General features: G+C 41.9%; 1 protein-coding gene across 2 annotated transcripts; it reads right to left on the minus strand.

Moving 5' to 3' along the window:
- Nucleotides 1-14844: 14844 nt before the first annotated feature.
- Nucleotides 14845-237164, minus strand: CORIN (corin, serine peptidase). Of its 2 annotated transcripts, none has more exons than XM_084760391.1 (22): nucleotides 235871-236264; nucleotides 198837-198978; nucleotides 183319-183522; nucleotides 161343-161550; nucleotides 147259-147443; nucleotides 100386-100499; nucleotides 88798-88905; nucleotides 87318-87428; nucleotides 85052-85168; nucleotides 82435-82542; nucleotides 71354-71585; nucleotides 68473-68618; nucleotides 67617-67724; nucleotides 59058-59171; nucleotides 57183-57293; nucleotides 55990-56119; nucleotides 39787-39900; nucleotides 35377-35426; nucleotides 35079-35253; nucleotides 20334-20605; nucleotides 18060-18193; nucleotides 14845-16948 (listed from the first exon to the last, which is right to left on the minus strand). In XM_084760391.1, the coding sequence occupies exons 1-22, from the start codon at nucleotides 236135-236137 to the stop codon at nucleotides 16754-16756; spliced, it is 3345 nt and encodes a 1114-aa protein (XP_084616517.1). In that variant the 5' UTR covers nucleotides 236138-236264; the 3' UTR covers nucleotides 14845-16753. The 2 variants fall into 2 exon arrangements, with proteins under 2 accessions (XP_084616517.1, XP_084616518.1); XM_084760392.1 differs by lacking the exon at nucleotides 235871-236264 and adding an exon at nucleotides 236360-237164 and having other exon boundaries at nucleotides 14846-16948.
- Between the last annotated feature and the right edge of the window lie 6676 nt (nucleotides 237165-243840).

Raw genomic sequence — 243840 nt, forward strand, 5'->3', positions numbered from 1 at the left:
TGGATTTGGTATGCTGCTTGTTTGTTTTCTAATTTTTGTTTTATTTTGATTTATGTGAATGCATGTTTTGTCCACTGTCTTTCTGTGCCCCACATGCAGGCAGTTCTCTCAGAGGCAAGAAGGGGGAGTCAGAACCTCTGTTATAGATGATTGTTAGTCACCATGTGGGTTCTATGAGGAAGCAGCAAATGCTTCTAATTTATGAGCCATCACTCCATCTCCTGCACTTGGCTTTTGTCCTTCCTGTACATGTCCTGCATCAGTTGGGGTGGATAACCCCCAATCAAATGGATAAGCCTCTACAGATTTGTAGGACAAGTCAAGGATGTAAGCATGCTAATTAGAGTGCCAGGCATCTCTGTAGGGCACCAGTGTCCCCACTGCTCTCCCCGAGTTCAGGATCATGTGCCAGATAGCATCACTTATTTTCAGTTTTGGAACGGATATTTCACTTCTCATATAGGATGGCATTGTAGAATACTCACATCTGATAAAATTCAGAATTGAGATAACATGCCTGGAGGCAGGGGTGGGAAAACGAATTCTTCTTGATGTCAAGAACATATCTCCAACCACAGTGCATGGAGCCTGCAGCACAGGCTGTGTGTTTCTGGTGCAGAGCATGAATGTGCAAGCCTGGAACATAAGAGGAACATGGAAGCTGCTCCTTTGCCATGGTAGATACAAGAGTGTATTGATGAAGTGTTTCTTCCAGGTGACTATTTCATAACATATGGAATGCATCTGACTTCTGAGCCTGGATGGGAGTCAGAGAGTACAAATGTGAAGGAAGTAATCTTGTGGTCCCCAGACAGTTGCTAGCAAACCCTTAGAGGCTCAGCATCCAGAGAAATAGGGTAGAGGTGTTGGTTACTCTCTGCCATAGGTCACTTCTCTTTCTGAGCTCATACAAACACAGAAAGGGACATCTGTGGATACAGTAGGAACTACATGAGACTTGATTTAGGCCATACTACCAAATTACTATTATATTAAGTGGGTCTCCTTGTCCATCTTAAAATCTGGGAAGAGCCTGGGGCAGGCTATCTCTTACTGACCTGCGGCTACTCAGCATAGTCCTTAGCTGTGTTGGTAAATGTGAACAGAGTGGAAGGTTAACCAGGCCTTTTTTTACTGGCACTTGTGCAGGTAGACAATAGATTCATGCCAGCTTTTCCCAGGCTAAACTGCCCTCGGTGCACACTGTGAACTGAGGCCCCTCCTTTTCTTTCCCAGATAACTAAATATTCTCAGTCATGAAAGCATTGTGTCAGCCATTCTCAAGGGCCAGTCTTGGGTTGGCCAAATGGCCAGCTGAATATACTCATCCAAGCAGCCCTGTAATTGTAGATGATGAATGCAGTTCCAGACCTGAGATGTCACTCAATGGGAGAGTAGTTGCCTAGCAATCACAATGCCCTATGTTCAATCCTAGCCCCCAGGGAAGAAACATTAACAAACCAGTTACATCTGAGATGTAGCCCACAACAAAAGGGGCTTCTCCATAGAGGCTGTTAACTCCTCCGACATCCAGATTCCACAGCCCACAGTGTCTTCAAAGGGTACCTGTGGAGGGGGCGGATGAGTGGAGGGACAGGAGACACAAGCAAATGAGGGCAAGTCTGGATTCTGATCAAGCCCCCCCCCCCATTTATTGAAAAATTTCACAGGGGTTTTATAAGTATGGAGGCATGAGTATTTGCATAAGTGAGGGTTGCTATGGATACCTGTGAAATGCTCCAGCAGGTGTCTACCTTTATGGCTGCTATAACCACAGAAGGGGGAGAAATTCCAGAGAGAGAGAGAGAGAGAGAGAGAGAGAGAGAGAGAGAGAGAGAGAGAAGTTGTAAAAGATCTGGTTAGTCAGGAAAAAGTTCCCAGAACTGCTGCTCATGGGCAGCTGGCCTTTAATCTGATTTTACCAGTAGTCTTACTGGAAAAGCTAGTTTATAGCCAGAAAGGAGTAGCTCTTACTATGAGATCGGGGGTCTTGGAATGACAGTCCCCCACACTCCATTGTCTCCATTAGTTGACATGCATTTTCACTAAGGTGAGCATGCAATCTTGCATTGGAAAGGATCTGTACAATATCAATAAAACACTATATATATAATGTGTTTTATTATATATATTATATATATTATATTATATATACATATTATATATATATGTATAATGTGTGTGTGCATGTGCGTGTGTGTATATAGAGGTTATAAGTACAGATAGAGGGCTTGTGAAATTTGTTGGTAGAGGGGATGAGCTTATGAGATGTCTCAGACAGTGAAGACAATTGCTGCCAAGGCCAGAAGCCTGAGTTCTTTCTTTGGACCCCATGTGGCAGAGAGAGCAAACCTACCACAAATGTCCTCTGATCTTCATGTGTGTGTGCATGTGCATGCATGAACCCACCATGACATTTAATAAGGACTCAAGATCATGGTGAAAACAAGTATCAAGGAGGACTGCAGACTTCTGTCACTAATGGCTTGTGGTACCTTCTTGGTGACACTAAAATGGTGAGCTCCTTCATCTATACCCTGAAACCTGGTAATGTGGCTGTTCTCACAAAGGCATCACCTCCAAGGAGAACAGCAAGGGATTACATGCTGCAGTCCCCGAAGTGAGGCAAAGCCACATCTCAAGGAGAAGCAGTACAGAGTAGGGCAAGGTTAGAGGTCAGTACTGTGAGCAAGGACTGCTCTCATCATGACTGGATTGCTAAGTGACTGGCCAGGTTTTTACCTCAGCCTTCACACCCCAACTCATCCCACTAGGTTGGTTTCCTTCTGTTCTCTCATCAACTTGATTGTGAATGGTTACAGTTCCCTGAGCTGCTCTCTCCATGACCCAGACAGCACACAGCACTCCTAGGTTGAGTAGATTCCTGGCGGACACTGCTGGCAACAGATCAAGTGCATTGTGTGCCCAGGTGTTATGGACCCTGACACCCACCCAGTAGCCTGGATGCCAGCATCTTGCCACCTAGTTCACTATTTCATTCCTGCCCTTGGTTCCTTGCTCTATCTGCAGCTCAATAAAAGTGCTTTGTGCCCCTGACAAGTCTGGGTAGCCTCACCTTTGCCCATGCCCCTTGATTCCCTAGGAACAGCTCCATGGATAGGCAGAGGCTCTTGCTTACACATACCTGAACCAAACTGTGTGGGACCTGAGGTGTGTTTGTCATCTCACCTGTACTGGTTAGTACCGTGCGACATAGGCTGGAGTAGACCTAGCAAGGTGACCTTGTTTCATCTGTGTATCAGCAGCCAAGGCATCTCCATGCCTTTCTACCTGACATGCACATATGTAAATATATTAGTATTTGTATCATTTGAGGGGTTTGGGACTGTTGTTATTTTACTTTTGTTCCCAAGAATCCATAGACACCATGAAAGTTGGCCTCAAAGTGTCACCTGAAATGATGGTTAAGTAATGTGGCCATTGGAAATCTGTACCTGAACTGAGATGGCAGCGAGGCCCAAACTCCTCCAAAATGTCTTCTATAGTTGCCTTGCTAACTGTTTTATTGTCTGCTTCTGTGTGTCTCCAAGAGTCAATTTCCTGTGACCAAAGTCAATCCAGTACCTGTGACCAGTAGAAGTCTCACTGGAGCTTAGAGCCTCCTTAGATGACCTGGATGATGCACAGCTGCTCCAGGTCTCCTGCACTGCCTGTGATGTCATCCACACACATTCCATAGGGGAGCAGTCTATCCCAGGTCTCCTGCACTGCCTATGATGTCATCCACACCATTCCATAGGGGAGCAGTCTATCCCAGGTCTCCTGCAGTGCCTGTGATGTCTTTCACCCACATTCCATGTGAGAACAGGCTATCCCAGGATTGCTGCCTAGGATGTCATCCACACAAATTCCCTAGAGGAGCAGTCTATCCCAGGTATCTTGCACTGCCATGATGTCATACACACACATTTTATGTGGGAGCAATCTACCCCAGCTCTCCTGCACTGTCTATGATGTCATCCACACACAATCCATGTGGAAGCAGTCTATCCCATGTCTCCTGCACTGCGTATGATGTCATCCACAGAAATTACATAGGGGAGCAGTCTATCCCAGGTCTCTTGCACTGCCTATGATGTCATCCACAAACATTCCATGTGGGAGCAGTCTATCCCATGTCTTCTCCACTGCCAATGATGTCATCTACACACATTCCATGTGAGAGCAGTCTATCTCAGGTCCCCTGTACAGCCTTTGATGTTGTCCACACATTCCATAGGGGAGCAGTCTATCCCAGGTCTCCTGCACTGCCTATGATGTCATCCACACACATTCAATGTAGGAGCAGTCTATCCCACATTTCCTGCACTGCCTGTGATGTCATCCACACACATTCCTTGTGGGAGCAGTCTATCCCAGGTCTCCTGCACTGCCTATGGTGAAATTAACACACATTCCATGTGCTAACAGTCAATCCCTGCTCTCCTGCACTGCCTGTGATATCATCCACACACATTCCATGTCAGAGCAGTCCATCGAAGGTCTCCTGCACAGCCTATGATTTCCTCCACACACATTACATGTGGGAGCTGTCTACCCCAGATCTCCTGCACTGCCTGTGATGTCATCCACACACATTTCAGAGGGGTGCAGTCTATCCCAGGTCTCCTGCACTGCCTATGGTGAAATCAACACACATTCCATAGGGGAGCAGTCTATCCCACATCTCCTGCACTGCCTATGATGTCATCCACACACATTCCATGTGGGCACACTCTATACCAGGTCTCCTGCCCTGCCTATGATGTCATCCACACACATTCTATAGGGGAGCAGGCTATCCCATGTCTCCTGCATTTCCTATGATGTCATCTACACACATTTCATATGTGAACTGTCTATCCCAGAACTCCTGCACTGCCTATGATGTCATCAACACACATTCCATGTGCTAGCTGTCTATTCCAGGCATCGGGCACTGCCTGTGATGTCATCCACACACATTCCATGTGGGAGCACTCCATCGAAGGTCTCCTGCACTGCCTATGATGTCATCCCCACACATTCCATGTGAGAGCAGTCTATCCCAGGTCTCCCGCACTGCCTATGATGTCATCAGCACACATTCTATATGGGAGCAATCTATGTCAGGTCTCCTGCCCTGCCTATAATGTCATCCACACACATTCCATGTGGGAGCAATCTATCCTAGGTCTCCTGCACTGCCTGTTATGTCATCCACACACATTCCATAGGGGAGCAGTCTATCCCAGGTCGCCTGCACTGCCTATGATGTCATCAACACTCATTCCATAGAAGAACATCTATACCAGCTTTACTGCACTGCCTGGGATGTCATCCACACACATTCCATGTGGGAGCAATCTATGCCAGTTCTCCTGCACTGCCTATGATGTCATCCACACACATCCATGTGTGAGCAGTCTATGCCTGGTCTCCTGCACTGTCTATGATGTCATCCACACACATCCATGTGGGAGCACTCTATCCCACCCCCAGAGCCAAAAAATGCACAACACAAAGATTCCTTGGTTCAGACACACCAGCTGCACTGTAGATGGAAGGGAAGATGGAGGCCCTTGCCCAGGCTGGCAACAGTAGGATTTTGGAAGAGTAAATCACCCTCGACAAGAAAACGGGCTGTGAGGGACCAGTAAGAGGACTTGGTCAAGTTCTTCGATCACTTCTTAGGCTTCCAGCCTTTAGGATCTGGGGGTCGATGCAACACAAGAGAGTAATGAAAGTCACTGGCCTGGAGGCTTTGCTCCTGAAACAATGTCACTTCCTGCTGTATGTATCCAGGGGAACTAGCCTAGGGTCAGGTGAAAATGGCCATGGTCACAGCTCCCTGCATCTGGAGCACATCTTTAGGCCTTAGTTTCTGTTGTTTTCCTTGCTCCATGGACAATGAGGTGATAAAAGTTAAGGATCTGATCTGTCTATCTTGTTCTGTGAACCCTATGTTCACATATGTAGTGGCCCAGGGTCTCTAATTTTCTCAGTTCTCCAAGAAACAATAGTCTACTATGGTGTGGTGGCACATGTCTGTAATACCATGAGAGGTAGATGCAGGCATGTCTCTATGAGTTTGAGGCCAGCCTGGTATACATAGTGTTCCATGACAGCAAATACATGGATTAAATTATGAGAGAGAGAGAGAGAGAGAGAGAGAGAGAGAGAGAGAGAGAGAGAGAGAGAGGTGACAAAAGAAAAAAACTGTCACAAATTGAAGCAATATGCTCTAGAACATATATGTTATTCAGAGTTCTGCTAATCAGTTTTCTAAGCTCTGATATCAGGTTACTAAGGAGCTTATGTAGCCATGGATGCTGGCAGAAGCACAGAGTACACCTTTCTATTATGATGGTATAGGCTTGTTCTGTAGCCCAGGCTAGTTCTTCAATTCAAGATCCTTATGCCTCAGCTTTCCCATTGCTGAGATGGCACACTTGTACTAGCTGTACCCAGCTCCACACCAGCAATCCATGACCTGTTACTTTTTTAAAACCAAGGTCACATTTTTCAAATGGAGATTAATTGGCCATGAGTGGAGACAGACACTTAATTCTATTACTCTATTCATGAGGGAAGAAAAATTGCCCAAGATCACGGCAAACCTATTCTACATAGGAAGGTCCTCTGGTCAACTGAGCTTTGCAGTTTTAGACTACAATATACAGATATTCTGTCTGCATCTACCAGTTGGAACTGTCATAGCATCAGTGATGGGAAAATGCTTGCTGTTCCTCTACTTCAGTGAGCTAGCCTGAGTCATAACAAATGATCCAGGCCCTGAGCTAGGGTAAGCTTGGGCTTTTTATTCTAATTTAAATATCCTCCTCCCCCATGAGATCCAGGAAAGCCACAGAGTTACACCTGTGTATGTATATATACACAGCTGCAGAGTTCCCTGGGAAGAAGACACAGGCCTGATCAGACTAAGGAGCACAAACGCACACTATAGCAAGATGCAGTGGAGGCAAAAGTCTGGGAAGCTAGTAGGTGTTTATTAAGTCTTGGCCATTTGGGGAGTTTTTATAGGGGTGTAGCTTTACTGCCTTGACTGACTGCTTAAACAGTGGGTTGGCTTTTAAACTGGCTACTGGATCATTTCCTTACAAATATTTTAAGGACTTTTGAGTGTGTGTGTGTGTGTGTGTGTGTGTGTGTGTGCGTGTAAATGTGTGGGTGGGAGGGAAGGAGAAGACAGATGTGGTGGTGCAACTCTTTAAAACCAGCACATGGGAAGCACAGGCAGATGAACGTCTATAACATGACAACCAACCTTGTGCATATAAAAGTTCCAGGCCAGGCAGAGCTGCAAAGACACTCTCCTGAAATACAAACAAAACAAACACCAACCAAAAATTTTACTTATTTGAGCTCATGTGTAGTTCATGTACAACACAGAAGTGTTTGTAGGCCTGGGGGCATGGGTTTTCTTGGAATTGGAATCCTATCTGCCCAGTGTAGGCTAGAAACTGAACCCAGAGTAGAGTTACAAAGAAATCTGAGACATAGTCTAACTGTGGTACCTATTACTATACCAAAGCTCACCCTGGCAGCCAAGCACACTCAGTACCTTTAGCTCGTCTTCCTCTTCAACCCTAAACCCTAGCAGGCCAGGGTCTTAGCTTCCCTTCCTTCAGCTTCTCATTCCTATACAACCCAACTTTTCTGTCCAAGAGTTATTTATTTTATTTTATTTTTAATACATTTTATTGATTTATTCATATTACATCTCAGTTGTTAGCCCATCCCTTGTATCCTCCCATTCCTCTCTCCCTCCCATTTTCCCCTTACTTCCCTCCCCTATGACTGTGCCTGAGGGGGACTTCCTCCCCGTGTATATGCTCATAGGCTATCAAGTCTCTTCTTGGTAGCCTGCTATCCTTCCTCTGAGTGCCACCAGGCCTCCCCATCCAGGGGACGTGATCAAATATGGAGCACCAGAGTTCGTGTGAAAGTCAGACCCCATTCTCCACTCAACTGTGAAGAATGTCCTGTCCATTGGCTAGATCTGGGTAGAGGTTCAAAGTTTACTGCATGTATTGTCCTTGGCTGGTGCCATAGTTTGAGCAGGACCCCTGGGTCCAGATCCGTCCATCATAATGTTCTTCTTGTAGGTTTCTAGGACCCTCTGGATCCTTCTATTTCCCCATTCTCCCATGCTTCTCTCACCTAAAGTCCCAATAGGATGTCCTCCCTTCTGACCCACTTTCTTGATAAGTGAAGACATTCATGTGACATGCCCCTTAGGCTAGTGTCCAGATATAAGTGAGTATATATTATTAGATTCTTTCTGCTTCTGAGTGAACTCACTCGTTATGATCATTTCTAGTTCAATCCATTTGTCCACAAATTTTGGGAATTCCTTGTTTTTAATAGCTAAGTAGTATTCCATGGTATAAATGTACCACAGTTTCTTTATTCATTCTTCTACTGAGGGACACTTAGGCTGTTTCTATGTTCTGGCTACTATGAATAAGGCTTGTTGTGTGCTGGAGCATCTTCTGAGTATATTCCAAGGAGTGGAATAGCTGGGTCTTGAGGAAGCCCTATTCCCAGTTTTCTGAGATAGCACCAGATAGATTTCCAAAGTGGCTGTACTAGTTTGCATGCCCACCAGCAATGAAGAAGTGCTTCTTTCTCTCCACATCCTCGCCAGCATGTGGTGTCACTTGAATTTTTGATTTTAGCCATTCTGATGGGTGTAAGATGGAATCTTAGAGTTGTTTTGATTTGCATTTCCCTGATGACTAAGGAGGTTGAGCATTTCTTTAAGTGTTTCTCAGCCTTTTGATATTCCTCTGTTGAGAATTCTCTGTTTAGTTCTGAGCCCCATTTCTCAGTTGGGTTATTTGGTTTGGTGGTGTTTAATTTTTTGAGTTCTTTATATATTTTGGATATTAGACCTTTGTCAGATGTAGCGTTGGTGAAGATCTTCTCTCAGTCTGTAGGCTGTTGCTTTGTTCTGTTGACAGTGTCTCCTGCCTTACAGAAGCTTCTCAGCCTTGTGAGGTCCCATTATTAGTTGTTGACCTTAAGGGCTGGGCTGTTGGCATTCTGTTCAGGAAGTGATCTTCTGTGCCAATGTGTTCCAGGCTCTTCCCCGTTTTTTCTTCTAACTGACTTATTGTCTCTGTTCTTATGTTGAGGTCTTTGATCCACTAGCATTTGAGTTTTGTGCATGGTGACAAATATGGGTCCAAATGCATTTTTACATGTAGATACCCAGTTAGACCAGCACCATTTGTTGAAGATGCTATCCCTTTTCCACTGAATATATTTGGTTTCTTTGTAAAAAATCAAGTGACCATATGTGTGTGGATTCATATCTGGGTCTTCAATTTGATTCCCTTGATCAACCAGCCTATTGCTGTGCTAGTACCATGCTGTTTTAATTACTGCTACTTTATAGTACAGCGTGAGATCAGGTATGGAGATTCCTCTGGAGGATCTTTTCTTCTATAGGATTGGTTTAGCTATTCTGAGTTTTTTGTTTTTCCATATGAAGTTGAGAATTGAACTTTCAATGTCTTTAAAACATTGTGTAGGTATTTTGATAGGGATTGCATTGGATCTGTAGATTGCTTTTGGTAAGATGGCCATTTTTCCTATGTTAATTCTCCTAAATCATGAGCAAGAAAGATCATTCTATCTTTTCATGTCATCTTCAGTCTCTTTCTTCAGCGTCTTGAAATTTTTATCAAACAAGTCCTTCATTTGCTTGGATAGAGTAACTCCTAAATAATTTTTATTGCTTGTGGCTAACGTGAAGGGTGTAGTTTTCCTAATTTCTTCCTCTGCATGCTTGTCATTTGTGTATAGGAAGGCTACTGACTTTTTTGAGTTAATTTTGTATCCAGCTAATTTGCTGAAGGTGTTTATCAGCTGTAGTAGTTTTCTGGTGGAATTTTGGGGGTCACTTATGTACACTATCATATCATATGCAAATAGGGACAATTTGACTTCCTCCTTTCCCATTTGGATCCCCCTTGATCTCCTTTGGTTGTCTTATTGCTCTGGCTAGAACTTCCAGTACAATATTGAAGAAATATGGAGAGAATGGGCAGCCATGCCTTGTTCCCCGTTTTAGAGAAATTTCCTTAAGTATCTCACCATTTAACTTGATTTTGGCCATTGGCTTGCTGTATATAGCCTTAATTATGTTGAGGTATGTGCCTTGTGTCCCTGATTTCTCCAAAACTTTAAACATGAATGGGTGTTGGATTTTATCAAATGCTTTCTCTGCATCTAAGGAGATGATCATGTGGTTTTTTATTTTCAGTTTGTTTATATAGTGGATTACATTGATGGATTTCTGTATATTAAACCATCCCTGCATGCCTGGAATGAAGCCTACCTGGTCATGGTGAATGATATCTTTGATGTGTTCTTGTATTGGTTTTGCAAGTATTTTATTGAGTATTTTTTTTTTGCATCAATGTTCATAAGAGAAATTGGTTTGAAATTCTCTTTCTTTGTTGGGTCTTTGTGAGGTTTAGATATCAATGTGACTATGGCCTCATAGAATGAATTTGGTAATGTTCCGTCCATTTCTATCTTTTGGAGTAGCCTGAAGAGTATTGGTATTAATGCCCCCTTGAAGTCCTGGTAGAATTCTGCACTGAAACCATCTGGCCCTCAGCTTGGAATTGATCAAAAAATTGTCCATTTCCCTTAGAGTTTCAAATTTTGTGGCATATATGCCTTCTAAGTAGGATCTTATGATTCTTTGTATTTCTTCAGTGTCTGTTGTTATGTCTCCCTTTTCATTTCTGATTTTGTTGATTTGGATACTGTCTCTCTGCCTTTTAGTTTGGCTAACGGTCTATCTATCTTGTTGATTTTCTCAAAGAACCAGCTCTTGGTTTTGTTGATTCTCTGGACTATTTTCTTTGTTTCTAATTTATTAATTTCAGCCCTGAGTTTGATTATTTCCAGACATCTACTCCTCTTGGGTGTTTCTGCTTTTTTTCCCCTAGGGCTTTCATCTGTGTCGCTAAGTTGCTTATGTGGGATGTTTCCAATTTCTTTTTTAAAGGCACTTAGTGCTATGAATTTTCCTCTTAGCACTGCTTTCAATGTATCCCACAAATTTGGGTATGTTGTTCCTTCATTTTCATTGAATTTCAGGAAGTCTTTAATTTCTTTCTTTATTTCTACCCTGACCCAGGTGTCATTAAGTAGAGAGTTGTTTAGTTTCCACGTACCTGTAGGCTTTTTGTTATTTCTATTGTTGCTGAAGTGCAGCCTAAGACCATGGTGATCTGATAGGATACAAGGTATTATTTCAGTCCTCTTGTATCTGTTGAGGCTTGCTTTGTGACCTACTATGTGATCAATTTTGGAGAAGGTTCCATGGGGTACAGAGAAGAATGTATATTCCTTTTTGTTTGGGTGAAAGATTCTATAGATATCTGTTAGATCCATTTGATTCATAGCATTGGTTAATGATGTTATTTCTTGGCTTAGTTTCTATTTCAATGACCTATCCTTCAGTGAGAGTGGGGTGTTTAAATCTCCCACTGTTATTGTGTGGGGATCAATATGTGGGTTTAAGCTTCATTAACAGATCTTTTACAAATATGGATGCCCTTGTATTGGGAGCATAGATATTCAGAATTGTGATGTCATTTTGGTTGACTTTACCTTTGATCAGTATGAAGTGTCCTTCTTTATCCCTTTTGATTAATTTTGGTTGAAAGTCTATTTTGTTAGATATTAAAATGGCTACACCTGCTTGCTTCTGTGACCATTTGCTTGGAATATTTTTCCAACCTTTTGCCCTGAGGTAATGTCTATCTTTATGGGTGAGATGTGTTTCTAGAATGCAGAAGAATGTTGGATCTTGTTTATGCAGCCATTCAGTTAGTCTGTATCCTTTTATTGGAGAATTGAGACCATTGATGTTGAGAAATATTAATGACCAATGACTGTTATGAGTCTTAATTTTGATGTTGGTTCCAGTCGAGTGTTTGTGTGATTGTGTTTTTTCCATGGTGTAGTTATCTATTTCCTGTGTAGTTTTGGTTGTAGCTTGTCCCTTTGGGGAGGAGTTTTCCTTCTCATACCTTCTTTAGAGCTGGATTTGTGGATAGGTACTGTTTGAATTTGTTTTTGTCATGGACTATTTTATGCTTTGAGTGTTTTCCCCATGAAATACATGTTGACATGACATTTATTGTCACTGTAACAGGAGAAGAGGAGGTCCTTTATGCTTACTTGGTAGGCAATTAGAGGCAAATTACTATTTGCTAATGCTTCAAGAATTTTAACTTGCTTAATATTTTTAATGATCTTATTTTGAGTTTTTAAGTCAGGGTCATACACAGTAGCCCAAGCTGGCCTGGAACCCACTGTCCAGCTTATGCTGCCCTTGAAGTCATGGCTATCTCTCTAACTTAATCTCTCTAGTGTTGGAATTATAAAGCCTCACTACCATACCCAGTTTAATATTATTTTAATCTCCATTTTATTGCTGACGTATCTTCCTCTATTTCAGAAACCAAGTGTCTTTTGCTTTTTATTTTTCATTGGTCAATATGTTCCATGGTTCCTATGATGCCATGGAAATGAATATAATTGTGTGATGTTCTTTGTAACCTAGGTTTGTAGACAAAGTTCTCCAAGGAACCGTGTTTCCATCTCCAATTCTGAGAGCTAAGTACAATGACAGACTTGCTCCAGAGGAGAGAACAGAAGCTCTCAAGATGTGGAGAGGAACTGCAAAGGTCAATCAAGTGACATCAGAGTGTGCTAGCCAATCAGATGCTAAGTCAGGAAGACCCATGCCTGGCTCTTCTGCTGTCTTGGCAATGAAGTCAGCAACAGCATGTGCTGTTGAACAAGAAAGTCTACGTATATATGAAACTGTGCTAGACTTTGGCTACTCTGAACCTGGGGTCTCAAAGATGACTGGACCCTCAGCACATTAAAAATGAAAGACACCCTGCTTAGAGTTGCAGGTAATCTTTCAAGTTTGGAAGGATCCAGAAGAGGCCCCTCTCAAAAGTAAGGGTTACTTGGGCTGTTATACAAGGGATAATCAAAATTTTCTTGGTGTGGAAAACCAACACCATGTCTGTAGTTGTATACCTATGTGTACATTAGGGAAGTGGAATGTTTGATTCGGGGTCATAGGTTGTTTTTATGAAACTTTTTAGATCTTCGTAAGGGAATTCTAATTGCCTTATAAATGCAAACATTATCAAATAAATTTATTTGAAATATATTTATTTTATAGGTGAGTCTCATGAATTTGGAAAATGCTTTAAGCAAGGTCCAGCTGAATTCTCTTTAAGAAAAAAAAGTACTTCTAAAACTTGTTCATTAGGAAAACTCATTAATTTGAAGACAAATTCCCAAGAGCCTTTTGTTTCTCATGAGAAGAGATCTTTGTTCTCCAACTGGAAGTGTTTAGCATCCTTCTTTGTCATTTGAGCATTGTGATGAAGGAGAGGGGAGAGAAGAGGCTGGTGTTTTCAACAGCACCAGGCTGCCTTCTGCTCTGTTTACTGTTAAGCGTAGACACATGATCTCCCTTGTACAGATGTCCTCAACCAGGGTACAGACAAATCGATTATGAAACACAGTCAGCTGAGCCTACGGAGTGTAAGCAACTTCTGAGCCCTAAAACTGACGACCCTCACATCACTGTGAGACAGTCATCCTCAAAACAGTCTTTCAAGGACCCCTTGAGAGTTCAGAGTGTAACAGTGCCTGACAACTTGACGATGTTGTGTCCTCTGCAGACTAGGAACGGGGTGAGTGGGAATTCCTGAGGCTGTTGGAAAAATTAACACATTAGGGGTGGAATTTCTGTCGAAGGTTTTCTGCCATGAGAAATCAAGGGTGGTGGCCCCACTTGGTGCTTAGAAGCTAGTTTACTCCAAGTCAGTCAATTTGCCACTGTGAAGTCATGTGCTCTTGTTGAAATCGTCCAATATGTCAACATTCATCTGACAGCTGTCACTTACCAGGCATCTAGAACTCCCTTCATGAACCTCTGTGCTAAAGGCTGATGTCTATCTACATCAAAGTCTTCTAAATTTATTCTCAGAGTGTAACTGTTACCTGCTATGTACTACCCAAGTCACTTTCTGTACCCTCCTGGGATCATTGTTAAATGGTATTTTCATATAGACCGACTTCCAGAAATATCACAATACCACGTGGCAAAAAAAAGCTGCCTTCCACTTCCCTGAGATTTTTAAAATAAATTATTTAATAAATAATGTTCACCGAAAACTGTCATCACTCTCTGAACCCTGCTGTAATGGATGCCAGCACTGAGAAATGCCAAGGCATGCCTTTGTCAGAATGCTGTTTGGGCCTCTTTGTCTGTGGGGAAAATCACTTGCTATCAGATTATCTATCATACCGATAACAACGGGAACTCAGCCCTTGATGTCATCATTTCCCAAGTAAATGTTAAAGAGATACTCATATGCACATAAAAGCTTTTAACCCAAAGCTTAAAGGAACATGAGGAGGAAGGAGTACGTAGAAGTCCATTTCCAAGATGTGAATTATCTGTACATTAGGATATAGGAAAGCACTGAATGTTTCTATCATGGGGATGTAATCTTATATCCACAACTCCAAAATCCTCACAACTTTGTTCATACATTAAGTCCAAACTCAATGTGATGTATAAATCTGAAACTTTATATAAAGTATTGCTACATTTAATTACTTGGTGATTAGCTATTTTCTTTAATTAAAAAATTTTTGAAACAAACCAGGCCACTGGGCTGAGGAGATTTCAGATCTCTGTAAAGCTTTTTAAAAGGTCGAATTTACAAGAGAATAACAATTTTATGCAAGATTAACAAATGTAGTCTGTTGTGTTTTCATATTAGGATATTTCACCAAATTTTGCAGTATCCAAGAAAACAAATAATAAACAGTTTGGGATATGATTTTATTATAAAGGGTTTCTAAAGAGTAGAAACGCTTGCAAAATGCACTACTCTTGTTCTCTTGGCAGGGTTGATGTGCTCTGGGTAGTCTGTGAACTCTTAGCAGCTCACCAGACTAATGATGAAGTTCTTACTAGTCTAAAAGGGCAGATTCCTGTGAGAGTGAGTCATACAACATGCAAATGTTGGTCGGCAGGAAACCACAATGCGACTAGAGGGATATCCATTTTCCTGGAATTTAGTCTCTATATGCTATCCATACTCAAGAAAAACCAAAAGAGATTATACCATTTTATTTGAATTCAGAATTTTTTAAACTAAGTCCAATATGGACATTTTACTGGATATAAGTTCACCAAGACTAAAAAAAATGTTTTATTAATCATGTGCCAACAATGATAACAAAACTAACCAATGGTCTTAAACCTTCATACAGTCGTGACCACAGTACAATGGCTTGCTACACACTCATTGTAACAAGTTCCAGGACAAGAGGTGAATAACATGGAAAGTAAGGGTTCAAACAACTTTTTGCTCTTGAACTATATTGACATATAAAAAAAGAGTACAAAATACACATATAAAATTGCAGGTAGTCCCTGTTTGGAATGCTGAGGCAATCTGGTTGCTGGTGAAGTAAAGTAGTGCATACTACTTGTTCAAAAAGGCATTTGGATACAACATAGCTGGTTTCTGGTTAATTAAATTAGGTATATATGAAGGTTTGTCTTTTGAAGCCTTTTAGTGGAAAAATATTTTTAATCACTAATTGCTTTGGAAATTGATTTGCATAAAGTGGCTCAGTGCTTAAAAGCATCTTTAAACTTAGTTGTAATTATCAGTGAGGCAAGATGGCAACAGCAGATGTTAGACATCAGGAGGGGAAATTGCAAAATGTTATTCTCCACGCAGCATTTTCCTGCACTTTGAAATTTATTTCTGTAACTTTTCTGGTTTGGACAAACAAAGGCAGACTAACTTTCAGATCTAAATGAGTGTGGGATATCATTTAATTATTTTCATTTTAGCTTGCTTGTTTTGCAAACTATTTCCATAAGGATCGACCTTGTTGAAATCTCAGTCATCAGACATATACTGAAAATCCCCAGTAATGGGGAAGGTTCTATGGAGATCCTCCATGAAATTACAATATTAATATGAATACAGAAATTATAGAATTATACTTCTGCGTGTTACTTTTGTTGGATAGAGAACTTTACATTCTGTATGACTTGCAACTCCAACCGTCTAGATCAATACTGTGGATCTTGTCTCTGTCTTTCATAATTTCTTCAAATTATTTAGGAGAGTATGGTAAATAATATATAAGCATGTACATTATCTTGGCTTTTTATAAATTAAAAGCCAGTCTCCCAGGTACTTTCTGAAATGTACCCCCCTACGCTAACTGTGCTTGAGCAGAAACTGGAGTCGATCTGTCAGCGTGTATTCTCCACGGTGTGTGTGTGTATGTGTGTGTGTGTGTGTGTGTGTGTGTGTGTGTGTGTGTGTGTGTGTTAGTATGAAAAGGAACTTCCTATACCTTGTCACCATAGAGTTCCAAATGCTGTCTCTATGGAGTTGATCATGCCAGAATGTGGTCAAGGTTAGCCTAGCAAAAGAATGAAACCGACCTTGTTCTGTGCTTTTAAAAGAATTCATGGAACTGATGAATGATAACGTTGAAAAATTAAATGCTGAGTGAAACTGCTCTCACACAAACAGACCGTGTAGTGCGCGTTGAGCATCCTATCCATGTGAAGCCTGCTCATACAGCCCTTGGCAGGAGAGTCTTCATGGTCAGGAGGGCCATTCCTGGTGTAGGTTTCGGGCTAAGTCTCTGATTATCCTCGGAATTCCTTTTGGAGAAATGTCTGGACATATATTTGTCTTTGAATCCATTCCACAAAGTAAGACACATTGCTGTACACTCCAGGCCCCAAAACCTTGGAAAAGCAGACGGAACCCCACGAAGTCAAACCAAATAATGTCCACTGTCCTCTGGGGCGCTCGCAAACCAGAGGCCCACCACTGTCTCCCTGCAAAGAATAGCAACTGTTGTTAGTCATGGCCTTTCAGAGGTCTAGTGTGAGGTTGCCATCCTAAGGGTGCCATAAAGCCCAAATCAGCTTAACTGAGTTGGAAAATCTCAGCAAAGTTTTCCATGGTAAGTCTGAGAGGGCATCTGCTTTCCACTGTACAAAGAGAACTTTCCAATAAACATGATGGATTCTGAGCTTTAAAGGGATTGATACAATTTGTAAAAGGATTTTTATTCTGTCTTGTTATGAAGCCAGAAGAATCTCAGTGACTTCCTGCATATAACAGAATGTCATAAAACATTTTAAAATCCCTTTATGCATCAAAACTAATTATCTCAACAATTTTATATTTTAAGTTGGATTGATCTTATAAAAGTAGGAAGTACCCAAAATGGAAAATGAAAACATCCCTCCACTAGTCAGTTGTACAAAATATTCCTAAATGAACCATCACGAATGCCACTTAATTATGTTAGGATAATGACAAACTTGGTTTATCTCTGCTTCGTAGAAAATCTGAGAAGTCTGATCACACCAAAGCGGCAGAAGAGCAGTGTGGCAGACCCACTGCCTGCTCCTTTCTTGCCAGCTTTGTGTACTTGCCCATTTGAACCCCAGAGACAGTTCAGCACAACAGACGATGGTTGTTGATGTAGATGTAAAGGCCCATCCCTACACTGCTTAAAAGGCATGTTTTGCAGATTGCCATGGCCATACACCCTGTCTGAGGCTGGGAGCAGTGACATTGGATGGGTTCGTAATCAAATGAGAGGAAGTGTCAAGTAATGTCAGGGTGGTCACAATGGAGACAGAAGTCATTTCACACACTATGGGAGCCAATGTATGTCCTATCTAGCGATGTCCTCTGGTGTCCCCCTACTGCTTAAGGCAGTGGATTTGAAGCTGTTGTTTCCTTTTGCCTCTGGTACTTAGGCTCATCCTAGCCACCAAAATGATCAAAGGAGATGGACTGACTCAAATGTCCTCCAGGCAGTGATCAATTTTCACAGTGTTCCTCAGGGATTACACATGACTTGTGGTCAGCCTTGGAAGCTCACCAAAGTCGTAAGGGGATCCTGGTCACTTGCAGAATTGGAAGGCAGCTTACCATGCATGAGTCCACGGTGCCGGACTCGTAGCCAGCACATATCATCCGGCTGGTGATGGTCTTCATGTCAAAATAGGACTGGCATTGCTGCAGAGGAATAATGCGGACTTCCCCCTCCTGCAGCTTAAAGGGCACTACATTCAAAAAGAAGAAAATGCGCAAGAGTATAGAAGTGACCAGCAAAATACAAAATGGACAATATTACAAGAATATTTTCATAACACCTAGGAACCACATCTTTCCTCTTAGATATAACCTCAAGGTGAAGACTAGTTTGGAACCTAAATATTTTACTTACAATGTTGGTAGCAATCATTTAGTGAAACTTTATTTATTTATTTTTTTTTAGTGAGGCCGACTGTTTAAATAGAAGGTTCTCAACCTGTAGTCCCAACCTTTTACCCCTTTACAGAGTTGACTATCAGATATCCTGCATATCAGATATTTACATTATTATTCATAACAGAAAAATTTATAATTATAAAGTAGCAACGAAATAATTGTATTTAGGGGGCTCACCACAAGATGAGGACCTGTATTAAAGAGTCACAGCGTCAGGAACATTGAGAACCACTGGCTTGTATTTTCCCCTTGTTGTGTGCTATGGAAAAACATCAGCTATGATGATGAGAAGGGGGACATCAAAGCAGGGCTTCTAGTTCAGCATAGCTGCCCTCTCTAGGGTTAGAGAAAACTTGCTGACCCTCACAGGGAGGGGCCCAGCTCACACGTGCTCCTGCTACCCTTGTTCTGATGTGGAGCCTTTTATCCTAGAGGCTGTGACAGAAAGATTTCAAAAGGACAATATCATTTCTTACTTACAATAGATGGAAGATGTGGTTTCTGTCTTGCTTAAAGTTTCTCAAGAATAATAGTAGCTGTCTTCAAGCAAAACATCATAAATTTTACTTGCACATTCTAAAATATCCTACAGGTTGTTCTTTGAAGCAATGATGGGGGAAGGAGTGCTGATAATAGTCATCATTTGGGAAAAAATAAATGTGATGCAGGACACGCTTAACAAGTCACCAGAAGGCTGAAACCGAGCACAGCAGTCAACACTATACTGCACACTAGGGTAGACAAGGCTCATGCCAGCAGCATCTTCTGGGCTAAAGGGCGTTTCCTCTGTGTGACAATCTTGTGTATTCTGGGATCCTCTCATTCTTTGTGTGGAGACTGGAATGGCTAAGGTCAATCTGAGCTTCCAGAATGAATTCATTTGCCTGTTCATGGTATCCCCTCACTGCCACGTATGCTCTGTGGTACCCTATTACTATGAGTTTATATAGATATTTTGTAAAGAACACAAATAGGTACTATGAGGTATATTACACTCATTTTGTTACAATAATAATCATGGTTTTTTTAAAAGTAACCTGTATAGGAATGGTGGCATTACAAAGCAACATTGCCTTCAAAATTCTTACAGGAAGATCCTCATGAGTCATTGATGTCTATAAACATTTCCTTCCCATCATTTTTTCAGCCATATAGAAAAGAACTTAGCTGAAAATAAATCAGACAAAGTTTCAAGAAGGAAACAAGTTTCTTTAAACTGGTGTTCTTACAGTTACTACCAAGGTGCTAGGAGGCTAATAGTCACCATCATTCAGAGATACATGGCCTGCTCCTGCAGCTGTTGTAACAAGTTGTTGACTCAGTTCTTATTCTAAACCTTAAGTAAGTCAAACTACAAGCAAATGCCCTTTAGAGAGGTCAATAGTAAATGGTAACATTTTTTCTATGTGTTTTCTGTTTAAGTTACTTTTTACAAATCCTAATTTAAACAAATTTAAGTAATAGATGTGATGTGTATCATGACTCTTTATAGAAGGATGTGCTGTGTATATAGATAAGAACAAACCAATTGCAGAATTGGAAATGATCGTATCTCTTGACTGTAGAAATGGGCTTGCCTGATTATTCCATACAGTCTTTGAGAAATTCTGCCAAGAGAGAGCCAAAGCCATTGCTTGCTAGGGCAGTGTGCCTGGCAGGTCTCACCTTTCATGGAAGGTCCAAAAGATTGGTAATAGCTCCCTAGAGAAAGAGTCAGAGCAATTGCATGTTAGGTGGACAGGCCTATGTGCTATGATGGATTGCTCATCCTTGCAATTGGCTCAGAAGGGAGAACATAGCACAGTCTAAGTATTCACCCTGTGTGGCTGTGTTTTTACAAGTGAAATAGGAAACCATAGCCAAAGGCCAGAAGGAACCCTAGTGCTTTTCATCTCTGAGTTCAACAAGCAATCGCAGGTGACCCTGGCTTACTTTTGTTGCCCATGTGGCCCCAGCCTGTGATATAGCAGTACGTGTCTGGTTCTAGAAACTCCTCCGGGCTGGGTAAGCAGACAGGTCTGACGTAGCTTGTCTCATTGATATCATCGCTCAGCTCCACTATGCTGATGTCATAGTCCACCACCGCTCGACTGTACCGGGGATGTAGCACGATGGTCTTCACAAAGCGGGTCTGCATGAAGACTGATGGATGGTCCAGGTTGTTTATGCCAAAAACCACTTTCCACACGTCAGCGTCCTCTCTCCTAAAACAGTCCAAGAGTACCTTCAGCTCCATCTGCTTCCATTGCACACGCTTTTAAAAGTAATTCTGTATATAGACAATGGCTACTCCTATCCCTGTCCCCTAGTACAGTCACTTAAGAAGTGTCACACAGTGACCTGAGGCATGAATAGCTGAGTGCTATTAGGAAGCAAAGCTCAGACGTCTTTTGTTATTCCTTTAATTAATTTTTATCTGCTTGTTTTGTTTTGGTTTGGTTTGGTTGTTTGTTTGTTTCAAGACAGGGTCTCTCTGTGTATCCTTGACTGTCCTGGAATCACTTTGTAGACCAGGCTGGCCTTGAACTCACAGAGATCCACCTGCCTCTGCCTCTCCAAGTGCTGTGATTACAAGCATGCACCAAGCCTGGTGATTAAATATTTCTTAAAGTATGGGATGCTTCACAAATTTGCCCATCATCCTTGTGCAGGGTTGTGGTGCTAATCTCCCATGTATTGTTGCAATTCTAAGTAGCAAGCGCAAAGCCTTCTTGAGTAGGGTCTCCTTTTTCCTCCCTTTCTTTTTTTTTGGGGGGGGGGTGTTTGTTTGTTGTTTGTTTAGTAGACCAGGCTGGCCTTGAACTCACAGAAATCTGCCTACCTCTGCCTCCCCAAATGCTGGGATTACAGGCATGGGCCACTGCACCTGGCTGAACAGGATATTGCTGAAAATAGAATTTGTGTGGTCCTTGGAGCAATTACCTGACATTTTATTGACTTGTTTATAATACAGGAATGGCAATTAAAAGTTAAGAGAGAGAGAGAGGGGAGCAAGGGGGAGTGTTAAAAAAACGGGGAGGAGGAGCCAAGGGGGGCAGGGAGGAGCCAAGGGGGGGAGGGGGAGCCAAGACTAAAAGGTCCTTCCAAGAAAGAACAAATATTTCAGGGAAGGTTCAAGTGTTCAGGGACACTATTTGTAAATTTCAAGGTCAGGGTTTTAAACGCCCACTTACAAACCCCAAAGGCCAATCTCAGGTTGCATTTTGGAAGAGCATTTGTTATCAATAGTTTAGACTATTTTACCTTAAAATTAGCTTTCTTCTACAAATTCATTGGTCTTATCAGGTTTTAGAACTCCCTCCAATCTCGTGGGTTGCTCCCCAGACCCTGCTCATGTTTTTCTTCTGGGTCTCTCATCCACCCTCTTGGTGTCAATGTTCACATGCTCTGAGACCCCTCTTTAGTATTCTCTATGCATTCCACACTCCCTCAATGATTTCTCGCAGCCCAGTGGTTTTAAATACACCATACCCTGGTGACTCCTGAGAGTATATCACAAGCTAAGTTCTCTGACCTAGGTCACAAACTTGACCCAATAAACACACTCAATTGGTTGGATAATAGCCAAGACCTGTAAAGGGTGGTCTACATGTTTAAGCATTCAAAATTTTTAGAAATCAAATACTTCCAGTCACCAGTGACTAACTGAACCATTTATCTCTTAAGCCCACTATTGAAGGCAACAGAAAGTCCTCTTCACCCCTCCTTTCAAGTTGTATCCTCAACCTTGCTATTCTACCTTCCCTACTGTTCTCTGCTTAGGAACCTGCTTTAATGTCCTTCTCATGGTTTTCATTGATAACAGTGGCATTCAGTGTTAGTAGGTCTACTTGTCTGCTCTCTATAGTGCCCTGTCCCACTCACACAGAGTTTTATATCAGGGAAAACAAGAATTATGTTAGTTACTTTCACATTGCTGTATCCATACTACAAACACAGCTTAAGAGAAGGCAGATTTCTTTCCGTACATAGTTTCAGAGGATTTCAGTCTGCTATTGTAGGGTAGGCATGGTAGCAAAGGCATGCGGTAAAAGTTCCTCACAGTATCACAGTTCAGAAAGCAGAAAGCAAGGGTGAAGCCAGAGGCCAGGCTATTACAGCCACAGGCCATCCACTTCTAGACCCCAACTCGTAAAGAGTCCACAGCCCTCCAATACAGCACTTCAAGCTGGAGGGGGGGGAAAGTGTTAGCTTAGTTTCTCTACAAGCAACATGATGGAGAAAGTTTTTCAACTGAGGTCCCTCTACTCTAGCTTATGTCAAGATGACAAAAAAAGGTACTTACTTTAAATTATTTCTAAAGCATTATTAGTTGACTCCAAACATGTAAACAAGGTCTTTTCTTAATGACTTCTTGCCCTCCTCTTTTTACAGACCCTTGTTGTCCAGAGTGGACAATGGTCAACGTTGTGGATATTTGTCGGATAGTAGAGTTAAGGGGCTAGTCTTTATGTGGACACTCCCCAATACTGTGATACAAGGAACTAGCAGGGGAGACAGAGGCAGGCAGATCTCTGTAAGTTCGAGGTCAACCTGGTCTAAAAAGTTAAGTCCAGGCTACACAGAGTAATCCTGTATCAGAAACAAACAAACAAACAAACTTCTGGTCAAATCAGCTGAAGTAGATTGATTTCATTATGTAAACCAGCTATTTATTATGCCAGACTAAACATGGAATCATTTGGAGAGATATTGAACTACCAACCACTTCTTTAGACATCTACCTAGTCATTTGATTGGAAATTAACATGGGAAGGCTCTCCTGGCTTTGGTAAATAGTCAAGCTCAATTCAGTACCATTAGATCTTTTACCCAAACTCCACTAAACAGCTCTATACAGCTCATGTATTCTGTCCTCTTATGATTTGTGTTAAAGAAATGAATGTCAAAACTACAAAAATGAGGCCATGGATTGGATACAATTGATACAGATAAATTAAAATTTTTCTAGGCCAAGCACTTTGCTAGAGATTACAAGTCAGAAAAGCATGACTTCTACCTAATACATATTATAGGATCAAGAGAAGATGACCAATTCATGAACTGACTATAATAAATTTGGAGGAAGTGTTATGTCCTGGGCATGACAAGATAATTTTGTTTTATTACATAATGCTGCCATTCAAAGGGCATGCCTTGCCTCCTGTCTTCTTTCCTCCCTTTCCCCAGCTTTTTGTTCCTTATTTCTTCCTACTCTACAAGAGTAAATTTACATAACCACTGAGGACATGCCATATTCACATGGAATGTTATTGTTTAAGACATCTGAAACCAACAATATTTTTTCAGATTGATTTATGAAACATTTCATTAGACACTTCTGATCCCAGAACCACAACAACTTAGCTCTAGTTGTTGCAGAAATTCATCCTCTACTTCAGTCGTAAGCAATATTTAAAGTATTTTAAAGTAATTTAACATTCTTAATTATTTGTTATAAAATGGAATAACATCAAAATTCAGTATTTAATTGTATTGGGGATAGTTTAAAGCTAACAGTAAAACACAGAGGTCAATAAGTCCAAAGACTTTTACTAACTTACATTCAGTAGTCTTGCTACACAGATGAGCATCCTTACAGCATTAATATCCACCAAGAGCAAGAAAAATGGCAAAGTAGGTAGAATTGTTCCTTTCTGTTTTGCTATGCATATAATATAAAATATAAAGTGCTTCTTATTGTTTTTACTTCACAACTGCAGAAAAAGAACCAAGAAAGCCGAAAGGGCTTTCTGAAGCAAAGGAGAGGTGTATGAGTGGCAGGTTAATTTCATTATGTAGACCAGTCATTTGTGTGCCGTGGTCAACATGATGGAAAGTGAGTCAGGAATGAGGGCAGAGACAGCCCTGTCTCTAGGTGGACAAGGACAGGAGGAAAGAATTCTAGGAGAGTCAGTCCCCACTCTCCACTCAACTGTGGAGAATGACCTGTCCATTGGCTAGATCTGGGTAGGGGTTCAATGTTTACTGCACATACAGTCCTTGGCTAATGCCATAGTTTGAGCAGAACCCCTGGGCCCAGATCTGTCCCCATATTTGACCACGTCCCCTGGATGGGGAGGCCTGGTGGCACTCAGAGGAAGAATAGCAGGCTACCAAGAAGAGACTTGATCCCCTATGAGCATATACAGGGGGAGGAGGTCCCCATCAGTCACAGTCATAGAGGAGGGGAGTAGGGGGAAAGTGGGAGAGGGGAGGAATGGGAGGATACAAGGGATGGGATAACTATTGAGATGTAATATGAATGAATTAATTAAAAAAGTGAAAAAAAAAAGAAATAGTAGCAGTAGTGAGATAACATGCATGTGTTGGGAGGGTCCATGGTGGCATTGGATGAGGCTGGCTTCCTTGCAGGCATATTTCAACCCTGACTAGTGCGGCTTGCCAACTACTCAGCTCGCCTTTCCTCGTCGGTGAAAGGAAGAGGGGAAAATCAAGTTATCACCAAATTTGTGGGCCTTTGTCTGTAGGCAGAGAAGAAAAAAAATAATTCTAGGCTACATGGATGCCACATGAATCTCCTATCAGTTAAAAAGTAACCAGTGACAAATACAAGTTAAAATCAGGATACGATGAGCCAAGCATATAAATGTAAAACCACAGCATTTCCCATTTGGACTCCAAATGTCAAAGCAGCATCAAAAAGTGCACCTTCTGTAGTGATACTTGTGCAAACACTCTCTGGGTCTAAGAGCCCAGAGGATTGCTCTGATGGCAAACTGCTTGCTTTATAAGCAGGAGGACCAGAAGTAGACCCCAGAATCCACACTAGGAGAAAACATGGTCATGTGCATTTGTAAACTAAGCTGGGAAGGGGAAGACAGGCAGCTCTAGTGAGGGTGGGGATTGCTGGTGAGCCAGCCTGCTCTACTTGGCAGGTTCCAGATCACTGAGAAACCATTTCAAGCAAAAGTGCATGACATTTAAGGAATGATACCAGAGGTTATTGTCTACCTGACACTCTCTCTCTCTCTCTCTCTCTCTCTCTCTCTCTCTCTCTCTCTCTCTCTCTCTCACACACACACACACACACACACACACACACACACACACACACACACACACACATATTCTTGGTCTAAGATCGAGTAAGGAGGCTCAGGTAAAACCAGCAGGCAGCCAATGACCCACAATGCAAATAGCTCAGGAAGCTGCTAGTTCACATCTTACTCCTTTCATTCTTCCTGCAGATATACTTCATTTCATGTAATTCACCTCTAAGGTCAAATGTATCCATGCTTATACTGTTACTGTATATGAATACACATGATAAAGGAGACATAGATGCTGTGATTTCAGTGTTCAAGCTCCCAGATATGAACTCTAGTGAAGGGAAGCCTTCACTGCAGCATCTACTTCTGGATGGAACAACCTTTCACTTTGGTTTGCAATTTGCCACACCTAATTCTGGTGCTTAGACATGAAAATATGACTTAATTATGTCATTCAAAAGCACCTTGGAGTTTTTATACTTTATAGTGTTGGAGATTGAACCCAGGGCCTTGTGCACACTAGCAAGCACTCTACCCGTGGCCGCCCTCCTCACTTTCATCTACTCACATTTATAGACATTTATCATCATTATATTCTTTTTATTGAAAAATAAAATCATTCATATTATATCTCAATTGCTATCCCATCCCATGCATCCTCCCATTCCTCCCTTCCTCATTCCCCTTCCCTATGACTGTGACTGATGGGGACCTCCTCCCCTTGAATATGATGCTAGGGTATCAAGTTTCTTCTTGGTAGTCTGTTATCCTTCCTCTGAGTGCCATTGGGCCTCCCCATCAAGGGGACATGGCCAAATAAGAGGCACCATAGTTCATGTGAAAGTCAGTCCCCAGTCTCCACTTAACTGTGGAGAATATTCTGTCCTTTGGCTAGGTCTGGATAGGGGTTTGATGATGACTGCACATTCTTGTCCTTGGTTAGTGCCATAGATCAAGCAGAACCCCTGGGCCCAGATCTGCCCATAATAGTGTTCTTCTTGTAGGTTTCTAGGACCCTTTGGATCCATCTATTTCTCTATCTCCTATATTTCTCTCACCTTAGGATGTCCTCACCACTATCCCATTTTCCTGGTAAGTGAGGACTTTCATGAGACATGCCCCTTAGCCTAGTGTCCAGATATAAGTGAGTATATACTATGTGAGTCTCTCTGCTTCTGGGTTAGCTCACTCATTATGATCATTTCTAGTTCAATTCATTTGTCCACAAATTTCAGACATTCCTTGTTTTTAATAGTTGAGTAGTATTCCAGAGTGTACATGTACCAAAGTTTCTTTATCCATTCTTCAACTGAGGGACATTTACACTGTTTCCATGTTCTGGCTATTATAAATAAGGCTGCTACATCATTATATTCTTTAAGACACAAACTATTCTAGCCTTTGTTGTTTCTAGTTTGGCTTTGACTACTTTATATGAAATATTTTACCAATTTAACAAAGGAAAATTGATACATATAATTAACAAGTATAATTAAATCCATCCTACATTACAAAACTTAACCCACCACAGCTAGCTGGTGGTCTAGAGGCAATTTGAAGGTAACTAAGTTTAAACTAAGCAAAACCACATCTTTGCTGTTCTAAAAATCTTAGGAAATTCTTCTTTTAACATTGTGCCCAGTCATTAGTACCATGAAATTATTGTCTTCAGAAAGGGAGCACAAAATTTAGCCTAGGGTTATTGATAGGGAAATGCAAGAAGATGTAGGTTATGGAAAAAGTGTAGCCACCACGAGGTCTAGCTCAGAGCCTTCCGCATCCTGGCACCAGCTAATCACTGCCCTATTAAAATGGATGATCCAGGGTATCTGACCTCCTAGCTGTTCAAGGAAAACCAAAAATGTAGGTTTTATGCAAAACACCCAGATCCAAAGGTTAAATAGAGGTTTTTAAAAGAAAATTAGATTCATAGTCTATATTATCCAATTGTGTAGGAGCTTTATAATTTTCCAAGTGTTTCTACGGATTATTGCAAGTGGTCCTCATCATATCTGCTATGAGAAATGTATAGGAATATGTCAAATGTATAGGAATAGGACAAGTCACATAAGTCATGGAGATGGTGATAGGAAGTAATGGGGTCAGAAAGCTGGTCCCTTGAACACCTACACCACACATTGTCTATTCAACGCTGAAGCAGAGAATAGCATCCATAGATGTTAGCTGAGGTGCTAGGAAAGAAAAGTTTGTCAGGTGGATGGAAAATCATTGTGGTATGATGGCAGATGGCAAAGGAAGATACTGTCTTGTTGAGTGTATATTCAAAGTGGGATGGAGGTCAGCCACCCGTGACCAGATTATAGAGAGTGAAGAGCTCTGTAAGGCAAGGACCCTGAAAAACTAAAAGGACTTACGCAGACTTCATACACACACACACACACACACACACACACACACACACACACACACACACGCATGCACGCACGCACATGCACCTTAGATCTTTGGCAGTTAGACTTGAGAGGATTGTGAAAAGGGAAGAAAGGAAGAAAGAAGATATAACAGGAGGGAGAGAGGGAGGGAAGGAGGGAGGGAGGGAGGGAGGGAGGGAGAGAGGGAGGGAGGGAGGGAGGGAGGGAGGGAGGGAAGGAAAAGACAGCATCATAATGTAGCCACCACAAAATCCCAAAGCCCACACAGCTAAGTAGGAATAGTAGCATTCCTCGTCTGTATTCTGCCATCACAAGTTATCACGGTATGAAGGGGAAAGGAAGAATCACCTAAAAATTTAATGTGACTACATATGGATCCAAGTACTGTGAAATTGGAGTCTGTCACAGAGTGGCAGGAAGCTACAGCAATTATCAAAATTCTTAGCTGTAAAATGAGTAGGCGTTTGTATCAAATGAAAAAAACATAGGAAACGGAAATGGCTCTTCAGTGAAATTACATGCAATCAGGGGGAGTGTGCTGTCGGTTACAGCTCATTTCAACTTAATAGGTGATAACTGGAGGCCAGCCAAGTGCTCCATCTCCCTGCTTCCACCTCTCCATTCAAGAATGACACGCAGCCGATATCCACAAAACTCATCTTCTAGGTGATTGATATGTGTGGGCTTAACACACTGTAGTACCGGCCTGATGTACAGTTCCAAACGTGGGAAGAGTTGGCGAGAGACTACTGACCCTATGTCTGTTCACTGAGGGACAGGAGGAATCAATAGCCATGTAAAGTAGGATGCTTATTACACATTTCAATGGACATCTTTTCTAAGCAGTCAAGTGTGTGTGTGTGTGTGTGTGTGTGTGTGTGTGTGTGTGTAGTAGTAGTAGTAGTAGTAGTAGTAGTAGTAGTAGTAGTAGTAGTAGTAGTAGTAATAGCAGCAGTAGCAGTAGCAATAGCAGTAGTGGTGGTAGTAGTGGTGGTGGTCATAGTGGTAGTAGCAGTTGATGGTAATGGTAATTAGGAGAAAAGGTAAGATGGGCAGGAAACACAAACTTAAAATCTACTAACAGTATTTGTTATTTAAATATGTAACACTCAACACTCATATTTTCTCAAATAAGGCATATAATTGGATCAGTAACTAACAACACATAAGAAAGCCAGGCGGTGGGCCCTGGAACATTCAGTGGTGAAAATGGAAAAAGAAAAGAAAATGGTAGGTTGTGAAAACAAAATGTAAGCCAAAAGATCTTTCAGTATTCCAGAATAAAAAGAGACACAGTGATACAATGATAAAGCACATTCCAGTTAGCTGAAACGGAAAGCTCACTGCTGGCTTTGGCTAGGTGGAAGTCATTACCAAACTCCAGTAAGCATCATTTTTTGCTAGCCTTGATGACAGCACAACTATCACAGGCATTGAGGTATGAAAATGGAGAGGGTAACCACAGCAGACATTTTAGTGTCTTCCAATGGGCATTGACAAAAACAGACCAGTAGTTGAAGATGGAAGTGAAGGAAAGAGGGGATTTTTAAGTAAGTGTTGTTAAGGCACAGATGTGAGAGGAAAAATCCAGCTACCAGGGAGAAACTGATTCAGAGAAGAAATGATGTTGTTAGGAGTAAAGTCTATTCGAAACTATGAAAGGACATGACTGCTCTCAGTTAGAAGAGGCACACCCTTCACCACAGCAAAAGGCAAAATTGGAAATATGACCAGAGGTACAAGGAACATTGGGGAGCGAGGAGTTAGGATGAGATGAATGCAATGACAGCATCTCCACCATTCATGATATATGAGGTGAGAGCCATAGAGAGTAGTGGAGATTTATTGAGGCAAAAGCTGTAAAATAATTAACTGTCTCTTCAGGTGGACGCTGACTTTACTATCCATTTGTCCATGGCCTTAGCTAGATGCTCATTTGAGGCTCCTGATCATACATTTGACATGAGCTCAGTTAGCAATTGGATACATGATATTTTCCAACAATGCTCAATATTTCTGCCTCCGGTGTGGTGTACCAGAGTAGGAAGCAATGACACCGGAAGAAGTAAGTCTCTGTCTCTTCTGGTTCCGAAGGCTTCCCACTCGCAGACATTCTTTTCCTGATTAAACTTTGCCAAACTAAATTTGCCTAAAGTTTTCTTTTAATCAAAAGTTAAAAGCAGAAGGGGAGCATTTAGTATTGGAAATTCCAGAAACTATGAAGATTGCTTGGTAATTGGGGGCCATCTGTTATCTATATAATAAATATTTTGGTGGTAGTGGTGAGGGGAACATTAGAATGTGTCCAGAAGAGGCAGAGCAGTGGGGAGCATGGAGCCAGAATCTAATCACCTGGGAGTTTTTAAAACCACATTTGCTCACTCTTCAGTAATGCTGAGGATAGTGCTACATAGGAGGTGTGGGTCCAAGGCTGAGAATGTCTGTGTTCGTGAGCATTTCTAATGATGGCAATGTAATGTATTAAGTTCTGCCAGAAGATGAAATGGATAAATAAATTGTGAATGACTGACCTAGTTCATAAGCACCAAGATGAAGGTGTAGTCCTTAAGGATACCACACAGCTCTCAGTAACTCCCTTTTTGGGTGGATTATAAAACTGTCAGATCAGAGGAGTTGACAGTAAGGGCATGGTTTGCTCTGGGACAAATAAGAAAAGGAGCTTTCCCAACTTAGATCGAAAGAGTCTTGGTGATTATTAAAGACCCAATTGTTGTTGAAAGTCAGACATGGCATTAATCTTTGCTTCTTTCTTTCTTTCCTATCACCTATCTATCAATCAGTCTATCATTTTTAATTAAATTTATTTATTCACTTTAAATGCCAAATGCAGCCCCCTCCCCCCTCTCCCCCAGTTCCTACCCTTCCACTCTTTCTCCATTTCCCCCCTGCCCTCACCATCAGAAAAGGGGAGCCCACCCCATACCAACCCACCCCGACAAGTACAATTGCATCAGGACTGAGCACATCCTCTTCCACTAAGGCCAGAAAAGGCAGCCCAGCTAGGGGAAAGTGATCTAAAGGGAGGCAGCAGAGTCCATGTTGGATACAGCCCCTGCTCCACTTGTTAGGGGACCCACATGGAAAACCAAACTGCCCATCAGTTACAGATGTGTAGGGGGCCTAGGTCCAATCCATGCATGCTCTTTGGTTGGTGATTCAGTCTCTGTAAGGCCCCACGGGCTGAGGTTAATTGACTCTGTGGGGCTTCTTGTGGAACTCTTGTCCCCTCCGGGTCCTTCTATCCTTTCCTCACTCCTTCTATCCTTCCCTCCACTCCTCCATAAGACTCCCTGAGCTCTGCCTAATGTTTGTCTGTGAGTCTCAACATCTGTTTTGATCCTCTGCTGGGTGAAGCCACTCAGAAAACAGTTATGCTAGGCTTCTGTCTGGAAACATAGCCGAATAGTATTAATAGTATCAGAGGTTGGCTTTCTTTTATGGGGTGGGTCTCAGGCTGGGCCAATCATTGGTTGGCCATCCCCTCAATCTCTGCTCCATCTTTATCCCTGCATATCTTGTAGGCAGGGTGAATTTTGGGTGTAAGGTGTTACGGGTGAGCTGATGTCCCCTCCTCCCTCCACTGGAAATCCTACCTGGTCACGAGGTGGCCACTTCAGTCTCCATGTCCCTTCCTGTCAGGAATATCAGCTAGAACCACCCCCATATCTCACCAGGAGCCTACTCTGTCTATTTTTGAGTAATGTACTGTCTGTTCTTAAGGACATGAAGAAAAAGATTACAAAATGTATTTTTCACCTTGGAGGTCTTCCTGTTATATCTGACAGAAAGATACAGGGATGAGAACTTTGGAAGGTCCTATCAAAGAACAGATGTGATGCAACTATACAGGACTATAAAAATTGGGGGTGGGGAGAGAAAGGAATCTATGTATATGGGCAGAAATGCAAACATGTAGCCAAACTTCTGGACTGCCTGCTGCAGTAGAAATCAAGACACTAGTGACATGACAGGGCTAAAGGAGGTGTGCAGGATGACAGCTTTCCATGCAAGCTTCCTAGAAACTAAGCAGAAGCTTTGATCATACCTCACTGTGGGCTGGTCCAGTAAGTTCAAGGGTGAAGGAAGAGAGGGAATCGCCTGTTAAGTTAACACTGAGTTTCAGCCTTTTCCCCCTTGGAACTTCTCAAGTTGAATTGGTATTAAGGAATATGGAGCTCCATCTGGTCAACCTAGTATCTCATGGTTTTAATTTTTATTTGGTATTTTTAAGTACCTCTCTGTGGAAAGGCAAAGCAAGCTGTCATTTCCCCAACCAATATAAATAAAAGAGACAGGAAGAAAAGGCCCACAGATTGATCATATTATGTCTTGCCAAAGGAAGGGGTCAGGATATGAAGTCAATCCCAATAATTGCAACAATTGAGGTCCCCAGAAGAAAATATGCTTTACAATTAAAAGTTCTGAAAAGCCTGCAGTGCCACTGGTGAGACCATAAAACAGAATTATGTAATGAGTACACAGTCAAACAGGGTCTTATTTAAAGTTGGGCAATAACTTTATATGATGAGCAGGCCCCTAATGACAGTACTGTTCAATTTTGGATTCTACCAAATTTCTTCAAGGTCTTTGGTATCATTTCCATGTCATGAATTATAAGCATATACTTATTGCTTTTTAAATGCTCCCTTTCCTCCCGTGTACTAGATCCTCCTGGCCAAGAGGAAACTTTGAATTAATAAGCACATTGGGAGTGTTGCTCCCTTAAAGAGCCATGGATTCATTTAAGTGATCACCTTTGATGAATTTGTTTTGCCAGCATAATAATCTGCTTATTGTGGGCTACAAATCAGGACTGGAAAGGACATCTGGAAACATCTGGCCCCTTCTAGAGCAAGAACACTGCAGAGTATTTCTAGACATACTCTGGAGACTCTTCCAATCACTCTGGATCTCACAAATGACAATTCTCAAGAGAAGGTACTGGCTGATACATACATAGTATTTTTCCCCAATAGAGTGATCAACTTTTATCACATTTTTCATTTGTCACATATTCTGAATATTTATTTAAATGTTCATCTCTTTCGTTAATTGTGGTTGTCCAAGAGACTCCAAAAACATTAGAAGCTACTTCTATTGCTATTGCTTTTGGTAACTCCACCCCGCCCCCAGAGACAGATGACCATGCACTTCAGACACATCCAGAGGCCTCTGAGCTGGATGTGACTTGAAAGATTAGCTTTGATAATATTCGAGAGTGACATGCAAGCTTCTATAAGAGGGAAGCAATCAAGAGTACTACCCACCTGTGACCCACAACAGTAACTGTAAGGGCACAATAGTAGTGCACATACTGTAGCAGCACTTGACGACTCTCCAATTGGTCTTAAGACCCATTCAATGAGAAGAAGATGAAGCCTGGTGCCGGGAGCCTACCTGACCAGCTAGAACTAGAGAAGTCATGGACCTTGAAGGAGAACTTACAACCACAACCAGCCTAATCCCTAACTATATCCTAAACATTTGTTCTTATACCCACGGATAAGTTTATTTCTTATACCCATTAAAGAACCTTCCCTTTGCAACAGACAGGAACCATTATAGGAACTATAATCAATCAAATGCAGAGTTGTGGGAACCCAGTGCCAAATGACACATCTACAACACAACTCATTCACCTAAAGCTCAGCAAGCATTGCAGAAGAAGGGACAGGACAGTGTAAGTCAGAGGATCAGGATCAGGGCAAAACTGTGTCTCCTCCTAGAAATTACACCCATGAAGAGTCACTAATATGGTTGACTAAACATGACCTGAACAATGACCAGACTAATAGATGTGCTAATGTCAATAGGGGTGGAAGAAGTTCAGGAGACCGCAACTCGACAGAGAACTACAGGCAACTAAAGAATGTTGAGAATGGGAGAAATAGTCTGGCCTAAGGAAGAGCACACCAATTGGTCATCCAATATTAAGCTGTCAGCCCTTAGGATATATAAATAGAAGCAACATTGCAAACTGAGAAAACTGTATTTATGTATTTATGCATATCTACATGTGTGTGCGTATGTAAAACAACAAATGAAGGAAACGAAGCCACGAATTTAAAAGAGAGCAAAGTGAGTCTGTTCATGAATCTAGAAGGAAGAAGAGAGTGAGAATGGTGTAATTATATGATAATCTCAAAAGCATTTTTAATTACTAAAAAAAATCTGTATCCCCACTAAGCTCCCCAAGCATTAAAGCAAGTATCCATGTCTGTAACTCCATGTGAGTTAAGTGTGTCCTCAGCTTTATCTAGAAGGAATAGCACCCATAGGAGATTAGTATTACACAACAAGGATTTCCTCCAAACATTATTATAATAACAGCCAATCAAAACTATCTCAAATGTTCAATGGAAGACTAGCAAAGAATTCATGGTAAGTCTATACAGGTTAATAATTAGCTTCCAAAAATGTATTAGTGCTGCAAGAACTGCCCTAGAGGGATGCCCATGGTGTAATGCCAAAAAAGAAAAGCATTAATGATGTACAAAGTGTGACTTGAAATTGTAAAAATAACATTGACACCATGTGAACAACTACATGTGTTTAGAGGCATGGAGAGATGCTAATCAGGCTGTAACAGGGGTTACCTTCAGGATGATGAGCAAGTAATAGAAAGGAAGCAGGGGAGGGGCTGACTAATGCTAGCAAAGTGGAAGCATACTCAGAATATAATGCCAGGGTGGAAATGCACAATGCACACATGCAGCAATATTTTTAAAAGATACATACACTTTTGTCAGTCTTACTAGCTGCTGCCAACATAGTTCCTAAGGCTTTAAATGTTTCCTGCACACACAAATCTGTGTGTGTGGGGGGGTACGTTGTTAGGTCAAAGACTTGGTTGTGAATTTTTGAGAAACCTAACACAATTAGCTCTACTTCTCAAACAACATAGTAGCTGTTCATCTGAACCTCATAGAGGTTTCAATCAAATAATCTCCATGTAGATTCATATGTGTATGGTACACTTAAGATGTCCAGAGCAGAGGCTAAGCTGCACTGGGTGCAGGGCTGAGAAATCAGCCTCCCGAACTTCTTCGTTTTCCTCCCTCCTTACCAGATACATTCTAAGCAATGTATAGCCACTGGTCATCAGAGAGTGGAGGATGAGGCGGGAACAAAGAGCACCACACAGAACAACCTGGGAAAGGTAATCACTGTGATATGTGCATTGAAGTGACTCCAAGGAGTTACATGCACCACTCAGAATTCCCAAGCAACAAATGATCCAGGGAAAAGTAAAATGAAATGGAACATCATACCCCTCAAAGCAGTGGGCAACGGTCAGAACCCACTTCTTGGCAATGAGGACACAGCCACAAATATGTCCACTGGGTTCACTCTGCAGAGAGCACTGCCATGGCCACCTCCCAGGACGACTAGTCCGACCTCCAAGAATCCTCTTGTTCATTCGGGCAGCAGGGCGGCGACCACAGTCTAAGACGGAGCAGAAATCATAGTCCATGATTCATTACCAAATCCAGGTCATGCATACATGACCCTGTCTCCCAGGAGCCAGCACAGTTAATGTCGTATCCCATGATACATCACCAGTCTCACCTTGCTTAGTACACAGAAGGGAGATCACACTTCTGCTTGGACATGAATGCCTAGGTACGGAAACATAAGATGTTATAATGTTAAGCTGCATGTTTACGGTTTACCTGAGGCATGTTATTAAAGTCAGGCAGCATAAAGTCCACTGTCAAGGGAGTTCATGCCAGGGAGCACAGTTGTCTTACTGAAAGACTTCTCAGGCCACAGATATGGTCAGAGATCACATTGGAGCAAACATACTGCTTGTTTTAGTTTGTTTGATGTCATAACAAGATGTCACATGTGGAAAGAGAAATTCTTATCATAATGCTTCTTACATCATCTTACTTGAAAGGTAGGTTCTGTGGTGAGAAATGATCAGGTCAGATATGCCCGCCCTACCCTCCAAAACAAAAAACAAAAACAAAAAACCTGAGATTTAGACTGAAAGGAATAAAATATTACTTTAAATTTTAAATATAAGATAAAGGAATAGGGCACTTAGGCTAAAAACAAATGTTGTCCAGACTATCAATGTTAAAATGTAGATATAGGAAAAGATGACAGGAGAAAATGAACTTAATCTATATAATCCCAAGTGGCATAGATAGAGCTAATAAGTACAAATTTTTGGAAATGTGGATCATTACTGGGCTCTGAGATCTCTAAAATCTTATGAATTAAATTATGAAACAATAGTCTGTCCCTGTCTCTCTGTCTCTCTCTCTCTGTCTCTCTGTCTCTGTCTCTGTGTCTCCATCTCGCTGTCTCTGTCTCTGTCTCTGTGTCTCTGTCTCTGTCTCTGTCTCTCTGTCTGTCTGTCTCTCTCTCTCTCTCTCTCTCTCTCTCTCTCTCTCTCTCTCTCTCTCTCTCGTGTGTGTGTGTGTGTGTGTGTGTGTGTGTGTGTGTGTGTGTATGGGTGCACAAACAAATTTAGTCTAGGTTACATTAAATGGTAATTAGCAAATGATCTTCCAACCATCAAACATTTTTTCATTGTGTAAACTTAAAACACATAAGGCTTATGAGGACTCATAAATATACTATAAATCCTAAATCTCTCTGTTAAAAAATCAACCCCTAAATATACAATATATTTTCATTTTTAAAAATAAAATTGCCTTTGGTCATCTGCAAATGCTGGCAAAAGATTAGTTATACAACACATAAAGTCTAATAATTTTCCTTCTACCCTCCTGTACTATAAAGTCTTCTCTCTGTATATATACTTTGATTTGTTATTCCTTGCTTTAGTAACTCATGTCTTCATGTTTAGACAGCAGGCAGTTTATCAACTGAACTCTCTCTCTAAGTCGTGTACCCTTCATACCTGAAGCCAATGTTTTATGCTGTCTTCCAATCTCTGAATTTACTCAAAGGATATAAGTTCCTTGGGATTAAATATTCCTTTCCTTTCATTTATTTCTATACCCCTTCTGTGAGTATCCCTGGGCATAGTGTAAAAATGACATTCAACACTTAGTTGTGAATTTAATCATTATATATATATTTAAATTATGGTTTCGGGGTAGAGAGTCATAAGGATTACTTATCCTACTCTTTGTAGCAAACTTGTTCTACAATATCTTATTTAGTTAGTGAGCTATGTCTACAAATACCCAAAGTGAAAAGGTTATTTATAGATGCAAAGGGCTTTTCCCACACCCAGCTTAGAGAACCATCATTGTGTTGAAAGATTTAAGTTATTGGTTTAGAGAAAGTACTTCATTCAACAGATTATTCAGAAATTTGGGGGCTGTTTGACTAATAATGAAGGGTAAAGTGCCACCTTTACTTTTCTTGTTTGTAGTTCTTAAGATGTGATCTACCTAGCAGTTACATTTTGTGGTTAGACAAATTTAGTTTGAAGTTACCATCACTGTACATCTATAGGCTGTGATAGTTGTTTAAATATTCTTAAACCTAACCCTTAGTTTCCTTAGTTGTTAGAATAACATAATTATAATTCAGGAGTTTATTATAAGGAATCAATGAATATGTAAGACAACCTGGCTAGTACCTATAATATAGTAAGTGTCTAATAAGAATTCTTTTCTGGAAAGACACAGCCCAGCCAGGCTGTAGGCACAGAGACCCACGTGCTGCCACACTTTGGAAGACACACAGACCCATGAGTCCTGGGAGGGGAAAGACATCCAGAGACCTGCCCACCATACCTAGAGGCCTGCTTGTCACCATGCCATGCAGCACAGACAAAGGAGGTCACTCAGGGGCCCACCAGCTGAATGGTTTGCCCACAGCAGGAGCCATTATGAAATACAGACATGTGGTGGCCAGATGGGAGAGAAAGAGAAGCAGAGCAGTTTGAGCATCATGAAGAGAAATGAAACTGTGGGCAGGAGGAGGGAGAGGAGCAGCCTGTTGTGAGTAGCCATCCCACTGCCTGAGGCCATAGTGATGTCCCAACCTAGCTGCTGGGCTTTGTCTATGTCAGTGGCTATGTGGTGGCAGGGATCAGTGCTGATGTCCATGGTACATATCCACTAGAGACCATGGGATGTCCCTGGTCTGGGTAGCCACCTGGGACCACAAAGATGCCCAATGGTCTGCAGGACAGGCCCCACCCCTCACTGGCCCTGGCACTCAGGAGAGCTAGCCTGACCTCTCACCAGTGACAGCACAGTGGAGCTGGTCCTGGGGGCAGGGATGTGGGTGAGCCAACTCTGAGGGCATGAGCACAGGAGAGCTGGCCCTGCCACTCATCTGGAATTAGGTGGCATAGTCATGGAGATGATGCCTCCCCAACCTTCCCCCCTTGGTCACCTGCAGCAGTTGAGAGAGCTAGCCCCAGGGTCATGACAGCAGGTGAGCTGGTCCTGTCCCTCACCAGCTGTGGCATTCGGAAGAGTGGGCCCTGCACTTTTCATCTGTGCAGCATAGTGGAGCTGGCTTTGATGGTATGGGTGAGGGTGATCTGGCCCCAAGGGCATGAGAGCAGGAGAGCTGATCCTGCCCCTCTGCTGGCAGTGGCATTGGGTGGGCTAGCAAGGGCAGTGCTGGAGAGCTCACCCTGGTAGTATGGATGCACAACAGCCAGTGGGGTAACCAGCTCAGCTACCAGGCAGGCCCAGATCCAGGCCTTTGGTTGACCCACCCCAAAACTACCTCATCTGTGAACTGTTGGAACATGTGAAAGGGCCAGTCCTGCTGATCCAAAGCTACAGGATCTCCATGACACAGGGCAAGAACAGGATAGCCAGGAAGAGTCCTGGTGAGGATCCAATATTGACAGTGGGGCAGAAGCCAAAGGACTCAAACCATCTGGCTCATTGCAATGAACATTTGCAAGTGAAGATGTGTGGACAGAGGGGTACACTGTGGGACACACTGTGACATACTACAGCTTCTACAACGAGATGTTTTCTATGTTTTGTTTTGTTTTGTTTATTAATTTATTTTTGTTTGCTTGCTTTTTATTTTCTTTTGTGGAAGGGAGGTTGCAAGGGCAGAGGCCGATATGAAGGGACAGAGAGATGAGTGGGACTGGGGTGCATGATGTGAAACTCAGAAAGGATCAATAAAAAGTTGAAAAAGAATTCATTCCTTGGGCTGGATCTATATAGCTTAGTGGTGGAGTTCTTGTCTAGCATGCCTGAAGTCATAGCTTTGAGCCCCAGAGCCACAAAAATGTTCTTCACCCCAACCCACACCCCAAAATGCTCTTATTGAAAATAAAAATAAATCTTTTAAAAAGGAGGAGGAGGGAGCAGTGGCTCAGCAGTTAAGAGCATGTAATACTCTTTCTGAGGACATGAGTTCTATAGTCAGACTTCACAACAGGAGGCTTGTCACTCAGAGTTCTGAGCCTGACACCCTCTGGCCTCATGAGACAGCATCTCCACTCGTGTGCATATATACACACTCACACTCACCCAGATGCACAGACAGAAGTAAATCCTTGATAAAGAATCCATTCCGTCCATTTGATTTCCTCTTTCATCCCATGCATAAAGGAGACAGACTTGTTTAATGTGTCATCGCTTCCGAGAAGACTTTGAAAGCTACATGACTTCAGTTTTGCTTTGCGTTCCTTATTTTCTTAGACTTTTTAGCATCATTACTTAATTTCCCCAGTTAGCTGGTTCTATATAGTGTTTGTAGGAACTTTCGGTGTGAGACTTCATTTCAAAGCAAGGCATTCAAAGATTCTAGATTAGCTCTCAAGTCTTTCTCCTAGCATAATAGTTCCTGTAGTTCTGATTAAATCTGATAAATGAGATTCATCAAGACTAAAAACTAACCCTGTCTATAAGGAGGACATAGATGCTGAAACATAAGGTTAACAGAAGTTCTATGAGAGATGTTTCCTGGTGTGGCGAATTTGAGTGTTTTCATGTTACAAATAGAGGGACCGTCTTTGATCAGCCCTTTCTCCGTGATGTTCACACACATGCTGCCCTAGGATGTTCTTACCTGGGAACCAGCAGCTCCTGCAAGGTGGTCCCATTGAGACTCTCCCAGCCAGAATGCACCCTCAGCCAGTGCTGGTCTTCCTGTCCTTGGATCAGCTCAGTCCCACTTGGCTCTCTGACATAAGGCAAATGCTGGGTAAATATTCAAAGTATAATGATCTTTGAACAGGCATACCATTACTAAGAAATCACTTGTTAAAAAAAATATCACATTGTAAGTCAATATTTCAAGAAGAGAAATTTACTGAGAAGAATTTGTCTGGAATGTGATTAGTAAAAAGGGGAAGTGGTTAGAGAAAGGGCCAGGCCCATTAGTTACCTTAGGAAGAGGCCCCCCAACCCCCCCCCACAAACTGTGCTTTTTCACTCACAAGCTTCAAAAAGAAAAGCTATTAGCTTTTATCTCAGTTACATCAAATGGAAAGTGTGAGAAACTCATCATTAGGTAGAAGGGAGTGTTATTATAAAGTCGGTTTTCCATGAGTTCTGACACATAGAGATGTTCCTCACGCACAAAGCTAAATCCCTCCACACTGGTAATGCTCTTCTATGGCTCATTACCAAACAGAGTCAGTTATAACTAGCGAATCCCCAGGGCTCATGGCTGAACACGGTGAGTCCACGGGGCTCATGACTAAACAGAGTCACTATGTCTACCGGGCTCATGACCAAACATAGTGATTCCATACAGCTCATTATTAAACACAGTCAGTGAGCCAACACCATTTTAGTTTTAACAGCGTTTGAGTATCAGCATGATTTCAAGTTTTCTTACTGCCCCACTATGCATTGAGATAGTCTCTTATTAAAAGATGTTTATGCTTAAGGCACACACATGTATAAGGCACTTATAGACATCTCCATCATAAGATGTTTTCCACATCTTTTGTGGTGAGAATGAAAAATCCTAGTGAATTTCCATGGAACATAAGATGGTTGCATCATCAGACTCTACACTAAAGCTGACCATTCATTCATCCATACAAGTGACAAGTATTTTGCCTTGTGGCCTCCTGTCTGATTCCTGGTACTGACATATTCTACCATTCTACTGTCCAGTGTAGGAGGTGATTCTTTTAGAAACCTTGGGTTTCTATGCCTGGTGGATTTCAAATAATGAATGTAGTGTTTTTCAAATATTATCTGTCTTGACTCAGATTGCTTGAGTTTTTAAAAGGCTGTCCTACTGTGTGTGTGCGCACAGATATGTGCCTTATGTTTCCTTTATCCATTCTATCAATAAATACTCAAGTTGTTACCATATATTGGCTACCATGACCAAAGTGCCAATAAACACCAGAATGTTCTTTATTTTAATTTTATTAATTTATTCAGATTACACCTCAATTGTTATCCCATCACTTGGATCCTCCCACTCCTCCCTCCCTCCTGTTTTCACCCTATTCCCCTCCCCTACGTCTATGACTGAGGGGGACTTCCTCCCCCACTATATGGTCATAGACTACCAAGTCTCATATTGGTAGCTTGTGTATTCTTTCTTTGAGTGCCATCAGGCTTCCCCACCAAGGGGAAGTGGTCAAATATGGGGCACCAGAGTTCATTTCAGAGTCAGTCCCTGCTCTCCACATAACTGTGAAGAATGTTCTGTTCATTGGGTAGATCAGAGTAGGGGTTCGATGTTTACTACTTGTATTGTATAGTTTAACACACCAGAGTGTTAATAACATTTGGAGACACTGATTTCATTCTCATTTAGGTTATAATGAGAACTAGGTTTGTTAGATCATCAGCTTTGTTTGTTTGTGGGAAAACTCAAGCATATTCTATAAAGAATATGTATGTTCCTTTCTCCAAATATTCAGTGGTATTTTGATGTGGTTTTATAATTACTGTCCCAACATATATAAAGTATTTGTCACTATGACTTTAACTGAATTTCCCAGAATAAATGTTGAACAGTTTTTCTTGTTACTGTTAGCCATTTCCAGGTCTTCCATTGAAAAATGTCTATTCAAGGCCTTAGTTCATTTTTAATCATGTTATCTGAATTTTTCATTAGTGATTTCATTAAGTTCCTTATGTATTTTGGGTATTTGAGTCCTTTCCTCCTATATACATTAATTAGTTTACTTTATGTTTTTTCATATATTTAAAAATACATGCATTTTTTTTTACTTTTAACAGAGTTAATCCACTTTATTTAAAAGCCCTATGTGGTAGCCACAGCTGGAGCCTGGGTCCTCTGAACAGAGACTCTAGTGTGGGTTTTTACAAGATGATTAGTGAATTCCTACTAAGGAGACTTCATGAACACAGTTTATTTCCAGAAATTGGGTCTCAGATAGCTGTAGATCTTGGAGATGGCATAAAAGTGCCCTTGGCAAAGTTGCCCAGAGCAGCAGTACAGCCCCTAGCTGATGTGTAGCAGTCATCAATACCAGCCATCATCAGTAGCTTCTTTGGCACAGAAACAGAGACAATACCAGAGCCTCTGTGGTAGGGATGAGATGCACCAAAACAGCCACAGCGGCCTGTCACCTTGAACGGAACAATATGCGGCTTGCCAAATTCATTCTCCCAGTAGCCTCTCCACACAGGGACGATGGAAAGCTCGGCCAAGGTGATGGCCCCATCGGATAACAGTGTCTACCTCTTTGGAGCACTTAACACCAAGACCAACATGACCATAGTAGTCCCCAATCGCGACAAAAGCTTTGACCCTGGTCCGCTGGCTGTGTCTGCTTCTATACTGGCATGATCTTGAGAATCTCATCCTTTAGGAGGTGTGCCCAGGAAAAAGTCAATAATCTCAGATTCCTTAATGGGCATGGAGACCAGACAAATCTCCTCCAAGGACTTGATCTTCCTGTCCTTAACCAGGAGGCCCAGCTTGGTGATGGGGATCCACTCCTTGTCTTTGGCTTTACCTCCATGAGCCCCACAGTCTCGACCACTGCTGAATCCTCCACGGAAAGTCACCCGGGTCCCCTAATTCTGAGCCCCCAGGTCCTTTGGGCCCTCCCATTGCGCTGGCATCATCTGCCATTTGGTGTTTTTCCAAGGAAGAAGACGCTGCATGTGTGTTATAAGACAGGGATTCACTGTGTAGACTAAACTAGACCTCACTAGGAATGCCAAGATGCCTTCAACTCATGGTGCTTAGTACCTCAGCCTTTCAAGTGCTGGGGTTACACGCATGAGCCACCACAGTTGTGAAATCACTCTAAAAGAAAAAGGAAATTTGCAGGTAAATGGGTGGAACTAGACAATTCTATATCGAGTGAAGTAGCCCAGACCAAGAAAAACAAACATTACTTGTTCTCTTTCATCTGCGATTCCCAGATCTTCAGGTGTGAGTATATAACCTGAGTGACTGTAGAAATGGGGAAAGTAAAAAGGGGACCACAGGAGACCACTAAACAGGGGAATAGAAAGATGTACGTGATTTGAAGAGGGAAATGGGTAAGATGGGGTGTTAACTGGGGTGGGAAGATAGAGGTCAACACGGAAGGAAAGGGAAGGAGGAGGGTAAAGAAAAGGCTGTAAGGAATTGCGTTATTATCTGTTCACCCAAACTACACACAAAAATATAGATCTATGTATATACATGTATATAAATATATATACAAACATACATAGTTCAAATGAAATGATCCCACTTGTACTGGCAAGACTCCCCTGCAAGAGCCTTAAACTATCTAATAAAAACATGAGTGCCAAGCATGAGAAACTCCCTTTCAACTTGTTGGTCAAACTTATCCAACAGTCTCCTAAAACAGTACAGCCTATTGCTGGTGCCTTAGGTTGCTCCCAGAGGTTCAAAGTAAGTTCCTATTGCTGAAGACAGCATGAACTTCAAATACAGGACAGGAAAGATCTAAATGGTTCTGACCTAAAAGCTTCTTTCTTGAGGATTAACTATGCAAATTCTAAGTGAGGGAAGCTGTAACATCTAAATGATGACCATAGTGGCACCTTACCTTTAAAAGAGCAATAGTGCCAGTTGTGTCTTGGTGGTGACCAGCAGCTCTCTATTGGACTTAAGTCCAACTCACCAGGAGGAACCTCATGCCTAGTACTAGAAACCTATCCAACCACCATGGGCCCTGTATCTAGACAGCAAGAGAGCAGCAATTGCTTAACCATATCTACAGGACAATGACCTGTTCTAGCATGTCTGTTGTGGGAGAGAGGAAATCCAGGGTTATTCTCAGTGCAGGAGAACTGGTATTGAAACGCATATGCTTGAGTAAGAAGTTGGCTCATCTTCTCCCTCCAAGCATCCCGTTCATAATGTGGAGCACTTGCATGGGGACACTAGAATCCGGCCTCCAAGGTCTTCCCTTGGACCCTATCGTTATCCTTATCTGAGTTCTGTTTCCTAGATACAATGTAAGGTAGCACTGGAGGCTTTCTCTACCTCACTGAGAAGTTTCCATTTGTTTTGGCAAATTAGTCACAGGCTCAACTGGCACACTTTGAACATTTTGCTAGTAGATATCTAAATTCTCGGCAGAGTTTACCATTAGTGGCATAAACATATGTTCTCATGACAACAGAGATATTTTTGTTTTGCTTTTCAAAGCTGATACCAAGCAGTCTCATGGAAGGACTTAAACCAAAAAAAAATCCATTTTCTATGGAACCTTTTTAGAAAAATTATTCCCTTTTGTCCAAAATACAATGGTCTAGGAAATACTGTAAAGAAACACATTTAACTCTAGCTTTTCTTTCCATCTGGATGTTTAAGCCCCAATTTTTTTTAGGATTGTATAAGAAATTAATTCCCCATGCATACCACACAAGACTACCAGAAATACTCCAAAGCTGCTGTGTGAAGGCCATGGTACTCCACAGGCCTGCGTCATGTGGCTCCTTCTTAAGACATGCAAACATCTATTCATTACTGTAGTCATTTTCTCTAAGAAGTTAAAAAAAAAACAATTGGATTATGTTATGTAGGGTGGTTTTCCCCAGTCAATAAGCACAAAAGAAGGTAATGTGAACAAAATATATTATAGATTTGCATAAAATTTTCATATAATTAACTAATAAAAAATAATTACAGGGCTGGAGACATGGCTCAGTGGCTAAGAGCACGTGTTGCTTTTGCAGAGGGTCTCAGTTCAGCTCCCAGCACCCACATGGTTGTTCACAAACGTCTGTTAACTTCATTCCAGGGGATCAGATGCTCTTCTCCAGCTTCCATGGGCACCAGGCATACACATGGTACACAGGTGTATAGGCAAGAAAACATTAATATACACAAAATGAAAATAGATGAATCCTTAAGGATAAAGAGTTCTATCTTTTCTGGGATCCTAAAGCAGAAATGGAAGAGAAAATTGTAAAAAAAAAATGCCTAGGACATCATTAGCAATTATGGAAATGCAAATCATTATTGCACTGAAGGTACTGTCCTACTCCCACTAGTCTGGCTACCAAAAAAAGTACTTAACAATCAGTTGACAAGCATATAAATGAATCATAACTCATGCCTTGATGGTGGGAGTAAAAGATGATATGGGCCCTTTGGAAAAGAGTTTGGCAGTTCTTTTAAAAAAATAAATATAAGTTATAGCTTGCTATTGTAATTCTGGTTCTAAGTATTTACTACCCAAGAAACTCGAAAGTGTATGTTCACGTAAATCAACAATATGGATGAACCTGAGAAAGAGTGTGCTGAGTAGGAAAAGTGAAACCCCAAAGCAGGTATTATATAACGCTGCTTATGGGAAATGTGCTCTGTAGAAAAATCCACAGATGCAGAAAATGGGTTAGTAGTCATCGGGGGTTGGATGAGGAATAAGTGAAAATTGGCTGCTAATAGCCACGTCTGTTTAGGGTGGGGTTAGAGTGGAGTGAGGGTAATGAAAGCGTGTTGGACTCAGACAGTACTGACTATGTAACCTTGTGATTATAGTGAAAGTAAACCGATAGTATAAATAGAAAGGAAGATTTTATAATAAGAAAGTTATATGGTAATCTTTGAAACCTTGTGACTATCATAGGCTGTTTACCCACGGGACTATGCATGAGCACAGCAGCCTGGACTGGACTCTCAACTGCAGTGAACACAGAGCTTTGAAGTGTAACATGAGGTAGCTATCCTGTAGTCAATAGCTCTTTCCCAGGGAATAAGCCTCAAGAGGCAACAACAACATAAACCCTCGCAGGGAATCCTAGAGATCACTAGGTCACATAACAGATGGTGTCTTTGACTGTGGTTTCACCCAAAATATAGAAACATTCTCTAAAGGGATTTTTTTTCTTTGGATTAACTTTAAAAAATTAAGGCAAAAAAAATCAGATTACAGCTAACTCCATAAAGAAACTCTGCCAATCAAACAGATCGAAGACACGGATTTCCAGATGAGCTCACATTGTAGAGATAGAGCCTATGGAGCCAGGACACAGGGAAGTTCGCATCCCCCCAAATTTACTCACAAACACCAGATGTCCTAACCCTGCATTTGGCAAGGATTAAAGGGCACAATAAGTTCTGGTTTGTATTGTTCATTAAATACAAGCTCATGTGTTTTTGATAGTGGAAATAGAAGTCAATATGCTGTCACAGGAACACTGGGGTTGATTTATGCCTTTGTCTAACCAGAAAAGCACTGGACTTCCAGCCTGAGGTGAACTCTGGAAGAACCTACAGATGAGAGTAAGTCGTCAATTCAACAAAAACACTAAATTTTTTTCACCTGGACAAACGCTTAGTTATGGGTCTGCCATTTTCTTTCTAAGACATGGATAACAGAATCTCAATTTGAAAAAAAGCCCATACAGATCCTTTTAATCATCAACCTTTACCAAAAATATTGTGTGCATGCCCTGAAAATATATAATTTGGCATAGAAATGAGTTTTTTTGAACCAGTTCTAAAATGTACCCACTGAAGACAATGAATCCCTTTTACAGGGAAAGGGTGAGTTAGTTCTGGGTACTAAATATCAGTGCTGTTTTCAATTTGTGCTTACATAATCAATCCTCTCAAGGATTGGAGCTAATTATTTTTCCTTATATACTTTTAATAGGAATGCCATAAGTTCTACTGTAAGTCTGTGTCACTGTCAAATAACAAATTGAAACCTGTGTCCTTTGTTCTCCTAAATGGCTCTCCTACCACACCATCAGGTCTGATGATGGTGCTCCTGTTGGAATCCTCTACACGGTGTCTAGTTCAGACCAAAACTCATAAGCACGTACTCCCCAAAACACAAAGAGAATATGAAGGTAAGCAGAACTAGCTAAGCTGCTTTCTAAGGTTCAACATTTTGAAGCATAGCATATTTGAAAACTAAAAGCCAGCCAGTACAGAGGGCACTCTATTCTGAATGCCAATAAGGAAAGCCACTCTTTCCCCTCCCACTTGCAGTGCAGAGTAATCATGGTTAGAAAGACTCCACGATCAAGGACTTTGACTCAAAGGTGAAGGCTATGTAGAGCTTGTTTTAGGCATCAGTAACAGAAGCATGAATTCTCTGGAGACCCAGGAAACAACAATGTTCCAAGCAGCCCATCCTCACACCAGGAATGTGGCCTCACTTGCCCATTATCTTCATTCTTTCCTTATTCTGAATTTCTCTATATCTGTTAGCCTATGAGCCACTCAAATAAATTCACAAATATACCTGAAGCCAGTCTCAGATGACCTGATACCCATTTGTCCATGAATTCAGTCTATAATTATAGCTCTTCAACTCTATTTCTACCTCATAGTCTCCTTGCCTTTCAGTGAAATAAAGTTATCAAAAACGAAATCATCTAGGCAGGGCATAGTGTGGCATGCCTATAATCTCAGCACTCATGGAGGTAGAGGCAGGGGTATCTATCTCTGTGAGTTCAAGACCAGCTTGGGCTACAGAGCAAGTCAGGGCAGCCAAGGCTATATAGAGAAACCCTGTCTCAAAAAAAGAAAAAAAAAGAATGAAAGGAGGGAGGGAGGAAGAAAGGAAGGTAAAGAAAAAAAAAATATATATATCAGGGCTTTAAATATTTAAAACACCAACATTTCACTGTTGGAGTCAATAAAATAGGAAAAACAGAATAAGTTTATTTTGGAGTACTTCTGGAGAACTAGCTGCCCTTGAAGCTTACAACAGAATGAATTCAAACTTGAGGCAATCCTTCTGTCTCTACTTCCTAATTACAGGATTGCAGGTATTCACTATCGTGTCTGGTTAAACAAATTATTTATAATTTCCAAGATGGTGGCAAGTGGTGTGGACCTTGTCTAGAAGCCAGAGTAATCAAGTCAGGGGATTGGACTGATTTCTTAACCAGGAGCACCAAGCTCCCCACCTCACTACAGTGGGAGAACTCCACAGTTCTAAAGGAACACGCTATGGAAAACCTGCATACCCCTGAGCAGAGACCATGAAAGCCAGAAGGGCCTGAACTGAGGTCATTCAGATGCCAACCCTGTCTACTATATCCAGCAAAACTTCCAATCACCATAGACAGAGAAAACAAGACATTCCATGACAAAATCAAATTTAAACAGTATCTAAACACCAACCCAGCTCTACAGAAAATAGTAGAAGGAAAACATCATCACAACGAGGTCAATTACACCCAAGAAAATGCAGCATACAGATAATTGCACATCAGCAAAACCAAAACAGACACTGCCACATACAATCACCACTAACTCCACAATAAAAGGATCCAATAACCATTAGTCAGTAATATCTCTCAACATCAATGGCCTCACCTCCTGAGTAAAAGGCATAGGCTAACAAAATGGATGCAAAACCAAGATCCATCAATATGCTGCATTCAAGAAACACATCTCAACAACAAAGATAAACATTACCTGAGAGTAAAAAGCTGGAAAGTATTTCCAATCAAATGGACTCAGGAAGCAAGCAGGAGTAGCCATTCTAATAGCTAATAAAGTAGACTTTCAGTAATTAAAATTGATCAAGAAAGATCAAGAAGGACACTTTGTCCTAATCAAAGGAAAATCCACCAAGAGGACATGTCTATCCTTAATATCTATGCCCCAACTATTAAGGCTCCTGCATTTGTAAATGAAATACTTTTAAAGTTTAAATCACTCCTTGATCTCAAGACAATAATAGTGGGAGACCTCAACACCCCACTATCACCAATGAACAGATCCTCAAGGCAGAAATTAATAGAGAAATAATCAAACTAACAGCGATCATGAATCAAATGGTTCTAACAGACATTCACAGAACTGTTTACCCAAATAGAAAAGAATATATCTTCTTCTCTGTGCCACATGGAACCATCTCCAAAATAGACCATATAATTGGTCTCAAAACAAACCTCAATAGATACAAAAAATTCAAATAATCCCCTGCATCTTATCAGACCACTATGGCCTAAAGCTGAGCATTAACAAAAAGCCTACTAATACATGGAAAGTGAATAATGTTCTACTCAATGACAACTGGGTCAGGGATGAAATAAAGAAGGAGATAAAAGACTTCCTAGAGTTCAATGAAAATGAAGGCACAACATATCCAAACCTTTGGGATACAATGAAAGCAGTGCTAAGAGGAAAGTTCATAGCACTAGGTACCTTCATAAAGAAATTAGAGACATCGCATACAAGGCACTTAATGGAACACCAGAAAATTCTAGAAAAAAAAGAAGCAGACACACCCAAGAAGAGTAGATGGCTGGAAATCAATAAATTAGAAACAAAGAACACAATCCAAAGAATCAATGAAACCAAGAGCTGATTCTTTGATAAAATCAACAAGATAGACAAACCCTTAGCCTGACTAAATGCTAACTGACTAAAAGTCAAAGGAAGAGTACTCAAATTAACAAAATCAGATGTGAAAAGGGAGAAATAATAACAGATACCGAGGAAATCCAAAGACATTATTAGATCTTACTTCAAAAGCCTATATGCCACAAAATTTGAAAATCTAAAAGATATGGACAATTTCCTTGATAAATTCCACTTTCCAAAGTTGAATCAAGAACAGGCAAACAAATTAAACAGTCCTATATCCCATAAGAAAATAGAAGCAGTCATCAAAAGTCTCCCAACAAAAAAAGCCCTGGACCAGATGGATTCAGCACAGAATTCTACCAGACCTTCAAAGAAAAACTAATACCAATACTCCTCAAACTAGTCCACAAAATAGAAACAGAAGGATCACTACTAAACTCATTCTATGAAGCCATAATCACCTTAATACCTAAGCCACTCAAAGACCCAATGAAGAAAAAGAATTTTAGACCAATCTCCCTTGTGAACATAGATGCAAAAATACTCAACAAAATTCTGGCAAATCGAATCCAAGATCACATCAAAAATCCTATCCATCATGACCAAGTAGGCTTCATACTAGGCATGCAGGGGTGGCTCAATATAACAAAATCCATCAATGTAATTAGCCATATAAACAAAATGAAGGAAAAGAACCACATGATCATCTCTTTAGATGCAGAAAAAGCATTTGATAAAATCCAACATCCTTTCCTGTTCAACGTCAGGGATCAGGGATACAAGGCACATACCTAAACATAGTAAAGGCATATACAGCAAGTCTATAGCCAACATCAAGCTAAATGGCAAGAAACTTAAGTCATTCCCACTGAAATCAGGGACATGGCAAGGTTGCCCACTCTCTCCATTTCTCCTCAATATAGTATTAGAAGTACTAGCTAGAGTAATAAGGCAACTAAAGGAGCCCAGGGAATACATACAGGAAAGGAAGAAGTTAAAGTTTCATTATTTGCAGATGATATAATAATATACATCAGTGGTCCTCAAAATTCTACCAAAGAACTCCTATAGCTGATGAACAACTTCAGCAAAGTGGCAGGATACAAAATTAACATGAAAAAGTCAGTAACTCTCCTGTATACAGATGACAAAAGGGCAGAGAAAGAAATTAGGGAAACTACTCCCTTCACAATAGCCTCAAACAATATCAAGTATCTGGGTGTAAATCTAACCAAGCAAGTGAAAGACCTATATGAAAAAGTTTCAAGTCTCTGCAGAAAGAAATTGAAGATCTCAGAAAATGGAACGATCTACCACGCTCATGGATTAGGAGAATCAACATAGTAAAAATGGCCATCCTAACAATAGCAGTCTAAAGATGCAATGCTATCTCTATCAAAATACCAACACAATATTTTACAGAACTGGAAAGATTAATTCTCAACTTCATATGGAAAAACAAAAAAACCAGGATACTGAAATCAATCCTATCCAATAAAAGATCTGCCAGAGGAATCCCCATCCCTGATCTCAAGGTGTACTATAGAGCAACAGTAATAAAACCAGCATGGTACTGGCATAGAAATAGGCCAGTTGACCAATGAAATAGAACTGAAGACCCAGATATGCAGCCACATGCATATGGTCATTTGATTTTTGACAAAGGAGGCAAAACAATACAATGGAAAAAAAGACAGCATCTTCAACAAATGGTGCTGGTCCAACTGGATGTCTACATGTAAAAAAATGCAAATAGATCCATATTTACCACCCTGTATGAAACTAAAGTCCAAGTGGATTAAAGACCTCAACATAAAATCAGACACACTAAATCTGTGTAGAAGAAAAAGTGAGTAAGACCCTAGAACTCATTGGCACAGGAGACAACTTCCTGAACAGAACACCAACAGCTCAGGCTCTAAGATCAACAATTAAGAAATGGGACCTCATGAGGCTGAGAAGCTTCTGCAAGGCAGAAGACACTGTCAACAGAACAAAGCAACAGCCCACAGAGTGGGAAAAGGCCTTTACCAATCCTATATCTGACAAAGGGCTAATATCTAAAATACAGAAAGAACTCAAGAAATTAAACACCACCAAACCAAATAACCCAGTTAAAAATGGGGTACAGAACTAAACAGAAAATTCTCAATAGAGGAATATCAAATGGCTGAGAAATACTTAAAGAAATACTTAGCATCCCTAGTCATCAGGGAAACGCAAATCAAAACCTTGAGATTCCATCTTACACCTATCCGAATGGCAAAGATCAATAATTCAAATGACAACACGTGCTGGTGAGGATGTGGTGAAAGGCTAACACTCCTCCACTGCTGGTGGGAGTTAAAACTTGTTCAACCACTCTGGGAAGGAATATGGCACTTTCTCAGAAAATTGGGAATAGCTCTACCCCAAGACCTAGCTATACCACTCCTGGGCATATATCCGAAAGATACCCCACCATGCTACAAAGACATCTATACAACTATGTTCATAGCAGCCTTATTCATAATAGCCAGAACCTGGAAGCAACTGGGATGTCCCTCAACTGAAGAATGGATAAAGAAACTGTGCTATATCTACACAGTGGAATACTATTCAGCTATTAAAAACAAAGAAAATTTGAATTTTGCAGGCAAATGGATGGAATTGGAAATGGTCATTCTAAATGAGATAATCCAGACCTAAAAGGACATGTATGGTATGTACTCACTTATATGTGGATCTTAACCTAACATAGACATCATAGGAGAGACTCCACCCAGCAGGGGATAGGGACAGTTACAGAGATTCAAAGCTGGACACTGGACAGAATCTCAAGAGTGTAGGGTGGTCCTGTCAGGCCACAGAGGAAGAGGTCATATGTAGTACAAGGGACACTAGATAAACTAAGGTCAGATGACTATGGGAGGGAGGGAAAGGGGATAAGAGAGGGGATGGGATTAGGAGTTGATGAGGGAGGGCGTGGGATCGGGAGGGGATGAGGGAAGGGGCCACAATTGGGATGTAAAGAATTCAAACTGCAGAACAAGCAGGTAATTTATATTCCTAATCCCACTACATGGGAATAGCTCTGAGACTGGCAGAGATACAAATGTAAAGGCATAGAGAGGCCTCATATTCACCACAGATTCTCTGTAACTTAGTATTAGAGGCCACTCTTAGTAAGGCATGAAGGAAGATGTGCACACACCTCACGTCCACTCATACAATGAGCAGAAAACTAGCTTTAACTGTTCTGTGCATCCCACACACCTCATACAATAATAATATTAGAACTGTATAATTCTTGTGAGAAATTATGTTTTCAGAACAAAACTGGACACTGATGCTGGATCAAACCTGACAGGATTCATTTCTCTCAGCATGATGGAGGCTGACATCCTGCATCCTTCCAGCTCCATCCCCAGATGACCCTGTTGCTGTTACCCATCAGATTTGGATAACTTCCCAGGCAACATTGTAGAAAATTTCTGATCCAATTTGGACTACCATTTCAATCTCCTACTAAGCCTGGAATCTCTCAACATTTAGAAACTAGACCACAAATAAAAACCCCTGGCTTGCTTAACCATTTTCTCCAATCTTTTTGGGCCCCTTCCAAGGCATTATTCACCCCAATTCAACCTGAAGAACCTTTAAGAGAATGATGTTCCATTCCCTCTAATGGGGGGTTGTATAGGTTACTGTTTGCTCTCTTGGTCTACAAATGCTTATTATCAGAGGGAGGTGGTAATAAGTCATTATTGGTCTTATACAGAGGAGGAAAAAAATTGGTGAAACTCGGGGACATCTCTCTCTTTATCTTGCATATGTAGATAACGAGATAGGAGCTGAAAAGAAAGAAAGGGAGATATAGGAACATAGAGGGAGGATAGAACAAAAGCTAGATGATTGAACCTACTTCTTAACTCAAAGCTTTACTTGTTACTCATAATGAAGGTTATGTCTAAGTCATTGCTATAGACTTTAGTATATTGATACAAAACATGGCCATGTCAAATACTTGTCAGATTTTAGCACGAGAATATATATCCTAAGTCTAACAGATAGATATGACTCTATCGGTATATGAGGTAAAAATAATTGAATAAGGTCTTCAAAAGCCTCAGAGACACACAGAATATGGCATTTAAAGTTGTTTTTATAATCCTAAATTTGTTTGACAAGACAAGTTAACTCCTGACAACATCCAGCTGAACTCAAAGAAGATGATGAGCATCAAAGAACCTCCTTACAGAGATGACTTCCAATGTGGCAAACCGGCCACTGTGCAAAATGTCCTCGTTCCTGTCACAAACAGAATTCTGCCTAAAAAAATGGGCAGCTTAGGTGCAGGCAAAGTCAAAGGCCACACTCTGCTAAGACAGGGTAAGCAAGTCCTCAATAGTTTCTGCTCTGCAAATAAGTCTGGCAGAGATTTGGGGCCAGAAAACTAAATGTGTGGCACCAATGTTATAGAGAGTATTGGGTGACTATTCAGACAGTAAACCATCTAAGTCAATTTGTACATTTTGGAAGCTGCTAGCCTGCACTGCTGGTTCACTCAGGAAGCTAAGTTTTATTCCTTCTCAAGTCTCTGAGGGGCATTGAAGGCCAGATAGGATAGTTTTACAATCAAGTTTAGTTGGCTAGGGGATAAGATCTTTTAAAATCAAGGTAAAGAAGTTATTGGAGATAGGATAGAGATTGAATTTCATTCAGAAATTTAGACCCAACAAGACAGGAAAGACATTTACTTCAAGCTGGACAAATACAAATAACCAAACCACTATGAATGTAACATTTATAGAACTCATGATTGTCCCATGGTTCTCCCTGCTGTATGTAGTTTGCTTTATACCTATGTAATAAAATAAATGTATTTAATAAAAAATTATTTATAAACTCATATGCAACCAAAAGTAGAAACAAATGTCTGAATGGATAATTAAATGTGGCATAATAATGGAAGTGTTGCTAAGTGGTCTAGATATGGTATAAGAATTCAATGAAATGTTATTTAGCTACAAACAATAATGAAGAGTTGGTACATAGGTAGCACAGATGATTGAGAATATATGCTGTGTGCTCCCTTATTAAAACATGCAGAATAGGAGCGACATGAATAGAGATGGAGAGCAAGTGCAACCCTGTGAATATTTCAAATCCCACTGAAATAATCAAATTTGTTATTTTGTCTTAGTTTGATAAAAATCTAATATACATGAAATATGAAAAAAAGACAAAGCGAGACATTTAAGACAAGATCTCTCGTCTAGCTTCAGTTCAACAGTTGTATGTAAGGTGACTTGTCAAAACTGTTGTTCTTGTAAATCTTTACAGGTCTGACTCCCCCTCAGAGCACACAGTGGAGCTAAGGGTCATTATGTAATTGAATTTTCTTATTAAGCAATACTCTTATGCCTCGATGAGAGAACCAAGATAAGCAATTTCAAGGGGGTTTCCATTTATCTAACCAAAATCATATCCCATTTCATTTAGACACAATAAAGAAATTGTGAAAAGGGACAGTAATTTAATGGATCATGACAGATATAGTTTTTTAATGCTGGAAAAGATTAAAATTCTTCTATTATAAATTACTACCAGTTAATCAAATTTCCAAAGGTGTGGATCTTCACATGGAAGAAAAGGGCTCAAGATGTTAGCAGTGATATGATTCTTCAAACTGGGGTAGCAACAATGTGTAGCTACTAGGTGGTCTGAATGACACATTGATGTAAACAGTCTTCATTTGCTCCCCAGATCCTGGGAAATGCCATGAAGTCTGGCTTTTAAGTCTAGAAACACATGACTCCCTTATCTTTTATTTTTTCATTTCTATATTTACACTCAAATCTCACCTATATCATTACATAATACATCAACATCAAAATGTTATATAAGTAATATGAGGTTCATATGTATTCATTGTCATATATGTGTTCTGTGATGATGCAGATGACTACACTCCACTGCTGAGGGACCTGGAACAGAGCACCTCACAGAACAGTGTACCTCCACAGCTCAAAAGCATCCATTTCAGTCTGCGCGTGTAAAAGCCAGGGTGAATTTTCATTCCACTAAAAAGCAAAACTGGTGAATTCTTCCTTAATGTATGTTTCCTGCATTACTTAGGATAAACAGTTATAGCAGCAGCTTCTGCTTCTATTTTTCAATGTCTTTTTTTTAAATGTATGTGTATTGCTCAAAAAGAAAATTTCAATAACCCAAGGGAAGGGGCATGAAGTGTTTTCCATCCATCTTCCACAGAGGAGACCACTTAATGCTTTTATAAATAGTGAACGTATTCCATTTCAGAAGTGTTTAAAATACAATTACTACATTTGCTTTCCAGGCTTTATCATAACAGGTTTGCAGGCAAGTGTCTAGAATTAAATAAATTCCTCACCCCAGATTTATTTCCAGGGCCTTGGAGAGCTCAGATTTTCCAGTTCTATGGCATTCATAAGGAAGATATTACTGAGGACGTCCACAGAGCCCTACGAGAAACTCATCAGTGCTACAAACTACTGACCTTACCCTAAACCCATCTGCTTGCAGGCCAGCTGGCTCAACGTCTCCTGCCAGCCTTCAGCACACACGTGGTGTTCTGTTGCAGATCTGTGAACAGTCAGGAACGAGGAGGACTTCCCATTTCTAGCGAGGGTCACTGAAGAGGGAAACGCAGGAAAGCTTAATTAAAAACACTTTTCCCCAGACCATAGGTCTGTATGCCTTTGCTTTGATTGCACACATTCCTTTGCATTTATTTTAGTTGAGAACCATTTAGGGTTGACCTGCTATGTGCAAATCACTGCGCTTTCACTGTGACAGGAAACGTTAAAAAGTGAATTAGATGTGTGTTCTGCTTTCAAAACACTGCAGAGTCTAACAAAAGAGACAGGCGGTTCTCAACTTTTCTTTCTGAGATAGAAAATGGCCCACGGCAGAGCCCCACTGGCTTGAACTTATCCAGAGGTTAGCTGAACTAATTGTAAGGAGCTATTTGAAACTCCATACAGTTTTTTTTCAGCATCTGAAAAATGAGAGTATGTGAGGGGGGTGCTAATTTAGGATTGATGTGCCCTATGCACAATTCCCCAGCCTCTGCACTGGGTCAGCCACAGATCACTTGTGGAACACTGTGCACCAGATCACACAACACACGGGAAACTCATTTCATTATTTGGCCAGAGGATACAAAAGACTAAAGTAGGGACTGAGCATATTAAGGGAGCGGTGTGTGCAGAATGAGGGAATTAACCAGATAATCAAGGTTGCAGACTGCCACACTGGCTGGGATGGCCTTGGCAGAAACTAGACAGAGATCCCATCTGGATGAGGGGTAAGGCAGAGAACAATTGAAGAAGGCACATCCATATCTTCATAACTTCCTATAGAAGATGCAAATGACCCAAGAATGACTGATTATTCACCACTATTGAATTTTGGTGACAAATAAAATTTAAGTCCAAAAATGACATACTTCCAAACATTTGAGTGCCAAATGTTATACATAGAATATAGACATTTCAAATAAAGAAATAACTTGGGGGCAAATATTCTGTTACTCAGAAATAACACCCATGAATCACCACTGTCAGCTTTTATAACAGTAAAGCAAAATAGACAAAATTGGATGGTAAAACCCATGAAGTAATTTAGTATTCATTTAACTTAAATGGCTGATGGGCATGTGAATGCAGGGCAGATGGCAGGGACCAGAAGCTTACCACAACCCCATTCGTCTGAACTGTCTGAGCAATCGGCCCACCCATCACACCACAGGTCACGTGGCACACACTCGTGGTTGGCACATTCCAGCTCGTCATCCTGGCAAAATGCTGGCAGGGAGACCAGGAGGAAAAAGATGGAAATGTTTGAGAAAGCAGACTGAAGACATTGCAGGAAGAAAGCTAGCTCTATTCACATAGATAGCTTCTAAGGGATCCTACTATTAAATTGCTCTCCAAGTCGCATTTAAATCTCTTTTGGAGTTTTAAAATTACAGTAAATCTCCTTGATTGCCTACTAAGTATCTATTTCCCTTCTTCCTTCCATGAAAGGGAAACCTGATTTTGTCCACGGCTTCATACCGACCATCCCAAGTCCCAGAGGAAGATTTTGATTAGTTTAACATCAGCATGGCATTTTTCTGACTATTCTTATCTGAGCGTAATCATTAGTAAAGGATTAAACAAGATTCCACAACAGACCCTTGGTCTATGATTTTACAGTTTATGCATTGCGAAATCGCATCCACCCAAACTCTGCTGGCCACACCATGTACCTTAGCCTGGAACCAGGCCAGACTGGAGCAGACAGTTTCCTAATCCTTGCCTGGGCTGTGCTTTGAATGTTTGTAGAGAATGTCTTTTCTAATTGTCGCAGAAGTCCCTTACTACAGGTCATCACTCTGCTCAGTGTTGAGCCCCTTAGTGATTGATATTCCAGAGAAACAAAAACGCTCTTCTATTCCTCCTACTGAATGTGACCAAGGCAGCTTATCCACCCAGACACGCTTTGCTTTTGACCATGCAGCCTGAGGTCACTCAGAGAGGAAAGAGTCGCAGACAAGATGATGTGTTTTTACTAAAGCCTTATGAATTTCTTCTGCAACGACTTTTACTATCCTAATATCTCATGCTTGATATGCATAATAACAAATGTCTTTGTTTTTTTAGTTTGAGGTGAGCTTTCTGTCACTTGTAAGTAAAATGCATTTAAAAATTTAGCTAGTTCTAAAGATCTTGACTGTATGTCATTTAGACATAAAAGTATTGAAAAGCACAAAACTTAATCACAGCACCCTAAGTATAAACTTTTTATGATTTTTCTGATGGTTTTCTCTATGTATGTATATTTACTTCTAGAACTCAGGAAAACAGTGCACATACTACTGTATACTTCCTATCATTTAACTGCTGCGTTTTGGATAAGTGGCCTTTGAAGCCCATCTCCTAAGAGTTTAGTCTAAAGCCTATTGTGCGAATGGAAAGCTGAAGAACTTCTTTTATAAAAAAGGAAATATGTGAGGGACACCTTGACCTCAGTGAAGGTGTGTCCTTGAGGGATATGGTGGGACCATGGAATCTTCCTTCTCTCTAACACACAGCCTTGAAGCTAACATGCTTCTCTGTTGTTTACTCTCCTCCATGATGTTTTAAACCACAAGCTCAAAAGCAATGAGTCCAAATCATGGACTGAAATATCCCAAATGCTAAGCCAAATTAAATCCAACCCCTTAAATGGACTCCCTTGGGTATCCCGTGAACTAACAGGACCAACACATTAACTAAAAATAGATAACAGACCAGGTCCAATTATTCTTCTATATTTTGAGTTTAATGTTGACAAGGTGTTTCATCTTGTGTTTGCATTTTTGGATACTGAGCAATATTTTAATGTTTCCATATTGTTAAAATAATATGTGTACATATTTTTGAAAACACTAGTGTTCTTGGAATGTGTACCTTTGTAGACTTAAGTTTGGTCAAAAGAACTAAAAACGTTTAATATGTATTTGCAAATGTCTAGCTTATATTTAAATGGAGGCAACGGGTATTTAAAATAAAGAACACTGTTAGCAAATTCATGAAGGCACTTACAGCAGTTTTTTTCATCCATGCCATATGGGCAGTCTGGAAACCCATCGCAGATCAATGTATGCTTCAGACACTGCTTATTGAATGGACATTCCCAAAGATCTCTCTCTTTACAACCTGGAAACAGAAGGAAAAGCTATTAATGATAGATGTACAGTTGAAAATGATGGTGAAATTTAATTAAACAAGGTAAAAATAAAAAAACTTTAGCAAAAACCGCATGTTTTGTTTTGTTTTTTTGCAGAGTTTGGACACCTGTGATTACTATGAATAATGTGATTTTGAAAGGAGTGTCCCGGAGTCTCCATTCTGCACTAGGGATGGAACAGCTCCCTAACAGAAGATCCAAGTCAACATACGGGAAATGGAAAAAGTGAAAAGGCAGTTATGCATTAGCATCCTTCCTGAGCTGTTCCTTTTGCTTCCTGAGTGAACTTGCCAGCATGCAAGGCTCATCTATAAAGCGAGTTATGCCTTAAGCAAATATACCAAAAACCTAGATATGTAAATGGCGCAATCTCAAAACGGAATTTCAGTCTACAAACTGAGGGACCATCTGTGTATTTCTTAAGAGAGGCCCTCCTTATGTTAAACACTTACAAAGTTTGTTTAAGAACCAGGTGCAAAAGCTATTACTTTTTGGTGGTCAGGGACTGAAGGTTGGAAATCTCATCAGGTAATATGGAAAATGGAAATGACTTGGAAAAGATCAGGATTATGAGCTTACAACTGAACTTCAATTTCCCTCCGAGGAGCGAGTACTTAGACGACACTCAGTGCACATCATTTGATCAAGTGCAATGTGCTTGAATGACTTCTAAGATATGCCATGATTCTACTGCAACTAGATGCCTCAGAAAATCCATGGTCCTCACCGTCCTGTGAGGGTGTGAAAGAAAAGATTTCATAGCTTTTAATTTTGGCTTCTGAGTGGGTTTTGAGACAGTTTCAATATGTAGTTAAAGCTGTCCTCAAGATCCACCTGTCTAATTATAGACAAGTGTTCCCTTGATCTTTTTGATGCCGGTCATTTCGCTTATAAAAACAAAAATATGGTTAATTCATAGAAGACCCTCAGTACATGGTTAATTCATATGCAACTACACTATACCTAAAAACACTCTGCTTCCCAAGAAAATATAATTTAAGATATCCAAATTGCAAAGCAGTGACCAAATAAAGATACTCTTCTAAAATTTTAGTTCTCCAGATGTAAAGATCCACAGCCAAACATTGGGATGAAGTGTAGGGAGTCTTGTGGAAGAATCGGGGGAAGGATAGAAAGACTCAGAGGGGACAGAAGCTCCACAAGAAGACCAACAGAGTCAACTAACCAGGGCTCAGGGCAGCTGGTGGAGACTGAAGCTCCAAGCAAGGACTATGCATGGCCGGACCTAGGCCCCCTACACAGATGTAGCTGATGGGCAGCTCAGTCCTTATATGGGTTCCCGAGTAAGGGGAATGGGGGCTGTCTCTGACATGGACTCTGCTGCCTGCTTTTGATTACTTTCCTCTGGTGGGGCTACCTCACCAGGCCACCAGGGAAGAGGATGCACTCAGTCCTACTGCAACTTGATATGCTAGAGTGGGGGCTGCCCTTCTCTTGGGAGTAGGGGAGAGGAGACAGGGGAAACAGGGAGGGAGGATGAAACGAGGAAGAGAGGAAGGAGGGTGGTATGACCAGGATGTAAAGTAAATTAATTAATTAATTAGTTAGTGAGTTAGTTAGTTAGTTAGTTAACTAAAATGAGCCATGAACTTCAAGCTACCATGCCTTGTGCCACCATTAAGGACTCCAATCGTCTGAAAGCATAAACCCAAATAAACTCTTCTATTAAAAAAAGTTAGTTCTCTTCAGACCTATTACAAAGAATTCAGAGAAATCTCATGGATAATTAATTCAGGATTCTTGGAATCTATTATGAGAAAAAACCTTCACTATTAAAATGGTCATTCAAAACAAAGATCAAAATATTTCACCAGAATAGAAATTTTACTGAGATAAAATTAGATTTAGAGTATTTTATCAACCAAATATGTGAGGGATAAATAATGAGAGATCCTCGCTGTCAGCTCACCTAAAGTGTTCTTAGATCCAGACATAGACTCAATGAACCCATGGTCATGGTAGTTGGAGTTTTCAGCTGGCAGAGGATGTCAACCCTAACTGCAATATTATGATGGTGTTGTCTGTCCTCTAAGGATTCAAAGAGGATACTGAAACCTGCCCATGTGTCCCAGTTCTTGCCCAACAGCCTAAACTTATTACTCCATAAGAGAGCAGAGCAAACACAATAGGTAGGATTTTTTTTAGATAGAGAAATCACTATACTAGTGGGGGATGAGAGAAAGCCTGGAGCTAGGAGACCTTCAGAATGAATGGAGAATTTGTACATCTGGATGGAACTAATATAAAACAAACACAGGAACAGATCTCTGAGCATAAGGACTCCCGTAGTGTGTTCTCATGAACAGTAGTAACAACAAAAGGCAATGGCATGCGTTACTTGCTACTCATCTGCAACCTCCAGCCTTAAAGGAGTATTCTCTGAGCATTAATGTTTCCTTTTGTACATTTCCTTTTCTTAAAAAAAGTTTGTACAAACAAACATTTCTTGGGTAGTAAGAATAGACCTTTAATCCCAGCACTCGGGAGGCAGAGGCAGTTGGATTGCTGTGGGTTCGAGGCCAGCCTGGTCTACAAAGAGAGTCCAGGACAGCCAAGGCTACACAGAGAAACCCTGTCTCGCAAAACCAAAAAAAAAAAAAAGAAAGAAAAGAAAAAAAAAGAATAGATTAAATAAAATGTAAGGAGGTCATAGCATTTGTCATGTGGCAGATAGTATTATTTGTGAAGAAACCATTTTGTCTCTAAAATGACACTTTTATGTAACCATGTATTAAATGTATGCTCTAACAGCAAAGTGAATGACTCCTTAAAAGCTGATATGGGTGAGATATGATATTTCATTCATCTTCAGGTTATGAAACTAAATAGCAGATATTAGAGCAACAGCTGTCTAACACTGGACAAACGTCAAGGCACACCGAAGGAGGACAGTGCTATGCAAGTTACTAAGTCCTGATTTACCCAGAACTTTCCAAGCTAAAGCACCAAGTGTTCCTTATCCCAAGAACCCCATTGGTCCCAGGCAAACGCATATGGCTAGTTACTTTAAATTGGCTTAGCACTCTGTTCTCTATGCTTAGTGAACTCACTGCTCACTTTTGCAGACACGCTATGAAACCTGCTTCCATGCCAGAGCTAGGCTCTAAGAAAATTGTTATAAGCAAAGATGGTGAATCAATCTTTCTCTGTGTCTCTCTGTCTCTCTGTCTCTATCCGTCTGTCCCTCTCTGTCTCTGTCTCTCTGTCTGTGTCTGTGTCTCTCTGTCTCTCTGTCTCTCTGTCTCTGTCTCTGTCTCTGTCTCTCTCTCTGTCTCTGTCTCTGTCTCTGTCTCTGTCTCTCTCTCTCTCTCTCTCTCTCTCTCTCTCTCTCTCTCTCTCTCTGTGTGTGTGTGTGTGTGTGTGTGTGTGTGTGTGTGTGTGTGTGTGATTGTTGAGTAGATGAACTATGGTTGGCTGCATTGATATCCAGCCTGCAGCAAGTAAGCATTCAGCTGGAAGAGAGAAAGCCTGCTCACCTCATGGTATCTAAGAAGCAGAAACAAGGCACAAAAACACAATACCAGAACATAGCTCCCCAAATAGACTTCTAATGACTCACTTCCTCCAGTGAGAGCCATCTTCCAACATATCTGTCACCTGCCATTAATGTCATTAAATTGTGAATCTACCCATGAGTTAATCTACCAATTGGGTTAGAACCTTCAGGATCTAATGACCTCTCAGTGGCTGTTCTAAAAGCCAGGGACCAATGACACTTCACACCCCTGCCATAACACTAGCACAGACACTTCTATGACACTTCATATCCAAAGCATAACCCTAAAACAGATATTCTTGCTGTACAAAACTCTTAGCTATGCAAATATGAGGTCCATTCATCTTCTCAAATGCAAGAAATAAAACCTACCTCACCCTTCAGACCAGAGCTGCTAACAAGGGTTAAAGAGAAAATGTGAATCTGGGCTTTTGGGCTGCTAAAAGATGAGACAGTTTAGATCCAGAGCCCACTGGCCAGAGTCTGCCACAGGAAAAACCTGTGGATAAAATCTTACAGTGGATCGTGTGGGTTGGAACAGCCAGTACTCAGGTCTAGAAGGCACGAAGACCCTGCAAGAGTGTACATGATCCTGACACCTCCCCAGTGCTCATCCTAACAGTCAGCATCAATGGCCTACATCCCTCCTGGTTCCTAGGCATTGACCATCATGAACAACTGCACAGGTCCTACAGTTATGACCTATGTCTTTAGTCTTGGCAGGTTTACCAATTCCTCCCTTTCCTAGGGGGAGCACACTTCACATCCTCTTCAACACATAGTGCCTTAATGTGCTGGGAAGAGGCAGGAGGGGAAAATAGTAAAGTTGTAACTATAGAATGAGGATCTTTGTCAATGGATGAAATTCTGGAAACAGAATCATTCATCTTAAATAGCCACCGTCTCTAGGACAATATGCTTACTCATAGGCTTGTCATGAAACCTGGGGGCCTGGTCCAGCTCTGCTTTGGACATGCCGTGCTGTGACCACATGGCCAGAATTAGCTGCCTGAAACAAGACCACGTGAAACACAACTCCTTCCCCAAGCAAGATGCAGAGGGTTAATTTAGAATGGAGTTACCTTTGTTATATTCTCTATTACCAGCACAAGTGGATTCCTGGCTACCATCTTCTGAGGATCAAAGTGGACACATTATAAATCTTTGTGTTATAGAAAACAAAGGAGGGTACAACACAACTTGCAAGTGAGTTCTAGAGAAGGGAAAATGGCAAGCTAAGCTGACAGGTCCTCTAAATGTTGAATCTGTACACCAAGCCTATGCCTTCACCGAGCCCTCCTTCTACTATCCCAAGAAGCTCGTCCAATACACAGCATAAGACGGTGGCACAGGAACCAAGCAGCGAAATATCAACAGGAAAGATCACTCTTTTCCTTTGGCGGGGAGGAATTAGGCCTGCTCAGAGATCAAAAACTAAACCCAGAGGTCCATCCTCCCAAACACATAGCTAGGGCTATGCCTCATGTACAGACACAATGGCTCATTTTTCTGATGGCCACAAAGCAAAGCCGTCTCATCCGCAAGCAAAGGCTTCTGTGTGATAAATTAGCTCAGTGCTCTTAAAGAGCACAAAATAGACAAAACACTCCAGGAAACTTCAAAGTATCACAGTAAGGATCCTCTGAGGACCCCCAGAGGATTGGAGTCTGACAAGTGGTTCTGGTTACATCTAAAGCTTTTGTTTTTATCTGAGTTCAATAAAAGACCAAAGATAATTAATGTCCGTGGTTTTTGTTAATTTGAAGATAAATGAAAGTCCCTCAGCAATTTGTATTGCCATCAATCTTTCTCTGCTTAGGGGATGTCATTATTCAATACTCAGAAGAATGATCTGTTAGTGGTTGTGATACCATATTTAGGAAAATAAAGATTTTATTTTTAGATATAAAGAATTTGCTTACACCGTATTCTCATTTAATGGCCCCACTGAGAAGACCCACTGTGTGCATCAGAGCACAGCTATTTATATAATAGCTTGCATAGACTGTGGTTGTAAACACTAAAAAAAAGTGAACCTCAGCTTTACACAGCCAGAGTCTGGCAGCTAAGAACAAATGCAGAACCCCACTGCTGTTTTCTTTATGTCTTTTGTATTTACGTCTCTGTTCAGATGGCTGTTCTCTGCTGTCTAATGCATTGAAAATGTTATGCTGAAATTAAGCTGATTTTATCAAGTTGCTGGTTTAGCTGTATGTGGATATGTTATCCATTCTGTGACTGACAAGCTGTCAACCTGTAAGATAAGAAAGGGTTGACTCTGCTAATCCCTCCAATGTCTCCAAGGCTTCTCCCCTGTGAATCTATTCTTCAGTGGTGGCTTCACCCTTGTAAGTTCTTACAAGCATTGGTTGAAAACACTCTCAGTATTAGCAAACCTTACAACACTTGTTTACATTAGGAATTGCAACAGCAAAAAAAAATTATCATGAGAGCAGGAGCTACTGTGAGCAAAGCTCTCATTGCTAAGTTCTCATGCATTTATTTTGAGTGTGCACCTACAATTTGTGTGCACTGGTAATCACATTTCCAGATATGAAATTGCTAAAGAAACACACAATCAATGTAATTTCTAACACACTGAATGAAGTAAGTGTTGTTTTGAAGGGAACCCCCAGTAGTGCTGTTTAATTTTCTTTGTGAGCTACAGATTCATGACAGGCAAGCCAAAGCACTGAGTGCCTTCAATGCAAAAGGCATAGAATAAATCAGAGTGATGAGAAATGTGGATTGCAACCCGACTTCCTGTTTCCATTTCCACACAGGCAAATGTGCACATGAAAACAGACAGTAGTAGCAGAGTATGAACTGGATGGTACCCAGGGTCTCATGGGGCCTGGCTTCTTTATCTAATCATCAGTAATCATCAGTAATGTCTTCCCAGCACACAGGACAGCCCATCTGAGTGTATGCATACATGGCAAAGGAGAACTCAACCATCATGGGTCATTTTGGAAAACTCAAAGCAAGTTTTCTCATGTAAATTATTGCTATTAAGACCTGGTGGCACTCAGAGGAAGGACAGCAGGTTACCAAGAAGAGACTTGATACCCTATGAGCATATACAGGGGGAGGTAATCCCCCTCAGTCACAGTCATAGGGGAGGGGAATAAGGGGAAAATGGGAGGGGGGGAAGGATGGGAGGATACAAGGGATGGGATAACCATTGAGATGTAACAAGAATAAATTAATAAAGGAGAAAAATACAAACAAACAAACAAACAAAACAATCAATTTACCTCCAAACAAATTAATTCCTTATTGATCTTTAACTTTTTAAATCAGAGCTATCAATGGTAGACATGATACTTTGAAAATGAACTGAAGGTTAGTTTATTTTATTGTTGTGCCTCTCTGTTCTCAAATCAAAGTCTTAACAAAAACTCGTTATTTAACAAGAATCTTGATATTTGAGGGTCACTTAAGTACTTTATAATAGTACTATGAGTTTATGCTTCATAATGTCTTTTAGAATGAAGACAATTTATTCTTGGGAAGAAACATTTTGTTTTGTTTTTGTTTTCTTGACTCAAGTCTTCAGATAGCAGCCAGAGTGGTGTCAAACTTGTCGTATAGTTGAAGGATGACTTTGGGCTTTCAACCTCCAAAGTGCTTGGATTTCAGGTATGTATTCCCAAGTAACATAACCCATTACTTTTGGCAAATATTTAGTCATCTGATGAAAATCCAGAGCTAGTCACCTCAATAGAGTCACATAACTACTTTGAATAATCTAAAATACTCTATCTTAAACAATACTTTAGAATACCATATCCCAGCAAAAATTCTTAGTGAACAATCTAATACATTCTGGACATACTACTAAAATGACACTCAGTGAATTTTTTTATGTATTTCCTACAAAAAGCTCATAAATAGGCAAAGTATAGGAAGTTCCTAAGTTATTAAATATTGCTCTATAGCAGAATTATACTGACCTCTGTATCATCACCCTGACAGCTATAATCTTCCAGAAGAGGCATGTGTCCATATTTACAGTAGCTGATAGTGGGTTAGTTGATTACTTTTTGCATTTTGTCTTGACCAGGAGGACAATGTTTACTACAAAACTTCATTTTGAGAGGGAAGACAAATGCTTCATATTTCAACGGCCAACAGAATGAAATGATCTCAAAATACATATTGCCTTATATGCTTCCAATGAATAAAGTGTCAATTTTATTTTGGGGTATGACAGGCTAAATAACCATAAGCAAGCTAGCTTTTCGGTCTTACTTCAGTCTTTCTGCTCTGCGCCAGAGAGTGTTTGCTGAAAAGCGTTGTCTGTTTTCTGCACCCTGGCACCCTTTCAGTGGACAGGAACCACAGTTTTCAGGAAAATAACATGAGAATGGCTGTGTCAAATTTCCATTGGCATCTCCCCCTGCCCTACCCTCGCCACTGTTGTTTTGGGGGCTCCATAGCACAAGAGTCAAGGAGAATTTTATCCTTTTCAATGGAGGCAAAGGGAGAGGGGCATGAAAATGAATCTCAATTAAATGTGAGTGCTGTTGCCTGAACAGTCTCATGGGTGTGGATGCCTGATTAGTGGCTCAGGAAGGCAATGGTAAGACATCATTCTTCTTTCCCTAAACCACAGAACAACTGCCTTGCAATTTAATAACAAAAATAGCTCCTCATATTTATGAACTGTTCCTTTTCCTATTTATATACTTATGGCTATAAATTGAAACGTAATTTTATTATGCATTAAAATGTAATTTGGTAGAAAAATCACATCAATTCCTGCCTTGTAGTTTGCTGACTCCAGAAGATGCCACTTCCTAGAACAAGCAGACAGTTTACAGATTCCAACACAGTGCCTTATCGTTGCCAGTTACTACTGTACCTTAATGACAATGCCATCTCATACACATACCACAGTTCTCTTCGTCACTATCGTCGTCGCAGTCAGTCTGGCCATCACATCTTCTGGAACCCAGAACACATCGTCCTGAGCGACACTTGAAGTGACTCGGTGAACATTCTGTCAAAAAGCAGTGCAGCTGTCAGTGGACAGGATCCCAAAGACATCAGCTGACATCTGTGTTTCCATTTGGGGTTGTTGTGAGTAGGCAGGAACTAAAGATACAACAGGTCTCCGCACAGCTGAGACACCTGAGCTTTGCTTGGCTTTCTTCTGTCTGCTGATCCCCAGCCTTCTCCTTCATCCTTGGTACCCACTCTCCAGATCACCACTTAGTACCTGTGCTTTGCAATAACTAAGCATCTTTTAAAATAGACATTAAACAACAGCGTGAGCCTTGCTATCCATGACCCTAACCCACCAGAGGTTCTAATCTTTCATTTGATGAACCAGTGCCCAAGTGTACTTTTCCCATCACTAATCCTACAGTGCCTTCTTACTTGGAAACACCAAGGGTTGCCATTTATCATTAGCTTCACAGCTTCTTAAACAAGCAATACCCACACATAACCAGCTCTGTAAGGGCAGTAGGCATAAAGTGGGAAACACCCAGATGATTAAGCTCATCCGCCAGTTCATTTTTGTTACCTAAAATTATTTTACATATGATAATAATGGTAACAGTGAACAGATAGGTGTGCGCACTTTCTAGGGTAATCGAGCAGTTTTTTAGCATCACCCACCTATGCAGCCGAATTGACAACTAACTAGAAACCCAACAACAGCCCTCCCTCACTCAGAGACTGCAAAAGTGGCTGATGTGTTCATCCATGTTAGCTGCCCTTCCGGGATAAACTAGAACACTAACCTTCCACGTCTTCATTGGGCAGGAGGCAAGTTTGATTGTCTGAATTTTCCTCTGGAAACTCACTGCAATCTGTGTCCTCAGGCCACTGGAGCCCTACAATCCCAAGAACGGACTCACAACGCTCTTTGGAGTGCTCACACAGAAGTCTGCCAGTAGAAAGATGTCATGTCAGAAGACATATAGCTCCATAAGAAATGTATACTCAGAATGTATTTCAGTTTTGATTCTATGCAGGACTTTATGTGTAAGGAGGTGTGTGGAAACATATTGGTGTGCACAATATGCCCATAATCGGCACTTAAGAAACCCAAACAAGCAAAATTCCCTACAAAGAGGACCCAGCTGCTTTCACCAAGATAGATTTGACTACAGATAAAGAATATATAAACAGATTGTCTCCATGACTCAGACTCTCTTCCCTTTGACATTCAACTTTTCTGTCTTTTGGGCAAACATTCTCCAGCCTTTGTTTTCGAGCAGAGGAATGCCTAGCATCACTCCCTATCTCACTTCACCGTGGACCATGAGCCTACACGAGAGACTTCAGTTGAGTGACCCATTGATGAGCAGTTGGGGGGCATGTCCTACACTGGCTTATCCAGGGCTCTGCCTCTGTTCCCTCTTCTTTGGCTTCCACCAACAATGCTCGCTTGTTTTTTCTAAACACAAAACTCAATTTCTAGTTTATGTTTGGAATTTTCAACAAAGATGAATATGGACTATTCTCACATTCAGTTTGAAAAACAGTAAGTTCAATATCATCCAGGCACAATCTGCTGGGTTGGAGTTTTGCTGCATATGTACAACAAAAAAGTACAAACTCAGCGGTTAGCTATTCTCTTAAGGTAACCATTGACTATACCACTTCTGAATTTTACTATAAAATAGAAATACTGCTAGCAGCACCACCAAAAATTCTTGTCAAAATCTGTGTGGCCCTCAGCGGTCGACATCTGCCGTGATGGTGCAACCTTGGTCAAAGGGGATTTTGAACATGAGACATAGTAACCCTCAAGCTTTTAACACATTGGGAGGCTTGGTAAGATTCCTTATCTTTGCATATGCAACTTAAAAAACAAATGACAAGGTTAATAAATATACTCAGCAGAAACAGCTATGCATTAATTCATAAGATTAGGAACATATTGGTTTGTTTATGTGTAAATATCAAAAAACTCCTATTGCTGGCACTGAAGTTTAAAGACATATCATTAAAGCCAAGAAACAGAATTAAAGTCTGTTTAAAAGAAGTTTAACAACATGTTCATTCACTAGCATCTCAGAACTATTTGCAACCCAGTCATTTTAGGTTATAAAACTTAAACCATGAAATTCAATATGGATATACATTTATAAGTAAAGTAAATTAATGATGGACTAGGAAAATCTTATGTAGATATAAAAAGAAAATCAAATGCAGTTGGGGAAGTACTAGTCAAGGTAGCAATTCACTACCATCGTTGACCTTGCTTAACAAACACAGAATAAGATTTACAAATAACTTCAATGGGAAACCAGTAGATACTCTAACAATACTTAGAAGGAAGCTTAATAAAATTCTCAGAATCACTTTTGTCAAGGCAAATGCTTAATTTGACTTTCCTCATCTTGTATGATATGCTTAGCTGCCTGCATCATTCTGAAATCTTACTGTTTCCTGCCCTGACTCCAGAGACACCTTACCTCATCGTGCACTTGATATACAGCCTTAAATTTATTGTCTGCCCATCTGCCCACTATATTGGTATGATTTCTTTTTTTTTTCTTAAAGCTCTGTGTAACTTCTGCTATCCAACATATGGTTTCTATAGTTACCCTTCACATTCAAGCAAGCACATCTGCATAGCCACTCTTGAGTGCAAGACGGCATTGCAGAAGGTAGCAACAGTGACTTCTTGGACAGTCACCTCAGCTATGCATAACCCTTGACTACAGCCTCTTACATGTGGCCCAAAATGGGGACACAGATGCCACTGAGCAACAGCCCATGCACTATCTTCATAACTACATCAACCAATATAGAGCTTCTATCCGATTCAGGGGCCTTGGCATTTAATTAACTTCACAATCCTTTCTTGAACTCTCACTAACAAAACTCAACAAACAAAATACTTATTTCACCAGTGAAAGGACTTGAGGTCCAAAGAGGCTGAGTAATTGGTCTTAGGAGCACAAAGCAACTCGAGAGGACTTGAAGCTGACAATAAACTCCACGGCCACAGTTCTCGCTCTCATGATATTGTTCAGACCCAAGGTTCAAGCTCTGTTCTTGAGATGTTCTTTCATCCATACAGGCAGAAAAAATGTCAATGATGTGCATCACAGTCATGCCTATGAATGACTATCCTGTCTCCCATGTAGTCCTGCTAACTAGTAAGTACTGTTAGAGTAGAACATCTTAAATATATTGATGAAGAACATGTTAAATAATTTTGGAAAGCAAACACATGGGTGTTTCCAGACAAAGCGGCAGACACAGCCCCTTCCTCGGCTCCCTCACACTCTTCTTCTGCTTTGCTTTGGGGTGCTAGTGATCCAATTCATATATTCTAAAGGCTGTGCTACTACTGAACAGCACCCCAACCCGAATTTACATTCAAAAGGATACTTTGTGATCCAACAAAATGAAGCACAGATAAAAATCACATGGCCTGTCATGGAAGGACATCCGTGTTGCCCGTGTTTGGGGCTTGGGTGATGAATTCTTATTCAAACATTCATTTTATTCCTACTTCTTTATCCTTTGAATTTGTTGACTTTCAGAGTCCTTAGCAATATTTATTTGTGTAAACTCAACTTTGTGCTTTTTGTTTGTTTGTTTTGTTTTGTTCTCTCTGAGATAGGATGAGGACGCCTGGCACAGATTTACAAATCAAATTACCTGCAAGGGGGGATGCGTTGGCCTGTATGTACATCACACTTTGGAACCAAAATGGTGCAAGCAAAAAACATGAGGTATTTGTAACAATTGGTTTGTACAAGTGCAGGGAAGAGAGATGACTCCCAGCTGATGGACGCCTCCTTCTGAGTCCTGTGGCCAAGGTAATTTGGATAATGTGTATGATTGTAGGGCAAATTCATACAGAGTTCCAGGGTGATTGGCTCACATTGACCTAACGAAAGAACACACACATACAAATGTGAATATTAGGAGCAACCCCTTTAAGCTTCCCCCTCTCGCAGCCTCCTTTACGTGATTTAGAGCACAGCTTCTAAAGCTCTGGGTCCTTGTTACACAACCATGCATGAGGGATGCAAAATAATTGGCATCTCTCAGAGGTTTCGGAACACACAGCGGCCAAAGCTTAACTCAAAATAAATCAGAAGATGAGTCTGAGGTGTTTCTGACACTTGCAAATGTCACATCGTGTAACTTCACTGCAGCCTTGGTTCTGAACACATGACAATGCATTCTGCAGTACACATCCCAATACATCCTGTGTGGCAGCAACAAACACTGCATGCAATGTGAAACTCCTTGGCTCAGGTCCCAGACTACCCTCTGTTATGAATTACAATGTTTTTACTGCACGTACTAAGTTTTAAGATCTTATAAAAACAAAGTGGTTTAATTACAGGAAATAAAGACAATATTTTCCATCTTTCTTCATCTGTATCAAATTAATATATGTTCAGATTGTATTGTTTTGTGTTGTATTAGAATGATTAATTCTTTAAAATGCTGTTTGAATAGCTGACTTGAGTTTTAATGAAAACTTGCTCAATGAATTTTGTCTTGAAACTAGGACAGCATTTCCCACAATTTCTGAAAACCTAAACATCCTTCTCCCACTTTTTACTATGTACTTATGTAAATGAAGACAGAACTGTCAATGTAGAGAATTACAAAAGTAAACATGGGCCAACTTTGAAAAACGTTAATGATGTTCTATGTCTTATAGTATCACTTGGTTTGGGGATGGTTGTTTTGCTGCTGTTTATTTTTGCTTATTTTCTAGCTGTGGTTACCCAGGAACACATTATATAGCCAAGGTTTTTCTGCTTCACCATTCTAACTTCTGGAATGGCAAGTGTGAGGCACAACACCCAGTTTTATATCAAATATTCAACAAATATTTAATTTTCATGTAAAAATAATCCCATTTATTTCATCAGTATTCAAATTCATTTCTATCTCTAATAAATGGTAAAGATTTTTACGTGTATATGTATACCAAAGATTTGTTTTAAAAAAAGTTTCTTTATCAGTTGTTACTGGTAAATATCCTGTTTGTATTCCTATTTTCTGTACCTATATACCTGAAGTTGGAATTAAAACAAAAAAGAAGGAGTTGTGAGAGGAAAAGTTTAAGAAGCCTGGAGACTGAGTAGCACAAACCAGACTTTAAGTAGCCCATGACATTTATTTATGGACATCAAAACCAGGGACTCGGCTACAGAAGAGCCATGAAAACCCTGTGTTAATTTCTGTGCATGGTACTGCCAGCTGTGTTCAGCACATTTATTTTAGAAAGTCTTTTCTCATTCTTTTAAGTTGAGTTAACTTTATCTGAAAATGACTCTTTTATCATTGTTTTGTTCAGTTCCCCTTTTTCTTCTGATTTATTCATTGCTTCTAAAATAGTATAGACTGCATTATCTGCACACAAACACTTAAAAAACAATGAGGTTTGTTAAACAGGCAATTAGACAATTTCTCAGTATATGCTTTCTTACTGACCAATGAATTTAAAGATAAGGCTACAATATGTTAGTTTAAGAAGAGACTGACCTGTCGGATGCTTCTTGCTAATGAGGATAAAACACAAAGATGCTAGCTTGCAGTCTAAGGCTACTTTACTCCTTTAACAACAGCCCAACTTTCCCGTTTATGACTATGGCAGCAAAAGATCTTTGCTATGGTTGGTTCTGTAATCCCTTGAATGCCAATACTTCCAGAAGGATGCTTCCTCATGCAGCCTGTTTGCTCCTCTCCTCCTCCACCTTTTCCTGATGCCATTCACCTAAATGGGACATGTACTTCTAGAACTCAGTGCCAGGTATAGTCCATCTCCATGTTCCTCAGGAAGTCATCTCTTCTTCAGCATCCTAACCTCAGGGTGCATGATACTACTTCCAGGGGCCCTTCCTGACTGAGGGCTCCTCCTATTCTTCCTGAAGAATGTCAGGGTGCTTGTACTCTAGGCATGTCCGGCTCATGTCCACCACACTGCTGTGGTCCTCATACCTCTTCCTGCTCATGTTCATACACACAGGCATTTATTTATAAAGACAGATTAGCCGTTGCCAATGAAGAATCATATCATTCCCACTATTCTTCCTGTTGCTTTTGTTACAGGCTTCTTTCTTATCACAAACATCTTCAGTTTGAGGGACGTGGGCCTCCTTTCCTTCTTTCCTTAATACACTCTATAGTTTTACAAAATGGTACTGTTCACACAGATGTCTGAGGCAATCCTTCTTTCTCTTACTCATCTTTTCTTTCTCTTCCTTTACCACCCCACCACTGCCTAACATTTTTATCAGTGCGCTTCATTAGGTGGTGAAAAGATACTATCCCATGGATAATTGCTGTCAGCTTTGATATGTGCAGAAGACGTCACTTTTGGTTTGTCAAAAAATAACTTTCAGTGCTTCACAGCTAAGGTTGATGGCTAGATTACGCGATGAGCATGTGCTATGCTGACGATCTTCACTGAGTGAAGTAAGAATTGGATTTTATGTTTTGTTCCCTTAAAAGGCATTCTTCACAGATCGCTGAACAAGTTAGACTCTTAGATACTCATCATCCGAATCCGGTTGCTTTGATCAGTAAGTATTTAAAGCTTAAACTTAAACACTGAACTTAATATGAAATAGTCACTAGAGGGCAGTCACGTCCTGAATGCGAGGATGCTTAGCATAGACGGCTGGTCCTGCTTGCAAGTATTCTGTACAGATGCTCACTGGGTCCTGTAGATACGCTTTAATGAATACCTGTTTTTAAAAAGCCTGGTGTCCTGACAATAGCATATCATTTTTAATGTGTGCTACAAGAGTTGTTAAAGTCTACGTAAAGATGGGATTGTGAGCTACATATGGTGCAAAGCTGTGACGTCACTGGAAGCTGTACTAAGTAAAAACCATTTAGGGAAAAAGATGACATTTCCAACATCTAGCCACACTGACCAGATAGTCTTTGCTGCAAACTCTAAACCTCTATTTATCATTTTTCATTTATAACAGTCTATGAGCTTTTATAAAATAGATATTCTTGCAACTACCACCCGGAACAAGTAAGGGAAAATTGGCAAAAACTCAGACCTCCACCTCTACCCCTGTATATCCTGTCTTATTTCAACCTTCTCCTTTTTCTCCAGAGGAAAAACAAACCTCACCATTGTCACTATCTGTTTTTTCTTTACTATCATATTCTAGTTCAAGCTGGCCAGTTTTTTAAAAAGCTTGTCTTTCAATTACTTAAATTCTTTGGTTTCCCACTCCATCATTTGTTTTTCTTTACAATTCACTGTTGAAAATCCCGGGTTTGCTCTGATGGGTGGGTTGCACACCCCTTGTCCCACTCCCCTGACTTCCTGAACTTTAGACTTTGGAAGCAGAATCAGGAGGGTTGCCTAGGCTTTGGGTGTTTGATATGACTGTAAACAGCTGCTGTGTTCTCTCCTCAGCAGGCACACAATGCCTGATTCCCCCTTAATGTGACATCAACAGCTGTAGATGCCCATGCTTTGAGTCATTAATTAATAGTGTCACCCAGTCATAATATGTCAATTAATTAACTGCTTCTCACTTGGCAGGTGGGAACACTTGTAGAAAGACATCATTCCTCCTAGCAACTATTTGCTACCAAGAGCTGAAGTCTTTAACCGTTTTTGATGTGTTGCTTCTTGATCACAGCCGATGCTATTTGGTTTCTTCCAATTGGGGTTTGCAAAGAGCAGACAGGAAATTTTCAATGAGAAGAAAGTTCTAAGGCAAAGTTATTCACCCCTTCCTCTTCCTCAATATTCAGTTAGAGCCTTAGTAAGTGGAATAGGTGAGTTGCCATATTGAAATAAAGAGAAATAGAACACCAGGGGATCATGACAGCCACACCAGGTTTTGTGGGGTCTTGATGAACATGGGTAGGAAAAGGAAGAGACAATCATAGAGATTACTCTTTCCATCTGGTTCCTCTAGTTGCCTGTGTTATATATTCCATGAGAAAAAAGTGATGTGTTGGTTTCTTTGTGCTATAAGAACATCATTCCTACTCCTATCCTCCAGTTTGCTCCCTGCAAGGCATGGAGATGTCAGGGTTCCAGGAAGGCATTGAACAGAAGAGTCCAGGCTAATCAAAGCTATTACTGTGATGGCTGAAGCCTTTCAGTACATTGTCTCATTCACACAGATGTAAACTTGAGGTTGTTTGCTTGTTTATTTGTTTGTTGTTTGTTGTTTTGTTTTGTTTTTGTTTTTTGTAATGATAGGCATTTGTGGTAATGGAAAGTAAGCCATTGGCTTTCTCTAGAGCAGTGGTTTTCAATCAGTGCATTGAAACCCCTCTGGGAGTCAACTGACCCTTTCACAGGAGTCACCTAAGACCACCAGAAAACACGTGTATTTATATTATAATCTATAAGAGTACCAAAATTGTAGTTATCAAGTAAGCAATGGAAACACTTTTATGGTTGGGGATCACCATCACATGAGAACGGTATTAAAGGGTCAGAGCATCAGGAAGGTTGAAAACCACTATTATAATGAAAAAATTTACAGAGAAATATGAAAACTTTTCATATCCAGTGTCAAAGAAGTCACAAATTCATGTAGCTTAGTCACAAACAGACCACTAGGGCAGTCACAAGGAGTTCCCTGAGGACATCTGAATTTTCCTGAGACCTGAGTCCTACACAACGCATCTTCAGAGACTGTTGAAGAGCTGTGTAATTTTCATTATATGGCAACAACTAGTGTCTTCAGAGACTGGAATCCAAGAAAGTTTGGATGCCAGGCAAATATCAACCTTCTTCATTCACAATGTCAAGGACTTCAAACTAAACACGGTACTATTTATTCACTTATGCTAAGTAGTCAGCTTTAGTGATGAATTCCACTGTTTATGTGTCTAGTCATTCATTTTCCTCCATATCCTAAGGTTCAACTTTGCACCAAAGAAGAGACAGAGCTGTGCATTTAATCCTAAGACTCAGGAGATAAAGGGCAGCAGATCTCTATGAGTTCAAGGGCAGCAATGTCAATAGAGAGAGTCCCAGGCTGGCTTGGTGAAATCCTGTCACAAAAAAAAAGAAAGAAAGAAAGAAAGAAAGAAAAGAAAAGAAAAAAAGAAAAAATAAGGGGGAGGGAGAGTGAAAAGAAGGAAGAAACGGGCAGCTTTGCTTGGAATACCCTCCTACCGATCTAGTATTTCTTGTTCTCTTTGCAAGCTTCAGTTGGAAGTATCAAACATCATGGAGATGGGGTGGGGGTTAAGAAGATAAACACCATTGGCAGGTAAAGTTTTTCATGGGGACGTACCCCTTGGATTAGTGTCTCGATATAAGTGAGTATATACCATTTAACTCTTTCTGCTTCTGGGTTAACTCACTCATTATGATAATTTCTAGTTCAATCCATTTGTCCACAAATTTCAGAAATTCCTTGTTTTTAATAGCTGAGTAGTATTCCATAGTGTAAATGGACCACAGTTTCTTTATCCATTCTTCTACTGAAGGACACGTAGGCTGTTTCCATGTTCTGGCTATTATGAATAAGGCAGCTATGAACATGGTTGAGCATATGTCCCTGTTGTATGGTAGTGCATCTTCTGGGTATATTCCAAGGAGTGGAACAGCTGGGTCTTGAGGAGAGGGGAGAACATCCTATTGAGACTTTAGGTGTAAGAAGCCTGGGAGAATGAGGCAATAGAAGGATCCAGAGGGTCCTGGAAAACTACAGGCGGGTCTGGGCCCTGGGGTCCTCCTCAAACTATGGCACCAGCCAAGGAAAATATAGGCAGTAAACTTCGAACCCCTACCCAGACTAGCCGATGGACAGGACATTCTCCACCATTAAGTGGAGAAGGAGATTTGACTTTCACACAAACTCTGGTAACCATATTTGACCATGTCCCTTGGATGGGGACACCTGGTGGCACTCAGAGGAAGGATAATAGGTCACCAAGAAGAGACTTGATATCCTATGAGCATATACAGAGGGAGGAGGTCCCCCTCAGTCACAGACATAGGGGAGGGGAGTAGGGGGGAAGCGGGAGGGAGGGAGAAATGGGAGGATACAAGGGATGGGCTAACAACTGAGATGTAATATAAATAAATTAATAATTTAAAAAAATTAAAAAAATAAAAAATAAAAGTTCAAAAAAAGACTTAATTAATGCATATTATTGTGTTGTCTGTATTTAAAAATAATACAGCAATTACTGTATCTAGTAAACTTGAGTTCAGGAGCTCTCTGTGTAAAGTTCACAATAAGTTACATTGATTTGCTGTCATAAACAGAATCTTTTTTTTTTCCTTTTTTTTTTTATTAATTTATTCTTGTTACATCTCATTGGTTATCCCATCCCTTGTATCCTCCCATTCTTCCCTCCCTCCCATTTTCCCCTTATTCCCCTCCCCTATGACAGTTCCTGGGGGGGATTACCTCCCCCTCTATATGATCATAGGGTATCAAGTCTCTTCTTGGTAACCTGCTGTCCTTCCTCTGAGTGCCATCAGGTCTCCCCGTCCAGGGGATATGGTCAGAGGTGAGGCACCAGAGTGTGTGAGAAAGTAATATCCCACTCTCCACTCTACTGTGGAGAGTGTTCTGTCCATTGTCTAGATCTGGGTAGGGGTTTAAGGTTTACCGCCTGTATTGTCCTTGTCTGGTGCCTAGTTTGAGTGGGACCCCTGGGCCCAAATCTGCCTATCATAATGTTCTATTTGTAGGCTTCTAGGACCCTCTGGGTCCTTCTACTTTGCCTTTCTCCCATGAATCTCACATCTAGAGTCCCAATAGTATGTCCTCTCTTCTGTCTCTGTTTCCTGGTAAGTGAAGGCTTTCGTGGGACATGCCCGTTGGGCTAATATGCAGATATAAGTGAGTATATACCATTTGAGTCTTTCTGCTTCTGAGTTAACTCACTCATTATGATCATTTCTAGCTCAATCCATTTATCCACAAATTTTGGGAATTCCTTGTTTTTAATAGCTGAATAGTATTCCATAGTGTATATGTACCACAGTTTCTTTATCCATTCTTCTATTGAGGGACACTTAGGCTGTTTCCATGTTCTGGCTATTATGAATAAGGCTGCTATGAACATGGTTGAGCAAATTTTCTTGTTGTGTGCTGGAGCATCTTCTGGGTATATTCCAAGGAGTGGAATTTCTGGGTCTTGAGGAAGCCCTATTCCCATTTTTCTGAGATAGCACCAGATAGATTTCCAAAGTGGTTGTACTAGTTTACATTCCCACCAGCAATGAAGGAGTGTTCCTCTCTCCCCACATCCTCGCCAGCATGTGGTGTCTCTTGAATTTTTTATCTTAGCCATTCTGATAGGTGGATGTCTATGTGTAAAAAAATGCAACTGGACCCATATTTGTCACCTTGTACAAAACTCAAATCCAAGTGGATTAAAGACCTCAACATAAAACCAGAGACACTAAATCACTTAGAAGAAAAAGTGGGGAAGAGCCTGGAACATATTGGCACAGGAGACAACTTCCTGAACAGGACACCAACAGCCCAGGCATTAATGTCAACAATTAATAAATGGGACCTCATGAGGCTGAAAAGCTTCTGTAAGGCAGATGACACCGTAAAGAGTACAAAGCGACAGTCTACAGACTGGGAAAAGATCTTCACCAACCCCACATCTGACAAAGGTCTAATATCCAAAATATATAAAGAACTCAAGAAATTAAATACCACCAAACCAAGTAACCCAATCGAGAAATGGGGCATGGAACTAAACAGAGAATTCTCAACAGAGGAATATCAAATGGCTGAGAAACACTTAAAGAAATGCTCAACCTCCTTAATCATCAGGGAAATGCAAGTCAAAACAACGCTGAGATTCCATAAACAGAATCTTGAGAAAAATAAATAATATTGTAAACTTGACTAAAAAAAAAGATAAACACCATTGATGTTGATGATGTTAGGCACCGTAGGATAATCACATTCCATGTATATGAACAGTTTTATAAGAGGGTATGCTACGTATCCACCTGTGCAGAGAACCAAGCACACATAATCCACCAACAGGCTCCTTGAGAGCTAGCTGGAGGCCGGGTACAGATAGTGCTTTCAATAATGGCAGGACCAGTGCCTCACCCAGTGTGTAACCCTCAGGAGATACAATGTTCGGGTGTTTGCTGTACATGGAAAGGAGTTAGTGGAGATGTACGTGGAAACGAAGGCTCTAGGGAGAAGCTAGGGAAAATGAACGCTGAAAGAATATGAAAAGAACAGTATAGTAAACGTGAGTGAGGAGAGTACATAAATTCCATACTAGAATTTATCTCCAGTAAGCCAGAGACACGACTCTTTTCTTCTCCCTTAAAGAGGACAGTGTCCGTTCTGGTGCCTGGAACCTTGCGCACTCATTGCAAGCTCTGCTTACTGTATAAACCAGAGCAAGCTGCTTGCCCTTCCTATCACTCGTTTTTGAAAGACGACACTATACTCTATAATTTTTCAAATTTCTGAGATATTTTAGAAGTTTTCTGATATATACTTATGTATATTAACATGTATGGATATTCTGTACACCTTTATGCCTGTGGACCATGTGCATGCAGGGCCTACTGAGGCAGAAAAAAAGTATTGGATTTTGCTGGACTTGTGTTACAGATATTGATGAGCCACCATATAGGAACGGGGAATTGAACCCAGGTCTTCCGGAAGAGAAGCCAATGCTTTTAACCACTGAGCTATCTCTGTAGCCCCTACATTTTTAGATTCTGAAGTGTTTCAAATGTAAAGAAAACAAGAGAGCATATTCAGTCTCTCCCTTTCCCACATATGACACATGTAACCTTTCTCTGTCTGCATTGTTTAGTCTAACAATGTTGTTCCATGTCAAACAATACCGAAAAGTTTAACAATAATAAGCACATGCCTTTGACGTGACCATCACGCTTCAAAATTATCCAAAATTTAAATTGTAATGAAAATAACCCATTCTCAAAAAAATGATCCAGACCCAATTGTTACATAAATGGGCACAACGGACCCAGAACACATGCACATACATCTTTATATACAAATCTATAGGTTGGATATGCCTGGCTGAGAGAGTAAAGTGGTCAGTGCATCTTCTTTCATTTTTATTTTACTTTATTACTTAAAAATTAGTTTTGAAGACAATGCTCATATATCCCAGGCTGGTGTCCTATTCACCAAGTGGCTAAGGATGACCTTGAACTTCTAATCTTATTGTCACTACTTACAAAGTGCTGGGGTTATGAACATGTAAGAACGTAGGTGCTAAGGATTGAAGCCTGGGAACTGTGCATGACAGGCAGGCACTCTACGGTCTGAATAGTGCTCCATGTCCTTGCTAGTACGTCTCCTTAGTGACAGACTAATGGCTACTGCTGTCTCATACCGGGTTATAGTTTGTCTGCACTGAAATCATGAAGTTTAATCCCATTGTAAGCCATTCAGAGTGAAGAGTTTTAATCAAACAAGGACGCTTAGAAGTGGCACTTAAGAGGAGTGACAGGAACATCAGTGTTGAGACCATAAATGAGCGCTGGGGGCTTTGCTAGGAGTCTAGAAATCTCTGTCTTCATGCAATGGCTTATGCTGCACTGGTTTTTGAACAGTAAAAAGGGATATGGCCATATGGGGCCCCTCAAACTTAAGCCAGAACTGTGAACAAAGGGAACCTCTTTTCTTCGTTAATGACCTGGTCTGTGATATTGAGTCATTAGCAACAGATAGATGGACTAGTATAACACCTGGGAGAAACTGTCCCCTTACATGAAAACTACAGAGGCCTGGGGGTTTGCTTTCAGCCAAGCAGTTTCTTAGCAACCATGAGCACTGATACACTGTGATATAATTCACCTCACGTGTCACAAGGCCACTGAAAGTCCATGGCCTCAAAGCTCCCGATGGCCTTGATCGAGAGGGTATGTGATATGAAGTAGCTCTCTTGATAGCTGAAATCTGCCTGACCTGCTGCTAAGCTTTTAACCCCAAGCTGAGGCCGAACAGACAATTAATTACTCCAAGTGAAAGAAGTGAGTGTGATATAATAACTGAGCCATGGGGAGAACAAATCATTTCTTTTATTTAAAAAAAATCAATCTTTGGAAGTTTTCTAGTTCAGTTAAAATTTCCCATGGGAGTTGATCTGATATTCTTCATTCTAGCCCATTCTGTCTTCTCTGAGCTAATCTCTACTGAAAACTCATTGAGACAAGCACCTGCTTGCACCATTGGAGCCACGACATTACCAACTAAACAGATTAACACAATGATTCCCCGACTATGATAGTTTCCCGACATGTCTGGAATGGTAAGAATGCATCTATTGAAAAAATAGACTGACCAAATTCATGTGACTGTTGGGGTGAATCCCCTATCTGCTTCTTGGATGAAGTCTCCAGTCTGGAAGCTGTGCTTTAAAAGAAGGAGCAGGAGGACGAGGAGGAGGAGGAGGAGGAGGAGGAGGAGGAGGAGGAGGAGGAAGATAGCATCTGCCTGCAGATGGAGCTGTGAAAATAATTTATAGGGGCTGTTGAGGAGAAAGTAGTGGTGATAGCATTAGCAATGTGGATTGTTGGGCCCATCCACAACCACACATTTGTTTCTTATTTAGTTAATGAAGACCATTTCTGTTCTTTTCTGCTACCACATGCAACCTTTGAACAAAAGAAAAAGGCAAACATATATATACTTTTTTTTTGGAAAGAATCCGAGCGTCAGGAGTTTACAGCAATGGGGTAGGAAGAGGCTGGATGGCGGTCTGTCCCAGAGACTGCCCGCATCAGCTGTTGTACTTACTACAGTTATTCAGGCTGCTGTCTGAGTCGCACGGAGAGTTACCAGCACAGGAATCGAGGCAGGAGCTGTTGAGGCAACCCTGATCGCCTTCCGGACATGGCGTCTGACCTGTGGAAGGGGAAAAGCGCTTTCGTCACCTGCCAATCTCCAAGCCTCCATCTGAAGGACTGAGAATGCATCCTGGAGCTGAGGGGCGACACAACTTTAATTTCCTTCCAATCTCCTTCCAAATATTGAACACATATGGGGTAGGTATGCTCTGGGTTCATCCGCCCATCACCTAAGTGCAGCCCCGAATCTGAAAGAATTCTGCACAAATGAACAAAAAAGAGGCAAACCCACACTAAAAGAGAAAAACAGACGGTTGCCTCTAATGGGGAAAATGGATTCTGTTTCTACATAGGTGCCTATACAACACAAAATAAAATGCAAGTGATGTGAGGAGGCCTGGAGGGTAATACAAAGATATTGACAGTCCGGTAATGACATCTTAAACTCTCCAGTTTAAGGAAAATACTTTCCCTGGTAACCAACAGGGCATCAATGTGAATACCCTATTGCAAAGATCCTTTATCACAGTGCAGTCTTTCACAGCTGCTACCCAGACGTTTATTATCCTTGGAAAGCGTCATCAGCCAAGTTCTGATGACCTAACATCAGGATTTCTTCTTCCCAAATGAGTGGCGGCAGCGGCAGCAGCCTTTGCCCTGATGGCTTTTCCTTAAGGAATGTGGAGAGGAGACTGCTTCTGCCATTTATTTCCTGGTCATTTGTAGCTTAAGTGGATAAAGTAATAAATTGCTACCCATTCTCTTTCCATCTTTCCCCCATTACTATGGTCAATTACTTTCAGACATGTCATCTGGAATCCCAAATATCTTACAAGGCACCCTTGAATAGAAATAGCCACAGCGTACATATATAGCCAGGCTTATTCATAATTCTAAGACAACGTGTATTATGCCAACTCTTCCCTCCAGCCCCTCTAGTGTGAAATGTTATTGTCACTTTTCATAAAAGATGTCACTGCTGTCATTTAAAGCCATTGGGTATTTTTTTTTTCTCCCTCAAGGCAACCTTAAACATTTTTCCTAAGTTTAAGCTGTGACATTTTATGACATCGGGTATTCAACAGCTCAGCAAATATTAAATGCCTGCTTTGTGGCAAGTCTCTGCATCAGCAGGAACGGATCCTGAAAGGCAAAGGGGCACGGCCCCTTCTGTGCAGCCTCTCTAAATCTAACATGGAGGCGTCGAGAGGCTGTGAAGACACAGCATTACCAGAGGTGTCTATGAAGAAAAGCTGAAGGCGACTAGGCCAGGAGGGCAAAGCTGCCCAAGGAAGGGTTTCAGGCGAGTGGGGTAAGTTGTCATGAGAAGGAGAGAGGGCTTTCTGAGCACAAAAGCAGCAGGGAAAGGCCCGTTAAAAAACTCACAACTTGGTCTTCGCTCTGTATGGAGCCTAAACACACTTTCCACTTCCTATCTCAAGACCACGGTCTGTGTGGTGCTGGGTCAGCCGAGCTCTTCTGAGCTCCCCTCTGCCTAGAGAGCACACCCCGTTCTTTAGCTCGATGCTCTTGTGTGTCTCCACCACGCATTTTCCAGGATCTCTTTGCAAAGCTTTCACAACACAAAGAGAAACAAAAGCACCCTGCATTCTTTGCAGCCTGTGCGGCACGGTTGGATATTGGCCGTAAGCCTATTCATCTCATGAGACTTGTGAGAGCTCTCAGTTTTTTTTTGTTAGCTTGAATTCCCAGGAGAAAAATGACCCCATATTAGCCGTGTACCCACAGGCAATATTTATCCAGCTTTCCCCTAGGCACTTGCCGCACACAGCACTTACCATCATTGGAGCTGATGTGAAAACAGTGACCTAGAAAGATGAGTGACTCACAGCCACCCAGCTCACATGGGATAGCATGGAGCTTAAAGCTCAGCATCAAGGGTGTTTCCGCCACACACATTCCCACTGTGCAATGCTGCTACCGTATGAACTGATACGGGGGTTATTAAGTTTGGGGGTATTCCGTCAGCACCATGCTGAAAGGTTTTCATACAAATCAGGTCCTAAAATAATCAATGTGTAAGTTGCTTTTTTTTTTAACAGAAATGATCAAATTTAAAACCCAACATGTTTAATTTCTTTTTTCTGTTTAAGTTCCATGCATAGATATTATGTTCATTTTAAAGTATATTTAAATCTGTTGCTTGGCAATGTGAAACATTAAACTGCTTCTGTGAACATGGCCAAATTAGAATGCAGTTACATTTAATTTCATGAGCCAATTCCTTCTATTTGGAATCTAATCATATTTAACTGCATGCAAAATTTTCTCTGTATTAAACCTATTAAAGAGAAGTCTCCATAGGAGGCACAACAGAATCTGAGCATGTGGCTTCACCTCTAGCCTGAATTCTTAGGAAGGTGTTTCCGGCCTGTGCTGTTTAGGCATTATATATTTACCAAGAGAAAAGGTGACCAGACAATCTGGAGTCATCTGGACGCAGGAAATCCTGCTTAAGCAACTTCCAGATATTTTGCTTTGTTCCCCCAAAGAAAGAGCCACCAAGGCAAGAGTGGTCTGGGCTCTGGGGACACTGGGACACTCACTGTCACTGCAGTTCTCCTCGTCACTCCCGTCTTTACAGTCTTCATCTCCATCACACTGGAAGGGGCTGGGGATGCACTGCCCACTTCTGCACTCCACCAGGCCCTGGCTGTGACAAGCTAGGGAAGGCCAGAAAAACAGACATCTTGTTTATGGATTCTTCTTACTCTTCATTCAAACAAGGCCCATTTATCAGGCACCACCAACAAATCATATGCTGTTCAATGACACCGGACAATGATAAAAAATTCACAGGAGAGCAGGAACTGACTTTGACATGAACTCTGGTGCCCCATATTTGACCACCTCCCCTTTGTGGGAAGGCCTGAAGGCACTCAAAGAAAGAATAAACAGGCTACCGAGATGAGACTTGATAGCCTAAGACCATATAGTGGGGGAGGAGGTCCCCCTCGGTCTTAGACCTAGGGCAGGGGAGTAGGGTGAAAGCGGGAGGGAAGGAGGAGCAGTGATGGGATACAAGTGATGAGATAACAATTGAGTTGTAATCTGAATAAATTAATAAAATTAAAATAAAATATTTGCAATTGATAAGGGATGTGTTTTGGGGCAAGAACTGTGGCAGATGTGTCGTGTATGTGATAGTTCATATATATGTGCTGTTATGGGCTCGTAAACAGATGTTACAGCCCTTGCTTGACAAATGAGGGGACCGAAGCTGAGAGAACACAACACTCATTCCTATGACGCCTGGCTGCTGGGAGGCAGAGCAAGAAAAGGCAAGCAACTTTGTCTGTCTCCACACCTGAATCTTCCATTCCACAGCTCCCTAATCTAACGTTCCAGTGAAACAATTCCCATGGTCTAACTTATTTATGGCTGGTATTTGAAAGGAGGGTGTCTGGTTACCTTTAGCTTCCTGATTCTTATGATTCCTGAAAACTCTATATTTCCTCTGTTTGAAAGCATTAGAAACCTTGGTCTTCACTGACCTGACATCTAACATTAAGACTCACTTCTTGAATCGAGGCTTTTCACCAGATGTGTTTTATTTGGCCATCATGGCCTTGTTCTCCCCCATACACTACAACAGCCTCTCTGTCCCATTGGATTACAAAGCAAAGACTTCAGATTAAGTAGGAAAAGAGAAAGCCAGGCATCATGTTTATGTAATGTTTTATACAGCGTTTTTTTATGTCCAAGTATAAACTATGCTATCTACACTTCTATTTTTGCCTCAAAATATAAGCCAAGTAAACATACAACTTCATATGCAACATCTATGGGCTCTGAGGTTACTGATTCAGGTAAAAAAAAATAAAAAAAAATATTGGGGCAAACACATTCATACTACACATGTACAGAGTATTTATTTCCCTTGTTATTACTTCTTAAGCAATTCAGTATAATAACTGTTTACAGAACATTTACATTGTCCTGTGTGTTATAAGTGAACTGGAGATGTCATAAGGTACACAGGAGAAGTGAGTAAATTAAGCACAAGTGCCCATGCCTTTCCATATCAGACATCTGAGCATCCTGAGATGGTGATATCCACCCAGTGCGCTGTAATCAATCAGATGCCACAGGAGAACAGTGCACCAACCCTTTCTACTAAGTGAACTAAAAGGTTTGTTCAAATATATGTGAGACATAGCATTGTAATCATCCCCGGTCAGTTGTGCTATTTCAACATGCAACTATTACTATTAACTTTTTTTTCATTTATGTCCTCAGAGGGATACCATGTTTTCCAAGAGGAGAAATGGGCTTAACAATCATACTTGTCATGGGTTGATATGAAAACAAGTTCTCGTTTATCAGAATCATAGCCTGCTCTAAAATGGTAATTACTCTCACACACTTTCTGTGTTACTGCAGGAGCCTAACAGGCTCCCTTTTCTCTGGCACTCCTCCCACACTCCTCCACAAATGGCCCTCGAGAACATGCTTGGAGGCTCAGCTGCTTATGTTTAATTTACACAGAAAGGGGGTTCCAGGTCTCTGGGAAGAGAATTGCCCTCGGAAAAGTCACAGATACATGAAGTAAACATGAGGGCAGGAGAAAAAGCAGACACTTCTGGGCCAGGTCAGCCAATTTAAGCTTGCACTTTAGAGGAGAAGGGCGTGAAGTCAGAGCCATAGGGTTACTGTTCTCACATCTCTTGAATGCTATATTCATAGACAGAAAACAGAAATCAGATAGAACCGAGGCTTAAAAAATCATCCTCCCTGGGTGCCGATTACACAATGGACTTTGATTTCAGTATGGTCTAACGGAGCAAAGTGAGACCTCTTGGGGGAACTCACAGCAGTTGACCTCGTCAGATTTGTCCACACAGTCATGGTCCCCATCACACACCCACTCAGCCGCAATGCAGCGCCCGTCTCCACAGCGATGCTCTTTTGTCGGATTGCAGTCTGAAGAAAAGGACACCTCATGAAGATGGGGAGAAAGAGCATGGGAAACATTTAGACTTGTGCTACTCACAGTTCCAGTCAAAGAGAATCTCTCCTCTCACCCCAGTTCCATCACTAGTGTTCTTAGGATGGATCCAGCCAGGTTCAAATGCTACTTTCCACCATGTCCAAGGCCAACATGCCCATTTCTGTGGGCAACGACTCACCTGTTCCTCGGGACAGGTGTTCTAATTATTGGCATGTTTTGCTTTGTTATTTAGGAAAAGAACCTATAACTTTTACACTGAGTCAAGTGAACAGGGTAAGCTGTAAGCTTCGGGATGCAGATGGCTGGTTGATGTGCCTAAAACAGGTCTGCTGTGTTCCTAAAAATCACATCTCCCTGGCAAGCTGGAAAGATAGGACTCTTCTTTTGTGATCCCTCCTGATGCTAAGGCTAGGTTTTCTATTGGATTATCTTAATCTATAGCTCATGTTTGAAAGAACTGCTAAGCAAGGAAGGAAAACCGTGGTGATTATTTTTAGGATTCCTTTGCATCTGGACACATACTCTGCCCCAATCCACACATTCTTGGAATCTGGCAAGTGGGAAGTTGAGGATTTTGCTACATGACAAGTTTCCTCTCATGAATGGAAGAATTCATAAACTGTTTTGCTCTGAGGGGTGTTGGAACATAAATATAACAGCTCTATGAAGAATATGGATTGACAAGGAACAGACGCAATAATGAGAAAGTTTCATGTGTCTCCATGAATGTGGCCATTGTCATAGACTCCTGGGCAATAACGAGCCACAAAGGGTATTTTACAGAAATAAAGCAGAGAATATAGAGGGCATGGTGAGGAGAAAAGAAGGAACCACAAGAGAGGATGCTTGGGCAGGAAGCAGAAGATCCACCCATGCGCAGGCCACCAGAGACATAGAATAGAGTGGAGAATGGTCCAAGAGAGGACTATAATTTCTGCTATTTAATTAAGACATCTTGAAAGCACAGACCTTGTGACATCTGCTTATCTTCAGAGGCCTTTGGTACTAACAATCCTTTTTTACACATGGACACTGTACACTAACATGCCCAGATTCTAAAATGTTCCTACTGTGGCACTTTCACTACCTCCCTTTTACCTTACTTTATTGCCTTCCACCTTGCTTCCTCAATATGCCCTTTGTGTGACTGTTAGGTGAAATGGGACCAGTGTTTGGACAAACTCTCCTTTCTAAAAGAGGAAAGAGTTTGTTGTTTGTTTGTTTTATTTTGGTTTGCCGCCAAAGAGCCTCTAGATATTTAGGAGACAGGCAGATTTGTGTCCGCGGTCATGAATATCTGTGGTTTCTAATGACATCTTTTAAGGGATCGATGCTACTTACCGCAGTGTTGTTCGTCACTCAGATCCCCACAGTCATCGTACCCATCACACACAAGGCTGTGATTGAGGCACTTGCCTGTGTGACAGTGAAACTGATGCTCGCTGCAGTCTGCAAACAAGGGAAGTCATAAATGCGTTGTCAGGGCAGCACACTATAGTGGTATCTAACTCAACTACAGCCAGGGTGGAAGGGGAACCGTGATGTTGAACTGACCTATGCCTATTGTCTACTAGGTAGGGAGTCAGAGAAGTTCACAGGCTGCCAGGACCCCTGCAGAGCCAGGACCAAGCCACTGTGACTCCCAAGTCAGGTACTCTTATCTCTGTCTGAAAGTCTGTCTCACTTCTACTTTATGTTTCCTGAAAAGTCTTTGGTAATCAAAGATGAGAGAAAGAGGACCTTCCTGCATCACCATAGTAAGTAATATAGTCTATGTTTTTCCAGATTGGGTGGCTTTGGTGAAAAATGCGTAGCTCTTTAATAAACACATCTCCTTTACAGGGAAAATTTGAGTTAATATAAACATAGTGGAGCAATATTCCATCTATATTGTAGTGTTGTCATTTCGTTCTACACCAACATCACTACTTACGTCACTGGGTGTTTCATAGCACAGATCTCAAGTAAGCAAGCACTTTCCCAAGGTGACGGGGGCAAGATGAGAATAAGTGATGCGTAAAACTTAGGAAGATTATGTTTAATGTGGAAATAAAATACATGCAGGGAAATTTCTGGTAAAGACTTTAATAAAAAACTTTTTTGAAGTTACACAAATGACTAAAAAGTACATTAAAGATGTTCAATATTCCTAGCCGTTAAAGAAAGGCAAATCTGGACCAAGCATACATACACACACACACACACACACACACACACACACACACACACACATACACACACACAATTTGGCTGGACACGGTGGTGCATGCCATTAGTCCCAGCACTCGGGGAGGCAGAGCAGTGGATCTCTGTGAGTTCAAGGCCAACCTGGTCTGTAAAATGAGTCCAAGGCATCCAAGGCTGCATAGAGAAACCCTGTCTTAAAAAACCAAAACCCCAAACTCAAAAAATCTGTTATATATTCAATGCCTATAACCAAGAAAGCAAAATAGTAAATCTAAGTAATAGTGAATTATTTCGTAAAACAGGAACTCCCATGTTCTGCTTCATAGGATATAAGGTGACTCTATTATGGATAGAGTTTGGCAGCTTCTTATGAAGGAACTGCAACCTTGTCACACAACTAATTCATGTTTTCTACTCCTAAGATTCTGTTCAAGAGGAATGAAATGTGAATAATACAAAGACTTGCATGTGAATATTCACAACAGCCTCACTCATCATATCCCTGAACTGGAAGAAGTCCAAGTGTTCTTCAGCTAACAGATGGACAGTAAAACAGAGTACATGCTTACAATGGGACCCTATCCGGAGATTAAAGAAACCAATGCCTAGTATATTGTGGGGCTGTAATGGCCCAGGATTACAGTGGAAGGGTGGAGGAGAAATTCAACCCAGATACTTCAGATGAAGTTGGCAGGTGTTGGCTCCCTCCTCTCTTCCAACCTGGTTCTAGGTTGGGTGCCGTCAACCTTAGAAAGAATTTACTACCCTGACTGTTATCAGGGTTCACTCCTTGTTTGACCTTCCTTATAAGATTTCCGCACCTGGCCCCAGAGTATGCCAATACAGTATCTTCCAACACCCCTGTGTACATGGCCACACAAACCTTACCCCACAGACCCTGGCCACCTCCCTAGGGGCATGATTACCCACCCACCCTGAAATAAACATGTGTTCTTTGCCCACTTACTGACTAACCAAGCTCCTGCCTGCATCCACGCTCCCTGGCCAGGCTTCTCTCCCTCCACTCCAGCCTGATGCACAACAGGTCTGGATACCCCAGGAGAGAAGTGGCAATGGAGCAGCAGTACATGTGACAGGATCGGTTAACCTCATAATGCTATCTTAGTGAAAACGAACAGAATCAAAGTCTTCATACTATGTGCCCCATCTATGAAATTCCCAGAAGACAGCAAAATTATAAAGACAGATTTCAGAGCAGTGATTTCCAGTGGACGGTTAGGAGTGGGTACTCACAGCAGAAGGGTAGGATGAAAAACTGGAACAAACTGAAAAACATTGATGACCGAATTTTGATGATGGTTGTACAAGTCTGTAAATTCACTAGTGCCTAAGGGGTGAAATTTACAGTATATAAAGTATACCTCAAAGACCTTCTATGAAACCTTTTGTCCCATGTTTTGTAACTGGATCTCAGAAAGGCATTATCTTTTTCCTTACTAAAACTAAATTAAGTATAAAAGTAGGTTATTACCGGAAGGTTGTTTTCCCCTTGTTTAAAATGAAAAAGAACAAGATTCGGTTTATTCAGGTTGGTGGACACCATGAAGGGTGAGCAGCATCTCGGCGGAGTGGATGCAGTGACACATCTAGCATGTTTCAAGTAAGGGAAATACAGAGAACAGATGGAGGAGGTAAGGGAGGACGGCTGCTGAGGACCAGGGATTCCGTGCGCAGCCCCCACATCTCCTGAACTCCCGATGATTGCCTCACATCCCGGATGTGGTGAGCATACTTTAGTATCACAGGCTAAGCTCAATAACAATAATTACCATTCCAAACTTTTGCCACCTGTTTTCCAACCCCTTCCAAGTCCCGGTGCCCTAAAGCTCAATAGGGTGACTGGAGTCCATGATAACAGTCAGGGAGATGGAAGAACAAGCATGACGAGATGGTACCAAACGCAGAGACATTAATCATTATTTGGCATGCATAGACATTACTGAGTTGCCACATCATATTAAATAAGTGTATGCAAGTGTTATGTCAACTAAAGATGAGAGATCCTTGTGATCAATCGGTTGAACAGTTCTTGTGCATCTATTTCAAGAAAGCTTTCTGTGAGGAACCATCTTAACTTTTAGTAACCCTATAGGAAGACCTGGTTGCACTCAGAGGAAGGATAGCAGGCTACCAAGAAGAGACTTGATACCCTATGAGCATATACAGGGGGAGGAAGTCCCCCTCAGTCACAGTCATAGGGAAGGGGCGTAAGGGGAAAATGGGAGGGACGGAGGAATGGGAGGATACAAGGGATGGGATAACAATTGAGATGTAATAATGAATAAATCAATAAAATATATTTTTAAAAAAGAATAATATATATATATTCTGTAACCGCTTAGGAGAACTGGTTTGTTTATTGGGAGATAGGAGAAGGGAGTATTTATGCGCCTGGGGGGGTGCTCAGGGTCTCTGGGGCAAAAGTGTGTGTGTGTGTGTGTGTGTGTGTGTGTGTGTGTGTGTGTGTGTGTGTGTGTTTGTGTGTGTGTGTGTGTGTGTGTTTGTGTGTGTGTGTGTGTGTGTGTGTGTGTGTTTGTGTGTGATAGTTACACATGTACGGATATTTTTAATCACTCTTTTTTTTATTTCTCCCAGACTAAATAATATTCAAACAAGAATGGAATAATAAACAACACTAAGAAGATATGCCAGTCTTCTATTGATAGTCCTGTTTCCTCCTGTGCGACACAGGGCACATTTTTCCCATGCTGCACCTCTCTTCTGAGTGAGGTGTAGGACAGCTGAGCCCGGGGAGCTATGACCCTGCTTTTGATATTTGCAGGGCACATTAGAGAGTGTGCACTGAGGTGTGTATAATTCTTTGAAAATGTTTAAAAGGTCTTTTCATTTTTCTTTTGTTTTAATCTAATTGTTCTTAGGGTGTCTTGAATTAATTTGGTAGAACAAGCATTAGGCAGGGAAATAGGCTTTTCAATTTACTCTTCAGTGTTAGAATCTATGCATCCCCGGGGAGGAGAGGGAAAGATTGGAAACCATGAATAAAATTATTTTCAAGCAGTATGTTTTAGCTTTTTTTTCCTTACGGTAGGAGCACCAGGGAATCAAATATTCCTTTGAGACTCTGATTGACCTAAGAGCACAACAAAAATTTCCAGAAGTTTCTGCGTCCTCTGTGAAAACTATTTTGGATCTTTGTTATCCATACTAAAACACCTCATCAGAGTTTTGGTTTTTTTTTTTTTAAGATTAGCTTTGTCGTTTGTTAAACTACCTCAGAAATAGAGAGAAGATAGGCATCTAAAAATTAATATTCATATAGTTGCAAATTCAGCTTCCATTGTCAGGACCTCTTCAGTGAGAAGATCCTTTCAGAAGCTAGATTCCAAATTAGCTGTACTTAAAGAACGGCCTGTTACTTCCCTATGGCCCCTCAGATCAGTAAACATTCAAAACCCTAACCAAGCGCACTGCACAGCCAGGAACCCACAGCAAACAACTAAGATCACAGTAGCTCCTTTTATTCGAGTAAATGTTTATTTGTGCTGGAAAGAGATGTAGTTGTGCAATTTGGGGCCAAGAAATCACAATTTTCAAAAGGGGCTTTCTGTGATTTTTCTTGCTTAATTCAAGCATAATTTGTGCCTGGACCTTAGGTGTTTTTATGTCTCCAGTTTTTGTTTTGTTTTGTTTTGTTTTGTTTTGTTTTAACAGAGAACTTGCTGGAAAAATGACTCTTCTGAAGTTCTTCCAAGTAAATATTTACTTCAGGCTGGCATCTAATAAGCACACTATTAACCTTTGTCCCCCAAAATTATCATTAAGTTAAACCTGAACACCAAGAAACAGAAAGCCTTTTTAGCAAGCCTTTCTTCAGTTTGCCCTGCCTCCCACTCTATAAACATAAGCTGATTTGCCTCACTTCCAGAAGCAACTGGAGAAGCCTAGCTTTCATTCACAGGACTCTAGAGGGCAAAGGTCATTTCATACCTTCTCGCTGTGAGGTGACCAGAGAGGTTAAAAGACTTCCCTGGCCCTGCCTCTTTCCTAACAAATCTGTAGGAAGAGGCCTGCCTTAATGAATAGCTGGATTTTTTTCTCATGCTGACTCTACCTCTGGAGGAGGGTCCCCCATCCCCACCACACACACCCCGCCACCTCCTGCCCTCTCCCCTACCCCACCACCACCTCCCGCCCTCCCCCTAGCACCTTAGATGCAGTAATTCATGGTTGCAGCATCCCTGACTGAGAGCCACTAGACACCGGGAACATCCCCCTCATGCTTACTGCTGTGGCAGTGAGAACGTCTCCACATGTTGCAAAACGTCATCTACAGGTTTGAGAACCACTGTCCTAACACACAAACACGGGACAGCTTAAACCTCTGTTCTCTACCAGCCTTTCTCCACATCCTCCTTCACAGCAACCCTGTCTTCTAATTATAGGATCTAGTGTCACTGCATTTACACCATCTTGTCTGGTTTTACAATATTTCCTGAATCATTCTTAGCAAAGAACATATGTGAAATGTCATATTTACCATTGGATTTAATCATTAAGGCTTAGTGGTATCAGAGAAAGACTACGAAATCCATCTTCTGGGCATGGTGCAGCTACCATAGTCTTGAGATCAGACCAACTGCCTGCACTGGACCTGCCAACAATCAGTTATGGAGGGCGGAGGGATCATAGGGCTATACCTCTCTCTGACAAAAGTCTGACTACTAAAAGGTTCTGGAAGGCTGGAAGTCATTGTCTTCAACAACCTTCCATATAATGACCTCACCAAACTGATGGGTGATTCCAAATGTTCAGTCACACAGATAGCATCAATTAAACTCAGGGCACCACAAGACAAAGCAAAAAGCCAACAGTGTGCAAGGGGAATTGTGTAGGGAAGAGGGGGTTAACATGGACAGAAGGTGAGAGTAATTAGGATGCATTTTACATGTGAAAGAAAATGCCAAAGACAATTTAATAACAAAAAAGAAGAAGAAAGATGTAATGTTCTTTGTGTTTGTGTACTTGTCCCTGACTAGAACAAACATCTGTGAAGAAAGCAAGTAAGATGTAACATATCTACTCACTGGGATGCTACGTCATGGTTCATGGATAGCTGAAACATAGGATTCAAAACTGCACGGGGGAGTCAGTATTTCCATAGAGCCACTACACTAAGTGACCTTTTGCAAACATTTGAAGCACTTTCCTTACTTGTCAAATGAGATGCTTTCATTATCCAAGTAGAACGCTTTCTAGTATTTACATGCATTCTTCTTTTAGGAAAGAAAAAGATTTCTATAAAGCAGGTTACCAGAGACATGTTAGTGGTGAGCACTCACTTTCTCATTATCTTGTTATCTCATTATTGTCCACTGTAAGGGATGCCATTGTGGTCCACTGCGCTCATCTTCCAAGCTACTCTGCCTCATCTCAGGCCCAGAAAGTCACCAGCCAGCCAATCACATTGCTTCCACCTCTGAGACTATGAGCCAAACAGCCAACACCCAGACAAACACCACCCCAGCCCAGAAACAAAATCTTCCCTCCTTTTAAATTGTTTCTCTAGAGTATTTGTCTCAGTCATGAATAATACAAGGGTGGTGGCAGAGAGGCTACCTTAACTCGAGAGACAAGCACCACGGCCGTAAACGTCAATGTTCTCATGCCATGGCTATAGAGGTTGTATTCCCAACAACTCAATTCTGGAGATAATCTTGTTTCTATGTTGCCCATGAAGAAATGAAGGCAAAGAGAGGTAAAAATTGTGCCCAAGTTAACAGAAACAGGAATGGCACATATAGACATATAGGACAGTGGGTGGACAGACTCTAGGATGTGCAATACGGACCACCATATTGTATGGCCCTCCTTACACTGTCATCAAAACCAAACAAGCAACAAAACCATGTTCACCATTTTTACCCAATGTTCAGAGCAAATGGTCTCCAAAAGTATGTGATGCATCTTATGTGCCAAAAAAGAACATAGTTACACCACTATGAACAAGCTCAAGCAGGGTCAGGCCTAATTAGTGTTTAGATGGGTAAACTTTTTAACTACTTTTGAGCTAAATATGTGAACTGTTTTCTTTGGGGCTTGTTATTTTTTTTTATGTGTATGAGTGGTTCAGTTACATATATGTCACATGCATGTTTGGTGCCCTTGGAATCCAGAGAAGGGCATCAAACCCCCTGGAACAGGGGCAATATATGGCTATAAAGTACCATATGGATGATGGGAAACAAATCTGGATCCTCTTCAAGAACAAAGAGTAATCTTTGCTGGTAAGCCATTAAGCTTTTTGGGTCTTTTAAGCAGTATTTGCAGCCCCTGCCTCAACTGTTCTTGGAGACAGTTACCCACTTGAAAATCTATGGAACGTTAGCGACAAAAGAGATGAGCTATCTTCTGGTCCAGAGTCTATGTGTTGGATTACCTGGGCAGCTGCACAAAAGCACTTCTACCTAAAACTCACCTCCAGGCCAAGCCTCCCTTCAGTGGGGGAGGAGGTGTTTCCTGGGTGCTAATGCAGTCAGCAGAGGAAAGCCCACGTTATAGACACAGCCTACCTTGAATAGAAGCATGAAAAATTTTTAAGTTTTTCTAATTTTTCCAAGAATCTTTCTGTTGTGAAACTAAGATTGTTCCAAGTAGTTGGGAATAGTGTTTTCAGCAAATCCTAAAGAATAGGCAGACATACAAAACAAAATTAGCTAGAGAAAAAAGCAGTAAGCAGTCAGGGCTATGTACAGTGATGCTGTGACGGTCAGTTACCCCCAGGGCAACCAGAAAACCAACATTTTCTTGCCATAGGAGTGATGAGATTACCTGAACTTGTGTGAATAAGAGCAATTCAAAAGCAGCACATACGACAGAAACAATGTCAAGTTTGGAACTTTCAGGCTGGAGAGATGGCTCAGAGGTTAAGAGCACTGGATCCTCTTCCAGGGGTCCTGAGTCCAATTCCCAGCCACCGCATGGCGGCTCACAACCATCTATGAGATGATCTGCTGCTCTCCTCTGGCCTGCAGGCATACATGCAGGCAGAGCACTGTGTGCATAATGAATAAACAAATCTTTTCTTTAAAACAAGTGTGAAACTTTCACAACTAAGGGCAACTCCATCACTTTGATCACTGACAAATTTACTCATGCTCCAAGACGCTGCTGAATTTGAACAGAAGAAGGGTTCCTCTGACCTGATAGTTCAGTCAACTCCTGTAGGTAAACACTTCTAGCATGGTTGACAGAGAATTTACCACTTTCCCTGCTCTCCATCTTGTGTAGCCATTGAGGTCTCCTCCTGCTGGAATACAGGAGCTGGGTCTTTTCTCCTGGTTCTCCCATGGAAAGGTCAGTCAAGCCTCTCCTTTCCTCAGGACCTGGGGCTGTGGTAGCACTCTCCTTTGCATGGTTCTCACCACAGGGAAGTAGCAACAGGAGAGTAGGGCCAGTGGCAAAAAAAAAGCTCATGTTTAGTGCGTGTATTGTCCTTGGCTGGTGCCATAGTTTGAGCAGGATCCCTGGGCCCAGATTCGCCCGTCATAATGTTCTTCTTGTAAGTTTCTAGGGCCCTCTGGATCCTTCTATTTCCCCATGCTTCTCTCACCTAAAGTCCCAATAGGATGTCCTCCCCTCTGTCCCACTTTCCTGATAAGTGAAGACTTTAATGGGGCATGCCCCTTGGGCTAGTGCCCAGATATAAGTGAGTATATACCATGTGAGTCTTTCTGCTTCTGGGTTAACTCACTCATTATGATCATTTCTAGTTCAACCCACTTGTCCACAAATTTCGGAAATTCCTTGTTTTTAATAGCTAAATAGTATTCCATAGTGACCATGTCCCCTGGATGGGGAGGCCTGGTGGCACTCAGAGGAAGGATTGCAGGCTACCAAGAAGAGACTTGATACCCTATGAGCATATACAGGGGGAAGAGGTCCCCCTCAGTCACAGTCATAGTGGAAGGGAGTAAGGGGAAAATGGGAGGGAGGGAGGAAGGGGAGGATACAAGGGATGGGATAACAATTGAGATGTAATATGAATAAATCAATAAAATATATTTTTTAAAAATCCAAAAAAAGAAAAGCTCATGTTGAAATGCTGTACACACTGAATGCTCAAGCTCAGGAAATGCCCGCAGATGGTCAGAAGTGGCAGCATGACAAACTTTATGTTTCACTATGGGTTTTCATAGAGACATTTGCTAAACGGATGCATTTTCTCGGTGGGCCAGGCAGTGTCCTTTTGAATGATGAATACGATGAAAGCCAATAACCAATTTATTTAATAAACTGCTCCCAAGACGCTGCTAGGTACCTTTCAGAACAGCATTACCTTCTCATTTAGTTGGTAACTAGGAAAATTGACTCCTTCAAATTATATTTTAAAAACTGCAGGAAGAAGCACTAACTATGTTGACAGTGCAATCAGTGCTTGCTCAGCACCACAGAGAACAAAATGATGAAGCCAGTGCTGGCCCACCACAGGGGTAAAGCCACATGCTGACCTTGAATAATGCCCCAATACTGGCCACAGCAGGACATAAACAAGAGGCCCCATAAAATGGACATAATCCAATTGAACCTTTCAGAATTCCCTACTGTGGTCATTTTGAACAGTATTTTCTGTTACTGTTATAACAATAGTCCTCAATGTAACTACATAGCCTAAAAATGTTTTACATGTAAATTTGTATGCATGGGCTTTTCTGAAGAGAAAATTCCTGTTGTAAAAAAATCAATATTTTACTTAAAATAAGAAGTTTCAAAATATATGTAGCACAACTTCATTTCTACCAAGTACTAGGTAATATTCAAAATAAATAAATGTACATTAAGATGAGAGTTCACAGGGAAAAGTTTGAAGACACATTGAGTTAAGCAAAAGTGACTTAAACTGCAACATTTCTCAGCCCTTTAATATATCAATGTGCATTGAAACTTTCTAAGATGTTAACATAGAGCCTGTCCTAACCATTTATTTTTTTCCCTCAATCATTTTTTCTGAAACTTGAGTACTATGAAACCACATTTTGGTGAACAGTGCTCCAACACAATGACATGCCACCTGCCCCAAATTCCAGCAAATAAGCGTCCTGACCCCTTCTCACAGAGAAAAAGCATTGACACCTGGTACACAGATCAGAGGACTCTGAACCCAGGCAGTAAGGTCAACTTCTCACAAAGGCTGGGTGAGTCCCAGGGAGGGAAGCAGGGCTCTGCCGGAGCTAACTGAAATTAATTAAACATCAATGAAAACACCTGTACCACAACTGTAGGCGGTTGCTAATTCCTATCTCTGTGCCCCACCTTGCCTAAGACCTCTTTGACCAATAAAAGGCCATCACACCTAGGCAGGGCAAATGGGACAGGCGTGGCTAAGGTTCCAGGGCTTGGGGAGAGAGAATCTTGGAAGGAGAAGAAACGGGAGGAGGAAAGAGGAAGAGGAAGGCTGCACCGTGGGTTATATGGAGAAGCACATGGTCAGCGTGACTGGAGACTTGGCCCAGATGATGATAATTAACAAGTATTTGGGATTATGGGTGGGAGATGGCTTGATAGAAATTATTAGAAGAAGATGGCAATATGGGAAGTAGTAGGGGATTAACATCTGCCCTGTCCCAGGTTAACTAAGGATATTTTAAAATATAATAGGTGTTTGTGTCTTCATTGATTGCTAAGGGGTTAGAAAATACTGATGTAATAATAATTATAGGCCTGATAATTAACACGATTAGGCCATACTGATTTAAAAAAAAAAAACGGCAACACACAACAACTCAGTTCTGCTTTGAGTAAAGAAAATGTGGTCTAATTCTCAGGGTTAGTGTTTCCCTTCTGCTCAGTAAGTACGAACCAACCTGACATCTGAGTCTGTATTGACAAAGCACTGGCTCATTCAGTCAAAATGAGCAAAGTAAACTAAGCAGTGGAAGGGCCATTCTGTGGCTTAGGGAGAGGGCTTAAAAAGCTTCAGCACCACGGACTGTCCCTCCAGCTAAGGGGAAGCAAGAGCTTTGGATCTGCTGAGCCAGGAATGTTAAGAATCAGTAATATAAAAAGTTTCCTACTTAAAAAACAAAAACTCCTAGCTAGGCGCAGCTGTAAACTCCTGTAATCCCAGCATTCAGAGAGGCAGAGGCAGATGGACCTTTTTGAGTTTGAGCCCAACCTGGTCTACAAAGTGAGTCCAGGTCAGCCAAGGCTACACAGAGAAACCCTGTCTTATAACACCCCTGCCCACGGTCCCCCCAAAAAACAAACAAATCTCCTTTAAACAACTGACCTTTATACTCATAGAGTTTTAAAAAAAATTCCTCAGCCAAACAAAGTAAACCCAGACCTTCCTCCCAATGGTAGTATAGTTATACAGAAAAGCAGTTTACACTCTGAGCTGTTCCTTCCGGCATCTAGCTGCAGGGATACTTACAAACACAAGCCTGGAACAAACCCGGCAGGGTAGCTTTGAGGTAGACAAACCTATTGGCTCACTGAAGAATGGCAGACGAATGGTCGCCTACTAACAGTCCAACGGTTGTCAGTATCCGACAGCTTAGCTGTCTAGGCTCAGAAATAGGATCCTGCCCCACCCAGACTAGCCCCACGCAGCCTGTCAGGTTCCCACGTAGACTAGCCCCACACACCCTGTCACGTTCCCACGCAGACTAGCCTCACGCAGCCTGTCACATCCCCGCGCAGACTAGCCCCACGCAGCCTGTCACGTCCCCACGCATACTAGCCCCACACAGCCTGTCACGTACTGCAGTGAGCCTCATCACTCCAATCATCGCAGTCGTTGTAGCCATTGCACTGCAGCTTCTTGGGGACGCAGATCCCACTGGTACACAGGAAGCTCTCACCCCCTCCACAGAGCGCTGGAAAAGAAACAGGGGGTGGGGGTGGGGTTAGAATAGGTTTCTTTGTTCTTTTAAACTTAGGAGAGAGACATAAAAAAATAGGAAAAAACAATAAAAAAACAAAACAAGGCCGGGCGTGGTGGCGCACGCCTTTAATCCCAGCACTTGGGAGGCAGAGGCTGGTGGATCGCTGTGAATTCGAGGCCAGCCTGGTCTACAAAGCGAGTCCAGGGCAGCCAAGGCTACCCAGAGAGACCTAGTCTCGAAAAACCAAAAAGCAAAACAGAACAAAACAAAACAAAAAACCTTCCTATGTGATTTGACAGACTTGCCTCCAGGTTTCCTCATGATCGTTTGTCACCAATTTTCTGATGGACTTTGACATACTTACAGTAGAATTACCTAGAAGAGACCCAAACAGTGCTTGCTGGAAACAGCCAGGGTACAATTTACCAGCAGGCTTGCACAAGAGCTGTGTGTGTTCGGGGAACAAAAGAGTGTTCAGCCTCAGCAGCTGTACAATTTATGTGGAGAAAATGCCAAATGGGAATATTTTTTCTTGGCAATTGCAAACAACGTGAAAGTGGAATTTTATTAACTGAACAAACAAACAATTCCCTCTTAAAATGCTACTGTGTACAGCACAGAGACAATCCCAATAAAATAGAGGCAGACAATTGATGTGCTCTGGGATATAGGCATGGAGACCCACACCCTGCATTTGAAATATATTTGCTTGTTTTAATTAAAAGGCCAGTTAAAATGTAAGACTCTGTTTGGGCGTAACACTCATAAGGAATGTAAAATAACATTAACTAATCATATTTTTCTCCTTTTCATCCCTAACATGGAACAGCTACACTTGGGTATTTTTTGTTATTATTATGGTATTCCTGTTTTCTTCTTACAGTTTCAGCAACTAACTGACTACTTGAAAATTACAATATATAACAAATTTCAGATTGGAAGGCAGAAATACTATCAGGAAAAGTTATTAACAAAAAGGAAACCAATTCAACACAGCAGATACAAGTAAAATTCCACATGTGCTTATGTGCATCAGGTACCCTTGAAACTATAGGATCTTTGACTCAACACTCTGATTTCCTGGACTTTGTGCAGGGGAAATCAATATTAATATAGACATGTTTTACTTTAAGGCTATTCATACCATCCTTGTTTATGACGATAAGATACCAAAGGAGCTGATTATATTACTTTGGTAACTCAATAGTAAAGAAAATGGTTAATGTCATTGAAAATATACACCACAGAAAATACTCAACATCCTGGGGAAAAAGTTCGAGATACTTCAAATGAAGAAGACATCAATTGGTTCTAACTTGTCAGGGATCAAGGTCAAATACCATAATTATCCCTAGTAAAAAGGCTATGGGCAATTTTTATTTTGTTACCTTGTTTTACTCTGAATTTTACAAATATAGTGATCATATGTGTTTCTCAGGTCAGGCTAAATGCTTTTTTTAGGGGATATTCCAGTTTTATAATAATAGAAAATAAAATCATCAGCACTCCTTCCTTTTGTCTAAGCTACCGTGTACCCTAGCCACGGGGATGGCCGCCTGCTCACTGCACCCTAGCCCCGGAGGTGGCCGCCTGCTCACTGCACCCTAGCCCCGGGGGTGGCCGCCTGCTCACTGCACCCTAGCCCCGGGGGTGGCCGCCTGCTCACTGCACCCTAGCCCCGGGGGTGGCCGCCTGCTCACTGCACCCTAGCCCCGGGGGTGGCCGCCTGCTCACTGCACCCTAGCCCCGGGGGTGGCCGCCTGCTCACTGCACCCTAGCCCCGGGGGTGGCCGCCTGCTCACTGCACCCTAGCCACGGGGGTGGCCGCCTGCTCACTGCACCCTAGCCACGGGGGTGGCCTCCTGCTCACTGCACCCTAGCCCCGGGGGTGGCTGCCTGCTCACTGCACCCTAGCCCCGGGGATGGCCGTCTGCTCAAAGCTTCTTGAACTCTGTGTTCCTTGATCTGTGACCCACATACACTTAGTCATGGGAACTGGGAGAACTGGGAGCTGGGGAACTCTTTGGTGTAGAAGGGGAAATGCAGAAAAGCGCAGTGTATGAGCTGCAGGCACAGAGTCCCAGCTGCCACAGTTCCCACATGGTCAATGGCTGGCGCTCAGAAGATTCTAGACTAGTACTTGATGGAAAAAGCTATGAAATTCTCCAGCGGGGCTAGTGCTATATCAATGAATTTTCCCCCAAATCTCTGAAGAAAATCAGTGTTTTGACTTGCTGAAAGCAAACTCCTATCTGATTGGATAATCTTGCTATATCAATAATAAAAATATGGTTTTGTTGCATCTTACAACCTCAGAATCAACCTAATTAATCACATATTGAATCTCAGCTGGCTAAATGTTCAACATGTCTGATGTGTACAGTGTTGGAGAATTTAGCACATGCCTGCATGCCTGTAACTACAAGTACAGACTCCTAATGGACATACAGGAAACTACATATAAAATGAAGCAGTACACCAGGAGTTTCCTAGCTGGCGTATGCACTATCCTCCCTCCAGAGCTAAGAGAAGATCGTAGAGGAGTGTTTATCATACTGTGAGATTGCTTCTCCGCTGTACAAACTGTGGAGAGCAACAAAAGTCCCTGTCTGCTTTCCAGTGGTGACCTCAGGAAGCACTGCATTCCCCACCTCTGCCTCTGATGAGTCCTCTGGAAATGGACCTGAAAGTTCAACATGCCCTAGTTCCTGACTTCTAGAGCACATCTCAAGACTCCGTTTAAGTGTGACATTAGCGAAGCCATTACTTGAATGTGATCATCTCAAATCCAGACCAAAGTTCAAGCCCAGCACTGTTCTTGCTGCCTTATTATTGACTTCTCGTGTTGGCTGAGTCAGCAGAATCACAGACGGTAACTTCCGCATGGCACCACATTTGAAGGGGTGTGGGAATCTTCTAGGTTTTGAGACATGGAAAACTGTGTCCTTATTCTTATTCTTTCTTTGAAGATGAGCACTTAAGCCAGTGTCAAAAACACAGTGCGCATTTTCTCTTGTTTGTGGTTGATACAGTTTATATTAATGCATAAAGTGACATAAGTATATCTGGTATGAAAGCAATGGTGATTTTATCTAGAGAGCAAAGGTGACTAACAGGATGGGGGGGTGGAAAAGATGGAAGGATGAAGTGGGAAGGAATATACACAAAGTATACTGTATACTTGTATAAGCATGCCCTTATGAGCTACAGTATCAAGTACAATGAACATGATTTTTAAAAAAAAGATAAAAAAAGAAACTAAAAAAGAAAGTTCACAGTCTTGTTATCAGTATCACTTTTTAAAAATTAATTATAAAGAATCTTTTCTGCTTTATGTAGAATTTTCAATTTTTCTGCACAAGCTTTTCAATTTACAACACACTATAGACACCAACTTTGAATTTCTAAAATTCAAGGCAGGCATTCTTATTCTGATATCCTTGGGGGAAATGGTACTTCACAAATAGAAGAACCAAAACACCAAGAGGTTAAGATAGCAAAGGCCCAAAGCTACATTGTTAGTTAGAGGTAAAAATCAGCCAGGAATCTTGAGGTAGGGACTGCAGCCCAGTCCTCCACACCCCACCTGCTGCCCTGTTCTGCTCAAGACAATAGTACTGCCAGCTCAGTGTACTTCCAGCGTGCTGGGTCTGAGCCAAAGTTCAAATTGTTTCTCTGTAAACAAAAGACAGATGTCTGTTCTCCAGGTGAACTGGATACAGATGAAATGGCATTCCAAGTCGGCACTAGTGTTCTGGAAGACATCCTAAGAGACCACTTATCAAGTTTCAGCAGAGTTGGGTTTTTTTTTTTTGTTTTTTTGTTTTTTGTTTTGCCATAAATCTCACTGTCTCCTACCAATTGTCTTCCCACAGCTTTTGAGTTATTGCTTAGATGATAAAGAGCGATCCCTGAGGTGAAGCCAAGCTGTACCATCCTGACACCACATATCAGTTTGTCTTACAATTCTACAAGGAATGTGCTGGACTTAAAATCAATGGACACTTCATTAATTAATTGAGAAGAGATTTACAGAGTGCCTCCCTAGCCTCATTCCTATAGATACTGAGGAGAAGAAAATGAAGGCCCCGCCTTAATCAACTATGCATGCAACTGATCATCTGATTGGAGGAGTCTCACCAGCAATGCTGAATCCCTTTTACACTTGAGACAATTACCACTACTGCAAGAACATCAGTGTTCAGCTGTGTCCTGAGATGCTACTCTCCACATCCAGGTACGGTGAGGTTGCTTGTGAATCACATGGGCCTTAGACTGTCAAGGCCTCAGGAGAGTGTGCACTGTGTGGATAGTTGGCCTCTCTCAGGATTCTAGTCTCTGATGCATTTCTGAAATAACAGTTCACAACCAGAAATTACATTAAAAGTTTCAACAGCTTCCAGCCTTCCTTGCTTGTCTCTATGTTTCAGGACAGCATTTATGAGGCACCACGTGGTTGCCGGGAATTGAACTCTGGACCTCTGGGAAGAAGAGTCAAGGGCTCCTGACCCATCTTTCTGGCTTCTTGGGGCAGCATTTATATTGGCAAATGCTCTCTCACATCAGTGACCACCTTCTAGCATCTCACAAATTCCCCATCAACTACTGACTGTGAGGGAGCACCGTCCGCCCTTCCTGTGAGCTTGCTGAAAGCCTGAAGCTCAGCTTCAATTCCACCTCTGGAGAGAAAACTAACCCGGAGCAGCACACTCCCACTGGGTCTACACAGAATAAGAACCTGCCGCACCACACGCTACACCCAGCCTGAAATGCTTGGTATGAACCTCTCCAGCTCTTTCCTTCCAAAGGTTATTTACCTGCTTGAAGTAGAGCAAGCACAATCTGCCTGTGCCTGGTGCAGTCGTTCCTGGGGAGTGTGCTGTATCTTTATGAATGAAAAACAGAACTCAGCTTGGAAATTAAAAAAGAAGGCAAGAGAAAGTCCCCAGGCCTGATCAAGTTACCATGCTTGGTCCCTGCCCTGCCCTCTATGGAGGGTGAGTCATACCTGGGACTTTCATTTGTTGAATGTTGAAAGGTTATGGGTAGATGTGGAAGTCAGGAGGCTCTGAGTATGCAAGGAGTGAGGATCCCCGAGAGGAAAACAGAGCACAGCCATGCCAGACACTGCTGAGGAAGCAAGCATCACAGCTGAGTGCTGAGTTAGACCGAGACTAAACCCAGATTTGGATTGCAGACACCAGTGGAGACCCTAGCAGGTAGCAAGCAGCTAAGAAAGAAAGGTCAACTTTGCTGCAGAAGAAAGTAATTAAATGTTATGGTTGATAAGCACAAAATCATGGTTTGAAATTAAGTATTGAATTAGTGTGTTCTATAGAAGAAGCAGGAAAGCCACAGATTGGATTACCCACAATCCAAATAAATAAAGTCCACTCACCCAGTTAGAGGCAAGGAATATATGCATACATACATATATATAATCTAAAAATCTATCCCTCCAATCTATAACACAAATGAGGATTCTTCACATACACTAAGCTAAGAAATCCTCATTTTCTTCTTGAGCATCTCCTTTTCTTTTTGTGTTACTTTTTTGTTTGTTTGTTTTGGTGTTCATTTTGATACTGGGTCTCAGTATAGACCCCAGGTTGGCTTGGAGTTCCCCATCTCACTGCCAGCGCCTGATTAAACCATGGCATCCTTTAACGGTGTTCTGTGCCCATTACTTCCAATAGTGCTGATACCCAGGACCATTAGAGCCCAGTCAGCAGAAAGCCAAGCTAACCCAGACAGGAACAAAAACCATGTTTCCTTACAACTCACACAATTTACATCACAAAACATGTACGTGCTTGCTCATTGTCTCCAGCCCCTTTCTACAATGTAGCTTTCCCCAGGAAATGCTATTGGTCCGTTCTCTTACTGCTGTGTCCCAAGTCTAGGGCGAAGCTGTCACATGATAGGAAGACATTAGATGGTTTGTGAAGTAATAAATGAAGCCTGGGAACAGGAGGTGGCTAGAGAAGGGAGCTAAACAATGATTTCAGTCCCTCAGCCCTCCTGATTCAAGGACAATGAATATCTGATGATGTTCTGTTCATGGTAAATAAGTAAATGGGAAAAATATTAGCATGTCCTTGTGTGTCAGTGGGATATTAGTCAAACCAGTGGACAAGGCCTGCTTCTCGGTACCATTTGCTCTAAGAAGAGGACCTGGTAAGGCTCTTGTATCTAAAATAACCTTTCCCTCTGGCCCGTGTTGGTATCTGGTGCCCTGTCTCTATCCACATCACCCATTCCTTGGGTTAGACTGGTATGTCTGAAAATGTCTGTGATATGCAGGGAAGAGACCTTGGGGCCATGTCCCAGAGCATAGGGTATGTCAGGACTGTCTGCCTACACCAGTAATGGCAAACTTCCTCTGAGAAAGGCTTTTGCTGCCAGAAACAGCACTCAAACTCCATTCTTAAGATTATAAGTGTTCGAGCCAAACCTTGTAAGAAGCACACACTTAGTTCTTTCTTGGTTACTAATAGTTACAATTTCTATAATAGACCTTTATCATTACATTATAATTAGCATTCATTATATTTGAACTTGAGGAGAAATGGGTAACTAGATGTGGGAGAAGATTCTAGAAAGGGCTGGGTCTTCCTTCTCACTTGCCTCGTCACTTGCTACTTCTCAGGAGTATGGAATATGGAATATGGAATATGGACTGACACCTGGAATCCTGAGGTGCTCAGAACGGCTGGAAGATACAGTGGGCATGGATTGAGTCCTGTCACACGGGGGTATGAGAAATTCCACATCTAGGCCACCAAGATGGCTTAGCAGATAAATCCACGTCCCGCCAAGCCTGACAGCTGAGTTTGCTCCCTGGAACCTACACTGTAGAACAAAAAACCCAACTCCTGCAAGGTGGTCCCAAGACCAGCCCCCACAGTTTCACTAACACAATCTCTCAAATGCATACATTTAAAAAAATAATAGTTTAATTAAGGAAACGCTTGTCAATTATTTTCTTCACCAGAATCACATCGCTTCAGTCTCCACTCTAAATGGTGATGAGAAATATCCAAACACGTTCTCTCCTGCAACATAGGACAGGGCCGTGGTGCAGGGATCTATGGGGCTCACTTAGTACCTGAAGAAGTAAGGAAGGACCCGAAACCTTCAGTCCCTCTGCGAATTGCTGAAGGACTTGTGGTCACTGAGCTCTCAGGCAGAAAACCTGATTTTGTCTCCGCCAAAGGTCCTCAGTGACTTGTTCTAGGCAGCCCACACAGCTATTCCCTTCTGAGACATTGATTCTTCTCCCAAGCAAAGGCGGGGGGTGGAGGGGTGTACATGCCCAAATTCAGGAACTGCCTACAACATGCTCCTGACTCCACTCTGACAACTACAAACATTTCTACCCAGGCCAGCCATGCTGAGCAAGCGCACATGCTCGTCACATCTCTTTCCTGCCTCTTATCTGTTTCGCCGTTTCCTACAAATGCAGAAGTGAGAACACACATCATTTCGAGTGCTCAGTGAATTATTTCATGACATAATTTCCATTCTTTCTAAAAAAGCATATAACTCGATTAGGAACCCTCTGATTTACGCAGCATTGTCCAAAAGTAACATGTGATAAGTGATGTACTATAGATTTATTTAGATGGCTCTTAACAAGCAGAAGTGTCATGGTGGCTTCTTTTATGCTCCATGGTGCTCTTCATGCTGAAAACACTAGGTGAAACCAAGCCCTTCACCATCGCGCACATGCCTCTTAATTTAATACCCTTAGATGCTTTTTATACAGCATCTTTTATTTAGTAAGAAACCATCTCTGTCAAACAAATGTTCAAAGAAAATCCAAAAACAACTCCCAGAATTAAATGTCTTCACGCCTCAGTTACTCCTGGGCTTAAATACCCCACCCTCACCCCCCCTCCACCCCTGCTATGAAACAGCTATGCTTTGGGTCTGTGGGGACTTTACCATATGGCTCTCAGCTTTAATTCCTAAAAATAAGAGCTAAGTGTGCGTATTGCCTGTCTGACAGCATGATGGAAGATCTATCATTCTGTAGAGAACTTAGTCATCATAAAGTTATCTAAAAGTGATCGCAAGGAAACAAAATCTGCATGTGTAACTGGGAAAGAGAAGGTAAGTTGCATTCTGAAGGCAGCACCATGCCAGCACCCCTTAGCGAAAGAAACAGACGCAGGCTCATCTAGTCAACCTTTAAATGTGATTAGACAGAGTGGGAAGGTAGAGGAAAAAAGAGTGGAAATCTGGATGTCAGGCTGGATGAACAGAGCCAGACAGAAACAAAAGACAGGCGGAAGTATAGAGTGCATTTCACAAAGAAAGTGGTGTTCAGTTTAGTATTTAAGAGACGAAGGAATGATGGATGGAAGGAGAAAGGAAAAGGCACAGAAGAAGACAGAGGGGGAGAAGGAATCAATGAATCTTTAAAAAACAAAACCCAAACAAACAAAAGTAACAACAAAAACAGGGTGTTATGATGAAAATGACACTCCAGCCTACTCTTCAAATATTAATCCTCAAACAAGACTCTGAGCAAAGTGCTTTCAAAACTCTTTGGAAAATAAGATGTATGTGATGATTGTTACTTGTTTTTTCCTGTAAATAACTGCAATAAGTTAAAGTTTCTGAAAAACACAAAATATCAAAAATTGTCCATTTATAGTCTATCGACTCAATAAGCCAAACAAATATTTCTAAATTAAAAGATAATTACGTATTTAGAGTTTTGAGAAATTAAAAACCTTCATTCACCTACTTTCTGAACTTGATTTAAAAAATAAATAATTCTAAAAAACAAAAACAAAAAACAAAAACAAAAGTTAAGAACTTTTCCCAGACCATTAACATAGTTTTGAGATTCCCCCCTCCCCCCAGACACAAGGCCACATCTAGTGACCACCTTCAGTAGAGTCCAGACAAATGCAGCATGGTTTTATATAAACCCAGTGCATACACGTAGATATATTGAATAAATGAAATACACATGATGTGGAAAGAATACTTCAACCTCACACTTGCATATGGGAGTAGACTGAGGACCTACGCAGTGCAGCTGTGATGTAAAGAGGCAGCCCTCTGTCTCCTCTCCCACATGCCTGGGCTACTTCCCGTCTGAGGTGAAGCAGGACAGGAACATTATCAAGACCATGATGTTGGACGTCCAGGTCTCCAGAATGATGAACCAAAATCAACTTCTTAAAATGCACCCAGTCTCAGGGATTTTGTTATAGCAAATAAGATGGACTAAGCTGGGTCTTAGAAATCGGGCAGATTTCATTTTATGTGTCAAGACCCTTGAATTCATTCAATAACGACTATTTCTAGTTCTTTTCATGTATGGGCCACTTAAAAACCAAAAAAAAAATTTGCTTGTGATTCTATAATATTATGCTGTCCAATAAACAGAAATAGAACAAGATGCATTTATATCTTTTTTTTTTAAAGAACTTGGAAAACTATCTTTCAAAGACAGATCCCATGTGTGTCACCTCTCTGTGGATCCTGGGGACACTCAGTGACACTTCTTCTGTATCACCTCCTCGTGTTGTTATAATGTAGACTATTCCAGGACAGTCTCGCCCTTCAGATGGTCAGGGCACAGGGACCTCATCCGCCTTGCAGACGTGACAGCGAGTGGCTAGAAGTCAAACTAGCAGCTCTGTGTCAGAGTTCAGCCTAAGATCTCTGTCCCCGTAGTCTCTGTCACTAAGCACAGGTCACTCCCTCATTCCACGCAGCAGCCCATAGAGACTGAGCCCAGGCAAAGTTGGGAAAGCCTGGCTTAATCCCAGCAGTTTGACTGCTCTGGTGAAAGCCACCCCTCAAATAGCCAAGTGACGTCACCCCTGAACACTCTCCTACTTAAAAGAACAAAAAGCTGATGGTGACAATATCCTAATACCCAACTTGATTGATTTTTTTTTTGTAACTGCAGACTAAAAATAAACTGTTTACAATGCTTTTGGCATATCAACCTGTGTTATTCGAGAAAAAGTACAGCTGTGGGTTTAAATTAATGCATCTACTGCTTTTAGAAAACTACTTCACACCTCTGAGCCCTCATTTTTTTTTAGCCCAATTCTACCTATTTGCGGTTGTTATTGAATATAGTGATCTTTCAGGGTAACAGTGGTGCCGGTGTGTTCTGCTCATTAAGACTAGAAGTGTGTGATCTTCTTTTGAAAGAGCCAGACATCGATGGTTAAAGGATTAACCTGCAGCAACCTGGACTCCTAGGCCTTGGACATATCACCGCCTACCTAGATAGAGAAGGTGAAGGCAGCTGGGTTCTTTGAAATAATCAAGCTGCAGCTACTATAAAGACCATGTCTCTGAAAACAGGAACATACACAAGAACCGACATAACAGCATCGAAAAAGGATTTGCTACAGATTCCTTGGCTCATAAGCAGAGAAGGAAGCCCATAGCTCCAGAAAAATGGTATTGTCAAATGCTGTCCTGTGAACTGATTTGCATGTGAGAGGAAGAGGGAGGGGTCTACACTCTCCCTCCTTGTTTCCCAGGTGTTTCTGCTCCTGCAAGGCCTTGAGGTGGCCACAGAGAGAACCACTCCTAGAACCCCTAACTATGAGAGTAGGTAACCGAGCCACAGAGACAAGGGGAAAAAACGAACCTTGCTTAGAAGGAAACATACAATTTAATTGACTTGTTTTCGGAAGCCACCGCTGCCAATTCGCAGATGCTGGGGGGACTAAGTATTCAGCACCCAAACGCATAGGGGAGGGAGAAAAGCTACTCTTCCCGCATCTTCACAGGACCAATGTGTTCTTTTCTAGCAGGAAAGAGAAATTACAACTAGTCCAGTCTGCAGTCCAGGACAGAGGGAACAAGGAGGGAGAGTTTAGGAGAGGCAGAGGTTTCAAGAAAGACTCACAGCATTGAAAAGTCGCCTGCCCTGCCATTAAGAAGACTGTCGACACAAATGGAAAGTGTTGAAAGACGCCTGACAGTCACAGGCTGTCTCTCTCAGGAGGCTGATGCTGTCACTTGATAAGAAGAGAGATGTATGGAAGAATGGGGAAATAGATGGATCCAGAGGGTCCTAGAAACCTATAAGAAAAACATCATGATGGGTGAATCGGGGCCAAGAGGGTTCTGCTCAAACTATTGCACTAACCAAGGACAATACAAGTAGTAAACATTGAACCCCTACTCTGATCTACCCAATGGATAAGACATTCTCCACAGTTATGTGGAGAGCAGGGCTGACTTTGACATGAACCCTGGTGCTCGGTATTTGACCACCTCCCCTTGGTGGGGAGGCCTGATGGCACTCAAAGAAAGAATAGGCAGGCTACCAAGATGAGACTTGATAGCCTATGACCATGTAGTGGGGGAGGAGGTCCCCGTCGGTCATAGACCTAGGGGAGGGGAATAGGGTGAAAGTGGGAGGGAGGGAGGAATGGGAGGATACAAGTGATGGGATGGCAATTGAGTTGTAACCTCAATGAATTAATAAAAAAATAAAATAAAGAGCAGCAAGAGAAAAAAACTGTAAACACTGCCTGTCCCAAGGAAAGAGCTTAGTCCCCACACATTTAGTACACCAGGCCTGGGCAAGGTCAGGTGATTGGTGGGTAGTGAGTGCAACCGTGGGAATCACTGTGCTTAGAAAGGGTATTTTTGTTCATGTTCCCAAAAGAAGCATGCACTTTCCAAGCCATATTGTAAGACAGGAACCAGATCCGAAGTCCCCAGAGGGAGGGTCACACAGAGAAGAAGTTGGCTCAGCCCATCATCGTGAGAGAGAGAATATGGAAACTCAGTGAGCCCTACAGACAGGCAGCGTTTTAAAGGGTCGTTACAGCTTGATTTTAGCTATGAGTGTGTCTGAAATCGCCAAACCCCGCTTCTGCCAGTGCTGGCTTTAGAGGGGCATCCTGCTCAGCTCGCGCCTGTTCACACACGTCTTCGTCATAGTTTTGTGTGGACTTTTTCTTTTATCAGGGCCTAGCGTGTTACCATGCTTTACTCCTGTCAATTAACTGTTTACCTATGAAAATTAGGGTCTCTTTAACTATACACATGTGTGATGGACCTGTGAAGTAAACCATGCTACCTTTATGAGTCATGTCTCCATAAATCACACCCCCATGGGGGCAGAGACTTTTATCTGTTTTGTTCCCAGCTGTGGCTACAAGAGCTGGGTGAGAGTTGGATGCACCTCATGAGATAAATAAACTTGGCATGCAACTGGGAGCCTTTTAGAGCAAATAGAACATACCATGGCCAAAATTCAGGGCTATATTCTGGCCAAAGTACACCAAAAATAGTCCACAGAGATAAGAAAATCAGGACACATTTTCTAACCGTCAAAACTAACTTTGACAAGGCTGTGGGAGAGATTTACAGAATAACTGGAGGGCTGAATTTTTTTGTTGTTAGGTAGTTGATCTTTCCATACAAGCAGCACAACCCAAACACAGTGTGGACAGACCTGGATTTCACGAAATAGATTCAAGACTTCTGATGCAATTGCTTTCCAGACTTAGCTGTGAACAAGATGGCAAAGGCAGTTGGTTACTCAGAACCACCTCACAGTTTATCATGAACCACCAGAGGGCGAGCACATCTTGAGCTGCAAAAGACACACCCAGAAGGTACCACAGGATGTGATGAAATTTGAAAACAATTGCATTGTGTTTTCACTTTATTTTAAACAAAATTTCATTTCTTTAAATGGCTACTTTAAATATGGTCTGTGGCGACCCCATGGCTTCGGAATGATAATTTATTTTTTTTGTGTTTGTATTTCAGAGTTGAAATTTCTCATAATAAGAAATAACCTCAAGAACCAAGGGGAGTTGTTGCTGTTGTTGTTGTTGTTGTTGTTGTTGTTTTCAGCCAATTTTGTTTCAAGTGGAGATATATAAAATAGCATTGTAACTCATGTATCATGTGATTTTTGTAGGCTGTAAACGGGGTTTTCAGTGGGGACTCTCAATAGAAGGTAACGTCATTACAGATCCCTCTTAGACTTTGTCATCATGTCAACCAGAGAGAAACGAATCTCTTTACATCTCTAAGAAACTTCTGGGGCTGCAGGTATCATAAGCTTAAAACTGCTGTACTCTAAGAACTTTAAAGAAAACTTCCACTTTCTCTCAGCAACTACACTCGAAAAGGAAGAATTGACAGGAAAAATCGTTTATAAGCAGACAGGACGGAGGCCACATGTCTCACAGAATTTAGCGCGATTCAGTGGCTCCTAGGAGGTGTCCCTTCAAAGCCATTTTTCCAGCTGAAGTTTCTCACGTTGGATTCTATTCATTTCAAAGAATCCCAAGGTCATCACCTAAAGGGCAATTTCTGAGGGTCCCTTATTTCAGCTATCAGCCAGGGTTTCTAAGGACTTTGCAAATGACATAGCTCTGAACACAGCACTAATTGTCTTAGGAACCAGCAACAGGTCATACATATGGTTGACTGTCGTGTTCATGGGTTTCATGTCTATGGATTTCCTTAGCCATAGACAAAATGATGTAGATAGGTCTGTAGTGGCTGCACCAGTATGAGAGACACAGACAGACAGACATGCAAGTACGCACATGCACAGGAGCAGATGTGTACACAACACATGTAATTCTTCATTATTCCTCACTGAACAGTGTGTCAGAATGACAATTTATGCAATGTTTATACTGTTATGTGTATTAGCTATTACACATGACCTAGAAATGATTTAAAGCATACACACAGTAAGACTACATGTAGGGTACATGAAAATATTATAGTCTCAGGGCTGGAGAGTCTCAGTGGTTAAGAGAGCACTGTCTGCTCTTCAAGAAATCCTGAGTTCAGTTCTCGGTAACTACATGGTGGCTCACAACCATCTACAATGTAATCTGATGCCTTCTTCTGTCACGTAGGTGTACATGCAGCTAGAGCACTCATACATAAAATAAATAAATAAATGTTTTTAAAAAATATTATAGCCTCCTAATAAGATATGAACATCTGCGGACTTAGTTATGTGCATGAGGGGTCCAAAGCCACAGACCCCAAGGACACACTATTTCTCTTTGTATTTCTTTTTTAAGAACACATTAGAAAATTAGTAGGAGGAAATAAGAAAAAAGTGGCATCTCAGGAATGGGGACAAGGCATGAACATAATTGGTCCAAAGCCCTAGATAACTGTGCTGGCCAATTTTAGTCAACTTGACACAAGCTAGAGTCATCTGAAAGTAGAGAGCCTCAATTGAAAAAAAAATGCCTCCATAAGATTCAGCTGTAGGGCACTTTCTTAATTAGTAATTGGTGGGGGAGGGCCCAGCACACTGAAGGTAGTACCATCCCTGAGCTGGTGGCCCTGGATTCTATAAAAAGGAAGGCTGAGCAAGCCAGCAAGCAGCACCCCTCCATGGCCTCTGTATCAGCTCCTGCGCCCAGGTTCCTGCCCTGATTGAGTTCCTGTTCTGATTTCCTTCAATGGTAAACAGTGATGAGGAGGTAAAAGCCAAATAAAACTTCTCCCCCTCAAGTTGGTCAGGATGTTTCATTAACCCTAACTGGGACAATAAGCAAAGAGCAGTAAAGGCTGAAGAAGGAACGACAGAAAACTACAAGCACAAGAGCACTAAGAGTGGAGGGACATCCTTTGTCACACTAAGAATTGCACACAGACTGAGACATCCAGAACTTGTTTTCTGCTCTATTATTTTTTTAAATTATGTGTACATGTGAGAAGGGGCGGGGTACATGTGAGTACAATTCCCTCTGGTCAAAGAGATGATGCTGGACATTCCCTGGAACTGGAGTTACAGGCCAGTGAGAGCCCGCTGACATGGAACCAGGTCCTCTGCAGGAGCACTGTGTGCTTTCACTGGCTGAGCCATCTCTCCTGACTCCCACTCATGTTTTCTTAATCTAATGCTTATCTAGAATTTTCTAGGTACAGAGCACATCTAAAAGGCTTTCTCTTCATTTTCCTTTAGACTACAGACAGCTCTGACATGAAAATCTCATTTGTCAGAGGAGAAAGTCAGGCTTTGGGAAGTGACTAACTTTCCCCATAAAGGGCTGGTAGGAATCAGAGCTACCCAGACCATCTGAGCAGTTAGAGTCCAGCGCCCTGGCTGATACTGTAAACCCTCAAGGGCCTATGTTAACTTCCTGCCGCCACCAACTCTATCGCAAACTGGGTGAAGGCAACAGAATGTGTCTCTAACAATTTCGGAAGTCAGAAGTGTGACCAGGCCATCTCTTGGCGAGGTGGTGAAGCTGTGTCCTGACAGGCAGCTCACACTCTCTGTCACTTGTCTCCTTTTTGTCATTGTCAAAGCTGACAACACGCAGGACTTTGACCCAAGTTTGTCCTCACGTCTTTCAGTGGTTCCTATGTCTCCCTCTTCACTCCTCAGAAGCCTGCCATTATCCCGAGAGTAGCAGGTTCTCTGTCCATCCCCAGGCTGGATTCCCTAGGAACAAGGTAACCAGTGTATCCAGAGATTTGCAAAGAGACATCCTTAGGGCATCAGGCATCCTCCTGACTATGAAAGGGGCCTGGCTCTTTCACCGTTTTGTATGTTTGGTTTACATGCAAAGCCCTACCTGTCCTTGGCTGGCTAAGACAAGTGGGGCCTCTCTCCTACCAGCTGGGGTGCCCTCCATTCTTCTTCCCAGGGCCTGTATGAGAGAGCTTCTCTGTCACAGTCCTTGTCTCAGTCTGAGTTAACTCTATTCTGTTTGTTTGTTTGTTTGTTTGTTTGTGAGACAGGGCTGGCAGATTGTCTTGACTTGTATGCAGGCTGCAAGCTGCAGTCTCGCCTGGCCTTGACCTCATCATCCTTCTGCCTGAGCCACCTGAAAGCTGAGTGTCTGGAGTGCAGGCATGTGCCTACAGACTGGGCCAAAGAAGCAGGGTTCTTGGTCATTCTAGAAAACTAAAAGTAGAACTGCTCAGTTCCTGCCTTATGAAAGAGTTCAAAAGACTCAAGACCGATCCTTTGAAATGAGTCTGAACGGGTCATGGGGCAGCCCAGAGACACATGCGTCTTTGTGCCTCTGTTGCTTTCAGTTTCACGTGCTATTGGCTTTCCTGCTAAATTGGCTCTGTGCACAAACAAGATGGCGGCCAAAGAGGAGCCTCATTTTCCTTGTCTTTCTCCTTTGCAACCCTAAACTTTAAAAAGCCATGCACTTAAAGGGGAGAGAGAAGGTGTAGGATCTCCAGTGGAACAGACACAGAAAAGGCCGCAAAGAGGCAGACAGGCAATGGCAATGGATATAGTGCTGAGTCAGCGCAGAAGCCAGGCGTTACCCAGCATGCCTAGGGTCGTCGGTTCAGCACTCAGCATATTAAGGAATGAGTAAGTGTTAAGTACAAGAAATGGAGTTCATATATGAGCCCTTTCCACATCTGGCTACAAAACTTGGAGGTTCTGATGGAATATGAAGTGATCTTCGTAAAGGAGATTTTTGTTTGTTTTTTAAGGAGCTTTAAGGAAATTATAAGTATAATTTTTTTCTTCAAAACATTTTGTTGATTTAAAATATAAAAGCAGTAATAATGACAAATAAGAAACAACATAAAGTATATACTGCATAAATATGCTATGGGTTGATACATTATGCAATAATGGATTATTAGTGTGAATCTTGATGGCTCAGTAAAACTTTTTTTCTGAAAATTCATTAATGCTCCACCAAAGTGTATGCGTTTAACAAAGTCACTTTCAGTCTGTTTAGTTGACAGTGCTGTTTAGTGCCTCTGTACCCATGCAGATTTCAAGCAGCTTCTGCTTGTTTTAAATTTTGACAAAGATTTTTCTTCTAGTGAATGGCTAAGACAATTTCAAGGCAATAGTGTTCAGACCAACTTAGAGAAAACTGTTTCAGTTATAAAGTTTAGTATATCTAGAGCTTCTGATGATATGCATGAAGCTATCTTAAATTGTGTGTGCATGTGTGTGTGCATGTGTGTGTGCATGTGTGTGTGCCCTCGTGCATCAGAACACATGTGAGCACGTGGAGGGCAGGGGCAGTGGATCTCCTGGAGCTGGAGTTGCTATGGGTGGGTATAAGCAGGCTGATGTGGGTGCTAGGAGCTGAACTCATGTCCTCTGGAAGAGCAGTATGTTCTTAGCTGCTGAGCCATCTCTCCAGCTCCACTATTTCAGTGGAAATATTTAACCCTCCACATGAATTTCTCCCTGTGGTTCTGAATCAAATTTTACATGTTAATTCTGGTTTCCAGATGCAGAGTCTCATCCTATAACCCAGACTGGACTAGAACCAGCTCCATGTGTGCACACAACAGGCCACAAACTCACTCTGATCCTCCTGTCTCAGCCTACTAGATGCTGAGATAACAAGCATGAGCCACCACATCTTCTTCAGATTTGAATTTTATAGAAAATCACATATTAAAATGACTAAAGGTGTTTTCTGATATTTACTATAAAAAAATGTGAAGACCACGTAAGAAATCAATTGTAATTGGATTTCTTTTGTATAAATTCAAAATGCATATAGGAATATATTATCATATTACTGCCTGTTTACATATTGTAGAGCTACATTATAAAATTTAATGAAATTTGTATCTTCCTCATTAATAATTAGCCAACCAAAAATTAGTATGAATATACAGTCTCTTACCATTCAGAAGTTAAATGTAATCTTTTTCCTCTAAGCTTATGGCCTTTTCTCTATAACATTTCAGCATTCAAAGTCAGATTTTGAAATCTCAGAACTGTAGGACTCCTTGATAGATATTTTATTGATTACAATGTATAGTCTTACTTTGCAATAGTTTACTAACAAAAAGTGTTTCCACAATCTTAATAGCTTCTGTTCCAAAGTTCAGATAGAGAGCAAATATTGGTACAGATGCCACAGGGGCCAACTTCAGGTATAAACAGCCAAGCTAGCCTCCCACAAACCCCAGTGCCCACCACTCCCTTGGCCCTTGCCCATTGTCATTACTGCCATCTTGGCTGCTTCTGCTGTTGCCAGTAGGGATCCTGATCCTGGTCCAGCAACCATGGAGTCATTTGAAGTCCCAGGCAGACAGTCTTGAGGTATATGTTGCTATAGAGAGCCAGGCCAATTGTTCAGCATCCACACTGCCCACCAAACAAGTTCACATGTGTTCTGATGAACATGCTACCACACAGGATATAGCTGAGGGTCAGAAGCAAGTCCCATTGGCCCGTCGAATGTCACTTAAAGACCATGTTGTTAAGAATTACAATAAAAAGCCACAGGGGCGGAGGGAAGAGAAGTGGCAATGGGCATGGTAATGCACAGGGGGCAGAGACAGATCCATCTCAGTGAGTGCTGGGCTAGCTTTTTCTACACAGTGAGTTCTAAGCTGACCAGGGCTGCACAGTGAGACTCGGTCTCAACAATCAAACAAGCAAGCAAAAATAATTCCAATAGGTCAATGCCAAAGCAGTAGGCCTAGCACATCTTTCAGAGAGCAAGACCTTATGCCAATTTGTAGCTAACCATCCCAGGAAGCCAGCCAGAGCTTAACCTTCCAAAGCAAAGTTGAGATGGAAACAAAAAGCCCAAGAGAACTCCTGTGAAGTTCCAGAAGCGGGGTACCAGCCTCCTAGTGCTCCTTTAAGCGTGATCTTTTGGCCACATACCTCTCCTCCCTCACCGGCATCTCATCTGCCACACCCACCAAACTGCATCCTGTTGGAGTCACAGTGTGCAAAAACAACCCAACACTATGATTGGAGAGACTCCCAGTCGTCATCCTAATACCCTGCCCAGCTCGTTTATATTAATGACATTAAAGATGCAACCACGGTTGCAATGCTAAAGCCTGAGGCTGTGTCCATGTGACAACGTTCTTACCAACATAGCAGGATCAGATTGTCTTTTGCCTTGGCCTGCTATAAGAAGACTGCTTCCCATGAGCATTGCCACACAGGATGAAGCACAGATAGAGGACTCAGCCAGCTTCAACCATAGCACATCGATTGCTAAACCAAGATGTGGGTTGAGCCAAGATTTTTAGGTAACTTCGTAGCACAAGCTGGCCTGACACACTGGCAAACTTACCACAGGTCTTGTGCTTTTCTACAGAAAGAAACGTTATTTCCATAAGGCAGCCCTGTTTCAGGAAAGATTGGGTGATGGGAGTTTTATTTCCCCATGTCAGTCCATTGGGCTGATCAGAGAGAAACAGCAAATCCAGGCTTAAGAGTTAAATGCCCAGAAAGATGTGGTCCATTCACATCCCTGAGAAGCTGATGTGCCTTCCCACAGAGGGGCTCACTTACATGTTAGCCATACATGTAGCAGGCTTTGGTAATCCAGCCCAGCCTGGATGTGGCCCAACAGCATCACCTCTGTGAAAAATGCCTTTCAAATTTGAAATCCTTAATTTAGACATATATCTTTTAAACTTGACCAATTTATTAGGTGAATAAGACTATAAGCCATTAAGCATGGTTGACAGCAAATGAGTTCTCAATAACTCAAACCTCTCTAGTATGACTGACAGCACTAAATTGATGTCGTAATACAGACAGCAAAGCAAAGACATTTATTTAATGTCTCAGGCAACGGTCCTCCCTTCCATGACCTGCAGATATAGAGGTACAATGTGTCTGTTGTTTTTGGAACATGTGGTTTCTACAAAAAGTTTTAGTAGACCTTCCCAAAATATATTGAATAAGATATAGTCTTAAGGGCGTGAATTGTTAAGATAGTCCCTAGAACATTTCCAATGCATGGGAAAATAACTATGCTGTAGGAAACTAAAGTGAAGATGAACACTATTCACTCTGAGGGTCATGGGGCTTTTCTCCCAGAGTGAAGAAATGATTAACTTTCCTTCACACAGCTTAGTTTGATTCTCATAAACAAAAAGGGAGTCCTTTTTATTTTGGGAAAAGTAATAAAGTCAAACTGTGTCTAAAACGATGGGGAATACAAGGAGATAATGGAATATCTTAAGATTTAATTAGGCGGAGTGAAAATCTACCAAGCAGATGAAACCAAGAAGCCCCACTTTTAATTACTGCATCTGGAGAGTACTGCCATCAGAAAGTGGACACTGCTGCAGTCCTGGAAAGTTGGAGGGAGTAGGCGGCTAAAAACGCCTTAAATAATTTGAGCTCCATGGTGTTCCATTTACTTGGCATTTTTAAGGAAGGAAGTATTTCTCTCAAGGAAATAGCGAGTCTTAATTCCTTCTGTAAATTTCATATAAGCGCCACTGAGTGGGAAACTCAGCCCCCATTGTCTTAATTGAGCTTGCAAGGCTCTGGAGTCCTTACTAGGGCAGATAATGGTTCTTGGCTCTGCTTGGAGGTCCCAGGATAACGTTTGCATTGTGCTAAGCCATCTGAGGCTTCCTTGCCACCAAGTCTCTGTGTCTCTCTTCTTCAACATACACTGTCTCCCAAGCACCACTTCCACTGGTGTCAATGTTACTGCAGCCGGACCTCAACCCATCCCCATTTCCAATTTCTTTCCCATTAATTATGAAGATTGGAGGAAATGAAAGAATTTATTTTTGAAAATAAAAGACAAATAGAGCTGGGCGGTGGTGGTGCATGGCTGTAATCCCAGCACTCAGAGAGGTAGCGGCAGGTGGATCTCGGTGAATCCAAGGTGAGCTTGGTCTACAAAGCAAGTCAGGACAGCCAAGGCTACCCAGAGAAACCCCGTCTTGCCAAACAAATAGACTATGTAAAAGGACTTCAGAAAATGGCAGAGTGAATCTCTATTAGGTATTAATCTTTTCAGTGTCCCTTCTTTCTAATCACTGGATATCTTCTACATAACTGAGATAAAGTCTCCAGACAAACGAGCTGCCATCAGATAGTCAAATGACCAAATCAAAATGGAGGCGGTGCTTGGAGAGACACAGTGTTGTTATAATAGAGAGAACTGTGGGCAGTGTTAGGTTCACATCCCAGCTCTGCCTCTTCCCAGTTGCAGAAGTCTTCAAGACTCAGCACCTTAAAAATAATGTAACTATCGGGTCTGGGGATCAGCCCGGCGGCAGAGTGTATGATTAGCCTGTGTGATGCCTTGGGCATGAACATGCACATACAGAGGTGGTTTTGAAGATTACAGGAGTCAAGCTCTTCATTCTTGACATACAGAAAGCTTGGAGAGGCGAGCTATGTTATTACTGTTCATCCTCGGTGCAAACATTTCCATGGCTACCTATCATACTCAAAAGTGATTCCTGCGAGCTACAAATTTGATCCCAAACATATCTATTTTGAGTATTTTAGGCAAGGTCTGATTAATTGAACCTTTTAGATTTGAGATTTTAAAACTTAAAAATATCAGCAATGATAGGACCCCGTCCTAATACTGTAAGTAAGCAAATAAAGGTGAAAGAGTCAGCACAGCACAGCCAAAGTCAAGATTAATTAATTAACCAGCTCCCGGAGTCATTTAGGAAGGAGAAATGGGACTATGTTAATTACGTGCATGTCAGGACGACTGTAAGAGATGATGGGTGAAAGATTTATTTAGAGTCGTGGTTTGATCCATGTACAGCCGGAACATACAGCAGCACGAGTGTGTGCTGGAGGCTGTCTTCCATTGCTTGGAAGGCAGGAAGCAGAAAAGGGGCCACGTGCAAGATACCACCAAGGGCTCACTTCCAGTGACCTACGTCCTCAAAGTAACCCCAATGTCCCAAAGTTCCCAGAACCTCCTAAAATAGCAACACCAACTGAAGACCGAGCATCCTAAAGGTAAGCCCGTAGCGTGCAATTCCTATGCAAACCATAACAGCAACGAAGATGTCTTAGTGTCGATCTAGCGCTCTTCAGCAGATATGGATTATCCTAGAGCAGACAGGGGCAGACTTTTCTATAGAATTTTGTGGTGGACAAGCGTCTGCTTTACTGCTCACTGCAGAGCAAGGGCATTTGTAAACAATATAAAATGGAGTGTGTGGTTCGATAAAACTTTAAAAAGAAACAAAAGCAACAGGCTGCATTCAGCTGACAGATTATGGTCTGATGACCTCTGACCTAGAACACACTGACAGTTTCTTGAGAAGGGAAGCAGGACAAACATAACCCTGCATCAATAGACCTTTGTTTGCTGTAGCCAATGCTCTAGAAAGCGAGAATGACAACAAGAGCACTCAGGGGGCCAAGATTTAAACATTGTTCTTGTGGCTAATAGATTAAAGCAGTGTTTGACGGGACAGTTCCTATTCAAGCCACAGCACTTAATAGCACTAATCAGTGAATAAAATTCAAAACTGCATCGGTTCAATAACAGCAATGAAAGCAGAAGCCAGAGCTAAAGTACTGTTAAACTTCAGTCAGAATAACTAAAACCAAACCTCTAAGGAAAAGAGGGAGAGTATGCTAACCTGAAAAGACACGCCAACCTCCCTCCAAACTCTGCCAATTAACATGAGGTGGGAACATCTTATTCTTGCAAGCAGCACGTTTTACATCAGCCACCCATGTCCCCAAGGCACTATCCTTAAAATCAGAATCAGAGCCAGCAAGAAAGTGCAAGAAACAGAAATGCTCACCAATCTACCGGGCTGCATCAGGCCTCACTGATGATTCCTGTCTCAGACAGGGGGAGGATTTACTTGTGTGTCTCCCCTCCAGTAAGGACATATGCGGGAAAAGCCCGTTTAGCAATTTGGAGGCCTGGACCAATTTCTACTTCTTTCAAAGTATGGCAGATCAGGGTGAGGTTGCCAAGGAACACCAGTCGAGCATCCTCTAGGGAGGTTTGGTGCAGATGAACTCTGCATCTGTTTGGCAGGAGGTATCCCAGAAGAGAAAGAGAATCTGAAAACTTCCAGCATCAAGCATTAAGGAAGCTAGTCAAATCGTCATTTGACATACTCGATTGAACTAAATGTAGCATTTTATTTCCGTTAATGTTTCTGCTGCTCCTTAGTAGTAAATTGGGTGTTTAAAGGGCACATCCACCAGGAGACACTAAAGAGCAACAGGACAGTATGTGGGAGCGCTGGGTTCACTGTTTCACATCAACTTACTGCCAACATCTACTCCATTTAAGCAACGGAAGAGTTAGCGGTCCCCTCAAGCCAGCTGAGATCTCCCAATATTTGGTTTCTCTTCGCCTTTTACACTTTAACTCTTGTTTCAGGGAAGGAATTTAGAGAACTACACACACGGAGTGAGCCATGTGAGAGAAGGAGAGATTGAGTTATGAGAGCCGTATGGATGAGATGCCTTCTCCCCAGCAGGCTCCCAGTGACAAGATAGCGCTAACCATGAAGTTCTTCAGTGCCTTTGCCCTCTTCAGAGACACAGCCAGCACGCTTAACTCAGCGTCACCGTGGTGCCACTGTCATTTTCTGTACTAAATTCTTTTCATTGGAAAATAATAACTTCTCATTTAAAGGATCCCATTTCAGTAGTCTACTAACGCACACAGAATATGAGTGTGTGTACAAATATATAAAGAGAGGGCTACTTTTTGTTTTCATAAAGTACTTTTTATCTCATAACACAATTATAATAAACAAAGTCTTGAGAAAAGATTCATTTGTCATTTTATTTCTGTCTACTGTTTAAACAAAGGCTTCAATGATCACCCAATAATATTGCTGTTTTTGCAAAGTACTAAGACGCTGACCTAAAGGAAACCACTTTCACAAAGTTAGAAGCAAAATGTTAATCACAAGAATGACACGTTGGCATGGTACATATTAGCCTGGTTAAAACAGAGAGATATGCATGAGTTGGAACTGATATTATACACAGTCCCCATAGAAGAAATACCACAAAGATCAGAACGAAAGCATAGTATTAAAAATAAACTAGCAACATCACAAAGATGGGTATACCTTGACAAGAGATGTTTTATTTAATTTGGTTAAAGAAAAGGTAAATTTTTGTATTAAACCTCAGAAATTTTCAAATCACAGATCTTTGTCATTTATTTTCCATTGTCAGGTCCTTCTGGACTTTTCACTGGATCTCATAGACAGCTCAGGCAAGAAGCATCAGTACACATTCCACTTTGCCAGTCGCTGAAAATATTTTCTCTCACCCACAGCTTTGAACAGGTCACTGTCCCCGCGGTCGCCTCACTATTGTCCTCCTTATCAGGAACAGAGTCCTTGGGCCTCAGCTTCAAAGGCCTCCCCCATCCTTCCCAGGGTTCATCCTGACCACTCGATATGCTCCCAGCCAAGAAACCCTCCACACATCCCTTTGATTCACTGCCCATCTCACACACAGCCTATGTCTGGAACGTCCAGCATCGGCTCAGACCACTAGTGACAGCCTCCTCCCCTGGGGTGGGGTTCTACTGATCTTGCTAGCCTCAGCGCCCATCTGCTGTGGCCTGCAGCTGTGAGCTCGACAAGAGACTAGAAGATGAGAAGAGATCTACCCTGCAAACATCTTGTGTGTTTTACCTTTTCTTCATTTCATCTCCTAGAACTGTGCACAGATAGGGGAAGAAATAGTGCTCACCTCACATGTAAAGACACGTGTCTCAGTTAGTGAGTGCCTGCTTTGTGAGCATAAAGCCCTGGACTCACTACCCAGGCCTCATCAAAATCTGTGTGTGTGGTCTTGCATACCAATAATCCCAGTAGTTAGGAGAGAGGAACAGGAAGCGCAGAAGTTCAAAGTCATCGTCAGCTAAATATTAGCAAGGGCTACTTGAGATCCTGACCCCAAAAAGAAATGTTTGAGAACACAAGGGCCTGAGTTGGATCCCCAGAACCCTCGTTAAATAAGCCATGCATAGCGGCACAAATTTGGTCCTACTTTTTACACAAACTCTGGTGCCCCATCTCTGACCACATCCCCTGGATGGGGAGGCATGGTGGCACTCAGAGGAAGGATAGCAAGTTACCAAGAAGAGACTCGATACCCTAAGAGCATAGATGGGGGGGAGGTCCCCCTCAGTCACAGACATAGGGGAGGGGAGTTGGGGGGAAGCAGGAGGGAGGGAGGAATGGGAGGATACAAGGAAGGGGCTAACAATTTACATGTAATATGAATAAATTAATAAAAAATAACTATTAAAAAATTAAAAAATAAAATAAATTGTGCTAAGCAAAGAAAAAAATTTTGGTCCTACTGAGAAGAAGAGATAGGCAGGTCCCTGGGCCTAACTGGGCTCCACTAGCTGAGCCTACTTGAAGAGTTCCAGGCCAGTGAGACACAGTCTCAAAATAAAGGTGAGTGGTGTCTGGGGGGCAGCACTTGATGTTATCTGCTGACCTCGGCAGGCAGCTACACACATGTACATGCATATGTACACACATATATATGGATAAAGAGAGAAGAAAGTAAAATAAACACACGGGTACATTTCATGACTGCTCTGCATAGGAATTTGCACTGCTATCACGCCAGAGACCACACCAGCGATGAAAGAAACGAGACAGTTACTACAGTTCTATAGTTCGACGGTTACTGTATGAAGAGTGGTGGGGTCCAAGAGGGGAAAATGGGCATCAGATGAGCACAGATCCCCCAAGGACAAGGAAACCTAGCCCATGGGGGTGTCATTGGCTTCTGACTTTGTGCCACATGGCAAAATGATACACAGCATTAGCGCCACAGAACATTGACACGGCTACTGTTCTTAACAGAGTAGATGCCAGTTCCCAGGCAGAGGCAGCACCTTTTGCTCAAAGTCCCAACACTGTAGAAAGGTTGGAACATTGCAGGTCCAGGACCTAATTAAAAAGTGTCTTAACTGAGCAGACAGACCCTGGTTTCCACAAACCAAAATCCTACCAAGGCCGTCAGACAGCATCGGAGGAGGCCTATAGCCGACTTCCCACTTTGCTGTAACGGCCTAGTTAATGCTTCCAAGAACGTGCCTGATTTATGGCTTTCTTTGTTCTGTTACTACACAAAATGTGACCAAACTATTACCAGGTTGGAACTTGGGGCAACCTACGTTTGTGCTCCTGGGCCATGATATTCGGCTCCAGGATGAACTATCTCTTACGCCCTTCAAGGCAAGAAATGTGTTTTTTTTTTTCATCCACACGAATCAAGATGAGACTCCCTGATACTACACCAAAAAGTTAAATTAATTCAGGGCTTCTTTTTTCCTAAAATATATTTAGTCATTCTTGCTCAAAAATACATAGGTAGTAATGGTGTTTTGGGTCAAAAAATATGATTAGATGATGAGTGTCAGCTTCTTTTTCTATAAAATAAGAATAACAAGATCTATCTATTAAAAATTAAACCAGGGTGTATACAATGTCCAGGACAGAAAGTAGGACCCCCCAAGGCATGCAGTCAACCTTAGCTATTATTGTTGGATCACTGTCACTATAGTAACTTTGTTTTATGTGAGGCCTGGTAGAGTATGTAACTACAATCCCAGCACCCAGGAGCTAGGGTCAGGAGATCAACACAAGTTCAAAGCAGTCTGTCTCAAACAAACAAAACAAAAAACTTCATTTCTTAACAGATGACAGAACACTGGCATTGCTGTAACCTAACTTGGGTTATGATGTAACAAATTTTGAGTTTTAGACCAATGTTCAAGTACAGTGTATGCATTTTTTTTATCCCTTCATAAAGTACGATGACCCACATTGTCTTAATGAGTTTCCTGCAATTTCTAATTGCCCAAACCTAGAAGAGGCCCATGCCAAATAGTTAGCATTGCCTAGGAAACAAAGAAGTATGAGCCAAAGATCTGGTGTTTCTTCCACTGTGTTGATGCCTGTGAGCCTGAGGAAGGCAGGCAGGGTCAGTGCTGCCCCCACAGGGCACCCTTGAGATGCCCCCTGGCTGCTGCCTTCTCTTGTCTGCTTGCTCTGCACTTCACCTTCCCTTCTCTTGTTAGGTTGGGAATTTCAGCCACTGTGTATACTAAGGACTCTCAACTTCCTGTTTGTTTAGCCCCAAACTAGTCTCTCAAATCCAGGCACTTACACTCTAGTGATGTAGCCTAGAGATGTAAGGATCCAAGTGTTCTTTGTTCTAAACTCTCACTTTTCCCATGATTTCTACTTTGGCAAGTGCAATGGCCACCACTTTCACATTGTTAAAAATAAAATGTTCACTGAGAGAGTAAAACATTGAAAACACCTATATGTATTGTCATGGAAAGAAGAGAAATGGTTATTAGTTATAAACTATAAACAAATAAAATTCTCATAGAATAAACTTAATTAAAACTACTATAAAAGGGATACTAACATAACCTGCAGTACGTTCATACACTAGCTGCCTATGCTGCTGAACAATAGTCCAAAAAAATAATTCTACATGCTGATAAGAAATGAATTTCAAGATATATTTAACTTGGGGCAACATGCATAAAAATTATATTTTACTCTCTCTCCAGTAAGAAACAAAAAGAAATATTTTACAAACTCCCCCCCCCAAAAAAGGACCAAAAACTATGAAAATGACTATAGTGGATGGACTAGGACTAGGGAGATTAGGCTAGATATGAGGTAATGAATTCACTGCTGTAAATATCTTATGTTGTTGAACTGTGTAAATGTTTTAATATTTGAGGGCTGGGGAAATGGCTCAGTGGGTAAGAGCACTGCCTGCTCTTCCAAAGGTCCCAAGTTCAATCCCCAGTGACCACATGGTGGCTCACAGCTTTCTATGTAATGTGATGTGATGCTCTCTTCTGGCCTGAAGGTGTACATGCAGGCAGAACACTGTATACATAACAAATAAACAAATCTTTTAAAAAGTTTTAATATTTGAAATAAACAAAAAATTTAAATTGCATACAGATAGAAAAAAATAAAAATAAAAGGGATACTATGAAAATCAGGACTAAGCGCTGGTGGCCAGGACCCCTCCTGCCTTTTCCTCTCCCCAGTAGGTCAGATTCTCAGCTCTGTGAATCTTTGAGAACAGGGACTTTATCTGTCCTTCTTCTGGAATCCCCAGTGTCTGAAACAACACCAACAATAGCCAGAATCGAGTGGCTACTTCATCAACCTTTGGAAAAGTTTTATTTATTTATAGCTGTGTGTACATTAGCATGTGGTCCACAGAGGTATGTGGGCCACATGAGTTCAGTGCCTGCAGAGGTCAGAAGAGGGCATCAAATACCCTGGATCTGTGAGCCACCGGACATGGGTGCTGAGAACTGAACTGTATTACTGTCCAAAAGTTGCAGTGATCTTAACTGCTGAGCCATCTCTTCAGCCCCTTTGCAAACATTTATAATGTGTTAGTGGCACATTGTTGGTGATCTATAGCTCTCTGCTGAATAGAGTTGTAAAACAAAGTTAATGAGAGACTCTCCTTTGGGTTGAGTTCCTACAATAAGCCCCATTGGGCCAAGCTAAGAATCAAAATGAAGTTAATCGTGCCAAATTCTACATAAGCAACTAAAACTTCAGTTACACATATGTGGCCCCAAATAGACCAGTTTTTCCTAAAAGAGGAGATTCTGGTGTCCCCACATCAGAGTAATAAAGATGCTTGCTGAGCTTCAAACTCTTACAGAAGAGTTATCTGAAGTAACCTGAGGTTAACCACCCAGGTCTCCCCTAGGTATACGATGCTGTCCCCACCTTACACTCCTCACCCCCACTCTGCTAATGCCCTCGGGAGCTCTCGTTTTACTTTGCAGATTGGAAGCCAATCCAAATCCGTAAATCACAGACCAAAAAATAAGATTTAGGACTAAATGTTGAAAAGGAAAGGGAATGGTTTTTGACAGTTCTAGCCAGCCAGCGCTGCTGAGGAGTCTGCAGACTCCTCTTCCCAGGTCTCTTGCCTTTCCCTCACTGCCCAAGGACTGTGGGTGAACAGTGAGCACCTTTTGAGTATAACCTGCTTTTTGGCATTGGGTCTCCCGCAGCCCCTTTTTTGGCTTCCATACCCATAGTTAGTTTGTGCTCCAAGGAATGGTACACAACCTCTGGATGAGTACTAGGTACTATTTGAGAGAACATCTGACTGTGAGACTTATGGTGGCTGATAAGTCACAGGCAGAAGTAGATATTGCAACAGAGACAGGCAGCTTCACCCATGCATGCACCCAAGCCTGGCAATGGGCTTGCCCTTACCCATACTGCATAGGGTTTTGAACTTTGTACACTCTGACAATTGTTCCCTGGAGAATCAGTACACACTGCTATCTGAAGTGATCATTTCTGCTGTTGCTGTTGTCTTTAGGACTTAACTGATTATGTCGTGGGTTATCTAAGGACCCACACGTGTGCAGGTCTGGTTAGCTGCTGTGTGTTCACGGTTTCAATGGCAGTGCCATACATGCATGGCAGCATTTCTTGACACTCTTATCCATCCTCCAGCTCTTAAATTGCTCTACCCCATGTTGGTAAACGCTCCCTGAGGTCTTGGGGGACTGTGATACAGATGCCCTGTTTAAAGCTGAGCTCATCGGCTGCTTATAGTTTGAATGTGAAACAAGGTCCCCTTCAGGCTCACTCATCAGAATATGTGGTCCCCGCCACTGATGCTACACTGACAGGTTTCAGCAGCTTTAGGAATGGGGTCCAGTCTGTTGACACAGGCTATATGAGGAGCCACCCCCTGAAGGCTACAGCATCCTCGACTCTGGTATAGCCTCATTGACCTCTGACCCACTGGTATGTGAGCCAGATACTGCTCCACTGCAGTGGATGCCTCCATGCCTGCTCGTGCAAAACTGTGGTCCAGAATCCATCTTTCCTACCCTGAGTTGATTCTGTCAGGTAATTGTCGAATGGTGAGGAAAGTCATCAGCTGGTTCTGTTTTTGTATAAACAGAGAAGATCCAGAGAGGAAAGATCACATTTCAGAAGCGTATCTGTTAGCTGTGGCCCTGCCACTCAGTTTTTGAATTACTATCTGAACTGGATCCTGAATTTTCCTCCAGTCTAGTTTTCCCACATAACACCACCAAGAGCAAGAACTGCTTTTGCTGTTAAGTCCCTGTGAGCTGAAGCCACACACTCTGATGTACATCTCAGGCCACAACTCTTATCTTGATGTACTAGTATGCAAACAATTGGCCACAATTCTCATGCCCAAAGCAGAGAATTCAAACTGTGTAGCAGGATGAGAAACTGACAGCACCATGCTGTGACTAGCCTTCCTTGGTGCCTCACCAGGAACCTCGTCACCTTGAGTCTCGTATGCCTCTCGTTGCCTGGCTTATGCTTGTCTCTTTCATAATGCGATAGTGCCAATCTTCCAGCCAGTAGTTTCTGTGGTCACATGACAGAGAGCTGAACCTGTCAGGTCAAACTTGAACTTATCCATGACTTAAGCGGCGCCTCTGCCTATACAGTGACCGTTTCAGCCGTCTCAGCCATATTGGAACTCTTCATGTTTCACTGGGAGTCCTTTTTATAGAGGCAGACTTCTAAGCCATTTGTCAGCACTTTCTACTTTAACTGAACGCGGTCATGAGATGTAGGATTTGCTGGCCACCAGCTGAAGGAGGAGAGTCCGTGCAGATGATGCTGTGTTAAAGGGTATTTGATCACACTGTGACCCCCAAGATTGTTTTATTTAGTAGAAAAACACATTCCTATGTGTGGTGTGGCTCAGCCTCAGGACACACCTTTAATCCAAGAGGCTTCTGTTTGAATATTGTAAACAGGATTAAATAAAGTCACCCATGGGTCAAGAGGTGAAACAAGCAACTAGCTGACGGGAAGTGAACATAAGATTATTAAGAAAAAAACTATAGCGAGTAAGAGGGAGTCAGGAGGATGGATAGAGAGACACACAGGAAGTAGAAGGGAGGGGCATTCAGTTTGAGGAGTCTGGTTTGAGACAGAATAGGAGAAGGGAGCATTCCTTCTGGGACTTCAGCTAAGGAGGAAGGTCAGCTGGTGCTCTCTCTGCCTCTCTGAGCTAGCAGACTTTCGCTTCCTAGAAGTAGTTATTCATAGCTGACACTACCATTCCCTGCCAGAAGGTCAAGTTAACCTACACTGGATAATTCAATGGTGTCATAATTCATACTTTGTTATCTACATACTTGGCTACCCTCTGGTCGCACCCTTGTTATCTACACCCTTGGTTACACTTTGGATGTATCCTAAGCACTGCCTCACTTAAACCAATCAAACTAAAGGTCAATTAGAATTGCTTGTTAGCAAAATAACTTGTCAGAGCTGACCAGCTGCTTCACCACCGGCCTCCCCGTACAAACTGCTTAAAAAAGTCAATGCCACCGTTAGGCCCCCGAGTCCTTTCTGCAATCCTGATTGCAATCAGCTTCGTCTTGGGTGTGCGTTCACTCAATAATCCATCCATTTCTGACTTAAGCTGGAGTCCGAGTGGTTTTTGCAGCTACTCCTGAACTACAACAGCTTCTCTGCAAATCTTAACGGGCTCTTCAACTTAGTTGGATAAATTTCCCATCTGAACCATTTTTGATCTGCTCAGTTTTGCATGCCTTTATAAAGGAGCTAGCAAACCCCAAGCAGTTGCTGTTGCCCTCTAGGTGATCACAATACTATTATTACAGGTGCACTGTAGCCTCTCAAACATTTCTAATGCCTGGAATCTTCTCTTCATCGAATGGAAAATGGTTTGTCTTTGGTGGGAGTGACAAAAATGCAAATAAATGCATGAGTGTGAGGACGCTGTGGCCAAGAAGCAGCAGGCTTCGATGGGAAGCAGAACTGAGATTAGTGCTATGGCCCTAACTTTTGTTCCTCTGTGACAGAAGTAGAAGGGTTTAGACACAGTTAATGAGGAAGCCGTTGTTTTAGACTTGACCCCTCCCTAAGGCCTCAGTGGACCAGGCTGAAAATTAAAACAGTATTATTTGTGCTAAATCCTGCCTAAGCTGCCTAAGGCAGCTCCCCAAGACAGACCAGTTGATTTGGTTTTGTTTTTCTTTCTTTCTTTCTTTTCTTTCCCCCAGAGCTGAGGACCGAACCCAGAGCTTTGCCATTGCTAGGCAAGCACCCTACCACTGAGCTAAATCCCCAACCCCTTGTTTTTCCTAAAAGCATGATACACTGCCCACCTGAGAAAGCATCCTGATGAAGTCCCCTTCCCCACACTCTAGTCCTTAGAAACTGTAACCTGTTTCCCTCTTGTGGCTGTTTCCTTTTATAAGGTTCCCCCACCTTATACAACCTGTGAGTCTGCTCTTTTCCATGGGAGATCTCATTCTGTTTTGTAGGACAGAGGCTGCCCTAATTCACAAATTACAAATATAAGCAAATTAGACCCATAACCAAATTTGTTGTAAGTCTGTCTTTTGGCAGAGTAAATGTATTTCTTTAAGCTATGCTGTGAATGTAAAAAATGTAAAAATAATTCTCTTTCACTTAGCTCTTAATACCATAATTTGTTCAGATAAACAAAGCTATTAAATCATATAAAATGATTTTGTTTTCCACCAGAACAACAGCCTAGTATTTGTTTTATTGCAATGTTCCAGTGTTAATCCTCTGGCTGTTGAGTTTCACAGTTAAGCAAGACATTTTCCAGTCTTCAGATTATATCCTTTAGAATTTGAAAAAAATTCCTCTGTTCAAAAGTTACACTTAGCAGGGAGTCTTCTGAAATGTCAAATGGAGAAAATTGGAAACAGCTTAACAACCAAAAGAATAATATTTCACAAAATCCTATGGAGTAAAAACTCAGATCCCAGGGGGCCACATGCTGTGTTAGGCAATTTGAGGAAACATTAACCCTTTAGGAGTCTCTGTACGCTGGTGTGTGGACAGAAGTCACTTGTCACGCATTCCCCAGGACTGTGGAGTGGTCAGTCTTCATCTGAACCATGCTGCGCTAGCCACTTGAGTTGGTTCTAAGGCCAGGTGCTCAGGCTCGTTGGCACCATGGAGTCCTGCTGCAGTCTTTTCTGCATATCAAGTCTCCACTCAAATCAACCTGCCTCTCTCTGCTTCACAAGCAGAGCACAAATATGCTGTGAGTAACAGATACCAAATGGCCAGTGCGCTCGTGTCTGCATCTGTGTCTAGCGTCCAGAATAAGAGACTAGTTGGAATAAAAATATTCTGAAGCTCTTTTATTTTTGCCACTGCTGTTTTATACTGGGCAGACTTAGACATTCACATTTCCTTAATTTAGAAGTCAGCTGATCACAGCTAAGGTTGAGCAAGACTGCTCCTCTTTGCCTCACACTCTGATTATAATTAAAAATCAAAGTTACAGTAGACAAAGCAGCTATCTGCCACTTCTGACAATGAAAGAACAACAGAAAGACTGTGCTGGGAGATGGGAGAGTGTTCTGGTGTTTTGCCATCTACATCTTCCCAAACCCAATGGGGCAGTATAGATGGGAGCCTGCGCAGCAGGTGGGATCAGGTGAAATAATGGAATAATAATAAAAGAATGGTTGGAGGAGGCAGAGGAAGGGCTGCAGCAAAGCAGCGGAGATGGGGACTCTTGGCATTGCTAGCAGCCCTGGAGTTTCTCTGGGAAAGAGCCCAGCCCTGGGGCTGCATGTGCGAAGAATGCAGTGGCCACAGCAGCCAAGTTTGCTACTGGTCCTGATCAGGCTGAAGGGTCTACAGGAGGCAAAGAACTAGAGCAAAATCACAGAAAAGGAAAGCTAGTTAAGAGCAGTTTTCTTTATTTTATTTTACCCTAATTAAACATATTATTTACCCCTCCCCCACGGCCCTCCCATGTCCTGCCTCTCCCCATAACCCGTTTTTTAATTCATGGAAGAGCAATATTTTTTAAAGCACTGCACTAAGTCCTAGTTAGCCCTCCAGACATGCATGCATAGCACTGATTTGAAGAACATCAAAGATCTGAAAAGTAAACAACAGTACACTCCACAGCCAGGTACCAGGCTACTTCCCGGAGAAAAATCCTGGCATGAAATTAAAGTCCACAGGGGTCAATATGGCATGTGACCTGAATCTAAGCAGGCCAAGTGCAGTGAATAAAAGCAAGTACATGGGCGAAAAGCAGTGAAATTTATAACAAGGCTCATAGTCACACAATACAGTAAAACTTGGTGTGTAGTTTTAAAATAACATACAAAGAAGAGAGCTATTTCTAGCAACTCTGGGACATCAACAGATTTCATTCCTGAGGTGACCTAGATACTGAAATTGCTGGATAACTGTAAAGCAGCCATTATAACCATGCAATCCAAAGAAAGAGTCAAATGAAGAAGGGAATGAGAAATTTCAAATGAGTAAAAGTCTACTGTAAAGAACAGCTGAGAAGAGATAAAATGTAAATTTAAAACTAAAACATACAATAAATGCTCCTGAATAGCCGTTGTGTGGAGGATGGAGGAGGCACGAACGAAGCAGTGGGCTTACGGATTAGTACAACAGTGTGATCGACAGAGAGAGAATAATTGGAAAGTTGTCACAACTTCAGGGAACTGGTATAAACAGCCAGAGATCTACCACTTCCTGCCACTGAGGTCCAAAAGGCAGCAGAATAAGACTTGAAATAAGACAGAAAAGAAATGCCTTGAAAAGCTAGTGGCTAAAATTTCATCAATCTAATGCGAGGATAAATAGGATAAGCACAAAGAAAATCACAAGGAATCTTATGGAAGGGTTGGGGAATAGAGGGACCTGGAGGGGTCTCCAGGAGACCAGAGGAGCCAACAAATCTGAGTGGGAGGGAGGGTGCTGCAGAGCCAGATGCACCAACCAAGAACCATGCATGATGTGGACATAGGCCCTCGGCTCAGATGTGGTAGATAGGCAGCACAGTCTCCTCATGGGTCCTATAATATGGGGAGTAGGGACCACTGCTGACATGGACTCTGGTCCCCACATGTTGGTCACTTCCCCCTGGTGGGGTAGCTTTGCCAGGCCATAGAGGAAGAGGACACAGGCAATCCAGATGAGACTTGATAGGCTGAGGTCAGATATTAGGGGAGGAGGACTCCCCTTTATGAAGACTAGAGAAGGAAGGGAGAGTGTATCAGGGAAATATATATATATATATATATATATATATATATATATATATAGAGAGAGAGAGAGAGAGAGAGAGAGAGAGAGAGAGAGAGAGAAATGAAAAAAGAAAATCCTGCATACACACAATAATCAGACAGGCAACATTTTTCAGGGAACACAGAGTAAACCAATAGAAAATCATTAGTAGTTCTTACGTTAAGAAACTAAGTAAAACTGTATGCTCATCCCAATAGCTGTAGGAAACACATTTGATAAAATTTCAGTATGACAATAGTGTTTTAAGTGGGTTTAACAGAGGCTCAGAGGATAAACAGTCACTAGGTAGGCATGAAGCCCTGAACTTGAATCAGACAGGAGCATCCTGGGGGCTCCTGACTTACCAGGGTGGGATTCAACAGTGAGTGCAAGGTTTGGTAAGAGACACTTAAAACATAGCGTAGACAGCAACAGAGGAAGGTACCCAAAGTCAACCACTGGATCAAAGGTGCATGTGTTCACATGCAAACACACCTACTTACACACACACACACACACACACACATACACACACACACACACATGCACACATACACATGTACATACACACGGAGAGAAGCATACACATCACACACACACACAAATAAGCATTTTTAAATGTAAGTAAATGTGAGGGACACTAAATATCCTTCAATAAGTGTGTGAATAAATGAATTGCAATCCATCCACACAGTGGAATACTAGTAAGAGTTATAAAAGAGTAAACCATTGACACTAGAGTAGCATGGTTGAATGCTAAGTGAAAGAAGATGGCTTCAAAAGGCAGCACACAGTGTGACTCTGCCTTTATGTAACAGCACACAGTGTGACTCTACATTTGTATAACACGCTGCAAGAGCAAGACTGCAGGTTTGGAGACTAGATTGGTGATTCCCAGGGGTTGTGAGGAGGGGACTGACTAAAGACAGCATGACATGTTTTGAGAGAACTGTTCTATAACTATCTGATTGTGTTAGTGGCATGCACCAAATTCATTCACAAGCTTTATGTGTGTCAGTGGCAGATTAATTACTATGTTATTTTGACATTATATGGGGAAGCTACCCAAATAGTTGAATATCATCGTGATTATGAAACGTCCTCTTTTTCTGTGTTCTTAACTGTGTGAGTAAATTTCTCAAACACTGCCATCTAAATGGAAAACAGGAGTCGTATTGATTTCCCAGTAAATTCTACACAAACCAGGTTTTTAAAAAATATGATTTTTTGCATGTATCTGTGTGTGTATACATGTGAGTGCAGTAAAATGTGCATGTGGGTACGTACACTTCAATACAGATATGTGTGTGTGTGTAAGAACACTTGAGTACAGGTAAATGGGGGAGGTATGTACACATGAGTGCAGGTATTTATGTGAGAGTATGTGCACTTCAGTGCAGGTAAAGTGTGTGTGTGTAAGAACACATGAGTGCAGGTAAATGTGTGTGTAGGTGTGTACATGTGAATACAGGTATCTGTGTGTGTGTGTGTGTGTGTGTGTGTGTGTGTGTGTGTGTGTACACGTGAGTGCAGGTATCTGTGTGTATAGGTATATACACATGAGTGCAGGGATCTGCGTGGGGATATGTACACATGAGTGTACGTAAATGTGTGTGTGGGTGTGTACGTGGGAGTGCAGGTATCTGTGTGTGGGTATGTACATGTGTGAGCAGACACATGTGTGTCAGTAAGCACATGTGAGAGCAGATATCTGTGGAGGGCAGAAGTGTTACATATCCTGGAGCTGGAGCTACAGACAGTTGCAAGCTTCCCAATATGGGTGCTGGAAACCGACCTCACAGCCTCAGGGAGAGGCACGTCTACCCTCTAAATCGCCTCTTCACCCCCACAGACCTGCTCTTTAAAACAAAAACCACCAAAAACATGCATACCAAAATATGACTTCCTGATTAATCTCAAATTAAAGTATGATAATTATTTACAAATGCTTACATACTTAATCAAAATTATAATAAATTAATTAAAGAGAAATTATTAATACTCAATCTTGCAACAGAAAAAACTATTTTAAAAGCACAAATTACTAATTTTCTATATAGTATTGTTTTAGAGATTCCTAATTCTAATTACTAACTAGATATTGAGCCAAAATGAATTCTGTGAGAGGAGAGAAACTAACTTAGAATTAGTTAACAATTAAAATTAACACTGTAAAAATTGACTGAATGGTATGAGAGGAGCTTACATTTTTTGAGTAGTTCCATTCAACACACTTAGAAGAATAATAGCAGAAAGTTCATTTTAAAATAACAATTATTTAAAAATTCATTAAGCTGCACTCTTTGCCATAATTTACACTCACATTAAGTTTTTAATATTTGCTCTAAGTTGATGAGAGATGTGTCACATTTCAAAATCTTTTTAGGGAAACACAAGCAAACTGTTTGAGGGGCGTCAGCTGTGGACTCCTCATATCCCACCTCAGAGCTTCGCTTATTTTGTTCAAATGTGTGTGTGTGTGTGGGGGTGATTTAGACACAAAATAAACATAGGACCGAGCTGAGGAAAGCGGAGACCTCTAGTTGCCTGCTGACTGCTGACGTCACCGTCAGGAAGACGGCAATGCTGTCTGGTGTAATGAAGCCTCGACTTCAGAAGAAACTCACAGACCTTGACACGAGTTTTAATTCTGAGCTGGTTTCACTGGGTGACGCAGAGCTAAGAGTTCAAATTCCACAACGTCTGAGTTACTAGGCAACCGCATCACTATAGCCCAGCTCCAGGGACTGATTGAGCTTAGAGTCCTGTCCTCCCATGAGAAGGGGAAGAGTGGAAAGCGGTTCTGCCTGGTTGTGTAAGAGTGTGCCGGACAGGATTAAGTTGACCACCAGAAGGGATATGAAGCCAGATCAAAAATTAACACAGATGATGGCCTGCATCACTTAGGATATGAAGAACAACATTCTTATTGGAAATTTCTAATTGACCATCCATCAAGATGGGCTTAAAATTGCACTGTATTTATATTCAAAGAGATTTTTGCCTTGTTACCTAACAGTCTCACATTTTATTGGAATTTGAATCACAAATAAGATGTCTGATATGGAGCAAAACCCTGAACCAAAAGTAGATAGATGCCCTTGGCATTGGGACACTGACCACAACAGTAAGAAACACAGAGACCAAGCCACAGTCTTGACTTCCTGATTTGAGCCTCTCAGAGTGCAGCAAATGGGCATGAGTGAGGAGAGCTATCCTGTGCTAACTCAAGCAAAGCAACCCTTGTCATGGAATAGAAACCTAATTGCAAATGACTTATAAACAAGAGTGACAGAGACCAGAGGGAACAGGCAGCCTCCAGGCTCAGCAAGAAAGGGTCTTTATTTGCCAGGCTTATTATAGCTAGGAACATGCACAGCAGAGGCAAAATGGGACTATGGTTCCCAGGGAACAGTCATGGTCCACAGTGAGCAGGTCTGGTGGTCAGTAGGTCAAAAGGAGATGTCAGGGATGAGATGGTTTAAGAAAATAAGTTTCACTACAGAGCAAGATCAAATTCTAATCCTAGAAAAGTTCATCTAGAAGTTTCCCTCTTTTGTTGCTGTTGTTGGTTTGGTTTGGTTTGGTTTGGTTTGATTTGGTTTGGATCGGATCGGTTTGGTTTGGTTTTCTTGAGACAGGACAGCCTATGTAAACCGGCTGGCTTTAAGCTCCTCCATGAACCTCCTGAGTGCTGAGATTTTAAGCATTCACTGCAAACTTGCAAGTTCTTTGTAAGAATTGATCTGCAGCTGAAATTACACAACTTTCTGTGACTTGTATAATTTCTCTTCCTCTCCTTCCTTTTGCCTACTCTGCCTAGAATGCCCTATTTCAGAGCCTTACAGACAGGTGCTTGCAGATGCAGAGAGAGAGAGAGACAGAGAGAGACAGAGAGAGAGAGAGAGAGAGAGAGAGAGAGAGAGAGAGAGAGAGAGAGAGAGAGAGAGAGAGATTACTAGTATGGGCAAATGAAGCCAACTAGCAGACTGGAGCCTAGAGTGTAAAAAGTGTAAGTACTGGGTGAAAAGACAGAGAAGTTACTGGATCTGAAGATGATGAGCAAGATGTCTACACTGCAGGGCCACAGGCTGTGTTCACACTAAGTGTGAACTGTCATTCTCCAGAAGCCTCCCACATAGGATGTAGCCACACTTTCTACTTCCTTTTTCAGCGTATCCCATCTCGTCTAAGAAGTAGTACTTGAGGGCTGTATCAGAACCTGTCAGTTTCACAGACTAAAGGAAAGAAGTGCCTGTCTTACTCCCAGACCAGTGGCTTGTGTACCGTTTGATACTCTCCTGCCTGAATACAGTGCCAACTGCCTGCTACAGTAACTGGTTTAATAATTCGCTTCTTTTCTGCCCTGTTTTGAAGTCCAGGATCTCTTGCACAGAAGCAAGAATTCTACCACCAAACCACATCAAAGCCCAATAAACTACTCATTTGGCCATTTTTCTTTCTTTTTTCTTTCTTTCTTTCTTTTTTTTTTTTTTTTTTTTTTTTGGTCTTAAATCAAAAAGGATTATTTTCTATCAATTTTGAAGCTGTAGCACATGACAGGCAAGGTGGTTTTTTTTTATTATTTTGCAAATTCACTTTTCACTTAAATGTTTTCTGCCTTCTTCTTTGATACTTTACAGTGATTTCATATGCAGTCCACATAAGTATGTAAATTGAGGTTTGGTTAGTATACTTGGTATACTTTGCTTGAGTATGACATTTTTAAACCTTTTTAAATTTTTTATATATACATTTATATTATTACACATAAATACAATAAACTACCTATAGCAAGAAGAACCATGACACAATCAGGAATTATATAAATGTTACATTCTTAGTGACACCCCCACTCCCTGGCCCCAACCTGCCCTAACCCATGTCTCTCCTGAATTTGCCATTTGAGGTCAACTCCATGTTTAAGGTCTGAGTCTATGTCTAAATAGTTATCTCATCATTGGCTTATGAAATCATGAGAAACAGGCATGTTATCATTTTTCTCCCAGCTACAATACAGTAAGTACATGGTACAAAGAATGTGTCCGCTGAATTGAAACAGTTGAATTGTGCAAAGTGCATCTCAGCTTCCAAAGTTGCCCGAAATACATTTCCTCAGGGATGAAGTGGCTCGACGGTCAAGTTATCACCTGTGTCAGGATGTTGGGGAGTTAGATATGTGGTTTCAACCTCAATTCCCAGCACCTATAAAGTAAAACTCTTACAGCTCAAATACAAGTCATTGAACGCTAAGTTAGAGCTCTTAAAAGAGGTGTAACATCGATGTATAGGAAAAGGTAGTTAAAAAATTCAAAGTTATAAATGCAAGATCATTGAGGTTCTGGGGAAAACATCATTTTATCTAAAGCTGGCGAGTGTAATAAAAAGCACATGGCTAGCTTTTGATACTTTCGTGGCACTGCCTATAATCACTGTCAAAACAATGATTCCAAGAATATCAAAGAGCTAGTATGGCATCAGCTCTCCAAAATGAGCCTGCGATTCAATAGAAATTGAGAGTGGGTGTTTTATCCAGACCCAGCAACTATCATTAGAGAGTCTGATACTATGAAGTGGTTGCTATCAGCAACGAGAGCCCGACAAAGCAAATACAATACTAGGAAAAGGAGGAGGAAAATGGAAGAATAAATAGCTGAAGCCTTTCATGGCAAGGGATCTTTTTAGACTCAAAGAAATACCATTTAAAAACTACTTTCCATGTTTGATTACAACCAAGGTAAAGTAAAGGATTAGCTGGAACACTCAGAATGACTGATGGGCCTTGAACTTTAGCCCCCTTGAGTTCTCACCAGTTGGCTATGGAAACACGCACAAATGTTTATTTTTAAACCTCTGAAGAACAGTTCCCACAGCATTATCACTTTAGCACACTATTTACTTTGCAGGGCCCGGCAATAGAAAGGATAAGACAACTGTGTGTCCTATATGAGAACAAAATGTCCCAGGAATTATGACTGATTTAAAGGCAGCTAAGAGGAGATGAATTGAATTCCCAGAACCACGCATTAGGAAAGGCAGTTAATTCAGGTTGTGGGCTTTAGCTCAGTGTAATCTGGAAAGACGTTTGAGAGTTCTTTTGAGAAAGGGGCTGCAGTTGAGGGTAGCATTCAAGGATCACTAATTGACTCCCAGGATGGTGTGGTGTGCTAGTTGGTGGAAGATGGAGCTGGAGGCTGGGGAGTGGAGAGGATGGATTTAAAATAACCCTGGGATGACCTCTCTCACCCTCAATTTCTTAATTTATAAAATGAAGATGAAAATACCGCAAGGACTCACTTGAAGCAAGAGGAGCTAACAGCTGTGAAAGCATTTTGGTAGAAAGAACGAGGTACCAAATATAAAGGCGAAGGGGAAGTACTATTTTCATGGGGCCAATTATTTCACAAGCATGGAGGAGAGCCTCAGACAGGAGTCAGCCTTTGCTCACATTCGTGTCTGAGGCTGAGCAGGAACCTAACATGAGCACACGTTCAGTGTCTGCTACTTACACCGCAATACCTGTTTCCTTCCCCTTTGCCAAGAAGGACCCCTTTCTAGTAAAATATTCATTACTCATCCATGGAATTAGCTCTAGGCTACTCTCCTGTCATTTATCCCAAGTCTCTGTAATTGCTGCATGTCGGTGTTTACATGAGTCACTGGTGTTCTTCATTTTCTTTCTACATGAATTTGTCATAGTTTATGTTCAATACTGTTTAAAATGTATGAAGTATACTTGGTGGTGGTGGTGATGGTGGTAGTGGTGGTGGTGGTGGTGTGTGGTGTGATGGTGGTAGTGATGGTGGTAGTGATGGTGGTGGTGGTGGTGGTGGTGGTGATGGTAGTGGTGGTGGTGGTGGTGGGGTGTAGTTTGATGGTGGTGGTGATGGTGGTGATGATGGTGATGGTGTGATGGTGGTGGTGGTGGTGGTGATGGTGGTGATGATGGTGATGGTGTGATGGTGGTGGTGGTGGTGGTGATGGTGGTGATGATGGTGATGGTGTGATGGTGGTGGTGGTGATGGTGTGGTGGTGGTGGTGGTGTGGTGGTCATGGTGGTAGTGTTGTAGTGGTGGTGGTGTGATAGTGGTAGTGGTGGTGTGATGTGATGGGGTAGTGGTGGTGGTGGTGTGGTGATAATGGTGGTAGTGTCATAGTGGTGGTGGTGGTGGTGGTGGTGGTGTGGTGTGATGGTGGTGGTGATGGTGATGGTGTGCTGGTAGTGGTGGTGGTGGTGACGGTGATGGTGTGGTGGTGGTAATGGTGTGGTGGACATGGTAGTAGTGTCGTAGTGGTGGTGGTGATGGTGATGCTGATGGTGATGGTGATGGTGTGATGGTGGTGGTGGCGATGGTGATGATGTGGTGGTGATGGCGTGGTGTGGTGGTCATGGTAGTAGTGTCGTAGTGGTGGTGGTGGTGAGAATGATGGGATTTGAGAAAGAACTTTTTAAAATATAAACCTCTTTCAGAGTTTCTTAAATTCAGTACCATTGACATTTTGAACCATGTAATATTTTTAAATTGGGGGCTGTACTTTGTTTATTGAGCGATGTTTAGTAGAATGGCTGGTCTCAATAATGAACGTAATTACTCATATGATTTCACTTCTACTCATGTGTAATAACTAAAAATGTTGGGAAAATCCCCTATGGTTTAGAAGTATAGCACTGCAGAGCTGGAGAGATGACTCAGTGGTTAAGTGCATTGGCTGCTCTTACAGAGAGAGGGTCTGGGTTGAGTTCCCAGCACCCACATGACAGCTCCCAACTGTCTATAACTCCAGCTCCTGAGGATCTGATACCATCACATAGATATACATGCAGGCAAAACACCAATGCATATAAAACAAAAATAAATAAAACATTTTTAAAGTACTGCATTGTATGGCTATAAATTAAAACTATGATTGCTGTTAATAATTTTATTTTTTAGAGTCCCTGGGGTGGTATTCAGACTAGAACAGGCACTCAGTTTGCTCAATGAATTTTTTAAAACTGAGAAAAAGACTAAATTTGGTAGTCTTTAAAGTGGTTTATAGAACAAGCCCTTGTAAGCCTGTATTATATAATAAATGCTTTTCTACTGTAAATACAATATTATTAGCATACGATCCCTTCTCAGTAGGCATATAGGTATGCTAGGCATTATATCCTTACACATACATGGAGATTAATGGCTTTCCTGAGAGCACAAGAACCATAAGGATATTTGGGAAGAACCTATTGGTCCGTCAAGTATGTGGTAATTTTTTTAATCTAAAGAAAATGTTTTATCAGACAGATGACATTTCAGGAAAAAAGTTACGTTAAAAATAACTGCAACTAAGAACCTAAAAAGATTGCAAGTCTGATTACTGCACTAAGAAATCACTACTCTAGTGAACATAGCACTTTAATTATAATTGTTTCACCATTTTGCCCAAAGCCATTAATCTTTTCTAAGATTAGAAGTGCTTCAACACTTCCTGATGGCAGAGGACTATATTGCCAGTGATGTCTCAGGGTGACTTATTGAAGAGTGGATACTGATGTGTGTGTGTGTGTGTGTGTGTGTGTGTGTGTGTGTGTGTGTGTGTGTGTGTGTGTGTGTGTGATTTTGACTGAGAAACAGATATTTGGAAATTTCTCCCAACTGTGAGTTCTTGGCCAATTAAAGCCAAAAATCAGAAAGAAGGAAAAGGAAATAGAAGTCAATCATACAGTAGAAAAAACTGTAATAAGACAAAAATACTCATTGGAAAGTCAGATATAAAGATATAATAATGAAGTCTCTAGGAAGCCTTACCAAAGGAGGGAGGGAGGGAGGGAGGGAGGGAGACAGAGAGAGAGAGAGAGAGAGAGAGAGAGAGAGAGAGAGAGAGAGAGAGAATCACTGTTGTCTAAATGAAAACTGAATTATTGTCATATAGCCTAATAGGAAAAAATAATAGATCATCTTAATAGATATAAAGAAAGGATTTGGTAAAAATAAGATCATTTATGATTTTAAAAAGCTGCACTATACAGAACAAGTATATTGTTTTTATATATTTAGGATCATATAACACAAATATATATATATATATATATATATATATATATATATATATATATATATATATAAAAGCTGTGATGTATGTATGTATATACCATAACTAATAAAGTAAAAGAGGCCAGAGACCATCACCTTGAGAGAACACAATGAGGGTTCAAAGGAGAGGTTAGAGAGAAGAAATAGAAAGGGGAAATAATGTAATTATATTTTGATTTTAAAATTAAAAATAATGACACCAACCTAGATCCACCTGGGAAAAAGAAAAAGAACTGTCCAGATAATACTGGTCTGCAGCCATGTCTGCAACACATTTTCTTAATTTCAGGTTGCTGTAGGAGGGACCATCCCTAGGCAGATAAACCTAGGCTATATAGGAAAGGCAGCCGGGCAAGCCTGAAAGCAAAACGATAAACAACTGGGCAAAACTGATGCACGGTGTTCTTCCTTTTAGCTTCTGCTTTTAAGTTCAGCTTCCCTCAGTGATGGACTCTGTACTAGTTGGGGTTCTCTAGAGTCACAGAACTTATGGAATGAATCTCTGTCTCTCTGTCTCTCTGTCTCCACATGTGTATGGAATTTATTGGACTGGCTTATACACTGTAGTCCGACTAAGCCAACAGTGCCTATTTGTGAGTGGAAAGTCCAACAACCTAGTGGTTTCTCAGGACCATGAGGCTGGGTGTCTCAGCTGGCCTTCTGTATAAGTTGGACTCCTGAAGAAGTAGGCTCCAATGGATATGCTGGCAAAGTGAGGGCAAGCAGACAAAGATGAAAGGTGATATGCGTGCTACCAGAGGAGAAAAGTAACTACCAGCCTCACCCAGCTGTGAGCCCTGTGAGCTATAATAATGACTGGCCTGGAAAAACATATGCACTGGAGCAACAGTTTCATGAATGGCATGGAAGTAACCAACAACTTTCTGAATGGAGTTAAAGCCTGCTCCATGACATGAAACTCCTACCTGGCACTATAATCACAACCAGAAACCTATAGCTAAATGAGTCATAAGCCCTGGGGAGAACCTACTGCTATTATTCCCTTAATGGCCATAGTAGTAAAATGACTCCTGATGACTTATTGGTATATGCGTAGACTAGTGCATCTCCCAACCCTCATTGGAGAAGTTTCTTTTTGCAGTAGGTAGAGATTAACATAGAGACTCACAACTAGTCAAGGTGCAGACAAAAAGACTGCCGAGTGTTCAGCCTTAAACGGAATATTTATGCCAAATCCTCCCCCCCCCCGCACCCCCCCCCCGCCCCACGAAGCTCCGTGATCATTATGAAACAAAGATTAGAAAGACAGTGAGAGCCAAAGGCTTTGGATGACTGCAAGGAAACCATATTTTCTAGACAAAGCAGGGAAGCTGCACATACGAACTCACAGAGTGTGACAGATGCCCAAGACCCATGCAAGCTTAAGCCGGACCAAATCCCAGCACGGAGTAAGGAGGCAAGCATGAAGTCTTCCCCCTAGCTGGGGAGCTATTGACAATTTAGAGCTACCAGGAGAGGTAGAGTTCATTTTCTTTAAGGGTCTAACACCTTGTAGGTTGACCACATTCTAGTGGATGGCCACACACACAAGAGTATATAGGCAGCAGAAATCATACTAAGTAGATTTTTTAAAAATGAATATACAAAGTTGGGCTGAAAGGGAAGCAAGTGGGTCTGAAAGGAGTTGAACGAAGGAGATAGAATATGACCAAATTATGTCGTATAAATTTTTCAAATAATTAATAAAAATAATAAAGAGAAAACTATCTCTGTTTCTGTTCCACTTGCAGGAAAAAGAAACATAAGTGTTGAAAATGGTAAAATTCAGTCAGAGACCTTTGCAATACATCCACCCACTAAGTCACGTTTGTATTAGTCAACTTTGCATCACTGTTTAAAGAGAAGAGAGATTTGGTTTGCCTAAGAGTTTTGGAGATTTTGATCCATGGTCACTCACATTACTTTGGGACTGTTTGGAAATAAAAAATAATGGCAAAGGCTCATGGTAGATGAAGCTTCTCAACCCATGGTGGCTGGGGAGCATAGAAAAACAGAAAGAAGAGCTTGTGTCTCAATACCCCCTTCAGAGGCTGGAACCCAATGACTTTGAGCAAGATTTCAGATCAAAACAATAATGAAGTATAACCATGGTGCATATTAAACTGTAAATTATTAGACTGTTAAAAATGGACAAATACTTGTGCAAGAGAAAGAACAATGAAACAGTTACACAATTTTAAAAATATAATCAAATTCCTTAGAGGAAGATACCTTAAAATCACAGAGGGATGCCTTAATTCTTTTGCCATAATTATAAAATGAGAAAGACTGAAAATTCCTACATCAGGAGGGGATAGGAGCAAAATGACCTTTTGCGTGTAGATACCAGGAGTAGAAGTCCATACGCCTAGTTTAGAGAACTACTTTGCTGAATAAGTCCACAACTATGTTCAACCAAAGACATGTGCAAAACAGTAAAAGAATTGTTCTTCGTCATAACCCAATGTCCATCAATAACAGATTAGAGAAACATATTGTTGTATAATGGAGCACTTCATCCAATGAGAAATGGAACCTGCAATAAAAGCAATGCATTGCTCAAGTGTAATGTTAGCCAAATGCAAAAAGATATAAAAATGTCACACATTATTTAACTCCATTTGCATGAGGTCCAGTAATAAGCAAAGCTACATAAGGTGATGGAAGTCTCCAACAAACATGAGATAACAAGAGGGTTTTTGCAGGCATTTCTAGGCATGGTTAATATCCTGCTTCTTAATCTGGAGTCTTCTCATTTTGTTAAAACATTTTAGACTGTGCACCTATTTATATAGATGTCCCCAAATGGATGGTATATCTGAGTACAAACTTTGAAAGGAAACACAGACACTTACATTGCTTTCCATGTTCCTGCTGCAGCGAGAAGCAGATCTTGCTGGCATTGCTGTCATTCTTGGTGTGGTCTATAAACTGAGAGCATCTGAGGGAATCTGGCCAGGAGGAGTTCACCATCCCTAGGACAGATTCACACCCTTCTTTTGCATCCTCACAGAAAGATCTACAGGGTAGGAGGCCACGCCTAAATGGAAATTTTAAAAGGGAGAATTAATATCATTATAGCATAGTTCTCAAGACAATAATAACAATATTAAAATTAGCCACCAGCAACATAATGTTGACTATTAACTTGCATTTCCTATGTACAGTAAGCAATTTAAATTTCTGTATTCAGCCCTAGGACAGTTTAAGCCACCTAATTATATGGATTCTGGAGATAATAACCTAATTTCACAATGCATTGTGTAGTCGTCTATTGTAGAAGTGTTTCTCTCCCCCCGCCTTCCCCCAACGAGAAAACGAAGGCCCTCAATTTGAAAGAGCAAAAGTAGATCAAAAAGTATGTTATGCTCAGTTTTTGTTTTTCCTTTGAGAAAACCAAACAATCTCTCAGAGGCAAATAAAGGAAGCTGTTCTTTATCCCCCCCCCCCAGGCCTTCATGAAAAGCTCATGCACACAAGTGGCAACTTGGAATATCTCATGTACTTGAAAAAAATTATCAAGCTTCTGGTTTGTATTCTGCAGAGTAAAAAATATGAGTGGCCATATGTTAATAGTAAAAGCCGTGATGTCCCAGGAGCCAGTCCTCGATCCTCCTTGTATACACCCGGACACTCCCAGATCCTCAGCTTGCTCTGGGGATTTTAACTTATTTGCCAGCAATTTCGAGTCCATGGGCTGGTTCCTCTCAGAGCCAAGTGGCTTTCTCTGCCTCTCAACTATGGATTGTATCTTTTATCCTTGTCCGTCTCTGCCAAAGACGTTTCAAAGGACTTTAAGAAAAATGGGAATGAACCTGGTGTGGTGGCGCAAGCCTTTAATCCAAGCACTCGTGAGACAGAGGCAGGCAGATCGCTGTGAGTTCAAGGCCAGCCTGGTCTACAAAGTGAGTCTAGGACAGCCAAGGCTAACACAGAGAAACCCTGTCTCCAAAAACCAAAAGAAAAGAGAAAAACGGGAATAAAAACTAAACTTTATGTGAGTCCCATCAAAGCAACTATTTCAAATCCTAATATCACAAAATCATACAATATTGGATCTGTAATAAGCCTTTCCTGGGAAGCAAAGCCCCAGGAAGATTCTGGGGCAAATTCAAATGTTACACACTTCTTACTACCAGGTTCCCGATGGCAGAGGTAGGGAGAGGAAGCAGGTGTGTGGGCTCCCAGGCCTTGATCTGTATGTCTTCTACCAACATCTAGTCTGGTATAATAACTGGACTTTACAAACCCCTTGATTACACAAGCTTGTATGCTGTACACCATTTGTTCCACCGATACAGAAAATGATAGCACCTAACATCTAGTGGATTATACTGGACCTTACATGATCTTTGAGAGCCTTGGAGGAGATATCCTGTTCTATGTAAGAAATGGAGAAGGAGTTCTCAACATTTATGTTACTGTGGTGGTGATAGGGTCATACTCAGGACATTGCCTATCCGGCTTATCTTAGATTTCCCAATCCCTGTCCTCATATTGAGAAAAGATCTCACTAAGTTGCCCGTGCTGGCCTTGAACGTACCCTGTACCCCAAACAGACCATGAACTTCTGATCATCCCGAATCAACCTACCAAGCTACCGGTGTATCACCAGGCATCCCTCAACAATGGCATTCTAATAAGATAATTCTATTTTACCTTTAAAATGTTGTATTAAAATTACACTTAAAAAGAATCTGTTTAAATCAATAAACGTCAGCTCCTGGGGGCTCACAGTGACTGAGCCACCCATAAGGGAGCCTTCATGAATCTAACCTAGGCCCTCTGCATCCATGTCATGGATGCGTAGCTTGGTGTTTTGTGGGACTCCTAGCAGAGGGAGTGGGGGATGTCTCTGATGCTTTTGCCTGATTTTGGAACCCTTGTCCACCTACTATGTTGCCTCATCGTCCCTTAATATACAGGGAGGTTCTTAGTCTTACTGCAACTTGATATGACAAAGTTTGGTGGACATCCCTAGAGGGTCTGCCCTCTACTGAATGGAAACAGAAGAGTAGTAGAAGGGGAGAGGAGAAGGGAGGGAAAACTGTGCTTAGGATGTAAATATATAAAAATAAACTAATAAAAATTAAAAAGATAATGAAAAACATGTTTCAATTAATTGTAACTGAATGTGATAGTAAAGGAAGATAAGTTTTACATTTGAACAAGTTACACTGAGAGCATAAAACATTAATTGGTCCTGATTGCCACTCGGGAATAGATGGGTATCTTCATCCGTGCTTCTACTGCTGTGATAAAACACATGGCCAATGCAACATACGAAAGAAAGCAATTAATTTAGGACGTATGATTTCAGAGGGTTAGAGTCCATGGTGTTAGAGCAAAGGTATGGTAGCAGGAACAGCAGAGAGCTTACATCTTGATCCACAAGCAGGAGGAAGAGAGCTAGCTTGGAAAGGTCTGGGCTTTTGAAACCTCAACGCCTGGTCAAAGTAACATACTGCCTCCAACAAGGCCACACCTCCCAGTCCTTCCCAAGCAGTTCCACCAAGAGAAACTGAGCATTCAAACACATGAGCATATTCTCCTTCAGACCACCACAATTAGATCTTGTAGAATTAAAAGTGAGAAGTCTCCCAAATGGATCTGTCTGAGGCTACTTATTCTTCACCCTCTGTGTCTTTTTTAGTATCCCAAAATTAAGTATTTAACTCAGAAACTGACTCGTTGTCACAGACTCTTACCCTTTACCATGATCATTTTTCTAAGTCCCCTACTCTGTATCCTCCATGGATACTCTGTTACTGTCTGACCTTGAGCCGACAGTTTACTGATGCCAAGACTCAGTTTCCCCGTTGGAAGAGTGAGGAATTCGGAAGAACTTGAGTTTAGACCACTTTCCATAACTCTTTCATTATGAACATTTTGTAAATTGGAATTCATTCTTCAGAGCAGTGTTTCTCAGAGGAGTACTGACGTCACAATAATCCTATCAGCATTGCTGAACTGCAAGAAATAACAGGCATTTTTCTCAAGGTTTGACCTGGGGGTAGATAGAAATCCTAAAATACCATTAGGCTTTCTGTTCTATAATTAGTGCCTAGGAAAAAATGTCTAGAGTGTTTCCAAATAAGCCGCCTCAGAGGTGTAACCAACTGAGACCCATGAGTTTTACATTGCTGGACTAGAATTATGTGAGCAGGGGCAGAGTATTAATAACTATGAGCCCTTGCAAGCTGAACAAAGCAGGAGCCATTTGCTTTTGTTTTGCCTGAAATTCAGCTGCCTGTGAAGGGCAGATGTGTGTTGTGTTTCATCACATGGATGGTGAGACAGTCTACACTATTTTGGAATATTAGTATCTATATCCAAGCAACAACACATTGGCAACTGAAAAACAGTGCTTGACAAAAGGGAAGGACCACTTTGACTATCAGAATGACTATTTTAGAACGGATGATTGCTCTTAATTGATGTGTGAAGTACATTTGATATGGTTCAAAAATAAATGCCCTGATGCATTTTGACTCAAGTGAAGGCAAAGAGTCCTAATGAAACTTGTTACCACACTTTGATAATAAGAACTTGTAATATTTTCACTAGAAAGGATGCTTTTACTTTTTTTTATAATTTAATTAATTTATTCAGATTACAGTTCAATTGTTCTCACATCACTTGTATCTTCCCATTCCTCCCTCCCTCCTGCTTTCACTCTATTCCCCTCCCCTAGGTCTAAGACCTCTTCCCCCACTATATGGTCATAGGCTATCAAGTCTCATCTTGGTAGCCTGCTTATTCTTTCTCTGAGTGCCACCAGGCCTCCCCACTAAGGGAAGGTGGTCAAATAGGGGCAGCAGATTCATGTCTGAGTCAGTCCCCGCTCTTCCCACAACTGTGGAGAATGTCCTGGCCATTGGCTAGATCTGAGTAGGGGTTTGATGTTTACTGCTTGTATTGCTGGACGGATGTTTTTAAATGATTAATCTACCAAAAATATTGTTCACTTAGTTTATAACTTCATTGCTGAATTTATTTCTAGGAAATTTTATTATGATACATCTAAAAGTATATAGATGTTTATCTAAAAAATTTTTATGATAGTCATAAATGTAAATTTGTTAAATAACCTAGAGCTATAAAATAAACTTCTATGGCCAATTTTAAGAATTATAAATCATATTTTCTATCAATTTGAGCTACTTTGTAGAAATAGTTCTGATAAATTTTTTGAGAATTTCATGTGACCACCACCATTGTGCAATATATTTTGATCAAATTCATCCGTCGCTTCTCCCCCTAATGCCTTCCAGATTCACCATCACCTCCTAATGATCAATTTTGTGCTCTTTTGGTTTTAATTAGCTATTGAGTCCAATTTGTGCTATCCATATACACCTGAATTTTGGAGTATCTCTCCCTCCCCCAAAGACATCAACTGTTCACAGGTCCTTAGAGCTAAGATCCAAAGAATCCCCTTCACACTCTATGCTAGAATGCTGTGTGGATTGACCTTGTGCAGGTAGTCACAGCTGCTGTGGATCCATAGCTACAGTGATTGCATCAAATCCAGAAGACCCTGCTTTTTTCTGATCCTCACTGACCTCTAATTCCTACAATCTTTCTGCCCCTTCTTCAGAAGTAGTGCGGGAGTCTTATGGAAGAATTGGGGCATAGAAAAACCTGGAGGGGACAGGAACTCCACAATGAGACCAATGGAGCCAACAAATCTGGGCAGAGTAGGGTGTGCTGCCGAGACTGATGCACCAACCAAGGACCATAAAAGGATGAATACCTAGACTCTCTGCTCAGATGTAGCCGATAGGCAACACAGTCTCCTTGTGACAGTCACTTATTTCCTTCTCTGCACTTTGTTCAGTTGTGAGTTTCTGCATTAGCTACCATCTACTGCATAAAGAAAGTTCTCTGATGAAGTCTAAGAGCTGCACTAATGGATAAGGTGATATAATTTGGTATTATGTCCACTGAAAAGAATAATAATGGTAGGCTCACTCCTAAGACCCGTGAGATCCCCAAACCCAGAGTTTTTGGCCAGATTTACAATTTGAGCACATGTTTCCTCCCGTAAAGCAGACCTTAAATCCAGTCAGAAAACAATTGGTTATCCCTATAACAATGTTGCCACTATTGTACCCATGGACATAGCTCACCACACTGGTCATTGTTGTAGCTCGCATGGTTCACAGCTGTGAAAGCCTTCTGGTTATCGCCTCCTCCCCCACTGGGTGCTACGTTGGTTCTTTCTTTTGGGTTCCCCAAAAGCAATCATTTCATATAACTATACTTAGAAAAAAAAAGAAATTGACAGTAATAAAATAACTTTGAGCCAAAAGTTCTGATCAAATATTGCTAAGGTATTTACTCAAAATCTCACATCACACCATCCAGTTTAATTTAAATAAACTATGCCTAAAATACATTAGAACTTTTGATTTAAAAATATTTCTGTGGTGCTGGGTAAGATGATTTGTGGCAAGGAAAACTTAAAATATCACCATGAGCTCTGCCTTCTACTGTTCCTGCCTTTGGAAGCCCTTCTGTTGATTATGTGCTGGCCTATTGACTTACTTCCAACCATAGAAGTTTAATAAGATTCCATTTCATCATTAGCTACATATGATTATGACTTTTATCTTATTTACACTCCCTTACCCTTTTCTCTCTTGCTGACCTTGGCAAAACAAGTTGCCATACATATTAAAGATGTTTGGCCTTGAGGGAGACCCATTTCTTTACAGCCCTTGAGAAAATGAAGCACTTCTAATGACTCATGAACTTCAAAATGGATCCTTCCCCAGTCAAGCCTTCAGACAAGGCCTAGGCTCTAACCAACACCTTAATTCACACTGTGACGCTCTGGAGAGAGGAGCCAGCTAAGTAAACCCAAGGTTCCTATTCACGGAAGTATAATCTGATACATATGCATTATTTTAAACCACTGCGAGGATAATGAATACACTTTTCCTTGGCACATCACTTTGTCAAAGTCATGATTCTGAGTTCCATGAACGAGACTTAAACAATCATTTTTAATGCAATCCTAGTTTGTCATTTTTAGACTGAGCTGTTTAGTAACCAATGCTCACAAAGTCAGAGTTGGGCATCTCCTAGAGATCCTAGACCCTTCCTCAGCCACAAAAACACTGTTCATGTCTAAAGAGTCTTATTAGATCATCTGCCTCTATTTTCTCCTTTTCTGTCTCAAGAAGACTAAAACCAAACACTATGGCCCTAGAATTGTTTACTAGGTGATCCACTTTCACTTATGAACCAAGATACTTATGATACAAGAATATTAATCCATCGCCATTGTTAGAGAGGGAGAGACAACAGGTGGCTTGGTGAGGGGTCAGTTGCACATCAAGTGACCAAAGAATCCTTACCTGTCATATAAGAGAAAGACGAATGTTTCCTTAGTCTCTACCTGCAACAGGCATAAAGATTAAGAAGTGAAGTGAAGGCTTGCCTTTGCCATAGTCTCTCATCAGAAAAGAGATAATGGAAGGAATCTGAGTATCCCTTACTCTCTTTAGTCTGGAACTCTAACAACTAGAAGAGTTGTCTTGTCTTTATTTGTAATAATCATGGTTCCAGCATGAAAAAGATGACCCACTGAAGTTGGAGGACTGCATAGTGTTCAATGAAAGAACTATTGAAAAAAGCAGTGCTTCCTATTACCAGCAAGGGTTGGCACAGAAGGATGGAGCTGTTGTTGCTGGAACATAGGGAAGGCTGATGTGCAGGAGTCCTGGCCTGTCATATAGGATACACCCAAGAGCAACATGAGATGACCATGAGCCAACCTGCCTGTCCTGAATTCTCCTTACTGGTGGCTCCTCTGGCATGTGCTCAACAGAGAGCCTGAAGGTGATCATTTCTGAAACAATGTCTAGGAAAGAATTGGAGCAAAGGCATGCAGCAAATGATTATGAAGAAGTAAATGAGGAATGCCCAGCACATCACCCAGCATGCCTTACATCCAATGGGGCTCAACACTTGTTGAGGGAGGAAACATGATGGCATGTTGAGTAGATGGTTCAACTATTAATTCACTTAAAACCTGGTAGGAGGTTTTATAACTCAGATTCAGCAAATGCAGCCATGGCAGGTTTTGTACATTGTGGGTTGTGTTTGTCTTGGGGGGAGTGGGGCTGCTGCAGAAGGGCGTACTTCAGATGGAAGCAAAATCTTGTCACTGTCCAAGGAAGAAAAGTGAGCATAATTTCCACTCAAGTGAAAGTTACTCTTGTGTCCTTCTTCAGCCAAAATTAGAAATGATCTCAATATTAAACCATCCATCTATTCATTTATTTGCTAATTTGTTTATCTCCCAACAATACAATGTAAGCTCCACAAAGCCAATGGTTCCTGGGCATTGTCTTTGCAGCATTTCCCTAGTCTACAAATGGAGACACCACAGGAAGCTGTTGGATAAATGAGTGAACTGTGCGGATGATGACTTAGGTGCCCCTAGGAATAAAGTTGTTGACAGAGAGCCATCTCCACAGTGCCCTCCTCCAAGCTGAACAAGCTGGACAAGAACACAAACCTTCTCTTCCCCACCCACAGACTCCATCTTCCTGGCCACTGCAAGGTCTAAACACACTATTCAGTCTTTACATCCTTCCCACAATAGGAAAATGTCAGTAAAATAAATAAAAACACCCATAGTCTTGTCTATCTGGAAACTTTGAGGCTTCACTCTTAGGAAAGAAAAACTCAAAGAAACCCAAACAGATAAAGACCTGATGAGTAAGCCAACAAGAATATCACAAAGCCACAAAACAGCTCCTGAAGGAATATCAAAAGACATGCCTCCTAACTGATGGGACACTGGTTATCTTAGTATTTGGCACACTTAGCAGGACCCACAGGATAAAAGACTGACAGAAATCAAAAGCAACTTGTAGCTGAGGCTGTTGTTTTTTTGTGTATCATCAAATGATGCCAATGATGAGAGTCTTCAAGTGAATGGAGTCACATGTATGATTTTTAAGTTCTAGTCACATGCAAGAATTGGACAGAAAAGTAAATGAGCTCACCACTGAGGTGGGTAAAGTATGAGTGCCCCCAGACACTGGCAGTAACACAACAAGATATTTTCAGAAGGATTTTGACTTGCCTGATTCTACAGTTTTACAACTGAGTAAAATAAAAGCAATCTGAATTGTCCATTGAACTGTACATTGCCTACACGTTAGACCATTTTGACTCATCTGATGGAGTCCCACCTAAGATGGCATTTAAGGCATAATTTTGCAAAGTAGCTCACCAATGTTGTCTGGCATTAAAAGGAACTGTGCAATCTGTGCTTGTAAGACTGAACAGTCAGCTGACAAATACATACAAGAGTAGACCTCTGATTCCAACTTAGGAAGTAACGTAACTGTAGTAAGTTATTTAACACTTGTGAGTAACCAGCAAACATCTCTAGGAGACTTAGACAGTAACAGGACCAGAGTCTACTTTCTTTACCAGTGACCTATACAGTTTTAATATAATTATTTTAATGCTAATTTTTCATATGTACTCAAAAGTGGCACAATAAGGTTGTAACATGTCAAGTCCTTAGTAAGATAAATTAGCGGTATACAATATTTCTCACTAGAGAATAGTAATATAATCTTACTGGGACTTTATACATTTGATGAATTCTCCAAAGAATATTCTAATTCCTATTACACAATGTAGCACAATATCAAGGCTGCATGTACGTAGAGGACAGTTACAGGCTGTGCTGTGTGTGACAGAGCACGGCCACATAGGAAGTCTCCTAAAACTATATGCTGAGCAAATGGGTTGCTGTTTAACTGAAACATTATTAGGAAAGTTCAATTTGAAAATGGTGTGACAACATCAGGTATGCAAACAGCAGAAACTGTTTTTTAAAAGCTTTGTAGCTATGTGTAGCAAAAATGTTTTGCAAAAGTTTTGGTTTTTCAAAGTCCATCCCACTGTACCATTGGTGCACATCTTGACCACTTCCTGGAGGCATCTCAGGCTTATTTTATAGTATAATGAGGTGCAAACAGGAACAGCCTGGCATCTAGCCATCAGAGTGTCAGAAAGCTGTGGCTGGCATATAAGAAGCCCTACGTAATCGATGCACACAATATGATGCATTCAGAAATTAGAAAGGAACCGTGAAGCTGTCACAATCATCAACTTCATACACTCAACCACTTCCCAAATCTCTCCTTCCTTCTGCTTCTTATATAAAATCTAGTGGGCTTCTTTTGGGGCTACACATGTTAAGAACATTCAACATATGGTGAAAACAAGGAGCACCACCAGCTCGCCGTGAGAAGACCTGGAGTGTTGAGAGAAGACTTCACTACAGCCAGGACTTTGAAGCCAAGGGCTTAATGTGAAAAGAAAGATCTCTGTAGGCAAAGGGAACAGCATTGTGTGCAAAGGCTACTCAAAAGAGGTTTGTTGGTTTTTGTTTTTTAAGAAATGGAAATGAAGGCCAGTAAAGGTGAGTCTGGGTCCATGATGTTAGAGTCAGAGAGAGCTTCAAACGCTGTGGCATGGAGCTTAGCTCAGCATCTAAGTCTGACAGAAAATCCAAAAGGATAGTGTCTAGGTAACGGCACCATTCAATTTGTTCTTAAAGGACAGTGGGTCAGGAAATGGAAAGGAGGAGGTGACAATAGAAATCTGGAATCAAGTTAATATCAGCCCAGAAATTCACATACTCCATCAATAACAGGAACTGCTATTTATGAAGAATCCATCTGCCAGTGTGGACCATACATGAACCCTTTCTATAAGTCATAAAAAAAAAAACAAAACTAGGAGACACAAGCAGAACTGTGAGTAATGGTGCATTTAGGTTCAGAAAGGTTGTTATCATTTCTTAGATTTGTATGATTTTATATTGCTAAAAATTCTTACACTTAAATTTTAGTTATAGTCTAGGTTGTGGAAAGAGCTCGTGCAGTGAAGTGCTTGCCACATACGCACAAGGACCTGAGTTCAAGTCTTAGAACTTGTGTTAAAAGAAGTGGCTGCTGGGTGGTGGAAGCGCACGCCTTTAATCCCAGCACTCGGGAGGCAGAAGCAGGCAGATCTCTGTGAGTTTGAAGTCAGCCTGGTCTACAGAGCAAGTTCCAGGACAGCCAAGGCTACACAGAAAAACCCTGTCTCAAAAAACCAACAGGAAGGAGGAGGAGGAGGAGGAGGAGGAGGAGGAGGAGGAGGAGGAGGAGGAGGAGGAAGAGAAGGAAGTCTGGAGCTCACTCACTAGCCAGCCTGTCTACCCTCCAAGTTCAAAGCCAATGGCACAGTCCCAGAAAAGAAGGCAGCTGGTTCCTGAAGAATGACACTGAGGCTGGCCTCTGGCCTCCTCAAGCAAGCAAGAGTACACACACACACACACACACACACACACACACACACACACACACACACACACAAATGTTTGTTTGAGAAAGTTCATTTACTCTCCAGCCCAAACTTATAGGAATTTAGACTACTATGGGAAATAATCCTACATTTGAAATATGTTCTTTAATCTTTAATCATCTCTCTATATAAAGAAATTTTATTTTCTTGCCCTTGTCTATTTCTGCTAAAGCCCAATCACAGATCAGTACTCCTAAGGAGAAAGATCAATGGTCAGTCCATCAATTTCCTTACTTTAACCAATCCTTTCACAAGTAAGGACCTTTCCTGCAAAATAGTAGAAGATTTGAATGGAGTAATGACAAGGTGACCCGCAAGGATTACAGAGAACCCTCTAGAAGCTAAGTCAAGGTTGACATTTCAATGCCAAATTAACACCATTTCAGCTGATAAAAATTACAACCCAACTGTTTGAAGGAGGTAGCCGAAGGTGACGGTTACCTATCAAAGACACATAAACACATGGCCTGCACTCCTTATATCAAAACATCATCTACGTCTCACGCTCTTTTAGCTAACCAATATTTTCCTGCTAACTACTTGATTTTTTACATGCCATCTTCTAACCTACATGCTTTAGTGCCGCCTCAATAGTTTGTCAGTGAAAATTATATATTTTTACATATGCTTCACTGGATCCATGTGTTCTCCTTCCTTTCAACTGGACTGTGTTTCAGTACATGCACACACATTTGCTCAAAGCAGCCACAGTCTGAAATAAAGACCAATAAAGTCCATTAGAATAAAGCCCATTAACATACAATGTAGTTAAGTAGTATCTATGGTCTCAAAAGAATCAGGTTAAAAACTATACTGTTTATATACCCCACTGTAATCTCTTAAAATTAGATTTTAAATGTTTATATAAGTAACTATTTTCTGTAGGCTGGAAAACAAACACTTCTCCTTTATTTGAGTAGTGTGGCATATAATAGCTGCTACAAAATAGGAAAACACAAGAAAAATATGTTTGACCTTATAATGGTTTTCTACAATGAATTTGCTTTGTTGAACTTATTCTACTTATTAAATTAGCTTTCAGTTCCCATATACACACTAACTGACAGCAGGAAGCATGGCCTAAAAGTACAATTATAAAACTAAACACAATAATAACAATAGGATAAGTCCCCAGAGAACACTTGAAAAGTAATTGTAAATTATTATTCATTATAACAGAAAATTGAAAACTCTCATAACTAGTGCAGTTATCAAAGGATAAATCAGGCCAAGGAAAAACAAATTTATCTTAAAGTGCCCTGGAAACTGTGGGCAGCTCAAAAGTGTTTACTCAAGTGGAGACTGAGCTAGACTACAGAGGACCATCATAATGAACCCTGTGGCTCCAAGACTCTGAGCACACTCCCTTTCTATTGTCTTTCTGTGTGCATGCAAGAGCCCACAGAGGCATTAATCTAAAAAGATATAAGTGAAATTCTTGGACATTAAACAGAAATAGAATGAGAATCCAATTCCAAAATCTTTGGTATTTTACCTAATTTCATTGTAAGCAAAGGAGTGTTCCTTTTTTTTTTCAATTCTTCACACATAGCATATATATTAGAAGCACATTTTTGTGGTCTCCACTTCATTAATTCTACTTGTCCTTCACAAATCACCACTTTATAGTTGTTGCTAATATTTATTGAGCTCTTTCTAAGAACGAGGCAGTGTCCCAAGCCCCATGTGTCATTAAATCCTCACATAAATTTTGTAACATGAGTATAACCATTATTTCTCTTTTATGGATGAGGAGGCTTTGGCACACAGCTCTCTTAGCCTGCTTCCTCAATCACTGCCTCAAAAAGAGGGATCCATATCTTCACCTTTACAACTGGGACTGTCACCTCATTGAAGACAGGGTCTTTGTGGATATAATTAAGGATCTGAAGGTAAAGCTATTATCCTCGATTGTGTGGATGAGTTCTGAATCCAATGACAGTATCCTTGTAGGAAACAGAAGAGGAAGAGATGGATTCTCTGTGATGGTAGAGGCAGAAAATGAAGAAACACAGGCAAGAGACAAAGGGACAGAAATAACTGAAAGCTGGCTAAGGGAAAAATGAATTCACCCCACGGAGTGCTGGGAGCCAGACAGCCTTGCAGACACCCAGACTTTCAGCCTTCAGAACTGTGGGAGAAGACATTTCTGTTGTTTAAACCACCCAGCAGGTGGCAATTTGTTAAAGAAACCCAAGAAAACCAATACAACCACCAACTATGTTGCCACAGTCTGGGAAAATAAAACATCTCTTGGTGACCATTTCAATTGTTTCTGCAGTGCAGAACTCTACATATGCTAGGCAAGCACTCAGCCACTGACTCATAACCACAGCCCACACAAGCGTCTCTTATTTTAACCCACGAGAGAAAGATCAAATCCACCCTCTCTTTCTATGTTCCATGAAGTCACCCTCTGTAACTGGGTCCTTGATAATTCAAGTTTCACTGAATTCTGCACACTCTCATGATCCTTTATTTACACAGCTCAACATCTACTGTTTTTGCTCTACCTCAATGCAATGTCAGTGCAGCATCTTGCAATTAAAGTATCAGGCATTTGCCTGACTCCCAGAGTATTTTGCACATTGCTTAAATTATTACAAACATGGGATGTAGAGGCACTTGAAAAAAATGAAATGTGCTCTGCTATTCCTATTCTGAAATGTTCCTAACATTTCAATCCAGAAAACAATTGATGCTGTATATGAATAGGTACTTAACATGTACTTTGAAATTGTCGAAATATATACATAGTGCTTCAAATAACCATGACATTATTGAGGTGATCAACTGTTATTGAAAATTATTCCTAACCTGTTGAATAATTCTTGTTAGTCCCTCCATAGCTACTCCCCCACCCCAGCACTAGGTCCTCATGCTGATGAGACCCATCTAGAATGTCACTCATAATTGATTTAAATAAGATTTTGGACTTCTTAGCTGATGGTATTTAATGAGATTCTGGACCTCATCCATTGCACTGCCTGTCTTTTTCCCCTGCTGGCGAGTGAGTAAATTCACTGGCAGAAAGGATGGTGGGAGAAGGGGGCTGGGCTATTAGTCCTTCCCTTCACCCGTTCCTACAAGTTTCCAATTGCTTTGAGTCTTTTTTTTTTCTCTCTCTCTCTCTCTCTTCAAAACTTTGGCAGTAGAATAACATCCTCTTATCAGGAGATCTTCATGTTTCCTATTACTTAATTGTTTTCTTTACCCCTCCCTCCCACATACCTCCATAAAAGTCTCACCAATAAACATTTCGGCTGTACATTTAAGTACATTTTTTCATCTTTCAGACCCTCACTGAAACAGCAATGAGTGTCCATCTGATAGCAACAGCTAACACATGGATAATTGCGTATGAAAATTAACCCAGATTTTCTAAATACATTAGCTTCATAGACTTGAAATTAACTATGACAGATGTGCATGCTTTCATCCCATAAAAGAAACAAAAATAAAAGGTAGTAACCGGATGATTTGTTTCTCTTGAACACTTGTCCCCAGAATAACTGGGCTCTTATCTTTGAATGATTTGGTTCCAAAATACCTGTCATCACCATCAACGATGCACTCAGGGAAGGCGAGGCTGCAGCCAAATAGCAGGATGTGTTGGTAGCAACTGAGGCGATGGAGGTATGTGAAGAACTTGAGGAACTTCTCTTTGTCCATGTTTTTGACAATTGGCAAGAGAGGTGCCAGCGTGCTGTGGTAGGGCAGAATCTGACACTGGCTGTGAGTGATGTTCACGCAGGTGCCTGGGAAGAGGAGACACTCACATTTAGAAGTTCAATAAGAAATCTGTATTTGTAAATTTATGTGCTATAACAGGTTAGTGGGTTAATAATACGGCATATATTTTATATTATAGTGCATAGTACAGACAATTACATGCATAAGTATATGTGGGTACAACAATGAAATCAGCTTAGTGACATTTATGAAGGGAGAGTAGGTGTTCCTGAGAAAACGTAGAAAATTCTCTCATAGGGAGCTGCTGTGAAACACCTGCCCAGGAAGAACAAAATATATCAGTGTGTTTAAACACCCATATTCTCTGACATTCCAATACCACCTAGAGGAATTTATCTTAAGAAAATAATCCTTCTATGAGTGTAAATTTGTGTACATGAATCATGCATAGCTTAATACTTTTCAAAGATAGAAATCCAAGCCTTTAACAGTGGGAGTTGATTTAAACTAAATGAATAGACAATAGAATACCTAAAATTCTAGGATATGTGAAATACTTTGGAAGACTATTTAATCATATGGAATGGTGGTCATAAGCTCATAAATAAAATCAGCACTTTATGAAAAATATCTGTCTACCAAGTACATACGGTGATACAAGGATCTGCAATCCAGTCTGCAGCATGCTAGCTTTCTTTCATAGTCAGTTATGATGGGGACCATCACATCCATCGCCCACCCACTACTTTCAGCCCAGGAACTTGTCTGCTTAGTCCAACATAAGTCAAGATGTTGACATTGGTTCATTTAATGAAATTCTAGGAGACTTTTATTTTCCAATTTATCCTATATTCATATATTGGTTTAATAACCATTTAGTGCTTTTAACTTAATTTAAAGTTGCTATTTGTGCAAGCTACTTTTTGAAAACAAAATTCACAAGCTTCAGATATGTGGTGAAACTATTAACTCTCTTTTAACGGAGGAAAAATATAGGAGGGAAAATTCAACAAAATGGGAACATCTCTTCTGGGTACCATATCATTTCCAGAGAAATGATGATAATATCCTCTCCTTGTGTAAGGCCAGCTCCATGTTAACAAAACTGGTGTTGACAGACAAGCCTGCAATTGATTAAGATGACCAAACCACTCCTCATCTGTGACAGAAGGTGAGTGTACTCTGTGTTGCAGCATCACCCACTCTTTTGGACGTGGCTCAGGTCTCCACTTTGAAATTCCTCCTATCTTCTTCCAAGTACTTTTCTTACCTCACTTTTCCTTCAAACTACTCTGGAAACTTCCCAGGTTCTATAAGAAGCCCTTCCCCCAAATGACAAGACTATAGTAGTTGGTCAAAGAGCCCCGTACTTCAAAAGGTATCATCCTCCATTTTTTAGATGCTATTCATTGATAACTAAAATGTGCTGAGCTCCAGTGGCACAAGACCAAAACATGGATCCCATTTACAGAGGCAACCGGAAATAGATGTCTCCGTACACAGAACCTCAGCGTAAGGATGACAAAGAAGCTAAAGCCATAGCACTTTCAAGTACCTCCCAATCTTCAAAACACAAAGTGAGAATAAAGGACTTGCAGAGCAAGGAGCATTCAAATAGATAATCAGACGTACACACAGAGAGAGGCATATTGTTGAGATGGGACATTCTGAACAGGTGTCATGAAGATGCCACTCAAGCTCCTTGGGAATGAAAGTTAAAACACACTTTAGTGTGGGAAGAATGGGAAGACGGAAGAGCCACAGCTGTGTGCTATGTAACATTTCTTTGAAAGAGCAGACAGTGAGTGTTTCTCTATCAACAGGTGAAAGGATCTAGTGGAAACCTAGACAGGAGTCCATTGCTGAGAGCCAGCTTGGTGCTGGGAACCAAAAGAAGCACTCGGTTCTTCTGGGCCACAACTAATCTCACTTCCACAACCTAGAAAAGAGACATTTGGCCTACACTATATATAAGGAAACTCAATTCCAGGAGACTAAAACCTTCCTATCAGGAAGCCATGAAGACCAAAGGCTAGACTTCTGAGTAGCTTCTACCTGGAGGCACATCAAGGCTAATATGTTAAAAAATAATTTCCAAAAACCTAATTCTTAATGACAGAAGAGGTGAAAAGAATATGTCACAATGTCTGTGTACCTGCCGGATCGTTTTCTATTGCTGATAACAGCATTCCATAGAGTGAATACTTACAAAGAAGTGTATTTCTGCCCATGCTTCTGGAGGCTCAAGGATGGGGGAGTCACACCGGCTAAGCGCCTTCATGTTGGTGGTACTCTTTGCAGAATTCTACGGTAATGTGGGTTATCACGTGGCAGTACAGAGAATCTTTCTACTTTCAGCTTTTCTGATTCTTCGTATATATCTCCTAATTGCATAATGGGGGTCTCACCCTCATGACATCATTTAATCCTAAACCACTTCCAAAAGATGCCACATCTAAATGCACTAGTGTATTTTCTTCTTATTTATTTATTTTTCCTTATGGTCTTCTTGAGACAGGGTCTCACCATGTAGCCCAGCCTAGTGCTCAGGACCATTCAGCCTTGGCCTCCTAAGTGTTGGATCACAGATATGTGCCACCTTGTCTGGCCAATGTGATTGGAGAATGCTCTCACACCAGAACAGCCTGAACTCATGTGAATATCAAACTTACATTCTCCGACTCCATCTCATAATTGTACTACATCATCTTCTTCCAGGATTATCCACTCTTAAATCTATACACTTTGTAGTAAACCATATTTGAAGCAAGGATAATCAAAAGATCATTCCTTATCTGAACAAAGAAAATATGGATTGTTGATTGGTCATTTGAAAAATACAAGATAGAAAAATGATACTGCTATGGATTATAGTACATGTATGGCAATGTGAGTTGTACACACACGTGTGTGTGCACGTGTACACACACACACACCCTACAATTCTCACTTTCTCCTCATAATAAGTTCCTTTAAGTAAGACCTATTCTCAAGAAGTGATTAATTAAAACTACCAATCTTTATAATCTCAAATAACTTAGATAGACACAAATAACAATTTCTCATATCCCTAGACCAACTTTCCAAAGCACAACTGCATCATAAAATTCAAACCTAATGCTACAGTACAAATTTTCTCATTATGGATAAAGAAGCTACAGCTTCCATAAAAATGTAGTTACATAGAAAAATAATGGATAGACAGACAGACAAATCAGAAGACAGAAAGCAAAAAAAAAAAAAAAAACGTAACTCACAGAAACATACAAGGTGAGTAACAGGCGAGGCTGAGATGCAGGCACTCTCACTCTATCCTTTAGCACATTTCTTTGCTGTCACATATTCCTGTCAATAACACAGCAAACACTGAAGAGAACTAAAGGGGGCAAGAACTCAATGTATGGTAAATGAGAATGAAAAGGTTAATGAGAAAGAATCCATTTGAAGCAGAAAGCATACATAGGTTCTAGGATGGCAAATGGCATCTAGGAGGGCAGTGCTGGCCTGCTCAGCGGCCATGGGGACTGCCTTCTAGTTGCAAGTGTCTGGAAAGACTGCAAACGTAAGGTGGGGCAAGAACACTCAATGGGCCTTAGCCAGGAATCTGCCCATGTCCAACAAATATAAAAAGGAATTATTTTCTAAGGATACTCACTTCAACTCTTTTATATGCTGACAATTGTGTCTACTTATTATGCCTCCTGCCTCAACATATGGGTCAAACGTTATTTTTCCTAGAATGTTCCATTGTCTTCAAAACACGCATTGTATGTGCACACATTCTCAGAAATTTATTTCCTAAGCCAGCTACATGCTGTGCACCATGAAAAGTCACTTCTCTGTGGGGATGTGGACCGGCCTTTGAAAACGGGCTCATTTACAGTTACGACTACACCAAATTTGCTTTTCACACAGCGGGGAGAAGCAAAGGGTATTTTCTTTCCTGAGAACTTAGTAGTGAGTCTCATAGAAATTAGACGTCAAGACTGACGCATGAGAACACATACAAAACACAGAGGGTGTAATTGGCCTTAGTGTTCCATGTAGACGTTGTTATTGGATTATTGTATTTCCTATTGAAGAATAGCTACTTCAAGTTCAAAGCTGGGGAGGAAAATCCAAAAATCCAGACCTGAAGGAGGAAAACCATTGCCTGATCCAATGTGTTTCTAGTGAAATGTTGATTCTCACTGGTGCCTTGACCTAAAGCACTGTTTCTAGTTAGAAATGATTCAGTAACAGCTGTCAGAGTGCGAACTGACTAACAGAGGGCTTCCCATTTGAGAGGATACTAAACTGTGAGATCACAGTGCACCAGACAGCTATGATTGTGATTTGGGAGAGTCATGTTCATAACTCGACAGAGCAGCTTTCTAGATCAGATTGGGGTTGTCCCTGATCATCCCTGATCGGATCTCATTGATTTAGGTAGTAGGATTCCGGCTAAAGGAGGGTTTTCTGTAGGAATCTCCCTTGTGTTCACTTGCAGATTGTAAATGCTGTTTTATCAGGAATTAGGGAGTCAGCATTCATATGCAGGTGACGATTTTAAATGCAAAATAAGAATAAATGGTTAAATCCTCTAAACTAGCATAGACAGTCTAAAGTTCTTAGCAACTAACTGGAAAATGGCAAGCCTCTGGGGCTGGAGAGGTGGCTCAGAGGTGAGGAACATGGGCTGTTGACCCTGAAGCCCAGGGGCCTCCCAGCACCCACACGGTGGCTCCCAACCATCTGTAACTGCAGTTCCAGGGGATGCTATCATCCTCCTGATCTCCACAGACACCAGGGATACACATGATGCACAGACATACATGCAGGCAAAACACTCGTACATGTAAGATAAAATAAGTGTATCTTAAAAAGACTAAAGATATTTTTTAAATGATATGATACTATCACTTGACAGGCAAGAGCTGTTCAAATCAAAAATAATGAAAACTCTGCTTTCTAGAGAATTTTGCTATCTCCTCTCTAATATCCTATCAGAAAACCTGGGTGGCACATCATTTTGCATTTCTACCACTGTGCATTTAATTAAAAGGTTACTGCTCTGAACTTCATCACCACAAGAGAAGATTTTACTAGGGTCCATTAGTTTGCCCTAATTTGCTCAAAATGCATCCTGTTTAGCCACGGCTTTTGCCTCATGGGTCTCCCCTGGTGACAGCCCTACATTCATTGGCCCTGTCGTTAGAGCCTGTGGATCTGTGAGATCAAGAAGCGAAGCTCTTTCTATACAGTCCTGCTCAGTGATTTGGGGGAAGTTATGACAGGGTTGGCTGTGTTTCCCATTTTTCCTTTAGTTCCTCTCACAAAGTCTGTTGTTAATTTGGTGCTACTTCCCATATGGTCTTCAGTCCTCTGTGTGGTGACATTGCTGCGAACATGGAGTTCACTTCTGTCTGTGTGTGTTTGTGCTCAGTATTGACTGAGCAGCCCCAGCCCTCCCAGCATTGTCCTCAGCACCATTCTCAGGCATTATTAGTTCATTTGTTCTGCCTTCAACTTGTTACCTCAGATTCACAGCTGAGGAAACAAGGTGGAGTCTTTCCCCTGACAGTCCACGCAGCTGGCAAATGGCAAGGCTGGAGTCTAACACCATCTCCCTCATTCCACGCTCAAACCCCTTCCCAGCAGCAGCTGCCCCCTATGCCACGCATTTCTCACCTAATCTGTATCAAGCCTTGGGTTTGACTTCCATAGAGGCCTCTCTCCTCACACAACAAATCCCTACTGTGCATGTCAGGCACTTTTCAAGCTACAGTGATGGTAGGAAGTAAGCAAAGTCCCTGCCTTAAAAAAGTTGTAGTCTTCTGGGAAAGACACACACAAAAATACACATAAATATACAATGCCTGGCTTATACGCCTACTCATGATCCTGAGGCTTAGTAAGAGCCAAAGAAGGGGCGCACTTACCTAGGGAGAGACGCTCACCCTGGACCCGCCTATTCTTACTGGGGCGCACTTACCTAGGGAGAGACGCTCACCCTGGACCCGCCTATTCTTACTGGGGCGCACTTACCTAGGGAGAGACGCTCACCCTGGACCCGCCTATTCTTACTGGGGCACACTTACCTAAGGAGAGACGCTCACCCTGGACCAGCCTATTCTTACTGGAATTATTAGTGAGAATCAAAATGGAATCTCCGTGTCAGCCCTAACAATTAAATATGAAATTAATTAATTCAGGATGTTATACATGAAAGCCTCTCAAGCATTAATACCTGGCAACAGTAACCATCACAAAAGACGGTGAGGACCACAGCCTTGCACAACAGCTAATGCAAACTTACACAAAGTTACATCTGCAAGGACATCTGTGCAGCAGCAGCAATTTCTTTAGTCTTGAACTGATGCTTTCCTGTGTAGTCACCCTTGTATAGCTAATCACTGAAGCCAAGGATTATTATTGTGAAATATGTAACCCCCATTTCACTCAAAAAGCTTCCTCTTGCTTCCACTTCTTTGAATAAATAGTTCACTACGGCAGCCACATTCCCATAGTAGAGCTCCGCTATTCACAAATAAACTTAATTAATACTTGGAGAAACTGAATATTATCAAAACTGACAGTTTTGAAGGTAAATTCCTCCTCTAAGAAATATACCAGAACTGTTCTCCAAGAGGCTCCAACCAGCAGCTGATGGAATCAGATACTGAGACTCACAGCCAAGCACTAGGCAGAGTTCAAGAAGTCCTGTGGAAGAGTGGGACGGAAGGATAGAAGGACGTGGAGGGGACAAGAACGCTGCAAAAGGGCCAACAGAGTCAACTAACATAGACCCATGGGGGCTTACAGAGATGGAAGCACAAACCAAAGAGCATGCAAGAACTGGACGTAGGCCCCCTACACATATGAAACTCGTGGGCAGTTTGAATGGTCCACTAGTAAGTTGATCAGGTGCTGTCTATGACATGGACTCTGTTGCCTGGTTTTGACCATTTCCCCCTAATGGGGCTGCCTTGCTTGGCCTCAGTGGATGAGGATGAGCTCAGTCCTGATGTGACTGTGATGTGCTGGGGTGTGTTGGTGGGCGAGGGGAGGTAGGAGAAAGAAGGAGAGAGGGAGGGACCAGGAGGAAGGGAAGGGGCTGCCATCAGGATGTCAAGTGAATATATAAATTCTTAAATTTTTAAAAGATATATATTAGAACTAAATATTCAATCAGCAAAAATGTAAGATTCAGATGCTGAAAGAGAGAATTTGACCCAGCTCTTTGATTTACAGAGAAGTTATATTCACATTCAAACATTTTGCTCTCTGTGCCGTATCTTCATTGTTCCTATAAAGATATTTACATTGTCATCACGTTATATTTACTGAGGATTCATAGACGTCAAATGGGATCATCAAAAGGGAGCACTTCCCTTCTTGCCACTGGCTTAACCAAAGCATCTAAACTGGCCCTGAAGGGTAGAGATGTAAGATGCCTCAGAGACCTAGCCTTCCCCGACAACAGCTGTATCCCACAAGCATCCCATTTAGAGTGCTCCTGCATCTTTTCATAATATACCAAGTATTCCCTTCATTACATCACTAACAGACACAGACACACCTCTACTTCATAAAGTTAGGTTCTGATAAATCCAATAAAAATTGCAAACATCAGCCAGGCCTGTTGGCACAAGTTGTATCCCTAGCCACCCAGGAGACTGAAGCCAGAGAGGAACACAAGTTCAAGGCCCACGTGGACTACAGAACGAGCTCAAGGCAGGCCTGCACACCACTGTGAGATCCTGTCTCAAAGAAACAAGTGGAAAATATTAAAAAGAGGGCTGGGGGAAATGGCTCAGAAGTGGAGTGTTTGGCGTGTGTGAAGCCCTAGGAATCTCTGGTGCTACAAAAACAAAAGTTGAACCGGTCAGATATATTCTTTCTGTGTAAAGTAGCAGTGCGGAGCTGGCACCAGCTCAGTGGTGGAGTGATTCTCTAACATGTTTGAGCTGAAATCTACTCAGAAAAACAAAGCTGTCTTTGTGGCAACATAGGTGAACTTGGAGAACACTGTACTAAGTGAATAAGCCAAGCACACACACACACACACACACACACGTACACGCACACGCACACGCACACACACACACACACACACTCCTATTATTTTGGTATTCTGTGAAATCTAAAAATGTTATACTATTAAAAGCAGACTTGTATTGAGGACTAGAGAGATGACTCAGAGGTTTAAAGCACTGGCTCCTCTTCCAGCATCCTAGCATCCGCACGGTGGCTTACACTTACATGTAGTTACCGCTCCAGGGTATCCAACTCTCTTCTGGCCTCCTGGCCACTAGACACACACACTGTACACAGACATACATGCAGCAAAACAGTCAGACACATAAAATAAATGCTGGCACACACCTTTAATCCCAGTACTTGAAAGACAGAGGCAGGTGGATCTCTGTGAATCCAAGACCAGCCTTGTCTACAAAGGAAGTCCAGGATAGCCAGGGCTGTTACACAGAGAACCCCTGTCTCAATAAACCAAAACAAATTTAAACAATAGTGACTATAATATTATACCACATATAATGGCATAGTCATATATAATATAGTCACCAGGGGCTGAAGTGACCACTGGGAGACCTTTGCTTAAAGGGCACAAAATTTTAATAAGATGTGAAGAATAGTGTGAAAGGTACTAATATTGTGTTTTACACTTTGAAAATTATTAAAAGATACCTGGAATGTGTTTTCCTAAAAACAAACCAACAAATAAGTAAAAAAAAAAAAAAAAAGATAAAGATAAATATCAGTCAAAAAGAGAGAGTCAGATAACATAACAACAGCTTTTCTCACATGAAAGCAGCCAGGACTTTGCATTGAGGGGGAAGTGGGCTGCAAGTCCTCAGCTATTGTCCAGTTAGGCAGAAGGCTTAGAATCTATTCTCCGCTGTACAGCAAAGTAAACCCAGGTCAGAAATACATCAGTTGGATGGAATGGCGTAGGTAATACTCTACAGTCCAAAAGGGAACTCTTCTGCCAGAGTCATTTCTCAGACCATCCCATTTGAAAGGAGTTTGTGTCTTCAGAAAATTAGCACGAATATTTCAGTAAGATAAAAGGAAGCAGGAAGCTTCCACAGGCAGCTTGGTGCGCTAGAGTCCGATGGTATCAACTGCATTCTGCCTCCTCAGCAATGTCTGTTCGGATGCCCCGCCAACTTAGACTCCCTTAAGCCTGAAACATGTAACTGGACTGAAGAATAACTAGTGTTTACTTACGTTCTGAATCTGCAAGGGAAAGTAATATGGTAAATGCCCTATAGGACTTTTTAAACAAATATCTACTATTTTTGAAGTACATAGGTATCGGTTACGTTTACATTGGTGTGATCAAAACACAGGGCAAAAACAGTATGGAGTTTGGAATATTTTATTTTAACTCATGGTTCCAGAATTCAACAAAACTGAAGAGCTGTCTGGGTCACGTGATGAGATAATAGCTGTGATTGTTCTTGATAGGCCCCAGCACCCTGGGTGCAGTCTGGGAAAGATACTGCTGGCACGTGTATACTCAAGTCCTCACGGAGCTCGGTGGTGCTAGTGTATCTCCCGGGTGCATCTACTGCACTGCAACTCATAATAAGCCACTTGGCCACTCGCCAAACTCCAGAAAAAGTAGGAGCTTTAGCTCTCAGGCCTCTATTTGTTTTCACAGAGACCTTCCTCCATAATTCACTTTTAAAATTCCATCCGCGCTGAAGGACGCATTATAAAGTAACATACTCGCTGCAGCTTAACAGCCATCAGCTTACTAAGCGTCGGTCTCCTGATGATGCGTACATATCCTGAGGACACTCCCCACAGGAAATGTACAAATTCTAACCAAAGCAAAACAAAGCTGTCTGAGTCTGGCTACTCAGTAAGTGGTGGCGCTCCCCCCACCTGCTCCCTTCTGTGGGCTTTGTGATCATGTCACACTTGCTGAAGGACTGTGCCATTCTGCACACAGTCATTTCGCCCACGGTCAGCTTTGTAAGCAACGAAGATGTCAGGTGTCAACGGAGATCCTGTGTGGTGCAGACACTTCCACCAAAACACAGCCTGAAATTAAAGCCCAGTGGTGAAGCACTGGGCAGTAGAAGCAGGGGAAACAGTAGGGTGACCATGAATAGATTGATGCACTCATGATGACTGGGTTACATCCGCCATGGGCTCATTATAAAGTCTAACTTCTCTGCTCACAGAGGAGTCCCCTCGGCTGTCATCTGCCAGGAGAAATGGTGGGGGACGGTCTGATGTATTTTGATGCTATTGCTGCTTGCTGTCTGTGACCCACCTTTTGCTTAGTAAAAAAGCCATCCCATCTGGGCAGGGCAAAGGACATAGGTGGGGCTAGGAAAGAGAGGAATTCTGGGAGGAAGAATAAGGGCCACCACAAAGAGAAAGGAAAGAGACCTGAAGGGAAGAGAGGAAGGCTGCCATGGGTTAGCTGGAGGAGAAGCACATGGCCGGCGTGGATGGAGAATCCAGCCCAGATGAAGAACATTAGCAAGCATTTGGGATTTTGGATGGGAGGTAGCTTGATAGAAGTTATTAGAAACAGATGGCATGTGATTGAGGCAGGGATCCCATGCCTGCCACACTATGGGAGGTAGTTTAGAGGATTGATATCTGCCCTGCCCCAGGTTAAATCAAGGCTATTTTAAAATATAACAAGTGTCTGTGGTATTAAGTGTCTATGGTCTTAATTGATTGCTAGTTGGGCCTACAGATAATATAGATAATATGTAATTTTAAAAACAATAGAGAACAATCTCTTCACATGGCAAGCAGATTAAAGCATTATGCTCTTAGATTCTCCCAGTCCCAGGAACCATCTACTAAATAAACCTCTATTCTTTATAAACCATAAAGTCTCCAGTAATCTGTTATAGCAACAGAAAGCAGACTTAAGACAGATGTTACTACATGGTGTTAGAAATGAAATTTAAAATATGAAAACAAAGATGCTTTTCTAAGCTCTTAAGCTGTGGAACAAATATTTTTAACACATGAAGAAACAGAGCTTTAAGTCTGCTAGCTGTCCCCAGGTGCTGTGTATTCATAATATTTACAAAAGGTTTCTTTGACTGATTTTATACAAATGTGCATATGCATTTTCAGTAAAGAAAAAGCTTGAAATTCAAAAAGTATAAAATAAATGATGGTGAATTCAAGGGCAATTCTAAGGGAAGACATGTAAAATTCTAGCTCCCCAACTTACTAAGGTAGTAAAATTTCCGTGTATGCAAGGTTGGCCTCCCATTTGTTTTAGTTATAAAGTAAAGTTCCTGTTCAACCATTTGAAGACATACATATCATAAATGTTTTAATTTACTAATATAGTAGCTTATCAAAAATTAAAGAAAATTCAGAACTCTGTAAAAAAAGTATGGGCCCTGCAAGCCATCATGGATTTGGTTTTAGGTAAATTGAGTTTCTCACGGATGTGAGCTTTTAAAGCCTATTTGGGAGCTACTATATTATAAGACATAGGCACCAACACTCTTTAGCCAACAGTTTTTAACAGTGGAGTAGCCCATGTACAAACTACTATAGTATGAAACTAATCATTAGAGAATCCTCACACAGACACACAACAAATGAAGATGAGAACTGACAAGTCTGTGGTACAAAAGAGTATGTGTTATGTAATTAAATATGAAAGTTATAGCATAAACCTTTAAACTACAATGTATTTTATAATTATAATTAAAACTTAATCTTGAGGAAATGAGGCATTCAAATTGTATAAGATAGCAATATTTTTAATGAATTAAAGTGGGTCATATTTTTTCCTTCTTTGAACCTCTGTATAATTTTTTATTTTATCTTTCAAACTATAAGTAATACGTTTAGGTCTTAGGGCAGTTACCAGATGTGGGCTGGATGGATGGTATTTCTATCATACTTTACTTTATGGTTCATGGAGACACCCAAGAGCTAGTACCCAGCAAATGACTTCAGATAAACAAATGTTACATAAAATACTAAACTAAACGTTCTGGAATTGAAATATCTCATAAAGCTTATAAGTGGACACAGGCATCAGAAGGAGTTTTCACAGCTCAACATAATTATAAGCAAGTATTCCAAGTCTGGTCAACTCAAACACCACGTGCAAATGTGAGGCAAATGATGCAGAGCAGTGGGATAAAGGAATAGTGCATGCTAACACAAAAGCACAGGGGATCGTTTGCATCAAGTGTGGACAGATAGAAAGCTCTGGGTTTGGAATATTCACCACTATATTCATTTCAACTACAATTATGTGGAAAAGGCTTATTCTCCAAAGACACAAGTAACAGCAAACAGATTCCCACTGACAAGGCTTTTCACTCTCAATACACAATTGTACAAAAAACCAATCACTGAGACGTTCAGCAGACTGAATGATTCAGGCCAAAATTTACACACAGTATCAAGTTTCTTTCAGAACCACATATTAAAGCAGATCCCTCAGTTTGGATCGGATTTTCACTTGATATCTGAGCCTTTGGGTCCTAGAGAATCACTTCCTGTCTTCAGTGTGGCCAGGATTGTTTTTTTCACTGCTGATATCAATGTGCTACTGTGTGTGTTTGTTCACTCTAGTTGGATCAAGCACGTTGGGAATGTTTGTCCTAAAGGGGACGTGATAATGGGTGTGGAAAGGAAAATTTTAAGCCACAAACTTTTTCAGCATGACTAACCAGGCTCTGATTTGCTCTATCAATCTGCTGTGGAAACATTACCTTTAGGGATACATGTTACATGGGGATATATCAGGATTTTCTTAGGAGAGAAGGTTGGTGAACTACCCCAGAAATTATGATTAATAATAATAATAATAATAATAATAATAATAATTAATAATTATAGAATGACACAGGCACGGTTCTCTTACCTCTTCCAAAGCCCCAGCTCTGCTTATCAGATTAATTTTGCTGTCTCTGGGGGAAACTAATGCACCCCAGGGAAAGCATCAAAAGATGGGGTAAGGAAGAAAGAGAGCAGGGAAGCATTTCCTTGTCTCCCAAAAGCCGCCTAAGTCATCACCAGAAACCCTGACCCTCGATGAGCATACAACACAAGCACACAACAACTACTTAGCCATTCGCTTGTTCACAGTTTGATGCTTATACTGGTCATGCCTAAACCTCCTAATTGTAGTTTTAGCCTGGATAATTTGATTTAACATGTAGAAGAGGATTGACAACTGGGCATGGCCATTTCGATGCAACACTGGTACCCAGTGGAACACATGAGTGCAGATGTTCATGTGTCATGACTGTAATAACTTTACAAGTAAAAGACCTAAAGAGACAGAAGCCATCTCTGACATGGACTCCATCGCCTATTTTTCCAGTCACTTCCCTCTGGTGGGTTTACCTCACTAGGCTAGGGGGAAGAGGGTGCACTCAGTACTGATGTGGCTTCATGTGTTGGTGTGGGTAGGTGCAGGGGGCTCCTTTTTCCTGAGGAATAAGGGAAGGGGAAGAGGAGAAAGGGGGAGGGAGAGTGGGGTCTGGATGAGAGGAGGGGGTGATGGAGTCAGGATGTAAGATTAATTTTTAAAAAGAGACAGAAGACCTTGCTAAGCAACAACAGATTATTTTCCTCTATATCAGGCACCTTCATCAGAATGCAGATCATAACAGTCAGACAAAGCATTTGGGCTCTCTACAAACTTGTATAAAAGCAAAGTATCACCTTTGTCCTAGAATCTCTGACTGAAATTTGGAGTAATTAAATTACCAAAAAAGAAGACCCTAGGGAGAATCCTTAATTCTCATTCAGAAGGGGAAGCAGAATAGATACCTGAAGCCGTTGAAGAGAAGAAACAGGACGGGAGCCTATGATTGATGCCCTCTGAAAGACTCCACCCAGCAGAAGATGCAAACAGATGCTGAGACTCACAGCCAAACTTCGGGGTGGAGACAGGAAGTCTTATGGAAGAGTTGGGGAATAGAGGGACCTGGAGGGGACAGAAGATCTACAAGGAGACCAATGGAGCCAACAAATCTAGGCAGAGGAGTGGGTGCTGTAAAGACTGATGCACCAACCAAGGACCATGTGTGGTGTGGACCTAGACCCTATGCTCAGATGTAGTCGATAGGCCGCACAGTCTCCTTGTGGGTCCCATAATATGGGGAGTAGGGACTACTTCTGACACAGACTCTGGACAGCACACATTGATCACTTTCCCCTGACAGGGTGGCCTTGCCAGGCCACAGAGGAAGAGAATACAGGCAGTCCTGATGAGACTTGATAGGCTGAAGTCAGATGTGTGGGGAGGAGAGCTCTTCCTTCTGAGGACTAGGAGAAGGAGGGCGAGTGGGTTCGGGAGGCAACAAGGGAGGGATTACAATCAGGATGTAAAATGAACAAATTTAAATTTTTTTAAATTACCAACCTGGGCAACAAATATGAAAGTATATATAAGTCATAGATATTAACAAATCAACATAGAGGTGTTGCAGAAACTTCAAAACATTATTTATGTTTCATTCCTGTTTTAAAAAATTTTGGCTTTTGACCTATTGTAGAATATCACAATTGAATGCATTAATAAATAAGCCGGCATTTGACTGTCTAATGAATAGTTTAGATTTCTAATTTGTTAGTGACTGCATTTTAAATATAATTTTTATTATTTTAACTCTATGTAATTTACTTTAGGATAATATTATTCTGGAAAGACATATGCCTTCACCAGATTGTCAAAGAAGTCCTTGGCATAAGAACATTAAGAGTTCCAACAAGAAGACCATCAAGGCTGATGGATCTGGACCTGGCTGGGTAGGATGGCGGGGTCGCCCGCACAAACTGCCATACCAACCAAGGACAATGCATGCAGTAAAGCTAGTACCCCTATTCAGATCTAGCCAATGGACAACACATCCACAGTTGTGTGGAAAGTGGGGACTGACTGGGACATGAACTCTGGTGCCCCCTATTTGACCTCTTCCCCTTGGTGGGGAGGCCTGGCAGCACTCAGAGGAAGGGGAAGCAGGCTACCCAGATGAGACCTGATAGGCTGTGATCATATGGTGGAGGAGGAAGGCCTCTTCTATCAGAGAACTAGGGGAGGAAAAGAGGGTGAAAGAGGGAGGGAGTGGGGGCGGGGAGAACAAGAAGATACAAGTGAGGGGACAACAATCAGGATATAATTTGAATTTTTTTTTAATTCTACCATGAGCTCAAGGCTCTTCCCCCATGTTCTGTTCTAATACATATAGTGTATGTGGTGTCATGTTGAGGTCTTTGATCCATTTGGACTTGAGTTTTGTGCAGATTGATTAAATATGGATTTATTCGCATTTTTTACATGTAGGCATCCAGGTAAACCACTTGTTGAAGATGTCTTTTTTCCATTGTATGGTTTTTGGCTCCTTTGTCAAAAATCAAGCATCCATAGGTATGTAGATTTACTTCTGGATCTTCAATTCAATTCCATTGATCAACAAGTCTATTTCTATGCCAGTACCGTGCAGTTTTTTTTTACTATTGCTCTGTAGTATAGCTTGAAGTTAGGGATGGAGATACCTCCAGAAGTTCCATTACTGTATAGGATTATTTTAGTTATTCTAGGTTGTTTGTTTGTTTGTTTGTTTGTTTGTTCTATATGAAGTTTAGAATTGTTCTTTCAAGGTGTGTAAAGGCTTGTGTTGGTATTTTCATGGTTATGTCATTCAATATGTAGATTGCTTTTGGTAAGATGGCCATTTTTACTATGTTAATCTTACCAACCCATGAGCATGGGAGATGCTTCCATTTTCTGGTATCGTTTTCAGTTTCTTTCTGCAGAGACTTGAAGTTCTTGTCACACAGGTCTTTAGCTTCCTTGGTTAGAGTTATACCATGATAAAGAAATGCTGAATCAGGGAAATGCAACTCAAATCAACTCTGAGATTCCATCTTACATCTGTCAGAATGGCTAAGATCAAAAAGTCAAGTGACAGCACATGCTGGCGAAGATGTGGAGAAAAGGGAACACTCCTCTATTGCTGGTAGGACTGTAAACTTGTACAGTTGCTTTGGAAATTAATCTGGCACTTTTTCAGAAAACTGGGAATAACTCTACCCACAACCCAGCTACACCACTCCTGGACAAACATCTAAAAAACGCTCCACCATGCAACAAGGACATTTGCTCAAGTATGTTCACAGCATCTTTGCTTGTAATAGCCAGAATCTGGAAATGATCTAGATGTCCCTCAACTGAAGAATGGATAAAGAAACTGGTACATTTACACAATGAAATAGTACTTAACTATTGAAAATAAGTAAATTATAAGATTTGCAGGCAAATTTATGGAACTAGAAAAAATCATTCTGAGTGAGGTAACCCAGACCCAGAAAGACACACATGGTATGTACTCACTTATAAGCAGATATTAGCCACTTTATACAGGATGAACACACTACAATTCACGGACCCAAAGAAGATAAGTAACAAGCATGACCCAAGGGAGGATGTTTGAGTATCACTCAGAAGGGGAAATAGAATAGTCAGAGGTAATGGTTGAAGAGAGGGAACAAGGTAGGAGAGGGAACACAGAGAGCAATGAGGGTGGAGATCAGACCTGGGGAGAGCAGAAGGCCTGGAGAGAAAACAGAAACTGTGGGTGGCAACATCTCTGTGACAAGCTGGAGACCTAAGTCAGAATAGGCCTCTGGGAGGATCTGAGAAGGACTCTAGCTGAGACTGCTAGTATCAGGGGCCATGGAGACCGAAGAAGACACCCTCTAATTAGACAGGACTTGTAGTGGAGGGATAACACCAACCCACCCACAAAAACTTCGATTCAAAACTTACCCTGCCTACAAGATGTTCAGAGATAAAGATAGGATAAATAGTTCAGAGACTGAGGGAATGTCCAACCAATGCCTGGCCGAACACAAGACCTACCTCATGGAAAAGAGCCAACCCCCAACACTATTAACAATACTCTGCTATGCCTGCATAGTCCTCTGAGAGGCTCCACCAAACACTGCCTCGAGACAGATTCTGAGACTCATGGCCAGGCATTGGGTGAAGCGTAGGGAGTCTATTGGAAAAGTGAGGGAAAGGATCAAAGGACCTAGAAGTGACAATGGCTCCACAAGAAGATGAACAGAGCCAACTATGGAGTTGGGGGCCTACGGATTCTGAAGTACCAACCAAGGACAATGCATGGACTGGCCCTAGATCCTCTACATAGATGTAGCAGTTGGGAAGCTCCAAGCTTCATGTGGGTCCACTAGTAAGGGAAGCAGAAGCTGTCTCTGACATGGAACCTGTTGCCTGCTTTTTGATTACTTTTCCCTGACAGGACTATCTTGCCAGGCCACAGGGAAAGAGGACGAACTCAGTCTTGATGCGACTTGATGAGTTAGAGAGGGGGTGAGGGGGAGCTCCCCTTTTCTGAGGAATAGGAGAAAGGTGGCAGATGGAGGGTGGGATTGGGAGGAGAGGGGGGAGTAGGTTACAACTGGGATATAAGGTGAATAAGTAAATTCTTAAAAATTTAAAGCTGGCTTCTGTGACACAAGTAACATGTCCAGGAAGCTTCTGCCATGCTGATCTTGGCTGAGTGAGTATTGTGATCATTTTCCTCTAGTTGCACTACAGAAAGATGTTTGGTCTTCAACAGAGAAGAAAATCAAGTGTGCTGCATTCCTTCCTTAAAGCTTTCAGACAACTGAGCTATAATAGTACAGCTAGGTGGTGATATAAGCACGTATAGAAACTCCAAGGAGCACAAAACTCGAGAGTGGTGACTGCTGGAGCTACTCTGCCAAGCGGTCTAGAAGAGGCTTAAACTATCTTATAAACCTTTAAAGAAAAACACACAATTAAGAAGCTTTTACATAGAATTCTTCAATCCCTCAAATATACCCCAAGCCTCAGATCCAAGAAAAAATCAGGAAAATGACTAAGAGTAACTTGGAGTTATGGTGACAGTGACAACAGTGGGAGGCTTCAATATCTACTCTCTGTGGTGGAAGAAACAACCAGACAGGTAATAATGAGGAAACTAGAGAAATAACCTATTTCTGCTTTTCATATAACCCAAACAAAATCAGAAGCATGTGTGCACACCACAGCTTGAGCACAAATAATCACAGTGGTATAATTCATGCTCGCTAAAAAGATGGCAGCAACTCAGGTACCTATCACTGGAAAGATGGACTGAGAAAATGTTATATACCCGTTCAACAGAATATTGTTAGCACTAAGAAGAGGATGAAGCCATCGTAGCTGATATGGATGCACCCAGAAAGCATGCTAAAAGAAAGAAACCTGTGTTGTCTGATACTCTACCACATATGTCTAATTTAACATTGGGACACTGTGTTGTCATCTACAAAGATCACGGTGAGAACCACATAACAACCGAGTTACATAAGCCATTTCATCATAATGTCCTCAATCCGCTTTGATTTTTGAGGCACATTTGTAACTATCTTTGCCCAGATGCAGGCCATGGGCCTCAGGCTAAACACAAAGTTTCAAAATGAGCAAACCCATGGAGACGTAATTAGGTTAGTTTAGGTTAGGGATTTCATACAAAGCCAATATGGAACAATAGATACAGCATCTTTGCAATTGCACAACTTAATAAAATACATTAAAGACTGCTGAATTGTCCATACTGAAAAGGTGGAGTTAATGTGTTGATGCACTTTAGGAAGCAGTTACTTTCTTTATTAATTTGTTCTTTGACAATTCGATCCCTGTATAGAATGCATTCTGGTCCCAGATCTCCCTCCTCTCCTCTCACCCATCTTTCACCCCAAACCGTTCATCCCGCGGAGCTCCCATCCTGCTTTCATGTCCTTTTGTTTCGGGTTTTTTTTAATAAAAAAAACAGTTATTTTTAAAAAGTGAATGAATGGAAAGGAAGATGTGCTTTTGTCTGAACTAGGCCGTCTAGGGCTGGCCACCAGACACCTGAGAAGCGAACAGACCATGTGAAATTCTCAGGACATCAATCTACTTTCTGATACTTGACCAGAGAACAGTCTATTTCACTGTGAAGCACACTCTGTGTGGTTCCCCAGCCTCTTGTTAGCCAGTTTTCCCCCTTCCTTCAACATGTGTCTAAGTGTTTATAATGTAAATAAAGAGAAAGAGTTTTAAATTGAAACCCAGATACAGCATCCACCCTAGAAAAATCTCTTGCTAAATCACGGCATTAAAGTTTATGGTGGGTCACTTCCTTCTCTACATTGCCTTTGGGGTTCACAGTGAGGGAAAGGAAACCCCAAATATAGCCTGTTATATGAAGCCAACCCCCCCCCCCATGCAGAAAGGCTGGTGGTACCACACAGTGTAGCACAGTTATGCAGTATATTCTGGACAACACTTTGTGAGTGTAGAATTCGCAGCCTGGGCATGATATGAGGGTCCCTCAGAAGGAAGCGTCTCGGGCCAAGACTCTTTCGCACGACATGTAGAGAGCACTGGCCAAGAAATCCAGGTAGGATGTCTAGCCATGGTCTGGACCAAGGGACACTTACACAGCTTTTACATATGTCAGCAAAGTTTTAAAACTCTCAATTGAAGAATAGTAATAAACAGGGAAAATACCAAAAAAATGTTTCTCTGCAAGGTGCTAATATAAAAGAAGACATAAGTGATAATTTAAATTTGGTTAAATAAAATCTAGCAGCAGAAGTGTGAGCAGATGCCACAAACAAAAATGACAAGTCACATGTTCAACTTCTTCAGTTAATACACCCCACGTATTCACTCAAATAGTCACTTCACTTTTGTATCAGAACAGCATGGCTTTCCATCAATAAAGCCAAAAGAAAACAGAAAAAGCCAAAACCAGATGAGTCTTTTCTATTCTCCCAGAGCCTAAGATATGTGCAGCCTACCAAGAAGAGACTTGATACCCTATGAGCATATACAGGGGGAGGAGTTCCCCCTCAGTCACAGTCACAGGGGAAGGGAGTAAGGGGAAAATGGGAGGAAGGCAGGAATGGGAGGATACAAGGGAGGGGATAACCATTGAGATGTAATATGAATAATTTAATAAAATAAAATTTTTTAAAATGTTGGGAAAAAAAGATATGTGCAGCAATGCTCTGAGTCTGTAAAGGAAACATAAAATTCATTAAACAAAGACAGTGAGAGAGCACTCACCCAGAAGTCCTGAGACACAGCCTCATAGCCACCAAGCAAATTATACTGGACATGCCGGTTCGTTCTTATGCCTTAAACATTGAAGCATGCACTTACCTAACTTGTGACTCTCACCACTTAATTATGGGGCTCACGCCCAAATATACCTTGAAAACCATCAAACTCTCAGAAGCCTCAGACTGCACCCTCACTAGAGTGTTGGAGACAGAAGCTTCTGGAAGCCCACGGCTCCAGCTAATGTTGATAGTGGCTCAGGAATTGCCCCGGCCAGCAGCATGAAGCCAAGCCAAGCACATGTTCAACACACATGGGCAAACTGTCAAAGGGCTCAGCCTTTCTTCACGTAGTCATTGTGATTTCATCTCCATCAAAATAAGTTCATATGCAAAATAAGTGTCTGTGTGTGTGTGCACGTGCATGCACTCCAAGGTATGTCCTTGTCAAATTTATTCAAATCTTAAGGAATAACAGTACTTTCAAACTACAGACAAATCCACTCCAAAGAGGAAAATAACAGTTGCTGTAATTACAACCACATTAACTGGGCTGTTTTTATGTAAATGTACTTCCTCGCATCTGATGGAAAACCTTGTCCTTCGGAGTAATGAAGTGCTTGAGCAAAATACGAACCCTCGAAGTTGAACTCCTGAGGAATATAATTTTGACATGCCATAATTGTGCTTTGCAATATTGCTGTCAGGCCATAAGCCTGCCTACCCCTGCATCGCTGGTGAACACTGAGTTTAAGAGATGGCTAAAACCTGTAGTCACACTGTGAAGTGGGAAGTAGTGAACTCTAAGCAGGCTGTCCTTTTGGAACTGGTGAAACAAAATAGCTCTGCTTTTTCTCAATCACTGGCAAATCCACACCGTGATAGCTCCAAGTCAACTTCAGATTTCCCTTCCTAGTTCAGAATGAAAATAAATGCTCTGGCCCGGGCTAAGATGTGCTGCCTTTTTGAATGAGAGAAATCTATATCATTTCTTGCTGTAGGAAATTTTTTAAAGGCCGGATAATTTCCCAGAAGGGTTTTTTTTTTTTGAGGGGAATGCCTTTACACACAAACCCGTCCCACCAGGCCTTCCAGAAGTAAGGTAACTTTACTGAAGGTCTGGTGCTGTCGAGGGATCAAGTCACATTCCATACATAGTATGATGTCTCCTCATCCTGTCTTTTCTCTCTGGCCCAACTCTTTTTCTGGAAATACTAAGTCCTCCCTTGGAGTTCACCCAGCAGGAGTTCGGCACTTGTCATTTGCCTGAAGGTGTGATTGTTTTCAGTCGCCAAGTCGTCAAGTAACTGTCACCACTAATAAAAGAGGGAAGCAAGAGACAAAGAACACAAGCACACCTCAAAAGCAAATAGGGGTGAGATTTTAGTCATGCTATCCTCGTCCTGTATGGACGGGAAATCCCTCTTGCAAGGCCCTGAGAACATTGCAAGTGACTCCACTTGCTAACTTAATAATTTTTAACACAAGGTTCATAATGGGGCAAGCAACTTTCACAGAGGGCTATAGCTCTGAAATGTTGATTCATTACATTTCCTGTTCCATTCCAGTCTTGCCTGCGGAACTGCAGGCATTTCAGACTTAAAGGACAGGCACTCCACTAGGCTTTCAGAATGAATGGCTCTCACCATGTGACCTGTGAGTGTGACTTCAGAGCATCAGTTGTCACAGACACAAAGGCATTTATTTGTGTTCAGCAACTTCAGACTTACCTGTATTCCTGTGACTCTGGTTCCCAGAGAAAGGAAGAGGTCTAGATGCCCAGGCTGGAGTGGATTGGGTGGGGGACATAGAAGGTGCCCCTGTGCTCTCATTATGAACTATATTTACGAGGGTAACATCAGGCACTTGGACTTCACCATCAGTGACTAAAGGTTCACTGCCATTTGACTTGAAATAAACCTTTTTTAATGTTCCTGAAAGACAAAATGCATATGTATTTTTAAACATGCCTTAAAGTAGTTATTTTTTTAAAGCAAATATAAAAAAATGTTAGTGTCATCTATCATCCTATGCAGGCAAACACAAAAAGCAAGAGAAAAGCTACTTTTAGTACCACAGTCGTCTTGGGGACAGTGGCACTATCACAATGGTTCTAATGCTGCAACTGTTTAATACAGCTCCTCATCTTGTTGGGACCCCAACCATCACATTATTTTGGTTGCTACTTCATAACTGTAATTCTTCTACTCTTATGAATGGTAATGTAAATATTTTTGGAGATAGAGGTTCGCCAAAGGGGTTGCTACCAGAGGTTGAGAAATGCTGCCAGACAGTCTTCAAGGGAACCAAAGCTTTCCCCAGCACTTCATTTTTACAGCTGTGTCTGGACCATGAAGAATGTGGGGCAATTCTACCCCAGATGAGACTCATGGGAATAAAACACCATGAGTCCAATGGCATTCTTTTTGTTTGTTTGTTTGCTTGCTTGCTTTTCAAGACATGGCTTCTCTGTGTAGTCTTGGCTATCCTAGACTCCCTTTGTAGACTAGGCTGGCCTCGAACTCACAGTGATCTGCCTGCCTCTGCCTCCCAAGTGCTGGGATTAAAGGCGTGCGCCACCACGCCCACCCACCCCCAATAGTGTTCTTGTACTACCATCTCAGATTCTCCATGTCACACTCCCAGACCCATGTGCGTGCACATGGCTCTATGCTGTACCTGCTACCCAAAGACAGTGAGACATGCTTGCCTTCAGCCGTATATTTCTCCAGAGTTTCATTAAATATTTGAGTAAATAAAAACAAGCAAACCCAAACACTTAGCACAAAACATAATAGAAACCAAAGGAAATTAAACTCCAATTTTAGCACAAAATAAATGGAGAAGATAAATAACTTTTGTCTGTAACCAAAACAACATAAAAATATGACATAAGAAAGAGTCAATAAACTTAGATTATTAAATGGTCACATTCTCAAAACAGAGAGCCAAATGTAAGATTATTCATAATTCCTTTGTTTGTTTTTAGGCCAAATTTTTAAGACCCTGAGAGAGATGGTGTAGTTTTAACTCAATCAAATTGATAGTAGACTCTGCTCTGTGAGCATAGCCCGGCAGGCAAGCCCGACAATAAAGCAAACAAATGTGATATTGACCTGTCCTTGGACACACCCAAGGGACACTCTTACATATAGAAACCACTTACAGAAACTGCTCTAAGTGACTCTCACTTTTCTAAATATTCCCATGGACCATTAAACATAAAAGAAATAAAAATGCTATGTTTACTATCAGTCTGCGAAAAAAGTTTTCTGTGCATAAGGAAAACATTAACTCCAAATCAAAACAGCAAAGCAGCTGTCTCTTGCTAAATAAATCAACAGTTTCATCTGCCAAAGGATTCCAAATTAAACACTGGACACAAAAGCAAGCCTCACAATGCAGGTAACGCACTCTTCAACCATGAGTGGCTGTGAGGAAACATCAGGTGCACACAGAGAAGCAAGGCAACCTTTCCACAGTTTCAACCTTCAAATGATGCAGCATCTACCCCAGATCACAAAGAAATGCATGCCTAGGCTCTTTGTTGCACATGGCACATGGCAAAAGCTCCATAATATTAGGTTTGGCTCTCTGTGAATGTGTCCAGTTAGTGTTCTGGGTTTATTGACTCTTTCTTACTTCGTATGCTTTGTCATTGCCTGAAATTTCATTTCTGTGCTAATTACTCCCTTCCTTGCTTATTTCTGCATAGGTTTTTTTTTCAGATAACACATTTATGTTACTGTGGCTGTGTAACTAAGATCCACTAAGTTGATTCTTACCAGGCTAATTCTGAGTAGGCAGCCAGGTCCATTAACACCCTTCCAGCAAGTGCTGGATTCCTTACATCTGCACCTCTATAGAATCCTACTAAAATCATTTCCTTGCCGTATACTGTTCTTAATATTTTTTGTAATTACTAGTCTTATTAATAGTCTTGTCTGTACTTTTAATAGTGAACATGCTACAAGCATCTGCTTGGCCCAAGGAGTCCTTGGGAACAATAGCATTTGTAGAAAACACTAGCCTAGAAAACATGTTTCTTTAAAATAACAGGCAGTTCCCTCGCCCTTAGCTCTGTGGCAAAGCAATTTGCCAAAATGCAGAGAAAGATAATGATTGACAGTTGCTGAAGGTGAAGTTCCTGAAGGGCATTTAAAAGAGAAGGAAGGTGGAAAGGGAAGGGAATAGAGAAAGGAGAGGAGGGAAAAGAAAAGAAGGGATGGAGCAGACCGTGGGTGTGGGGAAAAACTGAAAAGATGCACTTTTAAAAGTTGGAACTTCCTAGAAAATTCATTTTCAAGCATCTCTGGAAACGGACCAATTCCCAACATAGCTGATCACCACCTATTAAGCATTTTTTTAACCTGAAGATGAGAAGTCAGCAATACTCAGTGATTCAGCCAGTACCACAGAGATGCTGAGCACTAGGGGTGCAGAGCACAGAGTTCAACCTCCTCAAGTCACCTGCCCTTGCCTCCATTCCACTCTTCATGTTGCTGCAGTTAACACCCTGTAGCTGCAGCCTGGTCACCTTCTTTTGAAATCCCATCTTTGCCACTTTCTACCCTTAGCAAAGGCAAAGTCTTTCAAGTCCCATGAAATAAGGAAAATAGCAGCACTCTAAAGTTCACACTGCAGACCTCGCTAGTCGATGCTTTCTGTGTAAACACTTAGACCAGCTCTTAGCTCACAGGAATTTCTCAATAGCTGTTAGTCATTTCTGCACAATGATAGCAAACAGAAACTTTTTCTTTCTTAGTACTATTAAGGTATTTTTAAATTTCTATTTTCTTTTACTGTAGTATGTATCCCAACATCACAAAATGGTGACATTTCAAAGACTAAGCACTTAGCACATATTTGAGGTGAGAAAGGTATGGTTCTTTCAAGCTAAATTATCAATAAATAGTAAATCACATCAAGGATGTATGGCTTGTGAGTGTCTGGGCTCTGAAATAGAAAGAATTTAACAAGGTCTGAGGAGCAGCCTGTGCATCAAATGATAATAATCCTTTATCATAAGAAAGAGCACAGTAGTCATCAGGATAGCACTTCCTCCACATGCCTGAGGAGCCTGTGACTGTTGCATACCTTGCATGTAGATGCACTGTAGATGCCCTTAAACTAAGGATCGGAAGTTGGAACATTATCCTGGATTAGTCAACAGACTCTAATATACCCACAAGGGTCCTTCTAAGCAGAAAGGGGCGTATGCCAGTCATGAAATATGGGAAAGACTCCATGAGACAATGTTTCTAGAAATAAGAAAAGGCAATGAAATGGATTCCTCCTCTAAAACTTGTAGAAAGAATTTTGCCCAGTGGAACCTGTTTTGGGTTTCTAACCTTCATAATTCTAAGATAACAGAGGCATGCTGTAAGCTACCAAGGGTATGATCATTTGTTATAGCAGCAGCAAGGAACTACTACAGGCTGCTATATGCCTTCACTAACAGAGAGTTAGCCTTCCAACAAGCCTATAAAATCAGCAAAAAAACATTAAGCGATCCTCGCAGAGTATTAAAGAGAAAGCTACTGAAACTTAGGATGGCTAACTTGCCCCAAAACAGACATACACATAACACCCACTTCTTATTCTGAGAGAGATAGTTAGGTAGGTAGATAGATAGATGATAGATGGATGGATAGATAGATTGATTGATTGATTGATTGATTGATAATAGATACTTGCTGCAATTATTTACTTGCAAAATCTGCCCTTGATGTTGTGATTTTATCTTTGAGTCTTTGGCTGTGTGTAACACATTTACTTCACATTCTCCATGTGCCAGGAACTGCATAATTATTCTTGCTTAGAACACAGGGCTTAGTAACATGTTCCTGCCATCAAGATGTGCACAGATTACTTAAGTGAAGCAAGCATGAAATCTAAAAAATACAAACCGGGTGCTTTGAGAATGATATGCATAGGACGGTTTGCTGGCTACAACTAAGGGAACAGTCATCCTAAATTAGAAAGCATTTCTTAGGGGGAAAACATCCTTGGAAATCTTCAAGGAGGATTACAGATTTTCTAGGTTGGAGCAAAGTATTTGTGGAGAAGAGAGGTGGTAACAGGGAACAAGACATTTTCCAAACAGAACAAAAGGCATAGAAAAGCCATGCAGCAAGTAATGAAACATGGCTTTCACACAAAGAATTGGAAGGCAGCACAGGTCAGACATGAAGGCCAGTTCATGTCAAAGGTTTAAAACGCATCATGTTGTGATGGTAAATTTTTAATGAATCTTGTGGGGACAATCACTGTCTCTGAAAGGTGATGTTTAAAGAGATCAAGTACAGAGCAGAATTAGAAGCCAGTGTTACAAGCTAAGTTGGGAAGCTGGGCTCTTTCTCAAGGCAAAAGCAGTTAATAACAAATAGAACTTCCAGAAGCAAAAACCATAAGGACATGAGGGGAAGGTTTGCACATGTGGGACTCAGAATGCACCCATGTTCGTACAAGTACACTTGTCCCTCTGTGCTGTTCATCACATACTTTATCCTGTTCCATTCCAGTAAGAAACGTGGAGCAATTGCAGTCTCTGGCCTCTTGGGTACAGCCTTCCAGTAAGTTCAAAACTACAAGCAAAACTAACAAGTGTTGCTTCTAGGTAGAGGCATTTAATTGCCTCTAGACCTTTTACACAACAGCCAAAAGGTCAGGGTGGCAACTCCTCCATCAGGACAGATTCTGGAAAACCTGATTGATACACCCTCCTCCCACTACCACCACCTCACAAATCACCTATAGAGTGAGAAATTAACCTGGTGGTGGTGGTGCTGGTTAAGATGGTGGTGGTGGTGGTGGTGGCAGTGGTGGTGATGATGATGATGATGATGATGATGATGATGATACATAGCAGTAATCTAACCAGTCCTGACTGATAAAAAAGATAATGAAGAATGCGAACTCAACCCACAGTGATTTATTTTGCTGTAATTGTTTTGCATGTATTTAGTATGAAGTACCCGTCAATATTTAAGGGAAAGGGCCAAGCTGAAACAAAGTAAAGAGCTCTTGCAGAACACCTTTCCAGGCTCCCCACAAAGTGCTCCCTTCACCGTGCTCCCAGAGCACATCTGCTTACACTCTAGGGGAGGCACCCATGTGCCTCATTTCAAGACACAGAAGAACAGCCAGAATCATCTCTGGCCTCTGCCATAACTGTGTGTTGGATGTACAAATGATGAATAGAGTGATGGGGATTGAATGATGATGTTGCCAGGGAAGGAAGGCATGAGTGTAAAGTAAGAAAGCAGTTTAGAACAGACACCTTGACACTGGCCAAACAGAGAAATATGAGCTTACAGGAATGAAACACAGATAAAACATACAGGCTCCTTGTTTCAAAGTCTGGTTCAAATCACTCTCAGCTCCTAACAGCGCATTAGATAGAAAGGCTTTGGTAGCTGTGATGAGAAAGATCCACTGGTCTAAGAAGATAGGAGGAAGAGCTATTGGATGGAGGGAAGGATGGATGGGCATAGGGATCTCTAAAGGATTTCACTGGAGTGGGGCCTGAGATTGCATCCAGCAGTTTAGGGTCCCCAGGAAGATTGCTGTTTGGTCCGAGGACTGTGCTTTGAGTATAAACCCTCAATCATCATTTCAGGAGGCCTGGGGTATGGATCTAACTACAGCCTGAGGACTTTATGAAGACATATGCTTGAAAATTCTGTTGGTGAATCTGTACCAGAAAGTCAAAGTTATGAATAAGATCTGAAGATTTACCTAAGCAACAAGAAATGAGGTCATGACAGGTCATTAGGAACATTATACTTTCTGGTATGAATAAAGACCTGGAGAGTGTCCTGTTTGAAAATGAGGCTCAGAATCCAATGTTATGAATTAAGAAGCTCAGAGTCTTCTAATTGCAATTTTTTATAAAAAGATTTAAGCTGCTTAGAAATTTACTAAGAGAAAAAAATGTAGTTTCCACCTCAACACTCTCAAACTCAACTAGCCAGCTTGAAGGAAGAAACACTATTTTTCTCTTGAGTTCAAGAGAAGTAGGTGGGAAATATAAATCACATATCTCAAGTCTTTCTACCCCTCTGTTTTTTTTTCATTCTTCTCCATGCCAAAAATGAAAAAAAAATCTAATGAGCTATGGCTAGAGCTTTCATAGAGTGAAGAAGTCCAAAAAGGTGACCTCAGATCCCTCTTCATAAGCCTACAGATAGAACAAGAATAATTCGTTTTAGATGAAGATGACTCTAAGACTTCTGTATACAAGTCTTTAACAGCCTGGAAAAGAAAGAAAGATTAAGTAGCCTTTCAATAAGAGTTTTAGAAACAAAACTGATGTGAACAATCATTTAAAAGTCAGTTCCAAGCCGGGCGTGGTGGCGCACACCTTTAATCCCAGCACTCGGGAGGCAGAAGCAAGCGGATCGTTGTGAGTTTGAGGCCAGCCTGAACTACAAAGCGAGTCTAGGACAGCCAAGACTACACAGAGAAACCCTGTCTGAAAAGCCAAAAAAAAAAAAAAGTCAGTTCCAGCCAGACCCCATGACCGTTAAGACTCCATGGCACATATTCAACCCATATCACCTCATTCTCCAGAAAGCACCAAACATGTCTGTTAAAAGTCCCAACCAAACAGCTGGAGTGGAGTTTAGTGGCAAGCATTGGTCTAGCACATGGTCTATCTATCCTGCAACCCTCAGCCACGCAGACGTAAGACAGGGAAGATGGATATCAATCAAGACATCAGTGTCTAGATGAGTAGTAACAAGCCCCAATCAGAAGTCCTTCTAACAGTTTTATGGCTTCAAGTCTTATGTTCCAGTGTAACCTATTTTGGTGTGATTTTAAAAAGTAAAAGTGTTCAGTCCTATTCTTTTTCCATGTGGATGCCCTGGTGCGTTAACATCTCTTGTTTCAGACACCATCCTATGCTCACTGTGCATTCCCAGTTCCTTTGCTGAAGAACATATATGAAGCACACATATGTTGGAGAAAGGGGGCTGAGCCTGGGCCATTCTGCCCCATGGGTCACCATGTCCATTGCAGCGCCAGTGCTCATGCGGCTTTGACAACTCTGCCTTTAAAATTCCTTTTTTAAGTCAGCAAGTGTAATAACCTCTTTGTTTGTTTTGCTCAAGACTGCCCAGGTTATGAGGATGCCTGTTGAGATTCCATATACATTTTAGAATTTGTTTTCCTACTGGAATTTGTCTAGTTACTGAATGGAAGCTATGAAGTGCTCTTGGTAGTGCAGTCTCTTTAACAGTAATAATCTGTGCAGTCAGTGAACACAGAACATCCTTCCATCTGTTCCAGTCAATTCCTTCAGAGCACATGGGGCTCATGTGGTCTAAAGATTTGTTAGTATCTTTTCATGTTGTGGGCATCAATGTGGCATGAAAGCACAATCAGTAAATGAAAAAAATGGTCTAATGGTACTAACTAGTCTAACTGTATAAAGCAAGAAGGTTTATGCACAGCAAAGGAGACAGTGAGTATAACAAAAAGATGGTGCCGAGTAGATCTGATAAAGCCAATGTCTAAAACGTACAACGGACTCATGCAATACAACTGCAATAACACAGCGCAAGCTCTAACTCAATGTTCAGTGGCATTAATACTCAGAACAACAAACAAACAAATCAAACCCTCCCTGAGATATCACCTTAACTGCTGTCAGGATGGCTGCTGGATCACTGTTTCCTCTGGATTCAATTGTTCCCTCGTGGATGAAAAAGGGGGCTCTTGACATAGAATACTATAAAACCCACAAGGCCCCTCCCTATGTTATGTGGGCAGTAAACATTTACTGGAGAAAAGGGCTTCAGTAAGGCTGACTACAAATTGTCCCATAAACCCCAGGGCTGGCCTTTTCATGAGTCATCATCCATGCTGCAGAGGACTTCTTGCTGATGAAGCTGCAGGGGTCTCCCATGCTCCTGAAGGTAACTCCAGTATCTCACTGGTTTTTTTAAGGCTATCTTGGGTCTGTCAACAGTGCCATATCTGAGGTGAGTAAATCATTAGTCACATCTACCCAGGAACTATCACACAGCACATTTGGCACCAAAACAAGAGCAAAAAGGGACAAAAGCTAGAAAGACTGTATAAAATTAGAAAGGTTATATATAGCAAAGGAAACAGCAAAATGAAAGGTAAAGGAAGGAATAATTACAACATGACCCCGAACGAGCACCAGCAAGGCCAAAGATGAGCGGTGCTGTAGTGTGATCTCTGCTATGACTTATAAAACACATAAGGCTGAGCTATCTGGGGACGGGGAATCCCAGAGTGGCCACCTTTCTGCACTTAGTATAGAGTGGGATGTTTCTTTTTTTTTTTTCTTTTTTTTCTCCTTTATTAATTTATTCTTGTTACATCTCAATGGTTATCCCATCCCTTGTATCCACCCATTCTTCCCTCCCTCCCATTTTCCCCTTATTCCCCTCCCCTATGACTGTTCCTGAAGGGGATTACCTCCCCCTGTGTATGTTCATAGGGTATCAAGTCTCTTCTTGGTAACCTGCTGTCCTTCCTCTGAGTGCCACCAGGTCTCCCCCTCCAGGGGACATGGTCAAAAGTGAGGCACCAGAGTATGTGAGAAAGTAATATCCCACTCTCCACTCTACTGTGGAGAATGGTCTGACCATTGGCTAGATCTGGGTAGGGGTTTAAGGTTTACCGCCTGTATTGTCCTTGGCTGGTGCCTTAGTTTAAGCAGGACCCCTGGGCCCAAATCTGCCTATCATAATGTTCTACTTGTAGGCTTCTAGGACCCTCTGGATCCTTCTACTTTGCCATTCTCCCATGCTTCTCTCATCTAGAGTCCCACTAGAATGTCCTCCCTAGAGTGGGATGTTTCTTTGGATACAATATCCTGTGTGATTGTAGAGCTGCCCCTCAGATGACCAACAGACTAGAGAATTTATAACAATTCTCAAAACTAGGACAAAGTAGTAAACAAGTTAGGGTAACAAATGTATAGACTGTCCACTGAACGGCATGTTGGTCAACTGAATCCCAACTGTCTACCTAGAAAGAACATGAATGCACAAGGGAGGAGTAACAGTGTGAAGAAAGACTGGATGGTGACAGCCTTCATACCATCCTCCAGCAGGAAAAGTGAAATTTGAGGGGAAAAAGACGAGACGGGGTTTGCCATTTCTTGTGTCTACTAACAAGGTGCAAGAGAATACATATGAGTTTTATGCTAAAGCTATTCTTGGTATCCCAAAACTTGGAATTTATGGTAAGATTCGAATGATTAGGAAAGAGAAAGCATGGTAAGAGTGATGGAAGATAGAAGATGAGGGGAAACATCCATGATTCATATTGAAGGTAGGGGAATACGTACGGGCTGGCACAGGCACCTAGCAACATCACAATACTCTACCTCCAAATTACTAGAGTGGGAAGACGTCAAAAAGAAGTCTAAAGAATCTTGGCAGCCTGCTTATGAGACTGTAGGGCACAGGTGTAGACAGGATCAGTCTTAGCTCTGTGAAAGTGGAGAAATGGATAATGAACCCATGCCTCCATGAGAAAAGACTATGTGGCCCAAGGCACTACTGGGAAGATTGGCAACTGATGGACTGGCTCAAAGTAGCCATTAGGGATGCTTGACTCCATCAGCTGAGGTCTCTGTGAACATCAGGGACTGAGAGACAATACAAAAACAGGTGCTAAGAGAAAATTGGGCAGGAAAAGGCAGTGTTTAGCATCAAGTTCACTGGGCTTAATAAGTTGGTGTCCACTCGAGAGTTAAGAGGGAAGTTAATTGAGCAATAACTTTGAGGCTGGATGGGGCTTTAATGCTTTGCTGAGCTCCACAATGAGACCTTTATGAGGTAGGAGAGGGTCTGGAGGATCGAAATGGTTAAGTGGAGATGGAGTTCATAAGGTGCTAAAGCTCTTAGGAAGGGATAAGAGGAGGTGAAGCAGACAGAGAGTCAGCCTCAGGTGGATGCGGTAAAGTTGTGTCAAGCTAGATTTCCCAGGAAGAGAGTTGACAAAAAAAGACAAATGCTGTGCTGGTGGGTTTGTGGAAGGTTTTATAGCCTGCACAGAGACTCACAGATGACATCCATGATAACACAAAACAGGCAAAAAGATTAAGCTTGTCTTAGGCTGGGCAGTTTATCTCCTCCAAAGGTCATTGTATATACTTCTTCCCAGGAAGAGAATACACACATGGTGGAGATTGTCTGCTCACCCCAGCATTCTTGCAATAGCCAAGCAATGAAGAGGCTACAGCCATGACACCAAAGCAGAGCCTGTTAGAGACAAGCTCTATAGAGCAGCAGAGAACAGCGTCAGGTAAAAGTGTGGCTTCTAACCAAGCTGAGTAGCACAAGGTATCCTTGCTGAGACTGTTAGGAAATGTGGAAGTGCATGGCACTTCTGCAACAGCACCCTGTGATGACCAGTGCCCTGTGATGGCCAGTGCCCTGGGATGAGCAGTGCCCTGTGATGACCAGTGCCCTGTGATGAGCAGTGCCCTGTGATGACCAGTGCCCTTTGATAAGCAGTGCCCTGGGATGAGCAGTGCCCTGGGATGAGCAGTGCCCTGGGATGAGCAGTGCCCTGGGATGAGGAGACCAGAAGAGGGGTACCCAACTCCCTGGAGCTAGAGTGACTGGTGTTCTGAGCTGCCTGACATGCAAGAACATCATGTGCTCTTGACTACTGAGTCTCTCCAGGCCCAGATTTAGTTCTTATTTTAAAAATAAATTTGTCTTTCAAAAGTGAGCTTCAAGCCTAAACATAAAATCCATATAAACCTGATCATCATATTTCAAACTCAAAAGTAAGTTTCCTGGGTGCTTCACGGGCAACAGGATATGCAGATATGCTGGCTGTGAGACTAAGGGTTAGGGATTTCAGGGTTACCATGACGATGGGCCATATACCATCATTTAGCTTCTTAGAGTTAAAATGAAACAGACAGTCAACTGTCAATTCACTGTAATAAAGCTATTGAAATAATTATCTGTAAGCAATTACTCACACATAAAAATTCTTTGACTTCATAATGAGCTTTATCGCTTCTGAAGACATCCACACAGTATTTCATTTGATTTTTGTAATAAATTTGTGAAATGCAGACCTTTCATCTCACAGTGAAGATGAAGTATCTTACACAAAGCCATTCAGCAAAGAAATGAAAGACTGCAACTACAACCCCAGACCTCCTAGTGCCAGATTATACCCGACCTTCTATGTCATATGGCCCATCGGGACTGCACGGTCACCAAGGAAATAAAACTCCAGCTCTAATGAATTTTCTTACATTTCACCATGGCAGTTCCTGTTAAATGCCATGTGGGATGGATGCAGTGTGCCACTGCTCCTCCATAGCCTGCTGCTCAAATAACATTGGTCACAAAGCTCAAGTCTCCTCTTCAGAAGTCTGTTCACCATGGAGCTGAGCGAGAAAGGGAAAGACTGGCGACAGTACAGCCTGGGTCCCACAGTCGCAGAGCAGTCCTCATGAACACATGAGCAACAGTGAGACTTGGGAAAGTGTGATGTTATCTACCTCACAAATCAGGGCTTCTCTGAAGTAATCAGGATTTAATGAGAGTTTGGCAGCAAAGATATAAAGCGGCCTCGGCGCTCATTACAACAGCATGCATCTCAGTTATAAAATACGAAATGTTTATGGGGCATGATATTGCTTCACTATGAGATCGTGCTGTGCAGAACCTAGAAAAATGCTTTTGAAGATGTGTCATGAGATTCCTACTTTGTAAAAGTTTCCAGTGTACAAACAGGATGTAATTTAGGGGTGAATGCAAATTAATAGTTTTCCACAATGCCATAAGGGAACATGCAAAATTATATGCTGGTATATGCCTAAGAGAATAAAAAATGTTTGTACACGCAAAAACACATGTATACATTGCAGGATAACAGATAATATATAGAGGCCAAAAACTGAAGGAAACTTGAATGTTCTATTGGTCAAAGACCATTACATAATATCCATACAATGGAATATTTTTCAGCCATCCAAAAGAATGATGTATTGATTCAGATTCACAAGAATCATTGCAGAAGAATAAACAGGAAGACCACAAGAGCCAAAAATGGTGGGTGACTATAAGACAACAGGGAAAGTACACATGTGAACTCACAGCAGTTGCGACAGCACGCACAGGACTTGTGCAAGTTCAGCTCACACCAGACCTCAGCATTGGCAGGGGAGGGGGCCATGAAGTCCCACCCCTAGCTCAGGAGCTGTTAGCAACTGGTAGCTGCTGGGAGAGGAACACAGGGTTTTCTTTAAGATTATAGGTCCTGGTTAGTCAGCCAGGCTTCTGTGGAAAGCCATAGGTGTGAGAATGAAAGGCCAACACAAACTGGACTTGATGAAAATTTATTTTAAAAAAAAAAGAGGAAGAAGAAGGAAGAGGAGAAGGAGGAAGAGGAAGAGGAGAAGAAGAAGAAGAAGAATTTGGATGGGTAGAGAAGGTGGGATGGATCTAAGAGGAGGTGGGAGAAGGATGAATGTGATTAAAATAAATTGCATAAAATTCCCAAAGAACTAATAAAAATGAAGTAAACAACCACCAAAGGCCTACCTCTGTAGCACCTTCTCCTGCCCACTGTTCAGCAGGAACTAAGCATGGTTTCATAAACACATGCCTAACTTTATATGATCATAGGACCTTGAGAATGGAAGAAAATATTCTGTGTGTGGGAGCCATTCTTGGTATGACAAGAATAAGAATTTTAACCATTGGTGGTGTGACCACGAAAGCGCCTAAGAGAAAGATGGTCCCAGGAATGAAAACGATGAATCTGGACAAAAGTCACACACAGCAGCTACAGTGGGGGTGTGGCTCTGGAAAAGGGTGGGTGGGGCAAGCCTGCTGAGAGTTGATCTTAGAAGAGCATGGCTCAGTGCTGTTGACTGGCTTAGCCTGCAGCTGGCCACAGCTGACCCCTGATACCCCACTAGACACTGTCCACCCTCCTGGGCAAGGCCTCTCTTCTGTCCTCCTCCTGCTTGGTCACTTTCTGACCACATGCTTGGCTCACCTCCTTCAGCATGTGAGAAACTCAGAGTTCCCAGATCCCTTCCTTTCTTCTCTACCTCCATTCCTCTGCTATCTCTTCTTGCCCATTTTACTTTATCTGGTCTTTGGCCTTGGCTTTTAATTAATATGTTTTCTCTTTAAATGTCACAAACCCCTGCTTCTTCAGTTATACCTCTAACCCCTCCTCCTTCAGGGTAGCGGGGCTCCCTCTCAACATCCCTGCTGATGTCTCAGCTTTGGACCTGGGGCAATGGGGTGTAGATAAATTCAAAAGACAACAATAAAGCAAATATTATATGGAGTTTTAGTTTCTCTGTATAGTTCCTCCTGAGAAAACACCATGTTGGGCTTCTTACATTCCTCTATTTCTTGACCAAGACCAAATTTATAGAAGGCATATGCATAGATTCTGTGATTTCACTGAACTTAGGTTTCTCATGGCACCCCTAATGTACAAACTGATCATCCCATGAGCCTCCATGTGCCAAAATCACCCTGCTCTCCCTGAATATTTATCCCCAAATAACCTGTCTACCTAAGCCAAAAAGCTATGAATCAGCCTTGATCTCTTTTCCCCTTACCGTTAAATCCAACCCATCTGGTTTCTGCTTATTTTAACATACCCAAGGCCTTATTTCAAACTTGAGTTAATCTTCATCTAGGTCAGAGCCATAGCCACAAGCCAGTCTCCTTTGCTTTGCTTCTTTCTGCCAGGCCCAGTATCTAGTTCTGTCATTGTCTGAAACTATAAACATGGTCAGATTTCTTCTTCCTTGAAAAGATTCTCCAACCGCAACCCACTGCCCATCACAATGAGTGTCAAACATTCTCACAGCAAACAGACCAGATGCAACTCTTCCTGTATATCCACAGAGCCAACTAACCACAAATGGACAGTATTGGGGGCAAGAAGAAATTGCATCTGCCTTTAATAGCTACAGACTTTATTTTCTTCTGATTATTCCCTAAAGAGTAAAACAACTACTCACATGACGTTCATTTTTCATTAGGTATCATGAGTGAGCTGAAGGGTTACATAGGTTGTGTACAAATACCCCAACATTTCATGTAAGGCATGTAAACTAATACGGGTTTTGGTATCTTAGGGAGGCAATGGAACAAATCCTCTGTGGATAGCAAAGTATCACAGTATTACTTTTCCAAAAATCATCACATATGATCCTACATACACACAAATAGGCATTTTACATTTACTAGAACCAACTTACCCTGTCAATTCTAAATGCATGGCTTTCCTAAGCCAATTTATGGAAAAATTATGGATTGCTTTATTAAAATTACAATGTTTAAATCTTTAGGGATTAATGCTATGGTCACTATCTTGCTATTTGCTTCCTGTTTCATTTGCTTGCATCCTGTAAGGAACCTGGTTTACAACATTAATGCACAGCAATCTTTATAGGCTATTATTGGCTTTTCCCAAGAGACTGCTTTTTTAACTGAGTCTGCTGATCATTGAATTCAGATGGCGATCTGTAAACAAATGGATTCTTATCACATATTACTTGATCGCCGGTGTCTACCTGGTTAAAATCTGACTAACACTTAGAGTGTGTATTCAAGAGCTTGATTTTCAAAGTCAAAGAAAAAGCTGATTTGGTGTGGCTCTTAATCTTCTGTCCTCGAAGCTCTGAAAACAAATGACCGACATACCAAAGCCCTGACCCGTTGCTATGTTAGACACTATCTGCTGGCATGTGGTCTGCACTCATATAGCTGCATTTTCCAACGTTGCCTACTTTTTTACTCAGTTTCCCCTTTGTAGTCATGGAGTTACTTGGCTCCTGCCCTTGCTACTGCCCTCAACCTGGATTTCTACTCACCTGTCACCTCACTGCAAAGGTTCAGATGCTAATTAGCTCCCCACATTATGCTGCATCAAAGCCTTTTGTATCTATCTGTCTTCAGCATGTGTGTCCTGTGCGATATTCTTTCCTCGCAGCTGCGAGCACTTACTGAAAATGACTGGTCTAGTGGCCACTCATTTTTCATAGTGTTCACATCTAGTAACTGTTTTCCTTATAGGCATCACTGGCATTAGAAGCAATAGCAGGCCATGTGATTACATGCCTGAAGTTACAGGTTTTCCCAAGGGAAGTCCAAGTCCACACTCTCATTGATTTGACACTTTAGGACTTTAAAAAGTTCCCAACCTCTGCACCATGTTAATTGTAATCTTGACTTTCTTTAATAACAGCATCACCCACCCACGAAGGACAGCAGGATCGCCAGCAGCACAACAAGGGCGCAGATGCAGGGGATGAGCACCAGCAGGAGGAAGCGCAGCAAATTAGCAGTCACCAGCTTCTGAGGGCAGCCCTCGCCCACGCCACCGTCGGCTCTCAAGACCTGATGGACAAGGGAGAAATGAAACATGGTTTTAGTATCACACAGCAGCTCAGCGGCTGGTATGAAATTTTACACTACAGCTGTCCTATCAGAGCAGTGCTATTCCTAAGAGATCTGACATCCTGTACTTGAGGGCATGAAATAAAGTAGTCAAAAAAAAAAAAAAAACAGTAATGAGCAAGTGAATAACTGCACACACAAACAAGTCCTTCTACTCCACACCGCCCCCTTCATCTCCCTCTCCTCTTCCCCTTCCTCCTCCCACTCTTCCTCTTCCTCTCCCCAAGCTTGGAAATCACTCTACCAACTTTTCTTCTTACTTTTTTGTAGCTTACTCTGAACTTTTTCCATTAGAGAAACTTTTAATGATACTTCAGCTTGTGTTTTGTTTTTGTTTTTGTTTTTTTAATCAAAGAAGCATTTTTCAATTTGACAATGTTCCAAATGCTGTGGGTTACCATGGCAAGAACTCCCCCTCAGCCAGATGTAAACCAAGCCCAGGGCTGTCTGACACAGTGATAAACTGCTGGTGAGTAGGTACAGACAGGACACTAAGTAGACTTCCTTCTTATTTGTCTCAGTTCCAACCCAAGTCTGCATGCACACACATCTGGATAAAGCAAATGTTTAGGCGGTAACGGTTCCGCAGGGTTAAGTCTTATTGACCACACGTCTACTAACAGGTCCAACAGGGAGAGACTGCCCTGGGTGTCAGTGAAACAGAGCAACTCGGTGGACGAGCTCTGCTGCTCCCAGTTCTCCCGCAGCCTATCCAGGAGAGACTGGGACAGACCACAGTGATGACTCAAATGTTCTCGTCAGCAAATGCTTTACATTGTGTGAAGTTCAAGCTCCTGTCTGGGAATTTGTTTATTGAAATGGCTAGCTGAAGGCAGGGCCTTTCTCAGCAGAAGCCTGAGATGTTACTAAGAAGTGCTTCCAGTTAGTCCCCAGCATGAGGACGGCTCCTCACAGCCTTGGCAACTTAGGTATGCTAACCTCTGCAATTGTGCAGACCCCGTTCTGGGCGGTGAGCAACTCAAACCCAAAAGCAACTTGTTTCTCTGTCCCTACTTCCAAACTGATTCTCTCCTGCTCTCAATATGGTCACGGAAACTGTACTGCTCTAACAGCCCCAGTACCAACCACTTCCCCTCCTGAGCCTCAACCACACCGGGCCAGTATGCTTCCTCATTAATAAATATGCAGCGTTTAATAAAAGAATAGCCCTGCATAAAGCATCTCAGTATCCAGACTGCTCCAACAGAATTGTCCTGTAGTGGTGTTAGAACTTCCTGGCTGGCCCACAGTCATTCCCACGACGACATGCAAAGGAAACATACTGGCAAATTAGATAGTTTCTCCTGAGGCATCCAGCAAGATGAGCTCGCCACAGAATGCAGTGGTGTCTTCAGTGTTCTCCACAGAAGATGCTGTTTGAAAAACCATGTGACCTTGGCTTTAAAAGGGGCTTCATGTGTCTACGAAGCCATTCCCATTGCTCTAGTTCAAGGCACCAGGCAAGGTGAGTCCATTTACTCAGTCTGCAGCTGATTCTCAGACAGATAGAGGCATGGCATAAAAGGAGGTCTGAGACAGCTCTGTCATTGGACTTGGAGGAAGGGGGGAACCTTTCAGGCTTGCAGATAACATTTATCTGATGGGACTTCAAGCCAACAGAGATAGTGACAGAATCAATTTGCTCAAATGGGTATTGAATACCTGTAGTGATGACCGTAAGTCATCTCTCCAAAGCTCACGCCTTATAGGAGATACACTGGCATGGGAATTCGAGGATAGAAATATGATTTCCTGGGGAAGGATTACAAAGAGGATGCACTTCAAGAATGCACTGCAATTCTAAGAAAAGTAACCCTGAGCACCATATTAGAGGGGACATCTTGTACATCCAGAGAGGGAGAGGATCATGAGCTTCCTCTGACTTCTCCTTGCAATGACAGAAGCCATCTCTGTATTAAGGTGGTCATTTTAGGGCTAAGTGTCCCAGATATCAACAGTGGCTCCTTGCTATCCAGAATGCTGTAGCAAAGCATGTCTCACTTAGTATTCACAAAGAAAGAATCAGAGGCAGGGAGCTCTAGACTCCCATAGATGTGCACATCAGCAAGTACCTAACTTCCAGAAACTACACTTCTGATCAGTCTAAATATTTTTCCAATAGCTAAGAAAGCGCTTCCTTTTTTCTCTTTTTTTTCTTTTTTTTTTCCATTTTTTATTAATTTATTCAGATTACATCTCAATTATTATCCCCTTGCTTGTCTCCTCCCGTTCCTCCCTCCGTTCCTCCCTCTTTCACCCTATTCCCCTCCCCTATGTCTGTGACAGTAGGGGACCTCCTCCCCCACTATATGGTCATAGGCTACCAAGTCTCATCTTAGTAGGCTGCCTACGCTTTCTCTGAGTGCCACCAGGCCTCCCCACCAAGGGGAAATAATCAAATATGGGGCACCAGAGTTCATGTCAGAGTCGGTCCCCGCTCCCCACACAACTGTGGATAATGTCCTGTCCCCTGGCTAGATCTGAATAGGGGTTCAATATTTACTGCATGTATTGTCCTTGATTGGTGCAGTAGTTTGAGCAGATCCCCCTGGGTTCAGATCCGCCCATCATGATGTTCTTCTTGTAGGTTTCTAGGACCCTCTGGGTCCTTCTATTTCCCCATTCTCCCATGCTTCTCTCACCTAGAGTCCTAGTAGGAGGTCCCCGCACCTATCCCAATCTCCTAGTGAGTGAAGACTTTCAGGGGACATCCCTGTTGAGCTAGTGTCCAATTATAAGTGAGTATATACCATGTGAGTCTTTCTCAGTCTGGGTTAACTCACTCAGTATGATCATTTCTAGTTCCATCCATTTGCCCATAAATTTCAGGATTTCCTTGTTTTTAATAGCTGAGTAGTATTCCATAGTGTAAATGTACCACAGTTTCTTTATCCATTCTTCAACTGAGGGACATTTAAGTTGTTTCCAGGTTCTGACTATTATAAATAAGGCTGCTTTGAACATGGTTGAGCATATGTCCTTGTTGTGTGGTGGAGCACCTTTTGGGTATATTCCAAGGAGTGGAATAGCTGGGTCTTGAGGCATCCCTATTCCCAGTATTCTGAGAAAGCGCCAGGTTGGTTTCCAAAGTGGTTGTATGAGGATGTCGAGAAAGGAGAGCACTCCTTCATTGCTGGTGGGAGTACAAACTTGTATAACTACTTTGGAAATCTTTTTTCTTTTTTTAAAGAAGGGAAGAAAGAACTACTTAAAGCAACTCAGTATTTTAGTGTTGTCTTCTCAATCGCCTGGTTTCCTGCCGGCACTCTTGGCTCCTGAAGACTGGCTGGAAATACTGTGTCGGCTGCTGGTCTGTTAGGCTCCTGTGAACACAGTGTAATGTAGACCCATAGTAGTCAGGGGTCTCTAGAGGAACAGAACTGATAGAATATATCCTTGGGATTTAGCTAGTTCAACACTGGCTGTTTACCAAGGAAAAGTCCAAGAATTCAATATTATTCAGTCAGTTCAGGAATTGAGTCTATGCATACACACTAGCATGTTTGCGCACACACACACACACACACACACACACACACATACATACACATACACACATACATACACACACATGAAAAATGAGGCAGGGGGAGTGAGCCTCAGTCTCTGCTTATTTTTGTCAATCCTCAAGCCTGTATCCCATTCCAGTCTCTGGAGGGAATTAACAACTTTCAAATAAATGGGTAAATTAAATCACCCAAACAAAATTATTCTGCAGTTATGCAAATGACTTCTTTTAAAATAATGTATCCCTAGAGATTCCCCAACATGGACTCTATTCCTGAACCATCCAAAGTCTCTGCAGTGGAAACTATTTACAGATGTACAACCAGAGTATTACAGCATTGAGTGAGATACGGGTCTTTGTACAGAAAGCATCCTAATGTGAGTAAACCAAGCTTCCTAGGACTGTAAAGTGGAAGCCCACACTCAGACCTCTTTATTATAAACTTTGGAGTTAAGCAGGAAATTGCATTGTAGAATGAAAGTAAAATGTAACAAATCTTACTGTAGACAAAATCACAAGCCAGGGAAGAAAATGAGGGACTGCAAACGAGGGTTTGTGCTCAGCTGGTTTAGCAAGGCGGGTAACAGCCTGCAAGGACAGTAAGTCACTCTGACTCCTGAGACCTCTAGAGGACACAGACGCTCGGGGAAACTCTGTGGGGATAGCATCACAGGCCAATGTATTCACAGGCTCAACAGTGCAAATGCTGGACTCACACTGGACACAGAGATTGGGACTTTCTCCTGCCCAAACACCAGCCCCAAATGGGCTTTGATTTGTTTTTTTTTTTTTTCAGTACAAGATGGAGATGGAGTCTCCTTAGTCCACCTCCACTCAGCGTGCACCAAGCATCAAGACAATTGCTACCCCAAATTTAAAACGAATAGTTGCCAGGGCTAGATACACACGGCTTTGTTCTCAGTCAACCATGAAAGTGTCCCTCGCATGAATTAAAAGCAGATTTGCTGAGAAAGAGTTCACTAATATAGGTACTTCTCAAACCAACCATCTGTCAACTCTCCATTTTAATTCCACTCTATCAGTAAACAAAATGCTCCCGAACCATCCATCAGTGAGTTTCACTAGACCCAGTGTCTTTTGTTGTGATGTTTGTTTGGAGTATCCCAAGAGGCATAGAGAATGAGCATCTGGTTTTCAGTAAGTCTTTTCATCCCGTTTTCTGGCATTTAATTGAAGCATATGCGGTTCAAATAACTTAGTGCCCTCTCTCAAAATGAAATTACTGAGTTCCCACCAGAACACATGGCTCTACAGGACGACCCTGCCGATAGCTTCTCCTTTAAAAATTACAGCAGCACCAAACAGTCCTTTCCCAAGACATATTCACACATCCAAGCATGGATGCTCAATCTAGGGACTAAATGCCAGCACAGTGTTTATTCTCTGGGGGAAAAGAGATAATGATTATCTGATGATGCAGACAGTATGTCACTCTTGTGTTCTTGTTTTCAAGGTGGCGTTGTTCAGCTGAACTATGAGAGATCAGACTGGAATTCATCAGAGGCAACTTTTGCAATTGTCTCCACCACTGGGAGTTGAGGTGACCTTACAAAGCCGTTCTTACACCCTAGACATATGTCTATATCTGTACATTAGAAACCAAAAAATTAAATGCCTTGACACCACCACAAATGTGCAAAAAAGTTGAAATAAGTGAAGAAAACAAAAAGGGGTTTGTTTTTCCTTCAAGTTCATGAAGTTTGGAGACCTGATTTCTCCCTGGTGCAAGTGTCTGGAAAGGAGTCCACCTCATTTAGTTCAGCAGAGGAAGTTAGCATCTTCGTTCCTTAGAGGCAACAAGATAATCCTTATGTCCTGTTTTCTTCAGAGCAAAGTGGGAGGATCATATTTTCACACTAGTTACAAACATACAACAGGCCCCATTATATTGAGGAGGAGGAAGAGGATGAGGAGGGTAAACAGAATACACACACACACACACACACACACACACACACACATCCTTCTTGGATATTCCTTTGCCCTCGGTCTCAAATGTTTTAATGCTGTCATTTCATGGAAAACACAACCTAAAGATAATGAAAGTTTTTCTTGAAGACAGATACAATGCCAGAACTCTTTAATCTGCACACATTGGATAGTACTAAAGATCTGGTTCTTTTTTTTTTTTCTGTTTTTTTTTTTCCTGTAAATGCATTGTTTAAACAATGGAGGTGAAGAAAGAGAAAAAAAGGTTGGACTATCCACTCCTCAGGAAATTGAAAATTTGACATTTATTCATAAAAATGCCTTAAGTTTTGCCTCCTGGTTACGTTCCTACACAGCTTAAAAACTGGGTATATTGCAAAAGGAAGCAATCTCTTTTTCATAGAGCCAAATGGACACTGTGGGATTTGTACAAACTGTGGAGATGTGACTGACTCACAGATCCTCCATCGGCGGAAGCTCTGTGACTTAAAGATCCAAGGAGACTGGCAACCTGAGTCGACATCTAAAATACTGACTTTCTACAGCTGAAACCAATCAGGGAGAGCAACCAAATGGATTTTCTGCTGTATGACAACCCATTTCGGGCATTTTAATGCAGAGCAAAGCATAAACAGATGTGGAGTGGTTAACCTCCTGACCCCACCTGCTGAAAAGGATCCTGCCGAGCAAAAACCCAGGAGGCACGGTATGTGTTACATAAAGTCACAGCTTCTTTCTGAATACCTAGAGCAAAGGATGAATTCCAAATTTAATATGCATTACATATTTTGCAGTATATCATGAGTATTCTAGTAAAGCAAAAATATGTTGAGCACCTCATAATAAAACACACCCATGTTACATATTGATATTAATTTGGCTTATTCCAGGAATGTGTTTTCCAAGCATTTTCTCTACATAAGTCTGACTCAGGCACAAGAGGGTAAGGAAGACACAGTCCCTGCCCTCAGGCACTTCATAGCCTCTTCCAAGGAAATAACAATGTCACCACTCCAGTTAGACTTTGATACCCAGGGACAAAGTAATACAGACAAGTTCAAAAAGACTGGGAACAGTCAGTCAGAGGCACAAGTAAAGCAGCCTTTTGCAAGATAACCTTATTTCTTTTTTTTTTCTTTTTTAATATATTTTATTAATATATTCATATTACATCTCAATGGTTATCCCATCCCTTGTATCCTCCCAACCTCCCTCCCTCCCATTTTCCGCTTACTCCCCTCCCCTATGACTATGACTGAGGGGGACTTCCTCCCCCTGTATATGCTCATAGGGTATCAAGTCTCTTCTTGGTAACCTGCTGTCCTTCCTCTGAGTGCCACCAGGTCTCCCCCTCCAGGGGACATGGTTAAATATGAGGCACCAGAGTTCCTGTGAAAGTCAGACCCCACTCTCCACTCAGCTGTGGAGAATGTCCTGTCCATCAGCTAAATCTGGGTAGGGGTTTTGTCCAAGCACGTATTGTCCTTGGCTGGTGCCATAGTTTGAGCAGAATCCCTGGGCCCGGATCTGCCCATCATAATGTTCTTCTTGTAGGTGTCTAGGACTCTCTGGATCCTTCTATTTCCCCGTTCTCCCATGCTTCTCTCACCTAGAGTCCCAATAGGATGTCCTCCCCTCTGTCCCACTTTCCTGGTAAGTGAAAACTTTCATGGGACATGCCCCTTGGGCTAGTGTGCAGATAAGTGAGTATATACCATTTGACTCTTTCTGCTTCTAAGTTAACTCACTCATTATGATCATTTCTAGTTCAATCCATTTGTCCACAAATCTCGGGAATTCCTTGTTTTTAATAGCTGAGTAGTATTCCGTAGTATAAATGTACCACAGTTTCTTTATCCATTCTTCTGCTGAGGGACACTTAGGCTTTTCCAGGTTCTGGCTATTATAAATAAGGCTGCTATGAACATGATAACCTTATTTCTTGACCACACATTTCAGTGAATCTCAAGGTATGAGCGTGGTGAGTGAAGGAGGAGTTTGTAAGGGAAATAGCATCACTGTCTTTTGAGCAGGTCAGTTTTTCCTGTGGACTCTTGTACATTTCAAGATATTTGGCATGCCTGGGCGTGACTTACTTAATACATGCTGGTGGCAACATGAACACTTGCACACACACACACACACACACACACACACACACACACGAGTGACTAACAGATATATCCTGCATTATTTGTATTCAAACTCAAGGGTACCATCTCCCTTAGCTGAGAACCACCCAGACCATTGCACAGCACAGTCCTGCTTCTCCTCGAGTTAACTAACATTAAGGTCTCCAGATAGGAACTGGGGGTAATGTGCTTTCCCACACAGAGAAATGGTTCATTTACCTTCTGTCCTAGTTTGATTTCTACTGTTGTTAAAAGGCCGTAACCAAAATGCAATTTGAGGCAGAAAGGGCTTATTTGGCTCACTGGTCCCAAATACAGATCATCTCCAAGGTCCAGAACTCAAGCCTGAGCCTAGGGTCAGTTACTGAAGCAGAGACCAAGGAAAAGGGGTGCTTACTGCCTCACTTCCTGTGACTTACTCAGTTTGCTTTTTAAGTAATTTTTAATACAACCCAGGGCCATCTACTTGGCAATGGCACTGCCCTTGGTAGGCTGGGCTCTCTCACATCAATGATTAAGCAAGAAAATTCCCCCACAGACTTGCCAATGGGCCAATCATATGGAGGCATTTTATCAAGTGAGGTTTTCTCTTCCCAGATGACCCATGCTTGTATCAAGTTGACAAGAACAAAAAACAAACAAACCTAGCGAGCAGACTTTCACTTCAAAACAGCATGTAAAAAACCAGAATTTTAATGTTTTCATATCAACATGAATTAACTAAGAAGTATTACAATTTAAGTCCTTTAAACAATACCAACCACATTAGCCTAGAACTCTTGAGGAAAATTAAGAAGAGGTACTTGGGAGAAACACATATACTCATAAAGTCCTGCGTGGACAAGAAGGGCGTGAGGCTGTCAGCTCTGGTAGGTCAGGACTCAGCATGCTCTGCCATGCATGAGATGCCACCCTTTGACTTCTCTAGGCTCTGCTGGTTCCAGAGAAAACTGCCCCAGTTTTTCATTTGACACAGAGTTAAGATCAAGCCTTTCTTAAATGTTGGGGATGAGCAGGCCAACCTATGCTATGCCTGAAATACAAAATTTCCTGGTCCCTCTGACTGTCAAGGATGCAAGTGTGTGTTTTGAGTTTTGACTACCTGCAGTGTCAAAGTGTGTATTAGAGGGAACGAGACACAAATCTCATCATGTTGTTTTAAATTACATTCATGGCCGTGGAAAGAAACCAGCAACAGGGTTACCAGCACCTCAGAACTATAGCACTTTTGCACAAATTCTGAACACCCCCCATCTTGTGGTTGTAAGGCCACTGCCTTCAGTAATTAAATAGCTTCCGATCCAGAATTGAGGGTTTTGGAGACCTAATTCTTAGATTCAGATATAGGAAGTTGTAAGATTATTTTCAAAATAAAAAAGAATTGAAGTCATGACAGTGCCCTCCATCTTCCCAGGATAAAGCAGAAAAACTCAGGAAAACTTTTTTTTTAAATACAAAGGCCTAAGAGGCACCTGAACATGCCTTTATTATCACCCAGTTTTTGCAAGGCCTGTTCATCTTGGAAAACCAAGGAAGATCTAGGTGATTTGGAAAACGTGCTTTCTGCTGTTCAGAAAAGTTTATCAATTCATCTGAAAAACAAGAAAGAAAAAATACAACCCAGAAGGTTAGAATAAACAGATACAGAACAGTAAAGAGTTACCCCCAAATCTGGTACTCCAAAAGAACACACTAAAAAGACGAAAGACTTTATGTAGTTATGAGATAATAAGGTACGACTGGATTCCAGAGGAGAGAGGGAATGACCCCAGAGAGCAAATCAAATGCAATTGCTGCTCCTAAATGGCCAAGAGTCTGAGCAACTGCTGAAAGGTAGAGCATTAAAGCTCTGATTCAGCACAAGGAGAATCAGAAAGCCACGCCTAAAAGATGGAAAGCTGTGCCACGTGACTAGTGAAACCAGGGATATACTGGACAGCTGGACAGTCAACATAAAGCTCCTGAGCCAGAGTTTTGAGTTGGCATGGGTCTTATAGGGACATCCTTGAGTATTGCACACATGTTTCTTTTGTAAGATAGCATACACATGAAAATAGGAAAATTAAGCACATTGAAAGGGGAAGTCCATAATAGACTGGCTCCAAATATTGGCACATGTAGATTTCACAAGCTCATACCTTTCTGGTAAGAATTAGCTGCCCATCAGAAGGCTAATGAGAGAGATTTACTGGAAAATGAAAGCTTTGGGTAGACTTATAAGCCAATAACTTCAAATTTCTCACTATGGAAGACCTCACAGGAGGAAGTTTGAAAGAGAAAGAAAAAGAAGAGATGTTCAAGAAGAAAAGAAAAGCAGCCAGCAGAGCAGAGAGTACAGCACCTACATAAAGTACAATCAGAAAGGAACAAACTAAGGGGAAATGACTAAGACAACATTGCCGTAATGGGCAGTATAGATCCCAACATAGGGAAGCATCGATCAAAGGTACAAAGGCAGGAGGATGAATCAGGGTGGAATGTGGAAAGAGAGTCAGAAGCTACCGAGATAAGGAGGGTGATGAGAGAAGAGAAGCGAAGTTTTGCATGTGGATTTTGCAATATCCTCACCCATAAGTGCCCAGCAGAGGCACATGGCTTCTCTCTTGGGAATGCCGGTACCCACAGCTGAGTTTGTTCTTGTCTCTCAGTTTTCACTGCCCTGTTCCTTCCAAGTTCTAGTCCTTTCTGATGTCTGCCTACTTCTTGCCCTGAGCAGCTGTGAAACCCTAGGTCACTTACATAAATCCTCTTCTCTGATGTAGCCAACTCTAAGAGAGTCCCAAAACACACAATCAATCGAGTCCTATCAAACATAGAAATCCCCCTAATAATCTCATGAGCAATTCAAGGCAGCTTTTGTTGAGTGTTGCCACAACCCTGAAGCCAGATAAGCAGTCTCCTCTCTCAGGGTTTAAGAAAATACATAATATTTAGAAGGACAGCAATGAGTTATCCTCTTCTGTCAAGTTGCTTCCCTTCTCTTTTCCATTGCAGTCACCACAGTTTTGTCAAGGATTACTTGTGCCACTGTAAATATATTCAGAAGAAAGAGAGACCTCTCCAGGAGCAAGAAAAAGAGATTGAAAGTCAGGGCATGGTGCCAGAAACCAGAGGTAAAGGGAAAGGTGACTGGTGACACCACAACAGAACCACATGGCTTGGACCTGGGTTTGAGTAAGAGCAAAGGAACCTAAAAAAAAGTCTGGGTTAGTGGCTGGACCTGAGACCTTTGACAAAAGCCACAACTTCCACACTGCTACATTCTCCATGAAAGACAGATTGGGAAGCTCCACTGAATAGTCCCCTAAAGGTGGTAAGTAAGTGGAATTTTTAAAAAAGATATGAGAGAGAGAAAGGGTGTGAATTCTAAGCTGCCCATTGGCTACATCTGTGTAGGGGACCTAGGTCCAGGCCATGCATGGTCTTTGGTTGGTGCTTCAGTCTCCACAAGCCCCTCTGGGCCCTGGTTAGTTGACTCTGTTGGTCTCTTGTGGAGCTTTCTGGCATGACCTCTGTTGCCTGCTTTTTTTTTATCACTTCCCTCTAAGGGCTACCTTGCCAGGCCACAGAGGAAGAAGATGTGCTCCGTCCTGGTGTGACTTGGTGTTGGGGTGTGTTAGAAGGGTGCTCCTCTTTTATGAAGGGGGAGTGAGGAAAGGGGGAAGCCAGAGTGAAAGTGGGACTGGGAGAAGAGAAGGGAGGAGGCTATGATCAGGATGTAAAATGAATAATAAGTTAATTAATTAATTTAAAAATAAAAGGAAGAATGAAGAGTGTGAATTTGGATAGGAGGGTGAGTAGAGAGGAACTTGAAGGAGCTAGAGGAAAAGAATCTATACATAATCACAATATATTCTATAAAGAAAATATATCTTCAATTTTAAAAATATGAAAAAGTAAAGATTAAAAATATTTTTTAAAAGATGTGAGAAATGAACATTTCTAAGAATGCCTTATAAGTAATCATGGCAACAAATTTACATTATGCTGCTATAGAATTCCTAAGATTTGAAATACATATATAAATAAGTCACAGTGTTTAGAATGTAGTTAAGAATTATATTACTTAGTAAAGTGAAGAGTATAGGTTCTCTTCCAAGAGTCAGGACTTCATTAGGCCTGGGTAGTTAGCTAAGTTTTAATTACAAGGAATGGTTTCCTACTTGTTGAGCAGGTCTTAAGTCAAGAGCTGATGGTTACTGCCAACGTATGCACGCCACTACTGCGTACTTAGGGTTATTGTACTATGTTGGTCACTGTTGTGGTTCATAGGTGTTATTGCTCAGTAGGACGGTTGGTAACTTCCCTCCTTATATTCCAAATATTGGCCCTTACACCTACACATAAGTGTAGTCCTTACTCTATATCATAGAAAATTCTCATTGCAACAAGAACAATACAGAAAACCAGAGCAATCAAAGTGAAGAGCTGTGGATCCAAGTCCCAGATACAACAGCAATGACACAAGTCCCTCACTTAAGGTTCGGGGGAATCATTCTGGAAGAGGAAGCTGTGGAAGAGGGGGTGGAAACATTGAAAGAGTCAGAGGATCAGGGAGTTTGCTGTGAGTTTGTGTGTCCTAGTAATGACAGAAGCTATACCCATAAAGTCTCATCAACATGACTGCCTAAGCATGATCTGAACAGGAACAAAACAGTAGACATGCTCACATGGGGGGTGACCAGAAAGCCTCAACCTTACACAACGAAGCACAGGCAACTAAAGAACACTGGGAGAAGAAAAATAGTCTTCTCCAGGGAAGAGCATACCAGTAGGTAAACCAATGCCAAATGGTCAGCCCTGAAAACAGACAGACAAGTCAACATTAGACAGAGAGAGCGGGGTGTACTCACATATTTAGAAATGTGTGTGTGTGTGTGTGTGTGTGTCTGTGTGTGTCTGTGTGTGTCTGTGTGTGTCTGTGTCTGTGTCTGTGTCTGTGTGTCTGTGTGTAACAACAATTAATAAAAAAGGAGGCCATAATTTTGAAAAAGCACAAAGAAGAGCATATGGAAAGGGTTGGGGAGAGGAAAGGGAAGGGAGAAATATGTAATTATCTTATGATCTCAAAAAGTAAAAGAAATAATTTATAAGGTAGATACCAGACTGACGAAACCCCCAGGGTGCCTGTTAGAAGAAAACCAGAGCCACTTTGCATGTTCATAAGAACCCTCTTCCCAGACACACACAAAATGAGCTCCCAAATAAAAACTAAAAAAACACACAAGAAAATGGCTTGTTGAACTGTGCAAGCAACTTCCAAAGCCCCGTCCTCAAGGAAAGCAATGTGGCTAGGAAGAAAAACAACCATTAACAAAACAAATATTCATCTAATAAATGCTGTGGAGACACAAGGCCAAATGTGATGGTCATGCCTGCAATCCTAGCACTCAGAAAGCTGAGGCAGCAGGGTTGCCAGGAGTTTAAAACCAGTCTGCCCTAGGATTCTGTCTCATGAAAAAAATTATAGAATAAAAGATTTATAATGTGAAAAATAATTTGCAAAAACTGACTTCTACTTTTTAATAAAGTGTCCAGTTCAACTAGAACAGGAAACCATTTAATATTCAAAATACTTTGATGACAAAGAGTACCAATGAATACTCTTATTGGTATTTCCAAATGAATCTCAGAATTATTTCAGCCTTAACCAAATAATTGAACATACCAAATTCTTTCCACTGGTAGTTTTATTTTTTAATATGTTAATTCATGTTTATGATATTAAACTGTAATAAATATGTCACTTTTATGCCCAGAATATCAAAATTTATGACGAGTTACATAACAATTTTAAAAATTATAAGATGGAAAAGAATTCAAGTGTACATATCCAAGCATTCCATCAATCATATTTTTCAATTCTGTTTCAACATTTTTTCACAGTTTAACAATGAAATGATCTTCAGATGATGGTATATTTCACAAAGAGTATGTATCATCTTTCAACTGTCTCAATTTATTACCAGTGCTAAAATTGTCTTATTTTAAGAAAAAACCAGGCATATAAATGATAAATGTTTAGAAATATGTTTGATATAATAAATGTACCAAATTTGCTTATACAAAGGCAAAACCTCAGATCAAAGCCAAGGCAGACTAAGCTAATTTGATTATTTTTCTTTTAATGTGTAATGCTTGCCTTGATCTATCAACTTTTAAACTTTGAAGGAAATATACAATTATCCTGTTTTCAACTAAAGGATTTTTTTTTAATTTGTTCACCTTACATTCTGATTTTAGCTCCTTCCCTCATCACCTCATGGCCTACCCTCTCTGCCACATGCCCCCTCTCTCCTTCCCCTAGTCCTCAGAAAGGGAACACCCTCCTCCCCTAACATTTGACCTCAGCCTATCAAGTCTCATCTGGACAGCCTACATCCTCTTCCTCTGTGGCCTGGTAAGGCCGCCTCACCAGGGGAGCATGATCAATGGGGAGGGGCAGAGTCGATGTCAGAAGTAGCACCTACTCCCTATATTGTGGGACTCACAAGGAGACTGTGCTTCCTAGCTACCACATCTGAGCAGAGGGTCTAGGTCCATACCATGCATGGTCCTTGGTTGGTGTATTACTCTCTGCAGCACCCCTGTCCTCTACCCAGGTTTGTTGGTGTCTTTGGTCACCTTGTGGAGCACCTAAAGGATTTTAAAATATTCTTTTATAATTATCAAATCAACTTGCCTATTAGCATTATACCTATGCATTTGGGAGAAAATGGTTTTTTAAAAAGTATGAAGAATTTGTATTCAAATCACTTGATACTAAATGGCTGCCTAGATAACCCATTCTTTTGCAATTTACTAACAGGTAGTTCCTACAGCCATGAATCACCTCCCAGATGACCAAAATATGGTCATCAAAGTCAAGAAGTTACACCCATGTGCGTCTGTCATCTGATGCTCAGGCACCATTCAGGATTCTCCAGGAGCTCCAAAGTGGCATCACAGACCAAGAAGACCAACCTTAGCATTAGGATAACACTTAGTTTTTATCTTTTATTTGTGTTATTCATTCCTCATATCCCTGATTTTAACACTTTCGTAAGTTACTGGTGAGTAATTCTTTAGGATATTCACCAGTTACAGTTTAATGTTAAACTCAGGCATCTTTAGAAGAAATATCATAAAAGTGGTATTACATCCCCACTGCATTTTATAAAATTGTCCAATGGTCTTGATGATAGTTTCAATTACATGATAAGAGTGTGTGAGCCAAGCCTCTCAGTTCTGACATTATCCCCTCCTCCAGTGCAACTAAAAGACATTTTCAGCAAGGTGGCTTGACCTTTGTTAACATCCCTTCCTTTCAAATTTTCCATTTTTTATTTTAAATAAAAGCAAATTCATGGTTTCCTGTTTTGTTCTGTGTGGGGCTGCGAACGTTGCTTAGCTGGTAGAGTGCTTGTACAGCATGCACAGCACCTAGGCTCAACCCACAGCGCTGAACGAGCCCAGCGTGACAACGCATTCATGGAAGCCCAGAAACTGGAGGATGGAGGTAGGAGGGGCAGAAGTTCAGCATCATCCTTGGTTACAGATGAGGCTGTGTCTCAAAATAAAACAATCTCTCTCTCTCTCTCTCTCTCTCTCTCTCTCTCTCTCTCTCTCTCTCTCTCTTTCTCTCTCTCTGTCTCTCTCCCCCCCACCACACACACACACACATATTCAGAAAATCTATCTCATTCAATACTTTATAATATGTTAATATTAGTATTCCTTTCCATGTTCAACCTGCCATCCGTTTGGCCACTTGGAAGCCATTCAAGCTTGCTTCCATGTCCTCCTGACATGGCCACACCATCTTGAAGTACTCCTTGCTTTCGGCAAGCAAAGGTTTTGGAATCTTATATTTGCCTCCATCTGCCCCTTTTTCATGGAACTTGGTTGCTTTTTGAGCAAATTCCTATTTTAGAACCAAGATCTAAACATCTCACTGAACTCACGTGGCATTCTGTTCTGTCTTGGAATGTCCTGGTTATCATTTTCCCTCATTACATAGAACTAGGGTTAAAAGATATTCATGTAGGGTATGTCCTCTATATGTGCATATGCTATACAAATGTATGCATACATCAATGTACCCATGTTATACATGTACTGCACACAAATACACATTACATGTGCATATATGTATATATGCATAATATGGTTTAAATATGAAATGCACCTCACCTCCAGACTTCTGTGTTGAAAACTTGGTCCAAACAAAGCTCGAGGTGCTATTTTGCCAGGGTTTGAAACCTCAGGAAGTGGGTCCTAGACGAAGGATGTAGAACCTTGGAGTCAAGCCTTTGAAAGTTACACATGATCCTCAGTCCCTTAGTCTGATTTTCCTTCTATCATGAGGAAAAGAATGTCATCTACCTCACAAGCAATCATTGTCATGGTGTCATGTCCAAACACCTGAGGCCAAGTCACCTTGGACTAAACCCTGTGAAGCCAAAATACACTGCTCCTCCCTTTGCTTGTGCGAATTAGGTGTGGCTACACAGAGCAACTCATACAATTAAAGTCTAATTTTAGGTATATATTTCTCTTCACTTTACCCTCATATCTCCATTTCTAATCCTGTGTCACAAGGTTCTAGGTCTAGTGCTGTGCCTCTGTGTTCTTAATTCTTTCCTCCAACAAGGTGAGATCTGGATTGTTTCTGTATTTGGTTATTTGGCCAGTCCTCCAGTCTGTACCTAATCTGTCTTGCTGCCCCCTGTCTTCCAGATGGACGCCATGTTGATTCTCTCCAAGTCGTTCCCACAAGTCCATGCTTCCCTCATCCTACTTGGACACTGATCACCTTAGGCCACACGCCTACCCACAGCGTCCTTACTCTTAGAGTTACCATCCTACCATGATAGTCATGTTCCATGGGGTATGGCCTTCAACCTGTGTCCTCTTAAACCCTGTATCTCATCTTGCTCTGCTCACAAACAAATTCAAAACTAACTTGTTCACCAGTGGGTGAGGAATAGGAAAACACCATGGAAATACTGACAATCTTAAAAAGCAATCCATCTTAGACCTTTTTCTTCTTTAAAAATGCACAAAAAAATAAATAAAACCACAAGAACTAGACCATGTTTCTGAGGCACTTTGAGTTAATAAGAGCGTGTGTTCTGTGTCTCCTGTTTTACGCCACTAGGACCAGCGCCACCACTGATGTTCAGCGTTCACTAATTCCTCCTGGAGCTGACAGGCATACTCAGGAGACGTTCAAAGAAGAAGACAATAGTTTCAAATCATGTTTCAAAACCCTCCTTGTGACTTCCTGTTCTTATCACATCCCTTACTCTTGTCCACATATTTCCTATCCCAAAGCATTACTTTGAGCCATGCCTGTACAATGCCTACAACAACACAGGGGAGGGGAGGCTGGCGGTGGGGGTGCACACCTTCAATGCCAGCCCTCAGGAGGCAGAGGCAGGCACCTCTCTGAGTTTGAGGCCAGCCTGGTCTACAGTGAGAGTTCTAGGACAGCCAGGGCTGCAAAGAGAAACCACGTCTCAACAAAAGCAAACAAAGCCATTGACTGTTTCACTTAAAATATGCACATGCATCTGAATTGCTAGCAGTACTATTTGTGCTCTTTGGGGGCCATTATTAAGAAAAGTAAGGGTTGTGCAAATTCAAGCACTGCAGAACCAAGACAGCTACTGACTACCATACAAGAAGTTTCTTCCATATGAACATACTAGACAAAGGATGATTCTCTTCCAGGATGAGACAAAACAGGATGTCAAAAGATTCCAATATTGTGTGTTGAAAAAGGCAATTTGGATATACCTTTAGTGTTTATGTTTTAGAAACATGAGTGAAAGGACAACAAAATTTCTAAGGGAAAGATTTATTTAAAAAAAAAAAATTAAAGCTGGGTTGTAGTGGTGCACACCTTTAATCCCAGCACTCAGCAGGTAGAAACAGGCCGATCTCTGTGAGTTCAAGGCCAGCCTGCTCTACAGAGCTAGTTCCAGAACAGCCAGGGCTACACAAAGAAACCATTTCTGAAAGAGAGAAATAAAGAAACTAAGAAACAAAGAAAGAAAGGAAGAAATGAAGGAAGAAAAAAGGAAGGGAGGGAGGGAGGGAGGGAGGGAGGAAGGAAGGAAGGAAGGAAGGAAGGAAGGAAGGAAGGAAGGGCAAAATCACATCCTTGAAATACCAGCACTTGGTATGTTGAAGCAGGTGGATATGGAGTTCAGGGCTAGCCTGGGCTACTTAGTGACACCTTATCTCAAAAAGCAAGCAATCAACCCATCTATCAATCTGTATGTGCAAACATGTTTGTTTTAAATTTTAATTAACAATAATTTTAAATAGCCTATATATTTCATTTTCTCCTCCTGGAAGAAGGTAACTTCCCCAAAAGAGGTCTTTCTTTTCCTTTTTATTTGTTCTGTGTAGGATTTCCCAAGGGCTTCTATATGCTAAGCAAGATTTCCACCACTTCATCACACTGCCAGCCCTGAATGAGGCCAGTTCTTCTGAATGAGGCCAGTTCTTCCCCGGGGGCTTGGGGGATGGTATGGTTCATCCCTTTTCATTTTATTTTATTTTATTTTATTTTATTTTATTTTATTTTATTTTATTTTATTTTTTGGTTTCAGAGTTTACTTTATATTCAAACTAATATTCTTTTTTTCTTTTAATTTTTCCTCCTTTATTAATTTATTCTTGTTACATCTCAATGGTTATCCCATCCCTTGTATCCTCCCATTCTTCCCTCCCTCCCATTTCCCCCTTATTCCCCTCCCCTATGACTGTTCCTGAGGGGGATTACCTCCCCCTGTATATGTTCATAGGGTATCAAGTCTCTTCTTGGTAACCTGCTGTCCTTCCTCTGAGTGCCACCAGGTCTCCCCCTCCAGGGGACATGGTCAAAAGTGAGGCACCAGAGTATGTGAGAAAGTAATATCCCACTCTCCACTCTACTGTGGAGAGTGTTCTGTCCATTGGCTAGATCTGGGTAGGGGTTTAAGGTTTACCGCCTGTATTGTCCTTGGCTGGTGCCTTAGTTTAAGCAGGACCCCTGTGCCCAAATCTGCCTATCATAATGTTCTACTTGTAGGCTTCTAGGACCCTCTGGGTCCTTCTACTTTGCCTTTCTCCCATGATTCTCTCATCTAGAGTCCCAATAGAATGTCCTCCCCTCTGTCTCAGTTTCCTGGTAAGTGAAGGCTTTCGTGGGACATGCTAGGTTGGGAAGCTCAGTTTCAGTGTTGCACGGAAGGAAGGAAGGAGTCACCAGGGCCATACTCCTCAAAAGCAGGAAGTGACTACAAAAGCCAGCTCAAGAGAGCAAGGGACCCTCTCCATCTAGCAGAGAAAAAGAACGCAGTGAGCAGCCCTTCTGCTGTTGCTGCCTTGAACAGCCCCTCCCTCCCCCGACCCCAGCCCTGGCAAGAATTAGCCCAAGTGGGCAGCTGGGTGTGACAGCTTTTGGAGGGGCCTCCCCAACACTATTTTTAACCTGGTATTTTCTGCTTATAGACTTTCCACTGGGGTAGCCCCTCACTGGGGAAACTCACTCCAGCTGGGAAATCTGAGAACTCGGCTGGCCAATGGCAAAAGAAGTATTTTTAGCTGAAATGTGGGGAGCTTGGGGGTTTTTTGTCTACTTTAGGCCTCAGAGAAGATAGAAAACTATAGGACCAGCAGCTGACCCCTAACTTCCCAGGGGACTATTGAACTAGCTAATGGGCGGATTGTGTGCCTGGGCAGAAAGGCCACTGCATGTCTCCTTCTGAGCTTCTCCCGAAGGTCAGATATTCAGTGGCACCTGGACTTGATGGGCTATGGATTTTGAGCTTTGTTCTAGACAGACCAAACTAGAAACCAACAGAGAGTCCAACAGAGCCAGGGAAACAAAGCCATCTGGATCATAGCCCGTAAGCACTTTTGTAACATTCATAGACGAACACTCTAAACTTACCGAATCACAGAGCAGTACTCTGTGTGTCTGTGTGTGTGTGTGTGTGTGTGTGTGTGTGTGTGTGTGTGTGTGTTTTAATTAATGGACTTTAGTTTTAAAATACTTTTTAGGGGAAATAGGGTAAAAGCGGGAAGGAGGGAGAAATGGGAGGATACAAGTGATAGGATAACAATTGAGTTGTAATCTGAATAAATTAATAAAATTAAATTTAAAAAATAAAAATTTAATTAAATTAAATTTAAAAAATACTTTTTAGGAACTAGGGAAGTGGCTGTCAGCATAGTCCTGGCCAGGCAAGATGAGGACCTGAGTTTGAGCCCCCCCTATGCCCCCCCCCACCGCAAGACCTTGTAAAAGCTGGGGTTATCTTTAACCCCAGCTCTGGGGTGGAGACAAGAGGAGCTGAGCCAGAGCAAATAAGGAAGGCAACTGAAATTGACTTGTGGCTGCCTCATCTACACGTGCACACACATACACTCACACACTCCCCAACATATACGTCTACTCACTCATACAATAAAAACACACTCAATTTTAAAAATACTTTTAGCTTTATCTCCCCAGTTAAGCAAATAGTCAAGAGAGCTGATAGCTTTTCCCAACTTCTATTTCTTTCTGTTATATACTGTAACTCACTATGAAAAAACTCTTAAGATATCAACTGAGTTTTGCCCTCAAAGGCTCCCATTGAATGTAAGGAGAAGCAGACTCCAGCCTGGGGGCTGAAGGAGCACAGACAGGCAACTCAAGCCCAGGTGAAGCAGTTCAGGGGACACACTTTGAGATGACCTGGGAAGGATGCTAGCAGTAATATACTAGTGATGTATTAGTTTCCTATCCCATGGCTTCAAATAACCACAGGCTTGACGAGGTAAAGCAGTGTCCTCTTTCCTTCTGGAGGCAGAAGCCTGAAATGAGCCTCCTTGGAATAAATCAAGGCATCCTGGAGGCCACTCCCATGGCAGGCACTGAGAGCAGACTGTCGCCTGTCCTTTCAAGCTACACTGGCAGCCTGCATTGCTCAGCTTGCGGTCCCCTCTAGCATCTTCAAAGCACAACATCCAAGCCGGGTGGTGGTGGCAGCGCACACCTTTAATCCCAGCACTCAGGAGGCAGTGGCAGGCTGATCACTGTGAGTTCAAGGCCAGCCTGGTCTACAGAGTGAGTCCAGGACAGCCAAGGCTACACAGAGAAACCCTGTCTTGAAACAAAACAAAACAAAACAAAACAAAACAAAAAGTTCAAAGGGCAACTTCCCCCACCTACATCTGCAATCATATTACCGTGTAGCAGGCCTGACCCGAGGTCTTCAGCCCCAGGATGGGCTGACTTCTCAAATTTATCCACTTAACCAGACCCGGAGCCTTCCTTTTCCATGCAAGGTGCATTAACGGGTCCTCGGTGATGTCAACAGCCACTAGGTGGCTTTGTATGACTCAATGAGATACACACCAGCCATGTTCACCGAGAACTTGAAATGTTGACTGTTTGAATTTACACTAGACTGAAGAATTATGAAGCATAAGGGTTTGTTACAAGAAAAGCAAAGTAAAATATTTTTATTAGTTATTTATTCAATTCATTCATTGACTTTACACCCTGGTCTCAGTCTTCTCCTTCCTCTCCTCCCAGTCCCACTCTCCCTCCCTCTTCCCCTATCCTCCCCCCATTCATCAGAAAAAGGAAGCCCCCCCTTCCCATCCACCCCAGCTCATCACATTACATCAGGACTGAGCATACCCTCTTCCCCTGTGGCCTGGCAAGGTAGTCCCATGAGGGGGAAGTGACTGCAAAGTAGGCAACAGAGTCTACTGGTGTCAGAGCCAGCCCCTGTCCCCCTTACTAGAGGTCCCACATGAAGCCTGAGCTGCCCATTGGCTACATCTGTCTAGGGGGCCTAGGTCCAGCCCCGGCATGGTCCTTGGTTGGTGCTTCAGTCTCCACACGCCCCTCTGGGTCTTGACTACTTGGTTCAGTTGCCTTCTTGTGGAGCTCCTGACACCTCCAGGTCCTTTCTCCTTCTCACTTTTCCACAAGACTGCCTACATTTCGCCCAGCGTTTGGCATATGCTGTTGGGTTGAGTCTCTCGGAGAACAACTCTGCTAGGCTCCTGTCTGCAAGCATAGCTGAGTATCTTTAATAGTGTCAAAGGCTGGCTCTTGGGTTGGACCCAAGAGTGGGTCTTGGGTTGGACCAGGCATTGGTTGGACATTCTTTCAATTTTCGCTCTATCTGCTCTATCTATAGCCCTGGACATCTTGTAGGTAGAGTGGATTTTGGGTTGAAGTTTTTGTGGTGGGTTTGTGTTCCCTCCACTAGGAGTCTTGGTGTCCTTCTCAGTAACCCCTGCTGCTAGGAGCCTCAGCTAGAGTCCCCCTCATATCCTCCCACTGGTCTACCCTGACTTAGGTTTCCAGCTTGTCACAGAGATGTCCCTGCCCACTGTTTCTTTTTTCTCTGCAGACTTTCTGTCTTCTTTGGCCCCTCTGCCACCCACCTCTGCCTCTTTCCCCAAGTCTGCTGTCCACCTTCATTTCTGTCTGTGCTTCCTCTCTTACCTTGTTCCCTCTCTTCCTCCACTATTATTATTCATAGTTATATTTGCTACACACTAAAACTATAAAATGTTGGATATCTTGAGCCAAAGAAAATAACTACTAAATTTCAGTTCATCTGGTTCTGATGAGAGCACAATAGACCATATCTGTGGCTACTGTGTTTCTCCTGGACAGAGCCCACCGTTACTTCCGCTTGCTTTTGTTTTTGTCTTACTCATGGGAGAGACTTGACTTTCAAAAGCAACATTTCTTCTCCTAATCTTCTCTGAGAGAACAACTGACTCCCCAGCACCCATGTTTCTTATCAAGAGGGATATTGTTTTAGGACACACACAGCTAAGTACACCATTTGATAAAATATCAGCAAGGAAGTCTCAGGGAGCCCTCATTCCACAAGTCCTTGAGAGAAGTATCCTTTATCAGGAAAGGAAATTTTTAGAGGGATCCAAGTTAGTAGGAGAAGAAGGAAGGAGGCTTGAATGCTCTCTATGGTCCCTGCACCCAGAGACTGACTTGCGGGGGCACGGGGGGGGGAGGGGGGCGGGGGGGGGAGGAGGGGGTGTCCCTGCTCAGGTTGAATGGCATAGCTAATTAGGCTTCCTCTGCCTAGCAATTTTTTAAAAATATCCAACCTTCCTAAATTTCAGGGACCCCAGAATCCCCCTTTGTTAGCTGATAATTTGGCTCCTTTGCTGTTCTGAACACATTTTGTTTGTTCTTTCCTATTTCGTAACTTGAAACGCACAGACATCTAAGGAGGGGCGTTTTCTCTGGTACCAAGTTCTTCCTCAGTGGTACCCTGGAGCACACGTGTCTCCCAACTTGATTCTGGCAGACTCTGTTTCTGTAATTGCCCCATTTCCCTTCCTCCTACCACCCGAAGCTGCACACCCAGGCTTAGTTTCAGTTCTGACCTGTAGCGTAAGCAGGGACCCTCAGAACTATAACAGTCGAAGCTGCCTGCCAAGTTTGCTCTGATTGGTGTTTTCTGGGTGCTGAACAGGCAATTTTGCGTTTGGCTGAGGTTCAGGGTAATAAGCACTGGGAAACACTGGCCGCAAAAGAGGAAGGTGGGGGGTTGGGGGGGGGAGAGGGGAACGGAGGAGAACGCCTCTTGTCCAAGCCGCTCTGCTGCAGCACTCCTCACGCCCCCTTCCCACAGAGTTCCTGAATCCTCCCTTGGAGTTTCCTGAGTGACAGGCGGGATAAGGACACCTCTTGTTCTAATGAGGTGATTCTGGATTCCTGATGGACCGCTAAATAGCTCCAGTATGGACCAGACTGCCAGAAAGACCAGACCTTGGTTAGAAACTAGTGGTTTCCAGTCCCCTTCCCCAAAGGGGGCACTGGAAATTCAATTAACCATCACTTGTGCCTGTGTGATTAAGCTTCCTTAAAAGGCCTAGGATGTTGGAATTTAGAGTTTTCTGAGCTGGTTTGCCAATGAATCCACATGTCATGGGGATACACCCAAACCCTACTGTGCTTCTTCTCCTGGCTGTCCATTTGCACCCTTGATCATAAATCAGTAACTTTTAAGGAAAATGTCTTCCTGAGCTCTGTGAGTCAATCTGCCAAGTCATCGATGGCACCTGAAGAGTGGGTGTGGGGTCTCCCTGGTGGCTGGCTCATCAGTCAAAAGTCAGGAGGCTGGGGACCTGCTACCAGCATAGAGGGACAAGCCCTTTAACTCCAGGTAGACTGTCAGAATTGAGTTGAATTGTTGCCACTGAGTTGGTGTCAGGAAGTCAGCTGGAGAAGCAGCATTATAAAAAAAAAAAAAAAAAAAGACCCTACATCTGGTGTCAGGAGGAAAGAGCAGGCCTGCTCATCAGCTGTCACAAGGGCCAAAGCAGGAGAAGAGAGTGAAGGGCTCATTTCTCACCACCACATTAAATACAGCTCTGCCACACAGGAAACAGGGCCCAGTCACACACGAGAAAATCAGGACCAAAAAAAGGTCAGCAAAGTCCTGCATACATTTCGTGCTGAACTCCCATTTCTGACCTCACTTGACTTAGACAAAATTGTCTTAAAAACAAAAGAACTATTAAATAAGCCATTGTCAGACTGGCTTCCAAGCCGCACCCCAGAAGCAAGGCGTCTGCCCGCATGCCTGCCTGCCTGCCTGCGTGCTTGCCTGCCTGCATGCCTGCCTGTCTGCCTGCCTGCCTGCCTGCCCACCCGCCCACCCGCCTGCCTGCCTGCCTGCGTGTGTGCCTGCGTGTGTGCCTGCCTGCCTGCCTGCCTGCAGGATGAGGCTCTGGAACAGACAAAGGTGGCAAAGGTACCATTGAGATAAGCCTTCAAAATCCTCAGCAAAGGAGAGCAATATAGTCTCCATCATTGGATTCCACGTGGTCAGTTTCTCCAGGGGCAGAATAGGCTGCCCAGTGGCGTACCTAATTAGCTCATTGGCTCCAACTACACAGTTGAAAGAGGATCATTAACACCCGATCTAAGACCAGTGCACAAAAGACATCTGGGTCATAAAGCCTAGAGCAGAATGCTCCCTGTCACCTTGTGCTCACTCAGGTCACTGGGCCAGGCAGGTTGACGTAGGATCCACACCCAGGTTTCTCTTCCCTGTACTACTGTAGCACAGTTGATTAGTTGGTTAGAAGTTGTGCTTCCCAAGTGCACAAAACTTTATTTTGTTCATCAATAGAGGCTACAGTATCTAGTTCCATTTCCAGCACCTACGCTCTTGTCAACTGGATAGGAGAATCTATTCCTCTCCATGCCAAGCTGTACCCAAGAATTCTTCAAAGATCTAGCACCTGGCTTCCATACCCTGGGGAGCTGTGTTGCCCTAACTGAAGAAAGTCACACCAAACTACTCACAAAGAGATCTTTCACCATTTAGGACACCATGGCGCCTCAAAGTGTTTCTGATGTTGTCAGACTAGGCATAGTGGCATATGCCTATAATCCTAGCACTTGGGAGGTAGGGCAGGAGGATCAGAAATGCAAGGCTTTGAGTCCAGCCTGGGCTACACAAGACCCTGTTTCAACAAGTAAAAGCAAACAAAAGCCTTCTGATAGTATCTTCTCTAATAGTCTGTAGGGTGACTAGTTAAATGACAGCTCCGTGCTTTCAGAGAGATTTATATTCTGTGGTGGCAGGAGGATTTTTTTCTCAGCTCCCCTCTCTGCTACTGGAAACAGGAAGAACTCCTCAAATACCATTGATCTAAAGGGTCCCTGAGCTAAGCAAATGCATGGGTGCCACCAAGATGCCATTTATAATGCACCCCTTTATTTTCAGCCCCCTTTCTAAGTCAGCCTAGTGGCTCTCTATCATCCCTTCTCCATATACATGGCCTTGAGCTTTTCACAGCATCAGCACCACTACTGAATGGTGGCACGGGTCTACTGCAGGACGTCTCTAGGTTTTCTGCCAGCATAATCAGGAATGGGCTTGCACTGGTCAACACCACCTCTTAGGTGCTGGACATAAAGAAATGTCCCACGGGAGAACTGATAGGGCAACTGTTTGTAGGATGAAAGACAAAGTTTACAGGCACAAGACATTTCTTCAACAGAGCTCAGCAAATGTTAGGAATAAGACCAACAGAGCAGTCAGTGCCCGAAGGCATCATGGGTCTCTTTTCGTGAAGACGAGAGAAAATGCTGGGGAGGTAACAACCTGAGAATGGGCTGTTGGCTCTGAAACTCAATGCCCAGAGCTTCCCACCCAGGTAGAAAGCTCCCATTAGCAGAGCATCATCTCCCAGCCGGTAGTGACTGTATGTCTGCAAGAACAATAAACCTTATGTGCATTACTTACGCTAAAGTGTATCTGCCCAAGCAGTAGTAGAACAAACTTTTAGGGAATAGCAAAGGGAGACACAGGTTCCAAGATGGCAGCGCCCAGCAAGCACTGTATCTGATCTACTGCATGGAGACCAGGGACTTGAATGGAGCCACAGACTGCTAAATCTCGAGAACTTTAGGTGAGTGGCGTCCCGCACAGCACAGACCACCGACGGGCCTGGCCCTGGTCAAGCAACAGACCACGGAGGTCCTAAACCCAATCTCTAGATGCCCGAACAGAACCCACCTGAAGGCTGCAGCCGGCAGATAAATCCCGAATTCAGTGTGTGGGTCGGTGCCGGAGGCCCTGGCCTGTGGAAGTCACAGGGAAACAGGGGAAGCTGCCCTTGGCCCTACCCACCCGCCCACGCAAATTTGCCGAGGACCCCGCACCGCATGGAAACACAGGCAATTGGGTCCAACTAGCACACACAGCCTGTGGGGTGGATAGGGCACAAGTTGGAGCTGAACACAGGGTACTGAGCAGCTGGGTTCACCTAGCTCAGAGAGAGCGGCACGCAGCCTGTGGGGCCGAATGGGCCCAGATTGGAGCCGGGCACAGGGAACAGACCCTGCAGACCCAAGTAGTTAGAACCCAGCTTGGACACTTCACACAGCCTTGGCAGGATCTCCCACGCAGCTGGGTCTACCTAGCTTAGTGAGAGCGCAAGTAGTTCACAGGGCGGAACAGACCCAAATTGGAGCTGGAATCAGGGTACTGAGCCTGCAGATCTGAACAGTTAGAACACAGCTTGGACACTTCACACAGCCCCAGAAGGCTCTCCCATGCTCTCAGGAAAGGCTGGACACCCTTGAGGTGTCTATATGTTGGTCTAAAAGGCACCCATAGCTCAGTGGGTCTGAACCAGGTAAGGTCTTGACTACAGGACCGTGGGAAGTGCAGGCAAGTGGGAGCAACTTGCCCAGCCAGAGCTTGCAAGCCTCGATCTGAGACCCCATAACAGCTGGCCTGAATTGCAGCACTAATGTGAAAGGGACCAGTCAGAAGCATACCTCTGCTGACCCAGCCTGGAGCCCAAGGTGTAGAGCAAAGTCTCCAGGAGTGGAAACTAGGTCACCTGCCTGTTCCAGGGGGAAAACTTCCTGATCCCCACAGGCAAGAGCACACGAACTATAATCATTCACCAATTATCCACTCTCAACAACCAGTGAAGGACACCAGAAACCATACCCCATCAACAGAAACAGCAAAATGACTAAAAGACAGCATAAGAACGCAAACAAAAACCAAAACAGCTCAGCATCTCCTGATCCCAGCTATCCCAAAGAAAACAACCCTGAGAACCCAAACACAATTGAAATACAAGAAAATGACCCAATTCCTTAGTAAGGAAGATGATAATGGAAGAAATGAATAAAATCTGTAAACAATTGCAAGAGGATCCAACCAAGCCGGTTGAAGACATAAGAGACATATAGAGAGGCACTGGAAGAATTTCAGGAAAATACAAACAGACAGATGAAGGAAATCAATAAAACACTTCAAGATCTGAAGTTGAAAATGGAATCTATGATAAAGGAACACAGAAGAAAAATGTGACTGAGAGGCCTTAGAGAAGAAAGCTACCAACAAAGAGATGACTTTCTCTAACCAAATCCAAGAAATGGAGGAACGAATTACAGGACTTGAAGATACAATCATAGAACTTAAAATAACCATCAAAAAAATGCTAAATCTGAAAAGTTCCTGACACAGAATATCCAAGAAATCAAGGACACCATAAAAAGACAAAACCTGAGAATAATAGGCATTGAGGAAAAAGAAGACGCCCAACCCCATGGCCCAGAAAATATCTTCAACAAAATCATACAAGAAAAATTTCCCAATCTGTAGGAGATGAATATGAACATACAAGAGGCCTACAGAACACCAAATATAATAGACCAGAAAAGAAAATCTTCCCATCACATAATAATAAAAACACAAAATATACAGAGCAAAGAAAAATATTACAAATGGCAAGAGAAAAAGGCAGAGTAATATATGATGACAAACCTATCAGAATTACACCCGACTTCTCAGCTGAGACCATGAAAGCCAGAAGGGCCTGGACAGAGGTCCTGCAAACCATAAGAGACCACAGATGCCAGACTAGACTACTATACCCAGTGAAACTATCAATAACCATTGATGGAGAAAAGAAAATATTCCATGACAGAAACAAATTCAAACAGTACCTATTCACAAATCTAGCTTTACAGAAGTTACTAGAAGGAAAACTCCACTTCAAAGGGATGAATTACAACCAAAACTACACAGGAAATTGATAACTACACCATCGCAAAATCACAACCTCACAAATTCTCGACTGTAACAAACATCAAAATAAAAGGACTTAACAGTCACTGGTCATTAATATCTCTCAACATCAATGGTCTCAATTATCCAATAAAAAAAACACAAACTAACTGAGTGGATGCATAAACAAGACCCCAACATTCTTCTGCATTCAAGAAACACATCTCACCCACAAGGACAGACATCACCTCGGGGTAAAAGGCTGGGAAAAATATTCCAAGCTAATAGTCACAAGAAGCAAGCTGATGTAGCCATTCTAATAACTGTCAATCAAAACTAATCAAAAGGGATGAGGAAGGACACTTCATACTCATCAAGAATAAAATCAACCAAGATGACATCACAATTCTGAACATCTATGCTCCAAATACAAGGGCACCCACATTTGTAAAAGAACTATTAACAAAGCTTAAACCACTCATTGATCCCCACACAGTAATAGTGGGAGACTTCAACACCCCACTTTCACTGAAGGATACGTCATTGAAACAGAAACTAAGCCGAAAAATAACATCACTAACCAAGGTCATGAATCAAATGGATCTAAACTATATTTTCTCAGCACCCCATGGAACCTTCTCCAAAACTGATCACACAAAGAAAGCCTCAACAGATACAAGAAGACTGAAATAATACCTTGTATCCTATCAGATCACCATGATCTAAGGCTGGACTTCAACAACAACAGAAATAACAAAAAGCCTACTCACACATGGAAACTAAACAACTTTCTACTTAATGACATCAGGGTCAGGAAAGAAATAAAGGAAGAAATAAAGGACTTCCTGAAATTCAATGAAAATGAAGGAACAACATACCCAACTTTGTGGGACACATTGAAAGTAGTGCTAAGAGGAAAATTCATAGCACTAAATGCCTTTAAAAAGAAATTGGAAATATCCCACATAAGCAACTTAACAGCACATCTGGAAGCCCTAGGAAAAAAAGAAGCAGAAACACCCAAGAGGAGTAGACGTCTGGAAGTAATCAAACTCAGGGCTGAAATCAATAAATTAGAAACAAAGAAAACAACTCAAAGAATCAACAAAACCAGGAGCTGGTTCTTTGAGAAAATCAACAAGATAGACAAACTGTTAGCCAAACTAACTAAAAGGCAGAGATACACTATACAAATCAACAGAATCAGAAATGAAAAGGGAGACATAACAACAGACACTGAAGTAATACAAAGAATCATAAGATCCTACTTTAAAGGCATATATGCCACAAAATTTGAAAATCTAAGGGAAATGGACAATTTTCTTGATCAATTCCATTTGCCAAAATTGAATCAAGATCAGATAAACAAATTAAATAGTCCCATTTCTCCTATAGAAATAGAAGCAACCATTGATAGTTTCCCAACCAAAAAAAGCCCAGGGCCAGATGGTTTCAGTGCAGAATTCTACCAGACCTTCAAAGAGGAGCTAATACTGATACTCTTCAAGCTACTCCAAAAGATAGAAATGGATGGAACATTACCAAATTCTTTCTATGAGGCCACAGTCACGTTGATACCTAAACCTCACAAAGATCCAACAAAAAAGGAGAACTTGAGACCAAATTCCTTTATGAACATAAACACAAAGATACTCAATAAAAAACTCACAAAATGAATACAAGAACATATCAAAGATATCATTCATCATAACCAGATAGACTTCATTCCAGGCATGCAGGGACGGTTTAATATATGGAAATCCATCAATGTAATCCACCATATAAACAAGCTAAAAGGAAAAAAACCACATGATCATCTCCTTAGTTGCAGAAAAAGTATTTGACAAAATCCAACACCCATTCATGTTTAAAATGTTGGAAAGATTGGGGGTACAAGGCACATTCCTAAACATAATGAAGGCATATACAGCAAGCCAATAGCCAACATCAAATTAAATAGAGAGACACTCAAGGAAATTCCTCTAAAATTGGGGACCAGACAAGGCTGCCCACTCTCTCCATATCTCTTCAATATAGTCCTTGAAGTTCTAGCCAGAGCAATAAGACAACACAAAGAGATCAAGGGGATTGAAATGGGAAAGGAAGAAATCAAATTATCCCTATTTGCAGATGATGTGATAGTGAACATAAGAGACCAACAAAATTCCACCAGAGGACTTCTACAGATGATAAACACATTCAGCAAATTGGCTGGATACAAAATTAACTTTAAAAAGTCAGTAGCCTTAATATATACAAATAACAATCATACAGAGGAAGAAAGTAGGAAATCTACACCCTTCACATTAGCCACAAGCAATATAAAATATCTTGGAGTTACTCTAACCAAGCAAATGAAGGACTTGTTTGAAAAAAAAAAACTTTAAGTCCCTGAAGAAGGAGACTGAAAAGGACTTGAGGAGACGGAGGGATTTACCTTGTTCGTGGATTGAGAGAATTAACATAGTAAAAATGGCCATCTTACCAAAAGCAATTTACAGATTCAATGCAATCCCTATCAAAATACGTACATAATTTTTTAAAGACATTGAAAGTTCAATTTTCAACTTCATATGAAAAAACAAAAAACCCAGAATAGCTAAAACAATCTTATACAATAAAAGATCCTCAGGACAAATCTCCATACCCTATCTCAAGCTGTACTATAGAGCAATAGTAATTAAAATAGCATGGTACTAGCACAGCAATAGGTGAGTTGATCAATGGAATCTAATTGAAGACCCAGAAATGAATCCACACACATATAGTCACTTGATTTTTGACAAAGAAGCCAAATCTATTCAATGGAAAAAAAGATAGCATCTCCAACAAATGGTGCTGGTCCACTGGATGTCTACATGTAGAAAAATGCAATTAGACCCATATTTGTCACCATGTACCAAACTCAAGTCCAAGTGGATTAAAGACCTCAACAAAAATCAGAGACACTAAATCGGTTAGAAGAAAAAGTGGGGAAGAGCCTGGAACACATTGGCACAGGAGACAACTTCCTAAACAGAACACCAACAGCCCAGGCCTTAAGGTCAACAATTAATAAATTGGACCTCATGAGGCTGAGAAGCTTCTGTAAGGCAGGAGACACTGTCAAGAGAACAAAGCAACAGCCTCCAGACTGGGAGAAGATCTTTACCAACCCTTCATCAGACAAAGGTCTAATATCCAAAATATATAAAGAACTCAAGAAATTAAACACCACCAAACCAAATAACCCAATTATGAAATGGGGCTCAGAACTAATTAGAGAATTCTTAACAGAGGAATATCGAGAAACTGAGAAACACTTAAAGAAATGCTCAGCGTCTTTAGTCATCAGCGAAATGCAAATCAAAACAACTCTGAGATTCCATCTTACACCCATCAGAATGGCTAAGATCAAAAATTCAAGTGATACCACATGCTGGTGAGGATGCAGAGAAAGAGGACACTCCTTCATTGCTGGTGAGAATGCAAACTAGTACAACCACTTTGGAAATCTATCTGGAGCTATCTCAGAAAACTGGGAATAGGGCCTCCTCAAGACCCAGCTATTCCACTCCTTGGAATATACCCAGAAGGTGCTCCAGCACACAACAAGGACATATGCTCAACCATGTTCATAGCAGCCTTATACATAATAGCCTAAGTGTCCCTCAGAAGAATGGATAAAGAAACTGTGGTACATTTACACTATGGAATACTACTCAGCTATTAAAAACAAAGAATTTCCGAAATTTGAGGACAAATGGATTGAACTAGAAATGATCACAATGAGTGAGTTAACCCAGAAGCAGAAAGACTCACATGGTATATACTTACTTACATCTGGACACTAGCCCAAGGGGCACGTCCCATGAAAGTCTTCACTTATCAGGAAAGTGGGACAGAGTGGAGGACTTCCTATTGGGACTTTAGGTGAGAGAAGAGGGAGAATGGGGAAATAGAAGGACCCTCTGGGTCCTAGAAACCTACAAGAAGAACATTATGATGGGCAGTTCTGGGCCCAGGGGTCCTGCTCAAATTATGGCACCAGCTAAGGACAATACGTGCAGTAAACTTCGAACCCCTACCCAGATCTAGCCAATGAACAGGACATTCTCCACAGTTGAGTAGAGTGGGGACTGACTTTCACATGAACTCTGGTGCCCCATAGTTGACCACGTCCCCTTGATGGAGAGGCCTGGTGACACTCAGAGGAAGGATAGCAGGCTACCACGAAGAGACTTGACACCCTATGAGCATATGCAGGGGGGGGAGGTCCCCCTCAGTCACAGTCACAGGGGAGAGGAGTAGGGGGAAAGTGGGAGGAAGGGAGGAATGGGAGGATACAAAGATGGGATAACTATTGAGATGTAATATGAATGAATTAATAAAAAATAATTTTTAAAAAGGGAGACACGTTAAAGATACTATCACGATGGCTTGGCATAACCTGACAAACCAATGTGACAGGTGTCCTGAAAACAATAGGAGAGACATGTGGAAAAGGGTACTTGACAATGTAGGCCGAGATTGAACTGACACATCTAAAAAGCCAAGGAATTCTGAGGACAGTTCAGAGGAAGCTAGGAAGTCCAGGGGGAGAATTCTCCCATAAACTCTTCAAAGGAACCAAGACCCTAGCAACACTTTGGTTTCAAATGTGTGGCCCCAAAAATTGCGAGCGCATACTTTTCTGTTGTTTCCATGTCATCATACCCGCCACTGGAAACTAACATAGCACCTCTCAATTTTCACTAGGTCCAAATTTACCTCAGCCATTCAGAAGTAACTAGTAGGCACCCACTGTATACCAGGCACTCATCTAAAAATAAACAAAGACATGAAACATCTCTGTCCTTGAAATCAGACGTTCTACTATAGGAAGAGAGAGAAAATCATCCAAAGGGGAGGGGGGGAAGAAGCAAAATGCAGAGTTTGTCAAATGAAGATGCGTTCTGGAAGGGTTCAACAGAGTGAGGTGGGGTAGTCTTTCTCAACCTACACAGACCCAGCACCCTCAGTGGACTTTGTGCCAAGTGTCAAACTTGATATTCTAGTGCCTTCATTCTTATGAACACTGATCTGAGTAAGAGAATACTTGGTGGGGGCCAAGCCCCTCTGTTGAAGCAGATCCCATGCCAAAGCCAGGGATACAGCACCTTAACTGTCACCATCAGTGGAGAAAGTGATCTATACGTGAAGACAGAGACCAGAGGGGGAGTTCAAAAGGAGCTGGTAAGGATCCACATGCTGCCTTATTTATGGCTGTCACCAAACACGGGAGGCACAGAAAAGACCTCAAAGCCCCAGAAGTGATTCTGCAACACAAACTCGTGCAGGCAAGGAAGCAGCAGGAGGTGCCAGGCAGAACTTTTCACTACCAGGAGAGGAAGAGGAAATGTCCATTCTGTAATAAAGAGGCCTTCCAGCATTGCTGTCCACATAGCAGTCAGGACCACATGTGGTTACCGAGCACAGGACACATTGCTAGTGAGAGTGAACATTTCGGTCTCTTTAATGGGTTAATTTACATTGAAATAATCTAAGCAGTTATTATAATATTATGAGCCTGCAGCAATCAAAGCAATCTAGTTCTCATATAAAAACAGACCTATGGGCCAATAGTAAAGCCTAGAAGTAAACCCATACGTACATACCTACATGGCCACCTGACCATTGACAAAGGTGCCAAGAATACACCACAGGGAAAAGATAATGTCCCCAATATATTGTTGGAAAACCTGGATAGCCACTACAGAAGAGTAAATTTTGACCTTTATCTAACATTATACAGAAAAAAATAGAAATACATTAAAGGTATAGGGATAAGACATCGAACCATAAAACTCCTGCAGGAAATGAGAAACATTTCTCCTTTTAGGGTGCGTGGATATGATGCCAAAAGTATGGATCACAAAGCAATAGAGAACGGTTGGGATTACGGCAGGATCCCACTGCACTGTAAAGGAAATGATCAGGAAAGTAAAAATCAGATGTGTGATGGGGAAAATATTCACAAGCCAAATATCTTATGAGCCGTTGCTATCTTTATAGGGAACACCGACAACGCAGTGGCAAAAGTTCATGAAAAATAATAACACAATTGTAAAAATAAGTAAGAGATTCATACAGACATTTTCTCAATGAAATCATACAGGTGGCCATCAGGTATAAAAAAGTTGCTCAGCTTCTCTAGAGGTATGTCAAAAGCATGGAAGGATGGCGTCCCACACTGGTCCCTATCCCAAAACAAAAGATTAAAAGGGGTGACTTCAGTCACCATTCTTAAGCCAGTCGGTATGGTTTCCCATTTGACTGGGGAAGATGATGGCACAAGTGGGGCATCAAAGCAGCCTTGTTGATTATCTTATTAACGCAGAGATGGCAAGGTAAGCAATGCTTGCCTGTCTTAGACATTTTCAGCAAACAGTTGGTGCTGCAGCTCTTCCTAGTCCCCAGGGGCCCCCTGTGACAGCACTAGGAGAGACATCTTTGTGTTGAAGGACACTGGGGTAAGGAGAAGAAGACAGAAGTAACAGCACATCATTCCCAGTGTGGACGTTGCATAATGATTAGAGAGAAAAGACAGTGACTCTGCCCCTCTCGGGAGACACTAGCCTCCCGTCTCCCTCTCTCCTTGGCAGTGAAGGGGGTCACTCAGGCTGGCAAGTTCATGGTTTCTTCAGACTTTTATCACTTGCTGGCTATGTGAGTTCCTCCACTGTCAGGGAAAAAAACAGGAAACAGGCCTTAGAAGCTGCATCTGTTAAAGGCTCAGAGGCCTTGTGGACGCCCAAGGATATCTAGCAGATAACAAAAACCTTTAAACCTTCACTTTGCATGTCTTTTTGCCTTAAACGTTGGGTCTGCTTCCTTCTTAGCTCTGCACACAAACATGCAATTATTTAAAGAATGTCTATTTGAAAATGGTCCCAGGAGTGTGGGGTGGGGGCAGGGATTGGCTGTAAGTAAACCTGAGTCCCTTATTCCTCTTCAAGCCTGAAGCCAGCTCTGTAGAGGCAGGATAACACTGTCCTCCACCAGCTTTTATGGTGTTCTGTTCTGGATATCCCAGAGTGGCCCCTCAAAATCCCCAGTGGCTGCACCAAAACCTTCCTGGAACAGCGAGCTTTACAGGGGGACCAGCTTACAGTGAGGCTCAAACCACCCCCCAACACAGAGAGAGAGAGGGAGAGAGAGAGAGAGAGAGAGAGAGAGAGAGAGAGAGAGAGAGAGAGAGAGAGAGAGAGAGGGAGAGCAATCACTCTGCTTTGGGAACTAGGGCTCTCACTTCCCTAGAGCCTTACAGCCCCGAACTGAGATGCTAATCGCCCAGACTACACGAAGCCTAATTGCACTTGTGTGCAAAAGTTTATGGAGGAATCAATTCTGCGTCAAAGCAAAAACAAAAAACAAAAACAAAAAACAAACAAAATAAAACACCTAATTCTTGGAAATCTACTTGAAGAGATTAATAACGCGTTTCATCACTCTCCTTATCCCACTGGAAGGACAATTTGGGCTTTTATTTGTATTGTAACCTTATCCCATGTGGAACTTTCTGGAATGTGCCCCTCCCCTACAAAAGCAGCATAGCTTCCTCAGATTTAGGTAATGAAGAAGCTTGGTGTCCTAGGAAGGACCCCAAAGTCCTAACTGCTCCACTGAGCACCTATGCAGACGTCAACCCCAGAACCCTCGTTTTAGAAACTGATTTTGAGCTGGGCGCTATCTCATACAATACTAGTGGGTATCAGGAAACCAATGTTGGTGGTATTGTGACTGACATACACCCCACCCCACCCCACCCCAGAAACCTAGTTTTTGCTGTTTATTTGGAGGATTTGCCAAAATTAATGTTTGCAGCACTTTTAACTTCAAAACTGCCAAAATGTGTCCTTGAACAAAAAGTAGCAGTGAGTGCCGGCTTGCCTCCCTTTCCGGTGGCACTCTGATGTTCTCTTGGGGACTTCTGCGTCCATCCGTACATTCCTTCACATCTTCAAAGTGAAATAACTATAAAGCACAGATGTGGACTTAGAGATCCCAGGAGACTTGTACTATAAGTCCTCTTAGTAGCACATAGTTCTGGGGAGTTTCGGTGGGAGTAGGGTGCTGCGAAGCTAGAAACTGAGACCCCCAACTTGGTTTCCAAAATGGGAAGCCAAGTAAAGACTGAACTCACACCGCCATCCTCCCGCCCTAGAGCGCCTGCATGGAAGTCTGAGTTCTAGTAGACCGACAGCACACCTCCTCCCGAAGCCCTCCCTTCCTTCTGGCACTGACCGGTCCTGTCCCACCTCTGCTCAGCTGGGACCCTGGTGGTAACCAGCAGATTCCAGGAATCTAATGACTGCGCAGCCAAAGGTGGCTGCAATTTAGGTTGGGTTTCCTGAGGCTCAGATCAGGAGGACCCTTTGCAGTGCCCTTCTCTTTCTCTGTAGAGGTAGCGACAAGGCTATAAACACCTTCTAAGAAAGACAGCGGGAAATTTGCCCCAAACCGTAGCAGCGCAAAAGCTCGCCCGGGGCCGGCACCCGCCCGAGAGAAAGTTTGCCAAGGAGAGGATCAAGGCGTTCCCAGCACTCTGTTGTGTGGTGCCAACGCTTAGGTACATCCCGAGGCATTGATTGATCCTCACTGGGGAACCCTACTGCAAATGGGACCTAATCAAGGCGCGCGCAACACGGATGGAGGCTTACGTCTGGGGCAGGCGGGGCTCCGACGCAATCCTTCCAGTTGCTGGGCGCCTCGAACGTGGGCTCCGAGAGGAAGCCGCGGGTTCCCGAGGGGCCGGGTCCGACGGCTTCACCTGCAGCCTCCCCCGGAACCCGCACAGGGCAAAGCCCACTCGGTGTGTGGAGGGCGTCGGCTGGAGGTACTCTGCAGGAGAGGTAGCAGCGCCCGGAACAAGAGCAGCGGGCTCTCCTCACCGAGCTGACTCGAACGCTGAAGGAAACCCTGCCCATGACTGCCAAAGCCCCCGACGCCAAGCCGCAGGAGTCCGCCTGGGGACCAGCTGCAGGGCACTGAGCGAGCCACTGAGAAGTCCGTGCTCACTGACCCACGGACAGGAAGGAGGTGGCACCGGATAGAGGGAGGAAGGGACAGGGAGAAAAGGGTTGACAGAAGTCACCAGGACTCAGGCCGTGAGACCTGTGTACCGGTGGAGCGCGAAGTGTGGATCTTACCCTCTTTGGGGAGCCAGCTCCGCGACCACGCTCCTCCGGAGCAAGGGCGGAGGGCCGCTTCGTGAACATCTTTTTCCTCTATCCACTTGGTCGCTCTTCTCTGCTTTATGGATCTCTAGGAGAGGCACTGTGGATCTTTCTCCTCACTCGGAGTGAAGCTGTACTCAGGGGATGGGAGCCCCATATTTTGTGTGCTGGGCAGACACCACCCGCAGACCACTCCCTCCCCTCACTCACGTCTCTGGGTCCTACCCATAACCCTTGATGACAGTTTCGCCATACCCACCCCTGCCTTCAAAAAAAGTTATTCTTCTAAGGCAGATGGGAAGCCAAGAGTCTGCGGCCCCTATCCTTCATACCAGGACAAACAAACCAAAACCCTTAAACTATGGGACAGTTGCAGCAAAGGCCAGAACTTTGTTTTTAAAAATTGCAACGCAAAGGGCTGTTCTCCTCCGAACTCCCCTTATCACATCTTGGGTAGGACACCCCATTCCCCCAAACCGGAATCTAGCCAGGCAAGGATCAAAATGACTGCCCAGAGGCACTGCCAATCCAGTGCAAAGTTTGCTGTGTTCGAAAAGACTTAAGGTTTTGAAGGCAGGCAGTATTTGCACTATGAAAAATTTAAATGTCTTCTGCTAGACCGTGTCGCCGCTCCGGATTCATGGACCAGGAAAACTCCAGCCTACCAAGAGCACCTCACAGGCTGAAGTCACCGGCTAGCAAATCCATGCCTGTTGCTCACTGGGACCTAAGTTCCTAAGGCAGCAAGTAGTGGAGATAATTCACTGCAAAGGGCGCATTGCCACTAGAAGGCCAAAATAGTTTAATAGTTAGCGGAAAAAAAGGGGGGGGGGGTTTCTTAGACATTGGGGCAGGGGGTTGTTGCTTTTTGTTGTCTTGGTTTTTTTTTTTCTTTTTTTCTTTTTATTTCTTGACACAGGGTTTCTCTGTGTAGCCTTGGCTGTCCTGTACTCGATTTGTAGACCAGGCTGGCCTCAATCTCACAGAGATCCACCTGCTTTTTTAATCCAATTCCAATCAAAACTTTTAAAATTTCAATTACTTGAGGTTATACTGTAGTTCGTCTCCATTAGAGGAGGCCACGCATAGTCAGAGGATTATGTGACATGTCCCTGAGCATCACTGCCTGGACAAAGATACATATGTACAACCAGAAGGGAGTGAGTGGTAATGGAGATTTTGCTTTTGACAAGACGTGCAGTGTGGGAAATACCACATACATGTAGTTTAAGAGGCGGGACACCGACTTCATGTTATCCCAACATCAGTGAGGAATGCAATTATCTACCAAATATTTCATAATTCACAAACCCCACGTTCTAGCATGGCAGGCTCTGCACTGAGCACTTTACAGTCACCCTCTTTAACTCAGAGCTGAGAAGCAGCTGGAGGAACCAGCTTAAGGTTATCTAGGCAGCAGGCAGTTGACCTGGCGTTCTCCAGGGGTGGTGGCATTTTGTAACTGAGTTCCAAAACACTGCCTCGTTAGACACCACACCCCCATGCCCCCACCTGGGAGCCCAGGCCTGGAGATATATTTGCCAGCTCCACCTTGAGAATCTGAGTCATTCAGTCTGTGAATGGAACACTGGGCAGATGTACACCCATCCTGAAGTCAATTTCTTTTCCTCGTTCTGCCCCCTGGTGGAGATGGCGTGGGAACTATGAAACTGAAGCGGCTAGATTGATTCTGCATTGCATGGTCTTCCTCGCTCTTCTATGTGTGTTCCTGAAGCTGACTCCTTCTAACAGCTCCAGCGACCATGAGAATCAGAACCAGCAGCTGAGGTGGTTTTGCTGCTGGGGGAGGGAATATAAAAAATGATGGCAAACACCTATGTTTATACTCTGTAATTAATTTGCATACTGTAAGAAATCAAACATGTCTTGTATTCAAGTTAATTTAATTATGAAGCGTGCTCAGTGATTTTTTTTGAATGATCCATTGGGATTATTTTTTTTAATCATGTCACATAAGTAGTTTAACTTATATTTAGAGCTGTGGATGCTGGTTTTGCTAGGCAACTGCTCTACCACTAAATCAAATCTCCATCCCCTCAATTTATTAAAAACGTGGTAATCACTGTCAAATGTTGTAAAATACTCTTAATTTTACAAAATTAACCTTTCTGGTACCATTCTGAAATTTTTATTGTCTAGAATTTCAGGCATATATCAAACTAGTAATACAATTTAAAAGAAAAAAACACAAAGATTAAAGAGATTTATGAGGAATACTGATAAAATAGACATGTGTGTTAGCCATAGGAAGAACCTGCCATGCCCTCATCCTTCACTTAAAAAGGAGGATCTCATAGCAAGACATGCAAAGTTCTGGTGTGCCATTTCAAGGTATGCTGAATTATAGATAATTATATACTGTGTATCTCAAATGGTAAAAATAAATTATTGTCAATTTTTAAAAAGAGAATTATGGGAAACTAATTTAAAGGTGCTGAGTCATTTTTACAGAGTAACGTTTGCTGCGAGTCATAGCTACAGTCCGATTTAGCCCTAAGCACTACAAATGAAGGCAATATCAGAACAGCAACAAAAAGCTTTCTTAGCAAAGAGGTTGAGGGACAGGCATCACACGACTCCACTGTTTATCTACTTGGCGACTTGTTCCATTCATTTGGGGTTTGCTAGCTGCCAAGCTAACAAAACAAAGCCATGCCTTCAGGGAACTTCATTCTGGAGGAACAACTAAATGAACAATGAAATGTACACACATATTTAAGCTATTGAAAATGTTTGCAAATAATGTGGGAAGGGCATTAAATAATCAGAGTCCACAGTCAGTTCACACAAGGATGCAAAACTGTGAAAGAAAATTAAATAGGATAGAACCCAAGCAAGCTAGGACTTTATTACAGAAAAGGACTTGTTTATCTTCAGAAGAGATGCTAGGAGTGTGGTGCACACACCCTTGACTCCAACACTCGGGGGACAGAGGCAGACAGCTCTGTGAGCCTGAGACCAGCCTGATCTACATAGCCAAAGACCAGTCAGGGCTGCACAGTAAGACCCTCTCAAAAAACAAATAAAAGATGCGTGTATAAAAGAAAAAGATGTGGGGGGGGGGGGGGAAATAGCCACACCTACCCACATCTACCAGACAGTGGAGGCCTCGGTGTATGAGGTGTAATATTGTATGTAGATCTAATATTTCTGGGTCTACAGACCTATATTTTCCTTTAATACACAATGCTGCTCACTGGGACAAAGATGTTAAGAACTGCCCCAGGAGGAAATCTCAGGGAATTTTTATTTTTAGCATATTCATACACCTCATCCTACTCAAGGCTACTGATGCTATCTCACTGCCCAAAGGCAACCATCTTTGGCCAGCATTCTTCTTACTCCTCCAGGGATAGTTACCAATGAGCATAGAGTGAGTGACCAAAAGGACACTCCCAGAGTGTCCCACCAGAGTTGCTCAACTATGTTCATTGTAGTTTTATTCGTAATAGCCAGAAATTGCAAACAGCCTAGGTGTCCCTCAAAGATGAATGAATAAAGAAAATGTGGTACGTTCCCATAATGGAATATTATTCAGCTATTAAAAAGGATGAAACCATGAAATTCACAGGTAAATGAATGGAACTAAAAAAAAAAATCCCAAGTGAGGTAACACAGACCCAGAAAGATAAATAGTTACATATTCACTTATATGTGAACATTAGCTGTTAAATCGATAAATTGGCTGTTAGATCCATAGGGGGTAGATACAGAGGATGTAACAACAGGAGAGATCTCCCCTTGGAAGGGGAAGCAGAATAGCTATGGTGGGATGAGGAGGCTGGAACAAAAGGATCAGGTGGAGAGAGGAAAAAGAAATACAAGGGAAGAAATGTGGGGGAGAAAGCTGAAGTTAAAGGCAATTTGAGGGGTAGTACGGAAACCTAATATAGTAGAAGCTTCCTAAAACATATGCATATATGAAGGTCTTGAAACAATGAGAGAAACCTGACAGGTCATCTCTTGTCACCAAATGAAACCTCCAGTACTGGGATTAGGTTACATCTAATTGAGTGAGTTTGGCCTAAGGGGTCCACAGGAATGCCCACACTTGAGCTGTTGCCAAGCATATAGGCTGCTTTCCACAAACTGACAGTAAGGTCCTACTGCTGACGACCACGCAACAAAACCCACTGCATGCAGCACAGCCAAGCTCTTACGTACATAGAGCCTCCATCCATATAATCTAGTCTTTGGTAAAGGAAGGCACTCTGCACACTACCAAAAGAGCAACAGAAACACCAAACCAGCTACAAACCTTTTCATCTACAACGGTGTCCTGCCTGCAAAGATATATTTGGGTTGTGCTGGCACAAAGTTTGCAAGAATAAACCAACCAATATCTGATTTAACTAAAGGCCCATTCCATGAGATGGAACCCATACCTGATGCCAACTGGATGACCAAGAACCTAAGACTAGATTGTCTGGAGACCTAGAGTAAAGCCAGATACACAAATACCACTATTCTAATAAAGAAAGAAAAAGGGTTTAGAAAAAAGGTAGCAATAAAATAGCTCCTAATGATATTCTGTTATACTCATAGGTCAGTGCCTTGCTCAGCCTCGTCAGAGCAGCTTCTTTCTGCAGCAGAGAAGAACAGAGACCACAGCCAGCTAATATGCAGAGTGAGAGCTCTTGGAACACTCAACTCTAAAGAGGATGCTCCCACACATCCCTCCCCTCAGGACTCAGAGAACCCTGCAAAACAGGAGGCAGATAGTGTTTAAGAGCCGGAGGGGATGGAGGACACCAAGGGGAAAGAAAGGCCCTCTAAATCAAGAGGATGAATACACAAATGAACTCAGGGACTGAGGAAGCATGCACAGGGTCTGCACAGGTCTGCACCAGTTGCAGTGGGTCCTAGAGCTGAAAGTGGACACATGCCTCCATGCCTACGCCAGAAATCTCCAACTGATAACTACTTACAAATGAAAATTGAGTTTTCCCAGTGAGTCTCACTAGAGAGACAAACTACTCCAAGTGTAGCACTGGCTAGCCAACAGAAAACAAGTGCGTGTCTTTGGAAGTTCCTTTTACAGTATCACATCAAGGCTTTTTTTTTTCCCATACAGGTCCTTTGCATATATATTATGGCTCACACGTTTTTATGTGAATCCTGTGTGTGAATGAGTTGGTCTCTACTCTGTTTCTTGCCTACTTTCTTCAGCTCTTTTCATTGTTTCTATTCTGATGTTAGTTTTTATTTTTTTATTATTTTATTATTATCCTGATTGTTTCTAATGAGACAGAAAGGAGGTAAATCCAGATCTGAAGGATTTGAGGAGGAACTGAGGAGCAGAGGAAGGGGGAAACAATTAGAAATATATTACATGTATTATCTTCAATAAGAGGGGTGAAAAGTGAGGTGACTCCACTTCCAGGGTCTCTGCTATTATTCTGAGGTAGTAGTGACTTCCATAGTGACAAGGACCTAAGGCCTAGGGCTGGTCACCCCACTTCTGCCACTCAGCAGAAGGCAACTTCCATGGTACAGAACAGACAGCTCTTGTGCCAAATTGGGCTCCAGAGCTTGGCCATTGGCCTTACTTCTCATTCCTAGGAATGGGAAAACGAACAGGAGTCACTCTACTACCCTTCTCTAGCCCAGGAAATGTTGGCTTCCCCTCGTTTCTGAGACAAAGTCTTGCTTTGAGACCCAGCCTGATCTTGAACTCATAACCTTCCTATCTCAACCCCGAGTGCTAATGTGTTTCTCATTTATCACCATACCCAGTTACCTAGGGCCTGGAGTATTTTCCAGTTTTTCAATAATCTTGATATAGAAAGCCTGAAGCTGAAGAAGTCACTAAGCCTCTCTCTCAATAGGGCTGTCCTTCCTAGTCTCCTAGCCTGGCTCCTCACTCCCTGCTGTCTGCTCAGGTGGAGGCAGCTGTAACCAATCATGCACACAGCTGGGGTGGGAGCACTAGTCACTGCACCAGGACCTCCGAAGAGCAAAGGATTCTGTGAGCATCAGTAAAGCACATCACAGTGAGTTGGGAAGCTGAATCAAAGATGTATTTCAAGCTCTGGACTTTTGGTGTTAAAATTCTACAGACTCCCAGAGATCTGTCTCTTTAAAACCCTTCACATCTCCAGCCATGAAACTCAAAACACTAAAAAGCAAACGTAGTCCGTGTTGTGCTTCAACAAAGCTCCTCTGCCAATTCCAGTAACAATGACTCTTATTTGAGGTTAAGCTTCATTTCTACGTGAACAGTAAAAAGCCATGGAAATACAAATACTAGGTGTTGGAGATGAGAACCGTTTAAACTGAAAAAAAAAATCTCAAAAATTTCAATATAAATATTCTACAAACTTAAACAGAAAACTTAACATTTTTACACTGTGTTACTACTGTCACAAGGTAAAGCAGAATAAGATGAACAGTTTTCCTGTAACTCCTGGTGACTTGGTCAACCTTCTCGTTCCTCCTTTTGTCCTCTAACAGGACAATCAAAAGGAGTGTTCTCCTTCAGTGAATTTAGACAAAAGCTACGCTCACCTCTCTCCGCAGACAGCGCCAAATGCAGCATCCTCACAGCAGGCACGGCGGTCACAGGTCAGTCCCCAGCACCTACAGCCGGCACCGCTTGCTGTCTGTTTGCCTGAGTCCACCCGAGCCACCCCTTACAGCCCTCCTTCCTTCACACCAACGATCTCTTCCTTGCTTGAAACTGTGCTGTCTACTCCAACTATAATAAACCCAAATCCTTAGCTTACCCTTTCCCTTGCCAATACTGGCCTAGAGTTTGGCCGCTCTCAATTTCAATTTAACGTGAACTCACTTCTCAGCCCTTCTTCCTGATCTTGGGCCATGCTAAACATGCATTAAGTCCCCAATTTGACTTTGTATCTATTGCTTTCTCTCTTCAGACTTTTCCCTCAGTCTTCAGATGGGAGTCCTTCAGCTCACAGTTCAAACACCACTCTCACTGAGGGACTTTCTCAACTAAATGAACTCTTCTACTCTATCATTTTCTATACTGTTTCTTACTGCTCTTTTAAATAAAGATTTGTTTATTTTTATCTGTGTATGTGTTATGTCTGCACACTAGGTGCATGTCTGGTGCCTGTGGAGGCTGGATGCCTCTAGGACTAAAGGACACAGCTGGCTGTGTGCAGCCATGTGGTGCTAGGAATCAAACTGGACTCCTCTGGAAGAACAATGTTCTTAAACGCTGAGCCATCTCTCCAGCCCCATTTCTTTTTTTTTTTTTTCAATACCACTTATCACATGCAACTACACTCATTTTCTGTGGGCCTATTATTTGCTTGCTATCTGATGCAGATTTACAATCTTCCTTTGGAGTGATGCTTAAAATGCACATTTATCACTCCTACTGTTACCGTATTCTGCAACATCACTACAGTTTTACCCATCAATACTCATGGATTAGGAGTTCCTGGGTGCTTTAAATAGTAAAAAGT

Source organism: Acomys minous, assembly GCF_964271855.1.
Source record: "Acomys minous genome assembly, chromosome: 15".
NCBI classification, from domain to species: Eukaryota; Metazoa; Chordata; class Mammalia; order Rodentia; family Muridae; genus Acomys; species Acomys minous.

Excerpts from the sequence above, each read along its gene's own strand:
- CORIN (XM_084760391.1), bottom strand. The coding sequence starts at position 236,137 with ATGGGCAGGGTTTCCTTCAGCGTTCGAGTCAGCTCGGTGAGGAGAGCC. Across the intron at positions 183,523-198,836 it reads GATCCTGCTGTCCTTCGTGG|GAACATTAAAAAAGGTTTAT; the intron begins GTGGGTGATGCT and ends TTTGTCTTTCAG. Across the intron at positions 57,294-59,057 it reads CATGGATGAAAAAAACTGCT|CATTTTGCCAGGATGACGAG; the intron begins GTAAGTGCCTTC and ends TCTCCCTGCCAG.